Below are 288,358 nucleotides of genomic sequence, written 5' to 3'. Positions count from 1 at the left end.
TTGCTAATCTATTATTATCATAACTAACTACTTTCACTTACAAAGTAACCCTGTTAAATGGCATGTAATAACTCATAAGTGATCCAAGTGATACCTAGGATGACTATCTGTCAAAGCTGACCACAGAGAAGAGTCTATGGCGGTAAGAACTCACTCCTTGAATGGAAATCTCTCTCAAGTACCGCCTTTTTCTCAACACATCTTGGATAAATGCGAGAAAAATAATATCCAAACCTCCAACAAGGTAAGAGTGATGATGGATGATAGCTTAGCTAATAGAAACCTGTATTTAGCCACGTACAATGTAAGAACGTTATCGAGTGAAGGAAGTGTGCTTGCATTAGAGAATAAATTAGAAAATATCAAATGGGATATAGTAGGACTTAGTGAAGTAAGACGAAAACAGCAAAACCAAATAATCCTAAAAAGTGGTAACTGTCTCTACTGGAGAGGGCTACCAAATGGTAGAATAGGAGGAGTAGGGTTTCTTATCAATAAGAGAATAGAAAGAAATATTATAGAAATAAGCGACATATCGGAACGTATATGCTATATAGTATTAAGAATCTCGAGCAGGTACACTTGTCAAATCTTCCAAGTGTACGCCCCCACATCTAGCCACCCAGACGAGGAAATAGAAGACTTCTACGAAAAAATACAGGACGCATACGATAATAGCCGTCACCACTTTAAAATAATCATGGGCGACTTTAACGCAAAAATAGGACAAAAGGCAAATACAGAAAGAGCAGTAGGCAATTTTGGTACCGGCCAAAGAAACGACAGAGGCGATCGCCTCATAGAATTCGCAGAACACAACAGGCTCTTTATCACTAATTCATTTTTCAGGAAAAACACCAACAATAAGTGGACTTGGGAGAGTCCTAAAGGAGACAGAAACGAGATCGATTTCATCCTAACAAATGCCCTGCACTCCGTTAAAGACGTTAGTGTTTTAAGTAAAGTAGATATAGGTAGCGATCACAGATTAGTCCGTGCCAAGATGGCCATTAATATAAATTGCGAACGTAGGAAATTAATAAAAGGATGCAGTAACTCTCCAGATTTCGCTCAACTAAGGTCTAGGAAAAATGAATTCGAACTCGAACTTGGAAATCGATACGGGAAATTAAACCCAGAAGCAGACATCGAGGAATTGAACACTGTAATTAGTTCGGTTCTAACCTCAACAGGTAAGAAATTAGGTGGATTCAGGAAACAGATTAAATTAAGCAAAATTTCAGCGGAAACAAAAAACCTAATTAAGCATAAAAGGAATTTAGATAGGGATAATAATAAGCAAGAATACAATCTAGTAAATAAGGAAATTAAAAAGAGAATAGTCAGGGATGTCAGGGATTTTAACAGCAAGCTAATAGAAAATACCATTAAGAATAACCGTAGCCTGAAAAAGTGCAAACAGGATCTTTTCTTAGGCAAAAACCAAATGATCGCAATCAGATCAAAGAGCGGAGTAATAATTAGGAATAGAGAAGAAATCATAGACAGAGTTTACACGTTCTATGCAAAACTATACGAGAACGACAACGGCCAATTCCCCGCTCTGGAATCGACACACGGCCAAAGGGTTCCTGCAGTATTGCCTAGCGAAGTAGAGGCCGCGCTAAAAACTGCAAAGAACGGTAAAACCCCAGGGGAAGATAATATTCCCATTGACTTACTAAAATGTGGCGGCCCCCCCCTAATTAATATCTTAGCTAGGCTTTTCAGCAAATGCATCCAGAACCAAGCTATACCAGAAGGATGGAATAACGCAACTATCATTTTAATACACAAAAAAGGCGACAAAAGCGATATCAAGAACTACCGACCCATTAGTCTACTTTCAGCGGTCTACAAGCTCTTCACGAAGGTTATTACAGAAAGGCTGAAGAATATCCTCGACGAGAACCAACCTATAGAGCAGGCAGGGTTTAGGGCAAATTTCAGCACAATGGACCACCTCCAAGTAGTTGGCGAAATAATCGAGCGCGCCAACGAATATCAACGGCCATTGTGCCTAGGTTTCGTCGATTATGAGAAAGCCTTCGATACAGTTAGTCATAATGCAGTACTTAACGATCTAAAAACACAGGGAGTGCCGGAACCCTATGTGGGACTGTTAGCTGCAATATATAAGAATGCCACAACTTCGGTTAAAATTTTTTCAGGTACAGATAGATTTAGCATAGGAAAAGGAGTAAGACAAGGAGATACAATCTCGCCCAAGTTATTCAATGCGGTGCTTGAGGGAGTTTTCAGGAAATTGGATTGGGATACAGCCGGAGTAAGCATCAATGGTCGCTTTTTGAGTCACCTTCGGTTCGCAGACGATATAGTTTTAGTAGCTCGTGATTCAGCTGACCTACTTATCAGACTAACACAGCTGGACAGGGAAAGTAGAAAAGTAGGATTAAAAATTAACGTAGATAAGACTAAACTAATGTTCAATAGTTATTGCATGCCTGATAGCATCCCCTTAGATGATAAACCAGTAGAAGTAGTAAATAATTATTTATATTTAGGTCAAATAATTGACATGTCTGGTAGTAAAAATGAAGAGATAAAGAGACGTATGAAATTAGGGTGGAGTGCATTTGGACGGATGAATGCTGTTTTTAAATCAAAAATGCCACTCTGCCTGAAGAAAAGGATCTTTGATCAATGCGTTTTGCCAGTGATGACGTATGGATGTGAAACTTGGACACTGAACGCCAAGATGCAAAATAAAATCCAATGCACTCAAAGAAGTATGGAACGCTGTATGCTTGGCATAACGAGGAAAGACAGGAAGCGGAACACGTGGGTGAGAAATATGACAAGGGTAGTGGACATAGTGGATAGAGTGAAGAGATTGAAATGGCAATGGGCGGGTCACGTAGCTAGGAGGATGGACGAAAGGTGGACAAAAGAAGTGCTTGAATGGTACCCGAGAGAAGGCAAAAGAGTAAAAGGAAGACCGCAAGGAAGATGGGTGAACGAAATTAGGAAAATGTGCGGAATGAGATGGATGAGTGTTGCGCAAAACAGAGACGAGTGGAAGCGTGTTGGAGAGGCCTTCATCCAGCAGTGGATGGCGAATGGCTGTAAATGATGATGATGATGATTATCCATACAAATGGATTCAATATACTTTTATAAAATGGGGTAGTTTCCAAGAATGTTCAAAGACCCCGAATTTAATGTAAACGAACAGAGGCTGTTTACCTCATTATATTTCCAATGTGCATTATTAATTTTGAACCACGCGGTATAACATTTACGTATATATGTATTATAATATGCTAATACAATTTGAACATGGGCGCAAACTATAAATTTTTGAAGTTAGCTACTTTCCATAAATATTTCTACATCATACAATTTTTTTTATTTAACAATATTATTTTTATTTTTATTTTATTTAATATATATATATATATATATATATATATATATATATATATATATATATATATATATATATATATATATATATATATATTTATATATATGTATATATATATATATATATATATATATATATATATATATATATATATATCATCATCATCATCATTTACAGCCATTCGCCATCCACTGCTGGATGAAGGCCTCTCCAACACGCTTCCACTCGTCTCTGTTTTGCGCAACACTCATCCATCTCATTCCGCACATTTTCCTAATTTCGTTCACCCATCTTCCTTGCGGTCTTCCTTTTACTCTTTTGCCTTCTCTCGGGTACCATTCAAGCACTTCTTTTGTCCACCTTTCGTCCATCCTCCTAGCTACGTGACCCGCCCATTGCCATTTCAATCTCTTCACTCTATCCACTATGTCCACTACCCTTGTCATATTTCTCACCCACGTGTTCCGCTTCCTGTCTTTCCTCGTTATGCCAAGCATACAGCGTTCCATACTTCTTTGAGTGCATTGGATTTTATTTTGCATCTTGGCGTTCAGTGCCCAAGTTTCACATCCATACGTCATCACTGGCAAAACGCATTGATCAAAGATCCTTTTCTTCAGGCAGAGTGGCATTTTTGATTTAAAAACAGCATTCATCCGTCCAAATGCACTCCACCCTAATTTCATACGTCTCTTTATCTCTTCATTTTTACTACCAGACATGTCAATTATTTGACCTAAATATAAATAATTATTTACTACTTCTACTGGTTTATCATCTAAGGGGATGCTATCAGGCATGCAATAACTATTGAACATTAGTTTAGTCTTATCTACGTTAATTTTTAATCCTACTTTTCTACTTTCCCTGTCCAGCTGTATTAGTCTGATAAGTAGGTCAGCTGAATCACGAGCTACTAAAACTATATCGTCTGCGAACCGAAGGTGACTCAAAAAGCGACCATTGATGCTTACTCCGGCTGTATCCCAATCCAATTTCCTGAAAACTCCCTCAAGCACCGCATTGAATAACTTGGGCGAGATTGTATCTCCTTGTCTTACTCCTTTTCCTATGCTAAATCTATCTGTACCTGAAAAAATTTTAACCGAAGCTGTGGCATTCTTATATATTGCAGCTAACAGTCCCACATAGGTTTCCGGCACTCCCTGTGTTTTTAGAGCGTTAAGTACTGCATTATGACTAACTGTATCGAAGGCTTTCTCATAATCGACGAAACCTAGGCACAATGGCCGTTGATATTCGTTGGCGCGCTCGATTAGTTCGCCAACTACTTGGAGGTGGTCCATTGTGCTGAAATTTGCCCTAAACCCTGCCTGCTCTACAGGTTGGTTCTCGTCGAGGATATTCTTCAGCCTTTCTGTAATAACCTTCGTGAAGAGCTTGTAGACCGCTGAAAGTAGACTAATGGGTCGGTAGTTCTTGATATCGCTTTTGTCGCCTTTTTTGTGTATTAAAATGATAGTTGCGTTATTCCATCCTTCTGGTATAGCTTGGTTCTGGATGCATTTGCTGAAAAGCCTAGCTAAGATATTAATTAGGGGGGGGCCGCCACATTTTAGTAAGTCAATGGGAATATTATCTTCCCCTGGGGATTTACCGTTCTTTGCAGTTTTTAGCGCGGCCTCTACTTCGCTAGGCAATACTGCAGGAACCCTTTGGCCGTGTGTCGATTCCAGAGCGGGGAATTGGCCGTTGTCGTTCTCGTATAGTTTTGCATAGAACGTGTAAACTCTGTCTATGATTTCTTCTCTATTCCTAATTATTACTCCGCTCTCTGATCTGATTGCGATCATTTGGTTTTTGCCTAAGAAAAGATCCTGTTTGCACTTTTTCAGGCTACGGTTATTCTTAATGGTATTTTCTATTAGCTTGCTGTTAAAATCCCTGACATCCCTGACTATTCTCTTTTTAATTTCCTTATTTACTAGATTGTATTCTTGCTTATTATTATCCCTATCTAAATTCCTTTTATGCTTAATTAGGTTTTTTGTTTCCGCTGAAATTTTGCTTAATTTAATCTGTTTCCTGAATCCACCTAATTTCTTACCTGTTGAGGTTAGAACCGAACTAATTACAGTGTTCAATTCCTCGATGTCTGCTTCTGGGTTTAATTTCCCGTATCGATTTCCAAGTTCGAGTTCGAATTCCTTTTTCCTAGACCTTAGTTGAGCGAAATCTGGAGAGTTACTGCATCCTTTTATTAATTTCCTACGTTCGCAATTTATATTAATGGCCATCTTGGCACGGACTAATCTGTGATCGCTACCTATATCTACTTTACTTAAAACACTAACGTCTTTAACGGAGCGCAGGGCATTTGTTAGGATGAAATCGATCTCGTTTCTGTCTCCTTTAGGACTCTCCCAAGTCCACTTATTGTTGGTGTTTTTCCTGAAAAATGAATTAGTGATAAAGAGCCTGTTGTGTTCTGCGAATTCTATGAGGCGATCGCCTCTGTCGTTTCTTTGGCCGGTACCAAAATTGCCTACTGCTCTTTCAGTATTTGCCTTTTGTCCTATTTTTGCGTTAAAGTCGCCCATGATTATTTTAAAGTGGTGACGGCTATTATCGTATGCGTCCTGTATTTTTTCGTAGAAGTCTTCTATTTCCTCGTCTGGGTGGCTAGATGTGGGGGCGTACACTTGGAAGATTTGACAAGTGTACCTGCTCGAGATTCTTAATACTATATAGCATATACGTTCCGATATGTCGCTTATTTCTATAATATTTCTTTCTATTCTCTTATTGATAAGAAACCCTACTCCTCCTATTCTACCATTTGGTAGCCCTCTCCAGTAGAGACAGTTACCACTTTTTAGGATTATTTGGTTTTGCTGTTTTCGTCTTACTTCACTAAGTCCTATTATATCCCATTTGATATTTTCTAATTCATTCTCTAATGCAAGCACACTTCCTTCACTCGATAACGTTCTTACATTGTACGTGGCTAAATACAGGTTTCTATTAGCTAAGCTATCATCCATCGTCACTCTTACCTTGTTGGAGGTTTGGATATTATTTTTCTCGCATTTATCCAAGATGTGTTGAGAAAAAGGCGGTACTTGAGAGAGATTTCCATTCAAGGAGTGAGTTCTTACCGCCATAGACTCTTCTCTGTGGTCAGCTTTGACAGATAGTCATCCTAGGTATCACTTGGATCACTTATGAGTTATTACATGCCATTTAACAGGGTTACTTTGTAAGTGAAAGTAGTTAGTTATGATAATAATAGATTAGCAATTGTTATACTACTTTTTTACAGATCTTTATCGTGAGACGCCTCTTTGGAGACAACGGATTTATATATGTGAGTGCGGTTTGCAATTTAATATTTTAATAATAAATTTAGTAAAGAATATAAAATTACACGAATTACTTTAATATAAATTAAATATGAAAAAGAACTATTAGACAGTTGGGAAACACCGTTTCTGTTTGCTATTATTCTATTAAGTAAAGTTCGTTAAAAATTTTTGTCTGAAAGCAATTATGTGGAAGATTTATTGCTTCTGTGGGACCGAATTTTGACTGGCGACCCTTATTTTTTTTGTATTCAGGTAGGGAGATGTATCTCGTTCGTATACGCTTTTGTAACTGACACAAAATTAACACAAAATTTTTCGCAATCACTGATATTAAAAACGCTGTTAACGGCCGATCGTCTGTTTATTTTTACACTTAAATTATACTAGGATGCAATTAGTAAAATAAGTGATTAGATGGTTAAATTTTTAGATTAAATTTCGTGCAATAGCCGGGTTTAAGCGAGTAATAGCGGGAAGAACGCAGAAGCACGTCTTCCCCGCTTGACACGAAAGACCGAACTCATATATATATATATATATATATATGTAATAATGTATGTACTATAATATATTCAAATAGTTCGTAGGTTGATTTGCCAATTTGATGAGGAACTGTTTCAACAATAAAATCAAATAAACAGATAAACTCTGATAGGAATCGATCAACTTGGAGTCACAAATATGCAATTTTATCCAACCCCACTGCAGAAATACCAGGGTCTGAACTCGGAACCTCTCGGTGATTGGCATTAACGCAACAACCGAGCTATATTTTTGGCTATTAGTATGAAATGGCATCCATATGGTTTAATTCTGTTTCCTAATTTATTTTTTTTATTCAATCAATCAAAGTACACTCGTCATTACAGATCACATTGAGGACACAGCACAAGTCAATTTTAGAATTTTTTTATGAAAAGTTAACTATCAGTACGATTTGAATATATTAATTCGAAGTGGGTAGTGAATTTTTCCGTTTGCTGTTTATTTATTTCCTGAAATTTATTGGTAGTTTGATCCGACGCAAAGTATGATAAATGTTTGCTGGCGCGAGTAACGGAATACATATGTGTGTGTCGCCATTCACGTGCACCTAAATCAAATATTTACGTGGCGAAAGGTTTCTTTTTAAATAAATTGTGTCCGGCTCTTTGTGTATATGTTCCATTTTTAAATATTTATGGTGATTCAACGTAAAAGAATGATATTTCATAGAATGAAAAAGCTTCAACGTATTATTTATACCACCTATACATACATACTCTGTATGATGCCTTTGTATACAAAAATATACATAAATTTCATATTTATCGATGACAGCATTAATATTATCAATAAAATCGAAAAAAAACTAATTTTGAAACATTTATATCATATAAGCAGAAATATTCATTAATTATGTATTTTATTTTACTTTATATATGTACGTACATATGTACATCATACATATGTGCCATGACAGGACATACCCCAAGGCGACGAATATGGTTAAACTAGTGTAGGGCCCGTTGATTTCAACGGGTGGTTTCGAAAAGAAATTGAAACTCGAATAAAAATAAAGTTAAAGATATGGAATCGACTGGTTTCGGAAAGACAAAGGCACAAAAAACTGAAAATTATGAAAAAACTGAAAATAATGAAAAAAAAATTAAAAAAATGGAAATAATGAAAAAGATGAAAAATTTGAAAAAAATTAAAAAAAAAGAAAAAACTGAAAATAATAAAAATATTTAAAAAATGAAAAATATGAAAAAAATAAAAATTTGTTCCGCATACTGGTTGATGGTTGATCATAAGAAATTGGAAATCGATTCGAACGAAAGTCGATTGCCGACGAAAGCCGAAGATACGCGAATAATTGGTTCCCCATACTTTTAAAGGATAATGGAATATTAAGTAATTTTAGAGCGTTTTTTCTGTCGAGGCCGTAGTCTAATGGCTAGCGTACCTGTTCTGGACGAGGGGGCCTTAGTTCGATTCCGTGATTTGGAATTAATTTTATTTTTCAAATATCGCTAAAATATAAATTAATTTCAATCATTTCAATTAAAAATATATATTTAATTGTTTTATATGAAAAGAAAAAAAATGGTGCAAAACCTTGCTAAATAAAATTATTATAATTACGTATTTTTATATGGCGAGAAGGAATATTTCAATTAATGTTTAAAATAAAAGGGCGAAATGAAGAATTGAATTTGGCGTGATGCACGTGACCATTAGCTCAATTTAGACCTATATTCCGGCTATTTGGGGTGATCGGTTCGAGTCGCGACAAGGTCGTCTCGTCGAAAAATTTATTTATCGATTTTTATCGATTCATTCATTATGTTCGGCGAGTGTTAGGACACACACACACACACACACACACACACACACACACACACACACACACACACACACACACACACACACACACACACACACACACACACACACACACACACACACACACACACACACACACACACACACACACACACACACACACACACACACACACACACACACACACACACACACACACACACACACACACACACACACACACACACACACACACACACACACACACACACACACACACACACACACACACACACACACACACACACACACACACACACACACACACACACACACACACACACACACACACACACACACACACACACACACACACACACACACACACACACACACACACACACACACACACACACACACACACACACACACACACACACACACACACACACACACACACACACACACACACACACACACACACACACACACACACACACACACACACACACACACACACACACACACACACACACACACACACACACACACACACACACACACACACACACACACACACACACACACACACACACACACACACACACACACACACACACACACACACACACACACACACACACACACACACACACACACACACACACACACACACACACACACACACACACACACACACACACACACACACACACACACACACACACACACACACACACACACACACACACACACACACACACACACACACACACACACACACACACACACACACACACACACACACACACACACACACACACACACACACACACACACACACACACACACACACACACACACACACACACACACACACACACACACACACACACACACACACACACACACACACACACACACACACACACACACACACACACACACACACACACACACACACACACACACACACACACACACACACACACACACACACACACACACACACACACACACACACACACACACACACACACACACACACACACACACACACACACACACACACACACACACACACACACACACACACACACACACACACACACACACACACACACACACACACACACACACACACACACACACACACACACACACACACACACACACACACACACACACACACACACACACACACACACACACACACACACACACACACACACACACACACACACACACACACACACACACACACACACACACACACACACACACACACACACACACACACACACACACACACACACACACACACACACACACACACACACACACACACACACACACACACACACACACACACACACACACACACACACACACACACACACACACACACACACACACACACACACACACACACACACACACACACACACACACACACACACACACACACACACACACACACACACACACACACACACACACACACACACACACACACACACACACACACACAGAGATTACCGTCTTTATATATATGATTATTTTTGTACATAAGAACTAACAATTTTTCAATCATAATGCAATAGAATACAATAGAGACATATATGGCCTTTTAACAACTCCGACTCCTTTTTTATTATTTTCTTTAATTAATAGTATTACGGCATGTGTCAACTAATGAGTAAATCCACTAATAAATTAAAATTTAATAATTTCGTTATAAAAAACATAAACGTATATTACATTATAAATAAAATCGTTGAATTGCACGTATTTTGTTGGCTGTGGCCAAATCTGATTATTTCCCCCGTCAAATACTTTTTTTAATTTTCATTTTTTTATTAAATTGATTTGTTTGTTTATGAAATTCTTACACATACACTATGAATGTACTTATATTTTGTTTATGCTTATTTAATTACAAATAATTCAATAAATTGGGTTACATGTAAATTCTTAGTGATTTTTTTAATTTTTTTATATTTTGAAAGTCACTATTTTTTTATCTACTAACAATTTTACAAGTTGGCGAGAAAAGCTGTTCTTACTGAAATCGGAGTCGGTAAATTTTGAACCGACTCGACAGCCTTGATATTTTTATAAGATCCAACAAATTTAAGATGCTAATAACTCGAATTTGAGAGAAACTGGGTTGGACGATACCATTTTATTACATCCGTCACAACAATTATGGTAGAAAATTCGGAAAATTTTAACAGGAAATAGTCGATCTGCGTTTTTAATAACCGCAAGATTTCGCCAGCAGCGTATTTGGCCGGGAATTGAACCTCTCTACTGGTATCTTTACAATATCTCTACCAGTGCACTACGCTGTGACTGGTAGAATATAATATATTAAAAAAAATGGAGTTTTTTTTAATTAAATAATATACTGCCATTGCAACAGAACTATAAATAATAAATAAAGAAATACGTAATGGGCATCATTATATGCCTAAAATATGACCGATTAACTTCTGATAAAAATATTTCCAACATACAGTAATGTAGTGAGCTATTCAGCCAACCGTGCGTTCCAATTAAATCCAAAACCTTCCATTACGGATTATACATATAGGCACATATATAGGTATGTATGTATCCTCGTTTAAATTTTAAACTGTCCACTCGCCGCAAACACTCGACGTGAAATTTCCAGAACCCAAGTGCATTCTACTCCGTGCTTGAAAATTAACACTATTGACAATGAATCAAGCACGGTCAATGGGTTTGAAAACAGTCCACGCAGGGCTACAGTTGAACTTTGAACACACCATCATGTTTCACCATACCCTCCACTTCAATATGTAAATTTTCAATTTTGTTTGCCCGCCAGCGCGTGTTTGCGGGCGAGCCTAGTTGAAAATATCGTCGTTGTACAAAAAGCCCATCGAGTCATCGAACATTTTCCAAAATGTACAAATGCACGGAACAGAAAAAGACTATACATAAAGATAACTTCGTTAAAAGTGCAAACTTGAAATTGGAAAAACGTGTCGAATTAAAACATTTCGAAGAAGCAACGATGCGATGGTATGTACATACATATGTATATTAAAAGAAAACGTCGACGACAAAATTAATTTCGCAAATTAATCACTAGTGGAACATTTTTTTCTAACACAAGTATCTCTTTTGAAGTATCACCCTACTGCGCATAATTTATTGGATTACATCTGCGGAAACAGGAACCCTATCAAATTTACTTTGCGCTAATTATATACCTTTTTGGATATTTTACCCAATTCAATCTATCTTAATTTTTTTTATTTTATAATTTTGTTTTCAATGGAAATTCTTCATCCATAAAAAATATTAAACCTTATTAAGATTAGTACTTATTGAAAAACCAAAAAGTCTTAATTGTTCAATAAAATAAAAACCTTTCTACAACTATGTACATGTGTAAACTCGAATTTTCTCAGTATTTATACTTCATATAATGGTATTATTAGTCATCTTCATCAATATCTACAGCCGCTCACCATTTACTGCTGGATAAAGGCCTCTCCAACACGCTTCCACTCGTCTCTTTTGTGCGCAACTATCAGCCATCTCACCGCACACATTTCCCTAATTTCGTCTACCCATCTTCTCTGCGGTCTTCCTTTTACCCTTTAGCATTATCTCGGGTACCATTCTAGCACTTCTATTGTCCATCTTTCGTCCATTCTACTATCCACGTGACCCGCTCTTTACCATTTCTCTTTACTCTATCCTAACCACTATGTCCACTACCCTTGTCATACTTTTCACCCACGTGTTCCGCTTCCTGTCTTTCCTCATTGTGTCAAGCATACCGCGTTCCATACTTATTTGAGTGCATAAGACTTTGTGGAGCATCTTGGCATTAAATGTCCAAGTTTCACATCTATACGTTATCATTTGCAAAACGCATTGATCGAAGAACCATTTTTTTAGGCAGAGTGGTATTTTTGATTTAAAAACAACATTAATTCGTGCAAATGGACTCCATCCTAATTTCATACGTCTCTTTATTTCTTCTTCTATAATACGTACATATATTATAATATATACAAAAAACTTTAAAATTCAACGCAAGCTCCCACATATTAATTTAAATATTATGAATTTATTAGAATATTAATTATTATTTCATACATTTCTTTATTTTTTCTTCTTTACTACCGGACATGTCTATTATTTGACCCGAATATAAAAAATTATTTACTACTAATAATTAATATAAAATAAAAATGATCATTTAAAAACTACTACTAGATGTACTCTTTAAATAAATATATTTACTACAATTGTTATCTGAGATCTGAATTCAAATCACCAATCGCCAAATTCTTTGTCAACTTTCAACTTCGACCGATTATTTCCCGAAAAACTTGGACAATATTCAGATTTTCCATCAGCTTCAGATAAAGATACTCAGAGCTTAAAAAGTGATGGGACAAACTAGATATGTAAGTCCATCGACCATACATTTTAAGAAAGACGTATGTACATACACATGTAGGTTATCTTCATTGAGATATACGTCTCTCCAATGACACGAGTAAGTGAGTTAGTATATAGTTATTTTTCCCTTTGGCGTCAATAATCTCATTTGTTCGATCTGTTCTTGTTTAACGATTGTCCACATACGTACAACCCAACATCCTATCTGCAATATTATACGGAGATAATCCTTCTTCGTCTAATTTATCGTGAGCCTCGAATTCCCAATACGGTGAAATCCAACAAGAAAAGCCAACGCGATTGAATTGAATGGAAATAATAATAAAAAAGAAACAAAAGAGAGGATTGGAAAAATAAAGAAAATTCCCACAACGCGTCACATTTTACTAACAGACGTCTCATTCTACTTGTAACGGATGTGCAATTTTTATCGCTCTATAAAATTTTTGCAACACATTGTGAAATTTTTATATATATCTTTTAAATTTAGCGGAGAGTATGGACTTCATAAATATACGAGTATCTTAACATACATATGTAAGTATCATATAAAATATGAACGTGTAGTGTATTATATACTTTATTGAGTATTTATATAAACAACAAATACAAAACTGAAAAGTAGCCTGATATTACATATATGTACATATGTATATAAATATTTCTACATACATATGTATGAAATCTACATACATACGTATTTATAAGTTATTTTATTTTGTTTATGACAACCAAATTACATTTACATATTTATATAGCGCAACATATTAAAAAACGAAACAAATGCATTTGATTTTTGCCGACTGTTTTATGTTTAAAATGTTAAGAAATAAGTGAATATATTCATACACGAAAACTCCATCGCCTCGTAACAGAGAAGATAAAGAGATAAATTGAAATAAATTTATATACGCTCGCACGGAATTCGGCACAAAAGAACTAATCCAAAGTTTAAGCAAAAAATATTATATTAAAATTTTCACGTTATTTTAACAGTGATGAATCAAAAAATTAAAATACCTGCATTTGAATTTTAATTAAACGTTAACAAAACAAAACTATAGGAAACTACATAATCATATTTCAAAATATTACATTTCAAAAACTTTTGACAAGCCTTTGTGCATTTTAATTCCGTTTTTATAAACCCCATGTCAGTTGCCGGACATACATACATACATAGGTGCATACTACACATGTACATACAAATATAACATTATATAAATAGCACTATCAGAATTTCCCTGTTGAAACGCGCCTCTGTGTCTGACACCTTTCAAACAACGAGACTTTGTTTTACAAAACAATATAATATAACACAACCAGACCAAAAAACAACTCGATACGTTGTCAAAGTTTCCCAACAAACCAACCCATCCGATCCCGACTTATTTTACTTGCTATAACAACCGCACAGGAAAAAGAAGAATGAAAGCAAAACAGGAGGAAGCGAATTCTACCCAATTTATACAAATAAGGTTACCGCCCGGTAGTTTTGCCGGTTTTATGTTGCGCGTTTTATGATGATCTGACGACATCATAAGACGATTCGTTATAATGATATGTCGATGTGACCTTTGCAACCTCCACTGTTTTTATAACACCATCGACTAAATGTAAGTGCGTTCTCATTGTTATATAATATTATATTTTCCGGGAGATTATTAAATGTGAATACTCTTATATTATGTACAAATGTACATACATATATATGATGAACGCCTTTTTAAATTGTTTGACCATAATATGTGTACATAAAATCGTACATACGTATGTTCTTTATTCATTGTTACATATTCGATTTAATATTGACCGTATTCGAGCAATTCGACTGGGTTAAATGGAACAAACCTCATTCCATCGACTTAAACGACAATTTATTTGGGTCAGTGAATACAGTAAAACTTTTGTGCTGTAGTTTTCAAATGCTATTGTATTTGAAGTTTCCCGAAGTCGTTTTTTTCCAAAGAGGTGGACAATTTATGTATATACAACAACTATGTATGTGCGTAATTTTTCAAAGAGGAATAACAACGAGACGTCAAAGAAGTCAAAGCGATGCTCATTCGAATAAATTATTCTCATATATCGAGAGATATCTAATATATAATTTCGAAAGAGACTTTGTATGTATGTATGTAAGCTTTAGTTCGTAGAATCCGTGACGTTAAATTTAACAAAAAAATAAAATGTAATATGAGATTGGCCATGTTTAGGTGGTTTATATTACAAATACCGAGCGAAGCCTGGTAAAACCACTGGTTACATATAAATATATAAATGCCACTAAAGAGAATATACAATAATATAAATTTAAAATGAAATATTGGCAAAGATAATCCTAATAAACGATAATGAAATATCAAAAGCTAAAATATGTTTATATTAATATTTTTTACCTGCCGATTATAACATCACAACTGGCTAAATAATTCAACATTTTAGATTGTTGAAAATTTAGTTTAGGCTTTAATTTTGACTGTAATGAAAAAACAATATTTCTAATTAAAGGATTAAAACGCTTATTTGATAGGCGACATTTTACAACCCCAATATTTTTAATTCAAAATAAATGCAACAGCCTCTCCCAAATTAGATTTAAAATTCCAGTCAGTTACTGCCTCGGGACACGTGCAGTATTTTACCATTTTTTGATATTTTTTTAACTCGATTACAGCAGTGTCAACCCTGCTCAAACGACGAACGCGACTTTCATACAATTCCAAAATTACTCAATCCTATGTATTTCATTTGTTTATTTATTTTACATATTTTTACCATAGTAAAATTACAGAATACTCTAACGCGTCACTGTGACCACACATATGTATGAGCATAATAAAAATACTTTATATAAGAATTAGAGAGACATCTGTGTTATAGATAATATTTTTTTGAAATCATATTCAAATAGTGGTGACATAGTGGGTAGGATGGTTTTTGCCAATTTGATGGCGGAACCGATTCAACAATGAAATCAAATAAATTGACAAACTCTGATAAGAAACGATCGATCCAAGTCTTACCAGCAACATTTAAGATTATACTCAGAATAAATTATTTTCGATCCGTCAGCTCACAGGATTGAACCCGGCGGCCTCTCGGTGCTTAGTATCAACGCAACCACCAAGCCACGCTGCTGGCTTAATGTGTAGAAGATGATGGATAATGTGCATTAAATTTTCTATATTAATATTTAACAGAAAATAGTTTAAACCATTAATTTTCAGCCATTGAACAATTGATTCTTTACCAGCAAAAAGGCTACGTGAATTTAACGTGAAAGACCGTAAGATATAAAAGGGTCGTAATAGCACGTGGGACTATAGTTCCTGATTGAATCGTTGGGAATGTTTGAGGAACAGAGTAGGCCGTGAAGAATTGTCCAGGGCTGGACCCTTACCCGTAAAACGTTACGATCTTCGATAAGGTCGAATTTATTCGAAGGGTCCCGTCGGCGTCTGAAAATCTTTTATATCGGTCCAGCGACGCGGCGACTATAACTAAGTTACGTACAGAGTAATATTGAAAAACGCAATTATTACAAGAAGAAATACAAAAATACGATGATTATTTGTTCATGCAAATTTTCGCAAGATTAACGAGGTCGAAGCGTTTGAACAATCGAGTTTACGAGCGCAAAATGACAAGAATAATATTGATACGAAAAACTCGATAAATTCCTCAATCGGCAAACACACAAAAGCGTGTAAAAAGACGAATGAAAAATCTGTTTTTTTTTCTTTTGTGAGAAAAAGGAAACTATCGAAGTATAAAACAGTCGGGTAAAAAAAGCAGCAGGTACATATGACTTTTCTTTTTTCCTACGCTCGTACTCGATATTCGGAATACGAAATCAAGAGATAAAACAGGAAAATCTCGTTCGAAATTTCCCAAAAGGCATTTTCCTCTTTGCTGTCATTTTACTAACGCTGCAATATTTTACGTTTATTCGCATTGAAATTTTAAAATCAATCTATTTTTTTAATCTAAAATATTTGTTTGTCAATCACTGTTATCAAAATATTTTTTTTACTTTTTATATCCCAATTTTAATTTGTGGCACATTAAAAATCAAAAAAGAAAATCTCCTTAAATCATGTATCAATATTATATGTGACATGACACACCATCACCCCAATATAATATATTAAAAAATCTTGACGCACATAAGCCGATAACTTTCACATATTACCATACAAATGCCATCAGCAAACAGCTTACACGACAAAGCACCAAACTTTCAAAGGTTAAAAGTGTAAAATGGGGCTCGTAAGTACCTTGAAGGGATCCTGATGGGCTGTCGTGTAGACGGAAGTCCTTCTGCCAATTAGCGAACGACATCCTATGGAGCTGCTCCTGCGACCGGACATCCGGTCGTGTGGAACCGGAAGCATGATTTGCACACGCGATTTTACACCATATTAAAACAAAACGAACAAAAACGAGCACCACGCGCACACACTAAACGTTATCGAACTGTCAAGGCGCGTCATCGTCATCGACCGTCACCAAACACAACCATCAGCAACGACTTCTCGCTTCGACGACGTTTCAAAACCACCATCTCGAGTACATCTGCGAAAGAAAAAAAAATTATATATATATATATATATATATATATATATATATATATATATATATATATATATATATATATATATATATATATATATATATATATATATATATATTATTTTTATTTTACATATATACCAGGAAGGCCTTACAGGTAAATCCCAATGCGCCTTCCTGGCCAATTACAAATACAAATACAGCATTTTTATTATAAGTCGTTGAATTGTGAGACACTGAAAAAACTCGCAAATTAACGAGACATCTATGAATTACATAAATTTTTATTGTACATCAATCAAATTTTTCAAATAGTGGTGTATATATATATATATATATATATATATATATATATATATATATATATATATATATATATATATATATATATATATATATATATATATATATGTATATAGATTATAATATATGTACATAGTGGATGAGTTTAGTTCGAAGAGCATTTGGGAGCCTCGCCTATTGCGATTGTACAAATTAGAGTAGACTCGATGGACCGCCAAAAGCTTCTCAATTAACCCTCAAACAAGAGTTATGACCCCGAAAAGGGTAATGCCGCTTAATGCGAACATCAAAAGTGCATTAGGTAAACTTTGAAAAGTTTCCCTCCAACTGACATTTATATAAATGATGGTCTCATCAGTCGAACATTCCCAAACTTGAAATATTGTACTGCGGGTTATTACTCTATGTACATATGTATGTAGATGTCGATCACAACAAATATTTGTATAGGATTTCAATGGAATGATTAACTAAATTAGGTTTGAAGAAATTATTCATTTTCGTAATTATTATAATAGTAGACGTATTTGAAAAGTATACTGAATTTGAACAATACATACATACATACATATACATATTATGGCTATTATAGAAGTCATTTCTATGGTATAATACTGTATGGATAAAATCACGATTAAAGCGATTAAAGTTGCTTGATATTAAAATTTCGTTGATTTTTAGCATTATCTGCTGAGCATTATAAATAAATTATTGTACTTTTTTCATGTAAATATTCAATATACATATGTAAGTATTGCACAATATTAATTTCCATGTACATACATACATATATACTGTCATGTTCCAAAACGCAGTTTACATCTTTTTTAAATTACTTGGTTAACAATCCAAGATTTCTTTACTATCATAAAAACGTTACATTTATGTTATTGGTAGATATATTCGAAAACCACAGATTTAATTATGAAACGATGATGAATTTAAAATGAGATACGTAGAGCTTTGTTTCACTAATAAACTTTGGTTCACTTTGTTCTGCTGCTTGATCTGCGTTGATATTAATGACCACCACTCTCGGAGTCTCGATGGTGATGACTACCACTCTCGGAGTCTCGATGATGATGACTAACTTATTTGATCGAATCGTGGTCTATATAAATGATTTTTATCTTTTGGGTTGGGCAAAGTCCAGCATTCCTGGGTTGAGCAAAGTCTGGCACTCTTGTCTTATATGACTTCACAGGAATTTTAATGGGCTTGTTACTCACGTATGTATATGAATGCGAGAAAGTGAATTCGATTATTGTGGGAACTACATACATTGATAAGTGAGGTACATAACAATACCCATAAAGTAAATTAAAATTAAACTGAAAGGACGAGTAAGTGCCCAAGTTGATAACTACCCGTGAAAAAAAGTGCTGTTGCCCCCGTCGAGCAAATCCCTAAATCTTGTATCCCGCTTTCGGCGGTGATAGTACCACCTGCTTTTGGGGCTTTGAAAATGGGTCTTAGCCTTAGCCCGCGTGGATGGTGGGGTTTATAGGCCTCGCCAGTAATAAAATACCAAATCAAGATAGCATTCGTTCCTCCGACAGTCGTAAAATACAGACGCCGAATTAAATTGGAAAAGTTGGTCGTGTACACCCACCCCCTCCTCCTATCCCCTTGGTCCACATCTCTCTCCCTCTCCAACTCGTTTTTCCCCAATCCGCAAATTATTTACCACAACCGGTCTAATTAGCTCGCGACGTCTTTTTTCCACGCGAGCCTCTCCTGCGAGTAGGCGTCCAACACGCTTTTAATTGTGAAAGTTTCCAATTGCAAAATGGTTGTAAATCACTGACATTACCCTGCCAAGCCCCCGTCATAAAAGCCTCTTGTATAATACGGTAAACAGGGAAGATGTGAATTAAATTAATGCCCAAATCCAACAGTGCAGTTAATTATTTATTGTTTATGACATTCAATGCATTTGACATTAACCGACGCGACTTATTAGATTGCATTGTGGTCCATAGATATATGAAAACTTCTATAGAAGTTTTTAGGAGTCCACTAGATATATGTATGTACATACAATGTATATACATACAATGTATATACATACATATATACTGATGTATAACAAATTTGCCACTATCTGTAACTATCATTATCAACATATATTTTTACATTTTCAGTACATATTTCAAATTCTTGTGAGGTTTGAAATATGCTGAATTTGATCTTTATAACGAATAATTTTAAATAAAAATATTTTAGTTTAAAAATAAATATGTATGTACATATATGTAGTATTTATAATATGGATATGTGTGCATTTGCATTTTCCATTTCAAGCGACCCTTATCATTACTTCAAAAAACCCTAGAATTCCGGAAAATACCATTTGGAAAACGTTGACGTATGCAAATGCAGTACATTCGCATCTATAATACGGCATATATAATACATATGTACATATGTATGTATGCATGTGAATACATGTACGTATGTGCATGATATCCAGTAGATAGTATTTCACTAACTGCATTTTAACGTGACTAATATGAAATATAAACATAAATATGAATTACACTTACATGCACCTGCATATGTACATTGTATATACATACATGTAATGTAGATGTACATAGTATACCACCTACGTACACATACTGTATATTCTGTGGAATCGCATTCATTTGATAAAATTAAATCAAATAGATTAAGACAGTACAAATTCTGCAGTTTCGAGATAAAAATGCTCAAGTGGTTTTGGTGGACACTGAGAGAATATTCACAATTGCTAACAGAGTTAACGAGAAAAACGAAATTTTAATTAAATTCAGAATCTTTCTACAGATGATAATAACATTAACTGAAGGATTATGAAAAAGCGAATTTTCGGATGGTGATGGTAATCCTAATTTAATCGAATCTGATTTAGCACAGGTCAGCTATAACTTTTGAAACATAATATTTATTATATTATATTAATTTGTCGATATAAATTTTCTGAAAATATATTAGAGACTGTGGAAACATTTTATTATTTTACAATATTTTTTTGGCCAGAGCCAAATATGCAATGTGAGGATTTTTAAAGTATTTTAATAATTTTTCTAAAACAGTACATTTCATAGAAAATAATCCCTACCTTCCCATATTTAATAATAAAAATATTCCTTCTACAAGTAAAAAAATCGGATGTGACCAACCCACGACTTTATCTATATTATTTGAGGAATATAAGAAGGAAAAAAAACAAAATTCGATAATTAAACATAAATACACGTTCACAAGTACTGGCAATGAGAGCATTTTCTATACAAATTGAGCGCAAATGGAGGGAAACTTCCACAAGACAAAAATTCTACTACCGGTTGCCGGATTTTTTTAAATAAAAATTATTACTTAAAATTAGTATAAATATTATACGTAATAAATATCAAGAAGATAAAAATAATTTAAAGGATCGAAATAAAATAGTGATATATTGTTTTAAAAAAAAAATACTACTTCCGTTTTACGAATTCTGACCAAAACCTTATTAATTAATATATAAAGAATACAAATATAAATTTTCAGCGTTCATATGTGCAGGGGTGTGATGTAGGGGTGTGAACACGTTTGATCAGAGAAATGTAATATTAATAGAAGTGGCTTTTGGTGTTATTTTGTTGTCAAGTGACATTCTGTCCACGGACAGATCTAAATAATTTTAGCATCAGTCGTATTTGACGCTTGGTGCTCGACGTATGTTCGATAAAAACTTTTCTGTTTGTTTATATTACTCGCAAGATGAACAAGCATCGGTAAAAATTTCACAATGCATTCAAAAACACACAAATAACCAACATGGGATACATTTTTATAAGTAAATTGATCCGATTGTATTCCGTGTGATGTAGCGTATTTATAGAGACGTACCGCGTAAAATTGACAACAATTATTTATTCGTAAGGGCCCCTCTATTCTTATTACATCTCTCTGCGTTTGATCCTGAACTGTCAGATCAAGTGGAGAGTTTTGCAGCCTCTTTGTTAAAAAATTATATTCATTTCTGTGAAATTATTTAACATACATAGACTGGCAATTTCATGATACTTCTCCCCTACATACATATGTACATATGTTGATAAAGTAAAAATTGATACAAAATTTGAAAACTGGATTCGTATTCTAAACGACATCAAAATAACTCGATTATATTATTGTTACATATTAGCTTTTCAAAATAAAATTCACGACCAACAATATTATCGCTACTTGTAAGATGCAAATTGAACCAACAACCGATTCCGAGAGCCGGAATGGTGATAGCGGTTTCTGGTACGTCGATCCAGATCAGCGAAAACTTCTCGTTCCGGTCGTCCGTCACCACGGATCGATAGGCACACTTTCGTTTTAATTAAGCCCCGCTAAGTACAAAGTCCCGATTAAGTTTCGAGGCTTGTGTCCCTCTAATGAAACAGTTCTCCACTCCCAATTGAATATTTCCATCCCCCCCCCCCCATCCTCAGCGGCAGCGCGCCTCCTCCCCATTGCAATGGACCGGTTCAACCGGCCGGAACGGAAAAACTAACGCTCCCTATTCCCGGCCCTGACACGTACATCCGGACAGACTATTCATAGACGGATCTATCGGAAAATGGATGGCAAACAGGCGGCCGCAAAATATCAAATGTGAGCGCTCTTTCTATCTTCTAACTGGTGTTATACAAAGCTCGCCGTGGGGGGAGATGATACTCAATGGATATATGTAATACGCGAGGCGAACGATATTTTTATATCCCTAATACGCAAATAGGAATATGATGCCGCCACGGTTATTGTATTACATAAATAAGTGGAAAAATGTCGTATTTATTCACATGACCTAAGGGGAAAGGGAAAAGAGGGGGGGGGGTTAGGAATACGCAATCGTTTGTCTGTACCCCGAGGGGAACGCTCGTTAACCTGAAAGTTAAAGTAACTAGGTCGCGTTCCGTACGAAATAATATAGTGCCGTTTCAAAATTTTAAGCTATTCTCTATTGAAAATAAAAATTTAATATACTTCGAATGCCTTAACATTTATCGTTAAATCATTGATGCGATTGTTATGGTCACATCACGAAATGCTTTATTTTAATATATAATTTCGAAAAAGACTTTGTAAGGTTTAATGTATGTACATGTATATGTATGTAATGTATGTATGTTTGTAACGATTAATGTATGGTTTGAGTGGTAGAATCAAGAATAAGCCTGTAAATATATTGTTTGTTATCAATATTTCCTCTTAGAAAATGGTGACACGTGCATTTATCGCCATCAACTAAAAATTAATTTTTCTATTGCTGTTTTATATTATTTATATGGAGGTGGGTAGGTAGTTTTTACTTATAATACCCAGATGAAATTTTCTATTTTATAAATCAGGGGTACCAAAACTTTTTGATCCCCGGGCCAAATTGTAAATTTTTCAAAGGCCGGCGGGCCAAGAGTCGATCCTCAGTTTTTATCTTAAAATAAATGGCGTAATTGGAGAGGTGTAGGAAAATGGTTTTATTTGAGTCTCAGTTAAAAAACAATTGTTTCGCTCATTTTTGACTTATGTAAAAATTTTAGCCAGCAAACATTTCCCATTTAATTCGCAGTTGAAGCTTTGAGCAAGCGTAAAAGCATTTTTAAATGTAGATTTTCTGATTTTTATGATAAAGCAGTGATATTATTTTTTTTCAAAATCCATTCAACTGCAAAATCGAAACTTTATCACCCGAAATTCAAATGCAAAATAATTAATTTGCATTGTACTGATGTTTTTAAAGACAAATATGAAAAATTGCCATTATTGAATTTTTATAAACGTCTTCCACTAACAGAATTTGAAAATTTACATAAATTTGCGCAGGGGCTATTTCTGTATTTAAAAGTACGTCTGCATATATCTGTATTTAGAAGTACGTCTGCATATATCTGTGTATAGATCTACTTTAACTGACGAGCATCTAAAGCCACTCCTGATAATAGCTACTAGTAAAATTGAACCATAATTAATTTATATTATTAGCAGAAAGTAACAATTACATAAATCGCATTAACATATTCAAATTGTGATATTTTTCAGTTTACATAAAAATTATTAAAGCTTTTATTATAAATATGTATATAAATGTTTTTTTTCTATTTTGTCACTATCTATATATTGTGAAAACTTATTTTAAATTTATGTTGTAATTGATAAATATCAAAAGAGTAAAGTTTAAAATAAATATAAAGATTGAAGGCCAGGTGGGAAGAAATCTAGCAGATTTTATCACTCACGGGCTAAATTTGGCCCACGTGCCGTAGTTTGAGCACCCCTGATATAAATAATGCAATGAAAGTTTTTAATAAAAAATATGTTCGTTATAAATCAGTGAATTACAAAAAAAAACTCACGTTCTGTTTAATTATGAAACTGTAAATTGGCTTATATCAACTTTATAATAAGTTGATAGCAAAATGTCACCCTTCTTTGATAAAAATAATGGATATGGGTCACAATTTTAACGATGTTCAGCAAATAAAGTTTTGACAAGTTTGAGCTTTAATATACAAAGGTACATAAATAATAAATAGAACTGAAAATCTGTATTAAATATGCACACACTATCTATGTGTGTAGGTATTATGAAATTTGAATAATATTTAACTTCAATCATAATAAAGTAAACACGTTATAAACCTACTGCGTATGTATGTATGTATATATTCTATACATTATGTATTTGTTATAAAACAAGATTTTATAAAATGTCATTATACCTATATAACCAGTATTTTTATATATGTATAATTAAAGTAAATTAAATTCTTACATTATATACATATATTAAACATAAAAGGATATTTTTAGACGAGCTATTCAGATTTTTTTTTGTTTATTTTCCATTCCGATTCATTCAATTCATTTAATTTTTCGACATCCTTAATTAATCAGGAATCTAACATTCCATCAATCTAGCTCGGAACAAGCCAAGTGAAATATTTAACATCGTCGAATACCCCTAAACTTGATTTATTTAATAAAATCCAACAGAAGTGATTAAAAAGTACATACATAAAAATAAAATCGATGATCGGAAAACACTGATGCTATTACGTTCTAGACAAATTTATCGTATAAAAAACAAGCTCCGGTTATAATGAAAAATATTTTTCGAACAGATTTTCACACAAGCACACTCTTTATCCACTATCGAAACGAACTGATCACGCGTTGAAGACTGTTGACTTTCAATGTATGTAAGTGAGATTCACACAGAGTATTATCGTAAAATAACACACACGGAGATATCTCGAACGAAATCTCAGACATACATATATGTATGTACATACACACACATATAATATGTATAAACTATCGATTCCATTACGGCGCGAAGCTTTTCAGCACGATAGTTACATTGCACGGGAAGTTACACGTACCTGGAGATAAGAAAAATCCTCGAAAATTCACCATCCCCACACAAAGATGCACAACAACAAAATTCAAAACGAAATCGGTTTCCCATCCCCACACCGACAAAGTTGCATCCGCCGAGCTTTGCAATTTGGCTTTGAAAGCACCAGACGTAATGTGGTCTTAGGAGAAACGACAACTTCCAAAAGCTCGTACTCGCGCAATAAATGGACACGAGTGTTAATGCTGCGGAAAATGTCCCCAATGAGAAAATCCGATACTGGTGAGCTCGACCGATCGCCAATCATCCCATCGCAATTCTCCTTTTTTACGGTGAAATTCAACCGAAAACATTTATCAGGCTTATCTGCGACCGGTCGAACGAAACTGAAACCTCGTTTGTTAGACAGCCGTTTGCAAAAAATGTTGTTGCTGTAAAGCTCCAAAATTCGACAGTTTCGTCATATTTTTCAGATTTAAGTTATATTCACGATTATTTCATTTGGTATTTTAACTTCAAAAAACTTTCATTGATCTAATTTCTCTTGTAGGTCAAGTAAAAGTTTAAATTGTTTGAACTTTTCCAATCAAATGATGAATCGTCGTTGGATTATTTGACGTTTGACAAGACAGTTATATCGCGTTCCCAGACAGTTAAATTTCCCAACTTTATACAAATGATATTATTATGTAGGAAAGCAAAAAAAAATATCGAAGTCAACTTTTAATTTACTCTACGATTACTGGTTAAAAATTTAGTTGCCATAAATAAGTATATTTGACCGCGTATTTTAAATAATCCATAAATTTAAAAATTAAAGCATTGTAATTATATGTATGTATATTTATGTATACATTCAAAAATTGTAGGGCTCAAATCTTTGAAAAAAACTAATATTTGTAGTTTTTCAGTAAGCTCAAGTCTTTTGGTAAAAATACTATACCAACAACATAAATCAATGGTTAGCTTTTAATGCTTTCGATTAGGTGGTCACGGGTCCTATCCCTGGCTTTTTTGCTGGCCAGACCTTGGATATGTGACTTCAAGGTCGACCGTTTCCTTTCAGAGCTTGCCAACTTATCCGATTTCATTGGAAACGGTCCCAACAAATTGGCAATCATGTCCTATTTCACGCAAATTTTAGTTTACAGAATCTCATAATTTGTTGAAAAATGTATCCATAGAAGTCTCTATGATGATTATAATGTTTGATGACCGATACAATCATATTTGTAATTGGCCTTGAATAATATTTATGTTTATATGTATGTACAGGAGATGTCGTATTAATAAAAATATATATACCTGTATAAAAAAAAATATATATATATATATATATATATATATATATATATATATATATATATATATATATACATACATATATACATACATACATATGTATCTACATATGTATCTACATATGTACATATGTATCTACATACATAAAACAACGTCCACTCAATTTCACAACATGAAATGAACCAATACATACGATGCAACAAGATAACATTCAAACAAATGCAACTTTTCAACCAGAACGCCCTGGCAAACAGCAAAAATAAAACATCCCAGAATATGAAACAAGCGACACTCAATTTGAAAACATTTGTTTTGAAGAGTATGAATACAAAGCGATCGTTCAAAGCAGAATCAGCGAACTGAAATTGTCGTACATGGTGGAGTCGATTTTAATGAGGTGCAAAACTTGACCAAAACGTTTCGTTACTTTTTCTTAATTTTACAAAAACATTCACCGCAGACTTGGTACCGTAGTGCGAGACGAATAAGAGGAGAGCATTATTAATTTTAACGAGCGCACCGCTCCTCTGGCGATAAAAGCCATCGGGTGCACTACTAATGAACCGCGCTGTATACCTCTGAAACCATTGACAAATGCACCCGATGCATAGCCACTTAAACGAATCAAATCGTCACAAAATATCATTCGAAACACAATAATAGAATCAAATATCTATTTTAAAACACTTTTCGCATATACATATGTAGCTTCACTTTATTGCGACGATACGACGATGACTTGTTTTTAACGGTCACAGCCTCTCTCCGACATGAGCTCGAAATTATCACGTAGCTCGGCGATCGTGAAAATGTGCATTAAGAAAATGCACTCGCGCGACCCTTGAAACATTTAAGATGCTTTTTATTTTATTATGTTAATAATAATATTTTTTTTAAATATGGCGAGTCCGCACAAAGCGTCTCATTTGCATTTTGAAGATTCAGATTTGCATTTGGCACCGTCTAAAGTTTTCTTAGCGCGACAGTTGGTCGGTAAGGCTCGAGTCAAAACTTTTCATCCGTGCAAGTTTCAAATCAAAGCGTGCAATTATATAAAATAATTTAATTTCAAAACGTTCTTCATGATTTTTAAATAAAATAAAAAGTACATTCACACGCTCAATATCATCAATTGAATCACACTTATCACTCAACATACAAACGTTTCATACATAAATCTTATCGCCTATTTATACAAATATAAATACATACATACATAAAAAATAGCTCGAATTACATTTTTGTAACTTAAGGATGTTTATATAACACATATGTAAGTCAAAGTTTTGATATAAAAATTGCTATAGAAATTATATACATGCATGTATGTACGTACGTAAATATCCGTATATACGTAGGTAGACATGCGTCAAGATGTGACTCAAGAACCTGAAGTACACAGTATCAATAGATTATTTGGAACCCGATATCTACATAACACTACGTCGTGAAATCGAGTATATTGCTGTCGGTTCCCTCATCACTGAGGATCGTGACTATGATGTGCGGTCAACCAGCTGCCTCCATTCAGTTCTAAATTCGGCCAGGCGAAGACTTGCTACCGTGGAAGCGCCCGTCGCTGCAGATACTTGGTCAGTCCAGCGTGCGGGGGATCTGCCTCTGGCTCTTCTGCCTTCGACGCTACCAACCACAACCAACCGCTCCAGGCTCTCCTCACCTCTTCGTGCAATGTGGCCGAAGAACTGCAATATACGTTTCAGGCATATTGTTGACAATCTATCCTTGATTTTCAATTCTTCAAGAATAGACACATTCGTGCGTTTGTCGGTCCAAGGCACGCGCAGTAGCCGTCTCCAGGACCACATCTCGAAGGCATCGATTCTCCGTCTATCCGCCGCCTTCATGGTCCACGTCTCGACACCATAAAGGCAGACAGAAAAAACGAGACTCTTCACGAGACGGATTTTGACAGCAGTTGTAATGGCTCTATTCTTCCAAATCTTCGTTAGTTGTGACATTGCCGATTTTGCTAATGTAATCCGGCGCCGTATTTCCAATTCGCTGCCGCCGTTGTTAGATATGAGTGACCCCAGATAGACAAAATTATCAACCACATCTATACCGTTTAAAGCTGAGTTGTTGTTTTGCAGCTGTTGGTGACGGTCAATTATCATAATTTTTGTTTTGGGGCGGTTTATCTGGAGGCCAAGCACATTACTCTCTGTCTCAACACGACGGATCAGTTCGGCCATTTCTTCATGATTATTAGCTATGAGCGTTGTGTCATCCGCATACCGAAGATTGGATAGTTTTTTTCCACCAATGGACACTCCACCCTTCCAACCATCCAGTGCTCTACGCATTATATACTCTCCATATATATTAAATAGGTCTGGAGATAATATACACCCTTGCCTTACTCCACGTTGTACTCGAAAAATTGTCGAATTTAGCGAATTGATTCGAACTACTGCATTGTTATTGTTCCGACTTTTGTAATGACGTGTGGCAAACAGTCTTATTAACTGATTGTCGATTGGCATTATTGACGAGTTGGCATTAGTGTCGGCCCAAGCGGAAATACGCGACGGTCGACAGAGTTCGAGCAGACGGCGTACGGACAACTTGTGTTCCGTACGCTCCGCTGAACCACCACGTGCAAATTTTACATTTCAATAAACTACATCAAACCATTATCGAAGTCTTTTCCATGATGGTCACTTCGAACCGGACACCAGTAACCTAGGCCACAACACCAAACGGACAAACCAATAGGAAAAAACGTGGTCGAGAAAAAATGGATGTCAATTAAGAAATCGGTATCGTTCCTTTGTTACTATCCATACCTTTCCAATACTAATAACATGTTTGCTTCTATTTCAGCAATATATTGATTGATGTACAGAGGTACATGACCGCGTGATTGACGCAGAAAATATATAAATAAAAACATAACCTACAAAGACGCATGGGACACAGAGGTAATCCAAAATTATCGGAACGATCACATAAACATCGTAAAGGATATTCAAGTAAGTGAATGTATTCAATCTCAGGCAATCTGTTCAAAAGGCAATCATGTGGGTAGGTCAGTTTTAAAATATGTTTTAAAGTATAACAATTAATTAACGCGATTGTATAAAATAATATCGCGCTACGAAGGAATGTTTCATCGGTCGCATCGAATTTCGTATTAAAAGTGTAAAATCAGATGTAGTGTAAAATTAGCAAAGCACGTGGAGAATTATACTTGTAGCCCCAAAGTGGATTAAATCAAGTACATACCGGTATATTCATATCGGTAGATCTTTGTTTCTTAATGTGTGTAGAAACACCCTCCCCCCCCCCCCTTCCACGATAAATGTGGAATTATACTTGTAGCCCCAAAGTGGCTTAAACCAAGTACATACCGGTATATTCATATCGGTAGATCTTTGTTTCTTAATGTGTGTAGAAACACCCTCCCCCCCCCCCCCTTCCACGATAAATGTGGAATTACACTTGTAGCCCCAAAGTGGATTAAATCAAGTACATACCGGCATATTCATACATCGGTAGATCTTTGTTTCTTAATGTGTGTAGAAACACCCTCCCCCCCCCCCCCTTCCACGATAAATGTGGAATTACACTTGTAGCCCCAAAGTGGATTAAATCAAGTACATACCGGCATATTCATACATCGGTAGATCTCTTTGTTTCATAATGTGTGATGAAACAGTGGTGATTTAAAATAAATCACAAGACTTGTAGCCCCAAAGTGGTTTAAATCAAGCACCCACCAATTTAGGGTTGTAATTTCTTCCAAAATATGTTGGATAGATTCTGGTGATAATAGTTAAAGTAGAATATTAAGATTCACGGTTAATCATTGAATATTATTACCTTATCTCTACGAATAGTTCAATTGACAGCTATAGTAGAGAACAACTGTATTTATGAGACGAAATAGTGCAACTTTCTGAAACAAATGTCAAGTGCTGAAAACGAGGAAATAGAAGCTTTGACTTCCAAGTCGCATAAAGGTCGAAATCCAACTAGGGACGTAGAACCTATTAGAGACAGGTCAAGCTCTAGAATACATCAGACTCGAAGTCAGACTCAATCGATAGAAATATTAGCGAAGGAAAATAAAGTAGAAGTTATAATGACGTCAATAGAATTAAGGTATTCAGGCGCGGTACAAAGACTAAAAGGAAAAATAGATAAATCCTCCGAATTAGATGAAGGACAGTATCAAACCATTAAAGAAGCATACGATTATGTCCGAAAACTCCATTACGAATATTTAGATAACCTTACAGACATACCGAAAGCGGCCAAAATAGACGAAGAGTACGATGCAATTACAATAACAGTTAAAAATCTTAAAGCAGCATTAGATTGCCAATCCTTTCAAGATAGTAAACTAAAGGTAGAGCAAGCAACAATTAAATTTGCTAGAGATAAGTTACCGACGTTAACCATTCCCACATTTCAGGGAGATCCATCTGAATGGCAATCGTTTCAACAAGCTTTTAAGAATATAATAGGAAACAAAACGGAATATTCGAATGTCACGAAATTGCAATATTTGCATCAATCCTTAATCGGTCCCGCTTTGGCAGCTGTATCAGGTTTAGATATTAGCTCAGACAATTACGAAATAGCTTGGAGTATTTTAGACAAGCAATATAATTTACCAAGACTTAATCTCAAAACTAGGATTAATTCACTTTGTGACTTAAAATTAATCACAAGAGAATCACATATCGAATTGAGAAATCTATTGAATCAGGTAACAGTGTGTATTAAAAACATTGAATCGTTGGGTTACGCGAGAGAAATTTTAGATCCATGGGTAACATGTTTAGTTCTAAGGAAATTACCTTTTAATATAGTAAGAGACTGGGAAATATCGCTGGTTAGCAGAGAAATGCCACCATATGAAAGTTTAGAGACATTCTTGCAGAATAGATGTAATGTATTACAATCTACTGCATCTGTAACTACGGTGAAGGAATTCCCTCATAGTCGTCAAAGAATCATGAGAACTCATGTCGCGAACAAAAACCCATCAAGTAAGGTAAACGCATGCGCATTCTGTCGAAATAATCATTTCATAGGCAAATGTGATAAATTCAAAGCAAAATCCAGTATGGAAAGAAATGAATTCGTTAAATCTAATAACATGTGTTTTAAATGTTTAAATTCATCGCATAAGATAACAAATTGCAAGTCTAACTATAATTGCTTAAGGTGCAAACAAAACCATCACACTTTGTTGCATCAGGACGATACATTTAGTTCCAATAATACGGGAAGGAAGTCAATTAATGCTCATTCTACTCATTTCTCTCAAAGGGAGATAATTTTACCGACGGTACAAGTAGACATTATAACGTCCAATGGAACGGTCGTTAAGGGTCGCACATTATTAGATTCCGGCTCACAAGTCAACTATGTTACCACATCTTTCGCTAAGAAGAATAACTTCAAATTAGAGAAAATCTCTCAAAAAATTGTAGGTATCGCTAATCAAGAAAGTAGCATTCGTCACATCACCAAGGTGACCATAAGGTCTTCAACCACTAATTACTCAACCAAAGTGTTGTGTTTGGTATTACCAGAAATTACTGGCGAAATTCCAACTGTGAAACTGGATCAACAGTTAATTTCAATACCAGCGGGAATCAAGTTATCAGATCCCCTTTGGAATAAACCGACGCCAATCGATTTCTTGCTCGGCGCCGAGATTTGCGTTCATGCTATGAAAGCAGGAACCATCCAGTTAGGAAAAGGTATGCCTATCTTAAAGGATACCGAATTCGGATGGACAATGGTTGGTCCATATCCCGAAGTAAATAATGCTCCAGGGAAGAGCCACATAGGCTTAAGTCAATTAGACAGTCACATTCAAAACTTTTGGATGATCGACCAGGTTCCTATGGTAAAACATCAATCTCTTGAGGAGAAAAGATGTGAGGAACATTTCCAAGCACACACATCACGAGATAAAAACGGTAGATTTTGTGTAGCTTTACCATATAAAAATTCCCCGGTAGTATTAGGAAGTTCATTGCACATTGCGGAGAAAAGACACAAAACTTTGGAAAGACGTTTTTTAGCCAATAATAATTTAAAAATGGAATACAATAAAGTTTTAGAAGAGTACATAAATTTAGGACATATGTCAGAGTGTGAACCTCCGGAGGCACATGAGGTTCATTGTTATTTACCTCATCACGTCGTGGTTAAGGAGTCTAGCCTTACCACTAAATATCGTGTAGTTTTTGATGCGTCCGCAAAGACAACGTCTAATATCTCACTAAATAATATTTTGATGGTGGGACCTAGTGTCCAATCAGATTTGTTAAGTTTACTACTCAACTTTCGACTCCATAAATACGTGATTACTGCGGATATTAAGCAGATGTACCGACAGATTCAAATAGCAGAGAAAAATAAAAATGTACAACGAATCATTTGGCGAACAGATCCCCAGAGTAAATTCAAGCATTACAAGCTTAATACAGTAACATTCGGAACTGCTTCAGCCCCATTTTTAGCTACTAGATGTCTAAATCAGTTAGCAGAGGAGAATAGAAACAAATATCCCATCGCTAGTAAAGTGATCGAACGTGATTTTTATGTTGATGATTTGCTCACGGGAACTAATACTATTGAAGCTGGTAAATTATTAAAGGTTCAACTGGAAACCATATTATTATCAGCCGGTATGCCCTTAAGCAAATGGACATCGAACAACTCCGATATAATCACGGATGTTAAAGCTGACGATTGTTCAGATTTTAACTTCTCTAACGAATCACACAAAACTTTAGGTTTATTTTGGAAACCGCGGGAAGACGTTTTTGTATTTAAGGTTCAAACCGAAGTCGAGACTGAAAATATAACAAAAAGAAACTTTTTATCAGTAATTAGTCAGATCTTCGACCCATTAGGACTATTATCTCCATTGTTAATTAATTATAAGATATTAATGCAATCTGTCTGGCAACAAACCATTGGTTGGGATGAATTCATTCCTCAGACAATCTTCAAAAAATGGAAAGATTGTCAATTATCCAATACAGTCATGAAACTTTATAAAATTCCTAGATTGATAATACTAAATAATGTCATTAATATACAGGCACACGGATTTTGTGACGCATCCGAGAAAGCTTATGGTGCTTGTATTTATGTAAAATGTACTGATCAATTGGGAAATTCCAAATGTCATCTTGTGTGTTCTCGTTCGAGAGTCGCTCCGCTCAGTTTTGTAACTATTCCGCGTTTAGAGCTGTGCTCCGCTATGTTATTATCAAAGTTAATGAAGTCAACAATAGACCAATTAACAATTCATATTAATGAAAAATATTATTGGACGGATTCAACCGTCGCATTGCATTGGATTAGAGGAGAGTCATGTAAATGGACCACCTTCGTTGCCAATCGAGTGGCCGAAATCCAATCAATATCTCAACCCATTGAGTGGTACCATGTCTCCTCTACAGACAATCCAGCAGATTTAATTTCTCGAGGGACTCAACCATCAGAATTAAATCATAATTCGTTATGGTGGGACGGCCCTAGTTGGTTGAAATTAGACGAATCACGATGGCCTCGAAGACCTCCTGAGATCACAATAGATCTTCCAGAGAGAAGGGTAGTCACTAACGCTACCCTTGTGAGGGAAAATAATTGGATAGATAAACATTCTCATCTTCCAAGACTCCTTCGAGTTTTATCATATGTTCGTCGGCCACTAAGGAATAAACAATTAAACGTTAAAGAAAATAACGAACCGTCCGCTTTAGAATTAAAAGATGCTTTAAATAATTTGATAAGGTTATCGCAAATGGAATCATTTCCATTGGAATATCGTTTGCTGAGCAAGGGACATCCAATTCCCAGTAGCAGTAAATTAGCTAAATTGTCCCCTCTATTCCACGAGAATTTAATTTGTGTTGGAAGTAGACTTCCTCTGGGAACAACTCTATCAACGTCACCCATTATCTTGTCAAATAAGCATAAACTTACACACATGATTGTCCGAGATGCGCACTTGAAATATATTCACTTGGGTACTCAAGCCTTACTGTCGTTATTGCGGCAGACCTATTGGCCATTGGCCGGACATAATACTGTCAAAGGAGTGGTGCGTTCATGTGTCATTTGTTTCAGAAATAAACCACTGTCACACAATAGATTAATGGGATTACTCCCGCTTGAACGTACCACTGCGAATTTTCCTTTCAGTCATGTGGGGATAGATTTCGCAGGACCTTTTCCTGTGAAGAGTGGTTGCAATAAGAATTCTAAGATAATTAAGGGTTACGTTTGTGTCTTTGTGTGTTTTTCCAGTAAGGCAGTTCACTTGGAACTTGTCGGAGACTTAACGAGTTCAAATTTCTTAAATTGTTTAAGAAGATTCGTAGCCAGACGTGGCAGGCCCAATACGATATATTCCGACAATGCTACTAATTTTGTCGGTGCAAGTCGTGAACTCGTTAATTTAGTAAAATTAATTTACGAACGTCCTCATGAGGAGAAGCTACTACGGTATGTAGCCTCCGAAGGGATTCGTTGGAAGTTTAACCCGCCAAGGGCGCCTCACATGGGAGGGCTGTGGGAAGCAGCGGTTAAATCCATGAAGATTCATTTAAACAAGGTGTTAAAGGCCACCACCTTAAATTTCGAATCATTTTGTACGGTATTGACTCAAATAGAAGCTTGCATGAATTCCCGTCCTCTTAGTCCCTTGTCTTCGGATCCACTAGACCTTTTACCCCTCACACCTGGACATTTCTTAATTGGCAGATCCTTACTCGCTCTTCCAATGGAGGTTAAATATAACACTAATGTCCATGCCAATCTGCTTCAGATACAATTGACCACAGCAGCATTTTGGAAACGTTGGTCGGCGGAATATTTACATTCTTTGCAGTTACGACACAAATGGAAGAAGGACTCGAGCAACAATCTGAGTGTGGGTCAAATGGTTCTGTTAAAGGAGGAACACATGCTGCCAACCCGATGGGTCTTGGGTCGAGTCACTAAATTGTATCCCGGACCAGATGGCAGAGTTCGAGTCGTCGACGTCTTTACTGCCAGCGGAGAGTTTCGTCGGTCCAGTCATCTAGTGGCGCCATTGCCGATTCTACCACAAGGACCACTTGACAGGAAGGAAGATCAGCAAGAGGGAGGAGAAACAGCAGCTTCAATTCCGTCAACTTCGGTAGCTTAGTTTAACCCGAAGACACTACCCCCAACTCATATTACTTATTAGATGTAATCATGAGTTTAAATCATTCAATGTTAATAGTAGTACTCCGTAATTCACTTTAATTGTGTTGTGTGTATAATTTAAGCTATTTTCATTTTAACATTCGGCAGTATATATCTCCGAATTTAATCTAATCATTTTGTCTTTATAATATAAGACTTGTCTCATGTCATCACTCGGAAGGATTATATCCGAGTTTAAAATAAACTGTTCAAATTTGACAGTTAAAATTAGATTCATGATTTGTTAATGTTAGTCTCCAAGCCACACTTAATGGAGCATCTTAAATTATTTCATGTCTACTTAATTATAACCTGCCGGGAGTCATCCGCAGGTCTTATGTTTCTTGTTATGAAAACATAAGTTAACTCTTACTGTTTATAGTATTTATGTGAATCATAGAATAAGTAAATATTATAATACTGAACATTTCGATGTTTAACGTAGAGACATCTATAATCATAGTTCGCCTTCATTTCCTGCTTGTAGGAATGAATGAATGACTTTCCAATTTACTTTTAATTTAGCAATGTTTGTGCTACTTGTTGATGAAATCAAGTTAACTTAGGAGCATTACACTCACTAATCAAGTTTAGTTGATCAGTAATAGCTGATCTGTCTTGACAACTGTAACAGTGTCAACATTGTATTGTCTAAGTTAACATCAAGATGAGGAATGCTTAAGTTTTAAACCATATACAGTCCACTCTCTCTTCTTTAAAGTAAACTTATCTTGTAATGCTTATTCACAGCTTCAAAAGAGATTTCAAAAATTTTAATGTAAATAGAAACAACATTCACCAGAGGTATACCTATAAGTTGAAATATTACTGAACCAATAAATTGATTTTATCCTCACACTGGATGAGGCAAAGGTTTCATTATTCACCCTCTATTTAATTATTTTAAGAGCTATGATTTATTGTAAACGACTCGTCAGTAATGCTGTAACTCTGTAGAATAACTGTATTGTTCAACAGTTTTCCTATGTGGGACTATGTTCCGACTTTTGTAATGACGTGTGGCAAACAGTCTTATTAACTGATTGTCGATTGGCATTATTGACGAGTTGGCATTAGTGTCGGCCCAAGCGGAAATACGCGACGGTCGACAGAGTTCGAGCAGACGGCGTACGGACAACTTGTGTTCCGTACGCTCCGCTGAACCACCACGTGCAAATTTTACATTTCAATAAACTACATCAAACCATTATCGAAGTCTTTTCCAGTTATCATTATACAAGTTATGTATTATCTTTACAAGATGCATGGGGACTCCCATGTCCAGTAGAACTTTCCACAGATAGTCCCAGTTCACAAAGTCAAAAGCTTTTTTATAGTCTATAAAACAAAGAACGGCTGGAGTTTGAAACTCCCGACATTTTTCAATGAGTTGACGTATATTCAGTATTTGTTCCCTCGTCCCTTTGCCTTTTACAAACCCTGCTTGTTCGTTCGGTATTTGCCATCCAAGGTAACTGCTCAAACGATCTTTAATTATATACAGCAATACTTTACTAGAGTGCGATATTAAGGCTAAGGTCCTGTAATTCTCGCATTTTTTTGTAGATCCTTTCTTGTGTAAGGGAATGAATATTGAATTGACCCAATCTTTCGGCCATACTCCGTTTACCCAGATCTTGTTGCACATATTACATAGCGCCTTTATCGCAGTTTCACCAAGCTCTTTCAGAAGTTCAGCTTGTATACCATCGCTGCCAGGAGACTTTTTACATTTCAGTTTCTTTATGGCATTTACAACTTCAGATGTCAAGATGTCAGGCTCCCTGACATCATCAATTAGGGAAACAATTGAGGTCGACGAACTACCACTGTACAATTCCGAACAGTATTCTTTCCATCGGTTGAGTATCACATCAATATCTGTAAGCGTGTTTCCAAATTGATCATCTATTGTCCAAGTTTTGGGTGAAAATTTTTGAGTGACGATTTTTACTTTGTGAAAAATATCCCTTGCCTGATTCTTTAATGCGTGTTTTTCTATCTCCTCACATATGTCATTTATATATTTAGCTTTATCCCGCCTACAACTCCTTTGAAAATCTTTATGTAATATTGCATACCTTTCAAGATATTCTGTCGATGTTATGCCAGTTTGTTTAAGTCTTTTACGTTATTTTATCTTAACCCAAGTTGAATCAGAGATAAAAGACTTACGATGTTCATTTTGCGGTGTTTGATGTTTTCTGGCATACCGAATTATGAGATCTTTAAAAATTTTCCAAGACTCTTCTACATCTACATTAGGATTTATTTGGAATTCTGCATCTTTTTCTCTGATTACATTGCCAAAATTAATTACATCATCATTGGTGAGTTTAATTGCTTTATTTTGATGTCTTTTAATCATTTTCAATTTCAGTCGAAATCGAGTATACATATGTACATATAAAAAATCCAATAAACACATATATTTTGAAATATATTTTCTTGAGAATGTATTTCTTAAGCCAAAACAACTACTAATACATATAAAATACATACATATATAAGAAATTGAACTAATTCAAGTAGTTACGTTGAAAAATCTACTCACAATAATACATAATTATAGCAACAGCGTAGTGCACTAGTAGAGCTATTATATACCAAAAGAGAGGTCGTGAGTTAAATTCCCGGTCAAATATGCTGCTGGCGAGATCTTGTGGTTATTAAAAACAAAAATCAACCGTCTCCTGTTACATTTTTTTTAATTTTTCCAACTTAATTGTTGTGACGGATCCAATAAATTGGTATCCTCCCCCTCAGTTCTCGAATTTCTTAAATGTACCTACATATGTATATATATATATATATATATATATATATATATATATATATATATATATATATATATATATATGTATGTATATGCGTATTTGTGTATGTATATAAGTATGCGTGTGTTTACATTTGCGTGTGCATGTATGCATGCGTGTGTGTGCACAAATATGTATGTAAGCGAGTGTATGTGTAGGTGTATGTATGCATGTATACATTATTCTAGTTATTGATTTTTCTTTTGTATTTATTGTAATTTATTTTATATTTTTTTCTTTCTCCATTTCCATTATGTAAAATGGTCAATTTTTTCTTGACCGTAAATTAATAAATATGTACATAATGTATTTATCGCGAAATTGTTGAATGTCTATTTATTTCTCTATTGTACATATTCGATGTTTGAAAAAATTGTTAGTTCTTATGTACAAAATTAATCTAACCAGAATTTTTCAAATAAGAAATTCATACGTACAGATTCAAATTAGAAAACGAACAAAATAGTTAAACGACATTGCAATGTAAGGGGAACTGAGCGAACCGTGCTTATCATCAAAGAGCTCAAGTATAACCCGAATCGTTACAGGGTCCAGAAATACCTTAGAACCTTTGACCTCGACTGTATACCATTTCAAACAATGTTCGTATTCCAGGACGGGACCTTGCAAAAAGCGACTCGCTGCGAAACCGTCGCTAATTGACCAAAAGAAACCGATCGTGTTTTTTTTTATTTTTTTGAAACAGCGAAAGTCACCTCATTCTCCGGACTTCTGATTAGCGCCATTCAAGGACCTCTCCCGTGTCGTGGTCGAGTTCTCTCTCCCTTTGACACTTCATTTGTGTGCGGTCAGCGAATGCTCCCCCTATTCAATAGACCCTCCCCCTATCGGTTCTTTTTTAACGGAAAGCCGTCGTCCTCGACTTTTCCCAAAGAAAAATGCACGTTCGCACAATTGATATTATCGAAAGTTTTCAAAGAAAAAAAAGCGCTGAAACAATAACAAACACAAATTTAAATTTAAATACGTCGTATTAAATAATCAAAACATAACTGCCCATAATCAAAAGACAAATATTTTTTCCTATCATCCTAATACGCGAAAGTTTTTCTATCTGAACACGCTTTTAGCCAATCTGTCGCAAATGGACTCAATTTTAAAATAATTAATTGATTTCAATCAATTAATTAATTTATTTAATATAATATAAGGCACATAATAATTTTTCATATGCCAATAAAAAGAAAAAAAACAGGATCCGATAATAATCATTTGATTACTTGATTATTATTTGATAATATTTGATTATCCGATAGTGAGTATTTAAGTTACTCCATATATGTATGTATGTACAAGCAATTGACAGACTTTTCTTGAATTCAATCTATCAAAAACCTAATAAAAACCTTGTAAAAGAGCAATGCATTCTATCAAACATTCATAAACAATCTTTTAAATTTGAATATTCACACTCATCCACCTAAGCCACACATTTTCTTTACTTCATAGACACATTGACATTTGTGACCTTCCTTCCATCTACATACATTTACATTTCAACCATCTTTCTATATAAATATATGACCCGCCAATTGCCGGTTCAATTTCTTCACCAATTCAGCTACTCTAGTCATATATATAATCCACGCAATTCGTTTCCTATACCAACTCAATACCTCTCATGTCGTTTTAAGTTTTTGTTTTGTTGTTTTTTAAATTAGAAGAATAATATCTAACTTAAACACAACCAAATATACCACAGAATTAGGAATAGGACCAAACCATTGATTTCGTATGCTTTTTATTTCATTTGTTTGTTAATTTTCGTGATGTTTTAACATATCATATTTATGATCGCACATCATATGCCAACCTACATACATCCGCAAAAAGTTCTCGTTAAGTTTTCAATACAAAGACACGTGTTGAAAGGGTCTGTTTAATATATGAGGCAACGCTCGTGTCGGAATTATTCCGCCGGGTAACATTGAATTGAAGCACGATTTGAATTATTAAGTTGCTCACCACAACAGGCAAAACGGGTTAGTATTCGATTTTGGGGTTTCAGAGTGGTCGATGTTGTGCTAAGAAGTAAATGACAACAAAAACCGCCAACGAATCGATAATATTGTCAGATATCCACAGTATAATAGTTAGTGTTGACCGATTAAGTTCCTCTTTATTATACTCAAAGTGATAGTATTTTGAATGTCGTCAGGTAATCGATCAAATTCATTCGTAAATATTTCATGAAATTATTTTCATACCGTCGTATCCAAACATATTCACGGGCTGTTAATAAATAATTTATTGCGGCAAGAGATTATTGGACTTGAACCAGACATGAATTTAAGCCGCAAATAAACCAATATTTACACTTGCTTTATTCTAACATATCATGCTATTTATTTCTTTTTACATTCCTTTGTATTTTATTTCGAGTTATATTGTAATAAGGAAGTAAAAATAAAATTGTTTCGTACAATAAGTTGGTTAGCAATAGTTTCATTAAGTCTAATCTAATGTTTCATAACGTATATAAGTAGATTATCTCAAAGAGTAATTCATTCATACTTCAAGACTTTAAGAAAGTGAATACGTATCTAAAATATGTGCATAGCTTTAAGTTTTGCATATCCCTAATATTATAATGTAATAAATTTTCCTTATCTGTAAAGCATTCCTTATCTGTAGCATTCATGCATACATAAGCATAGTCTTAATCATCCATGTAGAACGAATAAGGCCTTTAATTGCATCCATAAGAATTTCATTTTTATTACTGTTTACATACATACTTATGCATGTATGTATGTTCTTGAATGAACTAAATTTTTTATCAAAATCGAAAGAACTTTTTTAAAACAGCTTATCCTTAAAAAATTAAAATTCCTTAAAACTTATTGAAATATTATTTAAATATAAAAAGTATTATTTAACATATTATTAATAAAAATATATTTAAATAGTTTAATCGTGTCATAAACCTTTAAAGTTATTTCGAGGTTTAACCCGCATTCCCGAAAATTATTTTGAATTATTTAAGGATTTTAAGCAAGCTTTCAATCGCTTTTTGATGTTTCGAAATGGAACGAACCATCGTGTGAATGGAAAATTGCAAAATTTGACTGAAATCTTTTCAATTACTTAATGGATCATCGCATTATAAATTCTCTGTGTAATTAATACGTATACTTTTCGAGAAAACATTATGAAATGTAAAAGTGTGCCGCGGAAAAACCGTGGAAAAAGGGAAATTTAACGCGACCGTTCTTAATTATTACCGAAACCCCCGCCACCTATATATCTTCAACGCAACGAAAATTCTAAAGTCATTCCGTATAATCGCCATTCATCTAACAACACCCACCCTTTCATCGAGATTAACGTTTTAATTTTTCATCAAAAAATAATAATGACGAATGGAAAAAAGCAAGTAAAATGCCCCATAATTCTCGTACAACAAATCAAACTCTATGGATTAATCAAAGACAATCGAAATCTCTTTCTTTTATAATCTGACGCTTTTAATCGAGATGTGTAAATAAATCCCTTTCATTTTTACCCCCGTAGAGAATCTAATATGAAAGCCATTTCGGGTGTGTTTTCGGAGCAAAAATCAAATAATATCCGTCTCATACAGATACATAGAAGTGAAATAGAAAAAAAATGGAAATATACATACATCCGTATATGTAGAATGAATGAAGCAAAAAAATATGCTTTCGTTTAAATGAACGGCTTCTTCTTTTCAGATTTAATAAAAAAAGTAACTAATGTTCATTTCAATCGAGAAAATCAAACTTCATCAGACCTTTTATGTATTACATCAGCACTTACCATTGTGAAAATTAGATTCAAAGAACGAGTAAGGCCCGGAATAACTTAATAAATTATTTTTAATATACGTATGTATTATAAATCCATATTGAATATTTAATTTTGATTTCCATATTTAATTTTGCTTTGCCTAGTCAATACATTGAAATGAGTTAAATTTATTTGTAGTTCGAATTCAAGCTGTAACGCCAAGCCGGCTTACAAAGGGAACCATTTAACTTTTATCGTATCTAAAATCGAATAGTATCCTAAAAGTCGGAACTCGGTTCAATTACAAAAAGTCGTTGCGCTCGAAAACTAATTTAAAAATTTAAACCGTACAATGCTCGTCGTACATTCACAGCTTTGCTACAAAAGGACCAATATTAAAAGATATTGCTATTGGTTCTTGGTAACCAAAAGATAAGGGATTATAAAGGGACATACAAACGCAGTTTATATTCAAAGTATTAAATTTATTGAAAATAAATAATTTCATCAACATTTTTAAATGCCCGTTATGAAACCAAAAAGCATATAAAATTGTCACACCAAGCAATTATGAAAAAGTTCTCTCGTTAAATTATCGTTTCGGACGCCATTTTCCCGATGATGATTTATAGGGCAGGTTTCGTCGTGTCGCCGTTAATTAACGTCGTTTCCCGAAATAATCACCGTTCTCGTCTCAGCCCGTTAATCGTCGTTTGTGGGAATATCAACCGCTTCGTTTACTAAAGCGATTATATCAATTCGCTCAGTGATATTATCGCCAATCTTTTGTACCTCTAAAACGAATTTATGTATTTACGTACATATGTATGTATAACACATACAAAGATGAGCAGCATTTACACACATAAGATAAATTGATGTCTTCGATAAAATCCAATTTATTTGCACATCCACACACATCGAACGGCATATCCAATTATAAATTTTCTATGAACCTATTCCCTCTCGTTTTCTGTCTATTGCTGTTTTTTTTTTAATATATTTAATATAAAAGCGAATATTACAATATTTGACTAGAAATTCGTATAATAAGGCGGGTCGCTTCAGTACCGGATGTCATATTGCACTTATGAATAAACTTTTCGTGGAAAATTTTTCGGAGAAAGTTCACGTTTCATATATATATATATGTATATGTATGTATATGTATATATACATATAATATTATGTGATATACACACACACATGTATGTATGGATAAACCGTATTATATTTTCTATGAAAAGTTTTTCCGATCACTTCTGGTGAAGTGCTTTTTTCAATACACGAAAGTTTTTACATTACCCTCACACATACGATCAAACTTTTATTGCGACAAAAGTAATGCAATATGCTTTCAATTTAATTTTTTTATAGTATATATAAAAAAAATTGTTTGAATATTTATATTTTCTTGTGGCATAAAAAACCACGCTCATTTTTATTCCACGCAATTCGTTTTTAATCGATTTATTCTATTAATACATTTATATTCTGAAAGCGGGACGAGCTTTTCGAACACATTGTTTTAGTGCATAAACACAGTATCATGTAGTTTGCGTAACTATATTACATATTTATATTTTTTTAACGCTTTTCAAATAATACGCGAACTTTTATAGAGAATTTTCAGAAAATTGTTAATGAGTTAAGTTTAACACTAATGTTAAATTTTAAGTCACTACCAACAAAAAAAAGTAAAAATCAGACGCTTATACTTGGTACAATATAAATGAACATTATTAATTTACAAATGTATTCTATATGTATACAATATATATGCCAATTTCGATTTCAATTTCAATTTCGATACTCGATTTGGCAATAATAAAACGTTTGTAAAAAAAAGGTTGGCTTACTTTTGTATGAAATCACCTAAAAATACAGAAATAGAGGGAAAATTGCACTATAATTTACAGATGACAACGTGAATATTTCACGTGTCGATTTGCGCACGTTAACGTACTTATAACCCGTAATCAAATCCTATGTCTATAATATTACAAAGCGGTAATTTACGCGTATAAAGTTCTATTACTTTTTATCGATTTTATGCATGCGAATACATATGAATGTATGTATACTGAAAATAAATATATACCTTTTTCATTTTTAATCCTTAATCGTTTTTATTTTACTACACATTTTTTTAGTGGGATTATAATTTCTATGCGAATATTTTGGATTCATTGTTTCGAACGTACATATTATTGTGTACACATTTCATATTTTTCTTTTCGGTATATTTCTGCTTTATCCTGCATGAAAGCCTCTGCTCCTCTTTTATTTAAATTCTATTGTGAACATACGAGGTTTCGGAAGGTACGAACATGAAGACCGATAACGCAAACGCTATTGCTACTGCATATTTCACTGATGATAGCATTTTATATTTATTCGAATGCGAAAAACACAATAAAAATAATAGCGTCAAAACTCGTTCAATAATTTCGCACAAAACAAAAAAATACGAATTTTCGGCGAAAAAACATTTTTTTCTTAGATTAATATCATTTTTCTTTGTCATCCCCCGTTATCCTTATTATTGTGCTTGCCCTTTTTTTGTCATGATTGCGATCGTTAATCTATTATTTGTCAGGCCAAATTATTAAATACTGTACCAAATATCGTTTCTCAAGTGAATATAATTTCTCGAATAAATTACACATTTAGAATTTCTAATTTTCATCGTAGAGGAATTCCAAATCTCTAAAAGGTCACCGCGTCAAGTTAATTAATATTATATTATAGATTATCCTTCGCCGAGGATTACTGTTAAACTTGCTAATAATTGATATAATTATTAAAGAGTTTACACATTAAAATATTTCAAATAATATTTACAGCGACTAAAGCACGGATATACAAAATTAGCGATGATTCTAATGCTTACATACGTACATGCACATATGTATGTATATATGTATACTACATAATACGTTCGTTGCGGTATAGTTACGACTACAATATATAAATATTTATAATCGATGCACTTTTAGCAAATTTTAAGCACGTAAAATGTCTGCATAATATTTACTGTCCACATAATATATTTGAAATTTTAAAATTATTATTGGAAAATAATTTATTCCATAAATAAGGTTTGTTAATACTTTTTTTATATTAATTTATTGGGTTTGAATTTAAAATTTATATTGAAAATCATACAAGTAAATATAATAAATGTATATGTACATACATATATTGAGTACGAGATATCTGCGAAATATGTATAATGCAAATATTTTACAATTCTTAAGATGACTTCAGTACGTGTATGTACTGAACATACATATGTACATTATATAACTACATATGTATAAAACGCTGAACAGGAACGAATAAAAATCATTATCGATTATTAATCATCGTATGTCAATACGTTTACTAAAGCACGCCAAAAGAAACCATCGTCATTTCAAGGTTATTCACGCGAATTTCTGCGATTACTTATCATACTATACTGACATAAATATGTACATAGCTAGGTACTATAACCGTGTATTGAAAAATTTTCAACTAAATCAACCTAACCTTAAAAACAAAACCTACTTTTTCACCGAGGAAAAACTCAAAGGGAAAAGTTCTACACGGGTTAATTTCAGGAAAAAGTTACCTGTAAACTTCACTCGGAAAGTTCGCACGGCATACTTTCGAAACAGTTTGACGCATTCGACGATACCCCTTAAAAGATCCTGAAGGATAGAAAAAATTGGACCGGAGGAGGGGAGAGGGGTGGGGTGAAGTAGTGGTAGTGCACGGCGATGCACTTCCGGTTGCAACGCGCACGTGCGCCAGCCGGCGTGGTTGCAGAGCGCGGCGGGCAACGCCAGCCAAGTATCGGCCCCTACTGAGGGACAGGGGGGCGCACACAGTGTCGTCGTCGTCGTCAGGGGAAAGTAGGGGGGGCGGCCAAAGGGGCGGCAGATGGGTGGTCGCCCCGTCCCCCTTCCCCGGTCCCTCCTACGACTCTTACTATTTACAAACACGGATCCGCGGCGGACAACAAACAACCGCACAGCGCCAATGCCGAGGAAAATCCGAGGAAAAATTCAAGACGCGTTCCTCTATTATATGAAGACTTCTTGTATTCTCCGGTGTGTTTGCGTTAAGCCGCTGCGGAATACCGAATGCGACTTCTTGAAGGTCGCAATGAATGAAACAGTGATAGCGAATGAATGGGTGTGTGTGTGTATGGGTAGACAGTTTCATATACATATTACAGATGAAAATAAATAATTATTGAATATTTCGGGTCTGGTTCACGGCATCGAAAGTCGAATGATCGAAAAGTAAATATCGCTAAGCAAAGATCGAAAATCGAAAGATTGAAAAGAATGTATTCATGGTAAACGATACTATTTATATATAATATATGTATATATATATATATATATATATATATATATATATATATATATATATATATATATATATATTTATATATCAGTGGCGTGCAGTGAAATTCTCTCTTTTTGTCGTACAGCCTTGCTTAATGTGCGCGGGCAGGCTACGGGAGGAAAAGCCTGTTCCTCTTGTATGCTGCTCGTGCAAATTAAGTGAGGCTTGTTTAAGTGAGGTATGTTTGTTCGGTTCGTAGAATCCGTGACGTTCAATTTAATAAAAATAAATAAATGAATATTCAAATTAACTTAAATAAAATAAAACTATATAAAATGTTTACTATTAGGTGGCCATGTTTAAACGGTTTATATTACGAATACCGAGTGAAGCCGAGTAAAAACACTAATCTAATATATAATGTCGAAAGAGACTTTGTATGTATGTATGTATGTATGTAAGTTTAGGTTTGTAGAATATGCGTGACGTTAAGTTTAATAAAAAAGCAATTGAATATTCAAATTAATTTAAATAAAATAAAACTTTTAATAAAATGAGTGAAGCCGGGTAAAGCCACGGTGTATTAAAAAAATCGAACATTGATTCGAATACTATTTTGCGATTACAATATGTACATATGTACTATCATATATGTATGTATAGTGCGCATTTATTTACACATGAGTTCATAGATAAATAAATTATGTGTGTGTATATCATAGTAAGCAAAAGATTAAACATTGTATACACATATGTATGCACATACATATGACTAAATTTAAAAACATACGCTTAAAAAAATACCGGAAATGAAACATTATTTTTTCAATAATTTGTGTTATTTATTTTGGTTGATTTATTACTTTAGATAGGTATTTCCAATATACATATAGGTAATATTTAAACCGCAAATTTATTTGAATAAAATCAATTTTTTTTTTCAACCTATCACAAAATCTACATATGTATGTAAAACATGCCCTCATCATCGTTTACAGATATTCACCATAAACTGCTGGATAAAAAGCCTCTCCAACACGCTTCCATTCGTATCTGTTTTGCGCAATTCTCATCCATCTCATCCCACACATTTTTATAATATCGTCCACCCATCTTCCTTGCGGCCTTCGTTTCACTCTTTTACATTCTCTCGCATACCATTCTAGCATTTACATATATTGACCACCTTTCGTTCATTCTTGTAGCTGCGTGACCCGACCATTTCCATTTCAATCTTTTCACTCTCTCCACTACATCCACAACCTTTGTAGTGGATATCTATTACCCATACTATATCCATACCTATATTCATCATCCATATTCCATTTCCAATCTCTCCTCATTATGACGAGCTGCATCGTTTCATACTTCTTTGAGACCATTGTAATTTATGTAACAGTTTGAACAAGTTTCATGATAAAACAAAACACATTGATCGAAGAACTCTTTCTTCAGGAAGAGTGATTTTTTTTTTGTTTAAAAATTTCATTCATTCACCCAATGGACTCCATTCTAATTTCATACGTATATTATTTTAAAATATCCGATTACATTAAATAAATTTTAAATACACTAAATTGAATCCAACGATTCAAAGGAAAACTAACCCAATTAGCGAGACAGACTTTAAAGTACATTTTGAAATATGTATTGAAATTTCTTTTGATAAAACGGATTAATAATAAATGTGGTTTTTAACTATTACTAAACAAAAAAATCATGCTGCAATATGTTGATATAATGATACTATCATCACCATCATCATTTCACCATTCATTGCTGAGTGAAAATTTTACGCAACTTCATACATTATGTACATTTTTTTGTAAGTTCGTTCTTCTAGCATTTTATCTAGACCTTTTTCGCTTACTTCTACGTCCTCTTGGGTACCTTTCAAACATTCCTTAATCTTGGTCCACTCGGCACTTTATTTTTATCACTCTCTCAGCCAGCATTTAGGTGTGTCCACCTTGTTCATGCATCTCACCGTGTATTCATCTTTCGATCTCTTCGCGTTAATCCAAGTATGCATCGTTCAATGCTTTCATTCTTGCCTTAAGCGCAAAAACCGATACATTAAAAAGCCATAGACGATTTACGATATGATTTATGAGATTTTAAAACCTCCAAAAGCGCTTCTTTTTGTTATTTTTCGCAACACAGATTAAGTGCCCACCACAACCTCGGGTAACGTTTTAAATCGTATAACAAGAAAAATGAATTATTGGAGATCAAAATCGCAGAGTTACATGCCTTTGCACTTTTCACATCGCGGTTAATGCATTGTAAATAAATAGACCACGTAACCGAATGTATATAAAACGTACTAATATCATTTTTATGTACTTGTATTTACTCACTATATGCACACATATAGTGAGGTCAATCGTCACGACGATGAAAAATGACACAACTATTGTCACATTTTCATCCAACATTAATAATTCTCGACAAAAGCGATTCGTTAGAATACTTCAAAGCTCTTCAGCCGAACAAATACACACTTTCGAGTGTGAAAAAGAAGCATACGTGCGAGGAAAATTTCGACAAGAGAAAACTTGTCGACTGGTCTGTAATGCGACATACTACATACATCAAATATAATATTTGATTTTGCGAAAATGCACATTTATCAACCATACAAATTTAATTCGGTGCCTACTGTTTGCGATGCTGGATAAAGTTGGTTTCATCTGAGTGTCCCGGCACCCTATATTAATAATTCCCTTTGTGATAAATTAATATATCGTAGCTTTAACGAAGCGCACTGAATTAATGATGAGCCTGACATTTTGTCGCCATTCAAAGATTGACCAATCGCGATAAAAATATCTTAATAATATATTATACTAGTGTTGTGCCCGATGAAATATCATTGCATGGGTTATGGAATATCAAGTTATTAAATAAAAAAAATTAAAAGAAATGTGTCGGGCCTGTGTTCGATCCGCACGCGGTCGTATGTTTTTCAAATACCTCAATTATTCAATTATTTGTTTATTTTACCCTAAAAACATTTGAAACAATGCCACTCATTCCCGTTTTTCCAGTTTCCGTTCCTGTTTTTGGCCGATTTTTTTTCACAGTAAGCTTCCCGGACATGCATAAAATAAATCCTGAAAGTTCCATTGTACAATAACGCATGCAATTCCCGTTCCCGTTCCCGTTTCTCGGCGCGTTTCGGTGAGTGAATGTTTCAGTTTCAAATTAATACTTAATAATCAAATTAAATTATAGTTAAGTATTTTATTTTATTTTATTTTATTTTATTAATTGAAAAATCAACAGACAGGATGTACAGAGATAGGTATAAAAAACACAAAAAGTAAATAAATAATATATGTAACACCCGAGTCCAATAATAGATTTTTACAAAAATGAAAAAGATAAATATAAGGAAAACAAATTAAAAAGTAAAGAATAAAGGCATGACAAAATATGTAGTACATTGCATAATTAAACTATAGTATTAAAATATTTGGAAAAGGTTATAAGATAGAATATAAGAAGAAATTGAAATTTACAAATATAAAAAACAAATGAAAAAGGTAAATACAAAATAAACAAATGAAATGGAAAGGAATGAAAGCTATAATATGATTAAATAGCACATTACATAACTAAACTAAAGTATAAAAATAATGGAAATATTGGAAAAATAGAATAGAAGAAAAAATGAATCAATCGGTCAAGATTCTCTTGATGTTAGACCTGAATTGATGTAGGGAAATACCAAACAGATCAACCTCATTCAGCTCTCCGTTAAACATACGATAAACGCGATAATTGTTTGCACATACATTATAATATGTGATGCAGACCAGTAGACAATAAATGCATAGATAATTATTAGGTTATTAAAATTTAATATTGCACTTAGTCATTTGATTTTGCAAAGATCTGATTCTTTTGAGATTTGTATGATATTGGAGCTCGCACTTTTTCTAATCATGATCTTGCAATCTTTAACCCACAAGTAGGCGTAGTTATATTCAGTTTTCAATTGGCGTGCTCGCTTCAATAATAATTTATTCGTTGGTGTAAGGTGATCCGTTACGTATAGGGTGGTGGGCGGGCCTGGAATATTGATGTCGTTGGTGGTGATGCCGCGGCGGGCGCGCACGGCCGCCATCAGCAGGTCCTTACGACGGCGCTGAGTGAACCGTACGACCACTGATGACGTGCGCACACTCACATCGCTGTTGCCCTCTCGCTGTTGCTGTTGCTGTGAACCTGCAACGCCCTGGGACGGGTACGGCCGCACACGGTGTATGGTGTCAATATCTGTGTCGCACAATTTGTGACCCACGACAGCACATAAGTCATATAATATAGACACTAGATTTTCACCCTTTTTCATAGGTATGCCGGATATTTCTACATTGTTTTTTCTAGAGAATTGATCTTGCAGATTGTTTTCTTGTTTCAGTTCAACAATAGTATTTTGCGCCTCAATTAAACCTTTATTTACATCAGAAAAGCAGGAAATTTTCTTTTCAGCAGTGGTTAGTCTCCCATCAAATTCATCAGACTTAGCCTCTATTGTGAATAATTTATTGTTTATGTCTGTGATTACAGATTTTATGTTTTCAAACTCATTTTTCATGGTATTAAAGTCTGCTCGAAAGCATTTAATTTCATTAAGTATATCAAATAAAGATGGCTGAGGACTGATGACTGAATCTTGAGAACTGAGCATTAGTGATGAGGACTGAGACGGCGGAAGGGGGTTAGGATGGATACGGCAAGAAACGCATCGCCATTTTTCCTTATTCTTTGACGTCATTTTTTTGTATTTTGTTTCCGAAATCCCCACACAATCATGGTGGAAAGGTTCTTCACAAAGCTCGCACAGCACATAATTAGTCAACAACACAACACTTTTGCATTTATAGCAAATCATTGTTAAGTATTATTAGTTATTAGCGTCACAATTTATAATTTAAATAAGAGAATATTCTCAAAATTTCGCACAAAAATATGTATGAAATAAATAGTTTTTTGTTTAACAATGTTGCATTATGCTGTAATATTGTAAATATGCTCTGGGTTCGAGAGTTAATATATAATTTCAGAAATCAGTTTGATCACGTTCGTTGCCAAACGAATATTATTTGAAGAAACAAAAGAACTTTTTTTTTTTTTTTTTTTTTTTCTTCTTCTTTTTTTTTTTTTTTTTTTTTTTTCAAGTGAAAATTAACTTTAAAATATAACCTTAGAAATCAGTTTAACCACTGTATTTAATCACAATTGCAAAAATTTTAATCAAAAATTAAAGCAACACCAATAACTCTACACAATATGCAAAGCACGACACCATTAACCGACAATATTTACGAAAAAAGCATCCAAATAGCGGACGAGCAAAACAACGAACCAGCTAGTTATTATGCTACCTAGCAACTATAGGAACGCATAAGTGATAGACAGACAAACAATCATTTTTATATATATGTACATAGATATGTAGGATTGTTACGAGTGGTACGTAATGTAAGGTTGGTATGAGTGGTACGTAATGTAAGGGTTGGCACGCGTGCGCGCCAGTTGGTTACCAACGTACACATTTCCTTAACTATATACTGGCGCTTCATACTTTCGCGTCGATAAAATCGTAATTACGAATATTATTATTAAGAGGTTTTTTCCCCTTTTTTTCACAGTAATCTTTCCGGACATGCATACAACAAGTCCTGAAAGTTCCATCGTAATCGGTTCTTTGGTTTAGGAGCCAATTCGAGACAGACAGACAGACAGACAATCATTCAATTTTATATATTTATATTTAACTAGCTGAACCCGGCATGCGTTGCAATGCCACAATAACGCATGCAATTCCCATTCCCGTTCTCGTTCCCATTTGTCGGAAAAACGCAAGCGGCGATACATTTGAAACTATTCAATTGTTTGTTTATTTTACCCTAACAATGCAGGTGGAGAGGCAAATACACTTAAAATTATTGCGTTGCAATGCCACTTATTCCCGTTTTTCCCGTTTTTGGGTGATTTTTTTTTTACAGAAACCATCGCGGGCATACACGCAATAACTCTAACAATAACTGTAAGTTTCATCGTAATCGGTTGAATGGTATAGGAACGCATACGTGACAGACAAACAAACTTTGACTTTTATACATATATGTATATAGATTGTTTATATAAAAAAATGGTAAAAATACCTACCTACCTACATATAAACAATATAAAACGCCAATAGAAAAATTTAATAAAATGTTCAATAGATGGCGCTAAATGCTTAGAGACTTATTTCCCTAGAGTAAACATTTAAACAAGTTTAAGAGGAAACATTTAAAGAAGTTTTTTTATTTTTAATTATATTCGTATTATGTTAGTACATTTTGTTGGCAGTGTTTTATCTGTGACGTACATATGTATGTCGAATCGAAACGACTATTATAGTAAACCGAAATTAATCGCAGATACACACAGAATAACGATGATGTTCAATATAATGAAATGATACGTATCTCTATTGATGTCATTTATAATATATTATATGTAGATAAATAATAAAACTACACATACTTGCATTTCTGATGATTAAACTCTGCACAAAGGCCGCCATTTAAATTGAAACATTAGCAGTTTTGCACCGATTGATATTATTTCCCCTATTGAACTACACTATATTTTAATCAATATATGAATAATTTTAGCAATGTACCGAAATAACCGTAAATTGAAGTCTACAATAGAAAAATATGAGAAAAGACGCGTCCACTGTAGTAGTTTTTCCGTGCACTGAATTTTATTCAGAATCTAAATAAAAGAAAAATAAACAAAAGAACGTGGCTAATGGAAAATTCTGTTGAATTCAAAACACAACTTTTTTTCGTGCTATGTATATTTAATTTCTACAAATATTTAAATTAAGTGTATATAAAATTAAATTTTAAAACATATCAAATACGCATGATATTTACAACACTGCTTTATGCGAGTTTTTTTATTACATTGCAAAATCCCGAAACTCGACGATAAAAACTATTAATATTCAAATATTTTGAATTAATTTAAATTTTTATGGCATGTATTTATATGATTTAGATATCATAACATTTCGTAAATGAGCTGATTCGTATCCCCTTACATATCACTACCCCAAAATGAGCGGCTCTGTTACTGACATAGTACATACATACATACTTATGTACATAACTTTGGGTACGTGAATAGATACATTACCAATCTTGTATTTCAGACATAACGCATTTCCTCTTGGGTGATATAAACGTCGGTTCACCGATAAACAATTATCGTTCACGTAATGTTAATCGATTGCGGTCGGTTGATTCGCATACATTCTACATACATACATATATTGGCATTCAAATTGTACTCTGCCACATGCTGAAGTGTCGCTTAATTTTATAGCACTACTTTAGCACCGTGAATAATCGAATTTAATCAACTTAATTCGTGAATATGGCTGCCTTAAGAAAGCACCCCATAGGAATACTTCTCTGCCACATTATTACTCTCTTATTTAATTGTCTAAAGGGAAACCCTAGCAGGAAGACTTTCTCTAGTTAAGTTTTTATCGCAAGAGGTTGGTTAATTTAATTTTATTTCACTCTTTCGCACATATGGAATCATTCCCTGGCCCTATGTTTCATGCCAGACTTCAATATGTGACTCTAGGTTGATCAGTTCCTATCAGAGTTTATCAATTTATCTTTATTTCATTGAAACGGTTCCATCAAATTGGTAACCTTGTCTCTGTCTCTCGTAAAAATTCAAGTTTATAGCATCTCCAATTTCCTGGTATATAAATATGCTGTAAAATGTTTGTTAAATTTGTCCATATATGTCTGTATGATGCTCTGTAAATTGTTTATCGATGTTTGTAATTGGCCAGTCTTAATTAAGCCAATTGAAATATATGTACATACATACCATTTAAATATTTTACAGTCCAAGTGTTCACTCAGATTCGTTCATGAGCATACTAGTTTGTTCATACACGAACTATTGGTTTTAGTTTAAGTGCTAACAGAAAAAATCTTTCTCAAGTGGACTCACAAACTGTCGCACAAATATTTTGACTGTCAAAACGCCAAGTATTGAAATGGGAAATCCTATGGAAACCACATTATAATATGGCTTTAATTCCCGCTTCCCCTAATTTTTAAGCTATTGCAATCCAGGGAAAGCATACATATATAGAGGCTAAGATAAACGATTGAAAATATTTAAACTTTTGCTTAATAGTTTGCACATGAACAAACTGCTTCGTTTTTCTATTTGTTCTTTTGTTTACATTAAAACTGGTCAGATTAGTTCAAGTATGAACCAACTAATTTATTCATGAACGAACTAAATGTACACTTGGACTGTAACATACACACGCTGTCACGTTCCAATGAAAGATTAAATATTTTTTCTTTGTTTTTAAAACTACTTGGTTAACTAACCAAGATATTTTTATTATTATTAAAGCGTTACATTTATCTTATTGGTACAATTTAATTATGGAACGGAGAATTTAAATGAGATACGTATAACTATTTCACTTTAACTTTGCTTCACTATTTAACTTTTTTCTGCTACTGATGTGTTGACTGCTACTTTCGGAGTCTCGATGGCGATGACTGCCACTCTCGGAATCTCGATGGTGATAACTAACTTAAATTCTAACAGTAATGCGTTTATATACTCTTATTTAAGTGTTGAAGACACGTGTCGTACAATTTTGATTAGTCATTGTTTAAGGTGTGCCACAAATCAATGGTGCTACTTATTAAATTAGGTGTGCCACAAATCAATAGTGCTACTTATTAAATTAGGTGTGCCACATATCAATGGTGTGTCTTATCCCTACTGGTTAGTCAACTACATTGATAAGCGAGCTACTTAAGAGGGCTGGACTGCAGCGCCTTGTCCATACAAACGTACTATACTTCTCCCTTCCTCAATTATGGCACTAGAGAAATTATTTTTTAATATGCTATGGATATCCACCATTGGGGTTCATCTATCGTTTTATTTTTTTGATTAATTATTTTTTATATGAGCTAGGAGCCGCCAAACATCTATAAAATCGCCTCTTTTTTACACCCACGAAACGAGTCCAGCGTGCTTATTTAACGGTCAATTTAAAAAAAAATACGCCGATAGATGCACAGAAAGTATCTTTCTCATATCGATGATGAAATTGTTTTAAAAATTGGTCCAGTTTTGGAGGAGAAAATAGTAGAATACGAAACCTCGATTTTGTCAATTTAAAATACGTTTTATCTGGTCGAAGCGCAACTGTCGCATTCACTCAATATATATATATATTGATATATATTGTCGCATTCACTCAATATATACATACACTCAATATATATATCGAAGAAAGGAACGGTAACAAAATTAAGGTTTCAGGTGTATAGCCCTCTTAACAACGCATATGTGTGTAATATAATATACCGAATCACTAGCACTTGAAATATGATCGACTGCTATAATTGTCATTAATTCATAAAATATTTTCTAGATCTCATCTATTTCGGCTGTGAAATTACTCCGTCTTGATGTTGCTTTAGAATCAAATATTTCAGACAATCTATAAATATTCTAAGATATCGTAAAGCATGCCTCGGGTAAATAAGCGTGTTCATATAATATTATTTATCCAACTTTATGTAACATTCACTTCAGAATATGTAATATAAGATTTTCTACGTAACATTCTATGGCAATATAACTTGTTGTAGACCTCAATTTTCCCGCTTGCAGTTCATATTTCTACTCCATAAAGAAATATTGAGAATATTTCCTCACAAAGCTACAAAACTTTATAGATCATATGTACATATGTATGTATATAATAAAAACAGCCCAAAAATACAAATTGTAATATAAAATGCTGACTGAAAAAGGCAGATGTTTACTTGTAGTTTATCTTTTGTCGTGTAGATACTACATTTACAAGTACAAGCGTCCTACGTAAACACATATTTTCAAAATTTGCTTAGATACATGTACATATACATATATGTATGTATGTGTTTCACACATTGCCCCAAAATATTTGCAGTGTTAGTAAGTTCATTATGAATTCTGAAAATGATATAAATTTAATATGTATCATGGTTGAATAAGCTGTACAGCGCTAACGACCCACTCGTTCCGATTCAGCAAAATTCAAGCCGCAGGATATAAACATCACAATTGTCAGATAAAATAACTGAATTAATTGACAAATACTCTACATACATACATACATATATATATATACATATATGTATATACATATGTTTGAAAATGTACGTATATTTGTAGAGTTTGCTTTCGAGTGCGGTTTGAGCGATGTTTCAATTATGAATGAACATTGTTAACGCCCCATCATTATCATCGGAACAACCCGTCAGCTTTTCGACGTGGTGAATTCGAAAATGGTTATATGACCAAATTATTAATTAATTATTTCACCGATATGAACGAACAGTGGTTGACATTTGAATTCCATATCTTCTATTCAATATTTGACACTATTCTACTCTTTCTTCGTTGATATTCAAAGCCCATCTGGAGAGTAAGTAATTATACTAGATTGATGACTATTAGGAGAGAATAATTAGGGTTTCTGACCCGGGTCGACCCGGGACAGACATTCCCGGGAATTCACGGAATTTTTGTTGTCCCGTGTCCGGGAGTTCTTATCTCGAATCCTGGGAATTGGATTTAAAAAAATCTTGAAAATATACAGCATTTTCACGACTGCACGAAGGGAAATAGCTTGAGTGGGCTTTAAGAGGTTTTTTCTGGGTTTTTTTTACAGTAATCTTCCCGGACATGCATACAACAAATCCTGAAAGTTCCATCGTAATCGATTGAGTGGCTTAGGAGTCTATACGAGACATACAGACAAACAGACATTCAATTTTATTATATATTAGATTATACATAAGTGCTATCACTCGAGCGTCCAAGCGTCACTTGCGCGCACGCATGCCAACCCTTGCATTACGTACCACTCATACCAACCTTACATTACGTAACACTCATAACAATCCTACATTTATATATAATAAATTAATATATTTTAGGTAATATATCAACCGGGTCCTTCTGGATCCCGATTTATTTGCATAATCTGTACCCCCTCCCCCTCTCTTCAGCCCCGGCTATATGAATCACACTATTAAAAAATACTTTCCTTATAAGATTTAATAAGCATTGGAATGTATCACATTTAAGTAGTTGAATTTCACAAACCATGTTTAACAAACTGGGCTAAACTATTTAACCATTGACCATGTATGTATGTAAATTGTGGATCAACAGAGGAACTTGATTTAAAACTGTACCTATACTATAATGTACATAAATATGTAGTGTCGTACGAAAAGTTTAATTTTTTTTTAATTTTAATAATAAAAATTAATAGGTGCACTCGAAACAATACTTGACTACAATAATTTTGTGAGAGTTTCGAATAAGATCTGAACAAACACTTTTTCGTTTGCGCAAGGAGCTAAGGCAATTACGGTGATTAAAAATGTGATTTATTGTGCTTTTCGCTCAATTCAAATATTTATCTTTTCCTTAGAGTTTATTGTTTGTTGAAATTTCTATTTATGTACATATAGTATATAATATTTTCAGCAAAGAAGTTGTCCCGATAAATGCTATTAATTTAAACGCCAGACTAATTTAAAACGCAAATAAGGAAAGCGCGTCTCGGAAAATTTTTGTCGGTTCGTTAAATTCTAACCGTTTCTTATATTGAAAAGAAAAATTGAGTGGTTTAAGCAAAATAAAAAAAAAACTTCAATGTTCCATTTTGAAGAATAAAACGTAATTTAAAAAAGTATTCAAACAAACAACGTAAATATCATTTTACTCTGAAATCAAATAATAATGAGATACAATTTCAATATCAATCTCAAATATATGTACATATGTAATTTATTGTGACAGTAATGACGTATTAGTATAATTATTAAATTTACAATTATTCCTGCCCTTTTTTATTAGTCTCGACACTGGAGAGCTATGGACAAAATACAAGCAGAAGACAATGAAGAGGATAAAAGTACAATACAACTGCTACCGTGCTCTCTTCGGCCTACCAAGAGATTGAAATGCGTCGCAGATGTTTGTGGAAGGGCGCGTACATCGCTTAGAAGTCATTCTGATGATGAGAACGGCCTCCCTACGTTATCGTGTCTGTATCGTCAGATTATATTCTTGCTGCCGCGAGTACTCATTTCCATTCATTATTGTATATTCTATGGATGGAGCTGCTACGCAATCCAACAGGAATTATTTATTATTATATGTACATACATATACTACATATTATTATCATCGTTATTATTATAATTATTATATCATTTGTATTACCTATGTATGCATATTGTTTATGTGAAAATCTCTGACAGACAGACAGACACACAGACATAATAGCGATATTATATGTACGAGTATATGTGCTAGTTTTATGCTCGTTGAAATTTCAACGGGTGCTTTCGGATTGATACATGATTTAAAATAAAGTTACAATATGAGTATTAATAATTAATCGGAATCGGAACTGAAATAGAAATCGGGAATCGTTTATGCCAATTAAATTATGCAATAAAAAATAATAATAAAATTATAAAACCCGAAGTCAACATCGAAATCGGAATCGGATAATATGAAAAGTACGTATTTTTACATCGCGTGACATAAGCAAAAAGGTTAATGGAGCTATGTATGTTTAATTTACAAAAAACCCACAATTATGTATAAACAAACCCCGTTCAATGACCTCAAAACCTTGAATATTATAAATTATTGAATATTTCTTTCTCTATCACTTTCTCTATCGGGACTATTGTCTATCGGTCTGCGTACAGTGCTCTAATCGTGCGGGGGTAGGTTCTATCCCACGATCTGGAATTGATTTTATTTTTCAAATATCGTTAAAATATATATTAATTTCAATTTCAATTAAAAATATACATTTAATTGTTTACGTACTTTTATACGGTGAGAAGGAAGATATTTCAATTAATATTTAAAAAAGGGCCATTTGAAAATTAGACGTTGGTTTCATCGCTAGCTCTCTGAACTCAGGTATACCTATAAGAGGATATTTGTGTTCGCGCGAGGGTACGTGGGTTCGATTCACAATTAATGTATACAAAGTTTAGGCTTTTTATCGATTCATAATGTTCGGCTAGCGTTAGGACACACACACAAAATAGCATCTTTATATATATGTATGATATAATAATATAATATGATACAGAATTAAAAAGTATTTTGCTTAGCCTTTTGGTTGTAAGCTAATTTCTGTAACATATTCAGTAGGTAATATACTCGTATATATAATATGTATACATACGTATTTACATATATACATTTTTTTAATAAATATTATATTTAACGTTTTTCATAAATCAATTTATCCAATTGTTTTTAAATTAAATGAAATTCATTTTATAATTATAAAACGGCAAGGTATCTATTGAAATCCTGTCCATTTAATATAATACATTTATTCGTGGACTTCCAAGTCCATTTTTTTGAAACTTCAAATAAATAATGAAACAAAAGATTACTTTTATATATGTATGTATATTCAAATACATTATTTATGTACTATTCTTATACATGTGTGTATGTAATTTTTTCTCCAATTTATTTATTTACTATAACATTGCCTTCAAAAACAAGTTGACGTGCGAATCGAAAAACCCATTTCCTGGAAGTATATTATTCGCTCGTGCACGACTTCCATTTGACAATATGATACATGCTTTTCAGAAAGACAATTCTTTTTTTGTTTTTCGATATCATCACGCTCGATTGGCGCCATAAAGGAGAGAAGAGCACAAAAAGTGGACGAATCGAAAAACGAACTGTATTTTGGGAGGGAGGAGGGGTTGAAATAGGGGGTTGACGACAGGAACATACGCATGGCACGTGTGTAGACAAGAAGCCTATTTTCGGTTGCTCTCTCTCATCCTAATGGCATACAAACATCTGGCACAATTTCCACTTCCACGTCCGACTACGACGGTGCACCGAAGTGAGCTTTGTTTGTTTCCCCACTCGTTAGATAAAAACCCTTTCACACGAAATCCACTGCTATCTACTGAGAGACAGTTGCCTAGAAATATTTCAGCTTTTCTTTCGTGTTTACACCGTTTTACTGGCGTACTGTTTTACAAAACGAACCGCTTAACTATTCAATGCCTTTAAAATCCAACAATAATTAAAAATTAGAATAAAATAAACAGTATTCTTCACGAAAATAACTAATTAAGAAAATCATATCAATCCTCGTGATATCCTTCTTTTAAATGAATATTGGTTTATTTATTTTGTGATGAATTGTATTCCGTTCCCTGCATTCTCTTCCTCTTATTGCCTATTTTGCAACTATTATTTTCACTAATGCTTTTACTAATAATGGATTTTAATGCATTAAATATTTTAAAATATAAAAAGTTAGTACTCCATTTTAACAAGCAATTAGAATAAAAATTCAATTTCTACCACCAGCCGGCAACAACATTGAAATTGAATAATCACATATCCATAAATTTATATTACTTTGTTTTCATTCATAACATGTAACAATAAAATTTTGAAAAAAATAATGTACAAAAGATATTAAAAACAATAAATAAAATATGGTGTTTTTATAAAGGACAAATTTTATTTGTTTAAAATACAAAAATGAGATATAAAAAGTTACAGTATATAGAAGCTAACCAAACGCTATTGACCCTCAAATTGAGCCTTACAGTACACTTCTATGAGAGAAGAAAAGCTTACATTTCAATAATCAAACTAGAAATAAATTCTAGCGAAAATAATAGATGACAAATTTATTTGACTTGATTTAAGCTCAATTAAATTTGTCAAAATGTAAAACTAAAACATAAATGAGTAATAAATACGATTATATCACAATATATAGGTACATATGTTCATACATAAAATATATACAATCTACATATGTACATAGATAGTACATGCGTAATGTATATAAATTATCCTAAAACATTGTATGTAAATTTAAAATGATTTAAAATGGCTTAAATTACATTTAAAAACTTACATATGTTACTTAATATCAGTATCAATGGCATGTAAAAATATATTATAGATCGCTTTTTAATATACATACACCGGATGTAAAATCTTATTAGCAAAAGTGTTTGCTATTGTTATACCAAGTACAATTACATACATTATAAATCGTTTTTATTTGTCTATAGAATTCATCAAATCCTATCAAAAATTGGTACGACTAAAAGCAAATATAATCCAAGAAAAAAATAAAAAAAAAACCGCCAAAAAATAAAAATATTGTTGATTAAAATGAAAATTTTTTTTTTAGACAATTTTCATAATCGAATTTTACAAAGTTACAGCAAACACTCGTATGTGAAAATCCGGTATATACGAAAATAGCAAACATTTAAGAAACCATTGTTTTTAGGTTTATAGAATCATTTTGACAGTTCTTGTGTGAATTTTTGGATTTTAGTGTCTTCTGAAATACTATCTTCCATCGAACTAATAGCCGAGTCCACGTCATTAGATATATTACCATCAAATTCCATATCTTTCGACGAACCACTTTCATTTAATCCTTTTATACTAACATTAGACACATTCACATCGATATCCATATTATTCTCTTTGATATTTCGTAATTGTCGTTTATTTTTCTTTTTGCCATTTAACTTGTTATTGACATCACAATTACCGCTGAATGAAAATATCATCGTATCGCTATTATTAGTTTCATTACTTTGATTACAAAGTTTTATATTGATTTCAGTATTTTGAAAACTAGTCTTTCTTTGACGTTTTTCTATGTGCAGTTTTTTAAGGGATTGCTTTTCCTCAAACGCCTTTATAAATGAATCTTTATCAACATAGTTGTCAGGTCTCATCTTTAAATACTCTTCGTGAACAAGAATATCTAGAAAAAAATATATACACAAATTAATTTTCATACAAAATTAACCATAACACAAATAATGTATAGGTATAACCACAATTAAATTAAATTTTCCTATAAATATGTATATACCTGGTCCTAATACTTCATTAACCATATATGGATAAATCCACCCTGCCAGAGGAGTTGCACCGCCGATATAATGAGCCTGTTTATGATAGAATAAGAAACCATCCACATGCGGGTTATTCTCACAAAATGGCGGCCAATGTGACATAAATTTACTAATTGTATTCGAGTCACATGGATACTTTGGGATGACATAGATAGGATAATGATTTTGATCAGAGATCTCATTAATTAACGGGTATTCTGAAAATTTCGCTTTCAGCCAATTATCTCGAAAATCCATCTGAAATTGTAAGTGTTATTGAATTAAAATTCGATATCTTTATCATTATTTGTAAATAGTTTAAATATAAATACTTTCTTCTTACATCACAGTCTGTTACAGGTTGATTGACCCAAACTAATATATCTAAAACATATACACTCTTCGTAGCATCACTCCAAATACAATCCAAAACTACGCAACTTTTATGATTCCCTCCAAAGTTAGAATTTCCTCCGGGTAATAACGATTGCCATACTTTCGTAAGCTTTCCTAGTTTATTATATAACTTGGTACGACCCTTCAAAAAAATAAATTGAAATAATAAATGACTTTTTTTAAATACTTACATACATTAATTCGACATACGTACCCTTGATGCAAGAAGCAGCACACGAATTCCTTTGGGACATACTAGCATTAGCCAATTCTCGTTTAAATCTTTGGGTGCTTCCGTCAACCATTCCGATAGCATTAACGTATCTGATAAATCTCGTTTTTTATCATGAAAGCCAGGAACATATGAAGATGGTATATAGACCTTCGAAATTTCATCCAATAAGATTTTGTTATCATTTTATACAAATATATTTTACAAAAGTGTACTACAATACAAACATAAATCTAAGAACCTTTTTAGATGATTCTTCCTCGAAGAATTCGACATCCTGAAGCACTTCTAAAATACCACGCCTTGAATCAATCTCATTCTGACGCAAGCTACAAACAATGATACAAAAATATAATACTAAAGAACAATCACAACTATGTATATTATAAATATTGAGTTGATTTTTTTTTTTTTGCTTTAATTTTTGCGCTGCTTAATATAATATATTCTATATTTTTAAAAAAAATCGATATGAAACAAAGAGAAATCCTGTCTCCTAATTTTACTCTACGCTTACTGAGTTGCAGTTGCGTCCCGCTCATATGGGCTGCAGAGTTACAGCCTTCCCAGTATATATAAATGTCCGGTACAAATGCATGATATTTTTTTGGCTTTCGATCACCAGTGTGGTTAAGGATGATTCATCTCTGAAGCCTTGCCACTGTGAATTCTCACGAGCTGCCACTTCTATGATGTCGAATTTGGAAAAAATAAAAAAGTGTATACCCTTTCTGATGGGATAATAATATATTCCGCCTCGAATCTTGGTCAAAATGGGTTGAATCACGATTCTTGTACTGCGCTTGGCGGTACTGTTGTGTTTCATCTGGTTCTGTGGTCAATCCAGAAGAAAATTTTTCCAATAAATCTTCCATTTTTAGTTTTTCTTAATACCATCTATAAAATATTATACACAGTATTATCGTCAATACGTAAAAAATCTATTTCAATATAAAACCACTCACGAAAGTAGAAATCCCCAAAAACGCACACATATGACAAAAACTGTTAAAAGGTAGCTGTCAAACTAAAAGGTTAGAATCGGAATCTATACCTTGGTCGAAACACTACGTTTCCTGCCTGTGACCCGAAAACTGAATAATTTTAATTTAGGTATGTTGACTCGGTTTTTTGTGTAAAAAATAGCTTGTTTCCTATAAATCTTATCGAATTTATCCAATATTTATTTATTATAAACAAAAACAAAAAATATTTTACATAAAACAACTACAAATGAAATGTACATATAGATGCAAGTATATTTCTAAGTGGGTAGTTTAAAATTCATATTTTTCTAATAAAACTTTTAAATTTGTGTATATTTTACGAAAGGCTTAATAAAGAATGTAAATAGCTACAAAATATACAAAATAAAATTGAAAATATAGTTTTAAAAACTTACACAAAAAATCGTTGTTACTCCAGAACAAACATTCGCAAGTGTAATTGATCTTAAATAAATACATATGTTGCCATTCTGAAATATCTAAAGCGCACAAATACTTACCAATATTTTTTCTTATTATACTCCTACCTTGGAAATGATACTTATTTTTTAATTTATTTAAAAATTACGTATATTTTGAATTTAAAATTAAATAATTTTTTTTTCATCAACTCAAATATTAATAATTTATTACTTTTAGATGGAGTTTAATAGCGTCGTATCGATATCATCCGATGAAAATTTCGTTTAAAACATATAGCTTTAAAATCAAATCTTAAGCATTTTTTTATAAGTTTTAGGGTGTGACCAGTTTTCTCGTGACCAGTTTTAGTGTGACGGGTGATCACGTGTGACCGATCTGGAGCGACCAGTTGTCCTCTGACCGGTTCACATTTGACTAGTAATCACCGAACCGTGGCTGTTATGTGTGTTGGAACAACTCAATACAGGTAAAGCATTTTGATAAGTTCCACATTACTTTCTCCTCACCAGCCGCTATTCAAGTTATTTAAAGGTTCTCATTTAACTATTGCGACAACCTTGGTTAAACTATAAACGAATAGTAGTCGTAACCCTGAATAATTCCATATCCCGAGATATTAAGACACATAAATGTAAGACACCACCATTTATGACATTTATAAAAAATACTCGTTTGGTAGATTGTTAAAAAATTTATCGCGTTGGGTCTATGGCCGTATATTTCATGCTTAACACAATGAGACAGCGTACGTCATATTGCCGTTTTGGATGTTCATACGTTCAGTCTACGTAGACTGCGGTATTGGGCGCTTGCGTTTAAGCATTGGCGCCTCAATAAATACGCCTTTTCATTATTATCCTTTTTATGAAACGTATAATTTTATTTTATATATTTTACAAAACTTTTCTTTAAATTTTTATGTAACTTAATATCATATTTAACCTGTAGAATAAAACAAAAAATGATTGTTTTAATAAATTGCTTGCGTTCATTCACATATACGGTACCAATGTATGTATGTATGTATCCATGAACATTATCCGCTGTTTCTAAAGAAAATTTAATGTAATGCTTATCCTTTCCCCTAATGTATTTTCAGAACGGCACAAAAAGAAAATAAACAAAGTTCAAAATGTTATCTTACCTAGGTGTTTTCCAATTCGACTGATAAACCGCACAATGGATTTAATCTCACAAATTATTATTGTGTAATAATAAAGCATTTCATTATTACGAGCAAATATGTATGTATGTACATATGTTAAACAGTAGATAACCCTATTTCATAACGCTATGTTATGTTCATGAAAATATGTATAATTAATTAAAAGTTTTAATTATTCAGCGTGTATACAATTATACATAAATACATTTTATATTATAGAACAGTTAACACCAAGCAAGCTTAACCATATAAAAACGTAATAAATTTTATTTCTATAGCCAAGATAATGAAAAACTACGTACATAGATAAAGTAAAAATATATATCGTTATGTTTAAATACTTACAAATATGAATAGAAATTTCACTACTTTGGAAAAACCACCATTGGTGATTACCTACCATGTGACCCATACAGTACGGCCCTGAACATTTTAAGTAGCAAAATAAATTAATCAAATACTAATTAAAATAAAAAAATAATCCTCTATACTACCTTTTCGAAATATGAGTATGTACATATAATACATATTTAAATACATATTTTGTGTTTGAAAAAATGTGTATGTTTTTTATATATATGTACAATGTATGTATGTATGCACTTGTTGTATTGGGTTGGTTCGGTGATTGTTGGTCACAAAGCGCCCGCCCAAAAGTCACCAAAATCTGTATAACGGAACATATGGCAGCCGAAAATCCATCATACTAACGAGAACTCGAGTGCCAAATATTCCGTATTCGCGATTTTCATCGCAAAAATTGTCTTTTGGGCGATCGCAATGTGACTAATAATCCAATTACCATTGGGTTATACGGTTATACGGTAACTTATACCCAAATTTGAATTGTAAAAAGCATTCTATATACATAAATATATAGACAAGGAATGCGCTTAAAAATGTTTGCGAATTTGTCTCACGCGGTAAAATATTGCTCAGCACGGTGAAAAGGTCACGTGGTGAAATGTCCGCACGGTAAAATATCCTTATGGTAAACAGGTTGCACGTTGAAATGTCCACGGTAAAATGACTGTGACTCGTATGAGCATATATCAAACAATAGTCGACTAGGTGTTAATCTAGATTATTCCGTCACCCGGTTTTGTACTGCAAACGTGCGAGTTTATCGTGGCGAAAATGAAAAAGATTTCATGTAAAAATCAAGCTTACGTCTTAAGATTTTTTTTACATAAATTTATTTTATGTCATTGCTATTCGGCGCGTGGTGTCGGTCGATATATACATATGTAGATATTTTATTATAATATGTGGACTTCGAACTCTACAGCTCGTCATTGAAAGTTTTTGTATCGATTTATTTATTGATAGCGGGAACGTAAGCTTTCGAAAAATACGTGTGAGTGTCATTTCATTGCATTAGTTTCGATGCAATAAAATGACGTGAAAATATAAACTAGAAAAAAATTATGAATAATATTCAACCGTCGGATAATTGTGAACATGCATCATACTGACCGCAAACGGAGATGACTTTCCTGTATCACAAATCTCTTTTTATTTTATAAATGTAGACATCCTCGCTAGCTTTGAGCTTTTGCTTTCCTCGAGGTCCAAATATACAGCCAGCATTTTCTGTCAGTCAAAACGTACATTAAAAAAACAACTTAACATCTGGCATTATACAATATATACATATGTATGTTCATATGTACATATTAAACTTGAAAGCCACTCTTATAAATGTACCTGTATAGTACAAATATGTATATGGAGAGTGATCACAAACTGAAGATTTCACTGACAACATTGTTACTGCAAACGTTAGTTATTCATATGTAGAAACTTCTCTAGTGTTGAAAAACAATTTTTTTTTCTGTCTTGAACTGGTCAAATACGGACTCATAAATTATTCAATTGACATATTCAGAGTAAATTCTTTTATTTTACGTCAACAACAACTGCTTGACAAAACTGATTAATGTGATCCGTGGTGCTTACATAAATTTGACAAAATCAGTCAGGTAATTATGCAAACTTACATATGTACATATACATGTACATGAAGTATGGAACGCTGTAGCTCTTCATAACAAGGAGAGATAGGAAACGGAATATGTGGGTGAGAATTATGACAAATATATTTTTTTATTTCTTATTATATAATACGTCAATTAATCAAGCACACTCGTCTAACAGAATGCTCCAAAGCGGCGAGTGTGCTAAACAAATTAAGAATGGAAAAAAGTTAGTGAAAATACAATTAAAAATACATAAATAGAAGAAAACAAATAGAGAAAAATAAATTAACATGACAAAAATTCTTGACTGATCAAACTAGTAACTCAAATGTTCCAATAGTGGAGAGAGTTGAGATATTGAAATTGCAATGATCGAGTCACGTAGCTATAAGGATGGACGAAAAGTGGACAAAATAAGTGCTGGAATGGTACCCAAGAGAATGTAAAAGGGTGAGAGGAAGACCGCAGGAAGATGGGTGGATGAAATTGGGAAAAAGTTTGGGGTGAGATGAATGAGAATTGCGCAAAGCAGAAACGAATGGAAGCGTGTTGGAAAGATTTTCATCCAGCAGTTTATGTATGGTAAATGTTGACGATGATATGTTATAGATTTGAAAACTACATGTGAAAATATTTTTATTTAACCAAGACAGCCATTGCGATAGGTTGAAAAATAAGTTGATTTTATTTAAGGTTGTGGCTATTTGCAGGTACTATATCTGCGAATTATTGGCTATTTGCAGGAACTATATCTGCGACAGGTGCAAAGCCTTCTGCGCATGCGCGTGAACTTGTAATCCGATTATAATTTCTTACATTTAATGTATGCTAGACTTAATCAATCGTTCATTATACATAGGGCAAATAAATTTCGCACGTTATTATAATAGATTTATATCATTTAGCTAGTTCGCGGCTTGTGCTTGTATGTACATAGGTATTATACGTTGTATATGATTATAATTTTCTAACAATTATTAATATTAACTAATTTGGATTATATTTTTTACTCTACGTCACTTTACGAGTTGGAACTAAATTTTAAGAGGTTTAAAACAAAATTTTAACAGTAAACACGCTGACAGTAACAGTTCACGCGCATGCGCAGAAGGCTTTGCGCCTGCAGCAGATATAGTACCTGCAAATAGCCAATAATTCGCATATATGGTACCTGTAAATAGCCAATAATTTGCAGATATAGTACCTGCAAATAGCCACAACCTTTATTTAAAACTAGTGGTTTTACCCGGCTTCGCTCGGTATTTGTAATATAAACTGCTTAAACATGGCTAATCTAATATTAAACATTCATTTTTTTTATCAAATTTATTTGAATCGAAAAAAATAATATTTAACAATAGAAAATTAACGACAGAACTAATATCCGGAAACGGAACTGAAAAAGAAATCCGGAACAGGAACTGAAAATAGAATCGAAATCGAAAACTGAATCGAAATTGATATCGATATCGACATTGATATCGGTATCATAAATTATATTTAAAATTAAATTATATTTTTTCGATAACGTCGCTGATTCTACCACCCAAACCTTACAAAGTCTCTTTCGAAATTACATATTAAACTAGTGTTGTGCCCGATGAAATATCATCGCATGGGTGTTGGCATATTAAGTTATTAAGTAAAAAAATTAAAATAAATGTGTCGGTTCTGTGTTCGATCCGCACGCGGTCGAATTTTTTCAAATACCTTTTAAATATATAATTTAATATTAATATTCAATTTTTTAATATTAAAAAACTTACCTACCTACCATGTAAACTACATAAAACACCAATAGAAAAATCAATTAATTAAATAAAATTTCAAAAGATGGCGGTTAATTCTCAGAGACTTAGCGCCGTATATTTGCATAGAGGAAACATCGGTAGCAAACAGTATATATAGACGTTTTCTTTTGTTATTATGTTGTATACGTTTTATTGGCAGTGGTATAGCTGTGACGTACATATGTATGTCAAATCGAAACGACTTTTATAGTACGGCGAGCGTTATCTCAAATACACAGACAGACAGACAGACACACAGAAATGATTATTGCAAAATTTTATTCAAATGTTTGGGTTGAGATTGAGATGGATGAGAGTTACGCAAAACAGAGACGAACTCTCTTTCATATTTTAATATTTAGAGTATAAAATATATTTAATATTAAGAGTATTAAAAGATAATCATAATTTAATAATTAGAGTATAAAATAGTGTGTAAAAATGCGTCACAATAAATAATAAAAGGTCGCTATAGTAAAATTGATCGAACGTGTTTTTTTATTGACATATGTAGTAAACGTGACGCATTATGAACTTTTAAGTGCGATATCGTGGCGGAAAAACTGCCTTAAAACTTATCTCGTTGCTTTTTGGAGTCCGGAAGAAGTTGGTATGTGTAGACGGGAAAGTTTAAACCTCGATTTATCAATTAGTAAATAAAACCTTTGTAGTTTCAGCTGTTTACACTGCGCGAATCGATAAGGTGACGTCATGGGATTTACAAAAAATAAAGATGCGATGTATGATTAAGCTGTAAGGAACAATGAACGTGTGTGTATGTATTCCATGGTAAAATTTGCGTCTTGTTTTCGAAACATTGTGCAGAATGTGAATTCGCATACTAATAGGTGATCAACCTAGCGAGGGTCACCTCTGCTGATAACGCAATTGAAACCAAACCAGAAACGTTAAGTAATATTGTTTCTATATAAAGACAACGCTTTCAATAGATTCTTCGAAGGTGACATTATCACAATTTATAAATGTAAATCTTTTGACAAGCTCGGTTGAATTTGACTTGCATAGCAACCAAACGCAAATAAATATGTATGTAGTTAAGTCAAGTGTAGACGATATCACTTGCGTGTAACGTCATGTCAATGGTGAATCACGGAAATGATACAAGTACATATGTAGATGACCCGATTTCACCAATAGATTGACTCGACTAAATAACTGGATGTGTGTATTTGATCAGTTAAGAACTACTGAATAAGCTAAGTATTATACATTTGTATTAAGTGAAAAGTGAACGTGCATAATATATTGTACATAAATACCTATAAATATGAAGAGTGGGTGTGTCGTGAGCTTCAATTGAACTGATCGTAAAAAATATCTGAAGATAAATCATGACTAATATAATCACGATCATTGCATTTCAATTGTGTCGGGAATGGTGCGATGCTGTTCACAATTTATCAATTTATATATGTACGTAAATACGCAGATACATTTGTCATCTATGTAAGAGATTTGCAGTATCTAAGTTAACAGTCTCGATTTTGATTCAGTGCCAATGTGCTTTTTTATGCATATATATTTTCATAGCAATTATCATGAGAATTAAATGAAGAAAGTATTGTACAATTTTTCGCAATCGCATAATATTTACATTTAGATTGGGAAAGATAAGAGATATAAAAAATTACCACTTACACGAAAACCATGTGAAACGTAAAGGAGGTATGTAAAAATTGAGTCAGATATGTAGGATTAATCATGATAATTGCGCCATGTGTATATAGATAATGATTACGTTTCGCAGAAATTGTAGAATACGAACTAATTTCTATAGAATGTTACACCATTTCAATTTCAGCAACTTTTTGTATATTAAAAAAGAAAATTTTACTTCGACGAAAGGATTTGGAGTTCAAATAGAGAGTGCTTCATACATACATAAATATATTTATAGTAATCCGATGTTATATAGTGCATTTTGGTTGTTCATGAACATTCTAGTTTGTTTGGTAAACGGATTATACCGCAAAAAGCGATTTCGCACAAGTCACTAAAATCTCTATCACGGACCATCTGGCACTCGAGTTCTCTTTAGTACAATATTTCGCGTGGTAGCTTTCGATTGATGAAGTGTTTGGGTGCCAAATGTTCCGTGATCGAAATTTTAGTGCTTGCGCGAGATCGGTTTTTGCGGAATAATCACCGAACTAGTTAGTTTATTGTGACAAATTAATTAGTTTGTTCATGAACAAACTATTAGGCATATGAAATTTGAAATGGATATGTATTTATATATGTATATATGTTATAGTCAGGACTGACGAGAGGGGTGGGGGACTGGGGCAAAGTTCCAGGGCCCGGACTACTCGAGGGCTCCGTGTCGGAAATCGTTTTGTAAAAAATTGTAATTGGGCCCGGAATTATTTTTCACAGGGCCCGCCATTCCTCTCGGCGGGCCTGGTTATAGTCCATATAAACATTTCGTTCGTTCATGAACATATTAATTTGTAACCAATCTGGCCAGTTAAAGCGTACACAAATGAACAAATTGACAAACGAACTAGTTTTTCCATGCACAAACTATTAGGCATGACCTTAAATATTATCAATCGTTTATTCAATCCTCTATGTACATACATATGTAAGCTTACTCTGTTGTGCAATATTTAAAAAATAGGGGAAAAGGAAGATAAAGCAACGTCGTAATGTAGTTTCCATGGGATTTCCCCTTTAAATACCTGGAATTGTGACATCTCAAATTTTTTGACAGCTAAAAGTATATTTAAAATAAGCTTTTGACTGTTAGCACTTAAATTAAAACCAATAGTTCATGTATGATCAAATTATTATAATATGTTCATGAATGAACCAGAGTACATATATGTATATGTACTTGAACTGTAACATACATATAATGGAAGATCTTATATGTATGTAGGTTGATCTATGTAATGTGCGAATGAAATAAAATTAAACTAACCAACCTCTCACGATAACTACTCAACTACAGAGAAAGTCTCCCTGTAAAAAACAAAAGTTCGTGTATGAACAAACTAATATGTTCATAAATGAACCGGAGTGAATATATGGACTGAAACATGTTCACACACGAAACTAATAAAATGTACGTATTTGACGTGGCCGATCAGTCAAATATCAGGTATCTCTTTAATTTGACATAGACATGAGAAAATACAATGAAATTAACACAGTGTCTCAGATCTGCATATGTCCATTGGGCATTGGTGAGTCACTTTTATTTGGAAATTCAATATTCATTTACATAATTGATTTAAAAAAATACTCCGACTCCACAACCCTGTTATCGATAATAAACCCACTCAATTTCTAGCATTTTTAATTCATTTTGTGTATCATCAATTTTAAAACCCACGTGATTAGCTCGTACTACAATAAAAGAGACAAATTTTTATATGTTTTACATGTGTATTTGTTTTTAGCAAATTCACGTGCTCAAAGATAGCTAGATAATATACGGTTACCTATTGAAACAATTTATGTTGCAATTTTGTTTCTACGACAGGATGTTTATATGCATTAATTGTACACGTAAAGTAACGCAACGCAAACGATGGGCCAAATGGGAGCGCGCTGTGCGCGTTTGACGCATTTATAAGCCCATCAAAATTTGTACATACATATATGCATATATAGGTATAAAATATGTACAATCAGGGCCGTCCCAAGGGGGAGGCAGTACAGGCGGTCGCCTAGGGCGCCAACTTCGGGAGGGGCGCCAGGAACCAAAATAAATACGTAATGATACATCCAAAAAAATCGAAAAATATTGCTAAAAATGTGAAATAATGAGAATTTTACCCAAATTAAAGCTCAAAATTTACCTTGAATGATCTTCTAGTAATGCGTATATAGTATATATTAATATAATATAATATTAATAAACGTGCTTTTGTTCTGAACTTCGTTGACCTTGAAATCGAGATTCGCGACAAAAACAACGGCATGTGCCAATAGATATAGAATAATATCTATGCTCGATTGCGTGAATCCCCCCATTGGACTAGTTACCCGCGCACACGCAAATAAATTAGTTCAAAATCTCAGTCGCAATTGATCTGCCCTCACGATCGCGGGTCTAGGTGCAATAGTGATCAAAGTATGGATATTTTTTGCATTATTTAGCAAAAATCAAAGTATGGATATTTTTTAATATTGTGCAAATTTGTTTAAAGGTGCTCTTGACGCTTGTTGCCTGGAATCGCGAGTGCAGGTTACGGGCATCCAGACTTGCGCGAAATGCGCCTATATATCTACACACAGAGAAATGTTATAATAATAAAAGTGGCTTTAGGCGTTATATTGTTGTCAAGTGATGATTGTCCACAGACATAATTTTAGTCGTATTTGATGCTTGTTGCTCGACGTATGTCCGATAAAAACTTCTCTGGGCAAGGGCAATGGGCAAGTGAATCGTTAAAAATTGCACGATGCATTCATAAACACACAATAAACAACATGTGATAAATTTTTATAAGCAAATTGATCATTTAAGTAACATATTATTCAATTAACATTGTATATGAGAGGTTTCATGAAAGCGTCATGGCGACAGCTAGCATTCGGCAATAGGATACACATACGCGTACAATATTGTGATTAATTCAGAACTAATTCAAAATCAATTCGGAACATTTGGGTGAAAATAAAATGTCATTTAAACTTAATTATTTCCACAATGCCAAAGATTATGACCAGAGATAAACAAAATGTGAGAATTTCGAGTAGACAGAAAAACCGGGAAATTTGAAAATTCATAGCTTTTTTTTTAATACATCAATATAGTATGGCAGTAAATAGTTTAAGTTAAAAATAAGCATTAAGAATTATAGTAAAATTATTTATTTATTCGCAATTTTCGTATGCAAGATTTCCTTCTTCGATTCAAAATTTTAATTAAAGGGAGGTTTTTATTTAATTCTTACTATTTTTCTACATATGTAAATAATTTCTTCCAAAAAGCATTTAAAAACACCACAGAAATAGTTTTTTTTTATTTATACTTAAAATTGCAATATATTGTATTTACTTCTTTGTAACACATTTTTAATATATACTATATGAAGATAATAATTTTACATTTACAAAAAAGGGATTGCGCTGAAATTTATTGGTATGTCTTTAAAGAAGCGACAGATAAAAAAAAAAAAAAAAAAAAATATATATATATATATATATATATATATATATATATATATATATATATATATACATATATGTATATAGGGGGGCGCAAATTTAGGTTTTTGCCTGGGGCACTAAATAGCCTAGGACCGACCCTGTGTACAGTGTGTGCAAAAAAACTGTTGACAATATAATTTTAGCATAGATTGGAACCGATTCTACCCTAGACGCCTCGTACAGATTACTAAATATTTAATCAAAATTGTCCGTCTACATATGTATGTATGTACATACTTACCACGTTCGCATAACAGGTAGAGCTGTGTAATGAAAAGTTGATGTAAATTGTCGATTTGAAAATCCCGTTTAGAAAAATTTATGATTTTCATTGCATTGAAAAAATATTGATTCCTATTTTATGTAAATTGAGGAAACACGATTTATTTATTTATTTATTTATTTATTTAATAGCTTAATAACTAATTTTATCCACTCATACAAATAAAATCATATTAATATATACATATGTATGTATGTACATACATAAATACACATGTGCACATTGACATTGTACATACACGAGCATGCCCACAAGAAATAAAAATAACTATTTACATATTCATATACATACATATGTAGAGATGTTGCCTTACAACTACCAGAAATTTATCATTATTACTTATGTTTATTTCTAATTTCATCTGGCAGCTTATTATAAGTAACAATACAATAATAATATGTTTTTCCTACTGTAATTTATTTTTAAATTCTGTACAGTTCATTTATTGCTACCTCTGGTGCTAAATTTATGCATGTAAATTTAACCCTCTTATCAAATATCTATTGGAATACCAAGGTAACATTTTCTTATCTAATTTAAAACCAAATAATGTATTCTGTAATTTTTGTACACTATCTTTAATTGATAAATTCATCAATTACTGAACAGATCCACGATATATAAAATGTGGTCGGACAATTGCATTATGTACATATGTATGTAGTATGTATTATAATTTAAGTATTTTTTGACAGAATTTTCTTTAATTCTCAAAGTACTACAACTTTATTTTATAAATTTATCATGTAATTTAAAATCTGAAAAGTCATATAATTTAATAAACTTAGTGTAGAACTTGTTTATTATTTCCTTTTATTTCCAGAGTTTTTAATCCGAAATATGTATGTACGTAGAGTTCGCGTATAAAAATATGGTAGGTTGACATATTTAGTTAGTCGTTGAATAAACAAAAAATAATATTTTTGAAGTAGTGAAATAAAATACAATAACTACCCAAAAATTAACAGCTTTAAAAGCATATTGTATACATATTCATAAATAGACTTTTAGTCTGAATATGTCCTAAGGTAGATTCTGTATAATTTTTAAAGAGTTAATGAGCTTTCAAAATGATTCGAAACGATAAGATTTAATGTAACCAATTGTAGCATTATTAAAATTGATTTCATTTTTGTCAGTATGTGCTATTTTATTTATATTTTCTTGGATCGCAAAACCAAACTATGTATTATACTAATCTGGGTCAGGAGTCACAAAGGTTAGGAAACTCTGATGTAAGGGCTTTGCACTGCGTGTAGTTGATATATGTAGAATAAGGTTCTTATTTTATTTATCCTAATAATGGCTAATTCATGTGTTACAATATGATGTAATTGTATTGGAATTAGTTGAAGTTGAATTCGAAAGCTTGTTCAATACCTATACCATTCACTCAACTGAGACAGTTGAATTACGATAACCACTATCAAGGTCAATGGGACACTGTTACCCATCCTTGGACAGTATTAAATTGACACGTTTTTAAATATTACAATATAATATAATTTTAAATATACATACATAATATTAAAAAAAACAATCGACGATCTAACTTTCGCGAAATTATTTTAAAGAAACGCCTGAAAAATATATATAACATCTTGAATTTAATCTAAATTAGGCTTATGGATAAAAATTGCAAAAAAAAACAAACAAAACAAAGATATGGATCCTTCTTTTATTAATGGTAAAGCCCCCCCCCCCCACTCATTTTCCAGAATTTTTCGGTGTTTTATATTTGTAGTCATCACATTTATTTATTTATTTAATAAAAATTATGTCAGATACAAATTAACTAGGTTAGATACAAAATGCATCACCAGCGATGCTATATTGATTGCTCTTGGGAATGTATGTATGTGGTTTGCTGATTTACGTACCTAATTATTGGAAAATTTATATTTTTGTAATTCGCACTAGCTTTTACAGATTTCTTCTTTCGGTCGCTTCACTATGTTTATATATGTAGGTATATATTATATATGAAATGAATTTTTGAGATTTTTATGTTCAATGCCCAATATTTGCATATCTGTGTCACTACCAGCACCATGTTCAAAAGATTCATCTTTCAGACAACAGAATATTAAATTTTAAAAACATGTTTATTCTTCAAAAAGCTAATATTATTATGCATATATACTTCAATCTAAAATGCAAAAAAAAAAAACAAAAATAAATACATACAATTGTGCAAGAGAACGGAAGGAATGAAATATCACTTGGCGTGCGAGTCGAGATGGGTATCGAGCATACCGGTTTTGTATCTCGAATTCAAGTCTTTCGATAAATAAAAAATTGAATAGAGAACAGCTGGTGGAACCTTCACCTGATGACCGTCAACGGCTAGAGACACTTTTATTATTACATATGTACATGTAAATAAAGTTCCTATCCCGAAATCCCGATAAACCAGGCTAATGATCAAGACGGGAAACAAGAACTAAATACGTACTCACATTTATCACTTTTTGAAAAAGTTTGCTTAACTTATTTTAACAATGTTTTTAGATTATATCGATTATAATTTTCCTGTTTGATATATTCCACTGATTTATAAAAAACCGATTGTAAACTGCAATTTAATCTTCTCCATTAAAACGATGATATCTAAAGCGGATGTGATGAGACAGACCATTCCTGCAGATTTCTTAAACGACAAGTATGACATCTAGGATCCTTCAAATTGCTTCATAATATAAAGGAATATAAATTAATAAAACATTTCATGCACGGAAAATTGAACAGTTGCTGCATATTGAGTTCCATCTTGCAAAAAAAAAACATTAAATATCCCCCCCACGCATTTACTACAAAATGCGCAATGCGCGGACGTCCGACAAAAATGGATCAACTAATTATACTGTGACCTTGAGTCGTAGCATTTTGTGCATTATTAAATCTACTTATCTCTGATAATATATATCTTCAGACTAACTTGTGGAACCGGTGTGGTGTGACCCTAAAAATCGTGTACCGAATTAGCATACCCCATGCCGATGATGCATCGTAATGGCTAATGTACAGAAACGAACACGATTTTGTCTAGTGTAGTGTGAAATTTTGTTTTTTCAATTCCGTTCGAACGAAATGCATCGTTTTCTCGTTAAATCTGCATAACTTCAAGAAAATGAGGTCACTGCCGACTGTCGAGTGAATATGCATTACACTGCATGTTGTGTCCGTGTCATCCCACATAATAGATTTCCTATCGTGATTACAACAATTAAACACTTGATATATTATAGCTTTTAAAGATAATAAATTTTGAGATAATTGTCTATTCAATAAGTAATTAGTTTAAAAATTTCGTCATTTATATAGTATGTACATATTGATGTATTGGAAAAAATATATATAATACATATGTACATATGATTAAATCCGGTCTCCGTGAAGAGCCGGAATTAATCATAGAGGAACAGGCTTTTCCTCCCGTATTCTGCGCGCGCACATTAATAAGGGAGGAAAAGCCTGTTTCTCTTGTTCCTGTTGTATCCTGCTCGCGCAATTTAAGTGAGTATGTACCGTTTACAATGCACCATTTTTTTTTGATCTTTCGACTTAAGATCTTTCGATTTTCGATCTTTGCCTTCCGATATTTGCTTTTTCCGGTATTTCACATTCCGGCCCGTGAGGTAGACCCGATTAAATCATGGTGTTTAAAGAAATACCAATTTTTTACCAAATATATTATAGGTTTTAAAGATAATAAATTTTGAGATAATTGTCCATTCAACAAATAATTAGTTTAAAAATTTCGTCATTTATATATGTACATATTGATAAAATATATATATAGTACATACATTATGATTAAATCATGGTGTGTAAAGAAATACCAATTTCCACTTAATTTTGTTCAAAATTTCAGGGTCCTAATTGATGATTCAATTAGGACCTAGTATAGTATTCTTTAATTAAGACCTATACGTATTCTTCGTAGCTCTTATCTCCAATTTTAACTAGTGGTTCAATTCTTCCTTCTAAATGTCCTAAAAAAGGAAGGTTGTATATTTCTTGGACTGATTAATGCTTATGAAAGTGGATTTTTTCCTCTCATACCAAACTCTATCTGAGTCTCTACGAGACGAAAGACAAATCTTTCGATTACGTTTCCAAGAATATTCAATTGAATAAAAAATATATTTCGTCGCATCTTTTCTCGTATCATCTGAACAATTACATATATTGTGCTGCATTTGTTTACAGACAGGTTGATGATCAGTGAGAAACCGCTGCGATAGACAAATTGCTAGATACTTGTTTGCTGACAAGTACATATACATTTATGAACTGCTCAATGAAGCCCAATCACGTAGAGATTAGTCAGCAGATAGGTATCCACTGACGACCTATCTACAAATTAATTTGTAGAAACTCTCCACAAATTAGTTCAGGGTAGAAACTTCTCAGAAACTCCGATATGACGTAGTAATGTGGTAATCAGATTTTGGAAATTTTATACGTGTAATGTTTAAAAGTGTATTTTCATTGAAATATGTGTATTTATTTATTAAATAACAAATATCTAATTGACTTTAAACGGTTTATACGTTTGGAACACTTCTTGTGTATATGTATATTGAATTAAATCCTATTTTAAATGGTGTGAAGTACATATACGCACATATGTATAATATAAATGTAGGTGTTTTATAGTTAAAATTATTACATATATAATAACATTAATGATGTACTTAAGTCCTTCATCAATTGAATTGGCCGTAATGGCTGTAATGCATGTACGTAAATTCACGGATTAAGTTATATAAACACATTTTTGACACATGATTATCAGATAAATATGTAACATAATACATCATATATATAAAGACGGTAATCTGTGTGTGTGTGTCCTAACTCTCACCGAACATAATGAATGAATCGATAAAAATCGATAAATTCATTTTTCGACGAGACGTCTTTGTCGTGACTCGAACCGATCACCCCAAGTAGCCTGAATATAGGTCTAAATTGAGCTAATGGTCACGTACATCACGCCAAATCCAACCGTTCCATGACCGTTTGTGTATAATCGGAAAATATTACATTTTGTTAACTTTAATTAACATTTTGTTAACGTTAACTTTAAGAATTGATAATTATTACAAATAAATAATTGAAAACTATCTATGAGAGTCTACGAAAATAACGGTTCCGGTTCCGGATTTTTTTTTTAGTTTTATACGAGTATATAATAATTTTATACCCATGCGATGATATTTCATCGGGCTATTCACTAGTGAGTATATAATGGTGTTGACAAACGTACAATTTATGTAAATGATAATTTTTTTTTTTATTTATCTACATACATATGTATGTATGTATACATATATGTACATACATTGTATGTATATGAAACGAATATAAAAATTAAATTTCATTTTTTGTATAGGCGGGTAAGTGAATAAGTATAAAAATATATTAAGACAATGAAACTTCATTGTACCAACAAAAAAGTTTAACATGAGTTTAAAAGACATTTAAAAACTTCATAAAAAGCAGAATAAAAAGAAAGTAAAAATTGCCAAACAAACTCTTCCATATACGAGTTTAATGTAACCTTCCAAAGTTAACAACACATAATAAAAATTGCAAAGTATTCATTCTCTCTATATATTGTTACCGTTTTATATTAGTGTGTACATATCTAATATACATACATATAATATCAAAAGATACTTTGTATGTATGTTTGTAAGTATCTTTGGTTGGGAACATCGAAAACAAAACAAAGTAGCTATGACGACGATTCGATATATTATTTTTTCGATTCAAATAAATTTAATAAAAAAACAAATGAATATTTACTATGAAATTCGCCATGTTTAAGCTGTTTATATTACAAATACTGAGCGAATCCGGGTATAACAACTAGTGTATTATATATTTTACGTATCTGAATAATTTATATGAAGCGTGACGAGACGCAGGCAGAAAAATTCCAATTTCTCTGATTAAATCCGAAATAGGATTACAAACTGAGAAACAAAAAATTCGTTACAAATTTCATGCAGTGATTTAATCGCACGAAGGCTTTTTTTACTAATTCCAATGTGCAAGCTTTATATAAATTTATAAAAAAATTGTGATTGACAACATCCAATAATGTCCAATAATTATAAAAATCTCATTTTTGTATTATATATGTATATACATACATAAGTACATCATATGTGCTATAATAGGAATTACCCCAAAGCAACGCATACATATATTATATTATTTTTATACAATAATACTAACAATTTTTTTTCAAACATATACCACAGAATATATCTATGTATGTATATTCTATGGACAACCAACAATTTTTTTGATATCTTGGAAAATTTGCAAGAAATACATTATGTAGGTAGTATTTATAAGATTCTACATATTCGAGATCGTTTTAACTGGAATTTGCTAGAAACTGAAGGGGAGGATCTCGTTTTATTGTGTCTGTCGCAACAATTGAGCTAGAAAAATGAAAATTCTTACAGAAGACGTTCAATCTGTGTGATACAGGATCTTACCAGCAGCGAATTTGGCCGGGACTTGAACCCACAACCCCTTAACTTGAGTTCATTAGCTCTACCAGTGCACTACGCTGCTTATTAAATTCATTGGTAGACTTTTCGAAGGGATAAAATACCCCGTTTGTCGAAAAATTTCACAAAATGTAAAATTTGTCGGCATTCAAACGCAATTTTCATACAATTCGTGTTGGCGTGTTGAAAAACTAATGTTTTTTCTCACTGTTAAAACTAATAAACCCGTCAATTTGTACGAAGACGTTAAAACGAACATACGGCTTCTTGAGCAAATCGAAAATGACCCTGATTTTTCACATCACGTGAAGCTATCGCGTATTTCAAGAATACTCTATCCAAGTCGATGAGTATTGTACAATTTTACACTAATCGTCGATCAGAAACGCGATTGTAAACATAATACACATTAAAGTTCAACAATAAACCGTGTAAATTAAAATCCCTCGGGAATTAGGTTAAATCGATTTAATTGCGAGCTTATAATATTCAGAAATATTACAAATCCGAGGGTTTAAAATTAACTCATACGTTGGAAATTAACTATCCGAGCACTTAACTGCTCATCTGCAGTCGAATAGGCGATTTGAGACGTTTTCACTTGGAGCAATGAATGTTTTATTACGCGATAAGTTTAACGTCTGAACTGCGGCGAAAACAACGTTAATTATATCTGACAAAGAGCTTTTCGTCGAATTTAACGTTCAAAGCGCTAGGAAAACAACTAAAGTTTACATAATTCCACCCTTACAACAACATTATTTTGGCAATTTAAATGAAATTTAAATGAAATTTCTGTTGATTAAATCTCATGATTGTACCTAAAGATTTGAAGAAAACTTACTCCACTGTGATGTAAGAAAGCAAGGAAAAAGAAAATTGAATTAATTGAATCTATTGTTCTACATGTTTTGTCAGCAGTTTTAACGGTCTTACGTGTTAAAACACGGTTAACATGGATACAATCAATTGCACTTTTTTTTTCAGTTTCAATTAGTTTCGATGGAAGTTTCAGTTGGGTTTGTGGATGAGTATTATGATAAATATTTACATGATTCGAATAGCGACCTTTTACAGTTAAATAATAACCGATAAAACAAGCGCATGTGTAATTTCAAGTGTTTAAAGTCCAAAGTTAGCGTCTATTCGAAAGTGATAATTCGTATTGCACAATTAGTGTTTACCTCGCAGTTAAACATGCTAATTATAGGAATATAGAAAGACCGACAGGTTGTGCAATTTTAAATCTCTTCGTTGAAGGACTGAATTTGAAACTGCATTCCCCTTAAGCTCAGGTAATACATGTGTATGTATTTTATTCAATTTGAAATATTTTCTATTATACGAATTCGAAAATATATGTTCTTCCGAATTCGTAATAGCATTAATTTACGTATGTACATATATCGTTGTTTACAAACGAATTATAGTATTGACATTAATTGTACTGTCAAATTCTTGTTCATATATCTAAAATCATTGTTCGTATCGAAATAACCAATATTGATCACATATACGTATGATTTTATACGCACATAAAGAGTTGTTCCTTTATTCATTAAATTTAAATTATAATGGACTGGGATAGCCCCAGGTATAATAGGTAATGTATTGCATTGTACATATTTATATACATGTACATATATACGTAAGTATATATTTAAGCGTCGTTTATGTGGTTAGCAATCAAATGATAAAAATTACACTAACTTCATTCATAGTCTTGAATGTTTATTGAAAACACTATTATAAAATGTAAAATATATGAAATTGCTAGTAATTTGCATGGCAGTACTATTTTTTTCGCAGTACTATTTTTTCGATTTAGAATGATATCTGCATTTTTTGTGCCAAGAGAGATCCATTGTGTTTTTTTTTAAATTCGAATTGCTGCAATATCAAATATTTTTACCACACGAAGTTATGTAGTTGCATGATGGTATATAAACTAGAATTGTATATACGATGAAAATCGAATATATGTGTTAAATTATAGATGGATACACTTAATAGGAATAGATCATCAATTTTATATCGCAGTAGCTCGAAGAGCTTCAACCTGCATATGTATGTACATAATTGCAGTTTTGGGAAAATTTCATTCGAAAGTTGAAAATTTAGTAATAAAATGCTTGGTAACATTTACGAATAAGATCAACATCTTTCATTTATCCAAACTCAAATGACTTAGTATAAATGTTTACAATAAGGGTGTTAACACTACTCAAACCAGATGCCAGCATTCTGTGGTGTTTATCAACCAAATGATACCACTAAATACAAGTATAAAATAAGTGACTAAAGTACTTAACCAATCTATGTAGATTGAAATAAAAAAAAACATCGGTTAATTTATTTACGATATAATATTTGAATATATATACATATGTACATATGTATATTCAAGCATTATTTTTGGGTAATGATGTATCTTTCTATAAGTCAAGATGCTTAATCAGTCGTATTGTATGATTTGAAAGCTTACTCATACATAATTCATTTCCGGAATCCTTATCAGAAGCATAATCTGTGTTCCATCAAACTCTACGTAATAAAAGATATGTTGTACATTGGTACAGTACATACATACACACATACGTATGTTCATACGTAGATTCGAAAATATATAAAATGTAATACATTATCGTCTGCAAAAAAATTAGGGTATAAAATAAAAGGGCGATGATATTTAGAGGGTACATCATTTAAATTCATTCAAAAGTTTAATGCATCAACCGTCTTATGACGAGCTAATTACCTAGATAAGAGTCTAGACGCATAACGCTATAGCAAAAATGATTTTGCTCGATCGCTTGTGAATATTTTTATTAATAACTAACGTATAGTCTACTTTTGGATAATAATTTTAAAATTAGTATTACGTAAAGCTTTCCTGGTAACGACATAAATGGAAGCCCTATTATCTGAAGGATCACCACAGGCAATTCCAAGCCATCATATTTACAGTGGAGCTGTCAGAAACAAAACTACGTAACGCTTAAATTGCCTTACCAATTTCTCGCAAGTGAAAAAAACTCGGATGTGATCAACGCGTAGCTTTATCTACGTATTTCAGGAATGTAAAAGAAACAAAATTCGATAATGATGTACATTTTTATATGCACACAAATATCGGCTACGAGAACGCTTTCGATACACGTTTGAGCGCTAATGTAGGGAAACTCACAAATTTTGGACTTTCAGTATGACAAAATTTCTACTTAATGTTACTATAAAGATTATAAGAATAAAATATCAAGCAGATAAAAACAATTTAAAAGGTCAAAATGAAAAATAAAAAAATATTATTTGAAAAAAATATTACTTACGGTTTACAGATTCTAACCAAAACCTTAACAACTCTGAAATAGTAGGTACCTACATCGTCAGCATTATCATCTACAGTCGCTCACCATCCACTGCTGGATGAAGGCTTCTCCAACACGCCCCCACTCCTATTTTGCGCAACTCTCATCCATCTCACACTACACATTTTCCTAATTTTGTCCACCCATCTTCTCTGTGGTTTTCCTTTTACTTTTGCATTCTGTCGGGTACCATTCTAGCACTTCTTTTGTCCATTCTTCTAGCCACGTAGCCCGTCCATTACCATTTTCATCACTTCACTCTATCCACTGTATCCACTACTCTTGTCATACTTCTCACCCACGTATTCCGTTTCCTGTCTTTCCTCACTATGCCAAGCATACAGCGTTCCAGACTTGTTTGAGTAGGTACCTACATAAATAATACAAATGTTACTTTTCATTTCTATAAGTTTATTAGTGTTGAAAAAATTGTGTGACTTTTCTAAGAAAAAAAAATTCAACTTCCGGTTTATCAAATTTTGTCATAAACATGATATTAATTCAAAAATTATGTTGAATTTACTCACGAAGAGCACATATAATTTAAGGATTGAAAAAAATAGCAGAAAATAAAGTGAATAAGAGCATCTGCAAATTTCGGTTGATGGATCTCTAATAAATGTATTATGATACTTGATATTAAACTGGAACTAATAGATATAATATTTCAGTTCAATGCGAATAAAAGTTTCGGAGAAAAATATAAAACAACCTCAAAACTCTAGAATAAAAGTGCTACTTCCGGTTGAGAAGAAAAATTCTAGTGTATGAAATTCATCATACTTATTACTGATTACATGTGAAAAAGTTTCAGCCCAATCCGTTGAATGGCTTAGGACAGCGGTTCCTAACCTTTTTTGACTTGCGTACTACTTGGTATAACATTACGCTAAAGTGTACTGCCATATAAAGATGATTGTATTTCATGAAATTTATTACTGCAAGTGCTATTATATAGTATTTGTATGATAAGGAATGTGAAGACAGGGTAGACGCACTGGATCTATTTTAATATACTCAAATTATAATATGCTCAAAGTTTAATATATTTATATACTATTTCGTCATACTTCTATGTATTGCTGATAAATGGTTTAAATAAAAACACAAAATTACAAAGTATTTAGTACATATTTATTTTTTCTTTATTAAATCTCCTTACAAAATAAATTTAATGAGATTTAATGAATTCATCGATACGTCGACTAAGATTAATTAAGATAATGTTTATGAATTATATAAAAAATATTTCTATTTATGATTGTAAATCATTTATTCCTGCATGTCCGCCATTACTGTTTGATTTTCGCGTACCACGAATTGGGTACCGCTGGCTGATGAGATAATTGAATCCAGAAATTGTACAAAAATATGATACCTATAAGGGGAGATACCGATTCCGTTCAACCTAAAATTTTGCTATTCGAACTACCTCCAAAATACAGACACATATTTTAAAAACCATGAAATCGTGATCAGTGATCGATTCTGAGTTCAAATCAGTCAAAATTTCGAGATCAAATTTTTTCATGTTCACAAAACTTCATCTATTGTCATTACGTATGTACATACATACATAGATAAGGTAAAAAACCACCGATACCAAATACAAGGCGTTCGCTAGTCGCCTTATTAATTTCACGTATTGATCTACTCGTCCGGATAAACAGGCCATATTGAAAGTGTTTGACACACAAGTGCACATATATACATAATACATATACACCGGTCTAGCTATGTTTATGTATACGAGTTGTATACGGCTTTGCGTGTGGGCAACGAAACATATTTTTGCCCATCTGTTGAGTTTTGACGAGTGCTCTCCTCCTACTGGAACCACCAAACTCCCCTTTATTCCATACACAAAGGTATCGAAGAGTACAAGGGACCTTTGACCCGGTTGGGTACTTGCAAAAATGAGAACTGCCAAACTACAAGCATATACAGTATTTAAAATTCGACGATGTTACAATCTGTGAAAGCTTTGCTTTTTTATTTGTGTTTCGAACCCTTTTTTAGGGTGCGGGTAATTGTAAACAAGTCAAGGGTCCATGCAGACTTTGTGATGATTTATTTTTCTTCTCTTCGTTCCACTCGTTGAATAAATTGTACAAGACCTGTGGGTGTTTCCATGGAGAAATGTATTTTAAATCAGCGTATGTATGTACACTTACATATGTATGTAGGTATACAATGTTCAACTTGCGGTTTCCATTTAAAGCTCTGATTTGTAACAACCATTCCACCTTTAAGCAGTAGCGAAAAACTCGCCTAATCCAGCGTTGAGCGATAAGAACTTATTCAAAGCAGAAATTCCGAGAATCTTCTTTACAGCTATGTACATATGTACATATGTAGAGTTAGAGCGCGTGTCCTCAAAATATGCAGTGAAATTTTCCTCTCGGTTACATTCGACTATCTTGTTTTCAGTTTGTAAGGGATTATATAATTGAAATATTTTACAAGCTACGGGAAAATACCCACCCTTATACGGTAGTCTTTGCCATCCCTTTACACTCATACTTTCAAAGGGTCCTATTTTTGGAAGTCAAAATGTCAAAGTTTGTCTTAAATTGTATACAGATATATTATACTCATGTACATGTAAAATAAAAATATCGAATTTATAACGTCTGGCTGAAAACACTCTGGAAATTACCTCTGCCATTTCCGAGAAGCTTTTCAATCGAAAATCTAGTGCTACTTCCGGGAAATTATTCTACAATTGCATAAGAGTACATGTGTACGTATATTATTTATCAAACAAATATGTACATATATGAAGAAATAATATCTCTGTTTTGCGCAACTCTCAAAATAAGTACTAGAAGTAGAATGGTGAAATAAAAAAAAATGTGTAGTTTGAGATGAATGAGAGTTGCAGAAAACTCTTTTTTTTTTTTTATCTCACTACGGCGTATTCTATCTCGCGACTGACTCGCAAATATAATAAAATGGGCGTATTTTATATATTTGCTCATCTAAAAAAGTTTTCATCGATATACCTAAACATTCGTCTACGATTTTCACAATTATTGATAATTAACAGGAATCGATTTTTTGTTAACCTTTCAAGTCATTCCAATAGGATTTCTAAAATACATCGTCTTGTGATAAAAACACTGCGTATTTATATACATATAATACGTATGTACAATATGAAGGTTGGAAATATTGTAAATTGCGATGCCAATGACAATCTATTATATATAAGAGTATATTCTCATAATTACCAAACATATTCAGTATTCCTACATATTTATATAAAATAATATGTTTGTTTGAGATTATTATACATACATCTATTATATAGGTACATACATACATATATGTCACTTCTCCAGTGGCGTCGTTAGGGGTGGTGTCACCTAAAAAATATTTTTTGTTAATTATTAATATTTGTTTATTGTTATGACTTACGAGAGAGAAGCTAATTTCACTCCGTCTGACTGAATCAGTTAATCTTCTTACCTTTAGGTACATACACTGATTTCTCAGGTATTCTAACAAAAGCCAATTATGGCTCACATTTGATGCTATATATAGCTGCACCAGACGGATTTCACTGTACCTGTATAAATACAGAAATATGTATATATACATGTATTGCAATGAGGCGTATAGCCGCTCGAGGAACGTCATACAACGGATAGGAAATTGTAATCGGAAAGTAATTGAAACAATTAGTTGATCTGATAAGTATCTGATTGATGAATCCTGACTCGATATCCAATACAATCACGGAGCATTTAATCTAAAATTATTATTATATTCGGAAAATAATTAAAACAATTTTAACCCGGTTGACCACACCTGATTCCAAATTCGATTCACTCACCGAATATTCAATCGAGTATCGAGTATTCACCGACTCAATCGAATATCGAGTCAAATTGACTCGATATCCAAATTAAATATGGAGCGTTTTATCAATCATTATAACTTTTTTTATATTTTGTTTTCGAAATTTTTGTGGCTGGACCTTTAAGCGGTTGGACGATTTTCGGTCGGACGTTTTATCATCTGGGTTTTTTATCGTCTGGATCACTAATCAGGTGAACATTATATCGGATGGATCTTCTTTCGTGGTACCTTTGTCGTTGGATCTTATATCATTGGACCTTATGACGCAGAACCTCCGACGCGACGCTACTGCGCTAAAAATAGCGACGTTACTGCTCCTCAATCTCAATAATCCCCGAAAGAAATGTTTCATATACATGTTATATTACATGTATGAACTTTTCAACTTTGCGCATTAAATTATATACATATGTATGATAATGTCGTACATATGATAATGTCGTTAGCGATAATGAGCTATATGCATGTAGTTACCTATTTATTAATTGACATTATCAATTTGCAGATATACCAGTCAAAATTAATTGATTTTGTATATGTATATTTAATTGCTTACGTGCATATACCTCCATATATATTTATATTTACTTGCACATTTCGTTGGCTTATTTATTTATTTTATAAATAAATAAGATCTTAAATATCAATTTAAGATCGTTTACAAAAAAAACCTACATAGAGATTTGCACCTTTATTACATAGCCACTGAAGTTTAAAGACGAAATTCACATATGCGGGAGTATTAACTGGTTTCGCCTTTTTATATCCTTAACGACCTTCGTAATCGCATTTTACATTTTATTCAACTCTATAACCTCTACATTCAATTCGATGCCAAAAGTGCCAAAGGTAATGAATGCTGTTCAAAAAGAAGAAAAATATGTACATATATTTGTATACCTAAAGATTACTCCATTTATATTAACTTATGTAGAACTGGAAAATAAATTCATATGACGAAACGCGAGTAGCGCATAGTTTAGTGTGAAAGTCGGCCAAAATATCAACGCTTACCAGAATATGAAATTAGATAGATGTTTATCTTTGACTTTGTGCAATTTCTCAGTGTTACGTTTATAAAGCTTTGTTTTTACATATAAATGTATAAACATTTGATAATATTGAATTTGACGCGATAAACGGTTCAAACACGCAAACGTTCTACCGAAAGACAGTAAAGCAAAATTAACCTGCAGGAAAAGTTAATATTTAACCGGATAAATTTCGGCAGTACATTAAAAATGTCAAATTTGGTTATCTAGGTCGTTTGTATTTCATTAGCCTAATGTAAATGATAATATTCTCCCACAGTGCATATCTTCATATATTTTAAAACAAATAAAATTCTGTGGTATTATTGATGGTATACACATTCATGCCATTAGTATTGTTTTAATTAAATTTCATTATACTATAATACACATATATTTATTTAATTAAAGTTTGGACCATTGCGGCATTACAGGAATTCTGAATGCGCCGCAATGTTGATAATGATGAGCGCAGGCTACCAGAAAATAATGATGAGCGCAGGATACCAGAAAAATAAATTTAAATAATCTCTGATAACACTGAGCGACAAAAAAAATACCGGAGCGGAGACTAATCAATCTTTACTAAGTTTGACCCACAGAATTCGAATGATTTTTGTTGGCTTATGAACGTTTAAAAAAATAGGCAATTATTACACATTTTTATATTTTGTCTTTAATTCAAAATCTAGTAGGTATACATACTTCTGTGCCAAAAGTAAGTATTGGAATCAATAGTCACATGTTTTCAGATTAAATTTATCATATTCGAATTCAGTGGGTCAAACTTAGTCAAGTAAAAAACGGTAAGAATATAAAACGTTATTTTTGTTGCTCAGTGTAACCTACGCTCACCGAGATGGGAAAAAAATACATTTCGGCACGGCAGCAAAAATTTCATTAATAAGTCGGATAGCTCTTGTATTAGGAGCCGTCCGATAAAGAACTGTGTGGGCTGAATGTACAACCGTCTACCATGCACATAATTATTAGAAACAAAAAGTCCAACTGCTCCAGCAATGACGGGCATGATGTATTACCACGTAGAAATTGGAGAACAAAACCAGTTAATGAGAAGTTCAAGTACATATATGTATGTATAATACAAATCACCTTAAGATCAAAATTAATCGAACTAAATCCTATGTTGCAAAAAGGAGTCAATGGATTATTATATATAAATATTATTAATATGTATATAAGATGGATCAACAGTCCTGTTCTATCATTACAAATCTATATATACAAAAATCAATATTTGTCTCTTTGTCTGCTGTGTCGTATGCGTTCCTATACTATTCAACTGATTGTGATGAAACTTACATGAGTTGTTGTGTGCATGTCCGCGATGGTTTTTGTAAAAAAAATCATCCAAAAACGGGAACGGGAAAACAGGAATGAGTAGCATTAAAACGCATGTGTTATTGTGTGCATGCCCGCGATGATTTCTGTGAAAACAATCGTCCAAAAACGGGAACGGGAAAACAGGAAAGTGGCATTGCAACGCATGCCGGATTCAACTAGTTATGAATAAAAGATAAGGAATTTTTCTTGCTAATTATCTGTCTAATTGTAACGAAGGAAATTAAATACGCATTATTCATAACCTATCCCAAATACAGTAATGTTGACATTTTTGTCTTGAATGCCAGTCTCTAAAACAAATTGGGCACAATATATCACATAAACGTCCAGATTACACTTGTTTAGAAAAAAAAACCACAATGATAAGCAAATTTGAATCATCACTTGTTTGTTTTTTAATTGAACAATTTTTATAAACATCTGCCAGTGCGAATAGAGATGTACTACCTATATATTCATTTGTGCAAGATTTGATTGGTCATAAAATTATTCAAAGCAATAAAGGTTATCGCAGAACGCGTCGAAAACCTTTCGAATACTAAATTCGAACACAATAGCATGTTAAAAAAAATTAAATAATATTAAAAAAAAATAGTAAAATTCGCCACGATATAAATACGATAATATAATTTTACGATAAAAGTTAAATGCAAGCGCATATTATCGCGACCGTATTATTTTTGAGGTTTTCTAAACGAAGTTTGCTTCTAAAATTAAAACCATAAAGCGATAACTCTCACATTAGAAGATTTAGGCGAAACATAGTGTCGTTATCATTAGCACACATGGTCGATATGTGTGCTTACTTCTATTTTGAGCAAAGAATATTATTAGCACATGCGCGAAGATATGTACGTTGACATAATGCAATCGAAGCGAATCAAATATTTCCTTTCATTTTTTTTCCAACATCATTATTTATTAGTAGAATCACGCATACCATAGACAAAATTATACATGACATATTTTACAACGGTATAAGTAGTGGACCCCAATATGGTGACATACCTAAGCGATCATACGTGATTCATTATAATACTCAAAGCTACATACATATGTGTGTATTATAAAAATGCAACGATAGTCCGTAGGATGTTACAAAATGAGCAATGAATGATCTCATTTTAGTGGTCGGTATGTACATATGTAAATAAAGCATTAAATTAAATTTCACTACCTTGTTTTAATCACCTGTCGGTGCAATGATGCATTTAGTCTGATGTTATTAATTTGAAATGCAACATAGCACATAGGCGGATACTGTAAATTTTGTAATATATTGTTCATCATTTTTTTTTGTACATAGAATAATGTTGAATATCTGATGTTACATTTAAATTAATTATCTATTATGTTTATGAACGTATGGAAGAATTCTGTTCTAATGGTGGAAGATTCGTAAGTGTAGTTTCCCATAAGTGTCCTTTCGTGAAATCCACTAGTATATTAATCGTGTCAGAGGTTCTTCTCTTGTGTATTTTGAATGGAAATCTTTAAGAATACGAGTGCTCCATAATTGAGTGAGTGTCTTTTTAAACCATTGATAAAAATAATGTTAATCAAGTTAATAAAAGATAGATGATAATTTGGATCTACATATGTACATATGTTATATTTCCAATCCTATGGTCTGAAGCCGTGCAAAGAAAAAGTTGCGCCCGGGGCAAAAGCTTGAATTTTGATGCGCCCCCCTCCCCCCCTCAAATATCATATTCAAACTTTTTTATATATGATATCAAAAAATTATTTAGCATAAAATGTGAATGTATATAAACTATGATTGACTAAGCAAATAAATAAAAAAAACAATAATAAGAATTTAATACTACCAAATGATGTCTAAAAGCCGATTTTTTAATAATTCTGATTCAAAGGCGGAAATAATATCTTTGCATTATTTCACTTGAAAATTCGGGAATTTATCACATTTAATTGTGACGAGCATATGATTGTCAATTTTATAGATAATCAAAAAGTATTAGATAATGTTGGAAATGGATTGCCCATTTGTGTATTTGAAAAATATAAAAAAGTTCCTATTATAATAACAAAAAGGCAACGAGAAAGCATTGCAGAACATTCTCTTGCTAATCAATCATAAAATACTTTTTCAAAAATAAATTAAGTAATCACCGGAATCAAAAGCTTAATCAAAAACCCGACTAGAACAGGCAGTAGAATATACTCGTATAAATACCCCAACTTTTAAGCCTCGCAAAATTATTTTCAGTCAAATTTTCAACATTCTTGTAGAATTATTTAAAATCTCGTTAAGAAAATTTATTTAAATACGTATAAAATTGTAATATAATTAATATAAATAATTTTCTAAATTATTTATATTAATTATATTAAACTTTTTAATTAGAAATTAACTGTACTTAATAATATTTTATAATTTTTTAAATCGATCGAAAAAACATGATGTGAAGCCCACGGACGATAAAACGGTTTTAATTTTCCCTTGAAAAAATGCAATAAGAAATTTAGAATTGCTAGGCTTAAAAGTTAGTGTAACGACAAGTAGTAATATGCACACGACTTTAATGCGAAATAAAAAAAAATATTTTTTTGAAATATCAGTGCTATGATGAGCACTGTCATTTCACATCTGCATAAACATAATCTTTTTCACACGAAACCGACCAAGAAATGAATAAATAAATCGGAAAACGGAATTATTCGATGATTACGTATGTATATTACGTATTACGTATGTATATTACGTATTACGTATGTATATTTACGTATGTATATTACGTATGTATATTATGTATTACGTATGTATATTTATTTGATATTTTTACTTTATATGTTATTATTAAATGCTATTTTTTATGTTTATGTATGGATGTATTTATGTTTATGTTCAAATGTATTTTTTTATGTATAATTGATGAGTATATTATTTTCGTTATGTATTAATTTGTTTAATTGTTATTTTGTTTTTTTTGTGTTATATTTTTTGACCATTGTGGCGCTTTAGGAATTCCTGTTATGCCACAATGGTCTGTTTAGAATAAAATAAATAAATAAATAAATTACGCCGATAATGGAGAAATATCAAATAAATTTCTTATAATCTCCGTAATACGACGATAGTGATATTAATCACGTATCGCACGCCGCTTTATGTATGTACACGTTCTCCTTTATTTGCTCGCTCGTTTAAATACTGTCATTTTGTAAAATTCGATTGCAAAACCGACCTCACTTAGAAGTTTAAGCACAATGTATGATCAAGTGAAAAATATGTACATTCCTGTCTTCACAAAACCCAGAAATGGTACTTATATAATATGTATATGTACTTGCCTACTCACTTCCCTACCCACTCTTGCAACTCGACCTAATTTCAAGTCTGAAATCATTGTTGTCGTTTGTATACAGTACAAGTATAAAACCATATTTGTTCTGTTTATGACCCTTTTTAATCTAAATCAAATAATATTAGAATTTACGCATTAAAACTTCATATCTATAAAATGATTACCCCAAACAACTTACATATCAGGTATGCTACATTAAACGAAAATTCAAAAAATTAAATTAAATAATTCAATTGTTTTTGTGGAAGTTTCAAAGATGATGGTTCATACTTTTGATAATGATAATTGTATGATTTTAGAAAGTTATAAAACTGCCCACGCTATTCGGTGGAAATCCCACTGTTTCCAATAGAATAAGAAAATGATATTGAAGTAAATGCATATATTTGTATATAGATGCCTCAAACAAACATATGTATGTGTTTATGTAATTTATTCACAAAGTCAAAATAAAAATTATGCGTATACATGTAAATGTAAATAATTTATTATAAGATTAAGCAAAGCTTTAAGAAATTAAAACTAGCATTTACTAATATTTTAATGGTAAGAATTTCAATTATTACATATGTACTTACATATACATATGTATATGTACATATATATAGAAGAAAAAGATTTTCGATCAATGCATTTTGCCAGTGATGACATATGTGAAACTTGGACACTGGATACCAAGTTGCACAAAGTCCAATGCACTCAAAAAAATATGGAACGCCGTATGCTCGGTATAATGAGGAAAGACAGGAAGCGGAACACGTGGGTGAGAAGTATGCCAAGGATAATGGACATAGTGGATAGAGTAAAGAGATTGAAATGGCAATGGGCCAAGTGGCTAGAAGAATGGACGAAAGGTGGACAAAATAAGTGTTTAAATGGTACCCGAGAGAATGCAACAGGGTAAAAGGAAGACCTCAGGGAAGATGGGTAGACGAAACGAGGAAAATGTGTGGGGCGAGGTGGATGAGAGTTGCGCAAAACAGAAACGAGTGGAAGCGTGTTGGAGAGGCCTTCATCCGGCAGTGGATGGTGAATGGCTGTAGATGATGATGATGATGATATAATAATATATGTATATACATTTTTTTTTATAAAATAGAATCAAAAAGTCCAAGCTTCACAGAAGCGATATCTGGATTTAAAAGGTTTGATAATATGTAATAATAACCTACTGAACTACATATGTACCAACATATGTACATACAGTATACAGTACGTATAAGAACTTGTATCATTAATCCAATTCAATACCCATAAGCATGTGATAAATAGAAAATAACTATAAATCGTAGATGAATTTATATATCCATCGTACATAGTGCGTCCCGACAGCTTTGGGAATGCAACGGGTTCATTTCCATTTTTCTATTTGGCCATGTCACGTGGTAATTTCACGTGACATGGCATGGCATAACATGGCAACATCGGATCGATCGCTGGACTCTTCCTGTGAGGTTCCCACGATCCATTACCGCAAGTCTGTTTGCGCTTATGAAAATTAGATTGAAACAGGTCATTTAGTGTATGCGAAATGTTCGAGTTCACTTTGGCATGTGATTAACACTCGCGAAAACTTCTACATATATTATCATATTGTGTGGTTACATACATACATGTATTTAAAGTTTTCGCTTTTGCTTGCTTATCGTCCCAACCCACGCACTCGTTCTTGTGTTTTGTAAATACGATTTGATCGACGTAGTTGCCTAAATATATTTTGGCATACCGAGAGTGCCATGTTTTCAATTTTAATAATACAACTACTCCGTGGGGGAAAGTGTTATACGTATACATCATCATCATCATCATCATCATTTACAACCACCGACCAACGTTGGACGAACTCTTCTCTGAGCAACTCTCATCTTTCTCATTCCATACATTATTCTAATTTCATCCACCCATCTCCCTCGTGACCTTCCTCGCACCCTATTATGTACATTCTCTCGGATACCATGGGAACACCTCTTTTGTCCACCTTTCGTTCATTCTTCTGGCCACGTGACTCGCCAATTGCCATTTCAGTCTCTTCACTCGTTTCACTATATGTATAAATAATGACATATCAAAAGGATATTACATATGTATGTAATTACATACACCTACATACATATATTATAATTCGTCCAATTGACACGTAAATTATAAGTGTTTATTCTGTTATTGATATTTCAATTAATTGTCATATTTCAATTATTTCTTTGTCGTCTTTCCCCGTTTTTGTAATCTCTACATTGTTTCTTTATTTCTTCCCTCGTTTAATCTTCCTCTTTTCGGCGCACGCAACATACAATTCATACAAATAATAAACATAGTGGATTTCCAACGAACCCCAAGGGAGTATGGTGAGTTCGTAGTCTCTCCCTAAAAAGAATAATGAACGATAATTTGACTTGTATAATGTGATTTGTAATAACATTAATGGGTACCAATATAAGCTATTTTCCAGATTTGTCAATATTAAACCCATGTACATATGTGTGTATATTGCTAACGATAGCAATTTTCTATTTTTTAAAACTTAAATATTCAAAATTGTACTCATTCTACTTAGTTGTAAAATTTTTAAGTTATATTGTGAATTTATATATTTTTATTTTATTTATATATTGATTTTTATTTATTGCATAGATTCCGTACGCGTAGGATACGAAATGACTTATATGTACATTCGAAGATTAAAATTGTCATATTAGTACGTGTAATTAACTAAATAAAAAGTTAAGTAGTCGTAAAGATTAAGTTCACAGAAATTTTACTTGAAAATAGCTTTTCACGAATAACTAACTATGCGTATACAAAGAGAACGCATCGAAAAGTTTGAGAGTCGCCCAATCGACGACGAAGAAGCGCCTGTTGAAAAAGTGAAACATAATTTTAAAACATGCGAAAAAAATTGCAACGCCCAGTGGAAAGGAGTTGCCATATAAAATCGATAACAAAATAATAAACAAATGAATCGAGAAAAAAAAACAAAAGAAAAACAAAATGGCTATGAAAATGGACACGAGTCGCGCGCGTCACTACTAAGGACACAGAAAAGCGTTCGGAAAAGCGGAAACGCAACAGCTGAAAGGTCCGAACGACGACACGCCACTTCCACGTCTGAACGCAATCGCTGAACGCGGCGCTCGCGATGCCGCGATAGGGAGAGGGGGGAGGAGGAAGGCGGTGGCGAGCGGAGAGGGAGTGCAGAGGAGTCGTGGTGGGGGTCGCTTGTTCGGCCGCATGTAAATAGTCGTCCGGGGTTTGGCGCGGCGAGCGGCACGTGCGAGCGCGGCGCCGCGGCCGCTCCGCCATGACCATCATCGTGTTCCTGATCGACACGTCGGCGTCCATGAACCAGCGCGCCTACCTGGGCGGTCGACCCACGCTGCTCGACGTGGCCAAGGGCGCCGTCGAGACCTTCGTCAAGGTACCCCTCCGCGCCCCCCCCCCCCCCCCTTCCCCTCACCCCCCCGTCTCCCCTCACCCCCCGCCCCGCCCGCACTCCCTTTGAGGTTATGGCTGCGCCTCGTCCCTCGCCCCCCGCCCCCCGCCCCCCCGATAACCCTTCACCCTTCGTTCACGGCCCGTTCTCACGAGTCAAATTAATGTGTGTCGTGTTGTGTGTGTGTGTGCAGGTGCGCCAGAAGTCGGTCGAGTCCCGCGGTGACCGCTACATGCTGCTGACGTTCGAGGAGCCGCCGCTCAACATCAAGGTGCGTTCGAGGATCCCCTCCTCTCCTCTCGCCTCGTCTGGCCGTCGCCCCTCCCCCGGCCCGCTCCGCGCCGCGCCGCGCCGCTCCGCTCGCCGAACGCTCCGCGCGCCGCGCATGCGCCGCGCCACCTTTCAAATCAAATCGGTCGTTGGCCGGAAAAACGCCTCTCTTGCGGCCCTTTTATATCCCGTCTATATTTTTTATTTTCCTTCCTTGTTTTATTTCTTCGTTAGAAATTACGCGCGAACACACACAACGTGTGCTGCTCCAATTTTATTTAAAACAAATGAACCTTTTTTTTTTTTGTACAAAACAATTGAATTTTTTGTTTACAAAATGAGTCATTTTCTAAGATTATTTAATTATTTTTTAATCTGCAATAATAATCGATAGTTTATTTAAACAATATATACACATGCGTATATAATACACTGATACCGTCAGTTTTTTAAATTTAGCATTACATTGTAGTCAATTTAGGTTGCTAAAAAATCTATGCAGTCAGCTGTTGCCACATCACTGTGAACTGTATACCCGAATACTTCATAATATTTTCTTTTGTTTTTGAATTCGATTAATTCATTTTTTTTTAATTAAATTTATTGTTTATCAGTTATTTTTAAACTAGGCAAAGACGCTTATAATCGATAATTTTAATAATAATAATAAATAAGTACATCGATTTAAATTTTCCTTTTTATTATATTACTATTTCTCATTTTCAGTATTTCAATTTTACATAATACGTATGTATATCAAAAATTCGTCTCCACTTATTTATGTCTACACAGGGTCATATTTACAGAAAAAATTACAGCCTTCAATAATCTTAATAGTAAATGAAATTAATATTAAGTGATAAAATTGCATTTGAGGAGATTCGTTCTGTGTTAAAATTTGTTTAATGTTTTGTAAGTACAATGAATTGTCATGAAATGTATTTTGTTTTTTTATATTACAATTCGCGATTTGTCAATAAATAAAATAAGCAAAATATTTTTTGCAAGAAAAAGTAAGCGGGGACAACTTATCCACAGAGCTCAGATACCTGAGACGATAATGGAAGTGTTTTCATAACAGTTTTGAAAATACATAAAACCAATTTTTTTCAACTTTATTTCTTTTCATTTTTGGGGCCCCTTTCATGCACAGATCAGGTGCCTTGTATATGCTGCTCTCTCCCCTCAAGTTGACAAATCTTGCATATATGTATACATACATATGCACAAATTTTAATTATTAAATTTAATCTATTTATATAATTTTAAATAAAATAAATTCTTCGAACTAGTAAATATTTTTATATATATATATCATCTAATATATAATTTCGAAAGAGATTTTGTATGTATGTAACTATTGTTGCTTCATAGAATCCGTGACGTTAAATTTAATAAAAAAAACAAATGAATATTCAAATAAATTTAATATTAGATTGGCCATGTTTAATAGTTTTATATTACAAATACCGAGCAAAGCCGGATATAACCACTATTTTCATATATTTTAACAATGTTATAATTTCAAATCTCCGATATTGAAAATTGTGCAATAATTAAAAAATTCCTTTGTTTCTTACAGAAGGTAAAACATAAATATTTAATCAACTTTTATAGATTTATTTTGTAGTTGCACGTTTTGGTAACTTTCTTTCCGAGCTACTAAAAAACTGCATACTCAATTTGATTGCAACTTTCAATTTCAATTTCTACTCAATTTCAATCTAGGCGGGATGGAAAGAGAATCTGGCGACATTTATAAACGAACTAAAAAATCTGCAATGCTTTGGAATGACCACAATGGGTGCCGCTTTGAGACATGCTTTCGACGTGTTGAATATCAATCGAATGCAAACCGGTATCGATACTTATGGCCAAGGCAGATGCCCATTCTATCTGGAGCCTTCGGTGATCGTTGTGATTACCGACGGCGGAAAATTGACCAGCAACGGTGGCGTTCAAGAAGACGTGAGTTCAATTCAAATAAAATAAAGATTTTCGTTTTAATTTATCACGACTGATATAATAATTGATCGTTATAGTTTAACCTGCCAATGAATTGCCCGATTCCTGGCTCGGAATTAACGAGGGAGCCGTTTCGTTGGGACCAAAGATTATTTTCCTTAGTATTACGTCTATCTGGAACACCTGCTGTCGAAAGAGACTCTGGTTTAGTGCCTTCAGATTCATCACCTATCGATGCTATGTGTGAAGTTACAGGAGGTATGTGGAGATGATTACTGCTACTTAGTATTGTTACTCAGCACTGATTTTTTAATGTATTTATGTTTCAGGTCGTTCTTATTGCATCACTTCACACCGCATGCTGATGCAGTGCATCGACAGTTTAGTACAAAAAGTACAGAGTGGAGTAGTAATTAGCTTTGAAAAGTTCGGAGCCGATCCGCCTCCAATCGAAGGAACCGGTGGACCCGGCAGTCGAGAAGACGGAACCATAGACGATACGCTTATTAATTCAAATCTGGGGAATGATGTTGACAGAACTGATGGCTACATGGATAACATGTGTGACAATGATAAAAATGGAGTGAGTAATATGTATTTAATTGATGATGAAAGGCTTGAAAATTATATTTTTCGATATGTATCATTTTATACAAGAGCCAATTGGAAGTTGTGTGAAACCTACATATATCAGGCCCAATCGTATATATGATCACATTAAATCGAACTCGACAAGGTGATCGATTGAAGTCTTAAGTCTTTATTTAACTTGTTTCTTGAACTGACAGTTCTTAGCTCATGTTATTGATATATTAAAATCATATATAATTTTCACTTACTAAATTTTAATATTGTACTATTTCAGACTCGATGGAACAACGGTCAAACATACGCTCAAGGCCCAGCCCAATCATCCACAGCGTGGCACTCTTGTCGTAAACTCATCTACGTGCCACGCACTGCAACTCAAAAAGGATTCGCCGTTGGGTTTTGGCCCATACCAGAATCGTTTCGTCCTGATCCCAATGCTACTTCATTGGTAATTATTTAATTCAATATATGTATAGATTCTGCTAACGGGGGTTGAATCCTTTTTTGCCGAAATATGTCTTATTTATTTATTTATTTATTTTTAGTTCATATATTTTAAATGCTATGTGAATATTTCAGACACCTCGATTAGCTCATCCCTCTGTCAAGTTCACGTGTTCTTCACAAGAACCCATGGTAATAGATAATCTTCCATTCGATAAGTATGAATTGGAACCTAGCCCACTTACTCAATTCATATTAGCTAGAAAACAACCAACCGTTTGTTGGCAGGTAAATATTGTATATGTTTTATCTTTATAATATATTTAACAATGTCAATTATATTTTTCATCTGTTTTATTTTGTTATGGTTTAATGAATTTGAGGTACATGCATATCGTACTTTCAGGTATTTGTCGCGAATATTAGTAAAAATTCAGATATAGGTCATCCGTTTGGCTATTTAAAAGCAAGCACTAATCTTACATGTGTTAATTTGTTTGTGATGCCTTATAATTATCCAGTGCTTTTGCCACTACTCGACGACCTATTCAAAGTGCATCGGTGTAAGCCGTCACCCGAATGGAAGCTAATGTTCCAACAATATCTTGATCGGATGCCTTCTTATTACGTTACGGTAAGATTTTTATATAATGTATGATTTTAATGCAATACATCTGAATTGATATTATTATTATTACAATTTTCCGTTTCAGCCTTTGAAACGTGCCCTCACTAAGATGGGTGCGCCATGTCAATTGGTCCAAAGCTTAGTGCCTGACTCGCAAGAAATTTCTCTTAGCTATTCCGTATTGACCTATTTGAAACGTATGAAAAATCAAGCCAAAGTTGAATTCGACAAGTTGTGTAACGATGTTATAAACAAAGTTGCCGCAAGTACGGCTCTCGTTAAAGGCGTCGAAAGTGTAAGAGTCAATCCGAGAACTCCTTTGAAGAAGGATTTGACCACTCATCCGTGTTTGCAAGATAAATTTACAGCGCTGCGAGACCAGCTCAATGAATTCGGCGGCTATGTCGTAGGCTTATCGAGAAGTCGGTATAAAACGCATGCTCACACTTACCGAAATCCTTTTGATATACAACGTCGAGATCTTTTGGATCAAGTGAGTTGATTGGTTTGTATTTGATGTTATGAATTTTGATTTTTGTTTTTTATCGTCGATTATTTCATAGGTTGTTCGGATGAGGGCGAATTTTCTGCAACCGTCTCTCGCTCTCACCAAACTGGTCGATGACGATTCGTTACATTCTATGCCGATCGCTCAAATGGGCAACTATCAGGATTATCTAAAGCGGATGACGCCCCAATTACGAGAAATTGAATCGGCACCAGTTAGACAACACATGTTTGGAAATCCATTCAAGATCGATAAGGTATTTGACGGTTGACGAATGTAATACTGACATTTTCTCTTTTTTCTTCAGATTCCATATCTGTCATTGTCATCATTTGTACCTCCATATTCACCATGTGAAAATCGATGTCTATCCAATTCTCTAAATTTCCTGCCCATTTTACGTAATTTTCATCCACTGATTTCCTTAATTCATCCGTCCACTTTGCTTTTTATTGTTGACTTTTTACAAATTGATTTTAGTTAGCTTTTTTTACGTTCATGTCGTTTTTTAGCGTATGATGGTTGACGAAGCTGATATCGATTTAGTCGGTGGTGGAAGTGGAACTGGAACACGTGTTGGCACTAAACGTCCAATAAGTCCAATGGTTGCTGGAGAATTAGGCGTTGGAATAATGAGTAGGACACTGCCTAAACGGAAACCAGGACCACTGCCATCGCACTTCACTGCAAGGCGACCTTTGACTCCTACTCCACCTCCTCCACTGCCACCACCACCACCGCCACAACCGAAACCAGTTGTCGTACCGTTTGAACTGTCTATAGGAGTATACAACCGGTCTCCTGAAGTTCCGAGCCCATGGTCACATCCGACCAATGGTGAAGTTACATCTCCTACGATAGAAAATATGATACCCGCTATTCCCGACTTGGGTTCGAGTGGAAATATGTTTTCCCAGATAGCGTCATATCAACCTATGCCTGCTAATTTGAATTCTCTCCCACCCGTTGTAAAGCCGATGCTTAACGGAGGTGATTTGATCGATTTTTATTTTACATTAAATTTTATTTTCTTTTTATTGCTAATGTTTGTGTTTCTATTTTTCGTTAACAGATAGTTACCTTTCGGTTGGTTTGAAACAACCGCGTTCTCCGTCTCCACCACCACCTTCTGGATTGCCATCGTATAATATAAGCCAACCAATACTGCCAGTTTTCACTATGACTGATGATCAACAAGAACGACAAATAAGCATGATTTTACATGAGGCGGTTACCGGTATTAAGAAAAATTCTCATAAGCCGGTACCTCATCAACCGCCACCGCTTACTCGGAAAGAAATCGGTGAGATTAAACGACATAATGTGAATATTAGATCTCAGGTGTACAAAGCTATCAGACGCCCTGGAAAAGGTATATTCCGTTCAGTGTATATTGGATTTTTCTTTTGGTATGTGTTTTAATTTTTGATTATTTTCAGACTTTTCAGAATTGTTCACTCAACTTAAGATGTTGCGTGGAGGTGTTATAATGAAGCGAGAGGTGCTGCATGAAGTGATAGAGGAATCGCTTCGTTTTAAACGAAAAGGTCTTTCGAAACTGCTGCAACAATTCGTAGCCACCATGGAAAAAAATGGGAACAGTTTAGTTCCGGGATCGCATGTAGCCAAAAATGACTTTAGGTACGAGTTACACAATGTTAACCCTCCTTACGCACCTCAAGTCAATCATCACAGCTAAAATGCCTATTTTTTTAAATACATATGATCTGGAAGTGCATCGTGAACTTTTTTTTATCGAAAGACTATTATAATAATTCAGAAGTATAAAAAGTTATAAATGAAATCTGTTAGTCCTTAATATGTATAAATAAAGCCAATTAGACATAATTAATTTAAAACTTCAATTGCAGTAGAATATTTTAGTTAACGTGACCATGAAGTGAATGAAATTGTGATTTAAATAGTAATTTTATAGTTGACTATTTGGCATTTTAAAAATGAAGTGTTATATATTTTGAGCGAGTTACATAATTATATATTATCAAATTGCAAGATGAAATTGAGAACAAAAAATTATATTCAATTTTTTTTTTAAGTATACCTTTCTAATTAAGTCGGTGTATTTTTTACCTTGTTTTTATTTCTTTGTCTTTCAAACTCTGCTGTGAACCATAAATCCAAAATTAGTGTGTGGATAATTTACATATTGTGGTTGTTGATTTTCTGCATCATGTGTTGAAGATTTCTGTGTATTATTAAATATATGTTTTTAAATATCTATAAAACTATAAATAAAAACATTTTACGTTATAATTGATCACTGTTTTGTTAACCGGTTAACTAAATCTAAATTATCGTTGGAATCTGAGCCGCCTAGTGCCCCAGTGACGTTGGTTCATGTCATAGTGGACTGTGTTGTGTCACCGAGTGTCGAATCATCGATAGACCATTACATATGTATACTCTTGGACAAGTTTGGTGATCATTGAAGCTTTAATAGTGATGAATTAATGGAACAGAAATATGTTCGGTATACATTTTTTGGAATACCACTTCGATTATAGGTTAAAAATTTAACAATACAATAAATCTTTAATTTTACTGTAAAATGCCAAATATTTATTACACATTGTTATATTTTTTAAATTGGAGTTTCATTTCATCCTAATAGGTTATGAATTAGTTTTTCGTTATGGAGACATCTATGCAAAAATCTACAAAGCTGTATCATTTTCTTTATTCTATGACTGCTTGGTTTAAAACCTTGGTTGGATTTTTATTTCACAGTAATCAATTTTTATGGAATATTACACTGAATATCAATTATTTCTTATATTTATTTATTAAATATTTCATACAACTATAATATATACATACAAACATAAAATTACATTTAAACCGCTTTGAATAATTAAATTACATACTGCCCATTTCGATTCTCATAAATTTAATTTCTTTTGGACAACAATTCTTTTGAAATTAAATATTTATTTACAAAGGTAACTACGTATTACAAAAAAAATATAATTTCCAAATTAAATCTTTGAACTGTACATATGTATAGTACTCATAAGGCACTGTATTTTTTTTATCTCATACAGGCTTGTGGAAATTGAGGTGACTAATATTAAGGTTCTCTTTCCATAGCAGGTGTCCTTTTAAAGGGCATTTGACTGTCCATTTTAGCACTTCCATTACTACCGTTACTTTCCACAACGGGCACAGATGGAGCCAACTTCACCGGAGCTGAACCGTGCTCTGGCATGGCATCTGGAACGAGTCTACGTAGGAAACCAGACACACAACCCCAAGGAAACATCCTAGAATTACATAAAAAAAATACGATAAATAAAAAAATATACCTAATAACTAATGCAACAAGAATGAAATTCAATTTTACCATTTGAGAGCCAGCATCAGTTGCAAATAGCCAGGTATTATGACAAACTTCTCGCTGCCACGGATTGCCAATACGATACGGTCGGCCACTTCGTTCAAATTCAACGGCGACACAAATCTAACAAAAGAATGTTCGATTACTAAATGTTAATTTTGTACTTGCTTGACAACCGAAAGAAGCTACGAACCTGGAGTGAACATCTTCGAACATTCCCGTACTGCGGATGAAGAACGGACATATGGCCGTGGTGCGGACACCATCAATGCCCATAGCTTCTAACTCTGCTCTCAACGCCTCATCGAATCCCACAGCGGCGAATTTAGAAGAACAGTAATCGACTAATTTGGGCACTCCAACGTGTCCTGCTAAGGATGCTATTGTCACCAGGTGGCCTTCATTAGCTTTGACCATCTCCGGCAAGAAAGCTTTTGTCGTCTGGAAATGTGAACACAATGAATACATAGCATCGAAATTTACATATGTCGTTTACAAAAGATTGATTTTACCCAAAAATGTGCCAAAATGTTGACATCGAACGTCTTCTGGATGAGATGATCCGGCGTTTCCAAGAAGGTCTTGCCGGAGACTAGACCGGCATTGTTTATTAACAGCGATACCTTGAAATATAATCATATATGTTTACTTATAGTACGTCATAATAACTTTCAAAATGACACGATTCTCATATTTATAATCCAAACAATGTCTATTGCAATATAATTACATAGTTGGTATGTTTGAAAATCACTTACTATATAATAGTAAAATACCGCACTACTAATTTATTGGCTAGGCATACGACAGTTACAGGTTCGTTTATACCAGTACTGCACGTAATCAGCAGTAAGAAAAATATTCATATGTTCCGTAATGTGCATGTGACGCGCTAAACAGTAGTAACCGACACGATTAAAAGTCTATTTATATTACTATTTTCATAATTAGATGTTACGTATGAATGGCATTTTGATCTCTCTTCCATTTGGGCCTCGCAGGGTTGTTTTGCATTTACAGCTGGTTTTTATATATTGCTGCAGGTTGTAAATACAAGACATTCCCTATGTTTTTTTTATTAAATATTTTTGCTTAATCTGCTATTGTTTTTTTATGATTATGTGTTTCTGACTGTATATATATTTTTTTTCTGTATATTTTCGACCATTGTGGCGCATTAGGGACTCTTGTAATGCCACAATGGTCCAAACTTAAATTTAAGTAAATAAATAATCCAGTGCACTAAAAATACTACTTCTATTCATACTATACAGCAGCGCACGTTCAGACATGATTTGGCCGAGTGCAAGGCAAAATCAGCTTACACATACATTATAGAGCGCGATGATACGGTGCAATATTGCTTGCGTCGTATCATCGAGTCAATATTGTCACAATATGAAGTATCGTTAGTACACACGCACTTGCAAACTATAACGTCATGCGTGAATATTTCCACAGTGGACGAAGAAAATCGGTTTTGCTTGATACGTTACCGTGACATGTCCTGCTGTATAGTATGAATAGATCGTGTCGGCTACTGCTGTTACATCTACGTCACGTAGGTATTACGGGACATATTAATGTGTCCATATAGAATGTACCAAAGAATATTTTTCGTACTGCTGTTTATGTGCAGTACTAAAGATTCATCCATTTTCTTGATTCAAATAATTTCGAAGATGACTTTATTCTCCAATATGTTATGCTATTCACAATCATCATTCATGCATGATTCACTATTGAATGAAGGCCTCTTTAAGTTCAACATTCAAGTTAGTCTAACCTCGTCTTCCTTATACATATACCCCTGACTATCTTACATCTGATCTTCTAGCCACATATGACATATCCCACATGTACATATGTACATACAAATACATATACGTTTACATATCTATTTTACGCATAATAATATATTTAAAACTCAAATAATAATTTACAGCACGCACATTTTTCTTTTTCTTGAGGTCTTATGATATATGTACTTCACCGATGTATGTATGACCCAAATAATAAAATACGAAAAACATTAAAACGTACAGTGTTCACAGTTACGTGGAAGTGAGCGTTTTTCGAAGGGTCTCCTTGCATCACATCGATATCATTTTGATCAAATCCGGCGTGACGACCTAAGTTTCTCAATTTTTTCTTACCCGAAACAGTTGCGCAAGCCAACTTTTGTACATTGAAGATTATAAGCATTAGTTATATCACAAAAGTTACACAAAGTCCCGAAGCTTCTAAAAGTTTAAGCCTACATTGATACACCCTATTATTGAATTCAGAACTCATCATCATCATCTACAGCCACTCACCATCCACTGCTGGATGAAGGCCTCTCCAACACGCTTTCACTCGTCTCTATTTTCATCATTTTCATCTCACCCCACACATTTTCCTAACTTTATCTAACCATCTTCCCTGAAGTCTTCTAAACCCTTTTGCATTCTCTCGGGTACCATTCTAGGCACTTCTTTTGTCCACCTTTCTTCCATTCTTCTAGCCACGTGGCCCGCCTATTGTCATTTCAATCTCTTACTATGTCCACTACCCTTGTCATACTTCTTAGCGGTGTATTCCGCTTCCCGTATTTCCTCGTTATGCCGAGTTTACAGCGTTCCATACTTCTTTGATTGTATTGGACTTTATGTAGAATCTTGGCGTTCAATGCCTAAGTTTCACATCCATACATCATCACTGGCAAAACGCATTGATCGAAGATCTTTTTCTTCCGGCAGAGTGGCATTTTTTATTTAAAAACAACATTCATTCGTCCAAATTCACTTCACCTTAATTTCATACGTCTCTTTCTTCTTTATTACCGGACATGTCTATCATGTGACCTAAATATAAATAATTATTTACTACTTCTTCTATTTTATCATCCAATGAAATGAACTGATGTACTTTAAATACGCAGTCATATGTATGTATATGTATATTCTTAACAATCAATACTTTTTCTAGAACATCCAAGAATCAAATTGCGTTAGGTGGTTCATTTAAAAAATTGCATCTTCGTCTTGCTATTTTAGAAACTTTTCAGGACTTTCCCCTAGTAATCTACATACATATGTATATGTAGTAGGAGACTAAAGAAGATTATACGTAAATTAACACTCACCGATCCACAATCTTCTCGAACTTTATCTGCAACTTTGTAGACCTCATTACGATCTGCCAAGTCCACGACGTAGCTATGGCATCGACCTCCCAAGGCGGTCACCAACTTATGGGTCTCATCAACACCTGGAAAGTGAATTAAAAATAAGGTCAAACTTTTGATTTCATTTACAAAATGTTACATATCGTCACACGTGAACTGGATCTTGCTTCAATAAATCGCTCGCGGCAGTAATGGACCACTACCGCATTTTTAGTCTAAAAAGCCATTCTCATTCGTAAAACTAGTTTCGTTTCATACTCGTGTAGTGTGTACAGTAATCGAGAAACTTCCAAGAAAGTATCGATGGATCATAAACAATGGTATCTATGTATGTATCTACACATGAGCGCATCGAAACGTGCAAGAAAGTTCATACACAGGGATAAGTCGGTCAAGAACGATATGGCATTAGTCCCTTGAGGGCAAATACACAGTGTGTCTATTTGCGAATCAAATGCCTTGAAACTTTTATGTCCTGAGCGTCCGTTGTCTACATACTTATGACTTCCTTTGTATATGTATATATGTAGGTATAGAAGGTGAGCAAGATTTAATTGTTCTGTTTGTATTGATCTATTATCAATAAGTCGAAATTTGGTTTGGCTAGCCATAGTGATGACCCAGGACCGGGGATTCTCGTAGTGAATAGATAATAACCAGCAGTGTTGACTAGTGGTTAGCATATTATGCTTTCGAGCGAAGTGGTCACAGTTCGATTCCAGGTCGATCGTTTCCTTTCAGAGTTTGCCAATTGTTCTGATGTTCATTGAAACGGTTCCTGTAAATTGGCATCTTCAGTATTATGTGGTGAAATTCAATTCAAAAGACCAATTTTTAAGCAATACCGTTGTGGGGGCTTTACTACGTGGATTATATGGGTAAACGGACTATTTCGCACATGGCGATCTCGCGCACGACAATCGTTGCCATGAAAATTTCGAATGCGGAATATCTGGCACTCGAATTCTCGTTAGTGAATCTCGGTGGGTGGAATTTTCGAGTACCAGATATTCTGTGATCGAGATTTTAGTGACGTGTGCGAGATCGTCATGTGCGAAATAGTCGCCGAACGGATTCGATCGTGTCGGTGTGTCCCACTTTACTTCCTTACCGTCTGTTACAATAAAAAGTCGTTTCACTCGCTTCGACCCCTAAGGTTTGTGGCGAGTTTCTTTTTAAGAAAATTTTCTACTTTCATTACGTTCTACTGTATGGTGGTTGCGATCAAATTTAACAGTCAACTTCTTAAATATACGACATTCAGTTTTCAGTACAAAAAATCTTTCTTTAAATAATACTTAATACAATTTAAATGAAATAGAATGTTTTCCAAAAGTTCGTCCAGGAAACAGTATCTTTAATGTGCATATGCTTTTTTTACAAACAACATATGTACATATTTATGAAAAGCATTTTATTATAAAAGATCGACGTTAGATGGATCCTTTTCGTCGTTGTCTATTGTCAATTTTTTATAAAAACTATTATTTTTTGCTGTTTTGCTTTGTACATTAAAGGAACGGTCTATTGTTATTTGAAAATCATCCGTCCAGCATTACTTCCTTTATTTTCCAAATGGCAACGGAAAAGTCTGATTTTCCATTCAGAATATTTAGCTAAAAGTTTATTTGACTACTAGGTACTTGTTATAATGCAGTAGCAACGTTTTAAAATTGAATATGTTCAATAAATTTTGGTTAAATTCGGTCGGGAATCCGACTGCAATATAATTGTATCATGAAAGTGAACGAAATCTAGTATATAATATCGAAAGAGACTTTGTATGTATATTTGTTTGGTTCGTAGAATACGTGACGTTAAATTTAATAAAAAAAAAGAAATGAATATTCAAATAAATTTAAATAAAATAAAACTATTCAAATAAATTTAATAAAATGTTTACTATTAGATTTGTTATGTTTAAGCGGTTTATATTACAAATACCGAGCGAAGCCTGGTAAAAACACTAGTGACTGTAAAATAAACATATTTACATATAATATCGCAATTTCAATGCAAACGTTGCGTTTCTCAACCGGATTCTAAATAAATTTGAAGTTTCCAATATCCTTGTACATATGTATATGTTTTTTTTTTTTCGATTTACACAATTAAATCTACATTGGGATTGGAAAGGGCGTGATTTGCATATTATCAATTAAGGTAAAAAACTAATCAAGGTACGATCAACGTTTGATGATTTCACAGTACATGAACGTTAACATAAAAAAAACACAACATTCAACATACATAAGTACTCGATATAAAATTCTTACATAATTAATTTTAAACGGTCCTTATTAATTTTCGAACTTGTATTTCGTAGGTACGTATGTATGTACTTTCCGGAAAATCATACATACAAATCCAATTATTCATTACTGGTTTTATATCTCATTAATCTGCGAAAATGCTTTGTGTAAATATATTTTTGTTACTTTTCTATGTAGTATACATATGTACATTGCGTACATATTTACGTCAATAAACTAATCAATAATACATATCGTAATAAAATTTCATAATTTTAAATAAACGAATAATAAGTTCAGATATCGTCTTATTTATTATAGGTATATTGTTTGCTGAATTATTGCGTATGGCAAACACTCAAATTTAAAAGACGACTCTTGTGAAGCCACCATTAAAAAATTTAGTACTTTTTTTCTCGTTTAATAATAATAAAAAAACGCGCAGAAATATGACAAATTATCAATTGATTTTGCAACTGTTTTATATTTTCCCATGATGCCATCACGAGTTGCTTTTGAGCGACACCTGAAGGATTAACTTTTACAAATATAAATGTATGAAATGAGGACGAATGAATGCTGTTTTCAAAAAAGGCCTGAAGAAAAAGATCTTCGATCAACGCGTTTTGCCAGTGATGACGTATGGATGTGAAACTTGGACATTGAACGCCAAGATGCTACACAAAGTCGACATATTCGTTGGTGTGGCGGTCCTCTAGCGGCTACACGCCTCATCACAATTCCTGTATATATACAGCCTTCTGTATTTATACAGCTACCACTAAATCCGTCTGGTGCAGCTATATATGTATAGCATCAAATATGAGCCATAATTGGCTTTTGTTCGAATTCCTGAGAAACCAGTGTACGTACATACATACCTAAAGGTAGTGGTATCACCCAAATTTCCGGAAACCCATGGAAACCTTTAGGGTGACACCACTGCGGCTAAAGGTAAGAAGATTAACTGATTCAATCTGACGGAGACGCAATCCAGAAACAACGTTTGAACTTAGCTTCTCTTTTGACGCTTCTCTCTCGTAATTCATTACAATTAACAAATATTAATTAATAAAAAAATATTTTTTAGGTGACACCATCCCTAACGACGCCACTGCATATGTCCTTGAAAGGCAATACTGTCGCTTTTCGAAAGTTTCCATTTCTCAGTCCACTCCAATAGAAACCGCTACATTTTCAACCAATTAAAAATCTTAGAAATTTGAATCTACAAATATACATAATATGTATGTATTAAATAAAATTAAAAAAAAATCCGTTATTCTCAAAATCGTAAACCGAAAAGTCTCGTTCTCTTTTTAAGTGTGTCACCCATGCGAGACAGATTTCCTGAAGCGGGCAAAAGTGTGCCATCTTAAAATACTTCAAAAAGCACATACTCGCGATTACTATATATGTATGTATGTACATACATATTTACGTAGACGCTTCAGAGTACCAGCATATGAGACAACAAGCTGATTTCGCATAATTTTATAGCGTAATCGTAGTTGGACGGGAATTTCTCAACCGGCTTTTATCGAAAATACTTATTTTATACCTGCTACAAAATCTCAATCAAAAATTAATTGTAATACTTATTATTTCTATTTCGTCAATATTTCTCACTCATAGACTGTTACTTGCAACCTTGCGCTAATTCCGCTTTTTTTTATTTTACATTATTATTTAATATCGAATTTAACGTATGCGCCCGCCTACATACATATGTACATAGATACACATCGATATCAAATTGGAAAGCTTTTGATATGCCAAATTCAAAAGAGACTATTGGAACGTTGCAGTCTCTTTTGTCGCGTGGTATGCAATTTCTTAATTTTTTCGCTGCAAACAAACTGCTAAAAAGTAAAAGAAAAAAACGTAGAAAATAGTAAGAAAATACAAGTAATGTTACCGACACGGTCGCGTACTCGCACCGTCCTTGGCTCAGTTACTACAACTAACTATACTGGTACTGTAACTGGTATATTTACATTGCGAAATACATTTTACCAGTATATTTGTGTGTGGATATGCATCGGTTGGATGTAAATCTACCGTTATCTGGAATGAAATGAATTTTCGTATTTAAATATTAATTAATTAATTAATTAGATGGCGGAACGCCTCTGTTGATTTTCTTCACACTGTCGCAATTTCATGTGCGTACCGTATTTTTTACCGTGAGTCATTTAATAAACAAACATTAGGCCTGTAAAAACAATGGATAATTTTTACGGCGTGCGCAAATAATCCTAAATTGTTTTATAATTGGATTATATAAGTGAATTTTTTCGCTGCGTATTTATTCTTAATTAAGGCTGTCGTATGTTTTTATTTTTTCTGTGGAAAATTCTTTTATTGTTTTGAGGTGATGAAAACATTAATTTTATTTTTGACTTTCTAAAGTAGAATTACATATATACCGTGCTCTGTAAATTAGACCTTTATTAGATGTACATATTATGAGCATTTATAAGAATTGTAAATATGTTTTTGAGCTCTTTTTCCTATTATGCTGTACATTAACATTAGAATAATATAATGCTGTTACGTACGCCACGGATTAAGCGAATAGAATCCCAGAGACTATGTGACCGTTCAAGGGTTATCTGTTAACGGCTTAACTAAGTGCTTGCACTTAGACCAACGGATATCTGTTAACGGATTAACTAAGTGCTTGCACTTACTTCCAGGATTATATCTGGACTCTAAGTGCATTTAGGCTAAACAATGACCGTTATTAGTCCTTCCTCAGAATCGGTACGGGGAGACCCAATGTCGTGGAAATACATATCCAAATACGTGACTATACAACAGGTAAACAGATTAGACGTCCTGAGAGATCTACCCTTTATAAGGCGGTACGTAGGCGATATCAGGTCATTCTGGACTGAGCACTGCCAGTGCGTGTATCTCCTTAATCATCAATAAATGCTGTGAAACGACTTCGGCCTTTTACTTGGATCCTCCACCCACCCCTACGCAACAATACTATAATTACTAAAAAAATTAAATTAAAATTGTAAAATAGAAAATGATCAGTAGATCAGTAGCTATTAAAATAGATATAAGATGCATTGTGAACATAATTTCGTAATAATAAAAAGCATTTAAAAATCAAAATCAAAATCAAATTAGACCTCAAAATTTTAATTGATAAAATGGGTTAAATGATAAATTATACAATCTTATTTCTTTCATGTAAATATTGTTTCTATGTGTTACAGAGACTCAGTGACTCTTCACTCTACTTCGCTCATAAACATACTAGTTTGTTCATACACGAACCATTGATTTTAGTTGAAGGTCAGTCAAAAACTGACTTCACTCACCAGGTGTCGCATGGAACTTTTGAGCCGTCAAAACCTTTGAGATGTCAAAACGCGAATTATTAGGGTAGTCCTATGGAACGACATTAAAACGTTGCTATAATTACTGTTTCCGCTGATTTTTAGATTATTGCAACCCCGGGTAAGCATACCCCGGGTAAGCATACATATGAGGCTAGGCCGGGTGAGACAACGGTGTTGGCTTCTTATGCACAACAATTTATTTAGACGGCCAGGAAGGAAGTGATTGCTTCCAGCGAAGCGCTGGCTAACTTGGTGGTTTTACAGCCAGTACCTCGGGGCTGCCACAATAAACGAGGATGGGACAAACGATTCAGAATACTAAACAAACTAGCTATTGTGTCAATTCGTTTTATGTGTACACTATAAATGACCAGGTTGGCTTTTGTATTAACAAACTAGTATTTTCATGAACGAATGAAATGTCCAATTAAGTAGTTATAGCGAGAGGTTGGTTGGTTCATTTTATTTCATTCTTTCGCAGAATCGATCTACATATAAAATCTTCCATTATATATGTGTTACAGTCCAAGTATTCACTCTGGTTCATTTATGAACATGCTAGTTTTTTAATACACGAACTACCATTATATACATACATACATATTTTAAAGTCTAAGTATTCACTCCGGTTCGTTTATGTACATACTAGTTTGCTCATACACGAACTATTATTCAGTTTAAGAGTGGATTTAAAAGGGATATCCTACGGAAGCCACATTATAACGTTGCTATTATTCCCGTTTCCATTCCTTAAAAAAATATGTATTAAAACCCCGGCTAAGCATACGTGCATACATACGTACATGCATGTGGAGAATGGGAAAAAAAATTAAGAATACTTAAACTATGCCAAATAGTTTGTGCATAAATAAACTATGAATGTAGTTTGATTTTAAATTTGTTTTTTTTGTACACTAAAACAGGCCAGATTGGTTCGTGTATGAACAAACTAGTACGTTCATGAATGAATGAAATCTATACTTGGACGGTAACATATGCATTTTGCATTATTGTATTTTTTATAACAGAAAATTATAAGGTTTAATTTGATTCGTTGATTGTAAAATAAATGTTTCATTTAACTTCATCAGTTTCAAGTTTCAGTGATTTCACTCAATAATTCGAACCAAATATCGGGCTATGTATGTATATATTCGATATTTTTATTTAGTATTAATATCTGCATATCATTACAATTTAAAAGAAATTAAAAAAATCTTAAATTATGTCAAGAATTAAAAATATATAATTACTATCCTTGTGTATACTTACTATTTGGATCAAATACGTATACATGTGTGTATAATATAATACATAAAAAAAAACTCGCAGCACGATTATATTAAATTTAATCTTTGAGTACTTACATACATAGATAATGTAAAAATTACTATCTAAATTCCTTCAGAATTAAATAACACTATACAAACACTTCAATGAATAAAATCTAACATTCCATTATTGAAATTACTTATTAATGATTCAGATCTATAGATGCATGAACAAACTCTTTATTTACATTCCAATTCAGCATCCATTAAGAAGTGAACACGATAAATGATTGACCACTTAAAAAAACATCTGTGATAAAACGACTGATGATTCGATAAGATATATTAAATTATATCAATATAGTACTTACAATATGAAATGTTATCAAGTAATATCGCATTCTATTGCGCATTTTTAAATTATATATACATATATTATAATATACATCATTCATAACATGTTGACGTTCGTAATGAGGTACATTTTAACCTTTTCTCTGAGAAATATGATTGACGCGAAGATGAAGAAAGATTCAACGAGCAATCACAAGAGCATTCATCACAGATTAGAGATCGGGAGAAAATAATTGGGAATTGATTGGGCATTTCAACGGAATCTCTCTTGTTGAATAGATACAATTGTTGCTTAATAAAAAGTACACGTAATGATTATGCAAATTAAACGACTGATTGTTTATGTTGTATAACTTTTTAAACCAAACAATCAATCAAACAGATAAAATACATATAATGACAAAAGCGTCAAATTTAATCTTCAATATAAAAATTAATTAAAACATCAAATTATAGTCCAGAAGAGTTTTTATCGACGTTTAATTTAATTATTCTGTATTATTACAATTTATGTATTTATTACCGAAACTACTACATACATACATGTATGTACTGAAGCATAAAAATATAAAAACATTTAAAAATAATGTATACTGTTAATTATTAAACCCAATATTAAAACGGAAAAGCTTACTATTTGGATCTAGAGTATACATACATATAAAAATAGACTTATTGTCTTCTGCGAATTTTTTTTGTTAACTTTTTTGACTTTCTTTTTTAAACTTTCACTAAATCAAATCTTGATAATATTTATCGTCATTCCCAATCTTAATCTTACTATATCTTTAGATTAATATGTCCAAAAAGGGTAGAAGGGGTAATTTATCAAAATTATTATGCCAGTTGAAGAAATAAAATTAAAAAAATATGTTCATGAACAAACTATTAGGCATGAGCTTAAGTATTCTCAATCGTTAGTTCCACCCTCTATACATGTACATATGAATACTAACCCTGGGTTGCAATATTTAAAAAAAAATAGGGAAAAATGAAGTTATAGCAACGTAGTCGTGACATCTCATAGTTGTGACATCTCAAAAGTTTTGAAGGGTTAAAAGTTTCATCCGAAATCTGATGAGTATATTTGAAGATAGTGTAACGTATGCGTAAAAGTGCAATCGGATTAGGCCGAGTGGCATCCCCGCTATTTCCCAGAATCCAGACGAGCGTGAGACGGCGCATCCCCGACACTGTGCGACCGTTATAATTGGTTTCAAGGATTGTCTCCACACTAAGTGCAAGTAAGCTAAACAATGACCACCGAATTGGTGTAGTAACGGCACCCGGTCCCTTCTCAGAAGTGACAGCGATAGCGTGGGACTGAGTGTCGTGGGAATAAATATCCGGGTACATGCCTAAACAATGGGGAAGTAACCGGACGTCGAAGATGCCCTGAGCGACCTGTCTTTTATAAGAAGGTACTTAGACCATATCAAGACAATTCTGGACGGAGCACGGAAAGTGCGTGGATCTCCTTAATCACCAATAAATCCTGTGAAACGACTTTGGCCTTTTACTTGTATCCTCCACCCACCCCTACGCAACAATAGCATTTGACTATCAGAACTTAGTTTAAAACTAATAGTTTGTATAGGAACAAACTAATATGTTCAAGAACGAACTGGAGTGAACACTTGCACTATGTATGTATGTATAGTGGCAGATTTTGTACCATTGTTATTTAGGAATATTGTCCTTTTCGGAGTCTTCTCCAATTTAATCTTTATAGATAGTTCCCACTAACTCATACAATATATGTAGAAAATATGTATGTACTTGATATTTACACATATGTACTTTTAATGATATATAATATTGATCTATCCAGATGTCTCAAGCACAAGTCTGATTCAAAAATAATAATAGTAAACCATTAATAGTAAAAATAATAGTAAACCATTTACGTTTTATCTGTCTGTGTACTTGGAGCGAAAACCCGATAGACTAGTCGGAGAACGGCATTCTTGTTGCATAAACGCAAAGTGCAGGTTGTACATACATATGTAGAGACGTAGCTAAAATGCAACGCCACCCAAAACCCACAAGCGAAAACAGCTCTTAAATACGACCACATTAACGCTTACAATCGAATCGAACCTGCAGATGCGACGATTGAGCAATTGAAATATGAACGAAGAGAGTTCGAGACTTTGTCCGAAGATGACCTCTCGTGGAATAAATTCGGCGTTTCGATATTCAAAAGCGAAAAAATTCTACCACATATGTGCATATGTATGTACATATACATTTGTAGTTCATAAGTTCATAACAGTCATCATGCATCTGACGTACGATCAAAAGTGGGAAATTGTTGATAAAAACGTGCGAGTTTCTGCGCAATGCATTAAAACTTGCCACATAGTAGGTACGTAGCAATTTTGCATTACATCAAAATTAATTAATGACCCGAATTGGAAATATTTTATTATATTATGTATGAGATTCAAAATTATTTAATAGATATTCTAAAAGCACATTTCATTTTTTAAAGTGCACGCTCGTGCGTTTGAGTGGTCGTAATTAAATGAGTAAATAAAAATTTTATGCATTGTTTCTACGTCTCTTTTTTGTCATTTGCGGAAAAGAAAGCTTTTCTCTCGTCTCCGTGAGATGCATTATGCATTTCAATGCTTGCAATGTCGCTCTTTATATACATACATTTTGATATAATCGTATTGAAGCATTGAGTTTTTCGCATAATATTTAGATTAAAATCTTCAAATATGTACCTTCTATATAATCTTCAAATATATACATACATAGTTCCATACAAAAATTGACGTAAGAAAATTAAGGCTCATCACTAATGATTATTCTTTTTTCATATCAGAAATTGAATCAAAATCGTTTTTCTAAAGAGACTTGTTTCAGAATGAAATATTAGCGGTTATGTTTGAAAGTGGCAACATTTCAATTTCAGTTCCAAAAACACTATTTCTGTTGGACTTAATTCACAAATTGTTATCACTTCTTTTAATTCGATATGTCCAGAATTTAGAAAAAGCAGAATTAACGTTTACGGGCCACCACTATTTTTAAATATTGCCAAGCCCAAATCATTATTAATGTTTTGCGAGATATTTCTCGAAATTAAGAGAAGTGGACTATCCTACCTTCTAATATAATGGCTCATATATATGTACATACATACATTGTCATGTGTCCATGTTGGTGCCGAGGAAGGTGGAAAGTAAGCCCAACCGGCCTTGTTTTGTGCAAACTCGGGCCGCGGCCAGTACAATGCAGTCCAAACCATGTTGAGTGATATCCCCTTAACCACCCTTCCCAAAATTTAATGACCAGCATATTGGGACGCATTTCTAATTTTTACGAAAGACTTTTTATGCGGTATCCCGTACAACGCTTCTATCGCATTAGGGCGAAATCACACTGAGTGGTACATGAAACGTGTTTTTTTTAGTTACTTTTAAACATGTGAAAAAAACGCAGCACCTCTAGCCCATATACATAGTACAGAGTCCCAAAAATCACCCCCTGGATTGTTTCAGTGACATTTTATCCTTACTGGACAGTGATCGATAACGGTGAATTCCATATTTGTAGAAATGTAGGATAAACTTGTCGGTTGCATATGGATATGCATACACGTGTGACCTCTCAAATATATGCACTCTGTACGTGCAACTACACCCGAATTTGTTTTGGGGAATACCCACTGTTTACGGTCACAGTGGCAAGTCAAGTGTGTTTTCAAGCCATATCACTCAGTGTGTTTTCTCCCTAAAAACAGACCTGAGTGTAGTATTAATACCAACAAGACAAATAATGTGTAAAATAGACAGTGATTACTGTATCAGCAGCCATCAGAATAGACTTAAAATGAGTTGTGATCATAATTTATGAACCATTTACGATCAAAATTTTCCTTATGGAGTGTTAAAATTGAAAATATTACAGTATAATGTATGACATATTTCGATGATGTCAATTTTTGAATGAAAGTCCGACAAAATCAGCAAACTCTATACATTTAAAACTATAAATCGTTTCATCAATGTATGTATGTATGTATGTATGTATGTAACTTTTCACAGTTGATGAAAATTCTCAATCGCAAACAATTCTACAACCATGAATCAATCTTACAAAGCGAATTTAGATTTATGCTAGCAATTAATCAGTCGCCGATAAACTTACACATATCTACAAACAATAAATTTGAACCGAGTAGATATACATTTGTTCGCATATAAAGACACCTAAAACATAGTGGTATCGACTTTCTTCGAAGAATTTTGGCCGATCTAAGACTGAGTCAATGTAAAAAGCATACACATATGTAGTCAATGACTTCGATACATTATCTGAATGGAAATCAAAATTCAGCAGGCGTAGGCAAAGACCGAACGGCACGTCTCGTCCGAAGGCGATTGTGTAACCAAACTGATCCCAACAGTAGTTGCCGGTTCTAAACGAGTAATCAATAAGTCGTAGCCTTGAATACGACTATTGTTATTTGTTCTATAATATACATATAATGCATAGAATGCACTTGGACCAGTCTCGCCTATGTACACATAACTGTAGCCCGAGCAAACACTTGATGCGAGTAAACGTAATTTAATTTAATATAATATATTAAGGTCGTCTTCATTATTGAGGTTGTTAGCTCCGTTTTTTTTTTCGAAGTTGTAGCAAAAAATGGTTTTTATTTAGGCAAACCGAAAAAAATCATTCATAACGCGGTTAAGGCCGATCGAGCCTTCACTGATGATATTTTCAGAGATTGCGGGCAATATCGCAATATGGCGACTGTACGTGAGAATTAATGCACATTAGAATTCTGGCACAAGTAGTGCATCTTTAAATTTCTTTAGTGTCAAATTTCATAATATAAAATTTGTTATTTGTGAAGACTTTTTTTGAACGATGATGTAACTTATTGAAATATTTGGAAGCGTTGTGAAAATTCGCAATGTAAAATGCACAATTTTTAGTGACACGACGGTTTTTAGGAATCACTATATTATTTTATTTTTTTTTTTTTATATACGAGGAAGGTCTTACAGGTAACCCCAATCCGCCTTTCTGGCCAATTACAAACATTGCAGCTTTTTTTTTATTATACAAGTTGCTGAAATACGAGACACTGAAAAACTCGCAAATTAACGAGACATCTATGAATTTTACATAAATTTTATTGTACATTAATCAATCTCAAATAGTGGTGACATAGTAGGTAGGAAGAATATTTAGCCAATTTTACCAGGAACTGTTTCAACAATGAAACCAGAGAAAATTGGCAAACTCTGATAGGAAACGATCCAGGTCTGACCAGCAGCACTACAAATATACTCAGAAATATTCTTTTCAATCGAGGTCAGCTCATGGGATCGAACCCGGCGCCTCTCAACGCTAAACAGAAGCGTAACGACCGAGCTATGCTGCTGGTTATATATATATATATATATATATATATATATATATATATATATATATATATATATATATATATATATATATATATATATATATATTAGTTTATTGTAAGGTGTCTAAATATATTTATATACATATGTATAACAATATTGGGACTCAAAGAAGGAAAATAATTATGATTTTGAATCATTCTGTTTACTATTCTATTTAAGTATATTGTTTGAGAAAATGTAATATAAACATGAAATTTATATTTTCTCATGATGCCATTACGGGTTGCCCGTGAGCGACTCCTATGATATTAAACTTGTACTATATAAATTTATAGATTATAAATTTGAAACGATATTCAAATAGTGGTGGCATAATTGGTAGGATAGTTTGGCGTTACAAATATCCAAGTTTGACCAGCAGCACTACAAAAATACTTCCGAATTAATTATTTTCAATCGAGGTCAACCCAGGGCTTGAACCACCAAGCTTTGTTGTTGGCTTAAATAATAATTAAAATAAAATGATCAATGTATCATCTACTTTATGATAAACATATAAAAACGAATGTTGCTTAGTTAGAGGAATCAAGTAGTTTAAGTTTATAATATGAGAAAGGATTTTTAGCAATACATTATAATGGAAATTTAGGCTTACATATATGACTTTATGTAATATATATGACTTTAAGTTATTAAATAATTAAGGTCAACATGAGAGTATTTTTGTAATAAAACTAGATTTTATTGTGATAAAATAAAAATATTTCTATAAAACAAGTTATGGGGCAATTTCTATATGCAGTATTAAAGGGTATTGCTAAAGTACATACATACGAGTACATAATTATTAAAACCATAAAGGCATTGAAATTGCATTCACCAGTAAATACTTCTGTAATTATAAGTACTTCAAGATTATGCAAGAAATTCACCAACACCAAAAATCGCTTCAAGGTCTAAATACATACATATGTACATACTTATCCCTTTTCCTTTCAATGGCCTATTGAGAAAGACACAGACGTACTGCTTTTCATCTTTCAACACACAAACCAAACCAGTTAGCATTACACTCCCTTACAGCATCTTCCAATCAGAAGTACATTTAACCTACTTGAATATAAACAGCATAAATGACCTCACGCATAACTAAAATCTACATTTTATTATTATTTTACATAGATATATACCAGGAAGGCTTGACAGGAAGACCCCAATGCGCCTTCCTGGACAATTAATTACACACAATGCAGCATTTTATTATTAACATAAATCACTGTATTTCCAGAAGTTGAAGAACACGAAATAACAATAAATTAATTCATTAATTACAGAATTAATCTATTGAGATATATCTGGATTTTAGATTTGTACATAATTTTACAAATTGTACATACAATAAATACAGAAGATTTGGACAACAGGAAAGATGATTTTTTTCCAATTTTAAAGAACCGTTTTAGCAATGATGAGATAAATTGGCAAACTCTGATAAGAAACGATCAAGTTGGAGTCACAAATACCCCCAAATCTAACCAGCAGTATAGCGGATCGAACCCACTGATCACTTGGTGCTAAACATACGAGTTACACATATATATACATACACGCTACCATTAAGCCACACTGCTGGCTAATGGTAGTTATACATATGTACATATGTTACACATGTATATAAAGATTAACATAAAATGACGAATCACTAGACATTAAAGTTATAATATAAACTGGTTTAGGGAAAGGCCAACAAACCCAGATGCGAAACTGGACACACGATCTTGAGAGGTCGCATCGCTTCGAGAATTTCACTTTTCGCTTCGGGTCAAGGTGAATATCGCCGATCGCCATATATGTACATATGTATATACATACATGTGTTTGATTCGTTAGACATATGTAAGCATTATTAGATAACACGGCGAATTTCGCAAGATGCCAGCGGTAAAATTCACACGTGACCCTTGCAAAACTCGACAGTGTCGCCAAAGACAATAATCAATCATCAGTGAAGAGTCGTTTGTGGGGAAAACCGGTCATGATTTGGTTCATTCGAATGTGAGATTTTCACAGGTAGTCGATGTTATGTTATTTCTACTTAGGTAGGTATGTTTAATGTGCAGTGTCAATGAACCACGGCTTAAAATAATTAACATGGACTTATGGCTTTGGATGCTGGTGCGAGTCGTTGAACGGTTTTATGCGACTGATATGAACATATGTACATATGTATGTATAATAATAATTTTTCGTTCGACATCAATCCGTGTTATGTTTGCAATCGTTTTTGATCGTCAAAACTACTTGCACTTATTATATTTCGTTGATGAAATAATTCCCACTTACAGAAAAGTCTATGCTTAATACTTATTAAGTGTACTTGTTTATACATGTAAGTCGTTATATTTGAAATTGACGTAATTCCAATTTGCTTCATTTCGAGAAATATCTTGCAAAACATAAAATATAATGTTTTGCATTTTACAATATTTAAAAATACTGGTGGCCTGTAATACGTCTATTCTGCTGTTCCGAGATTCTGGACATATCGAATTAGAAGAAATGATAACAATTTGTGAATTAAGTCAAACAGAAATATTGTTTTAGGAACTGAAAATTGGACTACCGCCACTTTCAAATAAAACGGCTCATATATGGGATAATCAGTTTTATTCACTGAATATGGTAATATAAAATTACAATAATATAACTTCAAAACTTATTTAGTACTACGAATTCAAACCGCAATAAACTTATATAATTAGTACATTAAAAAAAATTAAATAAAATTTCAATATCAAATTTTCTCAAGATTATAAAATTTCATCTATTGATACTTTGTATTTGCAGAAAAAGTAAAATAAAATTGACCATATCAAAATTTTGTTGCGTATTTCATAGGCTGTAAATTCGGCATGAAATAAACTGTAAACTTACAGTAACAACGAATATGTACATACTATGTAGTAAGTATAATAGTCATTAAAATGCATCAGTGGAATACCGGTCCAATTTAAAATCAATGTATTTAGTAAAAATCATAAATATAATTTTTTTCTTCATTAATTCATATGTATAATATGTGCATTGTATTGGGAAACGATTAAAAGCGCCATTAACGACGAGTACTACTACTATGTACTACATACTACGTTAACTACAATAGATACTGTTTATCAAAATTTCACAGTAACCGGTTCGATTTTAAATCAATTCACACTAAAGATCATTATTTCATCGACTGGTTAGAATTGGTGGTAAATGAATGGCGATTTCATTGAAAACGAAATAGTTTTGAAGTTCAAATTTAAAGTCACATTTAACGACCATTCCAAATCGGTACTTATATTATCTATTTCAAAACAGCACATTAGGATTGCGAAAATAAAAAGTAAAACCGTGTAACATAAAGGTCAAAACGCTCGAAACGCCGATGATGAAGAGAAAATGAACACTCAGGAGTCGACGAAAAAATTTTGACGACTTCATAAAAGACTGAACGGTTATTCAGGTTTTTTTGTACTGTTTGAGAAACAAAGTAGGTGACGCGACGATCAAACAACGTCTTTGAAAAGATGAAAAATACCAAGAGCGAGAGTCAAGTGGCCGGACGTGACATCATTGACAGATCTCCATACGAGCATCGATAGTCAACCTTTGGAGACGACGACGACGATGATGATGATGATGACGCGAACCGGTCGACCGTTGCACCGGCGGTGTTGCAAGGAGCGACACACTTACTGACCGACCCAATTAACCGCTTCAGTCGACTCGAGCGGAACCGTTTGAGAAACGCTGGCGGTGACGGCCACCGTCGGGAAAAGCGATCGATGGAAAAGCCGGAAAATTGCTCCGTATCGCCATGTACTATGCTTAGGTCGTGAATGCGATAATTGACCAACGGTAGGCACCAATTTGAACCTATTTGTAAAAAAAATGTTGAAAGTCAGATAACAATACTAATAAACAACGATTATAGACAAATCATTTCCTTTTAGCATACAATGAAGTGTTGTATGTTAATAAGACTATTGTACGCATGCACGGACAAAAGTCGTTTTTGATATTTCAAGTATAATTTATTAATACTAGTATTACTAGGTAGCAATATATTTAATATATGTATGTAAATAATGCATATTGCCATGATATATTTCAACAAACAATGACAGTTAAAATATTTAAAATTTTTCATATAATAAGATAAATCTAACCAGTGAATAGATGGCTCGTACCATCACTTAAACAAAGCCACCCGTTACAAGAAATTTAAGACTACTCAATCAGTTTAGTTCGAACTTGAATTCAATTTATGTATCTATAAATAATATGCACAGTTATATTTTATTATTAAGTTTATATGACTATTTTTTTTCTGCAATATTTTCCATTTAATACTTCATTCACTGTCATAAAATGATAAAAGATTGAAAATAGCCTAGAAAGCATTGCATACACGATCCGTGAATAACCATCACGTATGACTATTGCGAATGGCCTGAGTTTGCTGACCGTCAAAAGCGCAACCGGAAAAACCGGTGTTTTCCATCAAAGAATCGCCGCGCCGATTCGCCGAAAGTTTCACGCAAAAAGTTCACACCACACACAGAAATAAACAATTACGCGAAAAAGTAACTCGAATGACGTCAAGCGTTTGCGTGTATACACATAATACATATTGTGACATTTTCTCGTGTAAAGGATGAGGTTAGAGTTGACACAATCACCTCGGTAATTCGGCAAATATTACGCAAAACCGGTCGGCCTTGCTCTCTTGCGTCGAGACGTCAAAATTAATGCACACAATTTGAAAATTTTGCATGTCAGTTATAATGACCAGTTAAGAATGAATAAAGGTCGATTAAATTGTCTACTTTCGATTGCGGTACCGTTCAATTATATCGATATGTTACAGTGAAAGCATATTTCAAGTGAAAATATATTTTCATTATTTCAAGCAGTGAAAATGTATCAAACAATGAATTTACAATGTTTAACTCTATAAATTTAACCCTAACAACCCAATCTTAAATGTAGAGGGCCGACTCTTACTTAGCCTAACCTATCCTAACCCTTAAATAATACTAACCCTAACAATCTATTCTTAAATGAATAAAAACCAACCCTGAAAATGTAACTGGTTATGATTTCACTGAAACGTCAATAAAAAGATATATTTTCACTTGAAATATAATTTCACTGTGACAGATACACAAATTCGTATGCTAATTTATCGGGTTTCGTACTAGACTGCGCGTTGAAGTCTCTGCAGATTTTCACAGTAAGAAAATCCATTCTTGTTGAAAATTAAATGCAACTGACCAACTATGTAATTTCTGACATTTACTGGGGTTTAATTAATCGGGTTTATATTATAAATTAAACAAAAAAAATCGATCCTCTTCAGAACATTTGTATGTACATAAGTATTATTAGATTTTATTCAAACAGTCTAATACATATAAAATAAGTTTAGGCAAATTTAAATTAAGATTTTAGTATAAACAATTTCTTGAAAATAAAAACGACATAAGGTAATTGTTCTAGTCTCCGTCAGGATAAGAAAATTTTCGCCAAAGAATATCAACTATTCATAATTCATAAATTTTTTTAGCGATGTGTTTATGAAAGCGTCTGAAGGGAATATCTGGCAACTGCATTATATGATTAATTTGTTTTTAACTCATTTTGAATTATTTTATTCTGATTTTAGTCAATAAGCGTAGGAATGTCCGACAACAGTAGTCAAAGTGATCATCGCGCTGTAGTACGGGTCACCGTTACCTTCAATATATTGTACAACTGAACTTAAATGATCTAAAACCCAAGAGTTAAAGCTTTGATATACAAAACAATAGTTCAAAACAAATAAATTTTATCCACACTTAAAAGAAAATATGACGGAGACTGGGTCACTACAACAGAATTTTTACCAAATCCTAAAATAAATTTGCCTTATCATCGTTAAATGCACTGTAAATTTAACGTTAATTAACTTTCGACTGAATTATGAATAACAAAACCAAGCCTAAATTTTGATTTGGTTGACGAGCGACCGGCCGCATCAGTGTTTCACTGTTTTTACTGTTAAATCGGATAACGGTCAATTAAATTTTCTCGCTATGGACACCACTGATCTATGTAACGCGTATTTTTGCCACTGATCTATGTAACGACACCACTGATCTATGTAATACATTTAAAAAATGTAAATAAATTACTGAAAAGAACTTAAACTAAACTCCAAACGATAGATCGCACGCGAACGTGAGTCGACGGGATCAAGATCACGCAGATTATCGACTGCGTTGATGATATATAATATATTTAACAAGATGCAATATGTAAAGTATAAATTTTTGCATACAATAGTGTTGCAATGACTTGAATACTTACGATTGGTTGCCCCGGTCTAGCAATAGTATCTTACATGTGAGAATATAATAATATACAAGTCACGAATATATTATATCTATGTATAAATGCATACGAAATGCATACATATATATGTGTGTATGTATATATATATATTTGACAATGAGCTTTCATTCTGTTTAGATAAACCTAAGATTAATTATCGGCATAGTTTTAAATTAAACTGCTAATTTGAAGGTAGAATATTCGAATGGCTCCGTCGAATTTTGCAAGCTCGATTGGAATTGACCTCAAAATTACAATCGTAATTTTTTTCTTATGCTTGTATTTAATGTCAATGTTACGAATATTTTCAATACGAAACCGAACACCTTTATAAAACGGTGATTAATGATTATGTAAGGAGATATACATAAGTATGTTTTGTATTATGATATACAAAGTTGCATATTTAAATGTATCAGTAATCATAATCATGTACATAAGTAAACAGGTTTACGTCTTGCATTCGATTTGTATGTTTTATATTAAAATACATACATTGAATGTAGTCTAGAAAATTATAAGCAATTGAAACTCGGTGTCAGAAATGAAAAAGTGTTAATTGGCAGTTATATATGTCATCATAATTTTACACAACAATTAGAATTCCAATCCAATGTACATATATGTATGTATGTATATACGCGATTAATTTAACTGCCAAAATTATATTTATAATTGAAAAAACAAAATAGCTCAACCGAAAATGTATTATATTATACATTTGTATATAGAAAACGGCATACTTTTGCATTGTAAATATATAAATTTCGCGCAATAAAACGAAAGTCCCGTTATTTAAAATTTACTACCGTGTCGCTTAAAATCTCTTGCTAAGCAAAAATATGCTTTTTTTTTTATTTGAGATTGACCATTTTCCGTTATAATGTTTTTACATCAGCGTGAATCGAAATAACTCGCCAAAACACATTTTTCCTTAAGCCACAGCTTAAGGAAAAATTCTTACTAAAAAAGCCTTGTATAAAAACTTACGTATTTTAGAGTCGATATTGAATTAATTCTAATTCTATATAAAAATTTAAATCGGTAATCAGCATAATTGTTAGATCCGAAGATTAATTTTTATCACTTCCAAAAGTTTATTTCTGAGTGCAATGGCTACTTTCTGGGCCTGAAGCCCCATATTCCAGCTTCCTCCAGACGTCTCTAAGATTTGTGAAAAAATTTTTGAATTTTATTGTTTTCTTCACTTCCCCAGCTAGCTCGGAAGGTCTGTTTTTGGGATTTTGAAAGATACGGTCGTCTCTTCCTGATTCTCCCCGTTATTGAACTAAGTTCACTGTATCCTTTTATTGTCATTTTGACTGCATATCCCGATAATTTAAGTTTTTTGGAAGTTTTCCGACTTCGTCTATCTATCAGCTACCCGATCGTCTATCAATCTTTACCGATCTTTGAAAATCTATTGAAATAATCTAAGCCCCGTTCCCATGACTCGAATTCCGTATTTTTAGCATTATTCAATAAAAGAAGATGCATGTAATTTAAAAAACTCAAAATAGAAACGGAAACGTAAAAACAATACGATGAAACTTCTACTCTCGAAACACCGATTCGCGTAAAAATGACAATTAAGTATTTTTCAAAATAATAAGAAATCCAATGAAGAGAAAGAAGGGTTAAACAATAAAGGAAGTTCTAACATAGTACGATACAATGCAGATAGTGGTGTTTCAAATACTCAAGTATTTTCGGCCAAAACATATTTTACAAGTGGCCTAATACATTTTTCCGCGGCTTTACATACATATGTATATATACTAACCAATAGACTATTAAAATTTTGCATTTATGTATGTATGATTCCAAAGAAAATTAATAGATTTCTGGTAATTTGTATAATTTTTAATTGATTAATTCACCAATTTAATTACTACCGAAAAGTTCCTATCATTTTTTATTATCAATTTCCTATCATGAATACTAGGAAATTAAATTTTCCGCTATTGAAAGGTTAGCGTTTGCAAATTCTTATCGTTTAGAATTAGCAAACGTTAACCTTCTCTTCTTTTCAATAAATTTCAAAGAAAAAACAGCTACAAAGTACACATTACATATATAATTTCACGGACAGAATACTTTCATTTAAAATTAAAGGAATCAATTATGAAAATTTTGGTAATTAATTTCATTTCCGCATCAATGTCATCTCACCTGTACAAATCCTCAAGGATAATATACATACATATATACATACATACCTAGTTAAAAAGTAAAAAAAAATAATAATCTCAGGACTGAAAAACACCCCGGATAAGATCATTGAGAAAATCACTAGAAAAGTTGCAATACGTAATTACTCCATTCTACTAATAATCATACAAACATTCCAACAAAATTATACCCCTCGAGTGGTACGTGCTCCATTGTTAGAGAAAGGAGAGCACGTTTTGCATCATAAACCCCGTTCAATGTACATACATATGTACGTTAGTATGCATTGAAAACTGTGACAAACACTAAATGCTATAAAAAAAAATCTCGAGTTCGAATTTTCGCATGATCACAAAACTTCGTCTATTGTTACTACGTACATAGATTAAGTAAAAATGAATTACCTTCTTTGTTGATATCCCAAAGGACCACGGTGCAGTTTAGCCTGGCCAGCCTCATGGCCAGTAGCCTTCCGAGACCTCCACCACCACCTGTCACCAACGCTACCTGTCCACTCAAATCCCTCAACGGCCTTCCAGTAATCTGAAGAATCACCGCCACGATAATATGTCCCAACGACGTCAACAAGAACACAATCAACTCCACGATCCCCTTAACCCAAGACAGGGCCAGGCCGTCCTCTTTCCTCCTTTTGATATCCATAATGTGTGAGAAGGGGGGGGGAGGGTGGTGAATTTCGTTTATACAAGTTTTGTATCGATGGTGCAGCGGTTGCAGTCTTCAATTGAGGGCACTGTCCATCGCCGAATGTGGGTCGTCGTTTTGCAGAACCAGTCTATACTATTGCAACTGCCCCGTTGCTGTCATTTCCTAACCGGACGATAGTTAGTGAACCACTCTCCTTCAGAGATAGATGTTCACTGTCACTGGACACTCCACTCAGACATTGCGCATTCCCGTATAGACACTGAAACAAAACTCGTCCAATTAGATTGTATGGTAATAATTACAGTTGCGTTTCAAATTTGTGCAGAAATAGGGTACTTAAAATGTTGCACAGATATCGACCATCTAACTATATGTGATGCAAATAATAGCCTTCTATTACATATTATATTAAATACACAATCAATTTCAAAGGATTATACACATGAACCTAGTCGTTCAATAAAAAAAGCACGAAACTTAAAGGAAAAATTTAAGAATAAAAAAATTGTTTTCCTTTTCGATAAAGCTCATTCTAAGCAATTTGAACTTTTAGAATGCATAAACAAAGTCTACAAAGCATATTTTATTTTAGAAAATTGAATGAAAGGCCCAAACTGTATAACCAATAAAAGCACGTAAGATAAATAATGTTATAACTATAAGTAATAGATAATTTGGCACAAAGTATAAAGCACGAAAATAAACAAGATTTCATTTTTAATATTTAATAATGAAATCTATAATTTTATCTAAGCCTAATATTTAAGGCTAAGCTTCTCGTGAAGATAGGTTGTATTTAATTTAGAGATATATAAATATGCAAGAAAACAAGACGTAATTTACTTCAATTATAGTTTCATTATCAATTACCTCTGCTCATAACTAATATACAAGCAATTATTGCAACTGGTTCTACATAGTAGGAAGTTACATACAATACAGATGATAAGTAATTTAGATAAAGAAAATTATAATAAATTTGTATAAATTTTTATTTATATTTATTTATTTAAGAATATTTGAAAGAAAATACGGGAAAGGCAAAATAGTCAATGGACCCAAGGATTTTGTTAATACAAAAAGTTATAAAAATACAGTCAAATGAGATTTTAAAAAATCTAAAAGGAATATAAAGCAAAAATGAAAAATAGATCAATACGAGAGAGAGTATCCATTGTCTAAATGCATTTGTGGGTAAACAATCGAGACCCCGGATTAGACCAACGGGACTCCCGTGGTAAGTACCCAAACAAAGTATACGCTGGAGTTCTCACAGAACAAAAGACTCACCACGGTAGACCTTTACATGCCTAGACAAATGATACATAAATGGATCGGGGAACCTGTGGTATGTAACTTGTCCTTTATAAGGACACATGGAAAAAGGAAGAACTATAAAACCCATTAATTTTAAGGATCTAGTTAATTTTTAAAAAAGTTTAAGAATCTAGTTAATTTAAGTTCTATTTATCTATCTAGTTCATTTTTAAATTCTTTTTATTTATATAGTTAATTTAAGTTAATTTAAATCTAAAAATTTAAGAATCTAGTTAATTTTTAAAAAACGTTCAGGTGACTAGAAGTTACTAATCCATTAGATAGACTATTCAAATTTTAACCATTCTATTTGAAAACAGAAGGATTTTCTAATTATTTTGATGTACATACATATGTAAATATATTTTTTTTGATTTTGATTGAATGGGCTCTCAGATGAGTATTTTTGCTAAACGTAAGGAGGCTAATAATAGGACAATTGTAATAGTTATCTATAATTCTATAAATTTCAATTATATCACCTCTCATACCTCTCGTCTCCAAAGTAGAAAGATTCATTCTTTTCAATATATAAATCTCTCATGTACATATAAGCCCCAAAAATAATTTTTCCGCACAATTTTCCAAGATCAATAATATGTACACATACATATGTAGGTACATATATGTATATGTACCATAAAGTAATACGATACAATAACTTCAACAGTCAACACATTATTTCAAACATGCTAAAATTCTTATATTGAATGTACAAAACTTGAGACTGAAATATTACATAAGATATCAAATAAAATCTATGCACTTAAAAATTATCATATTTACATAAATATACGTTACATTCATACATGCTTGAATATACTCGTACGACAAATTGCAGAATTAATATCAAATGTTTACCTAAACCATAAAATTTATAAAAACTACACAATAAATAAAATTAAATCATCATTTTCATCGAAGGTCATATCTTCTTGAATAAACAGTCTTATTCATAAATAACTCCAGAAAATTTATAAAACTCAACTATAGAAAACTATATGAGTGCATTTGACAACTCGTTGACATTTAGCCTTAATTTTTCGAGATCTACGAGTATCATTCGACCGCACTTATGCCTTGTTTGACTCACTTTTGACACGTTTGAGTTTTTCGCCAAAAACTACTCGAAAATCAGCATATTTATTGAGCTGTCGAAGACACGTAAAGAATTTAAAATAACAATACAATCAAAAATAAAACGAGACTCAACTGTACTAAATTCGTGATGAAATTGCATTTCAACGATAATATATACATAATAAATACATATGTACATATAATATGGGGCGCAAGTATTAAGTATAAGTACTACATTTTAGCGCAAATAATTTAGTGTAAATAAAATATTACCGTATTTTTTATCATTTTCTACGATTCGATTAGTATTCGATAACTTAGAAAAACATTTTTTTTTTCAATGAAGATTCTACCAGGATGTATTTATGTACATATGTATATATACATAAAAATTTCAATGCCAAACACATTGCTTGTAAAAAAATGCAATAAAATTAGACGAGTTCAAGCGTTAAAGCTATCCAAAATTATGAATAATTTATTTGGTTTTTAACGAAAATATGAAAATAAATCCACACATTTAAATTCGAGTTGAGTTTGCATATGTTTATTTATTTTACAAAATCAGCGTATTGTGCTCTAGCTATATTAGTCGACAAGGTTATGCTATAATTATTATTTTAATCGCATACGTTGCTAAATCTAACGCCATATTTTAAAAAATAATGCATACATACATATGTGAAGATTATATTTATGATAAATTCGACCTCATCGATTTTAAGCGGTCAAGTTCTTAAAAAAAAGAAAGGAAGATTTATCGCTTTTAGTCGTCTCAATTTTTCAATCGAATCTGCAATGTATCATATTAGAATCTACAAGGAAAAATCGCAAATAAATTTGCCATTATTGAACATATAATATAAATTGGCAGATATAAAGATCAGAGGTCCTTTCAAATTTATGAGAAAAACTGCATAGCTTTGTATCGTTCAAACAAAACTTGATCTGCAACTTTTTTTTATTTGAGGTTAACAAATCTTGAAATGATTCATTTTGTAAAACCTTGTCCCATAATTGACACAGTCACGTTTTTGGCAATAGGCATTTCAAATATTACATAAACGTCGTTATAAAATGCAAATGTATTACACTTATGCGATAATGTTTGAATGGTGATATGACAGTTCATACATGCATATGTATGTAGTACAATGAGATAAAATCGAGTATACGATATATTCAAAATGATAATTAAAATTTATAAAAAAAAAAACAGCATATGTATTTACTACTCAATAACCAATTATTCTAATACTTATGCAGAATCACACATCCGATTTACATACTAGACCGATTAAATTGCTCAAAGTTCGGTATTAAGCTTGACTAGTGTCACGATATTACTTTCAAATAACCGAATCGGTCCATAAAACCTCATAGATTACTTGTGGTAAGAACACACTGAATCGTACGGCATGGGAAGTGCTCGTGGTTTCCATCTGTGATGGGCGTATCTTCATGCCATTATTAATTCGTACGATCTTATTATTTATCCTACATTTCTTCAAAGCTAGATTTAACTAGCGGTATAGTTTTGTGGTTGCGTTAATGCTAACCGCCGAGAGATTCCGGGTTCAAGTCCTGAGTTGACTTCGATTGAAAAGGATTTATTCGGAAGAATTTCGGCAGATTGTTTTTGTCATACTTGGATATTTGTAATTCCAAGTTGATCATTTCCTATCAGTGTTTACCAATTCATCTGATTTCGCTGTTGAAACGGTTCAACATCAAATTGTAAAAACCATCCTAACGACTATTTGTCACCAATATTTGAATATGATTTCAAATTTATAATCTATAAACTTTAAATATGTACACGTTTAATACCATATATGTCGCTAAGGGGTAAAACCCGCAATGGCATCATGGTAAATTATAAATATTAATTGAAAATATTTATACATATGTATGTATATGCGAATCACTGTTATCTATCACTATCAATACAAACATAAAATATCACCGAAAACACTCCAGGGGGTTCCACCCTGGATCGCCACAGTATAGATTAGGCGTGTTAGAATTTTTTGTACATCTAAAAAAAATACAAATCTAAAAAAAAGAGCATGCCGCATCCACACTGTGTCTGCACCAAACAATTTTACATGTACTCAAAATTTGCAAACATTTTATTAGATTCGATATAAAATAATAAAAGGAAAATATGTGTAGTATATATTTTACTTTTCTTATTATAATAAATTTGTTTACATTCAGTTTTGAAGTTTGCCAAAAATGAAACAGGCATTTTAAAACAATCATGCGATAAAATAATGATTGATTTTAGTTTTTAACTATGTATTTTGTACATATACATATTTTTATTTTTGTTATTGTCCAAAGACATTTATTGTAGATGAAAATCTATCAAATCTCCATCTTTGATGAATTTATCTGATTTTTTTATTTTTTGAACAAATATCAAATGAAAAAAGAGATTAATTAACTGACCATTATTTGTAAATCGACAAAATTATACTGACGCACGTACCGAGAGAACAAACATTGTAAAAAAAATTAATTTGAAACCATCGCTTCAATAATGACCAAGCTTTAAAAACCGCATCTACCATGTCAAAAAAAAGACTATTTTTTCCCCGACAATTCTGTCGGAGCAATGTTTAAATCACAAACCACGACATCTAAATATTTCAACGTATTAAATTAAATTTATTTATTTTACATCGGGTTACGATCTAGCAATATTCGCAAAACCATCTTTCGTTTATTAAAAAAAAAATAAAAATAAAGAACAACCTTCACTCTACAAGATGGTCGCATCGGAATTTTTCCATTTCTTCAACAACCTTCGCTAAACCCTTCTTTAGCATGCATGAAAGACTTATACTTTATTTTCGCACAAGAAACCAGTTTGCCACATTACTGGTTTCCTTTAACGGAAATAAACGATCATAAAGATACGCCTGCACTATGAGATTTGAATATTCAAAGTGATCATAAGGATTTCACGATCGTTGCCTTCCCAAAAAATAAACACAGTACAAACTGGGGAAAACCAACGATATAAATACATAAAGACAATAACCTGCAAAGGTCAGAGATGAGAAGAAACGTGAAGGGACGACGAGGAAATATAATTACAGACTGAAATGAAGGTAACGACTGACATTAGAATATACTAATCACGTATGAATGTATTCTCATGCCTTATTATGGTCACTTTTGGGTTAAAGTGGATGTGTCGTCGGTGTGTTTACATTGATTTTTGTTTGACATGACGAATCGACCTGGCCGTATGCTCGTTTTTCAATTGCTCGGTTCTAGTGTCGTTGTTGCGACATCGCGATGCGTTAGAAATATAAATTAGCCGAGAGAAATCTCCTCCATGCTGAAATTAATAATGTCGAATTATTATGAAAACGTCTTAAAACAAGCGACGGCCGCGAGATGAACGAGAACGGTCCGTGCAAAACCTCAAACTTTCACCGCGACAAGGAAAAACGTTAAATTGAAAAAGAAAATCCAACGATAAACGGTTTCAAATGCTGATCATTTACGACTTACATACATACGGCCTATTCAAAACTATGGTGCGGATTTCACGTCTGAGAAATTTAAGATTTACCACGTATTTATTGTATGAATCTAATATATGATTTCAAAAGAGACTTTGCATATATGTAACCTTCGTTCGTTGGTTCGTAGACAATACATTCGATTTATTTTTTTTATTAAATATATATATATATAAATTTAAAAAATATAAATTTATATATATATATATATACGTATATTATATGTATATATATATATATTTTTTTTTGTGACTGCTGGTGTATATATATATATATATATATATATATATATATATATATCTATATATATATCTATATATATTATATATATATATATATATATATATATATATATATATATATATATATATATATATATATATATATATATATATATATATATATATATATATCACGTTCTTTACACGTTTACACGTTCTATGCAAAATATATATATATATATATATATATATATATATATATATATATATATATATATATATATATATATATATATATATACATATATAAATATATATATATATATATATATATATATATATATATATATATATATATATATACATATATAAATATATATATATATATATATATATATATATATATATATATATATATATATATATATATATATATATATATATAAATATATATATATATATATATATATATATATATATATATATATATATATATATATATATATACACCAGCAGTCACAAAAAATATATATATATATATACATATAATATACGTATATTATATGTATATATATATATATATTTTTTGTGACTGCTGGTGTATATTATATGTATATATATATATATATATTTTTTTTTTGTGACTGCTGGTGTATATATATATATATATATATATATATATATATATATATATATATATATATATATATATATATATATATCACGTTCTTTACACGTTTACACGTTCTATGCAAAATATATATATATATATATATATATATATATATATATATATATATATATATATATTATTATATTATTATATATATATATATATATATATATATATATATATATATATATATATATATATATAATAATAATATATTGATTATAATTTTATTTTGATATTTGAATTTAATTTTAATATAATAATAATATTTTTAAATTTAATTTTTATTTCGATATTTTGTACGCTACTGGTTTTATCCTGCTGGTTAAAACGTATGTATACATGATATCTGTTTATGAACATCAAGAATTCACTACCCTATTTAGCAATTTAGAAAAAAATATCAGATAAGTTTCATCTCGACAAACCCCATACTAAAAACAACACGGTAAAACCGCACAAAATTTACCGAACAAACACACTTTCAACCACAAAATTTCATGCGAATGCAAATTACACATAGCACATCCAGATGCTTGGAAGAATTTTTTTCCTTCAATTTCTGGATATTTCCAATAGCACACATGCATAGTTGACCCAGATGAACTACTAGTTGTCATCGAAATCGAAAGGTGACCGACCGGTAGTCAATTATGTGATCTGGTCCAGTACAAACATATTATATGTATGGAGAAGCACACACATGTTTGTAAGCAAGTACATATGCAAGTGCAAGCAATGCAAGCAAGGACCACTCTTTACATACATACATACATATGAACTACCGGTGTTGGAGTTGTGTTGCGCCACAAAACGCGACCGTCGACAACAAAACGCATCACAAACAAACATTTGGTTTTTGTTTACCGACTTGAATTCACCCGGAAGTCGAAGATCCAAACAGCAGTGACTGCATTCACGGTCGACCACTTGGACGGCGTTGCAATTCAACATGCACATATAATATACATGTAAGTGCAACTCGATTCAGTTTCATATCGACTAATATGATATGAAGCACTTAGTGTATTACTTCCAGTATACATACATACATATGTACTACATAATATAATCGATTTAGATTACTAATGCGATTGTAATAGCATTTTAAATTGACAAAAACGTTATTCCGAAAAACTGATAAATGTTGTACTAATTTGTATATCCAAACAAGAACGGATTGGGCAAGCGGAAAAGCAAGAATTTTCCAGTTAGCTCTCATCGCAATGAATTCGTATTTTGGCCTGTATTGCTAGAAGGATAAATTCACTGACTTCCATTCCTCTTTTTCATATATTATCTTGAGAAACTCATTTGAAATTTTATTTGTTTTATTTTATTTTACATATGTACATACATGTATACTAGGAAGGCCTAACAGTTAAACCACGATGCGCCCTCCTGGCCAATTACAAGCATCAATATACAATTTTTAGAATAATTTTAACAAAGAATTTAACAGACATCTATGGATAAATTTTTGATAAAAATACATTTTCGGAGCATTTTTTATAAAAAATTGTCAAATTCGAAAAACTCAAAATTTGCGAGACATGTATGGACAAATTTACAGCATTTTAATACAAATCAGCAGCATTATTATACGAATCAGCGAAAATATTCAAAAATAAAATATTAATATATATAAATAATAAGTTTGAAAATATTCAAAAATACTGGTGGCCTGTAATACCTTTATTCTGCTTTTCTAAGAATCTGGACATATCGAATTAAAATAAGTGATAACAGTTTGTGAATTAAGTCAAACAGAATTAGTATTTTTGGAACTGAAAATTGGACTTTCACCACTTTCGAATATAACGGCTCATATTTAAATTACTAAAAATTTCTTAAATTTTTTCAACTCGAATAATGTGAAATATTCATTAAAGTATAATATGTATACTTTCCTTTTTACTTTACCAAAAGTTTACTTCAACTCGTCCTATTTATTAACTAACGCGAATTAGAACGAAACAAAATGGGATTTTTTTACAAAAGTAATTATGGTATTTATAATTACTTTTTTTTATAAAATCCATTATAACATTAAATATAATTACTTCATCACGTTTTTGTTGTATTTATTTGCGATTCTTAGTTTGCATGCTTCTCAGATGATCGAGTGATATATTTATATATGTACCTACATATTATATATAATATTATGTCATATATGTATGTACATACATACACACATATTTATGTATATGAAATAGCAAGCAGTACATAAGTGTTGTTAGTCACGATTTGAAGATTAAAAATTAAAATCTTTATAGTTCCAAAGTAATTCATTACTTCGCAATTCCAGAGTGTTTTTTTTTTCATTAACCAACTATAAAAAAACCTGTTGTTGAGAACAATTCAACTGTAACCGTAATATCTATTACAATATATTTTTTTTTTTAATTCAGCTGTGTCAACAGTGGAACATTGAAATATGCTAATGGCGATCCACTGCAAAGAGGTAATGACCGTGGCTTTGTCATATTTTACTGTCATAGAATAGAAAAAATGTCGAAAAATAATCAAAGACTCATTAGATCTTCTTCGTATAATATTATTCCGTTTATATTTGACAAGGCAATCGTTCATGATTAAAAAGACGATTGTTCAATAACAAGCCTTGAGTAACTGCGAATCACTCATGCGAAAATCCGTGAATCTTACATACGTACATACATATGTCCATACATAAGTAGCTCGAAGGACTAGTATTTGTACTAATCACAAAAAATAAAGTACATTATTACATTATTTTTTTTATTCGACTCAAGTACACTTTGTATATACATATGTATGTACATATATATTTGTTACGTACAGTAAATCTGCACAATCTGAAAACTTTCTTATTTAAACTCGTTATAATCCAAAAAAGAAGTTCCATCTGACCTGATTCTGTGCTTACCGTGTTGTAAAATGAACACACACGTACCTATAGTAAATGCAGCCAATAAGATGGGTAATTAATCTCAAAATACCCAATTTGATTGTTGTATTAGATTTTAACAACCAATTAAACTTGTTTCTAGCACACCCGATTTCAATAAATATGATGCCAGTTATTGGACCAAGTAATTAATAAATTATATGTATATATGTATGTACAATTCACATACATATATGTACATAGATCATATGAAAAGGATTAAGGAACTATTTTTAAAATTTTCCGAAATAAAATAATAAAGTGCCTTTTGCCTTAATTATCCTGGTTTAGAATATTACTAACTTTAGAATATCATTTAATATATAATTTCGAAAGAGACTTTGTATGTTTGTTTGGTTCGTAAAATCCGTGACGTCATCGAACAAAATTCAAATAAATTTAAATAAAATGAAACTATTCAAATAAATTTAAATAAAATAAAACTATTCAAATAAATTAAATTAAATGTTTACTATTAGATTGGTCATGTTTAAGCAGTTTGTACTACAAATACCGAGCGAAGCCGGGTAAAACAACTAGTTAAATATATTTTGAACTCCGCAAAGTTTAAAAGTAAATATTTCCTTCATCGAAGCGTATTTATTATATGTAAATATGCATGACATTTATATGTATGGCGAGGGTTGTCAAGATATGTATATACATACATATATAATAATAGATTTATTAAAGGAAAAAATGACTAAAATTTAAAAATGTTAAAATTTAAAAAACAATGAAAATTAAATACATAGGAAAAAAATGTATGAAAAATACCTATCAAAATATTATATTTTATTGATAATTTAATATTGTATGTCCACATGTACATATATTTAGGATCTACCCCACGGGATCGAATTAGAAATGCACGAAAAACCAAATATCGGAAGGCAAAGATCGAAAATCGAAACATCTTTAGTCGAAAGATCAAAAAAAAAAGGGTGCATGGTAAACGGTACATCCTCACTTAATTTGCGCGAGCAGGATACAACGGGAACAAGAGGACAGGCTTTTCCTCCCGTATTAATGTGCGCGCGCAGAATACGGAAGGAAAAGCCTGCTCCTCTTGTTCCTGTTATATCCTGCTCGCGCAAATTAAGTGAGTATGTACGTGAATATGTACCGTTTACCATGCACCTTTTTTTTTGATCTTTCGACTTAAGATCTTTCGATTTTCGATCTTTGCCTTCCGATATTTGGTTTTTCGTTCATTTCTAATTCGATCCCGTAAGGTGCACCCGTATATTTATATTGATATCCTAAATATTAAAACCAGCAAATCTACGCACTTTCAGTTGAAAAACAATGTTTTTATGTTATATTAAAAACTATTCCAAAGTCCCTATGTTTAAAAAAAATGCAATACAAGACGTGGTACAAGATGACGTTCGTAAGATCGATAAAACACCATTCGTTTTCCCCTAAAAGAATAATGATTGAGATTTACGACGTTTACAAGTCATGATAACAAATAAAATAAAACAATACTTAATCAATTATAGACATCGTACAAAAATAAATCGAAAATAATTCGAGATTATCGATACAGATATTGTTCCGATTAAATTCAAACAATAAAAAAACAATCGAAAAACACTTTTGTTTATATTGTAGAAAACGAAAGTGATGAAAGTATGTACGTACGGATAACATTAGTATTAATTGAAATGGTAATAGCGTGTGATATATTACGTACGTTGAATTTTCACTTGCGATGAAAGCGAACTCGCGACAGGTGCGACACTTTAACACCACAACGCGTCTGACTCGCGCGATAAGCGAGCGCGCACTGAACATCGAATCCCCTATCGCCGGCCGGCTCGAGCATCCCTCTACTACGCGACGCGCATGCGCACATCGCCTACAGCCCCGCAATTTTGCATATAGTAAAATAGATAACCTCAAAATGGCGATATTTAACGGCCTCTTTCGGGAATATTGTCCACGCTTTTCAGCACTGTCGTCAAATACATGGAAGCCGTAATGCCGATGTCAAATTAAAGCGATCCACTTACTTGCAGAAGAGTGTTGAAAATCGCAGTCAAATTGCGCCATTAATTTTGACAGATGATGTGTTGCCACACAGAATGAAAAACAATTGAGTGTTGCATTCTGAAAAATTTCGTTCGAATTCAAATTAAATTAAATTACGTTTAAACCTTTGAGTGCTGACGTCTTTTCTGTTTGCCAACTAGAATTTCCAACTAGAATTATTTAGAAATCCAATAGAAAGCAAATAGTTAAATATTTTAAATAGTTAAAATTTATTTTCTGCAAACAATATATGCAAAGTTCTTAAATAAATTTTAACAACGTTAATAAATCATTAAAGCTATTCAATTGAAAAAAGGTCTATAAACTTCTCGTTAATTTTTCATTGTTCATGATCATTTTTTTACTTTATATTATGTACGTACATCAGTGGTGGCTCGTGCATATGAGCTGCGGGGCTGCAGTCCTCCCAATACAGTACAAATGCATGCTATTGTTGTCGTCCACATGGGCTGCGGGGCTGCAGACCTCCCAGTATATTACATATTCAAGCTATTTTTGTTTTCATTCGATCAACGGTTTGGTTAACGAGCTGCTACAGCCTGAATGATCTCTGCAGCCCCCCCCCACTATGAAATCTCACGAGCCGCCACTGACGTACATAGTTTTCAATTGACAGCATAAACATATCCGTCAATCTTTCCTGAACAATCAATTCGAGCCGTCGATCGTATCTTATATACATATTCTTTTTAGTCGGTAATCTTTTTATTGACAAAAAACACCGTTCTGGCTCAGCGGTAGTCATTGGAATTGTAAGCAGAATTTGAATTAGTTTTGTTATTTCCTCAAGAACTTTTCATAAATTGTTTGCAGAAAATAAATTTTAACTATGTTAATAAATCATTAAAGCTATGCATTTATTTCCTTGAGTAAAACACTTTTAATTCATTCTGAAGCATTTCTTTATCTAGAATTGGATATGATTCAACGGTTAGTAGTAGATCTTCCATTGGCATTTTCTTTCTGTACTTTAAAAGCGAAAGCAGAAGGAATGAGAAATCCCAGAAGCAGAAGGAATGATCCCCGCGCCCCTCCTTCGCCCACTCGAGCATATTCCATCGAAAACCGTACTGCCCAAAATCATAAACGATGCCTCACTTTCTGATATTATTACCGCGGTGTATGATCATTATTGGATGCATCGGTGTGCGGGCGAGCTTAATACACACTTAAATTATTGTATTGATATTTTCATATAATATACATAAATTTATGTATATTATGATATTACATTTTTCTCAATTTGCTTGGGGGTGCTGCAGTTCCGCAGTGCGTGTGGACGAGCCGCCATTGGTTATAAATTCAGAAATTATGGTGTAAACGAATCTTTATAAACGTTGACAAATTAATGACACGGATTACACGACCCATGTTCAATGTATTTTTTTTCAATGCTACCTGGAAAGGCTTGGTGGGTAGTTTTCTTGTTTACTTTCATGCGCAAAATACAACGCCTATCGGAGTTTTTCAGGCCCATGGACTTGTTGGCAAAACGCCGATCGGCGTTGGTCAGCATTCGAAGGGTTAAATTCTAATCATCTATGTATATGATGATGATTCGATTTGGTATTCTGTATTCTGACGACGACTTTCGAGTTGTGTTATTGGGACGAAAATAAGAATTTATAAAAATGCTAATTCTCTTTAATGTTTTTGATTATTTATACGTTATAATATATTCGGCTTATTCATAAACATTTTCAATTGTTCAAAATTTAACGAAGATTCAAATATTCAAAGCTTACATTACATTCTAAAAAAAAAAACCACGCTTAGTAAAGCAATAACTAATTTTCGGCGAATCAAAGTCGTCGACTTGTGAATTTGTGAAGTGGTTTTAAATATTTGCTGTGTTTGATGTTAATTTTAACAATTTTTCTGTTATCTTTTTCAATTCACACGGTGAACTATGTTTAAATAAGTTTTGTAAGAATAAAAAATTGAATAAACATAAAAGGGAAAAACCGCTCTTGATATTATACTAAAAACATTACGGGAAAATTACAATTTAACAAGTATTCACAATAATTTTAAAATTCTGCAACCGATCACTCAAGGAAAATTATATTTTTATTTTTATTTTATGATTAGTACCGACAGAAGAACTATGTTTCAGCTGATGAATCTTTTGTATTTATTCAGTTGTAGTTAGATCAAGTTTGTGCAATAAAAAAAATCAACCATGATTTTATCAAACGCTCTCGATAACAGAGTAATTTTGAATAGAAAAAGTTTCATAACTTATAATACATTTATATATAAATACCTACATATATCTGTAATTATATACATTGTTTCGATATTAAAACCTGTTCTGTATAATTTCCATCTATGAAAACCAATAATTTTAATTGCGTTTGCATAAAAAACAACAAAACCGCCATACATACGTACCTGTACTCAAAAATTACATATAATTCCCTGAAAGAAAGGTGATGAACGAGTAAATTGCACAAGAAATACTTCGCACCAAGGCCAATATTACCAAACGCCGATGTACAATATGTAGTACCTGTAAAACTCGTACAATTTATATTCTAGCACTTTGAACCAAATTTAAATAATAAAAATATCACCAAATTTTTTATAAGTCTATGCGATTTTTTTCTCGAATATTAATTATTTAAATCACATGTAAAATTTCTAGTATCGTGTACATAAACAATCATAATAAAAATGACACATATGGCTTTTGATACTTATTAAAATTTACATAAATATAAACGATTAAAATTTACATATAAATTTTAGGAAATTGCATTTAAATTCAAAGGAAATTTTGTATTAAAATTACTATTTTTTGTCCATTCACATTCAATTTGTATGAATATTTTAAGCCGTTTTTAAAAATAGTTGACTAATTTGTAAATAGCATGTTTTTTATATCCGATAGAGTAAAAGATACTTACTGAAAAAACAAAGTATTGATTATTATTTTAAATTATTATCACTAATTGATATTGATACTTAAAAATTTAGAGTGAGATAGCGCAAAATATTTCAAAAATGTCATTATTTTAGATATTGTCACAAGAATTTTAGTCGTAACCAATCAAAATGCTATACGATCAAAAAATACTAACAAATATACAAATTAATAAAGATATCCTGTTTGTATGATAGATTTAAATATTATGTCAAACACTTTAAGCCTACTGAGGCATAAGTTCAAGTTTGTACGTTTACTTTAGAATATCATTGATGTTTACAGATTAATAAGGGATCTATTGCAGTGCCGGTTTTAGAGGGGGGGGCTGGTCAGGCGGCGCCTGAGGGCGCCAAATAAATTAGGGTGCCGTTCGATGCGTCAAATGCGCCTTAAAATTTAAAATTAGAGCGCCAAAGGCGAAATTTTTTTCTAAGGGTGTTTAGAAAAAAATGCCCGAGGGCGCCATTGGGTTTAAGGCCGGCACTGATCTATTGTTATCAAATTTGACTAGGTCGAGGTTACACGCAAGTTTCTTTGCCAGTGTTAGGCATTTCAGCCTTTTGCGAGTATTTACTCGGTATTCGTGCCATTGCAGTGTTAAATATCATCTGTAAGAGAAGAATGCGTTGCGGAATCTGTTGAAATGGTGGCCGTGACTGGCAGATGATGTTTGTTCTTATATTGTTGTGAAAGCGACCGCGACAAATACAATGATAAACAAAAGATCTATTAGAATCCTATGGCTCTATTGCCCCACATTCAGACTCCCTTCACTCGTCTCGACATTCCATCTCTAGTTGCTTCGTTTTGCGAAATTCAAAATAAATAGATAAAAGCAATAAAAACAACGACACCGAAACGGTTAAAACAGTTTACAGAACAACGATCTCATTGGAGATTTCATGTAAAAGTCTAACCGTATCAAGGCCGCTAAAGCTCCTATAAAATAGGCACAGTATGCGCCAAATACGAACGTTGATCGATAGTTTTATTTTTTCAGATTTGCATTGTGACGTCAATCGTCCGGAAAATTAGCATACCTATTGATATAATTCAATTTAATTGGTTATTGTAAATTTTGAACGTACGAGTATATTATTTGTACCCAATTTTGAGTCGAAGTTTATGCCCCTGCGGTTGCATATCAATAAAATTAATGATTATCGTCATAAATAAATGCATGGTTTTGTCGGTCAACATACACAATAAATGGAGTTCAACGATTGTATGATATATGTATAATATGTTCATAATCGTAATTGAATCTTCAAATCTTGGATAATGGAACAAATTGTTTGCGTTTTTTTGGAAAATTAGTTGCGCTATGTAATTTTCGTAGAACGAACAGATTAAATGTATTTTTAATTACATTTCAGTGAGAATGCCATTTTTTAATCATATTAAAAATATTATTTTTACTAAAGATAATCGATTATTAAATTATGTAGATATAGATAATTATTGTCGAACACAAAAAATATCAAAATCTGATTCGTTGCTGAGATGAAAATCCTTGTAATTATAAGAATAAAAGTTAAAATGTCATTATTAATTATAGAATTACATTTTCATTGAATTACACATTTAATTGATTTATATATTTAATTAAATTTATTATATTACTTTAAAAAAACTTGTTTATATTTATAGGCAGTGTATTTATGCAAGCTCATCAGCATACAATGATTGCCTTCACCAACTTGCCATTACAGGTGTATTTAATTTTACTATATTATACGCCTTGGTAAGTTTATGTCGGACATCTACATATTTATGAACTATCCAAAAATATAATTTTTCAAAAAATGTTGATTTTAATAAACAATACAAAATAGTCATTAAAGAATTTCATGTCATAATAGAAAATTTATGTATTCTTCTGTATATGTACATATTAATATATTTATTTAACATGAATATTAAATTCTATATGAAGCTTAATACATATACTCAAGATAATTGAAATACTGTGTTTCTCAAATTAATTTTGTATCATATTTTCTTTAAATTTCATGATTTTCATAATGTATTAACGATGCGTTTGTGAATAGAGTTCTTAAAGGGTTTTATTTATTTTAATATAGCTTTTCTATATCCATTCTATTACATCTATATATTTGTAGAGTATAGTTAATGAAACAATTTTTCTTTTTAATGAAACATTTCATTTTTGATTATTATTATTAACATTAAAAACAAGTTTTTTGTTTTCTTGAATTTTCCACGAAATTCTGGTTAAGTAGCTAGACTTTTTTTAATTAAAAAATAAATAAGAGACATCTATGAAATTTAAACATTATATTTTATTTTACTAAATAGTTTTCAAAACCTTTAATAGATGGTCTTAAATTTAAATTTTTGTATGTATTTACTTTTACTTTTTAAATGCTTTTTATTATTACTAAATTATGTTCACAATACATCTTATATCTATTTTAATAGCTACTGATCTACTGATCATTTTCTATTTTACAATTTAATTTAATTTGGTTAGTAATCATAGTATTATATTATTCTAATGTTAATCTACAGCATAATAGGAAAAAGAGCTCAAAAACCTATTTACAAATTGAATGTATTTAAAATATTACAAACACTCTTTGTTTTTAATATGGTCCTAAAAATAAATCGTAAAAAAAAGTGCTTCACAAAAATTTACATTCGTCTTACATTACTCTTGAAGATCGTCTTACTTGTTATCACATGAGAAGTCGCTTTTTCTGTATCACAAAGATAGTTTTTTTTATTTAGTATTGTAGCTATAATTTCATGTTTTGTTTGAAACAAATTTCGTTTCTTATTTTCAAAAAACGGTACTTAAGTGCTTCAAATATGACCCCAACATTCCGAAGATGCGGAAAATTCTTAACGATTTTTTTATTTCAAGATGATGATGACTAGAGATGTAAAATTAAAATTTTGTAATTGTAAAACCACTGTCATTTGCAACATCGCTTTTGTTGATTAGCCATAGCAATTTTGACACACAAGTTTCAATGACAGTTGAAGTCGCAAATCAGCCTCGCACGTAATGAGCTTTTCCTCGAGACTGAAAAGAGACAATTTGGCAATAGCAAACACGTACACACACACACATCAAGTATATAATATTGTATTGTGCATTACCTTATTACAGACCTCAGTCAAGCTCAATGACTGGTCTCCCACGCGTATTAAGTATTATATTCTTACAAGCCTCTTCTTACTATTTTGTTACTCGATTATCCGGATTGTTAAAATGATACAGATTAAGAAATGAGACAGTTGTCTTCAAAATTCAATACTCAAAGGACGTTTGTTTCTTGAAAATTTTATTGCGATTTAAATATTTATTCGTAATATTACCAATATGGGAAAAAAACGTGTTGTATTATCATTAAAAGACAAATCAATGTTTTAAAAAGCGGTGTCTTAGGACGTTTTTTGTCAAATAAATATGGTATTGGAACGTCAACGATCTGAGATATAAAAAAACGGATTTACATCACGGCATCGAAAGTCGAAAGATCGAAAAAGCAAATATTGCAAAGCAAAGATCGAAAATAATGTATGCATGGTTAACGGTACTATGTATATAGGTATAATATATATCAGTGGCATGCGGTGAAATTATCTCTCTTTTTGTCGTACAGCCTTGCTTAATGTGCGCGGGCAGGATACGGGAGGAAAAGCCTGTTCCTCTTGTATACTGCTCGCGCAAATTAAGTGAGGCTTTACGACGGGGGGAGAGAGAGATTTACCGTACGCCACTGATATACATATGTATATACTACCCGCTTTTCATATGTATTCATGGTAAACGAACATTTTCGATTTTTCAACTTTTCAATGCGGTCACCGAAAAAAAACACATTGAAAAAATCATAAAACTTACTGGTTCTTTAATGTCAGAAGATAGAAGCTCATAGCGTAAGGCTATTTTATTTTATTCTATCTTTAATTTATACCAGGAAGGCCTAGCAGGTAACCTCAATGCGCCTTTTTGGAAAGAAATATTGTACATTTGATACAAATAGTATTAATATCATACGAAGTATATAAATATATATCAATTCAGCGAAATTCGAGATTGCCGAAAACTCGAGGGTTTTGTGAGAAAATCGGTAAGGTTGCCAAATTGTTGGAACCGTTTCAATGAAAATCAGATAAATTGGCAAACTCTGATAGGAAACGATCGACCTGCAGTAACAAATCCAAGGCCTGGCCAGCAGAAACCAGTGGGATTTGAACCCGTGACCACTCTGTTCAAAGCATTATATGCTAACCACTAGTCTATTCTGCTGGTTATGGAAAAATCAGGAAATGAAGAAGTCGAAGAGTGTTTATGTGGTTCATTCAAATACAAAGATCGTCTGGATAGTCAATATATGGTCCATTATTGTATGAAGAGTATTCGCGATTTGGCAGCTTCAAAAAGAACAGATAACTTTAAGCATAAAATCATAATTGAATTTTTTAATAAAGAATAATTTAATCTTGATCTTCATGTTATTATATATGTAGATATAGACAAATAAATATTATTCATTCTGAATGTACACGTATTTCCCAATAAATTGTGATTTTTTCGATTATTCAGATTTTTCATTATTCGGCCTATCTTCATCCCTAATTAGTCCGGATAATCGAGGTTCTACTGTATATGAAACCAATTCATTAAAAAAATATATTAAACAACAATAAATACATCCGAATGTGTTTTTATTCAGAGCCGGTGCATTTTATAGATATAAAGTTGAGTAGTCTCAAATTTTCATAATCACGATACATAAAATATCGTTTTCTCTCCTGCATATTATGTGATTAGACAATTTTGTATATTTCAAGACATTTTTATGCTTGGGATTTCTCCAGAATAGCGAAGTATCGTTTGAACTTTATAAAATTGACCAAAACTTTCTCGTGTGCAGTAATAATGAGTCAACATATCGTGTTTTAACTGTCATATAGTGACATTACACGTGTCGCTAATAAAAACCTTTATTTGAGAGACACTATACAGGTCCATGTCAATAGTTAGATAGATAAATATAGATAACTTGACGGCGATATTCGATTAGATAGTTCTACCATTGAAGTTAAAAAAAGTCCAAAATTTACATACATATATAAACTCTCACCGCTAGAAAATAATTCAATCAATATTTTTATTAATTTGTTGGTTAGTCTATGAAAAGATCATTAATTATATTGAAAAATTAACCACAATTTGAAAATTTTGTTTAAAAAATTTGAACAAATAAAAAATCTAATCGTAATGAAGCAGTAAAAGTATTAGTTGATTGCATTTAAATGGTTGTTGTAACTAATTTTGAATTGCATGAGCGATGCTATTGTAGAAATTACATATATGGAGCAATTAAATAATAATATGTAGCTGCAAGAAATACATGTGTAATTTTATTCTTAAAGTATTTTGCTTTGTGTTTTCATTGAACTTTACACGCATACAAAAAACATAAGCCCATAACCATCTATAATACATATATATAATCTTTGTTTCTGATTACTTTTTTCATTGGAAATTTTTATTGAATGTATCGCATTTCTATCAAATCTTAGTAGATGAACTTTTTATAAAGATTGGCGAAATACAAAATAAATGTCCTCGAGTATGATTGCAATTGAGTATTTACTAAATGTTGACATTTTATCTGAAATTGGTGGGTAAGTAAGTAATCATTCAAACATATTGTGTGTGTGTATTTGCATCAAATTAGCCATAGTAGTTTTATTGGCAATATTTGTGTTTTTTTAACACTTTGTAATTCATCAGATTATTGCAATCGTAGCACTAATCTTCAAGTGAAGTGCTTTGCAACCTGGTCCAAAGAAGAAAGTTGATTGCGGTAGTTGCCAGTAAAAATAAAATCGAAAGTTGTTTCTCAAACTGTTTGCAACAATTGTATTGTGTGCTCTGTGATTTTACTATCTGATTTGAAATTCAAACGCTTTTAATTGTATAAAATTACAGTGAATACTTAAGTAGACTAAAAGTGTATGGAATATAAAAAGTTGGCAATAACTGAAATAAAAATTAACGCACTGAAATAATATCTTATTCTATAATTTTACATACATACATATGTATATTAATCTATAATATGTATTTTCTTAGCTGGATTGTTCCAACTATATAATAATAATAAAAAAACTATATTAAATTATGAAAATAGCATTATATGTGTGTACTCTACATTAAATATTCCAATACCGGTACTACCGAAACCGGTTCTGCTGGATCTAGGTCAAAACTTGATCTTCAGTCCTACCTACAGATGTATGTATGTACATATACATAGTACAAAACAGGCTACCGGTAGTACCGAAAGTCGAAAAATGGAAATCTTTATTTTTGTTCGTTTTCCATGCATACATATGAAGAGCGGGTTGTATAAAGATACATATATATCAGTGGCGTGCGATGAAATTCTCTCTCTTTTTGTCGTACAGCTACTTAATGTGCGCGAGCAGGATACAAGAGGAACAGGCTGTTCCTCTTGTATCCTGCACGTTCACATTAATTAAGGCTGTACGACAAAAAGAGAGAGAATTTCACCGCACGCCGCCGATATAATATATTATATACATAGTACCGTTTACCATGCATACATTCTTTTCGATCTTTCGACTTAAGATCTTTCGATTTTCGATCTTTGCTTTCAGATATTTGCTTTTCGGTCTTTCGACTTTCGATGCAGTTAACCAGACCCATACATATATATATATATATATATATATATATATATATATATATATATATATATATATATATATATATATATATATATATATATATATATATATATATATATATATATATATATATATATATATATATATATATATATATATATATATATATATATATATATATATATATATATATATATATATATATATATATATATATAAATATATATATATATATATATATATATATATATATATATATATATATATATATATATATATATATATATTCGGAAATAGTCTAATATACATATATATATATATAGAATTGAGCTGAGTAAACGAATTTTTTTGTATTTTGCAGTGATAATTTTTTACTACGTGTAAACATTTTTAAATTTATTTATCAATACATACAAAATAATTAAATTAAAAAAATATAAGTTATTCAACATACTAATATGGACAAAAATACTTACATTTAATGCGCAATAAAAAGATTGAGAGCCTCCACGACTATTTTTTAACTGAGTATCTGCTCTCGCAAAATTGTTATTCTTGTCGTGATCTCACTGGTGCTGGTCGTGCGCTCGGAAAACTGTTTCTTTCACAAATCATAGTTATTTTTCATTTCTGTGAGTTTATATATTTTTTTATTATTTATTTACTGTGTCATATATAGAATGTGCAACAATCGTGATACAAATAATTAATATTTCTTCAGTGAAAAAATATTAAATCCAATACTTTACATACATACATATGTATGTATAACAAGTAACTCAATTCACTTATCATATTATTTATATATTAAAATTATTAGTGCACATGCTTATCATTTTTTTGTGATAGAACTATTTACATACATACATTCATAACAAGTTTATATGTAATAAGTTTCACGCGCTGAAATAAATCCCAATTCTTTCTTCTCATATTTATATGATTTTTATTGTGCAAAAAGTGATCGAAGATGAAGTGAATTGCAAAAAATATTACATCGATTCATTTGTATAATAAAATTAGAATATACATTCTAAATAAAAATTGATACGTAACTAATGACATAAACACAAATTGTCTACAAATTTACTTTCTACCTAACGAAACTCTCTTTTTCGTAATATAACATTAAAATTTCCGTAATAAAATTACTCATGCGTTTTGATCACAATTAAGGTTCATAATAAAATGGCGGAGGATCAGAAGATCCATGGTACACAAGCCAGAGCATGGAGAAATACGGAGAATTTCTTGCAGTTTTTGAGAGACATCCTCATATTCTTCTGCTTATCTACGTGGTATATACTAGAATCTCTGTGTCTCACGCTGATGCCGAAGTTCTTGAGACCTCTAAAGTCCTTAAGGGGACAAGTGGCTCTCGTGACAGGAGGTGGTGGAGGACTGGGAAGACTCTTAGCACTACGCTTGGCGAGATTACAATGCACAGTTGTAGTATGGGATATTGACAGAGATGGTAAATATAAAATATATATTAAAAAAACATTGAAAATATTGACCCTACATGCAATGATCTTTCTCATTTTTAAACATTTTCACATTATTATAAAAGCATAAAATTGTTAATAAATTTTACACGCTTTTATTATGATGAACGATCAATAAATTCACTAAGTGGTTTAATATATTCTAAAATTTTCACTGCATGAAATCCACGTCGATGCGCAGTTTTCACTTCTTAGATATGCAAATTGTTTTTTTTTTCATCTAAAAAACCCCGTGCCCTGTACCTTAATGGTCAGTGCCTTTCAAATAATCAAAAAACTATTTAATAAATGACCGGATATTATAAGCACGATGTATACTTTTTAGCAATGAGCATTACTAATATATTTATATATGTACATATTAGGGTTTCTGTATTCCCGGACTTTTTCAATTCCCGGGACACGGGACGGAACCCGGGTTCGATCCCGGGATGCCCAGGATCCCGGGACACGTGTAAAAAAACATTTTTTATTAATAAACAAAATATCTAATTACAAAATATAAAAAAAGTACATAATACATAATATATCTATTAACTGGAATGAATGTAATTATAAAAGTAAACTTATTTAGCTTAGTACTTAGTACTTAGTAGCTTCTTAAGAATACTAAAATATTTAAATGAGAATCCGAAAGCCTATTTCTAGGTTTGGAACCAAAATTTCCAGCAATGGAAAAAACTCGTTCAGTTTCAGTCGAAGTTGAGAATATTTTTTGATTCTTTGTGTATTTGATTTATTATTTCCCATCGTGCAGTCTTAAAAATGTTGTATATTTTCAAGATTTTTTTTTAATCCAGTTCCCGGAATTCGAGATAAGAATTCCCGGGACTCGGGACAACAAAAATTCCGTGAATTCCCGGGAATTTGTGTCCCGGGCCGACCCGGGATAGAAACCCTAGTACATATGCAATGCATACGTATATATGTATATCATACACTAGTTGTTTTACCCGGCTTCGCTCAGTATTTATAATATAAACAGCTTAAACATGGCGAATCTAATAGTAAATATTTATTTGTTTTTTTATTAAATTATTTGAATCGAAAAAAAAATCGACTTGTCATAGAAATTTTGACTTGTTTACGAAGTTCCCAACCAATGTTTCTTACATACAAAGTCTCTTTCGAAATTATATATAACCAGAATAACCAAAAGCCTCCGGGGCCTTCGCCCCCTGTCCCCCGTCCCCATGTGCTGTTTACGAATACCCAACCAATGTTACATACATACTAAGTCTCTTTCGAAATTATATCATTCATATGTAACAGGAGCGAAATTTCAGCTATTCCCAGGGGGGGGGGAATATTTGACCAGTAAGGAATGACTTTCTGGGAGGGAGGGGCGGGTGTATTATATTTAAAAAATGAGTGTACATATATGAATTTTAACTATTTCTTTTAATAATTTTTTTACATATTTTTATCAATAAAATAAATAGATAAATAATTTAAAAAAATCTATTAACATATTTGGATATAAACTTATATTTATAATTTAAAAAAATAATCTCCTGAAAATACATTGAACTTTTTTTTTAGATAAAAAATATAAAATTAGCAATAAATAAATGTTGAAAACTATAATGTTATTATCATAATATCATTTTATTTACAATACCATTTTATAATACAATTTTATTCATAATAATACATTATACAACGTGAATAGTTCCGTTCAAATCCGGGGGGGCCGCAGCCCACCCCAGCCACCCCAAATGACGCCGCTGATTTAAAATGAGGATGATTTTTGCTAACGCGGTCCTAAATATGTTTTGAAAAATGATTCTCATATGGATGTGTCTCTTGATATTTCTCCCTACGATAAATTTTGTATCCAGAAACAAGTCTTTCCATCGGTGTGCAACTCAATACAAAATTTCGATATTTATGTTTATATTATCCATACAAATGGATTCAATATACTTTTATAAAATGGGGTAGTTTCCAAGAAAGTTCAAAGACCCCGAATTTAATGTAAACGAACAGAGGCTGTGTACCTCATTATATTTCCAATGTGCATTATTAATTTTGAACCACGCGGTATAACATTTACGTATATATGTATTATAATATGCTAATACAATTTGAACATGGGCGCAAACTATCAATTTTCGAAGTTTACTACTTTCCATAAATATTTCTACATCATACAAATTTTTTAATTTAACAAACATTTTTGTACACACATTCTTAAAAACACTAAAATTTACATTAAATTTTTTTTTTTAATTTAAAAGTTGAATGATTTAAAAACTATTTGTGTCTACATGAATTTGAAGCTTCAAGTAGAGACTAATATTCACAATTCAATTTTACTTAACAGGTTTTTGTATATATTAATAATTTAATAATTTCAAACGACATACATATTTATGAATATTAGAAAAACATGATATTATGGGATCGACCGCTTAATTTTCCAGTAAGTATAACATCTGGCCAATGTTGATAATTCCTGGCGTTGGCAATTCAATTTACAAAACATATGAATTACTTATGTATATATCTTTATACACGTGTGCGGTTTATATCAATGGAGAAAAAGAGAAACGTATCTATAATTTCAAAACCGTTTTTTGATTATCACGTTTGATTTCATTCCTAATAAATATATGTATGTATGTACATAAATATATGTATGTCCGATAATTTAATTAAAATTAAAATAATGCAAATCTATTCAAATCTAACATTATTTTAGTAGATGCATAAAAACCGGTTAAATATGAAAAAAAATATCATTTTAGATTTAATATTACACAGTATTAAAAAGTCACAGGACGAATTAACTTGCGTTTATTTTTTGCCATTGCATATGCCAAATTCTGGTTCGATCTCAATTTGCAACAAAAGTTCAATGACCGTACACTCTTCTTCATACAAAAAGAGTACGATCGTTTATTATACTTTCTCGTTTATAATGTTTTATCTCATTATTCCAGAGGTCAACAGATTGGGCACGCGAACCTCAATGAAATAATAATTAATACTCATTATCATTCTTACTTTGCGTGCTTAAAACGTTGATGAAAATATTGCAAAACCAACTACTTTTTCTTATATCATCTAGTCATTGATCAACAACATTGATATATATGTTACAGTTGAAATGTATCTTCTAGCTGTAATATATTTTGACCACTTAGAATATATTCCATCAAACCTGGTACCAACTACCGTTATAGTTGAAGTGTATTTTCAGTTGTAATACTTATATAATATTTTGACAAGTTGGAATATATTCCATCTATCCCACGTACATACATAAGTTGATTAGTATGGCGAATTACTTTGCAATTGGTCAAAATATATTACAACTGAAAATACAGTTCAATCATAGCCGGTACCGGGTAAGATTAAAAGGTTAGGTTTTTGTAAAAACGTTACTCCACTAGTAAATTGAGTTGAAAAGCCACATCATTTTTATTTTGAACACTCTTAGAGTTATCGTTATATAGTACTCATTACCTTTATTCGAAATATCTAGCAAATATTATCGCATTATTGAATTATAAAGCAATTGTAAAAACATCAGAGCTGTCAGAACTTTGTTATTTGCGCTCTTAGAGATATAATTTACCAGTTGAATTGTATTCTAATATGAATGACGTACATAAAACACGAGTTGGAATATATTACAACTGAAAATACACTTCGACTGTAACATATACATAATATGTACGTATATATATTCATATGTATAATACTTAATAGAGGGAAACCTCTCAAATATAATATTTAGCTGAAATATCCAGCTCTATACTCTACTTATGTAAGTACTGTCCACACTCTCCATATAACGACATACACATGTAGATATGTAATATAATAGAAAGTAGTGTAATACAATACGACATATTATATTAATGCACGATCATTTTACATGACTTCATATACTTATGACGACTACAACATTGTCTTCAACGGCAAATTAAATAAAAATGTTGAGCGCATCTGAAAGTAAGTCGCATAAATCCTTTCACTTTCCACCACTCAATTTTATACGTTCGTTCATTCAAACTGATCTCATAAACTTTCGATATTCCATTAATGGAACAAGTGAACCAATCATTAAAATTATTAATGTCTAGAAAGGCTTAAATCCACAGAAATTACACATACATAGATATTTGTATAAAATTTCAATCTTAAAGCTTAAAGCATTTGAAAAATCGAAAGCTTTAAAAATTTAATTATTTTATCTTGATCTATTTCAATGGATTTTTTATGACCAAAAATGGTAGTAGCGCAAATTTTATCAAAATTGTTAGACTAGTTTGCAAAATAAAATTATCAAATTTAAATTGTCAGCCAGCAGCATAGCTCGGTCGTTAAGTTTCCGCTTAGCGTCGAGAGGCGCCGGGTTCGATCCCATGAGCTGACCTCGATTGAAAAGTATTTTTCTGAGTACATCTGTAGTGCTGCTGGTCAGACTTGGATATTTGTGACTCCAGGTCGATCTTTTCCTATCAGAGTTTGCCAATTTTCTCTGATTTCATTGTTGAAAATGCTGTATTTTAATTGTAATTTGTAATTGGCCAGGAAGGCGCAGGCGGGTTTACCTGTAAGGCCTTCCTGGTATATGTATATGTAAAAAAAAATATATGGTTGTAAAACTATATGGGTTGTAAGCCATGTACATACATCTGCATACGTATATACATATATACATATACATATGTACCAATATATAAACAACAAATGTACATGTTTATATAAGCTTGCATATTAAAAAACAGCATTTTTTGCATGAATAGTTTAACTGCCACCACCTTCTTTAGAATATACTAACGAATTGCATTATCATTAGAAATCTTAGGTCAGTTGCCTCAATACCGTTCTAGAAATTGAAAATTGCCAAGTTATGTAACGATCTCGGTTCGTCGACCGACTGTTCACAATCAGTTCAATTCAAACAGTCAAGGTAAAATTTCTGCGATATGCACGTGTAAGGAAAATTTACACACAGAATGGTTGAATTTTCTTCCGATTCTACCGGAAGTAACAGCTGTGCGATAACAGGTATTTTACTTACCGAACTCTCAAACATTAGAGTGAGGTATTTCACAACAAACCTCTTAAAATGTTTGTTTTTCCTAACACACACACACCAGTTTTTCACCGTGAGGCATTATTATTATTGGTCGCTTGTCTTCGTCTAATGTTATTTACACAAACTTAATACATTCAACACTTAGCGAACAAGCCAAAAATTCGCAGAGTTCAATTGACAATTGCCGCGTTACCGGGCCCTTATGAAACGACCATTTCTTTCTCTTTCTCTCATTTTGAGTACTGCGTGACCAGACAACTTTCTAAAAAAAGCGTCCAAAAAAATTCTCAAAACGCAAACAAAAGCAGAAAATCAATATGCGGTAGACTAACACTACATGCTACCTTTGCTCCAATGAAAAAGTAACGTTTGACCCACTTAAATCATATGACAAAGCGTCCAATTCGTGAGCGATAAGAATGTGCATACTGCTTAAAATTCAAACTTCGATTTATTGCATGTGTGTACTTAATTGTTGTGCGTAAATAGACATCTCAGTTTGGCAAGAATGTAACAGAAACACGCCGATGCTCTATAAGATGCGTTATTGATTCTAAAAAGTTGCATCTATTATGAAGAAATAAAGAATTACATCATTTCATTTATTGAGTATGAAAATAATCACACTTTCGCTATTTAAGTGCCGCATGTTAAATGCGGTCCCAATTTTCTAACCGATCATTATGACCCATATTTATTTTATTTTTTATTTTTTTCATACATATATACCAGGAAGGCCTTACAGGTAAATCCCAATGCACCTTCCTAGCCAATTACAAATTACAATTACAATTACAAATGCAGCATTTTTATTACAAATCGTTGAATTACGAGACACTGAAAAACTCGCAAATAAACGAGACATCTATGAACATACATTTTTAGTGTACATCAATCATACTTCAAATAGTGGTGACATAGTAGGTAGGAAGGATTTTTAGCCATTTTTTTTCCGGGAACCGTTTCAACAATGAAATCAGAGAAATTGTGCAAACTCTGACAGGAAACGATCAACCTGGAGTCACAAATCCAGGTCTGACCAACAGCATACTCTGAAAAATTCATTTTCATTCGAGGCCCGGGCCAGGGATCGAACCCGGCACCTCTCGACGCTAAGCAGAAGCTTAACGACCGAGCTATGCTGCTGGCTATATCATCATCATCATCATCATCATCATCTACAGCCATTCACCATCCACTGTTGGATGAAGGCCTCTCCAACATACTTCCGCTACATTCTTCGGCTATAAACCGCTTCAAAATGACTAATGTAATAATAAACATTCATTTTTTTATTAAATTTATTTGAATCGAAAAAAAAACAATATTCAACGACATCGATATCGTCGTCATAGAAACGTTATTAAACTATATTTGTTTTCGATACTCCCACCCAAACCTTACATACATAGTTACAAAGTCTCTTTCGAAATTATATTTTAAATTATTTGAAATGTTGACCTTCTATATGAAGATAGTCTGTTTATTAAACAATTTTTTACTGAAGCAAACGAGAAAAAACCAATATATGAGAAATGGATAATATTTTTTACAGATCATTCCACTTGCAATAATTTGTATAAAATTGTGGCCCACATCCTCTCAATTCTACATTCCATTGCAATTTGCGAAAGAATATTTAGTCTAATGAGTGCAACCTAGAGAAAGAAAAGAAACAGATTATTGTTAGAAACCGTAGAAGCTGAATTAATGCAATTGTAATGACTTTAGAAAATTTTTATCAAGCAAAGCTGGTAACCATATTTTGAAACAAGATAAAAGCTAGTAAAAAACTTTTGATAAAACTGATTATGCATTGATTACATAATTTTTTGCATTTAAAACAAAATGTAATTCCTGTAATTGTATCCAATATATTTTAATAACTGTGATTCCTGTGACTTTTTTTTTACATGTTCTCTTCTACATATGTATGTATGTATGTACTTATTTATATACATATGTACATACAATATAATTTAATTAAGAATACTTTTTCTTAATTTCTTCATAACTTTTTTTTTGATCGTTCGAAATAGTGAATGTTCCGATCTGTGATTTTGGAAATCTGGCAACCCTCATCTCATCCCACACATTTTCCTAATTTCGTCTACCCATCTTCCTTGCGGTTTATCTTTCACCCTTTTGTATTCTCTCGGGTACCATTCTAGCACTTATTTTGTCTACCTTTCGTCCATTATTCTAGCCATGTGTCCCGCCTATTGCTATTTCAATCTCTTCAATCTATCCACTACCCTTGTCATGTTTCGTCGTTATGCCAAGCATAACGACGAAATTATGCACTGGACTTTGTGTAGCATTTTGGCGTTTAATGTCTGAGTTTCACATACATACCAGAGAAATGTAATATTAATAGAAGTGGCTTTAGATGTTATTTTGTTGTCAAGTGACATTCTGTCCACGGACAGATATAAATAATTTTAGCATCAGTCGAATTTACGCTTGGTGCTCGACGTATATCCGATAAAAACTTTTCTGTTTGTTTATATAACTCGCAAGATGGGCAAGCATCGGTAAAAATTGCACAATACATTCAAAAACACACAATAAACAACATGGGATACATTTTTATAAGTAAATTGATCCGATTGTATTCCGTCCGATGTAACGTATTTATAGAGACGTACCGCGTAAAATTGACAACAATTATTTATTCGTAAGGGCCCCTCTATTATTATTACATCTCTGATACATACATACGTCATCACTGGCAAAACACATTGGTGAAAGGTTTTTTCTTCAGGCAGTGGCATTTTTTTATTTAAAAACGGCATTCCTTCATCCAAATGCACTCCATCCTATGTAATTTCATACGTCTCTTTATTTCATCTTCTTTACTACCGGACATGTCTATTATTTGTCCTAATAGTTCATGAAATTACTTCCAAGATATCCAAAAAAAAAAAATATAAGCCAATCATAAAACATTAACTCTAGAATTATGATTCAGGATAGGCGGATGCGTGCTTTATGTATATGACTTCCATTTACATAGTATGAAGTCTTCAAAAGAAAGGTCACTAATTATGTAGATACTTGAAGTGAAGCTCCATAAATCCTTCGAAAATTTAATTGAGTATAATTCACAAGGTTATTAAACATATTTTAATTTACATAATACGGAAGTAATTTCGCAAACTAGCATTAGAATTTTCTTGATATAAACCAATATCAAACCAGTATGAAAGTTACGTATATTTATATTCGATTACACACGCTGCACAAGTTTCGTTAATATCTGTAATTTTCATTGTGTACATTTTGCAGTTTTCAAATGTTACATTTGTACATCAGTTTTCAAATGTACATTTGTCACCCACTGCATTGTATAATATTTATATACGTATCCTAATGTTTTTCAGTAATTACTATTTTGCATTATTCAATAGGCTTGAAACAAACTAGCGAACTGTTAAAATCTGAAGGCTTTGAAGCACACTGTTATGTATGTAACGTAGCCGATAGAGCCGAAGTATACAGCACTGCTAAAAAGGTTAAAATTGAGGTAAACCCTTATTAATAATTGATCTTACGCATGCAATGGATGTATACTTGCTTATATAAATGTACGAGTGTATGTTTTTTATAGGTCGGTGAAGTAGATTTATTGATCAACAATGCTGCTATTGTGTGTGGAAATACACTTTTGAATTTACCTGATGTTAACATTGAAAATACGTACAAAGTTAACATTCTCGCTCATTATTGGGTAAGAATTTTCATTAGATTAAGATTATTTATATATTTTATGTGAGCCATTCTATTTTACTATTACTTTACAGATTGTAAAAGCATTTTTACCTGACATGTTGGCTAAGCGACGTGGTCACATTGTAACCATTGGATCTGTAGCTGGTATGCTCGGCATGTATCTTTGTACAGATTATAGTGCTACGAAAGCAGCAACGATAGCCTTCCACGAGAGTCTCTTTTCAGAATTGAGGGTATTTGAAGATATATCCACAAAAATTTCATATTAAATTTCTTAAATGTGTGTACAACTTTTAATATCAATTTCAGGCACAAGGACATGATTACATTCACCTAACGTTGGTTTGCCCATATTTTATAAACACAGGCATGTTTGAAGGATGTACTCCGTACTTGAAGCCGATGCTGGAGCCAGACTACGTTGCTGACTCCATCGTTACATCTGTGAGAAGAAATGAAGTCAATTGTGTGATGCCAGATAGCTTTAGATTGTTACTTCCTCTGAAGTGGTATAGACGGTTAACATATTAAAATTTTCAGAATATCAATAACTCACCAATGATTAATCGTGTTATATTTACATATTCCAGCTTATTGCCTGCAAAAGTGTGCTGGGAATTAATGCACAGAATTATCAAGGGTCCACAGGTGATGATGGAATTCAAAGGTAGAGCAAAGGTTGCTGCCGGCTAAGTGACGGGCCTTTAAATTGATCTAATTGTACAAATAACATGTTACTACACATAATGCCACACAACCTGGTCGTATGTGGCTATAAACTATCATAGAAGAACTGGTTGTTTAGTTTTGATAGATGATTGTATGATGTAAATAATCTTAAGAGTGGAAAAATGCATATCTAAAAACAATTACAAATGTTGTATGGTTGAATGATTATAAACGTTTTTATATGACATTTGAAATTGAATGACTCAATACTTTAAAAAAGTTTTTATTGTCACTTATATTTATATATGTATTTGAAAAATGGTGATATTTCATATTTAATTATACCAACATATTGGTATAATTAAATATATTAAAGTTAAATAAGAATTCATTTGAATCCAACTTACCTTGTATATAAGAAGTTTTTCATATAATAAACTATTATAAAATAATACAAAGTATTGTTTTCATACACATTTTATTGATAAACAAAAATTTATAAATAACTGAACAAATGAAATTATACATAAGTAATTTTAAATCTATTTCATATTGATTATTGCTCGGTAAAGTGCACACAGAAGCATAAGCAAAATACGAGTACATATTCTAAATAAATAAAGTAAAAATATCTATACTATGTATCTTGGAATGATTGTGTAATATAAACCGATAAAAACAACTGGATTTGACATGCATTTTTATATAGAGATACATTAAATATTTATAAAACACTCAAATAAGACTAGAATAATGTCTTTTGTTCAGACGCACACATTGTAAGTATTCAAATTGAACTTAATGCTAATTCGAATTGTGAACATGATTTTATATACAAAATCGACACGTCATAATGAAATCCCATCGAATGGGGTGGACAAAAAAGGACTTAAAATAAATCATAAAAATAGTCTAAGCCTTGACCGATCTCCCAAATGGCGATTCCAGTACCAAGTTCAACCGCCAAATCAATTCGTCGTTGAATTGAATACAGAGTAGGATAAAAAACGATTTTCCTACCTTTGGACCCTCTGTAAAAATTAAATTAAATTTAAAATTATTCATAATTTCGAGAAATATTTTCAAATAAAAAATATAATACTGACTTGATATCAATAAAATGCTCTACACTTTTTTCGTCATATTTCATAACACCTTTGGAACTTTTCAACAAGTTGATATACTCATGTCCCACTATTGGACCACCACCTTCTGGGGAATAGGCGTTTCCGTAGAAGTTTAAACCCAAAAGAATTTTTCCACGTTTTTCCTTGTCTTCATCATCGGGAGCTAAATTCTGAACACATCTTTTGATCCATTCAAAAGGTGCATTCGGACCTAAAATAACAATTTATAAGGAATGTAACATAAAATATTATTTGTTATATCTTACCAGGAACCCGAACCGAACCTAAAACGGAAACCGGAATAACCGGAAAGAAAACTGAAACCGAACCGATATTTTTTTCGGTTCGGTAATATATATACTTTGGGAATGATATGTAGAATTTATTGGACAAAGATACAGAAATGAATAGTAAAAATATTTTTTTGATACTTTTAGAAAAATATAACATCGATATCAAACAAATCTACTCTGTTGCAACAGATAATGGAGCATATGATCAAATTTGTGAACTTGTTAGAAACCAAAATAGACGAAGAAAACCAGAATATTAATGATTGTGGCTATTTGCAGGTACTACATATATCTGCAAAATTTATTTGCCTCATGTATAATGAACGATTGATTAAATAAGTGTAGCATACATTAAATTTAAGAAATTATAATCGGATTATAAGTTCACGCGCATGCGCAGAAGGCTTTGCGCCTGTCGCAGATATAGTACCTGCAAATAGCCACAACCAATATTAATTATGAAGCAAATATGCTACCTTCCACTGAGAACTGTTCTTTCCCTCATCTCATCGGAATAAAATGTGTGGCACATACTTTACAATTAGCAATCAAAGATTCTATTAACGATTCCGATTTAAATACAGTTACATATACATATGTGAAGCTCGCGAGTCTAGAGAAAGTATGAATAAAAAAAATGTATTTTGTCTGCATTTTAGCTTCGTCAGAATCTGCCCTCTATTCCGCAGTGCACTAGCTGCACACACTAGGAAATATTCTCCTCTGATATTCATTTTAATTATGTATATGATCACACTAAGTTATAGCGTAAAAGTTAGAAATGATCCTCATGTATTTAAATTACTTTATTTTTCCCCTGTAAGATCTCACCTTGAATTTGCCTCAATTATCTGGTCACCTTTTTATATATCCCATATTAATTGTATTGAAAAAGTCCAATTAAAATTTATCAAATCCTTACGCTACCGTTTTCCTATCTACACCCATACTACGGTTCCCGATATTTTAAAACTCCTATCCTTTAACAATATTTCTGTCAGGCGACGACTCACTGATGCTACATTCCTTTTTAAACTCCTAAATGGTTTCCTTGATTGTCCCGATTTACGGAGTAAGGTTGGTTTCAGGATCCCAGTTACGTATTCTAGACACGTTGCACTCTTTTCACTTAATCTTTTCAAAACCAATTCCCTAAAATATTCCTATCTACAGCGTGTTTATCTTATGTTTAACGGGGAACTGAATGATGTTGATCTATTCGGTATTTCCTTTGCATCAATTCAGGACTGCCATCAAGAGAGTTCTTGATTGATTGATCCATTTTATATCTCTATTATATAACTGTCTCTATGTACCATTTTATGTAATTTGCAAAAATCTATAATTGGGCTCAGATGTTATTTTATTTTGTTACATTTATTCTTTATTTTTATGCATTTCTACATCTGTTGTCTAATAAATAAATAAATAAATAGCGAAAAGCCGTATAAAGAGAGGTATAGGCGGTGTGCGTATGGGTGTATTTACATTAACTTGATAATATTTAAATAAGAGAACCGAAAACCGAAATCTGGAACTGAACCAACATATTTTTTACCAAAATGGAACGAAAAAAATAGCGATTTGGGTTCCTGTATCTTTCACATAACAGTATTATAGTCACCAGGTCTTTGCGGATTCGAAAAATCATACGTCATCAGAGAGAATGCGGAGACGTAAGGATGCAAGGCGGAGAACTGTTGAATTAAATCCTCATCGTTTGGCTGACCTCGTGAAGGAGGAAGGACCAAAATTAAATCGAGCATCGATTCCGCCATCGATAATCCTGTAAATAAAAAGAATATTTATTGAAAAAAAAATGAGGATAAAATACAACAAATTCATATAAAAACACACACCGACAAATTTGAGCAGACTGACAACCATTTCATTTTTTACTCCAGGAGGTATTTGAGACAATACTTCTAGTATCAATCCATCGAACTTCCACTGCTTGCATAGTTTTCGCAACGTTTTAGCTAGTGCAATCTTTTCTTCTTTAGGACCATTTAACAATTGGGCAAAATCATTTGGTGCCCATCCCTCAAATAAAATACGTGGCACAACTGAAAAGAAAACATATCTTAATTTTGGCACATACATACGTACATATTGTTTCTAATTGTACATATGAAAATAAAATCAAACTTTTCGTTTTGATTGACGCTCCATTCTGCTTAACAGTCTTAATCCAAGCGTGATCTACATCATGTAATCCAGTGATCTCATACTCTTCCTTCTTGTTCCTTTTGATTTGTAACCAGACAGGCGATATGTAGGAGAATTTCGGTGCCCAAATTTTTGCAACATCATACCCATGATTATTCCACTACAAGAAAATGACAAATCAATATTATATGTACTTGAATACACAAATAAATGATTCTGATTTCAAAAACTTTAAATTTAGATGCCAACTGAATGGAATTTAATAATGACGATAATTTAGAAACTTCATTCACTGATATGAACCCCACAAATACCTACTCAAATCAACAATTTTGTAAAAAATTTACATGCAAGATTTAAACAAAAAATAATAAGTTCACTGAAAATATGTTTTGAAAGATTTAAATACCTGTGGTATATATAATATATCATATTAGTTTGACCATAAGGCAATCCCATTTATTGGGTACCCCCTTATTTTTCAAATCCGCATTTGAGAAAAAGTATTTATAGTAAATTTTCATGTAATTTTTTAATTTTTTAGTTTGGGTCAATGCGATAATGTAATTTGAAATAATCGGGTACTATGTAAATAATAAATAAAATAAAAAATGGGGCAACCGAAAGACTTATGTGTGAAGATTTAAGTGGGTAAGAGTTCAGAGGTGGATCTTCGTAAATTACCGGGGTTACAAATCCAAGCACTGTGCCATTGTAGAATCTTCTAGACGTGTCTTCGTGATAAGTTTCACTGTTGACTACGATCTCGTGAATGGTGGGAGCTGGTCGCACTAACTGGCGCTCTGTCACCGACAAGTGGTGGGGGCCACGAGCGATGGGAGTCCCCGGAGGCACACTCTTGGCTTCCGACTTGTGCTTCAGCTTCTTGTTCGATGGGGGGGAAAGCGTGGCCCCAGCGAAGGTGCAGACGCACAATAAGGCGACCGCCACCAAACCGAACTTCATCACCGGCACTTTGCTCAATCTGACAGTTCCCTGCTGACAACTGACAGCCGGTTTGTTTATTTCTAACGTGCACACCAAACATTATAAATTACGACCATCTCAAAATTAATTATTAAATTTACTTCACGAATAAATGCGCATGCTCGTGGCTTAAAATAAAACTTTAAAGCTGAAAACCTCTATTTTAATAATAAATAAATTACTGTACATTCCTATCGTCAGCCTTTTACAGTATGCTACCGGATGATGGATATTGGTTTACGGTCTCCGTGACGGGCCGGAATGTGAAATTACCGAAAACGCAAATATCGGAAGGCAAAGATCGAAAATCGAAAGATTTTAAGTCGAAAGATAAAAAAAGGGTGCATGGTAAACGGTACATACTCACTTAATTTGCGCGAGCAGGATACAACAGGAACAAGAGGAACAGGCTTTTCCTCCCGTATTCTGCGCGCGCACATTAATACGGGAGGAAAAGTCTGTTCCTCTTGTTCCTGTTGTATCCTGCTCGCGCAAATTAAATGAGTATGTACCGTTTACCATGCACCCTTTTTTTTGATCTTTCGACTTAAGATCTTTCGATTTTCGATCTTTGCCTTCCGATATTTGCGTTTTCGGTAATTTCACAATCCGGCCCGTGAGGTAGACCCATTGGTTTATTGCCAATTAAAAATGAGGAAAATGTTTGCAACATATCTATAACATTATTATATGCTGACTGATATTACAGAAATATATAATATTAGTGCTGTGAATTAAAGTTGATATATATTTTTACTTCAAAGTCGCATAAATGTACATATGTATGTAAATATACACCGGTCTGAAACTATAATGTTTCTCTACCTTTAATTTATCAACCAAATGTCTACTGATTTTTATTTATTTTATTTTATTTATAACTTCATTTTTTGGATACCGTAAAATTCCATATGTACGTATTTTCTCCATGTGTTCATTATAATTTTACCCTTTTCAATCACTTGTATATATTGTTACGGAGTGCTGATGATTTTTTGAAATAATATTTAAAATTCCAAGTGTTTCAGACCCCAATTAACAAAAACTAAGAAATTTTCATAAAATGGAATGCTAAATAAAATAATTTTACGACATTAATCAAGGAATCAAGAATGTAGTATGTATTTATCTAAACTTTCGAATGTTGTATTTAATTAATCACATTTTATATAAAAAAATATATGTATTTAGCGTTACTGTATGTATGTACATACAATATCTACACATATTGGACAACTATTTTGAAAGTATGTCTCTTTATACAGTGTTGATCAACTATAAAGTTTAACTCAGTAAGATATAAATATGTTGATATCATTGTAAAAAAAAGATATTGTTGACGTAATCTTCGAGTATACTAAGATCATTCACGCATCACGTATTGCACATTTGTAAAAATCTCACCTATATTACGTTAGCCGCGTTACCTACAATTCAAACATGCAAATATTTGTTTTTTTTATATATAGCGTACATTTTTTCTTGTAAAACAATTTAAAACAATAAAGAATCCAACAGCGGATTTCTCATATAAACTCTTTCTCATCATTGTCAGAAGAAATAAAAAGAAATCAGTTAAAATCCGCATATTCCTCGATGCATTGTTTTCACATAGTGTTCTTAGAATTTCTAATGCATTCAAATTGAAAATATTTTAACCAAATGCTTGCTCAAAATCAATTAATTAGATTCGTAAAAAATTTTATGCTGAAAAGTAAATAAATACATAATTTTCACAATCAAGATCAATGCTAAGGTCAAAATAGCGTGGATAAAAAAAAATGTTGAATTTGGCGCTCATGTTGCTTCCGGGCGTGCAAAACTTACTGAGCAGGGATATTAAAGTTGCAATACAATATAGTAAATATATTCTTACGTGCTCACATTTGTATATTAGTAGGGCTCCAAATTAAAAAGACGTATAATAGGGTCAACCTGTACTACAACATTGAAATCTTAAATAGTCTTCCGTTGAACTAAGAATAGTTTTTCACGATATATTAAGAGGGCTGTACACCCGAAACGTTAATTTTGTTGCCGTTCCTTTCTTCGATATATATATTGAGTGAATGCGACAATATATATATATCAATATATATATTGAGTGAATGCGACAGTTGCGCTTCGACCAGATAAAACGTATTTTAAATCGACAAAATCGAGGTTTCGTATTCTCCTATTTTCTCCTCCAAAACTGGACCAATTTTTAAAAAAAATTCATCAACGGTATGAGAAAGATATTTTCTATGCAACTGTGCGCGTATTAAAATCGACCGTTAAATAAGCACGCTGGACTCTTTTCGTGGGTGTAAAAAATAGGCGATTTTATAGATGTTTGGCGGCTCCTAGCTCCTATAAAAAATAACTAATCAAAAAAATAAACCGATAGATGCAACCCAATGGTGGATATCCATAGCATATTAAAAAATAATTTCTCTAGTGCCATAATTGAGGAAGGGAGAAGTGTAATACGTTTGTATGGACAAGGCGCTGGTGTCCAGCCCTCTTAATAACGCAACGCAAGTGCACTTCTAAAATTGTCAGTTATGAAAAAAAAACATTTTAGGTAAATCGGGCTAAAGCTTTCAGCTGATTTTCCCATCAAATAACGTTGTGTAGTACTGAAAGCTAGAATTGAGTGAATGACTACGGTTTCAGCACCATTGGGACAGTTGTAGGTATATGTATGCATTACCTAGTAACTGGCGAGTTACTATAATTAAATCGATTTAAAATTGAACGTCTCTGCGTTGACCCAATCAGCGTTATACGAGCACAAGTCACACACGCGCAAACACACAAATACACACGAGACACTGGAGAAAGAAGAAAGTCAGCTTATAACTCTTGCAGACGAGTCAGTACACTTCAGTACCGGTCCGAGTTCGCTATGGCCGCCATCAGACTTCCCCTTTCCGGCTTCTTGTTTTGTTTAACCGTTCTGATCTTTGGTACGATGTAGAACTTTATTTTGCCGCGCTATTATCGCGTTTCGCGACTCGATATTCGATCATTTCGGTAGAGATAACGATCTCCTACGACCGGCAGAATCTGGACGAAAAACTTTCACTGATTTCTCGACGAAAGATCTAGTTTATCAGCTATAAAGTATAAATGGAGAGCAGTCTGAGATAACTGTTCCAAGGATTTTCTTTCGAATGTTTCTAGTTTGTTCTAACATTAATACTTTTCCATCCACTTATATTATAGAGCACAACATACATGCATAGAGTTTATATTCTACAGCTATTGCAATCAAATGTTTTTGTTTGGAAAATATACATATGTACATATATCACAAATAACTTACTACCCTACAAAAACTGAAGTGTTTTTTTCGATAGTAAAACACATACAAAATTTGTCTAATAGTTTAGTATATAAATATACAAAAATTAAAACCTATCAAAGAAGTTTGCAAGTACACGAACTGGGGCGCAAAATTATTTGAAATTATTACTAAATTTGTAATGTAAAAATCCTTACTTAAGTAAACTCTTATTGTATTAAAAAACTTTTAAGCAAAAACTAAATCTTACAAGCAGAAGGATAAGTAATTCGGTGGAAATTTTCAATATTCATAATGCCCCAATTTATTAAATCTGTTTCCATTAGTTCAATTTTGAACTGAAGTTCAACAACATTTCCCAAAAGACCCATTTGTGTAACCTGTTCTCTATGACCTATGTAAGTACCATCTTCATGAAATACTTATCAGAAAAACATTTCTAAAACACAAATTTCAAAGTTTCCTGCTATAGAGCTCATTAGCAAGAACTTAAATTAATTTATTATTATAGTATGAGAAAACGAGTCGTAGGCTATCCTCTAAATATGCACGTGGTTCATAAATTAGCTGAATGTACTTAGATGTATTATTCCTAACAAAGAAAATAAAATAAAAAAGCTCAATATTCTGCGAACAATGTCTACTTAGGGCGAAAACACACAGCGAGGAATGTGGCACATGGTGTTTTTAGATACTTTTAAAGGTCTGTTTATACCTATCCAGCACGACCCGTATCCTACAGGTGTTCTGCAAGTGCGGATAGTATTCTTTGGTACATTATATGGACGTATTCATACTCCATTCGCGCATGCGCATTTACGCATTCATGCGCGTCCATATAGAATGTACTAAAGAATACTGTCCGTACTTGCAGGATTCGGGTCATGCTGGATAGGTATGAACAGACCTTAAACATGCGAAAAAAATGTGGAATGTCTTGCACATTCATGGCATGAAGGTTTTAGGTAAAATTTTATCCTTGTATTTATCCTTGCTTGATAGTGATCGATAACGGTGTATCCCATATTTGAAGAAATGTAAGAGACTCCCACAGCGGGGAGCCAAGCACACGACGTGCCGTTCTTCCCTGTGTGATTCCACCCTCACTGTCAAATGAATAACTTTATATATGTACATAATTTACATACCCAATAGGACATAGGTATACATTTGTCTCGAAAGTTATATGGACAAAGTTTTTTAATGTTGCTTCACAGCTAAAAGCAACGCAACGATTGTCTTTTATGTAAATGTGACTTCAGTCTATTATTATAAATAGATTATAGATTGTGCTGACGAAGATTCCGCGACAAAAACTCGCATTACGAAATATCTAATTACTTTTCACCGTTAAGAAAATGTTCTTATATAACGTGTAAGTACACGTTTGTAATATACGGGAAATCGAATTAACATTGCTATAATACTATCTCGTGCATAATATTGTGTGGCATTAAAATAATACAAATTGTTATGTACAAACGCACTCGTTCCATTCCATCGTTGTATTGAAAGGTTTTCCCCTATACGGGATAATCGAGTAAAACTTGTATTGCTTTCGAAGATGGAACGAACGATCAAACGCCTCATTTTTCCTTTTCAACGTATTTGATTTTCTATTTTGAGCAGGTATTCAATGTGGCAACGTAGTGAAGAGGAGTTTGCGAAATAGTGTGAAATGCCTAGAGGACGGCAGATTCTATAGGTAAATTAAAAATAAATAGAAAACTTCACACTATCTCGTCAGGCGATTGCTTAAATTTCATTAAAAATATACTTCATCCACTTGCAGAAATCCAAACAGACCTCCTCACAAAGTTTGGACAAACAATGAGTGCTCGAAGTATTATCTGTGCTTGGATGGAGAAGTTTTCGAGTTCAAATGTTCTGTGGGATTATTGTTCGATGTGAATAGACAGATTTGCGATTTCAAGAGCAACGTGGAAAACTGTGATATTACAGCTGGTAAGTTTTTATACTATGTACTAATATGGTCATATATATTTTATTTTATTGTTACAATCAATATACACTCGTCATTACAGATCGCTCCAATGCGACGAGTGTACGATAACGGTTAGAAATACAATAATACATATACAATCAGAATACATAGCATATAACAATTAATCAGTACAGAAATAATAACAATTTTTATACATATAATAAACACGAAATTATAGAGATGTCTATAGAGATATCTATAGATTTCAGATTACTGTGCATAATTTTTACAAATTATACACACAGCTTTTGTGACAACGGGAAATTATCTAATACCAATTTTCAGGAACCGTTTCAACAATGATCAGATAAAATTGGCAAACTCTGATAGAGAAACGATCGATTTGAAGTCACAAAACCCCCAACCTAACCTAACCAGCAGTTTGACGAGGACTCGAACCTTCGACCTCAGTGGTGCTAAATATATAAGCTACCATTAAGCCAAGCTGCTGGCTGGCTGTACATGCATACATATGCTATTACAATTTAACTATAATAATTGTAGACACATCCAAAGGTTCATTCTGTACCCCTTTTTTTTTAATTTTCATTCAGAATCATTTTTCTTAATAAAATTTTATCGATTTTACAACACTATTTTTAATATCTGTTTTAGTTAGTCATAAATTTGTAATGTTGGAACAAATAACAAAACAACTTCTTATTATATTTTATTAAATTAAATTTATTTGTATTTGTTTGTCATATTATACATATGTATTATATAGAGTGAGAGAGAACAGTTAAGATGAGTACTAGGGAACAATTGTTTATCTTTTAATCATACTAGATATTGAACTTTTCATCTAGTATTATTATAGTAAAAGCTTTCACATGACCCAAATCGTTTTTTAATTGTGTAATAGAAATAATAGACAATGAATGACATTTTAAATATTTTCATATACTAATTTCACCAACCGAACGTGACCATATGCCTCCACTGACCTTATTTATTCCATAGAAAAAGAAAGTTTGTCACTGTTCCAGTATCTGGTTATAAAAATTAGTTGCCATTGTTGTGACGAAGGAGAAATTACAAAATTGGATCTTTTGTGATAATGACACGACATGATAATTACAGTACAGTTAGAGATATCACCTTTCAATCTTAAGAATCAGAGCCGTAGCGACGTTTTTAGCGCCCTTGGAAAATATCAATTTTGTCGCCCTTTTAATATTTTTTCATTACATTTAAAGGATTTATTTCATTTAAAAAATACACATTTATTGAAATATTTAAATTAAAAATTACAAAAAAAAAACAGTTATTATTTATATTATAAATGTCCCACATTGACAATTTCGCAATAAATATCATTATCGAGCCCCCGAATTAATAAAGATGTTCTCTAAATATCCTGTTCTTTCTGCTGAAGTACAATGTTAACCTTATTCCATTTATTAAGTATGAGATTCCACAAATTTAAAAAGAAACTTATTATTGCGCATTTAAAATTTTTGCAAGTGAATGTGAATTAGCAAAATTATGATCGTATTTTATGATGTTTAAAACCGAAAGTACATATGTCCTCATATTGATCGTGAATTGCTTCCATTGCTTTCGATTTTGAACAACATCTCGTATCCAAATGTTTTTTCAAGCTAATTATGATGAACGATGACATTTTTCCCATCTATTAGTAGACGATGAAAAAAAATTAAAAAAAGAGTTTGTAAGGTTCCGAAAATTTCGTTTTCAATCGTTCGGTTAATTTCTTAGAACTCAAAAGTATTAAAAGTAAAACATGCATTACGCTTCCTCGAACAAAGTACAAAATTAAAACATAATATGTACCTACATATTCAGTATGTACATACATATACAAATGAATATTTCAAAAAAACATCGAATTCTTCTTAAATTTTACTTATTTATTAAAAAAATAAAAATAATATAGGTGAGGGGAGCCTTCGGCGCCCCTTGCATCGAGCGCCTTTGGCACTCGCCCATTTGCCATAGCCTCGCTACAGCACTGTTAAGAATGATCAATTTCAATTTCAAAATATACCTTTAATCGTCACAAAGAAATAAAAAAAGTAAATATTTACATGGTTTATTATATTTGTGAACTTTCAGAACCAAAAGTTCCAAAACCTCTATTGGAAGATGCAGAATGTCAAGATCCTACACATCTAGGTTGTGGAGACGGTACTTGTTTACCAAATGAGTACTTCTGTGATGGTTCTGTTGATTGCCCCGATTCATCAGACGAAGTAAAACACACTCAAACATATCCCAAGTCCATTCAAAAGTTAACATTCTAAAAAGTAAAACTAATTTTAGGGTTGGTGTGATGCAAATCACGATCCAAACGCTGCCGAACCGTGCAATCTGCACACGTGTGTTCTCCCAGATTGTTTCTGTTCCAAAGATGGTACTCTAATACCAGGTGGTCTTGAAAAAAATCAGGTACCTAGTATAATTCATCGTACAATACAATTCAACATACGAAGCAATGCAAATTTCACTTATTCTTAAATTTCAGGTGCCTCAAATGATAACACTCACATTTGACGATGCAATCAATTTTGAAAATTGGGATTTGTATACCAAAGCTTTATTCACACCGGAAAGAAAAAATCCTAATGGTTGTCCTGTAAGAGCGACTTTTTATGTATCCCACCAATATACGAACTATATGCAAGTTCAGAAGTTGTGGAATGATGGACATGAAATTGCCGTACATTCGATAACGTACCAATAATTAATAACTTTTACATTAAACTATATAGGCACCTTATTTGTAATAATTTAAATGGAATTTTAAATGAAAATTTTCAGCCATAAAGGTCCAGAACAATGGTGGTCGAGGAATGCAACTATTGAAGATTGGTTTGATGAGATGGTCGGAATGGCAAATATTGTCAATAAATTTGGAAATGTTCGAATGGAAGATTTGAGGTTTGATTTGACAACTAGTCAATGCATTCAAATTGAATTTTCTGATGTTTATATGTATATTTAATGCTTATATGTATATTTAATAGGGGAATGCGAGTTCCATTCTTACGAGTCGGCTGGAATAGGCAATTCCTAATGATGAAAGAATTTGGTTTTGTCTACGATTCGTCAATGGTAGCACCATTTTCAAATCCACCGCTTTGGCCATATACTTTGGATCATAAAATGCCCCATACTTGCACAGGTATTACACTTATAAACATTCCATTAAAATAGTATTCTGAATCTATGATAGAAAATTTAAACGCATATTAGGAAACCAACAAAATTGCCCATCGAGAAGTTATCCTGGGATTTGGGAAATGGTGATGAATCAATTGACATTTAGTGAATATACTTGCGCTATGGTAGATTCCTGCCCGCCTCATCTCTCCGGTGACGATATCTATAAAATGCTTGTATCTAATTTTAAAAGGCACTATTTGAGCAACAGAGCACCGCTGGGACTGTATTTCCACACTACGTGGTTTAAAAAGCCTGAATATTTATCAGCTTTTAGGGTAAATACTTAAAAAAAATGCAATTATTCCATTTGTTTACATTTTAAAGTAAAAATTTATAATCATTTTAGAGATTCTTGGATGAAATGCTCAAATTGCCTGACGTATACTTCGTAACCAACTACCAAGCCATTCAATGGATGCGTCATCCAACACCGAGCAATCAGTTGAGTCAATTTGAGCCTTGGCAATGTCACAAAAAGACATTTGAACCTGCTGAAATAGCGTGCAATTTACCTAGAACGTGTAAATTGCATTCCAGAGTTCTGCAACAAGATAGATATCTCATCACATGTAACGAGTGTCCTCCACAGTATCCTTGGATACGAAACGAATTTGGATTAGATTGAACGGTGTACAGTGAGTGGTAAAATTTGTGTAATATTAATGAAATTACCCATTCAAAAAAACAGACTGGATTGTTTTATCATATTAAATATCTAATGTTGTCTCTTCGTAGCCGTAACTTTATAAAAGTAGGATTAAACAGTTTCATTTTTTGACATAATGTATATATAAAAACGAACAACCACATATTACTAGCTTTTAAATAAAGTTACTTTTGCAAATTACATATTAAGTGATACATTTAAGTTTAATTATAAATTAAAGCTGTAAATAAAGTGTGAATACATTTGATGATGGATGAATAAGAAATGGTTTAATATTACATTGATAATGTTACGACAAAAATAATTAAGAAAAAGAAAATTTAACAGAATTGTGAGTTTTTTGTATAGTATAAATTAGTTGAAAAATGTGATTTATCAATTAACCATATAAAATAGTAAAATACCATCTTAAACTAAAAAATAATTGTTGGAACAACAAATATGTAGTGCAATATGTAATTAAGAGTTAAGTTTTCTATTTATTGGTAAAAAAGTTAAAAATAAATAAATAATATGGTGATCAACAGGTTGATTTATTTTGTAGCAAAGGAAATATAATAAATCGAGAAAGAAACGTAATCAAAAAATACATTTCGTTTAAGTATACCTTAAATAAATAATTACACCGTGGAATAGGTTCAATTTCTTAATGAACTTTCAGCACATAACTGATCAAAACTCTATAGCCAAATAAAAGTAATTATTGTATTTACAATTTATCTTAAAAATATACGTAATCACGTGTCTTGAGCAATGAAGGGATTTTGTATGGCTTCCATTCCATCGACAGGGCATATGAGAACTACAGAAGTGCCTCGACAAACCACCAATCCTAATGGTCGAGTGTCTTCAACCAACTTGTACGGATCATCAGGATCTGAAATTGATACGCAACATATAAATAAAAATGTGCCGAAGAAAGATTAATGAGTTTTTTAGTAATTCAACTACATATTACCTCTAAGGAATTCTGTCGTGTTGTCTAGTACTAAATTTAAAAGTGGGTCATATCCTTTTAATATTCCAGCAGCTTCACGACCTCCAGCAAACTTAACTCTTATGCTCTTTTCTAAATATTTACTCAAATCTAGAATTGACTCCTTTTTCCGCTTCTCTTTAACTTCACCAGATCCTTGAGACTGTTGGTTGCCCTACAAAGAACATTAAAATGAATTTTGTTAGTAGGGCAATAACTAGTTCTTCATTCATTGTACAAGTTATACCAAGTATAACCTAAAAATAACAACAACGTAAAGATTCGTAAATTTCATATAAATTTACTAACACGTATCAAATTTGAATATATATGAATTGTGACGATTCAAAATGAACAAAATAACGGAAATTTTATCGGAAATCCGCTACAAAACATAATTTGAATTTGAGTTTTGTAGGTTGAGGTTTAACCAAAGCATCGTATGTTCATAGACTATTGGCGAAAAAATTATGTCAAATTTTATAATGGCAAATTTAGACGTGAAAGTCAGTTAATAGAAGTTTACCTTTGGACGATCACCACCTTCGCGATTGCTCATGCTGCAGCCGGTATCCGCGCGACGCTACTTTTGGCCAACGTAGACTTTTACACGTCCATATATATATTCCTACTATGTAAGAAGACAGCAATTTTTAAAATCCCAAAAGCATTAAATTCTATCCAAAAAACACAGAAATCATATTATAAAAAATTAAAACTAATACATACAATACGAGTTGCAAAATCAGGACCTTATTTTTTATTCCAGCAGAATGGAAATTGAAATCATTATTAGTATAAATTAATCAAAAACTGGACTTTGGCGTGAACTTAAATCACCCCGCACTAAAACATCTATAGAAAATTTATTTTGGCGTTGTAGAACCAGGAATTTTTTTAAATCGGTTTCGTTTTATCATGTGATTTCGACTCTATTTTTACACACCGATCGCTTCGGATGCGAAGTCGCATTTCTTCGTTACATGCTGGACAAGTTGAAATATCATCCACTAATCCTTTTTGGATCAGCCACGATATCACTTCTTCGCAATTACCCAATATTCTTAACGTTGAGAACGTAAGAATATTGGATATAAAACATGCTTGCGAAAAAAAATAATGGTTTTTCTACGCATTTAGGTCTGTTCATACCTATTCAGCACGACCCGTATACTGCAGGTGTCATGCAAGTGCGGACAGTATACTTTAGTACATTCTATATGGACGCGCATGAATGCGTAAATGCGCATGCGCGAATGGAGTACGAATAAGTCCATATAGAATGTACCAAAGAATACTATCCGGACTTGCAGGATACCTGCAGGATACGGGTCGTGCTAGATAGGTATGAACAGACCTTTTTACGTAAACACGCATTTTTTCTGGTATTCAGCCGGTACGGTGTGTGTCTATAGTGGCCCCATTTCAATTATAATATATACTATATATGTATGAGTTGCAAAATCCGAATTTTTTTATTCCAGCAGAATGGAAAGTGAAACCTTTATTCGTTTTTTAAAAATAAATTTATCAAAAACTAGACCTTTAGTAAGATTTTATATAAAATTTGAGTACTATTCAGATAAAATTTTAAGGATTTCACTTACCAATTTTATGTGAAATAAGTGTCGTTTGGACCAAATCAAAAAAGTTAGAAATTTTAGACAACTGTCAAATTGACATTTCTCACGGGTGTCAATTTTGCAGCGACTTGCGCAAAAGGTTTGATGTATCCAATTGTTCGCATCTCATCACTTGTAATCAGTATTTTTCAAGTTTACGATTATTTCAGACTCAAACATAAGCTGACAAAGGGAGATTAGTGGGTATGCAACCCTAATGCGCTCTTCCGTGAGCTACATGCTGTCAGCGGGGGCTGTCGAGACGGCGGTCGCTAGACCCGACTGGACTCAAGGAGCCCAACACCATGGTGCATTGTTATTACTCGTACGAGGTCTCGGAACACCTCTCAAACCCTTCCATCGTCTCTGGGATCGCATACAACGTGTCAACAATCTTCGTATAACCGGTTTGTCCATTGTGATTTAAATTAGTGACACAAATTACTAAATAGGTCATATATTGGTATAAAATATATTCTTCAAAACAAAACATTTAAATTTTTTTTATATATCCTATCTGAAAAATACAACCACAATCACTCTATTTTAATTTAAATGTTTATATATTAAAAATGATTTGATTTTTGTTTTGTAGATTCAACAGGCAGAGTGAGAGAAATATGGGTCAGATACGTTCGCGAACATCCAGTGGAAAATAATGATTGGGGTGACTTTCAAACGCATAGGTATACGTTTTATTAGTTAAATTTTTCTTTCATAGGGGTGTAAATGTTTTAAAACAATTTTTGTATTTCATAGACGTCTCCTTGGACTTATAACGTTGGGAAAATACAATAATCAAATTGAATTGAATGAAATATGTCGCGTTCACGAATCATTGAAAGTTAAATATTCCAATACTTTATATGATTCGCGTGCATTTTTCTTTGGACCTGGTAAACCTCATCGTGAAGGTAGTCCTGTAGGTGAAGTACCTGATATATTTGAAGAAGAAAGAGCCCACAGTGAACAAAGTCATTCGTTACCACATAGTGATGGGTGTGTAGAAGCTCATTATACAGCTCAACATTATATGTATAAAGCTTTTTTTTACTTTACATAAATATTATTATAGATCTATATCGTTACCATGCGACATATCAGAAAGCTTATCATCAGGTGAGAGTCTACCGAGAGCACCTTCTTCAGAACCACCACATTCACTACAAGAAGAACAAAATTTTACAACACCGTCCAATTTCAAAACTAGAGTTGTATTTTATAATGAATCAGATCCATGCACAGAGCTCGAAAACCACTTGGCAGAATTTATCAACTCTTTGTTCTGGATATTAGAGTCTAAGAGATTGGAACGTTCCCGGGAAAAGCTCGATAAAGTTACGTTAATGTTAGCTCCATTTGAGAAGAAAGATATTATCGGTTGGTTAATTTTGATTGCTGATTTATATGAAATGTTTTTAAATGTCAATTATTTGCTTATTATTAATTCAAAGGTTTGGATATGGAGTCGCGTAACAACAAAAAGCGAAGTATGGGTCGAATAACTAAACATTTGGCAGATCTAACGCTGCAGGCTGGATTAGTGCCTGAATGTTTGAGTCTGTATCATTCTGCTGCGGAAACTCTCAAATCTGTAAATGATTGGCTTTGGCTAGGTTCTTCATTCGAAGGCAAATATTCTCTTATTTTTATTTATTATATATGTAAAATAAAATAGATGTTACATATGCAGTTTTATGTATTTTAGGTCTGTGTGCTGCCTCAGCTATTATCATGTATCCAAATTTACGAAATCTTGTTCCTCTTCAAAGAAATGCAAGCTTACAAGAAGGTTCTCCTAATAAAACCCACAATTTCAGCAGCTCTCAAAGTGATATAGTAAGCAGACAAAATGTTTTATTTTCACCATCCAAAGTACCAATAGCATCCAGTCCTGTGAGCGTTCACAGCGATCACACACCTCCGTCATCGTCTGAGAGCATCGACACATCTTCCAAACTGTCACTTACCGATAATGCAGAAAGCGATTCCTTAGCTTCGTCTAGTGACATCGAATCACAAAGTCACAAACAAGTTTCGTCAGATTTTGGCAAAGGTTCACAGGTGCACAATCAATTTATTCTTTCCGGAGATGATATCGCTAAAAAATACAGAGATGCCATAATATACTACAGCAACTATAAAAACGCTGGAATAATCGAAACAGAGGCTATATTTAAAGCAGCCCGTGTGAGTGTAGAGCAAAATAACAGCTTACAAGCAGCCAGTTTCCTTCAGAATGTTATACTTATAAACTTAACATTGACCGAACAAGAAAAAATACAACGATTTGACACTTTATCAGAAATGTATCAAGAAATTGGTAGGATTTATTGATCATGTGTTGCTATTTATATTGAAAACTGTCTAATTTATCTCACGTATATTTATAGGATTTTTGAGAAAGGCCGCATTCTGTCAAAGATTAGCTGCAACACGACAAGTGAGTCCAAATAATCCTAGCCCCGATTGGCAGCGATGCTATTTTCTTATGCTGCATAGTTTTCCTGGGCACAAATTGAGTCTAGATCCCAATCAAGTAGTTCAACATAAGATTGGTGAGTAAATAAATGTTAATTTTCGTATTGTTTATTGAAGTTAGATACTAATCATTTTTATTATTTACATCATCAGGATGGCCAGCACTTCAGATTCAACTACTACAAGAATTAGTTGTTGCTGCACGTAGAATGGGACATCCTGCTTTGGCGACTCGACACATGACGTTCTTATTGCAGACTATGTGGCCTAATCTGACAGCTCAAGAACGATCTGATCTCGCTAAACAATTACAAGTATTAAAATATATCATTCGACAGAGTAATATCATGTTTGGTCTGTTTTATTCATTCGATTTTTAATTGTAGGCTTTGTCAGCACAATGTGAAGGTGGTCCTGTTCCGTTAGTATTAGAAACGGGTGAAGTTATACCGCCGGCTAATTTGACGCATATACCAACGTGCAGTCGATTCATACCTCGACCACCGGCTCCAACTCGGGCACCACGTCCTTTAATTACACCAGTTATTCCTCAGGGACCATTCCTTTTCACGCCCATCCACTTTAATAGTCTCGATAGAAAACCGAAAAAACCAACAGGAAAAATGGGTCAGCATATTATTTTTATTTATTTTATTTTATTTTATTCTAAACAGACCTAAAGCGCCACAATGGTCAAAAAATATAACACAAAAAAAACAAAATAACAATTAAACATAAATTAATACATAACGAAAATAATATACTAATCAATTATACATAAAAAAAATACATTTGAACATAAATACATAAACATAAAAAATAGCATTTAATAATAACAGATAACGTAAAAATATCAAATAAAAAAATATAGCATAAGGAATGCGTTGCACCTACAGCCAGTTCCAATAAATAAGAAACAACTACAAATACAAAACATCCCTGTGAGGCCCAAATGGAAGAGAGTTAATCAAAATTTCACTCATAAATCACAATCAGTCATGAAAACAATGATGAGCGCAGACTACCAGATAAATGGGTTAGAATAATATCCGACAATTTACGCTCACTACGGTGGAAAATATCACATTCAGTCTCGGCAGCAACGATTTCATTAAGAAGTCGAATAGCTCTTGGAATAGGAGCCATTCGAAAAAGAACTGTGCGGGCAGAGGTACAGCCATCAAATGATGATGTCTACCACGCACATAGTGATTAGGGACATAAAGTCCCAACTGCTCCAGCAACAACGAGCATGGCGTATTACCACGTAGGAGTTGGAGATCGAAACGAATTAATGAGAAGATTCTCCGAAGTTCAAGGGAATTATGCCCAAAAGGAAAGGAGTAGCGTAGAGATATGGGTAATACCCATATTCTTTCCTATACAGGAAACGAAGAAATGCTTTTTGCACTTTCTCAATCATCAGAGAGTAATTTGCTTCATGCGGATTCCACACAATCACATTATACTCTAGCTTATTATTCTTTCGTTTGCTTATAACTTAATAGAAATCATCAAATTAATTATAATGTTTGTTTTAGATTATTCTTGGGTAGAAAACGATACGTGCGAAGTGCAATTAAAACTGACCAATCCGTTACCGTTCGAATTGAAAGTTTCCAATATGCGACTTTTAACAACAGGCATCGTCTTTGAATCCATTCCTGAAACGGTTATTCTTCAACCAGATGTAGCTACAATAGTCACATTGCTCGGTACACCGAAAGAGTCGGGACAGTTAGACATTCTCGGCTATTCGACGCACACTCTTGGTGTCAAATCCAACTGCCGCTTGAAGCACATGCCAGAGACATATAAATTTCACCATATCTATACAGTAGACGTCATACCGAGTCTGCCGATAATTAGTTTGGAAACTACACTACCACCGTCAGCCACTTTCAGCAGCCTTCCCAATTACGAGAACGTTATTTCATCCGGCAATGTGACTTTATACAATGGACAAAGCACAAAGTGTACTATTTCTATTACAAATATCAGCGACGTTACTATAGAATTCTTAGAAGTTAATATACAAGTAATTATTGAATATTAATTGTACTATATGCTTGATACTTCCATGTTTAATATTGAAATAATTTTATAGACCACTTTGGATAGCCAACTTCAGTCACGCATGTTTATCTGGTCTAATGAAGAAATACAAGCTCAACTTCCCATTCTGCCAAACAAATCGGCACACTTTGAACTGAACATCTTCGCTGAAGCTGACTTTTTAGACATTGGTGGATCTGGCGCTGATGGTCTGTTTCCCAATAGCCTCAACTCAAATAGTTTACCATCAAGGATGAGTTCTCCAACCCCGAACCAAACGCACAGTTCACTGCCACATACCAACTCATCGCTGCCTCACACAAACACGTCTTTCCCGAGGAATCAACTATCGGCTAGCTTCAGATCTGCAAACTCGCACAGCACTGCATGGTCAGCGCCGATATCTGTAATACCTCCGACTAAAGGACGACAGATAGATGCTCAAGTGTGTACAATACTTGTAATTTTATTTACAATAGAGTGTAATATGAAGGTTTTGTATGATTATTTGTATTGCAGTTAGTGTTGAAGTATTCCGGAGGCGCCGGAAAGGATAAGTATTGTAGACAGGGGTCATTGCATATCAATATGGAACTTTTGCCGAGTGTTTCTATTACACATTGGGATGTTTTACCAGCCGAAATGTATGAATTTTTTTATCTGATTTATATTATTAAATACGCATCATAATAATTAATATAATAATTTTTTTTAGAGCTACTCAGTTATACCTAGTACTTGATGTATCCAATTTAACTACTTCGGAAATGTCTCTCGACTACTCGGAAGGAAAACGTATGCTATTAAGCGGTGGAGAAGCTTGCCGAGTACCTGTTCCACTTAAACGCTGTCCTTTAAATATGCCTATTATAATTAATCAAGGTAATTAGATAATATTCCCTATAGATTACAATAGCTATGATCTTACATGTGAAACTTCAATGTTTTATTTTTTATAATTTGCAGATAAAGATATTGAATATAATTCAATCACTGTAAATTCGTCCAACAGTATTGAACAGCAGTGTTCAGATCATATTAGTCAACAAGTGGATTTAAAGTGGAACTTGCTTCAATCGGAGATCACAGGAAAAGCTTCCGTCAAAGGAATAACACTATCACAAGGAATGATGGATATCGTCAGAATGTCACCGCTGAATTGGGGCAAGTATTTTTACTCCGAATCTTGCTATTAAGATTTCGAGTCGTTCATGTATGATTTTCATTATTATTTTTAGAAGTTAGTATAAATTCTCAATGCGTCAAACCACAAGAAGAATACAATTGTGCGGCGGGAGAATGCGTTTCTCTTAGCGTTGCAGTATCGAATCATTTCGATAGACCGCTGAAGAAGATCGTCTTGTCAGTACAATTCTACCAGGATCATCAAAACGGTGTTAATAATTACCGTCTTGATAATAGAGTGGCTACTGCAGGGACGAATAAGTACGTAAATATTTACTTTTGAAACACTTATGTTTGTTAATGTAATACTTATTCATTAATTTTTCAGAGTGTCGTTACCAGTGTTAGCCGAATCAGGGAGAATATATCACGAATGCTCTGTGATATTCTTAACACCAGGACAATATAAAGTCGATATACAGTGTTCAACGTCAGAACCGGTCGACGACACTTTCATACCAAATCCTGCGTCGATGGAGTACAGTTCAGATGCCCAACATTGTGGAATCGGTGAAGTGAACCATGTGTGGAGATTCATACCTCCTGTAGCCATAAGCGTTGCTGATTAAATATATGTAATATTATATTATATTCGAAACATTATATGTAGTTATATAGGATGTCCCAAAATTCACGCAAGAAGTAATTTTTGAAAAATACATTCATTAATAGATTCCATTTGTTTATTTTATATGGTTGTGGCTATTTGCAGGTACCATATCTGCTAATTATTGGCTATTTGCAGGTACTATATCTGCGACAGGCGCAAAACCTTCTGCGCATGCGCGTGAACTGTCACTGTCAGCGTGTTTACTGTTAAAATTTTGTTTTAAACCTCTTAAAATTTAGTTCGAACTCGTAAAGTAACGTAAAGTAAAAAATATAATCCAAATTAGTTAATGTTATTAATTGTTAGAAAATTATTATCATATACAACGTATAATACCTACATACAAGTACAAGCCGCGAACTAGCTAAATGATATAAATCTATTATAATAACATGCGAAATTTATTTGCCTCATGTATAATGAACGATTGATTAAACAAGTCTAGCATACATTAAATGTAAGAAATTATAATCGGATTATAAGTTCAAGCGCATGCGCAGAAAGCTTTGCGCCTGTCGCAGATATAGTACCTGCAAATAGCCAATCATTCGCAGATATAGTACCTGAAAATAGCCACAACCTTATTTTATATTGTTGCAAGATATATTAGAGAGTCTAAACACAGCGTTACAAAACTCGAAATCCTTCTTCGTTGTTAAAATGTAATCTTCTTCATTGTTGTTAAAATGTAATGCTCACAATCTAAAATACTCAGCAGTTAGGGATTTCCATCGGGTAATTCTGCTATAGTTATAAATTCAGAAATTCCGGTGTAAGCGAGTCTTTATAAACGTTGACAAATTAATAACACAGATTAAAAGACCCATATTAAATGCTACCTTTAAATGCTTAGCAGGTAGTGTTCCTGTTTACTTTGTAGATGCAAAATTTACAACGCCTATCGGCGTTTCGCAGGCCCATGGACTCGTCAGCAAAACGCCGATCGGCGTTGGTCAGCATTCAAAGGGTTAATAATTATTTTGATAAATTTTTCTCATTTTTAATAGCCCTGAACTGTAAGCTGTCTTTTTTTCGTTGGCAACACTTTACCACATAAATGGCGCAAAATTCAAATCTTGCGTGAATTTTGGAACTATATTATAAAATAAAACAAAGAAATGTTATTATAATCAATTTAATTTATGTATAAATATATAAAAAAATATACGCATTTATAATTTAATACGATTTTTAAAATTAATCATATCGCAAAATATAGAATACTAAATAGTCTTAAGAATTGGATAATTCACTGAAGGATTGAGATCCTTTTAATGCGTGTTGTTTTCGATAATCTGTGATAATATGTACATAAGACTTTATTAATCCTTAGCGCTCTTAAAACCCCACGTTTGAACAGGTCTTACAATTCTGCACAAAATCTTATTGATTTCCCATAAAAATTGAATATTTCTTATTGCACATTACATCATATTTGATTTGAGAAATAATCATTAAAAATAAATACCTGAATAGTACATCTATAAAATGCAAATATACCGATGGTGATTATCATTTATAACCTCTAAATTTTATACTTACTTCTAATAATATCTTGAATTGGAAAATATTCCAACATTAATACATTTAATTCAGGATGTTAAATTATATATAATACATAAGTCAAAATAGCTGATTCAAAATATCACATTACAATATAAATATTCCAAAATTATATATGTACATACAAACGCTTGGCATTTTATCGTACAAAAATAATGATGAAACAGTCTGAATGTTATTAATTCTGACTAGCAATAGTTAACTAGTGGTTTGCTCGATAAGTTTTTAGCGAGTTTTAATTTAGCTTTCATCACAGCGGTTTCAGTCTTATTTTTATTAGTTATAAATTTATTTATAGGAATAATTTCGCTATGCAACAACTGACGTCTGAACTTTTGATAAAATTCCAAGACATCAGGGTTAGCCCATACTTGTTTCGAGTCAAAGTCCAAAACTCGCAAACTTTGCAAACTCTGAGCCCGACTCAGAGCGACATAAGCTTGACCAGCTTCGAAAATCTTCGACAGTGACATCTCCACACAATCCAACGTCAAACCTTGAGATTTGTGGATAGAAAACGCCCATGCTAAATTGAGTGGAATTTGTCTTCTAGACAGTAATGCTCCCGAGGTAGACTTGACAACCCAACGCTCAGTCTTTGCGGTATATTCTTTAGAATTTTTAAATCTAACTACAGGTAAACCGTCTTCAAATCGTATAACGACACCTCTAGCTCCATTCACTAATCCAGCCGATATGTTAATATTCTTCAACAGCATCACCTGAGCTCCTTCTTTGAGCGTCAATTTAGACGGTGCAACAGTTTGCGAATCTAACATACTCGATGAATACGGCTCACTGTCTTCAGCATTGTAAACTTTCTGCTCGCCTTCAAGCTGCTTTAGCTTAGACTCGTTTATAAGATTCGAATCGTTAGTGTGGGAACATAATCTAGTGGCTAGAATGCCATCCGATTCGATCTTCTGCTGGGAAGTGGCGGTTAGGGTGTCTGTGATTTCTTTGGTGACTCGTCCGATTCTGATGCTGTTCAGAATTGATATAAATTCTGGATCTTTTTGTCTGTGCACAGTCTTTAGCTCGAATGATTTTTGAATACATCTTTCCCATGCTTCCGTCTGAAAACAAAACCGTTTCTTTTCTTTGTCCTTGGCGATGGGAGGAAGTTGGAGAAAGTCACCGCAGAGAATTAATTGTATGCCACCAAATGGTTTTTCATTTTTACGTATACGACGTGCTACTTCTTCTATTTTCTGTAAATTAAATCAAACAAAATATATGTATAAACAAAGAAAGAATATTAAAATATAAATATATTGGTTGGATTGAATGTTGATTTACCTCAAAATATTTTCCATCGACCATTGATATTTCATCAATGATTAAATGTTTACATCGTTTCCATTTTTGAGCGACGGCCGATTTCGAAGCCATCTGAACACATCTTTCTATCGTAGCCTCCCCAGCACCTATACCGGCAAAAGCATGAAGAGTCGTACCACCTAAAACGATAAAATACAATCAAATATATGTATGTATGAATTTCAAGATACATTTTTGTATAGCGAATACAAACCAATATGACATGCAGCAACACCGGTGGAAGCCGTAGACATGGCACAATCAGGCGGTAAAGCAGAAATGATTTTTCTAAGCAAGAAACTCTTTCCAGTACCGGCGGAACCCGTAAAAAATATATTACAACGCCCCAAGCATGCGTCTAATACTCTTTTCTGTTCATCATTTAATACCTCTTCGGTAGTCAATGGAGACGGGGCGTATAATTTTTTAGCAACGGGACCTTTATTTGCCTTATCGGGTAATTTTCTCTTACCGGACGGTGACGGCGTGGTAGTGCTGGCTTTGGAAACTTTAGATTTGGCTTTTTCTAAATCGGCCGTAGTGACGGGGCTAATATCTTCTAGGGCGTTCGTTTTGGATAGGAGTATAGCACGGCTGGTGGGTTTTTCAGGAGTATCGGCTGTTGATTTGACGAAGACCGTTTTGAGAAAGCAGCCAAGTTCCGATGGAGGAGCATTAGCTAATAGTAGGGTGCAAGCCTGCTCCCGGAAGCGGAAGCTAGCTTTCCCTTCGGCCATGAATCGGGTGTGTACTGTAGTGGCTGGCAGGTTAAGTTTGACCGGAGCCCCCTTTTCCGGCTCAACTGAGAGTAAAAGGTGGCGGCTGGCCGTCCTCACTAGCCTTATGGTGGCCCCTCGATGCACCACGCGTCGAGCCGCCGCCCCCTCATATTCTAGAGTCGCGACACATCGCACGCAACTTCCCTCCATTGCCGCCAAACGAGTGACAGCCGGTCGGACGTTCAACTTTGAACCGCCACAACTTGAAATTTCAGAACCTAGCACAATATTATACGACCATTATCTAATATTGACTTGTCAATCTATTTCCCTTTTTTATTTTTATTGCTTTATTTCTCAACTTATCCAAAATTGTTAACGATTGCGATGATGAAAAAAGTTTTATTTATTTATTTTTAATCTATACCAGGAAGGGGTCTACCTCACGGGCCGGAATGTGAAATGCCGGAAAACGCAAATATCGGAAGGCAAAGATCGAAAATCGAAAGATCTTAAGTCGAAAGATCAAAAAAAAGGGTGCATGGTAAACGGTACATACTCACTTAATTTGCACGAGCAGGATACAACAGGAACAAGAGGAACAGGCTTTTCCTCCCGTATTCTGCGCGCGCACATTAATACGGGAGAAATTAATGTGCGCGCGCAGAATACGGGAGGAAAAGCCTGTTTCTCTTGTTCCTGTTGTATCCTGCTCGTGCAAATTAAGTGAGTATGTACCGTTTACCATGCACCCTTTTTTTTTGATCTTTCGATTTTCGATCTTTGCCTTCCGGTATTTGCGTTTTCCGGCCCGTCACGGAGACCGACCAGGAAGACCTCACAGGTAAACCCAATGCGCCTTCCTGGCCAGAAACATTGCACATGTGATACAAGTATTATACAAAGTAAATACATATCATTTAACACCCACAGAGACATCTATGGTCAAATTTTAAAATTTGCAGCATTCTATACAATTTGGCGAAATTCAAGATTGCTGAAAATTCGAGATTTGCGAGAAAATGAATAAGGTTGCCAATTTGCTGTAACCGTTTCAATGAAAATCAAATAAATTGGTAAACTCTGATAGGAAACGATCGACCTGGAGTTATAAATCCAAGGTCTGGCCAACAGAAACCAATGGGATTTGTACCCGTGACCACTCTGTTTAAAGCATTATATGCTAGCCACTAGTCAATTCTGCTGGTTTTATTAGTCTATTGGACTTGTTTCCAAATTAGAAAACTAAAACATATGGTGATACAGGGACGTCAGGATTTCATTGAAATTTCAAAAGGGAAACATTAAAAGAAATTTAAAGGTATACAATCTTTATTTTATAATAACAACCAAACAAACATTTCATAATGTTATAGACATCCTAATTTCTACAGGTATTCCATTTGATTAAAATCAAAATTTATAATTATAATTCCCATAATTACACTAAGCGTGTCACTATTCCGACGTCTATTTTGTGATAGCTCATTGAACGTATAAAATAAGATATACATATAAACAAATATATATGTACATATATCATATTATAATGGAATCTTTGAAGAATGTACATACATATATGATTGGTATACACTAAAAAAAAAGTTAGTACGCAAATTTTTGCGTATTTTTACATTACATTAAATTTTGATAACAATAGATTCAAAACTAAATCACAATACGTATACGTACAATGCACATCACCAAATTAAATAAACCATTTAATTATATATACAATATGTATACAAACGATAACTCTATTAAAACATTTAAAATGGGATGCTTCAATACCACAAATGCTACATTTAAAGATAAAATATAAATTTCCTGTGCTGTATATGGCTCAAAATTAAGACAATTGATAATGAATAGGAAAAAACATCTATAAAAGATAACAGTTCAAAATAGGAGTAGTCAAAATTATGACTATTAATTTAAGTATGTATGCAAATTATATGTAAATCGATTATGATTTCAATATTTATTTTTTGTTAAAAGGCACCTTTGATATTGAATACATTGAAACGTAATTAAAAATATGGATAATAAATTGATTACATGCAGTCTCAATGTAAACAGAATATTGTACATAATTTAAATTTTCAAGTATATATATAATCTTTTATCGATGGTCAGCAACCTTTTAAAATTGATTTGATTCGCAAATTGATTATTTTATGTCTAGAATTTGTTTTCCATATACAAATATCATTTATAGACTATAGTAAAATTTAAATTTCAACAAATGGAATTTAATAAAAAAAAAAAACGATTACTGGAGAATATGTTGTCATATGTTAGTTGGGTCGCTGACTATACATGCATAAGTCTAATAACATTTTAAGAAATATTATAAATTTGTTTGATAAATCATTATGACTACATATGTAAATATATACAAAGTGAGGATCATTGAAGAATATTGTAAATTGGGAAATACAAAGTTGATTTACAATAAACATCATTGAATATCACACATCAAACGATATAATACAACAAAATATATACCAAAGTACCACATTAAAATTTGGTTTCAATTTGGAATTACCACACTATAAATTTGATTATTATTAAAATGAAAAATGTGTAAAAAGAAATTAATTCAGTACTAATATAAAACAGGGAATGGCATGTCTTACAAAAATTACGATACCGAGCAGAGGTAAAGAGTGCTACACATCTTAAATCAATTCATATGCGTGTGTGCACTCGACATTTAACACTAGTGTAACTATCACTCTGTGTTAAATACAATATACATATATATATATTTAATATATATATATAAAACTATTGTAATAAATATAAAGTATTTTGTCAGGTTAAAATGTGAAAAAGCGTTCAACCGGAATTGGGACCCGTTATAGGCAATTCGTTTATTTCATTGTTGAGTCTTATCTGTTCATTGATAGCTCTCCACGCGTCTTCTTTTTCTTTTTTAGTCAACGGCCTCTTTTTCTGTTTAGCCAACAAATGTTTTTTGTATATTTCTGTACACTCAGCGTCTACTTGTTCAAGTTGCTTCTTTAAATTATTTCTAACCATCTCCTGTTTGCACATCGAGAGCAAGTTTCTTAAATTTTTAACATTGGTCTTCTTTAAAATAGCTAATTCGGCTAAACATTTCTTGATGTCGGTTAGTATTTCGTCATCGGCAGGATTGGTCAACGGTGGCAAGTCTTCCGGATCCAAAATACCTTGCTCAATCAATTCCTTTCGAAGACATCTTTCTAATGCAATGGAATTCCTAAAATTGTTAGACTTGTTCAACGATTGTTTAACTTTGGTGTCGGGACTTTCAAATTGAATAGAGTTGTCTTCCATCAGTGCAGAAACTAGTCGTTGCGTCAACGGTCCCGTGACACCACAATCTACAGTCTTTTCGCCCTTTTTTCTGATCAGTGATGCGTCGGATGAAATCCCAGAGCTTTTGTGTTTGTATGGGTTTGAAGCCAACTGATCATCAGATAAGTGTTCGTCCGCCCACACTTCAGAATAGTGTTTGCCGAGTGGTGGAATTGTCGGTGGTGGCATATTGTTACTAGTAGCTAGAAGAGTTTCGGCATATTTAATGTCATCTCCTGTAATCGGTCCACAATAGGGTTCAACCGATGTCCAAAATTTATATGGAGTATTATTTTTAGGCAGTGATGCGAATGAAGGCATCTCTAATTTAACCGTATTGTCGGACATGAGGATGTTATCATGGGAGAACGATCCCTGCGAAGGTACTGGAGTGATAATAGGGGTGAAATTTTTAAATTTGGTAAGTTTGGGCTGCGTTGCTGAAGACTTGGAGCTTTCTTTGGGTTTTGCCGATTTTTCATCCTGGTATTTTCTTTTACCAGGATATTGTAACTGTTTACCGGCAGCTTTGCCTTTTTTCTCTCTTTTAGATTCGTTAACGTCTATATTTTCTATTTCGCTTTGGAAAACCCTAGTCCTGAGCGCTGCTGTACATAATAAATTCTCTAATTCGTTCTGGAGAAAGTCCAATTCATCCATCCCTATACCTTCTTCGGTTGATCTGGACAGTATCGTCATGTACTTTGGCAATGTTGTGGCTGTATCTTGCAGTTTTATGTACGGGATAGTGGGAGTCTCTCTGAATTTGTTTACGACGGGTGCTGGCTGCATTTTCACGGGCTTTGTATAAGCAGACATACCAGGACTGGACGGCTTCCCACCTTCGTGACCCTTATTGACGATACGCCCTTTGCTACTCTGACTTATCCGTTTCCCCAACATCTTGCTTCCGATTAATTTAATCTGGAAAGGAAAATTAAATAATTTTAATTAAAATTAAAAAGTACAGTAGAACCTCGATTATCCGGACTAATTGGGGATGAAGGTAGTCCAGACAAAGAAAAATCGGGATAATCGAAACAAATCACAATTGACAGGGAAAGATGTGTATATTCAGTATGAATAATTTTGCGCCTACATTTACATATACATATATAATAACTAGAGGTCGGAATCTGAAGGGGTCAGAAACGTGCCGCCTATTGTTCCATTGTTGTAAATCCTTTGTAAAAAAGGTTCGGCAAACCTTTAACAATGCATTTACAATCTTTGAACAATAAACAGCCCCTTCAGATTCCGGTCTCTAATAATAACATGCAGATCAATAATAAATTATTCTTTGTTAAGAAATCCAATTATGGATCTTTGCTTAAAGTTAGCTGTTCTTTTTGAAGCTGCCAAATCGCGAATACTTTTCATACAATAATGAACCAGATATTGACTGTCCAGACCAAATGACTTTGAATGAACCACATAAAAACAGACTCTTCGACTTCATATCCCGATTTTTTCATAACCTTTCGCTCTGAGCTTCCATCCTCGGACATTAAAGAATCAGCAAATTTCATAATTTTTTTATACATATGAGATCGTTGACTTTCCCACAATGATTATATCTAATATGTCTTTTAATGATAATACTTTTCTTTTCCATATTGGTAATATTAAAAATAAATATTTAAATCGCGATTAAATTTTCAAGAAATAAACGTCCTTTGAGTATTGAATTTTGAAGACAACTGAGTCATTTCTCAGTCTTATTTTCTAATTTTTATGGTATACATTTCAGACCAGCAAAATCGTAAAATATGCGTTTTTTTTTCAACAATCCAGATAATCGAGGTTCTACTGTAGTAAAAAATGATGAGGACAGCAGTACCGTTTGTAAAAAAATAAATTGCTAAGCAAAAAATAAAAACATGAAAAAGCAATTTCAAGCATATTTGTTATACAAAATATGTGTTTGTGTATATGTGACAGAATTTTGATAACTCAGTATTTTGTTTCATTTGCATCTTAAATAAAAATCGTTGCTTTTAACCAGTTTTTCTGAGCTGGAGGTGGGTTTCCCCAAAAGGAACAATTCCTAAATAGTAAATTTAAAAGTTATTCTTTGGCGCTCACCTATTATATTATGAATACATTGTCTGTTTAAAGTATGCACTAGTAAAAGAAAAACATACCAATAGCGTACTACCGCTTAACTAAGATAATCTTATTAAAAACAATCTTACTCTCAAATTCCAGTACAGAAAATATGACGTCACTATTCTAATTGGAATAAGGGAGCGATCTATCGCACGTGTGCACAGACCGAGCGACGGGACGCAACTGCCGCAACTTGCCAGCCCCAACAGGCTTGTTTACGATCAGCTGACTATCATCATACCAACTGTTAAAAAACGCGACGCTCAATCCAACGCTTTCGCCGGTGCGAGCAAACAAATGATCGAATAATGTTAACGATCGGATAATATTTGAATTCATTATTATCATTCTGTTTGAAACGTAAGCGAGTTTGGCGCGCTTCGATATCGCGGTCGGGGGTGGGGGTAAAGCTGATACGTCGACATGAGTCGGGGGTGTTTTCGTCTCAGGGCGTTCCCGAGGGTTCTGGGGGGTAAATGACGATAATGTTGAGTGAGGGGGCGCACCGGAGCGCCGAGAAGCCAGGACGAACGGGCTGCGGGCTGTGGCGGGGCTGACTTCGGCAGCGCCACACCCGCGCTGTCAAACCACACTCCTAACACGATATATTACGGCCTACTCCTAGTTTATAGTAATTGGAGCTGTTTTAATTATTGGTCAACATATTGTTGGTAATTCTTATTACTAGATCGCCCAAAACGCTTTTATTAAAATAATGTCGTATTTTTTAATCGGTTTGACAGATAAATCGAAAATTTTGGTTAATTTTAATTGACACTTCGATTGAAATACATTTAGAATCAACATTTTCATTTCGACGGCTCTCTTTTGTTAAATAATGAAATAGCAATCTTGATTCGATGAATTAATAGATATATATTATGATAATATTGAAGATAGTGTTGGGATGAGAATTTTGATGCTGAACGATAATATCTTAAGGAAACATAGATTGTCTAAAAAATGACATATTAAAATAATGAAATTTTTATCAAGTGGTGGCGATTTGTTATTCACTTATATACTCACCAGATACTATATATTCAAAAATATTTGAATATATAGTATTTCTAGAAAAAAACAAAATTAATCAAGCTCAGAATGTTTCAAACTTAACCTTAATGTTTCATTATGAGTGATTTGACTCAACCAAACAAAATTTACGAAATTGCAACATGTGATTTTAATCAAATTGAATTCATATTGTTACTAGGGGAAATATCAAATTATAATTATTGGTTTGTGAACTAAAAATCATATATTATTTTTTGTTAGCAACTATTAAATAGTAACTTTATTATAATATAAATTATAATGCACATAGATTCTCACGAATCTCACTGGATTTCCATTTTTACAAGCTTTTTTTTATTTTTAAAATCTACTATCTAGTCAAAAAGTATGTACAATATAAATTAATGTGGAATACACAAATTATAGACTTAATCTCAATTTATATATCGAAATACATACTAAAATAATAATAAATTTATTGTATAATAAATTTTTTTTATATATTTATATTTTTACGACCTATGTACATTGTTGAGGATAATGGTCGGATGTCAACGATCAATTTGACAGGACTTGAAAGGACTACTTCAGATGCCGACAATAAACTGTCAATTCGCTTAATCTGGGTTAGTTTTACACTCTAATTGAAAACTACACCTGTGAAAAGCAAATTAACAGGATACCACGACTTAGGTTTGAATACTGTTTAAAATCGGCGTATTTACCGCCAACTTTTCCTTATCAATGAAAAATTGTTCAATCATATGTGTCCACGTGTTTTTCATTAGATGGTGTCACAGCATCTTATCATTGGCGCACGTCAGCGCCAAATAAGTAGATCTACCGAGACATTATTGAAAGCCATGCGGCCGCTAGTGCTGGCTGTGATGCTGGCGGCCGCCTTGGCGCAGGTGCCTCCGCCCCCGATGCCCCCCATCTCTGGGGGCTCAAAAGAACTAGGCATCTGCTACTCTTGTCGTCAACTGGTCAGCTCTTTCAAAGCTGGAATGCAGCGAACGGCCCGCGGCAAGTTCGAAGGTGGAGACGCCGCCTGGGAAGAGCAAAAACTCCGCTCATATTCTAGAAGTGAAGTGAGACTCGTAGAGATCCAAGAACATCTCTGCAGCGATCTAAAAGATCAAAAGGATCGTTGCCACGCCTTAGCCGAAACAGCCGAGCACCATTTGGAACAGTGGTGGTTCAATTCTGACCCGGAAAAAGATGACTTATTTGAATACTTATGCATCGATCAACTGGCACACTGTTGTCCTATACATCACTTTGGACAGAACTGTGCAGCTTGTCCGGGATATCCTGACAAACCTTGCTCTAGCAATGGAAAGTGTAAGGGAGATGGAACCCGCAAAGGTAACGGTGAATGTTTATGTGACATCGGTTACGATGGACCGTTATGCTCCGTATGCGCTGATGGTTTCTATGAATCGTACAAAGATGATAAGAAGGTCCTATGCTCTCCTTGTCATTCGGCTTGTAAAGGTGGTTGTACGAGTGGTGCCTTAAAAGACTGTATCTCTTGTAACGAAGGTTGGATACCTGATCCTGACCATGGTTGTGTCGATGCTAACGAATGTTTCGAAAAGCCGTGCCCTAGAAATACATTTTGCGTCAACAGTGATGGATCTTATAGGTGTCTTTCTTGCGATAGATCGTGCGATGGATGTTCCGGGGACGGTCCGGATATGTGCAACAATTGCGCCACTGGTTACATGTTTTCTGACAATATGTGCGTGGACTCTAGTAACGTTATGATGTCCAAGAAGATAACGACAGCCCGCTATTTGACGTATTTCGGGTTGTGTGTTACCATTTGTATCATATTTCAAAAGTCCACTATTGTCGCCGGTACGCTCGGTCTGATGGTGGCTCTATATATCTCTGTATCAGAGTATATGCTCGCTAATGAGACGCTCGGATCGGATTCTATGATCGATACTAGTAATCTTGATTTAGCCAAATTGCTAGAAAGAGCTACCTAAGTTTACGCCAAATAGTATGATTTAATTTATTTTAAATAAAGTTTTTGTTGATCTGTATTTTTTGTTATTTTTATTTATATCCTTTTTATTATTTTTACACTAATTTAATTATTGTGTATATTTATTTTCATGAGAACATATGTTCTTAAACAAATATTACCATATTTTGAATTAGAATGACAGTATCATTTATATTTGGCTGTTGATTCTTGAACCCAAACTTTACCAAACCTAATCTATGATGAACTAATAGTCATTTCACACAAAATTTATACATATATCTTAAAGTGTTGAATTCAAATTCGAATATCATTTTTCGCATTTCTTATATAGCTAACTAAAATATATACATCGTGTTTTGGAATTGGTCCTTTATTGTTGAAATAAAAATATACACTTACACTTACATGTATGTATACTTGAAACATACAAAAACTTCTCTACTATTTTGTTGCTATATTTCATTTATCGAGGAATACTAATTTGAGTTGCTCGTCAAAATGTCTTATTTAACCCAATATTTGTTATACTTACCAATATTTGTTATATTTACAATACAATAAATATATGTCTTCAAATTCTTATAATATGTACATTCTAACTCTTTTGAAACTGGATATGTAATGTTTCTTTCATATTCGATCACACATATAAGGAGAAACAATAATTATTGTTATGTTAAATTATATTTAAAACAAACAAGACTATTCACACATTTAAATTATAATATTTCATTATTTCGATTATAATATAAATTTTGCTATATTGTATTACAATTAAGCCCATAAAATACTTTTTTGTATTAAATATTACGGTTTAATAATGATAATTGTATGTATCAATATTTTTAATTATTATAAATAGAATTTGGAACCGCATAATGATCTCATAATGTTACCAGTGAATTAGTGTATACGTGTGTGTTTATAATCATTTTCCTATAATAATAATCTCAATAAAAAAAAAAAAGGGAAAAAAGCATAATATAGTCGGATGTATTCATATTGAAGCATAAATACCAACAAATGTTTCAATCATTTATTTATTACAATGTTGGAAAGTTTTAGATCTTAATACATATGTGTAATATTATAAATTAAAAGTATTATTTACAAAATTTATTCAAATCAATACATCATTTTAATCATACATTGACTAGATTAACGTTGAGACCTAAACAGTAGTTAAATAGTCATTACAGTATTATATTTATAATACATAATATATAATTCATATGCTCTTAGATAAATAGCAACAATCTACTATACAATTTCTATTGTTCTCGTATCTACAATTTAAATATGTATATTGTAACTGTAAGACGCTCTTATGTTTAAGTTGTAATATTCAGTCAAAAATGTCAGGATTTATTTGCAATAAAAAAAAATCTAATCGACTATTATTATTTTAACATAATCGAAACGAATTTTATAAACGAGTAAATTTATTATATAATATCAAGTTTGTTTTTATTAAATAATAATTACAATGATTTCAGGTAGTACGATTTATGAAAGATGAAGGAACCCTCTGGGCTCATCTTGTCCTTTGGATCATAAAGTTTCACTATTTTATCAGAATTCAACGTTTACACTACGTGTGTTTACTCTCGACAAAATTTCCTTGAAATACATCTACCGATTTTGATCTTGGTGTTCTGAAATGAAAAAAAAAAATAATATGCAAATAAATATTTAATCTAATGTAATATATGTATATGTAAGTATAATCGAGTGCACACCTTCTTGAAATAGTCAACTTCACTTCGCCTTCCTTGATTTGTTTGAATAATCCAATTGCACCAGCATGACTCAAACCTTCAGTCGGCACACCGTTGACGTTGATAATTTCATCACCTTCAAATGAAGAGTAAAAAAGTAAACTCACACAAGCCAATATAACATATATTTCAGTTTAAATAATCGAGCTGGAACCTTCAAATATTGTTCCTTGATCTGCGGCTTGACCTGAAGGGAAAACTGTCTTGACAAATATACCCATTTGTCCTTTGGGAGTGTCAGTTCCCCCTACTATACTAAATCCGAGGCTCTTATGTCCACTTCCTTTCCAAAATACTATATCATGGTATATGGGAGCGTTCGCTAATCTCCTTGAACCGTAATTTTTTTGATCGGTTCTCCTCATATTGTCAAAGAAGCTTTGACGGTTGTCTTGACACATGTAAGAATTTCTGTGATATCCGTGTCGGCTAAAATTGTGATGGTTGTCAATGATGCCTGATGAACTTTGAGGAATCAGAGACAAGGTTGGAATTTCGCTGGTAATTTTATTTGTTAGTTCTTCGTCAATTGCGTAGGATCTTGTTGATATTTGTTCTAACGTTTTGACAAGATTACTACAGTTGTCTTGATTTCTTGACATTGTAGTACTATCAACTTGATCGTCAGCTGTCGTTTCGATATTATTATAATCTTGAGAGGAAATAGACCGTCTCATATAATTTCTTTCTAACAACTTTTCATCGTCGCTTTTTAGACTTGAAAGATTTGTTTTGGTTCTTGTCACTCTTGATACATTTTCATAAGGATTATTATATTTATTTGGATGTTCATTAGATGTAATTATTCTTTGGGTCGGCTTTATAATTTCTATTGTAGAATTATGTTGATTTATATTGCTATTGAAATTGGGCATATTATTGAAGTGATTGTTTGATATTGGAATATGTTGAATCACAGATGTTGTCACCATTCTGCTAACGGTGTGAGTTATAGGAGTGTACTCATCATGAGCCATTATTAAGTCTACTTGGTATCTTTGGAAGAAAGCTCCTTGTGCCATAGTTTGAGAAGAACAACTGTTTACAATGTGTTGTACTTGTTGAAGGGACGATAGTCCTCGTAGCACTTTTCCATTGACATTTACTATTTCGTCACCCAAGCGCAGTCGTCCATCTCTGTGAGCTATTCCGTCAATGTCTAACTTAACTACAATGTATCTTATTTCGCATTCATTAGATTCTGGAATTACAGGAACTTTATGCTGAGCTAAATACACTCCTAAACTTTCTTCTATACTTGATTTGAGCAGTCGGATTCTTCTGAACTTCTTTGTGCACAGGTTCGACGGACTCAATAGATTCATGTTATTCACTGGCGATATCGCTAATTGACTCTGAGATGATGATTTTAATTCAAAATTTCCATCGCAAATTGGCTTTTGCTCTACTTTGACCAGTTGGGATTGTAAAAATTTGAACTTTCTAGTTTGCACTCGTTCATCAAGTGTTATCGTTTTGAAACTACATGGAATTTTAACAGAGTCAGGGACAACCATATAATTTTCTTGTTTCTTATACAGAGCATCTTCAGGATTTGTCTGCTTATTGTAATATTTTGATGTGTCATATGAATTGTCAGAGTTTCTTCCACTTTCTGACACATTTTCAGTTATTAAAGCACATGGTGTGGGACTTCTAATCAATTCATTATTTTTAGGTATATTATCTTTAGAACTTGCTATATTTTCCCTAGATAAACACGACAAACTTGTTGATATAGGAGTATATCCATTTGCATTATAAAACTCAGCCATTTTGTCAGCTAACTCTTCAGTTTCCTGTTCCAATATTGAGAGCTTATCCGGTGGTGAGTTATTACTATGATCATCATTTTGTCTACTATCACTATCGTACCCAGATTCATTGGAACTCACATAATTGCTCAACCAGTGATACGACATTACCCCATCTGGTTCGTTCATATTATAAATGCTACAATTTGATGACGAACACTCAGCTACTTGCTTCTGTTGTAGATTACCTTTAGTTAACTTTTCGTGAATAGGAACACTTTTAGGCCTGTAAGTTATATTTGCTTTATTGTCTGAAGATTGCGAGGTGTACATTGCATTTTGGGTTTGATTTGGGAAGCTGCCAGTCCTCATACGTCGCTCGTTTGAATTTCTCAATGAGTATCTCATTTCTGGACACAACTTCTTTGTTCTGCCTAACGTACTGCACATTATTTCATCGTGAATAGAAGCAGTTTCTGAAAAATTAAAATGTTCTTCCGAATTAGCTCTCAGTTTGTGCGCTCTCTCTGAACATGTGCTCATAACAGAGTCCCTACCCCTGTTTTCATTTAAGCTGTATCTGTTGTGAGGCATTTTATTGTGTTGATTCACACTGGTGATGTTTTCTTCAGGAAGAACTGAAAGTTTTGACCTGAGAAAAGCATAGGGAAAATTAGCCTTCTTATTTCCAGACTGTGAGGTATTTGAAGCATCTAAACTTGAAATGTTGTCACAGCTCATTGCCTTTGCCGGCACTGCCAAATAACTGTTTTCCATTGAGAAAGCGTTGTTGACGAGTGATTCCGTTTGTCGATTGGATTGTGGATTGTCGATTAAATCCAAACCATCGGTTGGATCGTCTCCTTTGACATATGTCGATATGTGAGATGTGGAACAACTCCGGAACAGTGTAGAGTTATTATTGGGATTGTGTCGCTCGTTTTTATCGCACACCAAATATGAATTCTTGGGTGAATTGAGTTTACCAGTCGAGCCCATTCTATAGAACAAATTTTTTAATGGACTAGGAGAACGTTCACGGATTTTTAATGATGACTGTGATATTGTATCCGGATCTTGCTTAGAGAGCGAAGATGATTCTGACAAACTCCTTCCCATCTTCCATGGATTTTTCTTTTTATATGTACCGATGTTATTGAGTGCAGGTGATGTATTTGGACTTGTTGGTGGAAGTTCATCTTTGTTGTCACTTCTCCGGAGCAGGTCAAATTTCTTACCTACACGTCGACCCCAAGTTGTTATGCCTAAAATTGATTGTAAATTAGTTTATCTTGTTTAATTTATGTTTATTAATGAAATGTTGTTTTCACCTTTTTTTGTGTCTTTGGTAGTTTCTTCATCCAATATGACAGCCGGCATGGCTGTGACTACATGGTACTCCGAGCTATCCTCACTTTTTGTTTGCCTCATTCCATTCTGTTTTTCCTTTTCGCTATGAGAGGGTGATTTGGTGTCGGAGACAAGAGAATTTCGTCCCTCCAGCCTCCCGGCAAGGTCTCCGGGTGAGTGAGACCCTGCGGGAGCCAGGCACTGATCGCTGCTACGTCGACCTTTGAACAATCTCATTCTCAGTGGTTTTCAGACGTGTTTGCAACTAAGTAGAGGCATCGTCTTTCAATATCTGGAACAACGGAAGAGTGAAGCAATTTATTATTATGTTTAATATGAGCACGTTTTTTTTTCGTCATGAAATGCTACCAATTTTTTTTTCTATTTATTCTGTCAAATGTGTACATTCACTTCTGAATGCGGAATCATGCGAAGGTCACGTATCAGATCAAGTGAATTATGCATAAAAAATTGATACAGGTGAATATTATTTTATATAATTTAAATTAAATTCGAAAATCTACGCTAGGGGCTATGTCCTCCAATGATAAGTTATTTAACTATCGCCAATAATGATGATAAACGCACATACGACTTGGCTTCCTGTTCTGAACACGCTACATATATACAAAGTGTTAATTTCTAAATATAAAAGATGCAACCATGATTCAGCTCAATCACTTGGGGTTGAGTTGAATTTACTTTAAGTCAAGCGTATTCTTGGTAAATAAAATAAATCAGGTATTTATAAATTAATATGCGAGAGAAAAAAAGATCACCATTAATTTTTCAAAATAAGTAAGTATTATTGATTAATTCTAATATTCAAAATTGTTTTATTTTATCAAGAAATTTTATTTGTGATTTTAAGTTGGATAAAAATGATAACCCTATAAGTATGTATGTACGAAATACATATGTAGTACCTAAATTAACCATTTTACTTTTGTATTTATGTATATCTTAGAACTTTTTGAGGTTAGTGCTGCCATACAAAGCGCAACGTGTGATGCACTTGGAGAAAGATGATGTTTACTTTCAGAGTTTGTCATTTCTCACGTAGTTTTGGATCTATATTTTTATATACTTGCTTAATTTATGACTTGTGGAATGAATAATAATTCCCCATTTATATTAATTCAATAGAATTTACTGAATTTCTTATTTCAATGTAAAAGTTTTTGATCCTTTTATTATTATTTATTTACATTAAACGTTGGAAGTGTGTATCTCGATTGTTAAGTACACTTGTCAGTGCTATATACCTATGAAGTAACAAAAAAGTTCAACATTTCGCTAACCAGATGTTGTATTAGACATCGGTGAAGCAAAAAAACTAAAAAGTAAAAAATTCGAGCAACCAAATGCTGATCGAAAAGTCCGACAGCGTACACGTCGTATACTCGGTTCAATTTGATTTAAAACAGAACAGATTGCCCAACATGCGCCATATTGACATTACCGATAAGTGGTTTGTAGATTTATACTACAATTAGACGCTATCAATTCCGATCAAAACTAATTTGAACGGTTGCATTGAGAGCTGTGCGTCCGCATCTGCGGTAAAGTGGTCAACTGTAAGTATTAATGGATCAGATATACCCAATAGAAAGAGCGTTTGTTGTGCGGTCCAGTTGCTGAACGAATAAACTTGGGAATTCATACATGAAGATGCCGGATTCGATGAATTAATATAATTATCTAGTATAATGAAAATATTTGATACAATGGCAGATGGCTACTCTTCGTTTTTTTTCCGGTTTTATACCATAGAAGCAACCAAAATGGAGAATAATTGACCAAAACTGTAAGTCGAACGGTTGTAGGTACAAATATATGTACATATAAATTGTATAAAAAATAAATAGCATTAAAATGCTTAACATTTCTTTTGTGTGTAACTATGTAAGGTTTGATTGGGAGGATCGAAAACAAATCAAAGATACTAATGACGATCGTTGTATAATATATATTTTTTTTTCGATTCAAATAAATTTAATAAAAAAACAAATTAATGTTCAAGCGGTTTATATTACAAATACCGAGCAAAGCCGGGTAAAACCACTAGTATATAATATTTAAATAATATATAATATTTAATAATAATATTTATATATATATATATATATATATATATATATATATATATATATATATATATATATATATATATATATATATATATATATATATATATATGTATGTGCATTAAAAACCAGTCCAGTAGAATTTATAATGGCGCACTGCAATTAAGTGCGCCATTATAAATTCTTTATAAAGAATTTATAATGGCGCACTGCACTCTTTAGTTTTGCTCAATGAATTCGGAAAAGAAACATCTACATGTGACGAAGCTGCTAGAGCGGCTTCCGCAGTGGAAGAGTTGAGTGGCAGGGGTTGTTGCAGTGTTTTCATCTCATATTTTGTGAATAAACACTATGGTATTTGGTACTCATGTACAAAAGTTTGATTATAGGTGTCGCTAAGGCAACTTGTAATAGGACCTATGGTCGAGGTTAATACATAATGGATAAAAAAATAAATATTTAGAAACTTTTTTTCGTGTCAACATTATGAAAAAATATGGAAATAATGTTTATGTTTAAAAATAGCTTCTACGTGTGATAAAAACACTATATATGTATATGTATACAATATTATGATTTTGAAACCTCGATTTAAGCTTATTTCAAATTCAGTCAATTCCAATGTCAGTCAGCGAATTTTCTTGCACCTTACAGGAAAACTGCACAACCAAGCAATTTTTGCACCTGAATGAGAAGTGCACTTTACAACATGCAAGCACGTAATCGGTAGCGATAGCAAATTATGGAGGAGAATCATTATGGAGCGGAGAGAAGTGAGCTCCTGCCACTAGCAATAATAAGACGTAATAGTCTATATGGGATGGGATAGTCTATAAGGATCTAGAAAAACTCGTTTGATCCTTCGGGGCGACGAGATAACGAGGAACGGGAGACGTGCGTGTTGATCTCAACCAGCATCACAAAACAAAAACAAAGCAAAAAAAAAAATCAAATGAAACGATGAAACACAAACACATCTCCACGTAAGAGAGAGAGTAGTACGAGCTCTATGGGTAGCCAATGTGTAGCAGCAGGAAATTGATCATTTGGCAGATCGTGTTTCCGAGAGGACCGAGAACTTGATCGGCTCGAGTTTATTCACACTGCTGATGATAATGATGATGACGAAGGTGGTGGTGGTTGGATCTCGATATCGACATTAGCGGTGCCGCAGTTTTGAATGGTATCCATCATTTCAATGGGTGGTCAGGGTGACCATCTGCCTTGGTCTGATACAGTTTGTCGGCCGTTCTATCGATTCGTGTCAAATTGGAATATAATGTTTCGATGCAACGAACCCACGTCGCCATTAAAATGCAAAGTCAGCTTGACAGTTTAGTCGCTTAATTGATTTAGCCGTTGATGTTCCAGAGCTTAGTCCTTTTGAATGTGCTCAATCGATCGAAAATAATGTAACGGGCTATTGAAATTTAGCTAGCGCGTAAGTTTAAAATAATTTTCAATACCAATATATATAATATAAAAGAATCCCTCCATATATGTATGCACTGGTAAATAAGAGGATACATTTTATATGGTCAGTTTTTTTTAATTTTTAAATGAATAAAAACCAGAATAAATCGTATGTATATATAAACAGATTGGATCTGTACTTTTTCAATATACGACGCTATTTATATTTCATTTTATAATGCAATTTCTTCTTCATTAGAAAAATAAGCTATTAGAAAAATTATAAAACAAACTGCCTCTGTTCAGTTATCATATCACATTTCATCTGAGCTATACATATTGTAGCGTGGACGTGTAGAAGACTTTCCAAGATCGGAGTAAAAGACGCAGTAGTAATAGTAGAGGTAGTTTATTGTTCTTGATCCGTCGGCCTGCTAGCTCCGAATGAATTACGGACCAAAACCGCGTAATATTTACATATACTTATCGGATATTCTCCTCAAAGAGAGATCATTGGTCGATGGGTCGCGAGATCTTATTGGTTGTTAATTACGGCTCGTTTATACGCTGAGGCCTTTTTGGCGCGAGTGCGAAACCAGGCGATTAATGATGGTAAACCAGCGGTCCACGAACACCAATTACCTAATTTCTGTTAATGTTACAATAACACACCTTGGAAGTAGTACTGGAATGACCTTTCAGGAGTCCTTTCATTCACTAATTTTCGAAAGGCAACGGAAAACTACTGAGTAGTTATCTTTCTTATATTTTTTAATATTTCCTACTGAAACTGTAAAAATATTTGTCAGAGAATAAACATTAAAGTGAAAAATGATAGTGATTACGCATTTTAATGCTTGAATGTGAGTCATATTGGATTATGAACTTTTTAAATGGTCATATAAATATAAATCAACGGGCGTCGTATAAATTCAATAGATTGGAGTTAATTAGTAAAGTCAAACCAGTTTATCTGGGCAGGTTGTAGCTATGTATTCTTATCGTCTCGAAGAATTTCCTATCAAATGATTTCCCATATAAACTATAGCCAATATTGATAATAGTCGAATTAAACTGGTCTATTGGTATACAGTTAATTAAATGACAAATATAAATATATAAATATATTGCTTTCATAAGGCATAAAGGAGGAAAAGATTATAATCTTAAAAAATACACATAAGATCTATCGATTCAAAACTATAATATGTATGTATGTGTGCACCTTTGGCTAACTGTTTTATAGTTTTTGAATTGAAATTAATCATAAATATCAATATTTACTATTTATATTATAATATTTACAATATTTAAGCAAAAACGTAAGAAGAGGAACAACTGTAAACTCTAAACCATGAATTATAGTTTACACGCAGCGATATATGGAATGTGAGCATTGTCATAGCATTTGTGCCCCACATTTGGCTGATTCAAAAAGTTTTGAGAAGAAATCTCGGAAGAAGTGATTCAAAAGTTGTATATTTAGTCTCATATGTATCCAAAGGATTTATTTAACTCCTTAAGTCCATTTGAACTCGAAGCAGCTATATATACACTGTTGACGTGACGCATATCCGTTGCGTATTTTTCACTCGGTTATTTATACAAAGATTCTTATACCAAACATTAAACCGATAGATATAAATAATTATATGTATAAGGCAATATTTGTCAGTAATAAATTTCGATGAGTTCTTCGCATACAAAAATAATTAAAAATCAAACTCGAAGTCAGCTCGATCACTTAAAATTTATAGTCCACTCAAGCCGCCGAGAGGTTTACAAATTAACACTTCTCCGTCAGGCGTCAATTTCCACAATGTTTTAATCATTGAATTACAGAAGCTGTGATAGGTAGTCTAGAATGAAAACCGCGCTATGGTAATAACATACATACATAGTTACGGTTAAGGTTTAACATTAGATGTGGTGAAATAACAGGTTGTATTAATATTTATGGGGGGGTAAATGAATGTAGTGTAATAGTTTTAATATTCCACGCTTCTTCTCAAGCGGAAGTCGGTTTACTTAACTGCGTTTTAATCTGATGTAATTCGATTTTATGGATCATCGTAAAACGTAACGTTTATGCTAATTTTCTAACCACGATGAGACGCTGCTTTAATCTCTTGAGTAAGATTAAATTTGTGGCTTTTTTCGGGATTATTGGAATTTTCGAGTAATGAACGATATAATGCGTATTTAATTTTTCTGTATAATTAGCCAACGTGTTCAAGCACTGTATATTTTTCATTAGCATGTAGGAGCTGTTTAAGTATGTAAATATACATATGTAGTTTGACGCTAAACATATTTGTATGTTTAATATTATAAATACATATTTAAGAGTAGAAGAATTTTTAAATTCAAATAGTATACGTATAATTTCCTTTAGTGTGAGTTTATGGTATATTTATAAGCATTAAGAGGATAGCGGCAGTCTCTTGTGGGTTTTCCAGGAAGTGCTTTTCGGGAATCAGCGTATTTTATTCAGTACTAGCTGTAAGCACCGGGGGGATAACTGACTGTCAAAACAACGACATCTATTTTTCATTATAAATACGCTGCATACATTTGAAAAAATCTAAAAAAGCTATTCATTGGAAAAATATGTTACGTGAATCTAGAAACCGTAATATAAATTTAATGCTCCTTTGTTTTATTTTTTAAAGAAAGTTATTTGACGATATACAAACACAACTCTTAATAAATTGCCTTAAAGAGTAATTCAATTGGGGAATTTCAGTAATTCTCTTTGGAGAATGATTGAAATTTCAATTATTCTCTTAATTTCAAGGGTTAATAGAGAAATTTTATGTACAATACAAACATACTTTCATTGTTGCCATTCGCCATTTACTGATAATTTTACTCTCAATCAAAAGGCTAAATTTTCTTCATATCAAATCAAACCATATGAATATGTGTAGGCGAAATATATTTATGAACAGCTTATTTTGGGGCTGGGAGAAGGCGAGCGAGTCCAAAATTTGGCATGAATGCAGTTTTGCTCCTATTTTCGTATTTCGTTGGAGATATGTAAATCGATTTAATTGGAGATAAATCGATTGGATAGAGGCACAGGACAGTGTTTAAAATTTGATTTAATGATTTTTTTAAATTTAACGTTAAATAATTTTCCACTAGGTCTATAGTTTATATCTATGTAGTAGTTTGTGCATGAAAAAACTAGTTTGTTTGTAATTTGCTGTTTTGTGTACAATAAAACTGGCCAGATTGGTTCGTGTATGAACAAACTAAGTAGTACATATGTTCATGAACGAAATGTAAGCTTGGATTATAGCATACTAGCTGTATTACCCGGCTTCGCTCAGTGTTTATAATATAAACCGCTTAAACATGACTAAGCTAATTTAATTAAAAAAAAAAAAAAATTAAAAAAAAATTTAAAAATTAAAAAAAAAAATAAAAAAAAAAATAAAAAAAAAATCAAAAAAAAAAATTAAAAAAAAATAAAAAAAAAATAAAAAAAAAATTAAAAAAAAAATTTTTAAAAAATCAAAAAAAAAAATCAAAATTTTTTTTTGCCTTCTAGGGCTTCGCCCTCGGCGCCCCCCTGAGCCTTTGCCTTCTAGGGCTTCGCCCCTCCACGCCCCATGAGCAATTGCCGTTTAGGGCTTCGCCCCCCTTAGTTAATGCCTTTTAGGGCTTCGCCCCTCCGCACCCCCATGATTAAATGCCGTCTAGGGCTTCGCCCCCCTTAGTTAATGCCTTTTAGGGCTTCGCCCCCCGCGCCCCCAAGATTAATTGCCGTTTAGGGCTTCGCCCCCCTTAGTTAATGCCTTTTAGGGCTTCGCCCCTCCGCGCCCCCATGATTAAATGCCGTCTAGGGCTTCGCCCCCATGATCAGTTGCCGATAAGGGCTTCGCCCCCCGCGCCCCCAAGATTAATTGCCGTTTAGGGCTTCGCCCCCCTTAGTTAATGCCTTTTAGGGCTTCGCCCCTCCGCGCCCCCATGATTAAATGCCGTCTAAGGCTTCGCCCCCATGATCAGTTGCCTTTTAGGGCTTCGCCCCCCGCGCCCCCAAGATTAATTGCCGTTTAGGGCTTCGCCCCCCTTAGTTAATGCCTTTTAGGGCTTCGCCCCTCCGCGCCCCCATGATTAAATGCCGTCTAAGGCTTCGCCCCCATGATCAGTTGCCTTTTAGGGCTTCGCCCCCCGCGCCCCCAAGATTAATTGCCGTTTAGGGCTTCGCCCCCCTTAGTTAATGCCTATTAGGGCTTGCGCCCCATGAGGCTGGGCCCCCCGGGCCCCCTTCGGGGCCCCACGGGGCTGCGCCCCTTGTGGCGCCCCCTTTTGAGCCCCATGGGGCTGCGCCCCATGAGGCTGGGCCCCCCGCGCCCCCTTCGGGGCTTCACGGGGCTGCGCCCCTTGTGGCGCCCCCTTTTGAGCCCCATGGGGCTGCGCCCCATGAGGCTAGGCCCCCCGGGCCCCCACGGGGCTGCGCCCCTTGTGGCGCCCCCTTTTGAGCCCCATGGGGCTGCGCCCCATGAGGCTGGGCCCCCCGGGCCCCCTTCGGGGCCCCACGGGGCTGCGCCCCTTGTGGCGCCCCCTTTTGAGCCCCATAGGGCTGCGCCCCATGAGGCTGGGCCCCACGGGGCTGCGCCCCTTGTGGCGCCCCCTTTTGAGCCCCATGGGGCTGCGCCCCATGAGGCTCGGCCCCCCGGGCCCCCTTCGGGGCCCCACGGGGCTGTGCCCCTGTTGGCGCCCCCTTTTGAGCCCCATGGGGCTGCGCCCCATGAGGCTGGGGCCCCACGGGGCTGTGCCCCTTGTGGCGCCCCCTTTTGAGCCCCATGGGGCTGCGCCCCATGAGGCTGGGCCTCCCGGGCCCCCTTCGGGGCCCCACGGGGCTGCGCCCCTTGTGGCGCCCCCTTTTGAGCCCCATGAGGCTGGGGCCCCACGGGGCTGCGCCCCCCGGGCCCCCTTCGGGGCTGCGCCCCTTGTGGCGCCCCTGGCGGGGCCCCATGGAGCTACTCGCCTTGCGCCCCCGCGGGGGTGAATCCATTGAAACGAAAAAAAAAATCGGCGCCCATGGATCGAAAAAAAAAAAAAATCGAATCACGTGTTCGATGACGTCACCGATCTACGGACGACGAAGACGACGACGAAGACGACGACGACGACCAAGGATATTTACATACATACAAAGTCTCTTTCCAAATTATAGATTAGACTAGCGGTTTTACCCGGCTTCGCTCGGTATTTGTAACATAAACCGCTTAAATATGACTAATCCTATAGTAAACATTTTATTAAATTTATTTGAATAGCTTTATTTTATATAAATTTATTTGAATATTCCTTTTGTTTTTTTTTTTTATTAAATTGACTGTCACGAACAAACAAGTCTCTTTCGAAATTATATGTATACCAGAATCCGGCACATCCTGGGGCCGGAGGCGAATTTATTTGTCGTCATGGAAACTTTTTGTTTCCCACCCAACTATATGTATTTACAAAGTCTATTTCGAAATTATCGATCGGTACTTGTCGACCAATAGGTGATTAGCACTCATCGTCCAATCAGCGATCGGGATCCAACGGCGTATGAGCGAGCAGCGCTCTACAGCCAATGAGGACTCGCGACTCATCGACCAATAGATCTTACTGCGTTTAGTATACATATGTACGTTTAGTATAAAAGATCGGCGGATTGCTCCGTTGATTTACTTTCACTCCGATCTCGACACTCCTAACCACGCAATAATTTAATTTAACAAACAAACACGTTTTATATAAATATTTATACACGCTTAAAGGCGATGAATGTATAAAAAGTAAGTTGACATAAAACACATGACTGAATCGCATCGGTGACGCTCACGCATCACGCATCCACAACGACGCGAGCGTGAACCTTAAAATTTGACACGCGAAAGTCGAAACAGACAGGTGTCGATTGAAAATCAACCTTTTCACGCACCCACCCAATCATTCGAAATTACAAATCCATCCATCCGTGTTGTTGGTCCGTAAATAGCGAGACACCCCGCTGCCTCCTCCGCGGTATAATTAGTATCGCGCGACTTTGTCGACTCATCCGTCGCATCGCGTCGACGGGTACCGGATTATTCGCGCAATACGTCGCTCCATTGCGCAATATTTTCATCGCTTTGGCCTCATTGTCACGGACGACGCCTTTCAGCTCCCCGTGATTTATAGGCGTTCGACAAAGAAAAAGATTTATTGAGTTTTTTTACCGCCGTCGTCGAAATTAATCTGCTTCCGCGCTTTCCGCTGCGGCACGTCAAAGCTTTCGCGCGAAAGCTCCGACAGCGGAAACTTTCAGCGAGGACTGCCTTGCACATTGAAAATGTGATCATTATAATACGGATGACGTACGTAAGCCATATATCAGTAGAATTGGGTAGGAGAGGAGGGTAATTGTGGAAATATCCTGTTTGGCAAAACATTCTTTAGAAGCTAATGGTACTTGTTGGGGTTTATTGTATGTATAATGAAGGTTTATATACTGCTATGTATATGGATTATTTTTCATTGTTAATTTTCTCTGTAATCTGTTGACAAAATTTGTATTGTATATTGTTCAATATATGTACATATTTTAATTTTATTTGTTTTTTTATTTTTATTTTATTCAATCAATATATGTACACTCGTCATTACAGATCGCTCCAATGTGACGAGTGTACTATACAGATCAAGAAACACACCAAATTATATACATACATAATTTGAAATTATACATGACATCTATGGTCAAACGGGTCTACGTGACGAGACAGAATGTTAAATTACAGAAAACACAAATATCGGAAGGCAAAGATCGAAAATCGAAAGATCAAAAAAAAAAAATGGTGCATGGTAAACAGTACATACTCACTTAATTTGCGCGAGCAGGATACAACAGGAACAAGAGGAACATGCTTTTCATCCTGTATTCTGCGCGCGCACATTAATACGGGAGGAAAAGCCTGTTCCTCTTATTCCTGTTGTATCCTGCTCGCGCAAATTAAGTGAGTATGTACCGTTTACCATGCACCATTTTTTTTTTTGATCTTTCGACTTAAGATTTTTCGATTTTCGATCTTTGCCTTCCGATATTTGCGTTTTCTGTAATTTAACATTCTGTCTCGTCACGGAGACCGGGTCAAACATAGCAATGTGCATTGCAAGCATCGTGTACATACAATACGATCAACAAATATTTATACAACAATACGAATTTTTATACAATAATCATCCACAGAGACATCTATGGAGAGAAACTCGGCGAACCCTGAGATATAACATAATAACTCAAGATTTTGCGATAGAAATGGGGAGGGAAAGCCAATTTTGCAGGAAACTCATTATTATATTGGATCGATGATTTTCACACAAAAAATGGTTCACTCAAGTCAATAAATTGACTTTTGAAAAATCATGATTTTTGCTCTGAAATCTAATGGAGCAGTCTATTGCCATTCGTCCAACGCCGTATCTGAAAAGCATCCATAAAACGCCGATCTCCGATTATAACCTATGTACTAGTTAGTAGTGTTAAAATTATACTTTATTTTGCAATATTTTAGATTTTTTTCTTTAATTAGCAAAAGAAATAGGAATAGAATATTTCGAGTTGAATTCTCTTCTGAATGGAAATATGAAAAAGGACTTCTTTATATTTTTTATTGTTACATTTCTTCTTTCCAAAATTAAGATTAAATAATAATTAAAATTGATCACCTTTAACTTTAAAATTGAATCAGTGAGAAAGCATTTACTTTTTCAGTGTCTACAATTCTCTTCGTGTATTCTCTAAGGAGGAGTCTTTCATCACTTCAGAACCTTCAGTACATACGTACTATATAAAAGGTTCGATCTTAACAATATTTTCACAAAGTAAAGCAGGATCAAGTCAACAAACATACTATAAAATACTAAAGTCATTCGCATCTTTCATATACCTACTCAATTCATCAATTATGCACGCTAGGTCATTCAGCGACGAAGTACACTCAAGCCTGAAAGCCGAGTTCTTTTCAGCTGAATTCGACGTCTGCTCTCGATGACGACGTCGACGTCGATGACGACAACAGAGACGACGACGCACTAAACCGGTGGCGCTAAAAGAAATCGAAATCTGGGCCACAACTCGCCCAGATACTACGTACATACTATCCGCGAAGAATCCAGCTGGACCGGTTTGGCCCGGAGACGCGACCGGAGAACGCTCAAACTTTGCGAACTTCGATCGATTTTATATCTACCAACGATCGACCCGAAAGCTACCGATTCCCAAAATAAACCTATCTATCTATATCACAAGAGAAAATCAGCATAATTTTCAACCTCGTTCTGTGCAAAACCTACTGTCGAAATGAGCGCCTCGTTAATGACGGTGTCGCACTATATGCGTTATGATCTTGTCCTTGTTGCTTCTTTGAACCGGTTGCTTCGCCGCCGATGATTCGTGATTATACGACTGATATACTAGTGAGCTTGCATAGTTTGTCGATATTTCACAATTTTAACCCCTTGCGTGCCACACGAGCTCGGTTATAATGAGCGTTGCATTTTAAATATGATTGTATGGAAGATCTCCGCAATGAGTTTTGACCTTAGCAGACTCACCATGGAAAATAATGAGCCTAATTTGTATATTGGAAAAGTTTAAATAAATACTATTTACGAATGTTCACGATTTACATCTATATACATACATACATACATATGTACATATGTACGTAATACTATTTGGGCATTATATGGATTGATTTATTTATTTTAAGAAATAGCTCAACAGGTCATTTACAACAACAATAAAAAGATGGGAAAGATTTGTTTAAAAATATTGTATAATATAGCAGTATCAACTGTCGTACTTCGCATAATCGAGTCGAGAGATAATTTGGAGAAACATTATCACAGGTTTTCAAGATATTGATAATCTACTAGTTATGAGTCATCACGATAGATACTACTAAGAAATATTATTAAAAAAGATAAGGGAAATTTGTGAAATTTTCCACTTTCTGAGACTATATGCACATACATATGCATTTTATAGATGGACAAAATGTTTCCTTATAAGCTTTTCTTAAAAATGTAAAACATAAGCTGTAAATTGTATAGCATTTTGAATGGATTCAATTTATATACTGTACAGAAAGCGATACGGTTCAATTGCAAAGAGTAGACCAACCCGAACGTGATAACTAAATGTACTGCTATTCTATCGGTGGTTTTATTTTGTTACTTTTTCTTCAAGCAATTGGAAAGCAAGACTCGTATGTCACGCTTTTTGTCTTGACCAACTTAAATGGATTAAAGAACTACATATATTTTATAGACGAAAGCTTTTATTTTGATTGTTAGGAAAAAAGCGATTTTTTCATCAATCTTCTGCATATGATTTTGTTCGATAAACAGAAGATTGAAATACAATTAATGGCTGTTTACTCCCCTTTAATATCATATTGCTGAATAATGGGCATTATTTCGTTTAATATCCCACCGAATATTTTTTTTTGCATACCGAGGATAATAAATAAGCGAGCGTGCAAAGTGATTTATGTGTGCGCAATTTTTCATCGTCATTCTATTCTATTAGATAGAAAACCCTTTGCAAATGTATTGCAATACAAATATTTGCGCCTGTTGTCAGATTGATGGATCTGGGACAGGTGAGGTATGTACCAACCCGGAAATCATGAAAATTCTTCAGTTAAAGAGGGTTTTTTCGTTTATTGGATGAATGCGACGGAGCAACGATTTGTTTCGAGAAGTTCTTTGTTACTTCGTAGACTTTGATTGATAGGCATATTTAATATTTACCGAGTTCAAATTCCGACACAAAAGATTCTTGATAAGAATGTGTATAGTTCGTTCCGTTTCCTCGTTTAAAAGTTCAATTCCAAAAATTCTAGGACCATATACGAAAAATTCTTTCAATTGTTGCAATACCTACATAGTTTTAAGCTGAACTACTATAGTGAAGAAGTAAGAATATTTAATACGTATATATGTGTATATGTGTAATACTAATACAATTATATTAGGAAGTAAATCATGGGATTAAATTTAACTTATAAAAAATTTAAGAGTAAAAAGTTTCTTGAAAATATACATATATCTATGCATATTATATCTTGCATATAGTGTATTATTCCAATTTTCTTCGATACTTGTGCTTAAGAGAGCATGGTTACTGCCCATATTAATATCGTAGAGCCTTTGTGTTAGGTTCGTTAGGTTTTAATTATCTGGCTTGTAGAAGATGCTAATCTATCTTGGAAAACACTACGTAAACATTTTGAGTCATAAATTTAGTAACCTTTCAATTCTATAGAATTTCGACTTACAAAGTCAAATTTTATTTCAAAATACATAATAATAATATTTTCACTGCATCATTCATATGTATGTATGTATGTACATACAAATTTTGTCCGAAATCGTGATAAATTTAGATTTAAAATTTATACTCATTTAATTTTTAAATAAAGTTTATCTTTTATTTGATGAAATTAGTTGTTTTTTTTATTATTTATACACAAAGTTGTAAAGTTTCTCAGAAATATGTTGATTGAAATTTGATTAAATTTTTAGATTCTAATTATTTCAACCTAATTGATGGCGATTTGGTAGAAAATCATTTTATCTCGAAAAAAATTAAATTAAATGGAAAATAATTAATTAATAAAATAATAAGGCAAATGCCTTGGAAGGGTCGATGGCTCGCACTTCACTCATACAAATATGCATTTTGGATATGTTACAGTTGAAGTGTATTTTCCAGTCGTAATATATGTATGTATTTTGTCTAGTTGGAATATATTCCATCTAACCTGGTACCAACTTTCGTTATAGTTGAAGAGTATTTTCAGTTGTAATATATTTTGACTGTTGGAATATATTTCGTCTAATCTACGTAAGTTGATTCATATGGCGAATTACATTCGAACTGGTCAAAATATATTACAACTGAAAATACAGTTCAACTACAAGTTGGTACCAGTTGAGAAGTTAGGTTTTTGTAAAAACGTCACTCGACTAGTAAATTCAGTTGAAAAACCACTTTTACGGTAATACGATATTCATTACCTTTATTCGTGATATCTAGCAAATATTAACGCATTATTTAATTCTGAAGCATTCGTGAAAATATCAGAGCTGTCGAAACTCAACTGTTACATTACAACTGGCGCACAATGTTGAAAGTGTAATTGCGCTTGTAGAGATATAATTTATCAGTTGAATTGTATTCGAATATAAATGACCTAAAACGCCAGTTAGAATAATTACAACTGAAAATACACTTCGACTGTAACATATGTATATAATAAATACAAATTTCAAAATCATTCATTTGAATTTAGATTGTATGCATGTGTGTATTAATATTCTACAATATGTATTACATATTACAAGTACGATGCTAGACAGTATGGGGAATATGAAAATTGATCTATTAAAATTCCACGTGCATCGTGCGGAATCTAGCGTGGTGAAAATGAGAATGTTTGCGAGCACGTGCAAAAGAGAAAATTAGAGGAATTCAGTTGACTTCCTATCAACGAAGGCGTACAAAATCGGCTAACTAGAAAGGGGAGGAACTGGCTAGTCGGTGATGGACGGTTTGCAAAGCCATGGATTCATGGGGGTGGATCTCTTTATGCCCGTTCTCGGTCCTCTGAATGGGAGAGGACACATCCTCGGCGATAGTACGACACACATTTTAATGTGCTACTTCCGTTTTGTGTGAGTTTCCTGCGAAAATATCCGGGGGCGTATGTGTGGCATGCGTAACGCACGAATGATTAGGAGAGATGCAATAGAGTGACGATGATGTTTGAAAATGTACATAGTTTATTATATAAATATTATATAATGGTTATTTTGAAAATTAATCTATAAATATTATTTAAAATAAAAATTACTCATATCAGCAATACTAGCTTTTATACTCTTATACATCTAATATATATGTAATTTGGAAAGAGACTTTGTTCGTTGGGTCGTAGAAATCAGTGACGTCATCGAACAAATGATTCGACTTTTTTGGATTCAAAGGATTCGAAGTTGCCAGGGGCGCAGGCGCCGGATTCTGGTATACATATAATTTTTTATAAGAGACTTACTATATATATATATATATATATATATATATATATATATATATATATATATATATATGGAGTTCGGTCTTTCGTGTCATGTGAGGAGGACGTGCTTCTGCGTTCCTCCCGCTATTACTCGCTTAAACCCGGCTATTGCACGAAATTTAACTTAACCATCTAATCACTTATTTTACTAATTGCATCCTAGTATAATTTAAGTGTAAAAATAAACAGCAAATCGGTCGTAAAAAGCGGTTTTATATCAGTTATTTCGAAAAATTTTGTGCTAATTTTTGTGTCAAATCGGTGTCAAACGAGATACATCTCCCTACCTGAATACAAAAAAAGGGTCCTTCGCCAGCCAAGTCGGTCCCACAGAAGCAATAAATCTTCCACATAATTGCTTCCAGCCAAAAATCTTTAACGAACTTTACTTAATAGAATAATAGCAAACAGAAACGGTGTTTCCCAACTGTCTATCAGTTCTTTTTCATATTTAAATTATATTAAAGTAATTCGTGTAATTTTATATACTTTACTAAAGTTATTATTAAAATATTAAATTGCAAACCGCACTCACATATATAAATCCGTTGTCTCCAAAGAGGCGTCTCACGATAAAGATCTGTAAAAAAGTAGTATAACAATTGCTAATCTATTATTATCATAACTAACTACTTTCACTTACAAAGTAACCCTGTTAAATGGCATGTAATAACTCATAAGTGATCCAAGTGATACCTAGGATGACTATATGTCAAAGCTGACCACAGAGAAGAGTTTATGGCGGTAAGAACTCACTCCTTGAATGGAAATCTCTCTCAAGTACCGCCTTTTTCTCAACACATCTTGGATAAATGCGAGAAAAATAATATCCAAACCTCCAACAAGGTAAGAGTGACGATGGATGATAGCTTAGCTAATAGAAACCTGTATTTAGCCACGTACAATGTAAGAACGTTATCGAGTGAAGGAAGTGTGCTTGCATTAGAGAATGAACTAGAAAGTATCAAATGGGATTTAGTAGGACTTAGCGAAGTAAGACGAAAACAGGAAAACCAAATAATCCTAAAAAGTGGTAACTGTCTCTACTGGAGAGGGCTACCAAATGGTAGAATAGGAGGAGTAGGGTTTCTTATCAATAAGAGAATAGAAAGAAATATTATAGAAATAAACGACATATCGGAACGTATATGCTATGTAGTATTAAGAATCTCGAGCAGGTACACTTGTCAAATCTTCCAAGTGTACGCCCCCACATCTAGCCACCCAGACGAGGAAATAGAAGACTTCTACGAAAAACTACAGGGCGCATACGATAATAGCCGCCACCACTTTAAAATAATCATGGGCGACTTTAACGCAAAAATAGGACAAAAGGCAAACACAGAAAGAGCAGTAGGCAATTTTGGTACCGGCCAAAGAAACGACAGAGGCGATCGCCTCATAGAATTCGCAGAACACAACAGGCTCTTCATCACTAATTCATTTTTCAGGAAAAACACCAACAATAAGTGGACTTGGGAGAGTCCTAAAGGAGACAGAAACGAGATCGATTTCATCCTAACAAATGCCCTGCACTCCGTTAAAGACGTTAGTGTTTTAAGTAAAGTAGATATAGGCAGCGATCACAGATTAGTCCGTGCCAAGATGGCCATTAATATAAATTGCGAACGTAGGAAATTAATAAAAGGATGCAGTAACTCTCCAGATTTCGCTCAACTAAGGTCTAGGAAAAAGGAATTCGAACTCGAACTTGGAAATCGATACGGGAAATTAAACCCAGAAGCAGACATCGAGGAATTGAACACTGTAATTAGTTCGGTTCTAACCTCAACAGGTAAGAAATTAGGTGGTTTCAGGAAACAGATTAAATTAAGCAAAATTTCAGCGGAAACAAAAAACCTAATTAAGCATAAAAGGAATTTAGATAGGGATAATAATAAGCAAGAATACAATCTAGTAAATAAGGAAATTAAGAAGAGAATAGTCAGGGATGTCAGGGATTTTAACAGCAAGCTAATAGAAAATACCATTAAGAATAACCGTAGCCTGAAAAAGTGCAAACAGGATCTTTTCTTAGGCAAAAACCAAATGATCGCAATCAGATCAGAGAGCGGAGTAATAATTAGGAATAGAGAAGAAATCATAGACAGAGTTTACACGTTCTATGCAAAACTATACGAGAACGACAACGGCCAATTCCCCACTCTGGAATCGACACACGGCCAAAGGGTTCCTGCAGTATTGCCTAGCGAAGTAGAGGCCGCGCTAAAAACTGCAAAGAATGGTAAAACCCCAGGGGAAGATAATATTCCCATCGACTTACTAAAATGTGGCGGCCCCCCCCTAATTAATATCTTAGCTAGGCTTTTCAGCAAATGCATCCAGAACCAAGCTATACCAGAAGGATGGAATAACGCAACTATCATTTTAATACACAAAAAAGGCGACAAAAGCGATATCAAGAACTACCGACCCATTAGTCTACTTTCAGCGGTCTACAAGCTCTTCACGAAGGTTATTACAGAAAGGCTGAAGAATATCCTCGACGAGAACCAACCTATAGAGCAGGCAGGGTTTAGGGCAAATTTCAGCACAATGGACCACCTCCAAGTAGTTGGCGAACTAATCGAGCGCGCCAACGAATATCAACGGCCACTGTGCCTAGGTTTCGTCGATTATGAGAAAGCCTTCGATACAGTTAGTCATAATGCAGTACTTAACGCTCTAAAAACACAGGGAGTGCCGGAACCCTATGTGGGACTGTTAGCTACAATATATAAGAATGCCACAGCTTCAGTTAAAATTTTTTCAGGTACAGATAGATTTAGCATAGGAAAAGGAGTAAGACAAGGAGATACAATCTCGCCCAAGTTATTCAATGCGGTGCTTGAGGGAGTTTTCAGGAAATTGGATTGGGATACAGCCGGAGTAAGCATCAATGGTCGCTTTTTGAGTCACCTTCGGTTCGCAGACGATATAGTTTTAGTAGCTCGTGATTCAGCTGACCTACTTATCAGACTAACACAGCTGGACAGGGAAAGTAGAAAAGTAGGATTAAAAATTAACGTAGATAAGACTAAACTAATGTTCAATAGTTATTGCATGCCTGATAGCATCCCCTTAGATGATAAACCAGTAGAAGTAGTAAATAATTATTTATATTTAGGTCAAATAATTGACATGTCTGGTAGTAAAAATGAAGAGATAAAGAGACGTATGAAATTGGGGTGGAGTGCATTTGGACGGATGAATGCTGTTTTTAAATCAAAAATGCCACTCTGCCTGAAGAAAAGGATCTTTGATCAATGCGTTTTGCCAGTGATGACGTATGGATGTGAAACTTGGACACTGAACGCCAAGATGCAAAATAAAATCCAATGCACTCAAAGAAGTATGGAACGCTGTATGCTTGGCATAACGAGGAAAGACAGGAAGCGGAACACGTGGGTGAGAAATATGACAAGGGTAGTGGACATAGTGGATAGAGTGAAGAGATTGAAATGGCAATGGGCGGGTCACGTAGCTAGGAGGATGGACGAAAGGTGGACAAAAGAAGTGCTTGAATGGTACCCGAGAGAAGGCAAAAGAGTAAAAGGAAGACCGCAAGGAAGATGGGTGAACGAAATTAGGAAAATGTGCGGAATGAGATGGATGAGTGTTGCGCAAAACAGAGACGAGTGGAAGCGTGTTGGAGAGGCCTTCATCCAGCAGTGGATGGCGAATGGCTGTAAATGATGATGATGATGATATATATATATATATATATATCTGTTTTAATTTAATTTAGTCAATTTAATAAAAAAAACAAATGAGTATTCAAACAAATTTATATAAAATAAAACTATTCAAATAAATTTAATAAAATGTTTACTATTAGATTAGTCATGTTTAAGCGGTTTATATTATAAATACCGAGCTAAGCCGGGTAATACAGCTAGTGTATTATATTAATAAAATTATGAGGTTCATTTTATATTTTTATTATATGTATTATATATAATAAAAATATATATAATACATATAATATTCATTCCTTCCATATTCTATTTAATCGTTTTGTTTTCGTTAGATGAACGTAAGTTGGACTTTTTATTACACACTTCGTCTTTATACATATTTCTATAAAAATATGTATGCGTATAATATATTTTGCTTAGTAATAAAATTCGTTTTATTTCCAACAGCAATTACGAACTCGAGTATAAACCGGAAATGAAAGAGTATCCTTGAAACTATATATTTATTGACTTGTTTTGCTGTAGAATATTTTTATGCAGTCATATTAAAGAAGATATACCTATACATGTTTAAATTTCATTTGAAGACACCTACTCGTAAAACAACAAAGCTTATAAAATCAACATTGATCGAAAATAATTGTCACGAAGTAATGATATTACATTTTAGAAAAAAAAAGTATTATAATGTAAAATGTATGTTATGTTAATTAATATGGAGAATTTATATTAAATAACCAGCAACACGGACTAGCGGTTAGCATATAATGCTTTCGAACAAAGTGATCCCAGGTTCGAGTCCCACCAGTTGCTAGCCAGACCTTTCATTTGAGAGTTTGCCGATTTATCTGATTTTCATTGAAGCGGTTCTAATATTTGACCATATGTAGGTGTAAAAAATATATAAATAAATGGTTGCATATCTGTAAAAATGAATGAATAAATGTAACTCGTACATATGTTTGGCCACAATGGCGCGTTGGATCACTTTGTAATGTCACTGCGGTCTAATATATAATACTTAATTTTTCTTTTATAAGACATTCTCGTCTTTGTTTTTTATAATTTATAATTTTTTATTATCCGCTACTATTTTAATGCTTTTTAAAAGGGTAAAACCTCTAGTAATAAATAAATGAAAATAAAAATAAATTGAAGCTCAAAGGTTATGTATATGCTTTTATATATTATATAATGGATGAGATTAGGTCGTAATATTTTAATTTTCATTGCATATTATCGTACGTGTTTTAATGTTAAAATATAATTTCTCAGAATATAAAATGAATATTTCACATTAATTCAATTAACATTCTGATGTGTCAACGGTTGAATACACACGGAAATTAATGTCTACCATTCTAATTAAATATTTATTTATATCCTGTGTACGAGTAATTCAGATATATTATACTTATTTCTTTTATTTCTCCTTGTACTATCGCCAAAAAAAAAAAAATTGTAATTCCGACGGCAAAAGGCTTAGAGAGGATTGCGTCCCCTCTGGTTAAATATTTCATTAGCAAAGTTTGCAAAGGGATGATAAAAATGTTCAGTTTAATTTCGAAAGTTAAACGATGCCCGCACGAGAAAAAAATGCGAATTTTTCTCGTTGAACATTCGTTATATACGAGTAGTATACTAACAGAATGTACATATAATATTTACTTTCCGCGAAAGTACGAAACTATAACGATTCGAGCGTGAATCGCAAATACGTGTAGCGTGATTTTGCGCACGCTTTTCACGCGTCACTCGTTATAAACGGAACGTATCAATAGAACGAGAAAACATGACAACGAATGAAAACGTTGGATTAATTGTGCACGCAATAAACGATTTCACTCAAAAGATACTGAAAAAAAGTAAAAATCGATGAGCGAAATCTTTGCTATGCCACGCATAACGAGCTCGGCATACGAACACCTCGAATTTGTATATGAACTTCTTTTGAAGATCCTTAACGAGCATGCACAAAAGACAGCGCGATGATATACGGAGTACTTCCTCGAACTCGATGAACTTTATAAATATTATAGATCTACATATGAGGTGTCATTAAAAATACGTTAAATGCACGTACCTACTACGATATGATAAATTAAATGATCAGGTCATATATATGTACATATACTACCAGTGGTGTAGTGCAAAACAAAAAAGAACCAGGGCGGTGTTTAATTTTTATGACCCCCCCCCTCTTTTTTCATTAATTAAAACATATCTATCCTAATATTGGTAGTTCAAATATTTATAAAAAAAAATCAAATGCTAATTATCAAACTTTCTTGTTGGAATTGAGGTTTTTTTTTATATTTTACAAACACTTGCTTCCATACATCCTCTTCAACAACATTTGTTTTCGGTTGTCGGTTGTGGTCATCAAATGTTAGAACGAGAGTCTGCTCACAATATTTGATATACAAAAATGAAATATTATTTATTTATTTAATAATACCTTGGGAACGCGTTAAAGCCGATGGGGTTTGACTTAATATAAATAATAAAATAAAAACAAAAATATTAACAATAATAAGATAAAAGTAAACATGAAAAAAATAAGAAATAAGAGAAAATACCAAAAGATAAAAGATAATAAAAATATCTGGGACGGTAACATAATAACTAAAAGAAAAAAAAATAGAAAAGGTATTAGAAACGAAAAATTGCAAAAACCTTCAAGTTTAAGAAACTTTAAGAGACTTCTAGCTTGTTTTTAAAAATATTAAGGTTTTCAGAATTTACTACATTGTTGGGAAGACTATTCCAAACTTTAACCACTCTGTTTGAAAAGAAGGAATCTCTGATCAATTTATTCGATTTTTCTTTTTGGAGTCTGAGAGTGTGACATCTTAGATGATTGTTTTCATTGACCGTAATGAGTTTAGACATAGGACAATTATGATGATTATTTATTATTTTATAGACTTCGATTAAGTCGCCTCCCATTCTTCTCGTCTCAAGTGTTATTAATATTAGCCAAAATATTTTTTGATTTTACTCAAAACAATTTTCATATTAATTCAAGTGCCAGGGTGGCGACCTGGCTCAAAAATAAGTATCAGGGCGGCGACCTGCCCCGACTACACTACTGTACATTACTAACCTTGTTTATCAGCTTGACAAATTTAAACACGGTCTGATAAAGATAGCGTTAGTCGTGATTAAGAACTACGTACGTGTGTTTATCTACATGTAAATACATTACTACAAAATATGACATTTCGTGAGACTGTAAATAAATGCTGTTGCAACTGGACAAAGAGTTTGTGGCTCATATGGACCTGCTTATGCATCGACTGGTACAATATCATTTTCAAGCAAGTCAGGTTGATAAAGCCATGCTCAGTTTACTCGCAGATTACATGTTGGTAATCTATATTGTATAGATGTGTCAAAGTACAAAATTACTCATGTGCACGTATACAAATAATATCAGATATGCCGATGACACAATGGTTGATCTTCAGAAGCTACTGGAATTGACAATCAACATCAAAATTACTACGAGAGCTGACACGCAACTACATCTTGGAGATCAGCAGATTTAGCAGGTCCAGTGGTTCTGGTACTTGGGCGGGTTGCTGAACGACAAATCAGCCTCTGACAATGACGTCAAAACCCGAGTTGCAATAGCGAGAGGACGTTCAGGAGAGTGCTTTGTAGCGGGCACCCTAGTATATAAATACGTGCTACGTTTTTAAAATGTAATGTTTGTTCGGTTATTTTATTCGAAAGTGAATTGTGAACGTTAAAAGTGTTGGCTATGAGAAGAATTGAAGTATTAGAGCTTCTGTGTTATCGAAGAATGCTCAGCATATCTTGGATTGAACTAGTGACAAATGACACTGTCTTACGAAACATGAAGAACATTATTGAAAACAATTAAACGCAGAAATGAGAAGCCTAAAGTTAAACCTCTTGCAGACCATTATATGTACAATATGTACATAGAGGAAAAATGTTATCCCAATCGTTTGCGAAGTCAAACATAGAAAAGCCTTAAAGCAAAATAGAGGGACGTCGCAGAGTGAGTCATAAATGCTTGTCTGTATCTGGCTTGCTATAAGAAGAGGAGACGTATTAAAAATGAGTAAACTTGCATCCCTGACCTGATCTTCAATACTTGCTTTGTCTTTTCTTTCCCATCGATTTCCTCGTGTCTGAGGGTCGTGACTTTGCCGTCTTCCATAGTGGTCCTATAGCTCCCTCGATACTCCACAGATTGCAGTAAATCGACTACAGTTTTCCCAGTGGCAGCCCTGAAATGGCTACCATCTTGGTGTGGATCTTCCTCTTCCTCTGTTGTCTTCAACGCTTCGCAGAACGACCAATTTTTCAGGCTATTCTGGTCTCACCTCGAGATGTGCCCAAATAAGTGGACGAGACGGCCTAAGACAAATGGATCATATATAAATGGATATCGTAAACCCTCAGATCTTGTAGGGTAGAGGCATTGGTTCTTCTCGCTGCCCAAGGGATTCTAAGTATCCGTTTCCAATACCACATCTTAAAGCGTTTATTTTCTGCCTTTGTCGAGCTCTTACTGAGCTGTGTTGCGAACTCACACTTTTTTATTATCATATATGTTTTAAATTTGTACCACAGTGGAGTTACAGAGTAATCCAAAGTACGATTGTTGGCAAATATATTAATTACATTTATTTATTTTATTTTACAGGTATGCACCCATATATTTTTTACATTAAACACGTCATCTATGGTCAAACATTGTACATAAATATTTTAAGTATTATACAAGGCAAATAAAAATATCAACAGATACTTATATTACATTTCCAGCATTTTATGCAAATTACCGAAATTCGAGATGCTGAAAACTCAAAATTTGCTAGAAATGGGTGAAGGATGCCAGTTTGTTGGAAACTTTTCAATTAAAAATATCAGATAAATTAGCAAACTCTTGTAGGAAACGATCGACTTGGAGTCACATATCCAAAGTCTGGCCAGCAGCAAACGGCGGGATTGAACCCGTGACCACTTTGTTCGATAGCATTATATGCTAACCGCTAGTCTATGCTGCTGGTTTTACAACTTGCGTTGTAAGATACATTTTCAAGTCTTTTTCACAAGATCGATTTCATTTAAAAGCTTTTTTACTACTATTTTTTAGTGTGAAATATATAAGCGCCTAGCAGAAGGTTGTCAACGTGGAAGCGTAGGATGTTTGACTGTTAGTTTACATCCATAATCTAATGCCAACTATGTACCTATGTACATATGTACATGCTAAGTAGATCTATATACATACATATGTTAAATAATCAAATTTTTATGTATTATACATCTAATACCTATACTATATTTCTTGATCAGATTCAGAATGTGCTTTTGGTGTGAATTTCCACGTGTAGCGAGCACTAGAATGGTGGGAAAGCTTGTACAAATTCGATACAAGCGCGGCAAGGAATTAAAGAAGCACATTATAATATTAGTATGTGCGGACAAGAAAGAAAGACTGTCTTCGTATATTGACCTTAATAAAATATGAAAGGACGCGCATTGTACTCGTTGGCTTTGTCCCTTGTGCGCGTTTTGAATATGAATCGCTCGTTTTCGAGCCAGTGGTACGCAACATTTTCACGATGGAAATTCAAATCTGATTCCATTATTCAAATGTACGCAGTCTTGAACGCACTCGAGTTATGTATTTGCGTGTTCGCCGAAGAAGTTCCCATTGGAAGTTTCATACGTATTTTTTATCGGTATAATTTTTCAAACTTGTATATATTTATGAATCATATAATATGTATGTATATCGCATCGCAATCATAAATGTAAACATGCTACACATTTTGAATCGTGATGGAAAATATGATATATAATTTATATTACAATTTCTCAAGACATACATATGATATCGTTAGATGTCTAGTCGGTTAGTCGACTTATTGATTATGTAATCTTAATGGTACATGAGAGTATAAATTTTGTCTATTTAACTTATAAACGTCTACTTTGATCGTTAATACTTATTACGATTCAAAGTTGGGTTTTGGATAGGAGCTCAGAGTTGGAAGCAAGTGGAGCAAAGAAAATTTTCATTCAAAGTATGAATTTTGATAAATACACATAATGAAACTTTGTAATAGTTGATTAGATTACGCACATATGAATCTCACATTCAGTTTGCCGTTTACAGATTATCGAAATTTTATATGGTACCTAATATGACAAATTGAAACGATAATATTATTCGAAAAGTTCACTTGCGCGAAAGTAATAGCAACAAAAGTACTGTTCTGTATTGATTTCTATGGAAAAAATATTAATGGAATTTGGATCCAAAATTTAAGGCATTTTTATTTTTAAATGTCTTTTTTGCTTAGAATATTGTTGAGAACTGCTTAATTTTCTGCAGTATGTGTAAAGTATACTATGTATAATTTTTCATTAGTAGTAACTACAAATATATGAGAGGATAAAAACACGAGTCGAAGACTCATTAAAACCAAAAACGGAATTGATCGTCGATTATAATCATATAAATAAACTATAACGATTGAAATAAGTTTTTACGATTCCTTTTACGAGATCGACGTTAGACAAAACGATGATAGTTTGCGAATAAAACGTTATATGTGAATGTAATTTAATGACACGAAATATAAACGTGCAATTATCGGTAGGCGCTCAGCGTGTTAATTATACAGCATTTTTGTACGGAATATTTACATAACTCTTTGGAATGAAAAATGCAAGTTTTTGACTAATAATATTTAAATTATTGCTATACATGTTATATTAGGTAGTTAAGGAAGATACTTTTACAAAAAAAAAAAAAAATTAAATCGTACAACGTTCTTTTAATTGGACAAGTATTAAAACTTGACGCATAAAAGACCCGCATTAGTAGAAGTTTCTTCATATAAATAATATATAAAATTAATTTTCAAAGCCTATTTTCGATTTTAGCGTACCTGATAACTGCATATACCTATTTATGTAGTATGTATATACATACGTTTCTGAATATATATCATTCGAATGTATTTATCATATTTTTATTGTAATTTTTATGCGTCATATTGTGCATATATGTAAGTATGTGCGAGTATACTACTTAATTAAATTTAAAATCAATTTTAGACACTAAAGGGGCGCATCTTCTATTTCTTTGGAGATGAAAGTCGTAGTTGTTCTTTGTTTTTGAGAGTTCGTTTTAAAAAGTCTGAACAGCACTCACCGCTCCGAAAAGAAATTAATTATTTTTCTTTGCGTAGAAAACCGTTTGATAAAAATTCATGATCTGAAAATAGGCTTTCGACGAACTTTCATCGTTCGAAAGTATCAGTGAAAATTGAAAAATAACATTCTATTTTACGTCGCTTGTTGTTTTTGAGACAATGTAAATTCTTCAATGTTAATAAATAATAGCATGTTCTATAATTTATAACAAATTCGGATTACATACTTTGATTAAATTTATACGTATACATAAATTTAATCAAAGTATGTATTTTATTAGTAATAAAAATATTCAATATAGATATGTATTATATACATTCATACATACATATGTAATATAAACGATGGGTCGAAATGTTCTCGAATCATTAGCGTTACAGTTTTTTACGAGTCTTCTTCGAATTCTTTGTCAGTATAGTTTGTTGACTTCTAAATATTACAGGAAATGCTAGAGATTCTTTAGGAATCCCCATCTTCTGACACTTCATATATTTCAAATAAGAAGATGACCGTCTCAGAAGTGAGTACGATACCACAATGATCCAATCAAAAACGACCCGGTCGTATACACAACACCACAAATGGACGATTTGCATTCGAAATTATTCCGAACGGGAGATAGCTATCGATTCATATTCAAATTCGGGACCTTAAACGATGAATCACGACCCTCAAAAAGAAAAAGAAGATAAAAATAATATAAATATATGTATATAATAAACGAAACGTCGAGATAAAAAACCGTGGTGAAGTGGTGTGACCAATCACAAGTCCTGAGAATACCTCTGTCCTGCAACGGATACGTTTTATTGTTGTCGTTGATGATGATGATGATGATGATGATGACAAGATAATGTTCTCGCTAATGGAACTTTTTACTGCATTCGTCAAACTATAATAAAAGTGCATTGGAACGTTACGCAATGCATTCGTTTACGGATTGAACCTTAGAGCGACATTTGTACCTACACAAAAGATTCCACGAGAATGAAACGTGAACAGAAAATCATGAATTGGAAAAAAAATCTACGGATTTCCTATAATTATGAAATATGGCTAATTTTTTTTATTTTTTTTCTTTTAGAGGTGGAACTAATTCTTAAAAGTTATGACGCGTGCGTATTAGATCACTTAAAATATTATATCAGTATATGTATGTACATATTTAAGTAATAGGCTTAAAATCAATTCTTCCTGCTTACTACTGGATACATATCTAAAGTAATATTAGAACATTATGTACGTGATTTAATTTAAATGATATTTTTAAATCAAAGTCGAAAATTTGCGATAGCGCCAAGAATGAATATTTATATTATTTTTAATGTTCAAACAAGATAAATAAGCATTCACATTTTCGCAACATGTGCATATCTTAACGGTCGTATTCTTTTATATTTACATTAGGTATATGCATATTATACATACGTATATTTTTATCAGCAAAAAGACAAGAGACAATTAGTGTCCCGTTTCAAGCGAGATGATAAACTTTTAACGACAGTGAAAAATGATATTTTAAACTCAACATTGTATTGCAATTTGTTCGAATATTGAAGCGATAACGTGAAATATTTTTACATTATTTTTTGCTACAGAGATAAAATAATTTTATTATAATACAATAAGGCGAAAGAAACACTTTGTTGAAATTGAATTCTGAGATATAAATTATAAATGAATTATGATAGAAATTTGAGCGAAAGTGAAATATATCAAAGTGAAAATTGAAAACACTCAATAGTGAGGGCACTCTCACTAATTAATACGTTTCTATATATTGATCGATTCGTTATTTGACACCGGAGAGAAAAAATTGGGTAAGTATGTAAATGTGAGCGTCATAATAGTGATGGAACGATTGGGTGTGTCGAAAATACCTTTGCCAGCGATCGAAAGGCCATTTTTCGCTCGATAGGATAAAAAAACATGGAAAAGTTGAAAGGATTTTATCGGTTATTGGAAAATTGTTCATAAAAATTATTCGAACACGATTCATTTTAAAATTCTTCATTGTAAGGTTCTCATGGAATGCAATAATTTAGGTTTTTTTTAATCCTGAATTATGAAAATTGTTTAAAAAAAAATAGCACTATCACAATTCAAGACATAAAGATAAGCAATGACTCTGCTGGGAATATAATGAAGAAAGGGACATATATTTATAATGTACAATACGGTCAAATTTATTTAATATCATCAACGTCATAATATATGTACACCATTGGAATCAATGGACAGTCCCATAGGACTAAGGTAGGGTTTCCCAAACTATGTTCTGCGGAACACCAGTGTTTCGTGGAACCTGAATAGGTGTTCCGCGACAATTTGGAAAGTTTTTATCCACTGCAACACATTTAAAGATCTTCATATTGAAATGCGAGTGATGATCAATCTCCACTGATGTTTAAGTTATATTTTAAAGTAGATGAAGAAGTTTCCAAAGTATTTTTTAGATCACCTACATACATTGAAAACAACTCGTTTGCAATATTATCCGAAAACTGGCAAGGACGATTCCTGGGTTCGGAATCCATTTTCCGTGACAGCTAAACCGCTTAAGCGCAAGTGACTACGATTTAACTTTGACTACGATTTACTTGACGCAATTGACTACGATTTAATAAGTGACTACGATTTGAAGTTTGGGAAACTCTGGTCTAAGGGAACAGGGAAACTATAACAGGTAAGTATATTTGTGTATATATATGTTACATTCCAAGTGTTCACTCCAGTTCGTTCATGAACATATGTACATATGTATGTACTAGTTTGTTCATACACGAACTATTGGTTTTAGTTTAAGTGCTAACAAAAGCTATCTTTAAATATAATAGGTTCACTAGGTGTCACATGAAACTTTTAGCTGTCAAAACGATGTTTAAAAGGGAAACCACGTTACAGCGTTGCTACAAATCCCATTTCTGCTAATATTAAAAATGTTGCAATACATCTCAGAGGATGGGACAAACGGTTGAAAAAAATACTTAAACTTATGCCTAATAGTTTGTGCATGAACATACTACATAGTTCGTTTTTCTTCAATTTTTCCATTTTGTAAACATGGACTAGCCAGATTGGTGCGTGTATGAACATACTACATAGTATGCTCATGACCGAACGAAACGTACACTTGGACAGTAACATATACAAATAGAGTGTAACTAATGCCATTAGTTTTCAAGATATGATACATCTATATTACCTATAAAATTTTCTTAGATTATGGAATCAATCTTAAAAATCACTCAAGAATTTAAATTGGTAAAATACGAAAAAAATGTTCTTATAAATCGAACGGCAGTCATGATAAATGAGTGCGTCACTGACTTTATGCTACGGTTATTAATTATATAATCGAAAATAATCCTTTCGCAGAATTGTACCTGTGAAGAATTTCATCCAAACAATTGCTTTCCAGCAAATTTCCAGGAACGATCTTATTATAACCACTACCACATACATACACTGCGTGCGTCCTTCCCGATGAAGAGTTATCTCAAGGAACGGATTGTGAATAATAAATCAGAAGCACGCGTTCGGGCAACTTGCCTACTCGTCTTACGGGGAAAAACCGCAAAGGTAGAGAGACAAAAGTCTGGCAGGTAGAGACAGGGGTATCGAACAGGTAGATTTTCGATAACTCCTTTCTCTCCGGTGATAAAGCAGCCTCGGGGTATGCCGGCGCAGGTTTGCCTTGACGAGGTCGTATCTTACGAAACGGCGATATAATAATATGGCGACCGACCCAGCGCAGAAACAATGCACCGGATAGACGTAGGAGGTTCGGTATGTACATATGTATGACTTAGGATGCTGATTTTGTTTACGGAATTCGAGTATGAGTTAATTCATTTCGTATTAATCCAATAATTGCTAAAACACTGATCTTTGGACCCTTTGGTAATTAACACGAGTTCAAGACAAAAAATATCCAATACATGTCCAATATCCAATACATACATTTGTATATTAATATTCTTTGGTTTATATTGATTTTATCAAAAAGTTAAAATATCAACATATCATCTAAATTTTTTGAAAGTAAAGCATTTTATGGGGAGCCTCGCACAAGGATAGCAACTGCTTGCCATTTTCCCGAGAGGCAGATTCCCAACAAGGTGCGGTGCATTGACCATATTCGTTTAAAATAAAAGCTCGAGTCCAGAGAAAATACATAATATGAAATAAATGTCACCGAAAATCTTCACAATTGCGATATTCAATAACTACATACATAAATGCTCGAAGAAATATTATTTATACTTCCCTTTTGATCCTATTCAAGGTAAAGTATCGAAACAATTAGCCACCTCCACCAGGAGAGTCTACATCAGTGCTACTCATACTATAGTCCGCAGTCCAGTACTGGTCCGTAAATAAAAAAATTAAAACAATAGCTTATTATAACGTATATATTAATTAATTTGGAAGATAAACTAATTGATCTGACTACAAATGAAGGATTAAAAAAGTGTTTTGAAACCATAACTTCACTTGCGTCCTTTTAGATCAAATTGAAAGCAGAATTCTTCCCAGATATTTAAGAATATGCACTGAAACTCTTTTACCTTTACGAGACTGGTTTCTCAACCGTTAGTTTAATAAAGACAAAATATCGTAATAGTGTAAATATTCATGATCCATTACGTGTGGAATTAATTGTCTTCGATAAAACCACGTCTGGATAAGTTATCTAATAACAAACAAGCTCATTTCTCATTAGTTTTTTTTCATTTACATTTTTCATCTTTGTCTAAGTACATATATGATATATAAATATTGTACTTCTTTGAATTCAACAAAATAAATTTTACTACTTATATTTAATATTATTTTTATTTGTTATATGAACAAATTTTCACTCATATTCATATATAACTTTTTTATTTAAAAATATGATGCTGGTCCGTGAGAATTACTGAAAAATATATGCTGGTCCGCCAACTAAAAAAGTTTCAGTAGCACTGGTCTACATACAATGTACATGCCGTAGTAATTTTGGCGCCCTTGGCAAATATCTAATTTGCGCCCCTGTATTTTTTACTGTGTTTAAAATAAAATTATTATAAAAAACTATATTTATTAAAATATAAAAATTGACAGTTAAAATAAAATTACAAGAACCAGAAAATTAACAATACACTTATGTACATATACCCAGTGGTGTAATGCTTAAAAAGGAAATACCGGACCGCTGAGTATATCTCCCTCACCTTATTTTTTTTTCGAACTGTTATTGATCAAAACATTTTTATTGTTATTAATATTGATCAAAACATTTTAAGTTTTTGAAAGAAAAAATAATTTAAAAAAATGTTTCTGAAAGTGATAGGTAGGTAAAAAAAAAGTGTAATAAAATATTTAATAATAAATCTAAAACATTTTTCCATGTTCTATTAGAATTGAAAATTCTTGAAAGTGTCGAACAAATAGTTTGAAGTAAGAAAAAAGCCCCCCATGCTCTGGCTTGAAAAAGCCCCACTATACACACCACATTGACAATTTCGTGCTTTTTATTTCCTATTATCGTTCATTTGTGTTTTTAAAGTCTGTTATTATATTGTCAAAGTTTATATTATTCTTTGATTCATATTATATTGTTAATATGCTTAAATTTAATGTCCGATCTTGACTAATTTTTAATAATAAAAATAAATAGGTGAGGGCCCCTCGGATCTGACGCCCTTGGCAACTGCCTCGTTGCCAATGCGTTGTTACGATACTGCATACATATTTTGATTTGTTAAATAAATCCATGTGAAATATTCAATTTATTTTCACCAATTGATTTTGATTGATGCTTTTGGGTCGTCATATGTGTATATAGGTCCTTTGCTACAGCTGTCACTCAATTTATACGACCATATCGGAAAAGCTACGTTATTTCAGTTCACGAGTCTCTGCCGACTTAGCCATGGTATGAATTCCGAAGTTAAACAACAACAATTCCATAATGAAGATCGCGTTTACGAGTGTACGTTCAAGTGTCATGGCTATGTTAAAAAGTTAAAATGTTGAATAATTTATTTAAAATTAGTATTGTTCATATTGTGTGTTTTGGTCGTTGTTTAGTTGATAGACCATTAGTCTATGTTATTTACAGCCTAATCGGTTTTTTATTTGCGTATTAGAAACAGTGTCAAAATGTCAAGAATTTTGTTGTGAAATAATTAATTTTAGAATCACACGTGCGGCGCGAAACCAACAGATGAATGTGAAAATGTAACAGACTTTGTCTTTCTAAGTTGCCACCTTTCTCTGTCGTCTTTTCATAAAACAATTACTTGCGATAAAATTTTCGAACGTAAGCGATTGAATTGCTGACTCAGTTTAGTGACTTTTGGAAAATATTGCCAGCAGATTCCCATAGCAGTATTCACGTAAAATTCGTACGATTTTTTTACCATTCAAAAATAAAATTTGAATATAGTTAACTTAAAAAATTATAAAAAATACGCATATACACAATAATATTTTCGTAATATTAAATTAATATAATGTCGTGTGTTGGCCTCAGAAAATTTAAATTAAAACCTTACTTAGGCGAGCAGTCGGTATGCTAGAAGCAAAATATGTATGTGGGACATATGAGAAGTGGCGTGTCAAACACCTCATTCGAATACTTGAGCGATGAGATGTTGAAGTGCGTAATAATCTGAAGATTATCTAATGCGGGCTCAAAAAATAAATAGAATCCCCCCGAGGCAAGGAATGAGTTAAGAATTCTAACAGAAATGATGTAACGCTAGGCAAAACCTTCATACAAAATATGCACTCGTTTTTGCGCAACTGTAAAGTCGACCGGTTAGCCTCTCGCCTGCTTCTCGACAAATTTGACTAATTTTTACTATAGAATGTTTATTTTTATTACATAAAATGTATGTTTGTATGATGTGAAATTATATTATTTTGTAATGGAAGAATTTCCGTGAACGAAAACGTTTTGTTTGTACACAAAATTCCATTGTTGGCGGTTAACCGTGCGTTTCCTCCAACCACAAATTGGTATGGCGGCATCATCAATTTTCATCACAAAAAGAAGAAAAGGAACTTCATTTCCATCTAAATAAATTACAATGACAAATTTCTCAGATGAAAGTCCAGATAAACGCACGACACAAAGTCTAGCATAATTAACTTTGACGGGTAGCGTCGTCGTATTCTTGTCAATTCACACATTCATTGAAATTAGTGGTAAATTATAAAATTATTTAATACGTTTGCGAGAAAATTCACTGTCAGATACACGCTATTTACAGCCATCAATTAAAATCGGACATAAACAACGAAATAAATATTGAATAAAGTTCACACTTTGGCAACGAAGTGGTTTAAAAGAAATCTCTACATTTGAAATTAAACAACTCGTGTTTCATTAAATATATGTATATACATATGTACACACATAGTATTTAAATTATTGTTTCCATAAAATCAAATAACATGATTATAAAAATTGTATTTATTTATTTTAACTAAAAATAAATAAATATTACGTATAATATAATACATTTGAAATAAAATGTACGCAATTTAGGTATTTGAAGCGTTCAAACAATCAGATAGGTGTATTGAAAATTAAATTAAAAGTATAAAAATTTGTACAAATTTATAAATTTGATTCATCATCATCGTCTACAGCCATTAACCATCCACTGCTGGACGAAGGCCTCTCCAACACGCTTCTACTCGTGTCTGTTTTGCGCAATTCTCATCCATCTCACCCTATGTACATATTTTCCTAATGTCGTCTACCCATATTCCCGCGGTCTTCCTTTTATCCTTTTGCATTCTCTCGGGTGCTATTCTAGCACTTCTTTTGTCAACCTTTCGTCTATTATTCTAGCCACGTTGCTCACCCTTTGCCATTTCAATCTCTTTACTCTATCCACTTTATCCACTACCCTTATCATACTTCTCACCCATGTACTCCGTTTCCTGTCCTTCCTGGTAATGCCAAGCATACAACGTTCCATACTTCTGTGCAGTGCATTGGAATTTGTATGGCAACTTGGCGTTCAACGTCCAGGTTTCACATCCATACGTTATCACTGGTAAAGCACATTGATCGATGATCTTTTTCTTTAGGCAAAGTGAAATTTTTGATTTAAAACCGCATTCATTCATTCCAACGCGCTCCATCCTAATTTCACACGTCTCTTTATTTCATCTTCATTACTACCAGACAAATCTATTATTTGTCCTAAATATAAATAAATATCGACTTCTACTACTTTATTATATATTGAAATGCTATCGCTATTAAATATTATTTTTTAATCCTACTTCCCTACTTTCTCTGTCCAGATGTGTTAGTCTATTAAGTACGTCAGCTGGATCGCAAGCAATTAAAACTACAATCTATCGATAATTTTTATTACTTACAATAAAATGTATTACGTGAAAGAAGAATACTTAAATTTCATTTTCCCTTTCAAGTAAGTTTATAATAGTTGTAAGCAAATGAAATCAGGCGAGTTAATTTGGCCCGCCTACTCCGGCTGCCATAATAAGCTACAACACCACTGTGCGCCAACATCTATGTATGTAATTGGTATCTGTTTTAATGGTACCACATAGCTTTAGCTAATTTGACAAGTAACAGACGTACATGCTTCGAGCCCTTTATACATAAATTTCATATTTGGTGAGCATAACGTTCTAGAAGGGCAGTCAGTGTTTGTGGATAATTTCGGTACTTAAAATTTCGATCCACGTGCCGTACCAACGAGTGGTACATGTTATTCAACACCATATATAAATATGAGTAATTAAGCAGAACGCACGCACTCGCTGGCTTGGCAATATGTCATTACACTATCGGATGTCACAGTAATTCAAGATTCGACCCAGGTAGTGGAAGAAGAAGAGGCTGGTGTAGGATCGGGTGTTCTGCGCCGTGTGCCAAGTCGTTTGTTCAACGAGATGTTTAACACGGACGAAAAAACAAAGGGTTGTCGTGTCTCTGAACGAGACATGGAACAGGTAAAGTCGACCGCGAGAGGACAAAGAAGTGAAGTGAATATTGTAAAAAATATACATACAGAAAGATGACGAAAGAAGTTGAGAGCAGCAGCCAGCCGTTGAACAACTGTTATGAAATTCGATACGCGACTCAGCGACGGATCAAAATACTCAGATTAAGATCAATATGTGATAATTTAAAAATGTTGAAAATTCCATCAGCTGCTGTCAACTCTCCTTTTGACGATACCTGTCTACAAATATGTAGAAATTTAAAAAAAGAAAATCAACTATAGTCATATGTAAGTTTGAGTATCGAGTGATATAGGAATTAATGGTAATGTAACACATTCAATACCTCAATAATTCAAAGACAATTTCACTTGAGCATTAAATATGCGATTTTAGAGCTTTATGATGCTCTAATTTTACTGATTTTAAAACAAAATCAACTATTCGGAAGTGAATCCGATGCGAATTGTAACGTGCAATCTGTAACTTGAAGTTAATTTTCACATGTCGAGAAAAAGCTCATATTTACGAGTTGCCTGAACATTCGAACTTTGTAGGAAATTTTGTTACTTCGAGTTAACGATCGATCAATAAAAGTCTATCCATCGATAAAAATGCTCCTATTATAAGTTATTTTACAAGGACGTGGAAATAAATAAGGTACTGATATTTATGATCCAGTGACTTCGACTTGTCACTAAGTGAACGACAAAGAAAGGAAAACTTTATAATTCCAATAGCGGTATTTGAGATTCATTTGGGAATAGCTGACATAAATTGTTGAAAAAATCGGTACTTATTACGAAGGTATTTTTTAATATACATATATAAATATACACAGCTATTTATGTTTAACAACAATATAAGGTTCTGTAAATCTCAGTATTTTTTATAATATACGATACATAATATCTATTAAATCAAACTACGATTCAGAAGACGTCCAATCTGGAATTGGCTGCAATACATATGTAAACCACCAACTCAATTAAATTATTTGAATAATAGGGCTTTCATTCTGTCAGTAAGTGCTTTATCAATTGAACCATTACACAATGACAAATTAAAATCATCATTTATAATGCCAAATGTATGGGGTACCATTTATCGGGCCGGCAAAATAGCTCTATTTCCAGACAAATTAGGTATTTATCACGACATTATATGCGAATGCCCATCTCTAAAACATTTCGCCCTGCAAATAAATGAGTGCCCCTCTCTAAAATAGCTCGCGCGACAGATTCGGTGTTCGCCCGGAAAATCAAACGTCAATTGGGATGTCAGTAACTAAAATAAAATTTGACAAAAATAAATACCGACCCTAACAACCTAATCTTAAATGAATAGGGCCAACCCTTACTTAACCTAACCGTTAAATAAATGAGTGTTGGCTGCTAAGATATTACGATGTGTTTGGATGGATATTACGATGTGTGGGACCATGAGAACAGTGGGAATGGATAGGAGAGGGGCGACGCGCTATCAACCAACTGTCAACAATTATAATTTCACTGATAGGGGCGAGTGAAAATGTAATTGGATATGATTTCATTGAACTATACCCAGTGAAAATGTAACTGGTTATGATTTCACTGAAACGTCAAATTTTATTTTTGTTACTGGCACATTTGACGTTTGATTTGCCGGGCGAATTGGGTCGTGCGAGCTATTTTAGAGATGTTAATTTGACATTAAATGTCGTTTTTATATTTGTCGTGTAAAAATATTATTAGAAAATATTATTCATAAAGTTTTATTAATTAAAAATGTTCTAAATATTCAGCCTAAATTATTAATGGAAGAAAATGTTATTAATTTATTAGGGGGGTATGGATTAAGTCGAGTCCTGAAATTTGTTTTAATTATTAATAAAAAAAAATTGTTAAATTTAATTTGAGTGATTATTTCTTTGATGGGTGGAATTTATATACGTTTAATTTGTTTCCGTCAAATTGATATAAAGTCCTTAATTGCTTGTTCTAAGTACACTTTATCACCTAACTTATTCTTCGGAAACAAATTAACGTTAACATATCCATTATTTATTTATTTATTATATACATACATACATACACATAATGTATGTATGTATGTATGTATGTATTTACCGCTTACTTCGTAGAAAGTATAAACATAATCCTCATAGTTAAAGTTTCTACAAATTTACGAGCAATAAAGCTCTTTGAAATACAGGTGGGTAGTTATGTTCGTAGGTATACATACTTGATATTGCAAATCTCACATTTTTGTGCACGATCCTACGATAAATCAAAGCTTCATGGACAAACAACACAAAAGATAACTCCTGTCCGGTTGACGAGGTAACCAGTAACCATACGCTATCTGAGGAGGGAGTTCGTTAAAAATGGGTTATTTTCACTAATGGAAACGCGTCAACTATTACATTGTACACGGACGTGAAATACCTGTTTGTCCGTCTCTAATGATCTACCTGAAGTTTGAGATACGATCGCTGAACACAAAAGCTTGGAAGCTTCCTGCCGCGGGCGACGGTCTCTCGTTATGCAGGCGAGATGATTGGGATAGATTCCACAAATGATAAATATATCGGAGAAGGATTCGTGTTTATTCAAAACACCTGCTCCGTCTCGAACTCCAGTTGAGGAATTTCGGCCGAATCTCAACCGCTTATTTAACATACGAGGTGTGATCAAAAAGAACGGGATTACAAAAAAAAAAGATTATTTGTTAAGTACACAGTACTCCCCCATACTCTTACACATTCATTCTAAAGACTGCTCTTTTAGAAGTTCTAAAAGTTCTAAGAGTTTCATATATGTATTCAGGAATTTTTTTCAATTTCAGTTTAAGCATGTGTGTTTATTTATTTCTATCATTTTTTTCCAGCAGGGCTGGAAATTAATCATTTTTTTCCAGCAGCTTTTTTCCGTATTCGGATCAAAATTTACCGACTCCGACTACGACTTTATTTTATAATTCGACTCCGACTCCAACTTGAACGATTTTAGGAAGATGGAATTTTCATGAAAACGTATAAAACTGTTATTAATAAAAATAATAGCGATTTTCAAAAAAAAAAAAAAATTAAAGGAATTAAAAAAATCACTAAAAATTGACATATAACCATTATATTGAATTATTGGTAATGAAATAGGTATAAATAAAAAGTAAGTACGTTCATAATGTATTTATGTGTATGAATTTCATACACAAAAAAATCAATACAAAAAATGAGAGTAAAAAAGTATGAGATGGAGGAAACAATATATTTTGGCCACATACATATGTACGTGCAATCATTTTGATTTATATATAATGTGATTTTTATAAAGAAATGATTAAATTTAAATTTATTACTTGGATTAAATATTATTATTTGGATTTACTTTAATAAAAAAACTCTGGTTGACAGATACCGTAATACTATTAATTAAAGAAAATAATGAATAGGAGTCGGACTCCAACTCCACTTGAAATGCTCCGACTCCACGACTCCGATTCTGACTCCACAGTCCTGATTTCTAGCGCATGAGTGTAACATGTACCTATACATACATATACGAAGTGTAAAGTTTGTAAACATTTCTCATTATTTTGTCTATTGACGAGTTCGACAGAAAAATACGTAGCGACATATTCCAGTTGTATGAAACAAATTGGAAGCTACAGAAGCATGTCTACAAACTTTTCAACAAAATTATTCGCGTATAATTGAATTAAAGAGGTCTAACGACATTTTAAAAAGATTTTAATGAGGTTTTTTTAATGAAAGCCCGTCTTACTATTTCTATACCATCTTTCAGAAGTTAAAGAAAATTGCAAATTCAGAGTTGTGATACAAATTATGCAATATGAATCAAATTTTAATTAGTATAAATTCATCATACTGAAATTGACATATTAATTTGCTTATTCGCCTGTTTCATTACACCTCTATGATCGGTAAGACCTCTGTGGAACCACTGATTTTTGTAAAATTTACTCGTTTGTCATGATGTTCAAGTGGGTAATTATTGACATAATCGTTTTGCTGCTCGTGTGCGTCGATAATCAAACAGTTACGTACGATGACACGAGCGCAAATGCTTGTTGGGAGTTCAATTCGTGCTGAAGGGGGACTAGTTTGCTCTAAATGTGATTAACGTGATTGTTGTGATGATGATGATGATAGTGGTGTGATGATGTTTGTAAAAAGGCACCGGATAGCGTATCGAACGATCTTTATTTTATGCATATGTTACATTAAGAGTGTAAGGCTCGCTGATGTATACATTGTCGAGTATGTGTATGCTTCGTCAAAATCATCTAGTAACAGTGTACACGGCAGACATAACCTTAACTATGTACATAAGTTAACCCTAAACTAAAATCGTACATAGGTAATACGGATGTAGTTGTAAAACGTATACAGCAGATTGAATCTTGTTAATTATTGTCTATTTCTGTAAAACTTCAGCTGTCTTTAAACAGAAAATTTACTGGGGCACAGTGGCAAGTGCATGAATATGCTAGCCAGTGTATTTCTTGTTCAGTAATACCTGTGAGTATCTGTGAAATCTAGCGTTGTAAGCTTTAGCTTATGTAAAATCAAACCTGGTGTATGTGTTACAGTGATGAACAATTACACTTGAAATATAATTTCACTGTGCACTTAATAGACATTACTGAAACACATAATACTTAAATGCGCATGGCTATGGGGTGTGGTATAAAATTGCAATTCCTCTCAATTGTAAATTAAATTGTACATAGTATTCTATGTATAAGGTTTCCTAGTTGTAAAATTTCTAAGGCGAATAATTTCATTCTTAAATCATCATAAACGTAGTATGAACAAAAATCTGTTAAGATAAGTAAATTGCTAAGATTAGAATGTAAGTACGAAAACGCAAACAGATATAAACAAGGATTTTATACCACCGACTTAATTGTAACAGCGGGGGCGTTAAATTGGATTAAAAATTCGAGGAAGTCATTAAAAAATTTAATTATAATTAACTGTTTGAAAACATGTGGGCATCGCGAGTAAGAGCCGTATAATAGTATTAAATATTTATAAGCCGATTTGCAACACTAAAAGTTGTGTGAAAATCAATGAATTTTTACGTCTGTATTATATATATTTTTTATTTTTTCACATAACACCTACTAATCCGATTAAAAATTGACTACAAGTGTTACTGTCACATTTTGTATAGGATATAAATGAGCTAAATTTAATAAATAAAAAAATATTAGTATGGGAAATACGTTTATACATATGTATAATATATACAAAAAACCACATTAATCTTTACAATACTAGAATATACATTATTTATTTATCAAATAAAATAAGCCTGAGTAACAAAGAGGCAATATATTTTTGTGAAGACATGAAATATGTAGGTACATGTGTATGTATGTAGATTATAAACATAGAGAATATTTGATATACAAATAAACAAAACTAACAAAAACAAAATGATAATATGTATTTTAGTTTAGTTTTAAGAGGTAATATCATTATAATTATTAAATACCAGAAATTATCGGTATATTCTTATATTTATCAAGCAATAACCATCTTATACAAAATTGTACATAGTAAAATTGTATGAGATGATATATTTTGTTCCAAAAAATTATATCGATTATTTGAGAAGATTTTATGTTATAGATGTATTTTGACTCACAAGATCCTTCAACATTAATAAAAACTTCGGCTGCGGCGCTTTTTCACGAAAAGAATCAGCATTATATTTTTTGATTTTTACAAACCTCCTTTATTAAATGCTTTTTGTTATTACTAAATTATGTTCACAATACATCTTACATATATCTATTTTAATAGCTACTGATCTACTGATCATTTTCTATTTTACAATTTTAAATTTAATTTTGATAGTAATCATAGTATTATATTATTCTAATGTTAATGTACATCATAGTAGGAAAAAGAGCTCAAAAACCTATTTACAATTAAATCAGCAATATACGAGCTTATTGATCATGATATGAAATGTACTCGGAGATAGGAGAGGTATCTAATGTACTAATACGGGATTTATTAATAGACCGTACAGTACTGCTTCTTTTTAATTAAAGCATTTAATACACCTACCAGAATTAAATTGCGTGCTTACATATTAATTAAAGCAAACTGGATCCGATCTATCCAATACACCTGCGATCGGAAACCGAGTTCGTATCCTTCACCATGGGAATCGTCCATTTTAACCCTTTAGGCGACGCGCCTCGATTATTATTTTACTGCAGCAATAAAGATAAATTAAGACTGGTTTACCTTTACTACAATTTGTTTTACAACACCTAAACTTGACCGATTATTTACACACCGCGAGACGAGAGTTCAAACGTTTCCCAGAAGTCACCGGCCGAATTAACAAACAATTAGATTACCCTAATCAGCCGAGACCTCTAAAGTCCGCATACAAACACACACACACATACTTACAAGATTCTCAAACTGTGTTTTTGTTTATTTATTTACAAATTTGCGAGCACGTTTACGGTTATCCGCTACCGCTAAATTTAATTTAATATAGCAATTAAGCGCATCCGTTTCGTACTCCAACGAACCATTAATAAAACGCCGTATTCTAAGGCATTAATAAAATTTACGATATCGATGTGATACGTGCACGTATAAGAAGAGTGTTCAGGTGGCGTTGAACTCGATAAACGTTTATTTGCTAAACACTGTCTCGAATGATTACTCCCGAGTGTCGTCTCCAAGTATACGGAGAGCGACTATGAAACAAAATAAACAAAAAATGAAAATAAAAGGAAAACAAGAGTGTATGAAATAATGTTTGAAGAACAAAATACAAACAAACAAAAAACAAGTAAAATAAAAATAAAAAGAGTTGAAATAAGAAACAAGCGAGGAGATAAATGGAGTGAACGTCGCAGTCGTATCTGTCGGCGTTTAGTGTAATGATCTAATGGCGTTATTAACATCTCCCCGGGTTTAAATCTACGCCTGGTTTTATCTAATGGTTAAGTTAGACAAGCAAACAAGATAGTGTCAAGATATTTCAAACGCAATTATTTTAATTGTAGTAATGTGTTTATGCATGTATGTATGTATGTATGTATGCTTATTAAACGAACGCAGAGCGACGAATGTTTGTAAATATGTATGTTTATCATAAAATATGTTCAAATTGCGTCTCTCGCGTTTGAGAGATGTGTAGTCAAGAGGAATCCTTATTTATGTACATATATAGGGAAAAGTTATAAATTGTACACGCGCGTACCATTAAGATTAAGTGTCATATTTTATATTGAACGTCGTATTTTTCCGTGTTGGATTATTTATTTCTTATTTTATATTTATTTTAATTAACATATACGACAGTGTCTTCACATGTTACCCCAATGTGATACTGTGGCATACATATGAAATATATAAAAACACATTTCATTTATTTAACAAACATTCACAATTTACCCAAAACATTTAAAGAAATAGAAGAAAATAAAAAAACAATAAAAATAAAAATTGAATAAAATTTAATAGGTTAATTAAACAAAAAGTAAAACAAAAACAATAAAAAAGTGGATAGATTGTGTGAATGGATCTCTTAAAAATATATATGTACATATAATACAATGTTCATTGAAGTGGAACACTGATTTAAAAAAAAATCTTATAAATGGTCCAACTAGCAAAGTTTGACCGGAAATTTTTTTTCTAGAATATGTATATTGTGTTTTGTATGAATTATACAAAAAATATTCGTGTGTGGTTTCTCTTCTATTGTATATATGTAGAGCTTTTATCCCTGAAACCGGAAAGGGCCAAACGTTTAAGGGAATTATTATTTTTTGTTAGAGTATATATTTTTTTATCACTAAACCTATACTTAGTGGTGAGCTTAATTATCTCGTGAGCTTCAGTGCGTTACAATAACTCGAAATCGGTAGCGTAATTAGCGCCCTTATAGATAACAGGCTTTTGTACAAAATAAATATACGTTCCGAAAAGTGTTTTACGTTCTAATGAGCGCCAGTATATATTCAAAATTGTATAATATCGATTAAATTTTAAAGCTTTCATTGATGAAAGCTAGAAGGAAGGGAAAATAATTGTAACGATGACACTGAGCAATAAAAAAAAATTACCGGTGCTGAGACTAATCCATCTTTGCTAAGTTTGACACACTAAATTCAAATACGATAATGATTTTTGTTGGTTTTCTATCGTTTATTATCATATGAGCGCTACCACTCGAATTAGTACGTTCAGATAAAAAAAATTGAAATTGAAAACCAATCCTTCTTAATGTAGTAAAATATAAAACTGTATATAATATCTCGAGAAAAATGGGTACAAAAAGTATATTTTTGACTTTTAAAATTTGCTAGATAATTAATTATCGGTATTTTAAAACGATAAAAAATTACAATCAATAGAAAAACATCTGACTATTGATTCCAATAGTCACTTTTGGCACATATTGATTGTAGATTGGTTAATAGATTGGCACTATGTAGATTTTGAGTTAGACTGCAGAAGCCAAAAATTTGAAAAATTTGACCATTTTTCAAAAGCTCATTTGACATTTTTCAAAATGTCATCAACGAGAAGAAACTAATAAAAACATTGTCATATTCGAATTTAGTAGATCAAAATTAGTAAATATTGATAAATCTTCGCTCTTGTAAGTAAAAAACGTTATTTTGTTGTTGATCAGTGTTGTTACTGTGTCTTATTTAATTTGTATTCCGAGTATCGATATTTTAATTTTATTTAAAATTATTTCTATCACAGAAATAAAGATAAATATGTACAGAACAAAAACTAAATAAAATTTTTGAAACGTCTACTGCACAACGAACACTTTAAAGACAAGAACAACAAACCCAAACACCGACAAACGGGCACGTCGATATTTTACATCAAGTGCAGATTGAATTGTACATCTACATCCGAATATAAACAGAATTTTCATAGACAAAACGGGGGGAACGTCACATATATAATCGAAGGGCAAGGCGACGACAGCGACAAAGCCTCGAGAGAAACCCTTTATATGCCTGGGTAAAATTGTTCGAAATCCTATTTACTCGCGTGCTTCTCGAGCGCCCATCGCGGAAACGGACGACAAATCGAATCAGCCAGATTTATTTATAGCCGAAAAAGTTTATTTTCGCCTCTGAAAAAGATTCACATGCATGCACATACATACATACATACAATACGCGTCCTTTTGTGAAAATCACGTAGAGGCGTTCGTAGGCAAGGGGTTGACGACACGTGGCCGACACGTTTTTCGGAAGCACGTGGACATGCCACGAGACAGGTTTCCAAGTCGGTTGGTCCGTTGGTTAGTTTGGAAATTGTGTGGAGTCGGCTGGACCAGCTGGAATTTAGCCAAAAAAGGTTAGCGACCCCTGAGCTCGGTGCCAGACGGGGCGAAGGAACAATGGAAGTGAAGGTGTGGGAGAGCCACTGGGAGTATCGATCACCGACGAGAGCATTTCTCTGATACGCATTTCATTTGCAGCATCGCAATCGGATTGAATAAGCGTTTAAAGAACCCCCTCACATACTTATGTTCAGTGGTTGTAAATGGTTTTCAGCTCTTAAAAGCCTAAGTACATACATATATTGTACGTTAATTCTGTAAAGCTATCTAAGCAGTAGTTGACACTTTAGTTAGTTGACTTTCAACAGTATGTTTGTCCTAAAAGATTAGTAATACATATGTATCTTGAAATATGCTAAAGGATTCAAGGGACGATTGATCAAATTGTGTACTGCTGCATTAGAGAATTGTGCTCATGCCGTATAGTTTGGGTTCAAATTTTAGTAAGGGCCGAATTATTTTGTCCAATAGTTGCAATCGGTTCTTTTGAAATTAATGTTTATTTATTACAAGTGTTTTTACCCGGCTTCACTCGGTATTATTAATATAAACCAATCTAATGGCAAACATTTTATTAAATTTATTTGAATAGTTTTATTTTAATTAAATTTATTTGTTTTTCTACGAACCAACAATAGTTACATACAAAGGCTTTTTCGGAATTACATATTACTAGTGTTTTTAGCCGGCTTCGCTCGGTATTTGTAATATAAGCCGCTTAAACATGGCCAATCTAATAGTAAACATTTTATTAAATTTATTTGAATAGTTTTATTTTATTTAAATTTATTTGAATATTCATTTGTTAGATGACGTCACGGATTTACGAACCAACAATAGTTACATACATACATACATAGTTACATACAAAGTATCTTCCGAAATTATATATTAGATACATAGATGTATATTTATTGCGTCCTTTTCTTTATCTTGCTATGTCCAGAAGGTAATGGAATATTTATGGGTAAATATCGTTCATAAAACACTCGAATCGACTATATGTACATATGTACATATATATGATTCTTTTTTGTGTTATATTTTTTGACCATTGTGGCGCTTTAGGAATTCCTGTTATGCCACAATGGTCTGTTTAAAATAAATAAATAAATATGATGATACGTATTGAAACATTTTTCAAATAATACATATGAATGAAAATATGTACGTATGTACATCAAATTTGACAATGCCATCGGGAATTCAATGAAAAAAGATAACAGTATTGGTAGAAAACATTCTGTTTACACAGTTGTACATATACTGTAACGCAACTGTTTTTTTAACATCGTGTCTGAAACAATGGGATGCGTTTTTAATTAAGAAGGTTTGAGATAACTGTCAGTCGCAATTCCTTCAACCGTCTTGGCATTTCCTTCAGCTCCTCGTCTTCATTTTATATCCCCCTTAAAATTTTCCGATGTACATACCTGTTCGTACTTACGACTAAATTTCATACAGGATACTTCATACATGATCATAAAATAAATATAAATTTAAATAAAATACTATTTTGAATAGATAGGAAATGTGAATATTCACATTATGTACTAAAATATAAAGACATTCACATATAAATCGGGAAATATTAGGTGATTCACATTGATATGGGATAAGCCTACACAATAAACACTCATATTATAGTGGCATAAAATTAAACATGATCGAAACGTAAAATTATGTATATTTTAGAGCATATCTGTAGTATTCGTTAGTATGTATGTATGTACATATGTACATATTTATAATAATAAATTCTATAAGTTTATTATGGAATAAAATTAAAACTTACGCAGTCATTTATTAAAGAGTTTGTCATGAAGTCAAATCGATACATTAAAATACATAAATATATTGTGTGTTTAATAATGTTATAGGCGTATTTATTTATAAAAACCTTGTCAAAAGGGAAGCCTTTGAATACCGTAATAGAAAATGCAGTTTATTGCATTATAGGTAAACACACGAAGCAAGGTCAAGGCGCGCCTAGATAAAATCTAGATCGGATTATATTATATAATATTATGCACTTGTATTGCAACAGAAGCGTGGGATGTTATTACACAAAACGTTTCATTTAACGACATTATGTATATATGTATTGATAAAAAATGTATGAAAACGTTTTTGATAGAAAATTGCGATTTGATTGCGTTTGGACCTTGACACGCTTGTGACGATCACCGAAACGATAATGGTCATTTGAAAAATCAGTTATGCCGGTCGAAATTGATTTTCATACTTGAAAAATGTATTCGCAAATAACAGTTTTGGCATTGGATCGAATCGAGGATGATGATCCGAATTTTTCAATGTCTTTCACTTGATTTTTTATATTTTATTTTTTGTTATTGAAAATTAATGATGCGCAACGTGAAAATTAGCTCGGCTTCCGCAATTCGAAAAGAAAATTAATATTACATACCAGTGCTTCGTCTTAAGAGTCGTAATCTTCAATTCTGAAAATAAAAATACAATTAATTAATTTTGCGAAGGTAAATAAAAGTAAATCAAAAATATTATGCGCAATCCGTCCACAAAACACACAATAATAATAATAATAAATTTAAGCTAAAAAATATTTATAAGTAACAATGTCAAAATTACTTTATAAATTCATCAGTTTTTGATTTTGAATCATTATTTATATGGAACTAAATACATATTTAAATAGAACGCTGTATGCTCGGCATAACGAGAAGAGATAGGTAATGGAATACGTGGGTGAGAAGTATGACAAGCAGTGGTGTAGTGATAAATAAAAAAGAGCCAGGGCGGTGTTTAATTTTTATGACCCCCTCCCCCCTCTTTTTTCATCATTTAAAGGATATGTATCCTAATATTGGTGTTCAAATATAAATTATCAAAAAAAAAATCAAATGCTAATTAACAAATATTCTTGTTGAAATTATGATGTTTTTTTTATACTTTCTAAAAACTTCACAATAATAGGTAACATAATAAATAAAAGAGATCAAAAATATAGAATATATATTGGAAAAGAAGAATTACAAAAATTTTCAAGTTTAAGGAAGACTTCTAGCTTCTTTTTTTTTAATATTATGGTTTTCAGAATTTACTACATTGTTGGGAAGACTATTTGAAACTTTAACCACTGAGTTTGAAAAGAAGGAATCTCTGACCAATTTATTCGATTTTTCTTTTCGGAGTCTGAGAGTGTGACCTCTAAGATGAGTGTTTTCATTGAACGTAATGAGTTTGGACATTAGACAATTATGATGATTATTTATGTATTATTTTAAAGACATCGATTAAGTCGCCTCGTATTCTTCTCGTCTCAAGTGTTATTAATATTAGCCAAAATATTTTTTAATTTTACTCATAAAACAATTTCCATGTCAATCATTAGTGCCAGGGCGGCGACCTGGCTCAAAAAGAAGTACCAGGGCGGCGAACTTCCCCGACTACACCACTGATGACAAGGATATCGGATACATGTACAAAGATAGTGCAGAGAGTGAACTGAAATCGCAATGGGCGGGTCATGTAGCTAGAAGAGTGAACGGAAAGTGGACAAAAGAAGAGCTGGAATGGTACCCGAGAGAATGTAAAAGGTTGAAAGAAAGTCCGCACGGAAGGTGGGTTGACAAAATTAGAAAAATGTATGGGGTGAAATGGATGAGAGTTGTGCAAAACAGAATTGAAGCATATTGGAGAGGCCTTCATCCAGCAGTGGGTGATGAATGACTTGAATAAATGATTATAAATAATAATAATACTCATCGTAATTGTTATGATCCATTGATAAATTCATAATTCATCGTTATAGCTTAAATTTATCCTTTTTTGAAATCATTAATTTTGAAACGGAAAATTATCGGAATTTAATCATGACATGTCAATTTAATTTTAGTGTCATGATAATTAAAATTAATTAATTATAAGACATTTATTTAAATTTATTTTATATAATATGCTTGATATTATAATAAAACTATCACTTCCGGCTTTCACGATTAAGTATAAAACATGTATGTACATACGTATCATATTTATGCATGCATATTTAAACATATGTTTTTATCACTATTTCACGATTGTTGAGCTTTGTAAGATACATAATAATTACATACATACTACATATATTATCCAAAAATCTAAATCGAAAAGCCTCATTTAACTGTCAAACGTGTCTTATTTACGACGCATATATTATATAATAATTATTACATCGCAGTAGGGTTAAACAGTTTGTATACAAAGTGGGCATAAACGACGAGGAAAGCTCGTCCAATTTAATATTTGAATTAGATGTCCCAGTAATGGCGTGGGTCAACGCACCCTAAAATTAATATATGACCCTCCGGCGACCTCATAAAGGGTCACCGCAATAGGATCGTCATTTTATTATTTCGTATGTGTGCGCGGAAAGCCTAATCTGAGGTCCAATAAGAACACAAAACGTATACATTTACGGCAGCAAATGGAATCCGCGTATTACAGAGTATCGCAAAGGATGGTGCGCGTACCGCTAGTTGTACGTGAACTTTGGCTATGTGTATTAATTAAGCTTTATTAAATGAAAAATTAAAATGGAACGTATAATATTTTTGTGAGGGTACATATTAAATTGAGATCGCTATGATTCCGGGACTATCTATCGCGTCATTGAAATGAGCAAGAATGATGCTTTTTAACAATAATATTTAATTGGTCTAATGATTTACAGCCAGTCAGTAGTATTTATATAAAAATATAAGACTGTGGAGTCGGAGTCATGAAAAAATTTATCAATCCCGACCCCAATTTCGCATTAAAATAGCGTTTATTTATTTTTTACTTAATGATGTGTGTAAATATTATATTAATAACGAACGTTTAACTGATTTGACTGCTTCTAACGCCTTTTTGTGGGGCTTCTCAATATCTTGGGTACTAACCCGTATAACAACCAATAATCATTCAGCACCTGAAGGCTGATAGAAGAGATCAATTAGCGTTAAGACCTGAAACCGTAATAAAAGTGATGGAAAATATGTACGTTCGAAAGAGCCGACAGGTTGAATTTGAAAATGGCGGCAATTTGTGGGCCATTATTTTTAACAATTAATGTAATATTTTACTGAAGTATGTAAGTTTACTCAGAAGTTAATGAGTTAACTGTATGTTTGTTAAAAAAAAATGTAATATTTGTAAGAAAATGATGTCTTGTAAATTAGTATTAAACGACTTTTATTAATGACGCGTATTTAACTATAATATTTTCAATTGCAATGATATTCTATCGTCGTTAAAGGTGTTGATTGATAAAGATGAAATAAATGAGTCTTTGTAAAACAGCAAGTATAGTATTTCATTTCATTTATTTTACTATCATAGTAATGATGAAAATACGTCAACATATGTATATTATCGCAGTTATATCATACATATATCATATAATCATATATATGTATATAATATATATATATATATATATATATATATATATATATATATATATATATATATATATATATATATATATATGTATATATGTATGTATATATGTATATATATATATATATATGTATGTATATATAATATCGTTATTATGTCTGTCTGAGATAACGCTCGCCGTACTATAATAGTCGTTTCGATTCGAAATACATAAGTATGTACGTCACAGCTAAACCACTGCCACAACGTACATATATACGAATACAATAACAAAAGAAAAAACTTCTATATATACTGTTTGCTACCAATGTTTCCTCTTGGCAGAGAATTTACCGTCATCAATTTATTTAATTAATTGATTAATTTTTATTGATGTTTTGTATTGTGTAACATGTAGGTAGGTAGGTAGTTTTTATCTTTTTTTTTCATATTAAACAATTAAATATAAATATTAAATTAAATATATTTAAAAGATATTTGAAAAAAATATATTTTAATTTTTTATTATTTAATAACTTAATATGCCAACACTCATGCGATTATATGTCAACGGGAACAACACTAGTTAATATACAAATATTAAGATATGAGCATACGAAATACTCGTATGAAGAAAATGTACGGAATGCAGTCAATGGATGAAATTTACATATGTACGTAAGGTAGGCAGGATTGCAAGAAAAGATATTTATCAATTTAGGATTGTATGGTGAAAGGCCGATATTTGATTAGGTGGAACATATTGAAAAGCATTTGCTAACCCCTGGTCAACAAGCGTCTACGACCATATTGCGTCGGAGCTGACGTGCATTCACGTAGTTTTTTCGGAGCACTTCCTTGAATAGCTAAGCAAAACTCACGTCCAGCACTCGGATAATAAGCCCAGCAAAGAGGACGCGGTTCGAATCCTTAGAAAAGAAGCCTCCTGTGTGTGTAAAAACGCGACATTTCCAGTTTAATATGCAGGCAGCATTCCTGAGCACTCGCACTCTTCTCTTCTCTCCACCACAGGGATCGCTTCTAGAGAATTCCTCACAATTACACGAATAGTTAGAGAGCTGGCGCAAATTCTTGGCACTCCTTCGGTTCTGCGAGACTTCCAACTCTCCTCCGGTGCAATTATGATGCGCTTCCTGGTCGTCGTGGACCCTGAAGAGTCGCAAGAAAATGCAACAACTATGTAAGTACATGATGACTCGGAGCGGTCTTTAATACGGTCCGAGCGACAATTACTTTTAATTTACTAGATTGTTACAAGGAATCTTGAATACAATTTTTTATTTAAAATATAAACAACAAAATACATGTTCAAATAGTATTTTTCAACATACGTATTTTAAATAAATTGTAGTAGGAGAATTTATATGTTATCAACAAAATTGCATCCGTTCTAATTTATATGAGTGTGTGCATTTATAATGTTTATAAAATAAATATTTTTAATTTATCATATGTATGTATGTATTGCGGTTAAATACAATATACGGGCTAACATTAAATACACATGTACATGCATACATACATATATATGTAAGAGTAAAACATTTTGCAAATTGTTAAACATTACAATTCTTTACGATAAGGATTCTTATCTTCATATATGAAAATGTTATTTTATATCAACATTAAAACCTCAAAGTATATAATTTCATTCTCTCTATCTATTCATACCAAGAATGGGATTTAAAATATAATATATCAATGAATTGTTTTAGTATTATTTTTAAACAATATAGACATGTACGTACTATATTACGAACAGCTTAGAAATAAAAACAAATATTGATCAGTTATTCTTTATGAACCCATAATATGGCTTTTTTAATTCATAATCAGGATTATCAAGAACTTATCGTTCATATATAATATGCATCTACTGTGATATAGGTGTATATATGTATGTATATATGTACATGCATACTAAATAGGTACATAAAAATAAAGTAAAAATCGGATTAAGCTTAAATTGAATAAGTTCGTTACAAAATAAGTATCAATATTTGTGTTAAACAACCAATAGCGTCTTATTAAACTTGTATGAATTTTAAATTACTTTTATATGGAAAAGTTCTAAAATTTTTAATATAATTGAAAAAAACATTTAATAAATCAAATAAATAAGTACGAGTATATTATTATTTTAATAGATATATGTATATATATCGTGCAATGCATTCATTTAGTTCGCCCGCGTTACAACACGCTCTCATTTTCCGGCCATTTTCCAGAGGAAAACTTTCCCGTTACGGCCGTCACTTACGAAAAGCGATCCTTCCAATTTTCTGATATAACAAAATTAACTCAAAATTGGATCTTATCTGAGGAAATTTTGTGAAGAAAATGCGTTTTTAGGTGCGGTTGTTCTGAGCCGCGCCTCTTTAGCTTCGGACATCCGCATTGCGCTCGTCGGGCCCGCCGCAAACCCTCGGAAAATTTCACCCTTATCAGTCTGAGGAGATGAAACTTTTCCAGAGTAGAAACTTTCGCGTGTAATTTGTTTCTTACACCCTTTTATTTTGGCGTAATCAAGCGGGACGCAGACAAACTGTCGTAATCTAGACTGACGCTCGCGACGAATTACAGTAAATAAATATTATACTTAAACGCCCAAGTGGGTCAAACGATAAATTACCTAGAATTGAAACAATCGAACGACGGCTAAATCTGATTTAATGGTTATTGATTGAAGACGGGAGCAAAAAGGAAGAAAAACACGACACTTGACATCAAACGTATGTACATTTGGCGACCGTAGTATCCTCTAAAAATAAATTATTTTCTAACTTGGTAAACTCATTTTCAGTAAAAAAATTCGGGTCGACATTTCTTACGATCAAAATACTTTGTAGATGGATAATATAAAAACGTGAATACTTTAATGAAGTCCCTGGGGTGTTTTCCACGTATTTATGAAGTCATGGTATAATTAATTGAACTTATTTGAACTTTGTTTCGTCTAAAACAGTCATTAAACTCTTAATCCATTTATTCTCAATTAAACTGGTTATGATATTTTCTACAGATGAGTGAAGTGAGGCGTCCGATTATAACTTATCGGAGTTATTTTAAAAGGCAAAGATTGTGGCAAGATCAATTGGTGAAAATTTGAAAAGAAATTATGATATTTCATTTGGAACTTTCAGGTCGGATTTTATTTGAACGATTGATTCTTAAATAGCCACCACAGTCGAATTATACCGTCCTGTAGGATTTACCTACCGATAAAAAACCCCAGCACGTCCCTGTTCGAAATCGATATCCGCCAATAGAGAAATGGAGATGTCACTGTAGCATTAACGATCGTTTAAATTTCGACTTTAATTGAATTCCGCATTCTACACATAAAAGCAATACATTGCAATACACAAAAACACGTATGCGTATACGGATAAGCACTATATGTATAAAATCCTAGTCATAAAAAACAAAGTACAATATACTCTGAAAGGCGCGTGTGTGGATGTGAACATACTCATAAGTCGATATCCCAATAAGGGGTTAACGCTTCAGGATACGAACTCATATCCTTGTTTGATTCATTCGAATCTTCCCGAGTGTATTTGTATATTTTTTTCGTATTTCAGCAAGACACTTTCTAACCAAATAAGGGTTGCCACTACAGTGATGACAGGTAGCGTTTTTATTCCTCCGGATCCCCATCTATGTGCATCACGTACTACGCATGGCCCACAAGTCACGTACGCGTATTATTCGCATTAGATTATGTCCAGATGTGAGAGCTTCTTATGGTAACTGAAGGCGAAGGAAATCCAGAATGGGATATAAGGAATGAAATGCTTAGTCATATAAAAAAAGAAAGTGGTCGTATTATGACAATGTTGGGTGCGCTGATCTTTCGATATTGCTACATTTTTTTTTTCGTAGACAGGTTAGAGCTAAGCATAGATTTATGTATGATATGCTGAGAAATATATTGCATAACGTGAATATGGAAAACAAATTGACTTAATCAAAACGTGAATAGATCTAACGAATAATCGACTTCATGCTACCATGGTGCTATCCATGAATGAAAATGGGTAGTCCTCACTTTAAAAAGTTGATTATAATTATGTATATTCACTGTTATATAATATTATTTCTTTCTAACATTATACAAATTGAAATGATAACTATTACTATGCGCAATATCAAGAAAATCCCCCTATAATTAAATCGGTCTATTTATCAAATTGATAATCAGTGTTTCGACCCGGTACATTACCATTTCATTAATTTATATAAGTGCTTTCAGTTTAAATTTGTTTAGTGGAAGAATATAATATAATATGATAATACCTAAAAGCTTAAATGTTATATATGAATGAATGTGTTTGTGAAAAAAAAAAATGATTATATTCTTATATGTAAAGCTTATTCTATACAATTAAATCATTGTTAGAAAATAGAGTCTGTCATACGTCGGTCCGTATTAATCTTGAATGAAAGCACACAACGAAATTTTCAGCATTGTTACAAGAAAAATGTGCTGTCAAGATGAGATTCGACTAACAATTCCGCCAATGCCACAACTTAAATAAGAGTTTAACGAGAAAAGAAAAATAAGAAGAAGAAACGCTCCAACCCCTCGAAAAGTACATACATACCCCTCTGATTAGTCAATTCATCTTGCAGTCTTGCAGAATCACTTTAAAGACACGCTGGGAAATTTCAGAAGCGTTCAACAAAATTGTAAATTCATCCGATGAATGGCGAATCATTAAGCGAATATTCAATTCGAGTATACGTCTTTAAACGTTGAGCTTAACTGTACCCAAGCATATATACATACATACATATGTACATATGTATGCATATTTTTAAGGAGCACATTTCCACCGCATGAATATGGACCAATGGACCATTAAAACTGTCTGATTTTTTGGCTGCAAAAAATAAATAAAAAAACAACTACCACAGCCTCCAACGAGCCGAGAACACTTTTTGCCTACGCAACGTTCGATTTACCACACATACGAAAATAGCACTTCGCGGTTTCCGCCAATTAGGGATAATCGTAGTGGTCATTACGAGGAGTCAGTCAGTCGGACGTTATCCTGAATTATATCCTGAGGTGAATGGTCTAAAGCTGGGCTTTAAATCCTGAAGGATTGCGTGCGAATCCCTTGACGATACGCCCTATCTATGTAAGAATCTAGTCTTAAGACGCGCACAATATTAACTAATATGATTTATTATCTGAAATTATCAATATATTGGATGTATTTATTCAAAATTACAGTTACGGTCATCATTTATAAATATTAAATGTGAATAAACATTTTAAACATCGTTACTCTTTCGGTACAGATTATATGACCTGTTCGTTTGATAAGTGTCACAAATGAAGCGTTATAATCAGAAATTCGAGCGTGAAGGTTAACAGATAAGGTAAGCGAATAGGTTAACTTCACGAAAAAAGTGTCGATAGTAAATTTAGCAATAAATTGATACATTTTGTGAAATGTCCAATCAAAGGTTAATTGATAGCGCTCCTACGCGAATTCCTATCGCAGTATAAAGACAATTTTCTATCCAACTAAATATATCGCATTTAAGCAATTGTCGTTTTGTCGAGGTCGTTTCTTTCTGCGTCAGATCAATCTTCCAGAGTGTTTTCAACTCGTTTATATTCTCAGTGTGCGGGCATGTGTTTTTTTTTTGACGTATTACGTACTAGTTTTCCCGAAACCCGGTAAAGTTTCCTGTTTGCCAAAGAGGCGTCGTCAATTTGGCACCGTATGTAAATCGATACTAGGCAGAGTGAGATATATAATACATAATATGTGAAAAAAAATACATATACGAGGGAGCTCCACTGGAGAGAGAGAGCTTACAAGTTTCGGGAAGTTTGTCTCATTAATTTTCGCTATCTGTCTAGACTTCTGGAATGGGGAATGGGTTAGTATATGCGTTTCCGAATATTAACTTATTTATCATCTCGAAAATCGTATAAAATTTATTATTACGGTGCATAAATCAACGCAATCAATTATTGACTGTGTCGGCAATGTAATAAATAATTGATAGTTCATTATGAGTCATATAGAAAGATAGTAAATAATTTGGTTACTTCTTCTACTACTTATCTCACTTTCAATAATTTGTTGAAACATATGTAGATATGAACGTAGGTGGACTAAAAAAATTTACATACATATGTATATTATAGTATATTAAGTGAAATTAGAATAAGGTATATATAGAGGTGTACATATGTATGTTTATAATAACGATAAGGAATTGCAAGAAACGTGAAAAAAAGTTTTGAAAACGTAACGTGAGGCGAATGGATGGAAGTTTATAGGAAATGCAGGAATGGTATCCAAAAATTAAGATAGAAGATTCTTTTAGAAGAGAATTTATGTTAATTACTTGGTTGTAATCAACGGGAATTTGGATAATGCGAGATATATGGACCTGGTTGAAACATAATAATAAAAATTAATACGTCCAATATATAATACATAATTTTAAATTTTTAAAATGTGACTTAAAATAAAAGTTAATTTACAAAGATATAAATATTCATTAAAATCCTATATTTTTAAAGTACAATTTTATTCTAAATATGACGATGTTGATTTTCGCACTCATTTGTATAATAATTTTTATGCGGTAAAAATTGTCATCGGGCAAATGATTAGTATACAAGAATAAAAGGTAATTCTTGTAAGAAATATGCAAAATTAAGTAATATTTGACCGTATATAATGCGTATATTAGTCGTAAAACAGCGCGTGGTATAAAAGCATATTGCATAATTAATTTTGATATATTCAAATTGATGAGAAAAAAAATACACACATAATATGTCTAATTTTATTAGTTTTGCTGAATTAAATTACACGAATTTCGTATACGAAAATATTTCAAATTCCCGCATCGAATCTCAAATCCGGTTCTCGATATGGTCGTGATCAAATTTCCGAACATTACTGATCTAGGAAGAGAAAAAATCTAAGAAAATTCATAAAATAGTTTAAAAACTTATAAAGAAAAGGTTCCATTACGCTTATTGTAGAACTAGTTGAGATGTGACCCGAATGAGATATTGGAAGAAAAATTAATAAGAAACGACAGTTGCGTCACGTGTGAGCGATTTTCCGACAGCTTTTCCTTATATGGAAATGGATAATATACATTTTAGAATTTTAGCCACATTAGGTACAACCCTTTCACTGCTTTCTAATAATAAAATGCGAAGGGAAACCGACGCTAGTAACCACGTAAAAATCATCGAGTTAAACAAGCGATGCGAAAGCGTGAGATAACATTTGAAGTTCGTGTGACCTCATGCACGCATTTCCTGACTTTCTGTCAGCCTGTATATATCGCCCGAAAAAAAATTAAATATATGTATGTATGTATGTATGTATATATGAACAAAAAGTCCAAAAGGAAGTGCGGCTAGCGACTGTTGAGATAACAGCGTACCAAAAGTAGACGATTTCCGTCGCGCTGATTAACACTTAGCGCTCGTTTGCGCGTTTCGAGATCTCAAAGGCCGATCGATGAGCGAAACGGAGAGGAAAAAAAAGGGAAAATTATCCAAGCGATTAAGGAGAAGAAGTAAAACGAAAAAAAAACAGAAAAAAATAAGATCGGGACGCACGAAGAATAAAAATCCGTGGGAAAAAGCTCCCAGGACCAAGCGATACGGAACGGACCTATTCACAGTTCATTCCCCACTAAAAAGCAGATAACGAACTCGGAGCAGAGTCCACCTGTACAGCAAAGGATTAATGATCAATATATGACAGTGAGAAGACAATAAAATTCATCGATCGAATAAACACCGAGTCTACAAAAGTCGAATCGAATATGACATGCAATAAAATGGAGTCGATCATTGTGAAATGCATGAATGCACTTACACGTAATATCAAAAGCGTTTTTATTTGTCAGCGTAAATCATACTTCCAGTGCATATGCAACATTATTTCCGGTACATAAATTCGAAATGAATTTTGTATATGGATGATAAAGTTTCGCTTTGAAGAGTCGTGTACAGAGATGCGCATAAAGCACGACTCGTCTATTTTCGGCTCAAATTTAATACATGCATACATATGTACATATGCATATTTATATCAGTTGACGATTGAGTTTTAAGCAGGATTATACATTATTAATATCGTAGGGAAAAGTTAATTTATTTAGAGTTTGTAAATGTGCGATGTTGTTCAAACCCACGCCAGTTTAACACAGTGGATTTAAATGAGAAACAGTGACTGGAAACACTAAGCTAACTGTCATTATCTAATTGGATTATGCTTAGCAAACTACAGAAATGTTGTTTCCGGGATTTTTTCTGTATATTGATGTAGGTTTGTCCTATTTCGTACAATGGTTTTAAAGTCAACAAGTCTAAAAGCTTCATAAATAATGTATGCGTCGTTGAAATTTACATTCACGTATGTATGAAATTCAATTTGCATTTAAATATCAGCGTCGGATTAGGAATATAAAAACTAAACTTAATCTATTCGAAAATTACATACATATGTTTACTGATATTTAAAACAAAAACAAACAAGAAAAATGCAAGGTTTTCAGCTTGTCGAAATTATGATCAGTTAATTAATACCTTTTTTGATTTTGATGTACATAATTGACAATTTTCCTATTCTTATCGTATTTCAAAGATCTCTTGAATCCTATATTTTGCGATTTTCATTCATATTATACGCAATACATTTTTATTAGTTCATCAAAAGGACAGAAAATACAAATTGTATAAAATCTGTATAATTTTAATGTACCTACATAAGTTTAATAATTTTTACTTTATCTATGTACGTAGTAACAATAGACGAAGTTTTGTGATCATGCGAAAATCCGAACTAATCGTGCGTGATAAATCAATTATATATTATGTGGCTACTTTGTTTCAACAAATTCTCAATAACTCAACACTATAATCTGAATTACTTAATGAGGCTAAGCGTCGATTAACCCTGCGAAGTCCGACAAGTTATATACATACATATATATGTATGTATATCTTCCATGATTAATTACAACGAATGATTTAAATAGGAGTACGTCAAGTGGAGACGGTCCTTAATAAATCTCCCGTTAAAAGAAAACTAATAATAGCTCCATTTTCACACGGGAGAAAATGATTTATGACGCGACCACATTAATTCCTTTTCCATTCAGGAAACCCATAATCGCAATCCATAAAGCCGAATGTCAAATGTTTGCGAAAATTAATAGCGGCTTTCCTCTACAGTTGTCGGGGTTGTAATTATCAATATTGATAGCAAGCATTAAACAGGAACAGCATAGACCAGTTTCATATCGACCAACATACATATGTGCAATTAAACTGCAATATTTATCTAGATCTCATGTCATCTTCGCGCATGATGAGCTATAGCGACGTGTGCGGTTTTGTATTATACATATTTGCTAATATATACATACATACATACATACATAGGTATATACATATGTATTTGCGATACCTTTTTAGCTCGGTTCAACCCTCTAGCGAGATATTATCGATGTACTTCAGAGGCCGATCTATTTTAAATACATGTGTGTAAATACGTATTTCACTCGAGCCATCGTTTGAGGAACGGCCGCATACTGCGGGCGTAATTTACTTTTGGAGAGGAAAAAATATCGCAATGGAAAAACTTGTTTTATAAAAGCGAGAATATTTTCGATGTGAGCTTTCAATCTCATTTTACTTTCAAAGTTGAAAGCAAAAGTTTCTCGTGTTTTCGTCAAAGCGTTAGCGTACGTTAGGTTCGTCGACTCCCTTTCCTTTCATAGGTAGCTTAATAATTTAGCACAATAATGAACTAAGCCCTATTCTTAAGTCCTAAAAATCAAAATTACATCCTAATTTAAAAATAAGTTTTTATGATTCATATTCACCAACATTCCACGTATTTAAACGTTATATCAAGCTTTTGATAATTTCAGACTTAGTTCACTTTTTCACGTTGTAGTTCGTATATTAACCCTACGTTGGCCGGAGATGGGAAAAACCGCAAACGGAAAAAAAGGTAATATATATTCGTACGAAAATATTCACCGAACCTCCAGAGAAAAGGGACTGGGAAAAAATAAGGCCAAATTTAATAAAAGCAAACTTTTCGTCACAAATACAGCATTGATCTAAATACAAAATGGGGCCACGAGATGATTATTTACGGACGTTTCGATTATTCTCAGGGTTGAAAAAATAAATTGACAGTTCAACAAATCAAAGACGGATGGGGCTGAATATTCAACGATATTTTCATATTAATATTGAGAAATGGGCAGTATACAAATGGACTAATAATATCATGATGTTTATACATTTTTTATAATTTAACGAATCAAAGTAATAGTAATAATCCAATAAAACGAGTCGAGTATTTTGAGGGTGTATTTATCAATTCAGCAAATACGATAGGATCTAATTGAGCTATTATTTTTTATAGGGGTGTATTGTCTATCTACATTGTAGAGTGCGAAATCGTATAAATGAAATTCGTGGAACAAACAAGACCATAAACACAACGCGTGTATTATGCAAAAGCTTTTCGTTCTAGTTTGCTTATGAACGAAAGACGGCACGCGGGGTCCAAAATGAGACCAGGAAAATAAGAAAAAAAAAACAAATACATATACTTAAATAAAAAAGCAAACCCTTGAAAGACTGTGGTCCGATTCTCGCATTCAAATCCGAAACCACAAACCGACAATTTGTATTCGTAAAACATTTATAAGCGCGCCGTAAAAGGCGAGTTTAACATAATAAGGTTCGGTAACGTTAGAGGCGTTATTATCAAAACAAACTCGTTTACAGTCTTTTATAACAATTTATCGTCCTTTTTTAAATGCGAAACAATAAACGAAAAATATTCACATTGTTTCTGCATTTAAATAAAACAAATAAATTCGCTTGACGTTTTCGCATTTGAATTTCATAGATACCTACAAATGTATGCGTACGTTGGCAGATTTTCCATGTTAAACTTTACATTCAGCTGTCGCATGCGAATCCGTCTGTCGAGACGTAAATTCAATGAGATAATAATCTAAACAACAGAAAATATTTATTATACTGTGATTCCCTATGTTGTGTTTCATATTTCGGAAATTACTCGTAAATAACCACACACACGAATCTAAACTTTCGCTCGAAAATGGCCTTATTGTTCCCAGTTAACGAACCGTTGCTATTGTTTGATCAAAATTTTATATAGATTATCATCAGTGGCGCTTAGGTCAGCTTAGATAACAGTGATAAATAACAAATCAAACGAGACTAATGATAATATTTTAATTGGATGCGAATAATCGAAGGGGAAAAAATAATCATGCATACATACATACATAAATATTCACAGTTAATGATAAAAACTATATGATATCTCCTACTTTAAAAAAATATATGACAGTGCATACATATGTAGATAATGAGTAGATTATTTTATTTTGCATTAGTCGATTCGTCACAATGACAGATTGCGGTTTATTATTTATATGTCGATTTCTTTTTTTAGAAGATTAAAAAGTGGTGCAAAATCACTGAAGCACTTCTTGATGATTTTTTTCAAAAATTTTATGCTAACTAAAAACAATAAAATTAAGATTATTATCAAATATCTATTCAAAAACTCATGGAACAATTTTTTACTACGTACGTGCATAAAATGTCCATTATACATACATACATAACACCAAGCTCCACGAAGACCAAATAAATTATACAGATACATATGTACATACATATATATATATATATATATATATATATATACATATATAAATAAATATATATATATATATATATATATATATATATATATATATATATATATATATATATATATATATATATATATATATATATATATGTATATATATATATATATATATATATATATATATATATATATATATATTTATTAAAAATACAACATAATTAAGAAATAATATTAATTTTCATCTAAATTTCGATTTTTCAATTAATTAATATTTGAAAATTACTTCATATCGTAAGGGGATAATTGCGCACTTGAAATCATTCCACCTGGATTCACACTATAATCCCTCGAGGATAAAAATAACGCCAAAATATCACAACAAATACATACATACAGCAAGAATACCACTCCTGGATTATATAAATAAAAAAACCGAACCAATAAATTCACTATATTAAGGAACTCATCATATATCGAATGTTTGCGAATCTCGTAGATTACCTACATACATACATTCGCACATCAATATATACATATTACATAAATCTAATAAAGCCCAGGGCCTTACTAGAAAGGCCGTCATCGTTTAATTAAAAGCTCGAACAGGGAGGGGAGACCTATCAATAAGATTGATATGGAAATATTTCACAGCTTCTTCACAATCTTAATCGGATCGCATAAACGAAAGGAAACGATACGTTACGACCGTTTTAATTGAACGAATAGACAATGTATATAGTCATATCGTCAGTGCGAAATGAAAATATTCCCTTTAAGTTAACATGGGCGATGGATTTCTCAACGTTTACGAAACGACGACCCACTAGTCATAGAAAAATTTCTCAAGACGATTCCTCATTGTGTGGGATTTGTTTTCATGTAAATATATTTATACTGCCTAACCTTTAAAGTTAGCAATAGGTGATCGCGCATTTTTTATATTCGACGATGAATTTCACACCTACATAAATAAATTTTATTTGGCTGAAAAGGCAGTAATTTGCTCTAGGCAAGTTTGTCTATCACTTCCGGTTTGAACCGCTGTCGACGGAGACAGGTGGCACTGAAAGTGTACTCGCATATATTATAACTGCTCGCGGTGCTTTAATTACCCGTTTGGATTGATATAACATTTAGCGCGATGCTGCGTTGGCGGCTCATTTCAAAGCTTCCGAATCTCGCATCGATAGTTGCAAATCAATTAGATCGATTATTCGAATCGTCGTAATTAGCCGACTAATTTATATTGCCGATCGGTTAATTTAATTTGTCGACAGACGATTTTTGCGAGCGAAATTTTCGTCGCTAACGAGCGCCTGGTAAAAGAGGTCACTCGTTTGGCAAAACCAGATTTTTTTCTAGTATGGGAATTTTATTTTTTTTGTTAGAATTTAGATCAGTGATCTATTTGGGATTTTATTCAAATAAATATAAGCAATTTATCTTAATTTTGCTCAATTTGTGGGAATATAAAGGCAAATGCTCTATTCATTTATCTTAATTTAGCTAAATGTGTACAAAAAAAAAACGAATTAGTAAATAATCTAAAAATTCATTAATTTTTTAATTAAAAAAGTTCAAATATTGTGTATTATTGTGTACTATTTACATATTCAATTAAAGGTTACAACTCTATGACATAAGTGTTAAAAGCTTCTGTTGATATATATATTTTTCTATCTACAGTTAATGTTTACATAGTAAATCTTAAGGACGGACTTGGGTCAGTTATTGTATTTTAAAATAAGTATAATTTTTAGTCTAAACTTTGAAGTTTAAATTTAAAATCATTCTAACATGTAAATATTTAAAATTGGAGAATATCTTACTGTCGTTGTAGTGAGTTTTTTCAAATTATATAGATGACAAAATATAATATAATATATAAATGCGACGAAGATTTTGATGTAGCCATTTCAATGTCATGAAAAATCAACAAATTCTGAAAAGTAGCATATCGTCAAAATGGATTATAAGACTCAAACAATATCAATAAAATATTTAGAATTGAGCTTCTTCAACTTCCTACTGAAGAGTCCAAATACACTGTTGCTAATTTGGTAAATTTTAAGTAGTTTACAGATTACGAATAAAATTTAAAAAAAATATGGAAAGTCACAAGAAAGACGAAAAAGACAAACATTCAAAAATAATAAGCAAACAGGGTCTGAAAAGGACAAGAAAGGAATGATATGCAATTAATCAAAGAGTCAAATCAAATGACTGTCACGTTTGACGGACGTTTACAAGCTTATATGTCCATGTATGAATTGTAAACACATACAGAATAACCGGTAATAATTATTCAATTGCACAAGTTCATCTTGGAGCAATAGAATATCTTCTATCGACGATCCTTTACTTACGAGACTTTGTCGGTGCCACTTCTGGCACACACAGACACACTATACCTGACGCAAAAGCTGAGAAGTCTGAGACGAAACAAGAATAAAAGCATACACACATACTTATGTATATACCTTCTATAAGATCAGCAGCAGATACGCACCGAGAAGAATGCAAATAAAAGTGATTTGTCGGCAACGAAGAATTTAACGATACAGGTTCCCCGACAAACGAGACCGGCCGCCTCGACGGAGTAATTAGCCCGCCTTGCAGTTGCAGTAGAGATGCACACACGATCTCGCCAGTACGACGATGCATATGCAATTGTGCACAGGTGTTGTCCAATGACATCAGTTCCGACGATGATGCATTCGTCGGGAAGTTATCGTGTGCGAGGTGCGGTCAAAAAGTTTGGCGAACGCCCGAAATATGCATACAGAGCAATGAATTGAAATTAAAACTTTATGAACACATCTTATCGCTGCTATCGTTATGTATAAGCAGGAAAAAAATTTAATCGATGATGAATAGTCTTAGTTGTGATTAAGATTATTCAGATAGAGGCACCCACTATCATAATAACAAATGAGTAATGAGCGAATATTAAAGAAACATTATACATACATGTAATCAAATACAACGATTGTAATCAAACTATAACCTTTGGAATATTTGTCCTATTTGTTTATTAGTAAGAATCACTTACAGTCGTATGACAACGAATTACTAACACCCGCGTATTTACCCTATTTTGTGTACCTGCGCCGTCTTAAGTAACATTTTGGGTTGGTTTTTTTTGTAGACCATTCATTGTATCCTATTCTATGTATTTAGAGAAGGATAGGATGAGTAGTGTTTATACAAATAGTTTAAAAACCGAACAAGTGCAAATACACAGTTTGGCTTTGAAATTCGTTTGGTGTAGACGTGTGCTTTCACTGGGAGAAAAGTTAGTTTTGAAGAGATTTTTGCTTTCCTGTATATTATCGATATCATTGAAGTAAGTTAAAGTGTTTAAATTTTTTAAATGTGACTTAATTATTTGTTTAAATTGCTTGTGAAAAAAACCCCTTTCCTTTTTAGATGGGAAGAAATAAAGATTTATCTATGGAGAAAATCGCCAATATTTCCACATTATTAAATACTGGGAAGTATTCTATACGATATATTGCTAAAGATTAGGGGGTTAGAGTTTTCAGTGTGCATAAAATTAGCACCCAACTAAAAAGAGGTGAAAATCCTACGGTCACCAAGCGTAAGAATTGTTGTGGCACTCGAAAATACGGTCCTCGAGTCGATCGATATATTATAAATACTGTTGAGAAGGATCGGTTTGCCACAAATAAAAAAATCCAGACAAATTTACGGGAGCGGAACCGAAATATCGACTCGGACAATACAACGCCGTTTCGCAGACGCGGGGATGAATGGCAGACAACTACTTAAAAAAACGCTTTTGACGCCAAAAATGAAGAAAGCCAGGCTCAATTTGGCTAATGAGCATCGCCACTTCACCCTCGACGATTGGAAAGGGGTAATTTAATTGAAATTAAATTATTTGTCTAATTTTTTTTGAATGAATTGAATTAATCGATGTTTTTAACATTTTTAAGGTTCACTTCTCTGACGAGTCGTCAATTCAATTGATGACACCGACTCACCAATACGTACGTAGGCGAGTCGGCAAGCGGTATAATGAGTCCTGTGTCATAAAAAATGTGAAACACCCGCTGTCACTCATGATTTGGGGCTCAATTAGAGCGGAAGGTCGGGGGCCATTGTATTTTGTAGAAGGGATGATGAATGCTTCGCAATATATAACGGTATTGCGATACACCCTATTGCACTCTATACAAAACAAAATTGACAAAAGGGATCGCCTGCACTTAATGCAATATTTTTGCACCCTGCCATAAAGCCAAAATTGTGAAAAAAATCATGTCCAACCACAATTTACCGCTCCTTCACTGGCCCGGTAATTCTCCCGATCTAAATCCTAAAGAAAATGTCCGGCATACCCTTAAAATGAAATTAAATAAGCTCCAATGTACCAATAAAAATATCCTAAAACAAAACATAATTTCTGTGTGGCAGGGAGATCCTGAGATAAAGTCAACCATTGCGTCTTGTATCGAGAGTATGCCCAAAAGAATAGCATCGTGTCTCCGAAATAAGGGTGGACATACAAAATATTAATAATATATATATATGTTGTATTAATATTGTAAATAAACTATGTATAATCATTATAAACACATCTTTGTTTTAATTTTACGAACCTACTCTTCAATATATAGCTCTAAACATAGAATTTGCAAAATCCGCATGGTGTTAGTAATTCGCTGTCATGGGACTGTACATACTCATTCGATTCGATATGACCATATTACTTCTGCTTCTTATAATATTTTATATAAATATTGTATTTGATAAATCAATAAATTACTTTTTACGCATACACAGCATAACAGCAGGTAAAAATATGATGTTAAGAGTGGATGAAAACGGAATATGTGAGTGACACTAAATCTATCCTTGAAGATGAATAACTAATAAATGCTTGTACTGGAATTCATTCATAAAATTTTTCAATCACACCTCATATTCAGTACCCCGAAACTGTGATGCAAATTTGAACACAACAATGCAATGGCGAGCGGATGCATGTGGTGATTTGCATTTTCGAAGTGCATAGGATAATGCGAGAGAGCCCTAATCCCGGATCAAGGAACGGATGTATGAAATTGCCCCCCCCCCCCGCCTCGATGACAAGTAGGTACATCTCTTGTCGACTGGTTTTGATATCTTTGATGTTGGATCTGGACGTGAACATCCCGTCATTGGATGTTCTATCTAAATCATGTACTACGCATCCGAGAGGTTTGCTTTGTTCGAGGAGATGAACGGAAAATTAAGTTGCGGAAATCCAACTGAAACACTCAATTCACGATTACGATATGGAAATATCATACATGTACGACGATACAAATAAGGTAAGATATATGAGAAGTTTAGTCTAGCGTTATCTTATGCTGATAGGTACTATCAAAAACAACTAAGAATACATATGTAGCATGTATATAAATATTGAAAAAATTATGATTACTAAATCGTATTGTGAAAATATGTTGATCATCGTATTGCGTATCAACTGTTACAATTTATATTCGAGATTTAATTACATTTTTGCAATCACACAATTTCATATTTGATTTTTCATTGTGATATATGTATGTACGTATGTATAATATAATTGTGTATAATTAATTTAAATCATGAAGTTTTCAGAACAAATTACATTAGCTTAAGTACACAGCGGAAAATAATAAATGGACACATTAATCAAATTTAATTAAAAATAATAATAATAAGTCAGCCTGAAGAACGATTTCCGTAATTAAGAAGTAAATTCCCTTCCTGAAAAATGTTCGCTCACAATCATAATAATTTTAATTAAACGCAAATATAAATATTTATTTAAATTACCACATGAAAAGTAAATCAAATATTCAAATAGTGATCATTATTTGTTTGATGATTACATTCGACAATAAAACTTAACGAATAGAAAACAAAAACTACTTTTTTTAATTCGGAATTACTGAACATGAATATGAATATTAAATTTTATGATCAGTTAAAGTTATTAATATAATTACATACATATACATATATGTATAATCATATTTGAATTACTTTTTGACCGTGAAATAATGTAATATTTCACGGTCAAAAAGTGTAAAAATTTAATAATCTTTAAACCATTCAGATATGCTTTTAAGTCGAAAATTAAGTGGTTTTACTACGAATATTACAAAAATAAATATTATTTATTAAAATACTTTCAGTCAATTATATTGACTTATTATTATACCACTTTGAGCTAACAAGTTTTTTTTTAATATTTATGTATTTTACTTGGTCAGTTATGTCTACATATAATCCTGTAGTTTATTTATCCAAGTGGGCGGTTATGTGATTACGTAAAACATTATAATTGAAAAAAATGGATAATAAAACACGGAAAAATAATATTTATTATGAATTTAAGCGTCTAAATTTTTCTCGATTTGCAAATCTTGCCGATTTGTGGAGGCGCTAAATACACCATTAGCGAAAAGGCGCAACTCATCCATTGCACAGCGATCTCAAGAAAAATCGTACGCTATAAATCAACACAAATCGCGAATAAACTGAGATATCATCTCCCTTTTCGGGTACACCGAATGAAGAGATATTGCGCAATATTTCACAAAATATTTCACTTGCATATTGTACGGATTGCCCATAGAAATTTAACTATCAAACAACGCTTGTATATGTTGAACACGTATGCACGAGCAAACTTGTGTATGTATGAATGTATGTACCTATGTATCATACGTACAAATACTGGTGGCATATTAAATATGTATTACAAAAGTCGGATTAACCCGACGAACAGATAGAATGAAAGAAAATCTACCGAGGGAAAAAATAACGACGTGTCTGATAGATCATTATAGCGAAATGATGAGGACGCTGTCCGCGCCTGTCATACATCATTTCGAACGCTTAGATCAGGATAATGATAATTCACCGAAAGATAAACGAAGAACTGGGAGGCAAAAGACGAAAAAAAAATGAAAAAAAAGCATTGACGATGTTTACCGTAAAGATATTTGATTTGTTTGCACTCACAAATTCTTGGATGTTACAAAAGTGGCGCATCCGTATACACAAGTGTACATTCTTTTGATTGAATGGAAACAACACGCTTTTAAGTACAACACATGTGTACACAAACGACACGCGTTTAACAAAAAGGCTACTTTATAAACCTTTAAACTGCAAACGAAACTGAAAAAAGCGTCTTGATTCAACCGGTAAAGTGTCCGGCTACGAAGATGAACTTATAGCAGATGTTTGTTGCAACAATTGGATATGATACGCAATATTTAGAATCCATCAGACAATATGTCTTTAGACTTAAGTGCCATTTAGCTCGCATGGTTCGCTGTTAAGTGGCCTAGATCGGTAGCTAAAAGCACAAAACGATGTTCAAAGGTGACAATTGAGTTTAATAGTTCTAAAACGAACGGAAATTTCGCGTCTGATCATATGTTATACAATTGTTAAAGTAACAAAACTGTAAAATATGCCTTATTATGTGGAAACAGTAGCTTAATACATAGCAGTTTCAAAATAATGTTTTAAAATTAAAAATGATTCAAATCTATTGATACTAATGTGATATACATATTTATAAATATATCTACATACATATATATGAACCGTTATATTTGAAAGTCCAATTTTCGGTTTCAAAAACACTATTTCTGTTTGACTTAATTCACAAATTGTTTTTTTCCAAACTACTTTTTATTCGATGTGTCCAGAATCTCGGAAAAGTAGAATAAAAGTATTATAGGCTATGATTATTTTTAAACATTGTTAAACGCAAAACATTATATTTAATATTTTGTGAGATATTTCTCGAAATGAAGAAAGGTAGACTTATGCCACTTTCAATTATAACGGCTCATATATTTGCTTGAGAGTACAGACATATTATTTTGATATCTTGAAATAAACTTTGGAAATCGCATTTCAAACATTACCAGACATTTTATAAAATGTGGAAAAGGAAATAAAAAGTGTCGTACGTGGCTTGCCGAAATTGCCGGAAGCTGATATTAAAGATGACATCATCAGACAGGGATTCCCTGTAACCAAAGTCATACAGATGAAGACGAAGGAGCCTAGGAGCAACGCCACCGAGCTATACTTGGTGTTCTTCGAGCCATCGGTATCGGCAAAGAAGATTAAAGAAATCCGGTACATCTGTTACACAAAGGTCAGTGTCGTTAAATATACTAGTAAATCACAAAATATTACTCAATGTTTCAGATGCCAAGAATATGGACACGCTGCGAAAAACTGCAATCGGCAGGCCAAGTGCGTCAAATGTGCCGGCACTCACCTCACCGCACAATGCAATCAAGGAATAGTTACCCCTGCTGTCTGCTCAGGCTGTTCAGGATCTCACCCCGCTAACTTCAAAGACTGTCCAAAAAGACAGAGCTATCTGAAAATGCTGGAATCGAGGAAGAATCGAGCATCAATTATCAAAGCCAACCCTTGGAAACTCCCAGTGGTGCAGCCACAAAATATCCCGGTCGTTAACGATTATAACTTCCCAAAGCTACCGACCATTAAAACTCCTTCACCAAATATCCCAAATATCCCTAAAAAACCCCACCAACCAACCAATCCCAACATTCAACCAACAACAGACCTAACTTCCATGGCGTCTATGACGAAGATGTTGAAGATCCTCCAGGAGATTCGTGCCAAGGCCAGCGGTTGCACCGACAAACTAGAGCTGGCACTCATGCTTGTCGAATATCTCGATGTCTTTGATTAACGGGAGGCGCCTGAACATTCTAGCGTGGAATGCTCGTGGACTTAAGAATAAGATTGACGAACTAGAGTCGGCGATCGGTGAGTACTGTGTTGACATAGTTTTAATCTCCGAGACCTTCTTAAAACCTCATATCCGTATTAACCTACCTAACTTTAACTGCTATCGCGAAGACCGAGAACAGCATGGAGGGGGAGTTGCCATTTTTATAAAATCGTCAATTAAACATTATCGCGTAATAACTCCGCCACTAAAAAATTTAGAACTAACCGCCATCGAACTAACAATTAACAACACCCGTCACATAGTAGCATCCGCTTACAATCCTCCCCAAAAACGATTATTGGCATCCGATCTTAACAAAATATTTAACATTGGTAGTTCGGTAGTGGTAGCTGGTGACTTTAATGCCAAACATCCGTTATGGAGTTGCGTAAACACTGACCTACAAGGCACAACTCTTTATAAATACATTCAACTAACAGATACAATCTTACTTCATCCGGATACATACACACACTATCCCACAAATAACTCACAACCATCCACACTAGATCTTGTCCTCGTCAAGAACTGCCCAAAAATATCGACACCAAATGCCCTTCAAACCCTGTCGTCTGATCATCTCCCGATAATCTTCTCAATCGACGGGAAACCCGAGGAAATCATCAAGCATAGTTGGGATTACGGGAGAGCTAACTGGCGAGAGTTCAAGTCGTACATAAATGACCAAACCATTCTAACTTCTACCACACTCACAAACAAAACCGAAATCGACAGCTCCATAAAACACCTAACGGAATCAATAACTCGATCCAAACACCTTCACATACCTAAGACACAATACATTGAACACAAATTAGAGATAACTGACTTTGTTGCAAATCTAATTAAAAGTAAAAATAAACTCCGTAAAATTTGGCAAACATCAAAAAATCCAGCATTAAAAACATTAATTAATAAGCTCACATATCAAATTAAAATTAGAATCAAAGAAATCAAAAATGAAGCTTGGTCTAAAAAATTAGAAAAATTGAGCTCAGTTGATGGCTCTCTATGGAAATTAGCTAAAGCGATTCGCAGGACAAAAAACTCGATTCCTCCATTAGATGATGCAGGAATCTCAGTGACGCGTGATTGCGACAAAGCAGAACTATTATCAAAATCCTTCCAAAAACATCACACACTCACACAACATTACAATCACATACCAACGCATAATAAAGTCAACCGGTCCATTAAAATCATCACAAAAACTCCCACTAACAGTACTAAAAATATAAAATTGGTGCATCCGTGTGAAATCCAAAATATAATACGTAATTTAAAAAATAAAAAGGCACCTGGGCGAGATTCAATAGATAACATCACAATCAAACAACTTCCATTTAAAGCTTTAGTCTCACTATCTAAAATATTCAACGCATGTTTACTCACCGGGTATTTCCCAGAATACTGGAAAACAGCCAACGTAATTCCCATACTTAAGCCCGATAAAAGCTCAAAAAACCCGGCCAATTATCGACCCATTAGCTTACTTTGCACGCTTTCAAAAATTCTGGAAAAAATAATCTACACACGTTTACTTAAAGTCGTAAATAAGAAATTAATAAATGAACAATTTGGATTTCGCACTGGACATTCCACGACCCAACAACTAACAAGACTAACTGAACACGTGACGAAGAACTTTAATATGAAGAGAAGTACCGGAATGGTATGTCTCGACATAGAAAAGGCCTTCGACACGGTTTGGCACGATGGACTCATTCATAAGCTCCTTATTAACAAAATACCAAACTACCTAATTCTCATCATCAAATCGTACTTAACTCGTAGAAAGCTAGTGGTTAGCGTAAATAATGAATTATCGTCTCCAAAAATAATCGCAGCTGGCGTTCCGCAGGGGAGCTTGCTTGGCCCACTCTTGTTCTCCATATATATAAATGACATACCTATTCCAAAAAACTGTCACATAGCCCTATATGCAGATGATACAGCTTGCTTCACAAGTAGCAAAAAACCAGACACTATTCTTAAAAATCTTGAATTTGCAATTAAAACAATGACTGAACACTTCACTAAGTGGAAAATTCAAATTAATCAAACCAAAACAGACGCCATATTCTTTAGTGTTAGAAAACATAAGCCAAGTTCAGATCTGAAAATCCCCTCTGGAGAAAGTCTGAAATGGCAGTCAGTAATAAAATATTTAGGAGTAACGTTTGATAAAAGAATGAGATGGGCACCTCACATTGAGGCAGCGAAATGCAAGGCGATGCGGGGTATATCCTCAATATATCCAATATTTAATCGCCATAGTTCTTTATCAACGCTAAATAAAATAAAATTATATCGCGCGCTCATATTACCATTATTAACCTATGCTTCACCTGTATGGAATAACGCCTCGAATACTAACCTTTCCAAGCTCCAAGTAATACAAAATAAATCCCTTAAAATAATTTATAATACACCCATATATACTAACCTGAAAAAACTGCATGCTATATATAATATTCCGTTTGTTACAGACATTACTAACAAACTAACCAGTAGATTCTATGAAAGAATCACTAATAACCATACTAACACACTTGTGAAGAGTCTCGGTGATTACAACAAAATGTCTATACCCTTCAGGTATAAACACAGATTACCTAAACATAATCTGCTTTAGGTCATCGACTTTAGATAGTCTTTAATTAATATTATGTATTAGATGTATTATGAACATTTATAAGGATTGTAAATAGGTTTTTGAGCTCTTTTTCCTATTATGCTTTAGATTAACATTAGAATAATATAATACTGTAATTACTAACCAAATTAAATTAAAATTGTAAAATAGAAAATGATCAGTAGATCAGTAGCTATTAAAATAGATATAAGATGTATTGTGAACATAATTTCGTAATAATAAAAAGCATTTAAAAATCAAAAAAAAAATAAAATGCAGTTATTATCAACACTACTTATAGATAACCACGTCGTTTATCCACTCCATTTTTGTCAAGTTCATTGGATTTCGTGCAAAAATATTGCAATATAATTTTATATCAAATATAAATATAATTAAATTCCATAAAAAAATATGTAAATAGTAGGTACATGATATCATTGTATGGATTTCAATTCATATGTATTCAAATTTCAATCGATTTGGTTCTATAATAAATTTCACACGACTATGTACGGAAAAGCTTGGCAATCAGTGAGGAAAATGCATTTAAATTGTTGCATATGGTAAATATCTTAATTATAATCGGCGTTACGAAACGAAATCGCCGAGATTACTTATCGCCTAACGTAAAATCGTAAACGGTACATTTAAGAGAACCTCGTTCAACCATCGCAAGACCGGCCCATTTTATACAAAATACATTTGAACTTCACAAGAAATTATTACACACGCAAATGATAATAATACAGGATATCACGTCGACGAAATCTATGCGTAAATGATTAATCTCGTCCGCGAGATCTAAACACATATCCGCTTCCACCTCGCAGTTGACAGATATATTATTTATCGATAAAACACTTTACAGCGAGCAATTGGGCTTCAATCGAAAATGAATAACGTCCTCGACCCGTGAAGTGTTAACGGCGATGAATTTGAATATTGACCGATGACGCAATCTTCATTCACAGAGACAACGTGTGAATGTATTCATTACATCGCAGGTGAAATACATATATGAAAGTGCTAATTATTTATTCGACGAGTTCTTTCATCAACCAATTCCCTTTATGCGTGTCGTAATTTATTTTTACCATTTGATGTTGAATTGAATATAATCTGGATTAATCAAAAGGCCAGCTGAGATATCTGAATATGAGAGCTCAATACCGCAATAGAGGCTCTACCGTTCAAATACGAATTATATACGAAATATGTACATATAAATCATTAATGCTATATTAGGTACTAACAGTATATGTACGTATTTATTAACAATTTTCTGCAGCTTTAATCTTCTTACGTTTATAATTACATACATATATTTGTATTTATCCATTAATTATAATATTTAAAAAGTAAAAATATTATCATATCAGCATCTTCACGTAAATATTATTGACGAAATTCAGACAGTAATAATTCGCAGTGATACCAGAATGGTGGTTTTCTACGTTTTACAAATCTGTGATGAGGAGAAATCGATGAAATAGCCAATGAATCTAGATAGTAATCCCGAATCTAAGTACATGATGGCCGAAAGATAGCAATGACAGGTAAGCGTGTCTTGAATGACACAACATTATTTTTCCAGCAATTATCCAAATATAATGCAAGATGTATTATCAATTTCAAGCTTTACTGTTATATAACAGTATTTTTGACTGATTTCGTGTTGTCTTCTAAGGGATCATACAGTTAATAAACGAAAATATTGAGGTATATATGTATGTATGTAATATATCCTCAATTACTATAATATATGATTGCTATTATCGATTGGAAAAAACTATGTACTTAGAATATTTTCGATTAAGAATAATAGTCCTGCTAACAGTTTTGTAATATGCAAAACCAACAAAAGATAAATTAAATGTTTTATAAATAACGTTATTTAAATTCGTGGCATGAATTTTCAATTTATGAGTTCATTGTTCTCAAAAGTAGAGACACTTTTCATGTACGCTAAAATGTATCGTAGACTAAAATAAAACACTGAAAGATTTTCAGCACAATTTTAACCGACTGTCTAGAAATAGAACAAGTCCAACGCTTGAACTACACCAAGGAACAAAAAACGAAACAAGTCTCAGCAAAATAACAACATATGTATGTACATATACATACATACATTTACATACGTTGACGAGGACATATGAAACAGGATCATAATGTTTTGTGTCAAGTTTTCTATAGCAAAGTCAATATTTATAATGTATAATGCGATAACATACATATGTAATGTAATCTAGAGTATTACCCATATCTCTACCCTACTCCTTTCCTTTTGGGCATGCTTGGGTATAATTCCTTTAAACTTCGGATAAACTTCTCATTAATTCGTTTTGTTTTTCAGCTTCTACGTTGCAATACGTCATGCCCGTCGTTGCTGGAACATAATTTATATCCCTAATAACTATGTGCGTGGTAGACATTATCATTTGATGGTAGTACCTCCTGCCCGCACATTTCTTTATCGGATGGCTCCTATTCCAAGAGCTATGCGACTTCTTATTGAAACCGTTGCTGCTGTACCTGAATGTGATATCGTAGGCTATATCTCAACCTCTGTAAGCGTAGGCTATCGGAGATTATCTTAAGCTGGTAGCCTGCGTTCATAATTATTTTCATAATTGGATGTGATGTATGAATGGAATTTTGATCACTTCCATTTGGGTCTCGCAGGGTTTTGTATTTGCGGTTGGTTCTTATATGTATTGGTGCTGGCTGAAGATGCAAGATATTCCCCACGATGTATTTTGTTATTTGATATTTTTACTTTTTCTGCTATTATACTAATGTTTTTGTTATAAGACTTTATTTTTCTTGATTATGTATAAATATATTTCTTGTCTCTATATGTAGGTATATATTTTTTTATCATCTCTGTATTTTTTGACCATTATAATGCTACAATGGTCCAAACTTAAAATAAAAATAAATAAATATTTACCGGTTTATATGTACAAAAAGAAAACCCAGCCTAAAATTTGTACAACTAGTACTAACAAAGCATTATAAAACGACCTTGTAAAGTCTTAATTATTCCACTAATAATAAGATAAACACATTGCATACAACTATTGCTTCATTCTCAAACAACTATGTATTTCCATACCTACACGAAAAGAGGAATACGTTATTGCAAATTCATTGTTCGATTTATGAATCGCGTGGGGTGTCAAAGGTTTTACACCTTATGACAAGCCACAATACGAAAACGGCAAATATGTTAAGGAGTACCGCAAACTTTTGCGAAATGATTTATGGCGCTAAGTAAGCAAGGAAATAACGCGATAAATCAACCGATTGAATTTCTACAGTACCTACGAGCATAAAAAAATCAACAAACGGCCATTGAACACCCACACGGAATACTAAAAAAATAATTATTAAGCCATAAAGCGTTAATCTGGTTCGAACTACCGCGAGCTTCTAAATCTGCACAGCCAAAAAGTGAAGAAAAAAAAACAAACACAATAAGAAGAAGAGCTCAATAATGATCTCGTCGAAGCAAACACACCGGTACGATTACGAATGCGTATTATACATACATATGTACTTTTATGTTATATAGAGAAACAACACGAGTGAGCTCTGATTCTCAGCTGGTTCAGTAGAACGGAAGCTGAATCTGAGATCCACTTCCAGTACGACAGAGCGGTCAGAAGAATGATAGAAATGATCCAGACTCAGTAAGTAATGGATAACGCTGCTTACTCGAGGAGAAAGTTTAAGAGTAGAGACCAATAGTAATAATAATACGATAAGTGCAGTGATTCTAAAAATTTTTGCCAGCCGCTTGTTTCCTACAGACGTACATACATACATATATAATAAATAACACGTAGACGTTATATAAATTAATATTTTGAAACGCGTTGAGCAATATTATATTAATTGAGCATACGAAGTTTTATGTATGTGGATTGATGGTGATGGAGGAGAAGCAGCACTTCTGAAACGTTTAATTAAATACCGAGAGACGAAGTTTCACTTTGAGGATTTGCAAATTTCGGGTAAAGCACTCGTGCCTAATGGTCGACGAATGCCAAAAGTCATTTCGGAGGTTTCAGTGTCAACGTTCAATTGCTATATCATATCCGGCCTACTGAAATTTGCTTTTACGTTCTAGTTGGAGACTATCGCAAACGATTTCAGATAACATAATTTTTTAACATTAATATCATAATAAAATATATAGTCAACAGCGTTCTATTGGCAAGTGGCATAAGCCCACTTTTCTTGAGAAATATCTTGAAAATAATTAAATATAATTAAAATATTTAAAAATATGGACGAGATTCTGGAAATATCGAATTAAAAGTGATAACATTTTGTGAATTGTCAAATATATATAGTGCTTTTGGAAGTGAACATTAGATTTCCGCCACTTTCTAATATAACAGCTAATATGTAGAACTAATAATAAATGAACTGATAATGACAAAAGTAATATGCAATGATTCGGACAATCAAGTGAATTATCATTGAACAAATTTTAATTACTGTTAAATAAAATGTTTGCAATCATTGCGTAAGTACATCATAATGCTATAAATATCGAGGTTGCGATACAAAATCGTTGTGATTATCATAATTGTGTGTAGAAAGTTTAGGCATGCCCTAAATAATGCATCAAATTTAAACGAATATTTAAGTATGCGAAAAAATTCAATTAAGTTTAAATTTTTCGTAAGAGCAGCTTTGGTATAAAATGAATTCTAAATACGGACTTCTAAAAACATCACATATCAGCATAATAATGGAATTTAATATGAGCGTAGGCATTGCAAAAAGCATACAATTTTAATATGAAAGATTAGCGTGAAAATAAAAGCAAAACATTTTTAATTAAAATGTGCCCATCAACATTGCAATTTTCTCATCACATGTTTTTTTTTCAACATAATCCATTTTGCTTGAATCGTTTTAAATAAATACTGTAGTATAATATAATGTCAAGACTGATGAATTTCATATAAAATGAATTAAAATTTTTAAATTACTTCAAAATAATACATATGAATGTACTTTAGACGTATACGACTCAAACCTTTGTACATATGTTAATACGACGTGCATAATAAAACTACAGTTGCGTTTTACATATATGTACATAAAACACACCTTAAAATAAATAAGCAAAGTAGGTTTATGAAGATACAAAGGTTAGGGTCGAAGATCAGACCTTCCGTTTGCAAATGTCTTGACGTTTTTCATCAGACGTGTTCGTACATACACATACATACGTAATTATTATTGGCATTGGACAAGTTTGAGAAACACTGCCCATTGCAGAACGGCCGGTTAAGTTTCGTACATTCGCGCTTGGTATTGATAGTAGACTCGCCTATCCTGTAACTGGCCCACGCCTAATATGCCAACAGTAAATGCATTATGGCTTGAGGGGCTTTTGAAATTTCACATTTTTTTTCAAATAGTATAGATAGATTTAATATAACATTATAATAATGCGACACTCGAGAAAAAAATACGGTTAAATTTTAACCAAAACAAATTTGAAAGATAGTTTGGGTTGCAGCGGATTATATTTGCATAAATAATAAAAAGGACGCTTCTCATATATTATATAATAACACAAGACTTCGGTATGCGATGCACAGTTTCGAGAAACACAATGAGAGATCATCTCCTTTGGGATGTTTTGAATGGATACACGTATATGTATATGTGTGTATGAATACATAAATCATTTCATTCGTTTTTCATCTCTCATACATCCCAGTCAGTGTCTCCCCTCTTTTACGATTGACTTGGTACAAGAGACATTCCGGGATGATAGATATTCTTTTTGCATTATGTAGGTACTGCTTTCAGCAGACGAGGAGATCGAATCGAAAATAACTTGATGGAAACACTCCGCATCTATGATATTTTATTCAAAAAAATCATCACATTATTTCCACAGAGAGACATACTACATAATGTACATACTCAGAAACTTGCTTTACGGACGAGCTGTGATAGATTGGTACCACCTTCGGAATTAAGTATACTCGGGTGTTGCTGACCGCAAAACGAAGTGAAATCGATTGATTTTTACGAGGGGGAGATACACTTCATTGGTTTCCAACGTGCGAGTGTATGTGCTTGTTCACGGTAGTAGGGAAAGGGCACCCTTTTGTACCACGAAACCGATTCACACAAAGTGCCAACAATAAGGGCAATGTATGTTTGATCCGGACCCATTCAATTTGTATAATCAAGCCTCATTCATTGCGCCATTTAAATCAACCTTATGTACCCTAGACTTAATCGCCACATATTTGCTATACAATGCGCGAGTGGTGAATTAAAGCAGAGATTGTTTGGTACATACATACATATATTGGCTTAAAATGTCATTGTGATAAATGATGGGAATGGAAATGGAAGTGTTTGTTTACATTTATGGACTTTCTTTATGACATTTAAAATTGGTTCTTATATATTTGAACTAAATTTACTCCAAAATGACAAATATCTTAAATAGAAATCGACCATATATGTATGTACGTACATATACTATATATGTAGATATGTGTAAACATCATTATTTTTAAATAGTCGCAATATCCCATTAAAGTCCGTTTATTGTTTGACTAGGAAACGAACTTAATCCCTATGTAGCTTATTACTGTACATGGGAAAGATAGGATTTGAACCCCAAAACTCCCCCTATATTCAGCCCTTAATGAAATACGAGTCGATTCCAGCTGAATTTGACATCCATTGGAAAGCAAACAATGCTCCAATGCAGAAGATCAATACCTAAATGCAATTAATTTTGCACAGAAAGGAATAACTACCTACTAGGAAATAAATTAAATTGAATGCGATTGTTATAAAATTATACACGCTTGTATAACGTATCCTCTTTTGAAATTGTACAAAAAGTACATATGTATGTACGTGTACATTTCACATGGCAGACATAAATAATTGTATTTACGTACTGTTGATGACAATTATAAATATAAATCAACTCATATTCTAAGAAGGGAGACCTCAGCGTAAACATTTGCCTTCTGGAGTGAGGTCGCACCCTCAAACGAACAATTACAAAATTCGTCCCAATTAAAACGGAGCAAACCGCACAAAGAGGGCAGCCGCGGAGACGCATATTTTAGCTTTGGCGGGAATTAAATTTTAAATAATGAATTATAATATTCGAGCGAGAAGGCTGTTTCGGAAATAGAAGCGGGCGCGGTATTATAGTAAATGGTCGGTCCACTTGCGCGACTGTGACGTCAAAAAATAAAGTGAAAAGAGGCCATTTTTTTCCGAAGAGGGAAGAAATATATAATTTAATAGGGCATGAAAAAGTACGTGAAATGATGGCGAATGGGCTCCCGTGTCGTAATGGGCCCGCATTACGAATCCGCGGCAAGGGTAGCTTTGGCCCAATTTAATTTAATTTCCGCGTTTTATTAAATACGGTCCCCGTTGAAAATATTATCAACGAAAATAATTGAATACCCACCAATTAATATCTCCATCCTTGACACGGAAAAACGAAGTTTTCGGCTAACAAATTCATTAAGAAAAATTATGGCGCTAATTTTTACAATTACTACAAAATGTAGCCGCATCGTTACTAAAAGAAATTATGGAAAAAAAGCACAAACAGTCAAGGTATATATAATATTATACAACATATGTAAAGGAACTCGGAGAGTCGTAAAATAATCACAATACTTGTAAATCCCCAAAAATATGTTACATAATTGGCTATTTACGATGCGTCAATGTGCGTGTGGATGCATTTATAGTATAATTGTACAATACGTCCTAAATAACTCAAAATCTAACCGTAAGAAGTATGTGGGATTTACATATTCAAATTTGGTATGATATTGTCAAGTATTATACATAAAATAATATATAGCAAATATCAAAAATATACAAAAAAATTATAGCAAATATCAAAAATATACAAAAAATTGAATGAAAAAATTTTGACTAAATTTTTGAAATCAGTTACCCGCATAATTGTATGTTATTTTTTTATTTTTATTATTACTACGAATTTAATTATAATAACGATAGTTAGGTAACGCTTACTGATAATTTTATATCGCTTTCCTCTTACAAATAGGTAATTTTATTGTAATGTTATTGATCATTTTATGCAGTTTTATATTTATTAGTTTTTTTATGGTATATTTATTAGTTTTATTATTATTTGTTTCTGTGAATAAAACTTTATTTTGTATGCTTTACATTAAGATTATGCGTAATTGATGTATAATTTGAATAACATAGCAACCCATAAAATGAAATTGAGACGAAAGCCAAAAATACACTAGTATAAATTATGAAAGACAGAAATAGATAAACTCAAACTGATTCGAAAGAAGCTAAACGAAATAGCCACAAAGAACTTATCCATAAAAGGATCCATAAAGAACTCTTCATATTGTATTATTATAGAATGTTATTCTAAATCGCCGAACTTTTCCGTTTCACAAGTATAATATATAAGAATAAAAATATGTAACTTTTTTCCAGTCAGTTCATAATGGAATCAAAATTTTCCGTCAACTTTCAAGATGACTTCTTCTTCAAAGGATCCCTTCATTTCGGCCGAAAACATCCCCCCCCAGGTCATAATATAATTTATTTTTATTGTCGACCCTTTTTCTTACAATTTCACGCTGGGGAAAGTCGAATAATAACGTTTATGAAAGACGAAGGAAATATCATTGCGACGCCATTTTCGGATTTCCCTCGTTTGTTATTCCGGTTTACAAATTCATACGATGTAACCCATCCTAAAGAAGGACGAGAAAACGAGAGGAAAAAATCCACCCTCACAATACGTATGTAGGTATATATTATAATAATACGCATGTTAAATTTACGACACTTTGAGAAAAACACATGTAAAATTTTCGCAACTATTTCATTTAACCGAATCGATTAAATGTACGAATAAGCTGGCGCGAACAAAATGTATGCGTATAATAATGACCGAAAGAGTTTACGGTCTAAATTTGCATTATCGTTCGCCAGATTAATGGCGGCTTATTGTAGAAATGGCGTAAAAACCTGTTGCCAGTCCCATTATAATAATCTGGTCAGATCGCGACATACACACACATGTCGCGAACAAGTATTGTTGCAATTTGCCGACAGGTTGTTGCATATCGCGTAGAGTAATTTTATTTATATACATATATTTTTTTTTACCATCATTTTGCATTAACAAATCTTAACCCGAAGCTTAATAATTATCGCAATAGCCTATCGGATGAATGGTGCAACGATTAAAGCATTGCAAAATATACATAGAAGGCACCAAAGTGGTTGCACGAATTTCGACAATGATAAAAACGTGTAACGATACGATACGATTTTGATTGCATTTAAATTGCTACCGAGTTTCAATCACGTCAGTGTAAATATTTTTTTTTGCGCACACATTCCAACGAAAGCTTATTTTTTTAATTCAATTATGTTACCAAATACTTCGTATAAAATACGCTATCATTAAATAATAAAAATGTTTATTATTTTCGACAGTTACGAACCGTGAATGACGTAGAGTCAACGCGTACGTACATACAAATTGCGTTCACGTAAACAAAACGGATTTTAATATATCAAAACAAATTCATAAAAATAATTAAGTATTTTATCACGTACATAGAGGCATCTTAATGAATATTTGAATTTATGGCAAGCAAATATATATTTTATGAACACTAAACACATACTGCATGACTTTAATAGTATAACGAGTTAAAATACTGAATTGATCATTATTATCTATAAACATTCAAACACGTGTCAATATTTTCATGTTGTATATCAATTCAATTGTTTATTTTATTGAATAGTAAAAGCAATGTTATGGTAAGAGTGTTATTGTATAACCCTTTGACGTTCAAAGCCAACCGTGTTTGTGTTGCGTCAGTTGTTTATTCAGCGCATAGGCGTTTTATATGAACGAATTAATCAATTAAAAATCAATAATGATTTTATATTTAATTAATAATAAAATGTGTCTATGTTTAAAGTTCGTTTAAATTCATTTATTTTAAAATTTATGAAAGAAAAATTTATTATATGAAATTGTTGGACTCACTTTTCTGAAATTCAGCACATCATCGTGTTTCACTTTCGAGAAGAAATCTTTAGAAAATCCAATCACCGATCACCAAAAAATTTATGAAACCAATCGAACACACAAAACACCAACGACTAAACACACGTCGTATATGTATATTTTTCAAATTTGAAATTCGATTCTTTTATTTTTTTCGATGCACTTTTTATTTTATTCGGTTCGTGTTGAGACGACGTGACGCGATCACAGTTGTTAGATTGAAGTGTGTAATTATTTCACTGCACTTTGTTGCAATTGCACTCGTTTTTGTTTTGTTTCTTGACGTGTGTCTTGTGTGTGTGTTCACGGTCGTTCGTACGAAACGTGCTCACCATACAACGGTCGCGAGCCGAATGAATCTCGTTCCATACTTGCACAAAGCAGTGTTCACACTAAAGGGGAAGTGCGTGCTATTTGGTAACTCGCCCATCACGTCTTCATGACTCGTCTTCATTTGACTTGACCAAACTTTGATAAACGAACGGCCATTTTAAAACTGTTTGTTGATTTTTCAGCTTGTCGTCAACGTTGTCGTCGAGTGCCTGGAGACCGAATCAACAAGCCACCTCTGCACCAGTCGTATATAAAAAGTGGGCAACAATGGCATGTCCTCTCAATTACCGGACAGGTAAATAGACGCGAGTTACGTTGGGGCTTATGGGAGAGCAAAAAAAGTTAAGCTCTTTCTAGGAATGTCGCTGAGACAAATCTGAAGATAATGGTGGGATTGCCGTGTTTGGATGGGTAATTTGTAGGCAGTGGTAGTAAGCGATGAAGATTGACTAAGTAGTGTTGTTGCTTAAGTTCATACATATAGTAGGTATTTGTGGGTAAAATTATGTTTTGAAGACAGTGTTTGTACTAATTTTTTTAATAAAATAATAAATAATTTGTAATTTTTTGATTTCAGAACATGTGACTATCGCTTGGATAAATTCTATATAGGTACATATATTAAATAATTTTAATTTGAACTATTTTATTAATCTATAAGACTAGTTATATTAAATATGCATATGAATATAATATGAACGAATTAAAAAAAAATCATTAAAGATTATCATAAAATATATTTAATATTGTTTTGTTTCAATTTGTTCCAGAATTGTTTATACATCGGTCTGAATTATAATTTTCAAACTAACAAAAATTATATCACAGTAATCGGTAAATATAATCGGATTTATAATAAAAATTATATGGTTTTAAGTAGCAGAAATGAAAAGTTTTCAATAACTTTCAAAACTAATGGTTAGCTGTATAATATAGTCATCTAGGGATATTTTTTATTTTGTTTAAAATTATCTTAACCAGAGATGGGTGAAGAAAAAGTTTTGA

The 288,358-nt window shown here is 33.0% G+C and overlaps 13 protein-coding genes across 16 annotated transcripts in view; 5 read left to right on the top strand and 8 right to left on the bottom strand.

The window, feature by feature from the left end:
• Nucleotides 1-18,048, bottom strand: part of LOC143918179 (uncharacterized) — a 174,649-nt gene extending 156,601 nt beyond the window's left edge. The window contains exon 1 of the mRNA XM_077439930.1: nucleotides 17,751-18,048. Coding sequence (XP_077296056.1) covers nucleotides 17,751-17,867 — 117 coding nt within the window. The 5' untranslated portion in view covers nucleotides 17,868-18,048. The remainder of the gene's footprint in view (nucleotides 1-17,750) is intronic.
• Nucleotides 18,049-61,819: 43,771 nt separating this feature from the next.
• On the bottom strand, nucleotides 61,820-64,972 carry Snup (snurportin-1). Its single transcript, XM_077440415.1, has 7 exons — nucleotides 64,854-64,972; nucleotides 64,615-64,785; nucleotides 64,130-64,217; nucleotides 63,871-64,038; nucleotides 63,604-63,798; nucleotides 63,239-63,518; nucleotides 61,820-63,127 (listed from the first exon to the last, which is right to left on the bottom strand). Exons 2-7 carry the CDS (start codon nucleotides 64,761-64,763, stop codon nucleotides 62,649-62,651), a joined length of 1,359 nt encoding a protein of 452 aa, XP_077296541.1. The 5' UTR covers nucleotides 64,764-64,785; nucleotides 64,854-64,972; the 3' UTR covers nucleotides 61,820-62,648.
• Nucleotides 64,973-98,395: 33,423 nt separating this feature from the next.
• On the top strand, nucleotides 98,396-105,653 carry IntS6 (integrator complex subunit 6). Its single transcript, XM_077439697.1, has 13 exons — nucleotides 98,396-98,627; nucleotides 98,836-98,913; nucleotides 100,641-100,880; nucleotides 100,955-101,135; nucleotides 101,207-101,460; nucleotides 101,743-101,916; nucleotides 102,048-102,200; nucleotides 102,319-102,546; nucleotides 102,626-103,033; nucleotides 103,104-103,304; nucleotides 103,561-104,038; nucleotides 104,121-104,420; nucleotides 104,488-105,653. Exons 1-13 carry the CDS (start codon nucleotides 98,511-98,513, stop codon nucleotides 104,745-104,747), a joined length of 3,072 nt encoding a protein of 1,023 aa, XP_077295823.1. The 5' UTR covers nucleotides 98,396-98,510; the 3' UTR covers nucleotides 104,748-105,653.
• A 175-nt stretch (nucleotides 105,654-105,828) lies between these two features.
• LOC143917840 (estradiol 17-beta-dehydrogenase 11) lies at nucleotides 105,829-143,302 on the bottom strand. 3 transcript variants are annotated; one of them, XM_077439440.1, is made up of 7 exons: nucleotides 142,927-143,022; nucleotides 131,201-131,724; nucleotides 109,531-109,655; nucleotides 106,916-107,026; nucleotides 106,597-106,844; nucleotides 106,410-106,526; nucleotides 105,829-106,329 (listed from the first exon to the last, which is right to left on the bottom strand). In XM_077439440.1, the coding sequence occupies exons 2-7, from the start codon at nucleotides 131,457-131,459 to the stop codon at nucleotides 106,137-106,139; spliced, it is 1,053 nt and encodes a 350-aa protein (XP_077295566.1). In that variant the 5' UTR covers nucleotides 131,460-131,724; nucleotides 142,927-143,022; the 3' UTR covers nucleotides 105,829-106,136. The 3 variants fall into 3 exon arrangements, with proteins under 3 accessions (XP_077295566.1, XP_077295568.1, XP_077295569.1); XM_077439442.1 differs by lacking the exon at nucleotides 142,927-143,022 and adding an exon at nucleotides 143,246-143,302 and having other exon boundaries at nucleotides 105,855-106,329; XM_077439443.1 differs by lacking the exons at nucleotides 131,201-131,724; nucleotides 142,927-143,022 and adding an exon at nucleotides 143,246-143,294 and having other exon boundaries at nucleotides 106,032-106,329.
• A 10,159-nt stretch (nucleotides 143,303-153,461) lies between these two features.
• Nucleotides 153,462-164,317, top strand: LOC143918070 (epidermal retinol dehydrogenase 2-like). Its single transcript, XM_077439741.1, has 7 exons — nucleotides 153,462-153,542; nucleotides 154,087-154,384; nucleotides 162,882-162,997; nucleotides 163,082-163,201; nucleotides 163,275-163,436; nucleotides 163,513-163,712; nucleotides 163,794-164,317. The coding sequence occupies exons 2-7, from the start codon at nucleotides 154,099-154,101 to the stop codon at nucleotides 163,894-163,896; spliced, it is 987 nt and encodes a 328-aa protein (XP_077295867.1). The 5' UTR covers nucleotides 153,462-153,542; nucleotides 154,087-154,098; the 3' UTR covers nucleotides 163,897-164,317.
• Nucleotides 164,318-164,340: 23 nt separating this feature from the next.
• Nucleotides 164,341-168,506, bottom strand: LOC143918056 (chitinase domain-containing protein 1). Its single transcript, XM_077439723.1, has 6 exons — nucleotides 168,146-168,506; nucleotides 167,441-167,621; nucleotides 167,152-167,358; nucleotides 166,917-167,078; nucleotides 164,979-165,210; nucleotides 164,341-164,903 (listed from the first exon to the last, which is right to left on the bottom strand). Exons 1-6 carry the CDS (start codon nucleotides 168,425-168,427, stop codon nucleotides 164,762-164,764), a joined length of 1,206 nt encoding a protein of 401 aa, XP_077295849.1. The 5' UTR covers nucleotides 168,428-168,506; the 3' UTR covers nucleotides 164,341-164,761.
• Nucleotides 168,507-172,415: 3,909 nt separating this feature from the next.
• Nucleotides 172,416-177,643, top strand: ChLD3 (Chitin and LDLR binding deacetylase 3). The gene is made up of 10 exons (XM_077439287.1): nucleotides 172,416-172,440; nucleotides 173,367-173,442; nucleotides 173,530-173,702; nucleotides 175,822-175,958; nucleotides 176,029-176,154; nucleotides 176,231-176,439; nucleotides 176,527-176,646; nucleotides 176,733-176,890; nucleotides 176,962-177,206; nucleotides 177,278-177,643. The coding sequence occupies exons 1-10, from the start codon at nucleotides 172,416-172,418 to the stop codon at nucleotides 177,554-177,556; spliced, it is 1,548 nt and encodes a 515-aa protein (XP_077295413.1). The 3' UTR covers nucleotides 177,557-177,643.
• Nucleotides 177,644-178,058: 415 nt separating this feature from the next.
• Nucleotides 178,059-179,200, bottom strand: LSm7 (U6 snRNA-associated Sm-like protein LSm7). 2 transcript variants are annotated; one of them, XM_077439693.1, is made up of 3 exons: nucleotides 179,101-179,200; nucleotides 178,557-178,749; nucleotides 178,059-178,475 (listed from the first exon to the last, which is right to left on the bottom strand). In XM_077439693.1, the coding sequence occupies exons 1-3, from the start codon at nucleotides 179,131-179,133 to the stop codon at nucleotides 178,336-178,338; spliced, it is 366 nt and encodes a 121-aa protein (XP_077295819.1). In that variant the 5' UTR covers nucleotides 179,134-179,200; the 3' UTR covers nucleotides 178,059-178,335. The 2 variants fall into 2 exon arrangements, with proteins under 2 accessions (XP_077295819.1, XP_077295820.1); XM_077439694.1 differs by having other exon boundaries at nucleotides 178,119-178,475; nucleotides 178,557-178,737; nucleotides 179,101-179,133.
• A 1,026-nt stretch (nucleotides 179,201-180,226) lies between these two features.
• Nucleotides 180,227-187,689, top strand: brun (trafficking protein particle complex subunit brun). Its single transcript, XM_077439212.1, has 17 exons — nucleotides 180,227-180,296; nucleotides 180,367-180,603; nucleotides 180,792-180,882; nucleotides 180,956-181,195; nucleotides 181,272-181,576; nucleotides 181,651-181,827; nucleotides 181,905-182,519; nucleotides 182,590-182,754; nucleotides 182,831-182,991; nucleotides 183,064-183,304; nucleotides 184,219-184,715; nucleotides 184,785-185,177; nucleotides 185,252-185,376; nucleotides 185,448-185,614; nucleotides 185,699-185,896; nucleotides 185,971-186,178; nucleotides 186,246-187,689. Exons 2-17 carry the CDS (start codon nucleotides 180,414-180,416, stop codon nucleotides 186,484-186,486), a joined length of 4,014 nt encoding a protein of 1,337 aa, XP_077295338.1. The 5' UTR covers nucleotides 180,227-180,296; nucleotides 180,367-180,413; the 3' UTR covers nucleotides 186,487-187,689.
• A 119-nt stretch (nucleotides 187,690-187,808) lies between these two features.
• On the bottom strand, nucleotides 187,809-190,339 carry Pif1 (Pif1 DNA helicase). The gene is made up of 3 exons (XM_077439286.1): nucleotides 189,625-190,339; nucleotides 189,390-189,550; nucleotides 187,809-189,301 (listed from the first exon to the last, which is right to left on the bottom strand). The coding sequence occupies exons 1-3, from the start codon at nucleotides 190,337-190,339 to the stop codon at nucleotides 188,279-188,281; spliced, it is 1,899 nt and encodes a 632-aa protein (XP_077295412.1). The 3' UTR covers nucleotides 187,809-188,278.
• A 2,499-nt stretch (nucleotides 190,340-192,838) lies between these two features.
• Nucleotides 192,839-196,205, bottom strand: Ada3 (transcriptional adaptor 3). The gene is made up of 2 exons (XM_077439925.1): nucleotides 196,090-196,205; nucleotides 192,839-194,398 (listed from the first exon to the last, which is right to left on the bottom strand). Exon 2 carries the CDS (start codon nucleotides 194,375-194,377, stop codon nucleotides 192,971-192,973), a length of 1,407 nt encoding a protein of 468 aa, XP_077296051.1. The 5' UTR covers nucleotides 194,378-194,398; nucleotides 196,090-196,205; the 3' UTR covers nucleotides 192,839-192,970.
• Nucleotides 196,206-197,118: 913 nt separating this feature from the next.
• Creld (Cysteine rich with EGF like domains) lies at nucleotides 197,119-199,548 on the top strand. Its single transcript, XM_077439690.1, has 2 exons — nucleotides 197,119-197,290; nucleotides 197,386-199,548. The coding sequence occupies exon 2, from the start codon at nucleotides 197,386-197,388 to the stop codon at nucleotides 198,592-198,594; it is 1,209 nt and encodes a 402-aa protein (XP_077295816.1). The 5' UTR covers nucleotides 197,119-197,290; the 3' UTR covers nucleotides 198,595-199,548.
• A 41-nt stretch (nucleotides 199,549-199,589) lies between these two features.
• Nucleotides 199,590-287,375, bottom strand: LOC143918172 (uncharacterized). The gene is made up of 6 exons (XM_077439919.1): nucleotides 287,000-287,375; nucleotides 250,783-250,816; nucleotides 203,460-203,770; nucleotides 200,529-203,393; nucleotides 200,336-200,450; nucleotides 199,590-200,251 (listed from the first exon to the last, which is right to left on the bottom strand). The coding sequence occupies exons 3-6, from the start codon at nucleotides 203,713-203,715 to the stop codon at nucleotides 200,188-200,190; spliced, it is 3,300 nt and encodes a 1,099-aa protein (XP_077296045.1). The 5' UTR covers nucleotides 203,716-203,770; nucleotides 250,783-250,816; nucleotides 287,000-287,375; the 3' UTR covers nucleotides 199,590-200,187.
• Nucleotides 287,376-288,358: the final 983 nt, after the last annotated feature.

Source organism: Arctopsyche grandis, chromosome 10, assembly GCF_051622035.1.
Source record: "Arctopsyche grandis isolate Sample6627 chromosome 10, ASM5162203v2, whole genome shotgun sequence".
Lineage (NCBI taxonomy): Eukaryota > Metazoa > Arthropoda > Insecta > Trichoptera > Hydropsychidae > Arctopsyche > Arctopsyche grandis.
Note: the sequence above shows the minus strand (reverse complement) of the source record. Positions and strands in the feature narration are given on the sequence as shown.

Bases quoted from the DNA above. Each gene is read 5' to 3' on its own strand.
- Snup (XM_077440415.1), bottom strand. From the start codon at position 64,763: ATGGAAGATTTATTGGAAAAATTTTCTTCTGGATTGACCACAGAACCA. The intron at 63,799-63,870 runs GTACGTATGTCG...ATTTTTTTGAAG, and splicing joins TGCTGCTTCTTGCATCAAGG to GGTCGTACCAAGTTATATAA. The intron at 63,519-63,603 runs GTAAGAAGAAAG...TTACAATTTCAG, and splicing joins AACCTGTAACAGACTGTGAT to ATGGATTTTCGAGATAATTG.
- IntS6 (XM_077439697.1), top strand. From the start codon at position 98,511: ATGACCATCATCGTGTTCCTGATCGACACGTCGGCGTCCATGAACCAG. The intron at 100,881-100,954 runs GTGAGTTCAATT...TGATCGTTATAG, and splicing joins ACGGTGGCGTTCAAGAAGAC to TTTAACCTGCCAATGAATTG. The intron at 103,034-103,103 runs GTGAGTTGATTG...ATTATTTCATAG, and splicing joins GTCGAGATCTTTTGGATCAA to GTTGTTCGGATGAGGGCGAA.
- LOC143917840 (XM_077439442.1), bottom strand. From the start codon at position 131,459: ATGGATATCAAAAGGAGGAAAGAGGACGGCCTGGCCCTGTCTTGGGTT. The intron at 107,027-109,530 runs GTGAGTGTTAAT...TTATATTTCAAG, and splicing joins TTCGAGAAGATTGTGGATCG to GTATCGCTGTTAATAAACAA. The intron at 106,330-106,409 runs GTAAAATTGAAT...ATGTAATTCTAG, and splicing joins CTGATGCTGGCTCTCAAATG to GATGTTTCCTTGGGGTTGTG.
- LOC143918070 (XM_077439741.1), top strand. From the start codon at position 154,099: ATGGCGGAGGATCAGAAGATCCATGGTACACAAGCCAGAGCATGGAGA. The intron at 162,998-163,081 runs GTAAACCCTTAT...TGTTTTTTATAG, and splicing joins CTAAAAAGGTTAAAATTGAG to GTCGGTGAAGTAGATTTATT. The intron at 163,437-163,512 runs GTATTTGAAGAT...TATCAATTTCAG, and splicing joins GTCTCTTTTCAGAATTGAGG to GCACAAGGACATGATTACAT.
- LOC143918056 (XM_077439723.1), bottom strand. From the start codon at position 168,427: ATGAAGTTCGGTTTGGTGGCGGTCGCCTTATTGTGCGTCTGCACCTTC. The intron at 167,622-168,145 runs GTAATTTACGAA...ATTTTCTTGTAG, and splicing joins TGCTTGGATTTGTAACCCCG to TGGAATAATCATGGGTATGA. The intron at 167,359-167,440 runs GTTTGATTTTAT...TTTTCTTTTCAG, and splicing joins AGCGTCAATCAAAACGAAAA to TTGTGCCACGTATTTTATTT.
- ChLD3 (XM_077439287.1), top strand. From the start codon at position 172,416: ATGGTGTTTTTAGATACTTTTAAAG. The intron at 173,703-175,821 runs GTAAGTTTTTAT...GTGAACTTTCAG, and splicing joins AAACTGTGATATTACAGCTG to AACCAAAAGTTCCAAAACCT. The intron at 176,155-176,230 runs GTACCTAGTATA...CTTAAATTTCAG, and splicing joins GTGGTCTTGAAAAAAATCAG to GTGCCTCAAATGATAACACT.
- LSm7 (XM_077439693.1), bottom strand. From the start codon at position 179,133: ATGAGCAATCGCGAAGGTGGTGATCGTCCAAAG. The intron at 178,750-179,100 runs GTAAACTTCTAT...TGTTCTTTGTAG, and splicing joins AAGGTGGTGATCGTCCAAAG to GGCAACCAACAGTCTCAAGG. The intron at 178,476-178,556 runs GTAATATGTAGT...TATCAATTTCAG, and splicing joins CACGACAGAATTCCTTAGAG to ATCCTGATGATCCGTACAAG.
- brun (XM_077439212.1), top strand. From the start codon at position 180,414: ATGCGCTCTTCCGTGAGCTACATGCTGTCAGCGGGGGCTGTCGAGACG. The intron at 185,178-185,251 runs GTGTGTACAATA...TTTGTATTGCAG, and splicing joins GACGACAGATAGATGCTCAA to TTAGTGTTGAAGTATTCCGG. The intron at 185,377-185,447 runs GTATGAATTTTT...AATTTTTTTTAG, and splicing joins GATGTTTTACCAGCCGAAAT to AGCTACTCAGTTATACCTAG.
- Pif1 (XM_077439286.1), bottom strand. From the start codon at position 190,339: ATGGAGGGAAGTTGCGTGCGATGTGTCGCGACTCTAGAATATGAGGGG. The intron at 189,551-189,624 runs GTTTGTATTCGC...TTATCGTTTTAG, and splicing joins TGTTGCTGCATGTCATATTG to GTGGTACGACTCTTCATGCT. The intron at 189,302-189,389 runs GTAAATCAACAT...TTTAATTTACAG, and splicing joins TCGATGGAAAATATTTTGAG to AAAATAGAAGAAGTAGCACG.
- Ada3 (XM_077439925.1), bottom strand. From the start codon at position 194,377: ATGTTGGGGAAACGGATAAGTCAGAGTAGCAAAGGGCGTATCGTCAAT.
- Creld (XM_077439690.1), top strand. From the start codon at position 197,386: ATGGTGTCACAGCATCTTATCATTGGCGCACGTCAGCGCCAAATAAGT.
- LOC143918172 (XM_077439919.1), bottom strand. From the start codon at position 203,715: ATGAGATTGTTCAAAGGTCGACGTAGCAGCGATCAGTGCCTGGCTCCC. The intron at 203,394-203,459 runs GTGAAAACAACA...AATCAATTTTAG, and splicing joins TACCAAAGACACAAAAAAAG to GCATAACAACTTGGGGTCGA. The intron at 200,451-200,528 runs GTTCCAGCTCGA...CTTCATTTGAAG, and splicing joins TCAAGGAACAATATTTGAAG to GTGATGAAATTATCAACGTC.